Below are 288,358 nucleotides of genomic sequence, written 5' to 3' on the forward strand. Positions count from 1 at the left end.
ACAGTGTGCTGTCATGGCAGCATTGCAATGATAAAGTACTGCACTCTGAAAATACTGCATACAGCTAAATCTGAAATATTTCGTATCTTAATCTTAACAGAAAAGTATCTCCGCTTTTACTTTTCTCTGTGATCATCAGAACTTCTGCACAATCTTTTAAATTTGGATATTTGTATCAACATTCAGTAAATGATTTTAGTGATAAAGAAATGTGTTCACAGAGGGAGGAAGAGGAGTGGTGTTTGTGAGGAGGAGCAGCTGCCCTGTTGTACTTTATGTCAGGACGTCCTGAAGGATCCAGTCTCTACCAGCTGTGGACACTGGTTCTGCAAACAGTGCATCTCCTCATACTGGGACCAGTCTGCTTCATCAGGAGACTCGTCCTGTCCCCAGTGTGGAGAAAGATCTAGAACCAGAGCTGGACTGCAGACAGCCAGTCAGAGCAGCTGTGTACAAAGTAAGACTGAACATCTGTCTGCTGATGGACTCATTTCTGAAAACTGGACTTCTTGTTGTTGTTCAGACATTGAAGAGTTCTCTGTCTGTTTTTCTTTCTTTCAGCAGATGTTGGTCTGCAGGAGGTTTTAGATGAACATAAGATCAGTCTGAGGAGGAGATGTGAACGTGTGACTGAAGGAAGTGATGAAACAGGAAGTAGAACCCTCCTCAACACCATCTACACTGAGCTCTACATCACAGAGGGACAGAGTGAAGAGGTTCATACCCAACATGAGGTGAGGCAGCTGGAGACAGCTTCCAAGATGGACGCCCTCCATGACGCTCCAATCAGGTGCCAGGACATCTTTAAAGCCTTACCTGACCAACAGAGACCCATCAGAGTGGTTCTGACCAACGGCGTGGCTGGTGTTGGAAAAACCTTCTCAGTGCAGAAGTTCACTCTGGACTGGGCAGAGGGCTTGGAGAACCAACATGTCAGTGTGGTGGTTCTGCTTTCATTCAGGGAGCTGAACCTGATCAGAGATGAGCAGTACAGTCTTCTGGAGCTGCTCCATGTTTTCCATCCAACATTACAGAAGGTCTCAGCAGAGAAGCTGGCTGTCTCTCAGCTTCTGTTCATCTTTGACGGCCTGGATGAAAGCAGACTTTCATTGGATTTCACCAACAGGAAGCTGCTGTCTGATGTCACACAGAAGTCATCAGTCAGCCAGCTGCTGACAAACCTCATCCAGGGGAATCTGCTTCCCTCGGCTCTCGTCTGGATAACTTCCCGACCCGCAGCAGCCAATCAGATCCCTCCTACATGTGTTGACAGGCTAACAGAAGTACGAGGCTTCACTGACGCCCAGAAGGAGGAGTACTTCAGGAGGAGATTCAGTGATGAAGAGCTGTCCAGCAGAATCATCTCCCACATGAAGACATCCAGGAGCCTCCACATCATGTGTAGAATCCCAGTCTTCTGCTGGATCACTGCTACAGTTCTGGAGCACATGTTGACTACAGAGCAGAGAGGAGAGCTGCCCAAGACCCTGACTGACATGTACTCACACTTCCTGCTGGTTCAGACAAAGAGGAAGAAGAACAAGTACCATGAGGGACATGAGACGAGTCCACAGGAGCTGACGGAGGCTGACAGGGAAGTTCTTCTGAAGCTGGGGAGGCTGGCGTTTGAACATCTGGAGAAAGGAAACATCATGTTCTACCAAGAAGACCTGGAGCAGTGTGGTCTGGATGTGACAGAGGCCTCGGTGTACTCAGGAGTTTGTACAGAGATCTTCAAAAGAGAGTGTGTGATCTTCCAGAAACCAGTCTACTGCTTTGTTCATCTGAGCATTCAGGAGTTTCTGGCTGCAGTCTACATGTTCCACTGTTTCACCAACAGGAAGACAGAGGTGCTGGAGGACTTCCTGGGAGATTTTTGTATATACTCTGATTCTGACTCTGATTTTGAGTATGATAATAATTCTAGTTTACTGATAGATCAGATTCCCCACATTAAACCTTCTCTGGCTGAATCCTCTGTGGATGAGTTTCTAAAGAGAGCCATGTATAAATCCCTCCAGAATAACAATGGCCACCTGGACCTGTTTGTTCGCTTCCTTCATGGCCTCTCTCTGGAGTCCAACCAGAGACTCTTAGGAGGTCTGCTGGGTCAGACAGAGATCAGTCCAGAAACAATCCAGAGAGTCATCAACAACCTGAAGAAGATCAATAGTTATAAGATCTCTCCTGACAGAAGCATCAACATCTTTCACTGTCTGATGGAGATGAACGACCTCTCAGTACATCAGGAGATCCAAGAGTTCCTGAAGTTAGAGAACAGATCAGAACAGGAACTCTCTGAGATCCAGTGCTCAGCTCTGGCCTTCATGCTGCAGATGTCAGAGGAGGTTCTGGATGAGTTGGACCTGCAGCAGTACAAAACATCAGAGCGGGGACGACAGAGACTGATTCCAGCTGTGAGGAACTGCAGAAAGGCTCAGTGAGTCCAGATTTGATCATTAACTTCATTAATTAGTGTAGATTAGTAGTTCAGTTCTTCAGATATACACAGTACTAAAGGACTCTCATTCAATTCAATTCAGTTTTATTTATATGGCACCAAATCACAACATCAGTCGCCTCAAGGCGCTTTATATTGTACAGTAGATACAGAGGAAAAACCCAAATATCATATGACCCCCTATGAGCAAGCACTTTGGCAACAGTGGGAAGGAAAAACTCCCTTTGAACAGGAAGAAACCTCCGGCAGAACCAGGCTCAGGGAGGGGCGGCCATCTGCTGCGACCAGTTGGGGTGAGAGAAGGAAGACAGGATAAAGACATGCTGTGGAAGAGAGACAGAGGTTAATAACAGATATGATTCAATGCAGAGAGGTCTGTTAATACATAGTGAGTGAGAAAGGTGACTGGAAAGGAAAAACTCAATGCATCATGGGAATCCCCAGCAGCCTACGTCTATTGCAGCATAACTAAGGGAGGATTCAGGGTCACCTGGTCCAGCCCTAACTATATGCTTTAGCAAAAAGGAAAGTTTGAAGCCTAATCTTGAAAGTAGAGATAGTATCTGTCTCCTGAATCCAAACTGGAAGCTGGTTCCACAGAAGAGGGGCCTGAAAACTGAAGGCTCTGCCTCCCATTCTACTTTTAAATACTCTAGGAACAACAAGTAGGCCTGCAGTGTGAGAGCGAAGTGCTCTAATAGGGTGATATGGTACTACAAGGTCATTAAGATAAGATGGGGCCTGATTATTTAAGACCTTGTATGTGAGGAGCAGGATTTTGAATTCAATTCTGGATTTAACAGGAAGCCAATACAGGAGAAATCTGCTCTCTTTCTAGTCCCTGTCAGGACTCTTGCTGCAGCATTTTGGATTAACTGAAGGCTTTTCAGGGAGTTTTTAGGACTTCCTGATAATAATGAATTACAGTCGTCCAGCCTGGAAGTAATAAATGCATGAACTAGTTTTTCAGCGTCACTCTGAGACAGGATATTTCTAACTTTAGAGATGTTGCACAAATGGAAGAACGCAGTCTTACATATTTGTTTAATATGTGCGTTGAAGGACATGTCCTGGTCAAACATGACTCCAAGGTTCCTCACAGTGTTACTGGAGGCCAAGGTAATGCCATCCAGAGTAAGAATCTGCTTAGATACCATATTTCTAAGCTTTTCAGGGCCGAGTACAATAACCTCAGTTTGATCTGAATTAAGAAGCAGAAAGTTAGCGGCCATCCAGGTCTTTATGTCTTTAAGACATTCCTGCAGTTTAACTAATTGGTGTGTGTTATCTGGCTTCATGGACAGATAGAGCTGGGTGTCATCTGCATAGCAGTGTAAATGTATGCTATGTCTTCTAATGATGCTACCTAAGGCAGGGGTCCCCAATCCCAGTCCACAAGGGCCAGTGTCCCTGCAGGTTTTAGATGATGATTAGTTCATTACCAGGCCTCTGGAGAACTTCAAGACATGTTGAGAAGTTAATTTATCCATTTAAATCAGCTGTGATGGATCAAGGACACATCTAAAACCTGCAGGGACACCGGACCTCATGGACTGGGATTGGGGACCCCTGGCCTAAGGGAAGCATGTATAATGTAAACAGAATTGGTCCTAGCACTGAACCCTGTGGAACTCCATAACTAACCTCAGTGTGTGAAGAGGACTCTCCATTTACATGCACAAACTGGAGTCTATTAGATAGATATGATACAAACCACTGCAGCACAGTACCTGTAATACCTACAGCATGTTCTAATCGCTCTAATAGGATATTATGGTCGACAGTATCGAACGCTGCACTGAGGTCTAGCAGGACAAGCACAGAGATGAGTCCACTGTCAGAGGCCATAAGAAGATCATTTGTAACCTTCACTAAAGCTGTTTCTGTGCTGTGATGAGCTAGAGATGCTTTTTGAGTAAAGGTTTAACTACAGCCAGCTTGAAGGCCTGTGGTACTAAGCCGATTATTAGAGATTGAAGCATTAATTAATGGCAGGACTTCTTTGAGCAGTTTTGTAGGAATGGGGTCTAAAAGATATGTTGATGGTTTGAAGTAATTATTGAAGTTAACTCAGAAAGATCAATTGGAGAAAAAGAGTCTAAATCACCAGGCCTCGAGGGCCGGTGTCCTGCAGGTTTTAGATGTGTCCTTCATCCAACACAGCTGATTTAAATGGCTAAATGACCTCCTCAACATGTCTTGAAGTTCTCCAGAAGCCTGGTAATGAACTAATCATTTCATTCAGGTGTCTTGACCCAGGGTGATATCTAAAACCTGCAGGACACCGGCCAATGGTTGTAAGTCCCTTGCTTAAGAAACCTGGTGTAGTCCCTGCTTAAAATTAGCAGGGACTACACCAGATATTAAACTGCTGTTTATAACAGTAAGAACAGCCTGGCCTATGCTAGGAAACATCTCCTTAAACAATTGTGGTGGGACAGGATCATTTGGAGAACCAGAGGGCCTCAGGTGGCTAACCACATCCTCTAAATAAGAAAGAGTCAAACTGTTTAAAAACAGCAGAGCAAGGGATCAAGACAGAGGGGTCAGACTCAGGGGAAGAAATGAGAGCCCACTTAGTTGCAACCTTCTCAATGAAAAAACATAAAATCATTAGACAGTTCATGAGAGACCTCCAAACAGCCACTTTGTGGAGCATTTAAGACTAAGTCAATAGATTTAAATAACACACGTGGATTGTGACTGTTGGAGCAAATGGTCTTAGAGAAATATGTTCTTTTAGCCTCTTTGACTCTATCCTGATAGAGGCGCCAGCAGTCCTTTAGGATTTGAAGAGACACCTGCAGTTTGTCCCTCTTCCATCTGCGTTCAGCTCTACGACACTCCCTCCTCACAGCCCATGTGGTGCTATTAAACCAAAGCTCGGTTTCAGCCTTGGGTTGCCTGGTTTTTAATGGTGCCAGTCCAAGATAGTTTGGCAGGAAGATCCAAACCTTTGTGTCCACAGGAAGTAGATCAGTGGGGACAAACCATACCATACCATACCAACTTTATTTCTAAAGCACTTTAACATAAAACCAGAGTTTCACAAAGTGCTGTACATGTTAATAGCATACGTAAAGAAAATTAAAATGAGATACGATAAAATAAATAGATACAATAAATTGAAACATGTTAAAACAAATTGAGTCAACCCCTCTAATCAATGCCAAAGGCTTCAGCGAATAAATATGTTTTAAGAAGACTTTTAAATTCGGAGAGAGAAGAGGCCTGCCTAACATGCAAGGGCAGATCATTCCACAACTTTGGAGCAGCTACAGCAAAAGCACGATCACCTTTAAGTTTATACTTAGTTTTCGGTACCTTAAGGAGTTGCTGATTGGCGGACCTAAGGGAACGGGCAGGTGTATATGGTTGTAGTAGCTCCGAGAGGTAGGGGGGGGCCAGGCCATTAAGAGATTTAAAAGCAAATAAGAGAATTTTAAAAACAATCCTAAAATGTACAGGTAGCCAGTGGAGTGAAATTAAAATAGGGGTAATGTGCTCAAACTTTTTTGTTCCAGTTAAAAGACGTGCTGCAGCATTTTGCACAACCTGCAGGCGCCTAATGGACGCATCACTAACCCCAAAATAAAGTGCGTTACAATAATCCAGCCTAGAAGTAACAAAGGCATGGATTACTGTCTGAAAATGCTGTTTCGATAAGATAGGCTTTATTTTGGCTAATTCCCTCAAATGAAAAAAGCTAGATCTTACAACAGCTCTGACCTGGCTTTCAAGTTTAAGATTTGCCTCTATTTTAACTCCCAGATTAGTGATGACTGGTTTAACATACTGTGCCAGTGAACCAAGATCTATAATAGTGGCCTCAGAAGCGCCACCAAAAACCATCACTTCTGTTTTCTGTTCATTAAAATGTAAAAAGTTCAAAGCCATCCAAGTCCTTATTTCATCAAGGCATCTGAGCAGCGGGTCTACTGAGAAGCCATTTATCTTTTTAAGTGGGAAATAAATCTGGGAGTCATCGGCGTAGCAGTGGAAAGAAATCCCATGTTTCCTGAAAATAGACCCAAGGGGTCGGAGATCTAGAGAGAAAAGAAGCGGGCCTAAAACTGAACCCTGTGGAACCCCACATTGAAGAGAAGCAGTAGAGGATACAAACTCCCCTAGTTTCACAGAGAAAGTTCGCTCTGCCAAATAGGATCTGAGCCACTGCAGTGCGGTACTCCGCATACCCACCAACTGCTCTAAACGGGAAATTAAAATATTATGATCCACTGTATCAAAAGCAGCAGTTAAATCTAACAGCACAATAATAACACAGTCACCTGAGTCATTTGCCAAAAACACATCATTAAAAACTCTTAAAAGGGCAGATTCGGTACTATGTAAAGCTTTAAAACCAGATTGGAAAACTTCTAAAATACCGTGTTCTTCTAGGAAGGACATTAATTGCTTGTAAACTACCTTTTCAAGAATCTTTGAGATAAAAGGCAGTTTGGAAATAGGTCTGTAATTCGCAATAATATCAGGATCAAGAGCAGGTTTTTTGAGTAGAGGCTGAATCACTGCATGTTTGAGATTGACAGGTACAACACCAGAGGACAGACTACTATTTACAATGGATTGTACAGCTGATGCTATAGTGAGAAAAACCTCTTTGAAAAATCGAGGAGGGAGAGCATCATAAGGGGAACCTGAGGGCTTCATGTGAGCAACCAACTCCTGCAGGCAGAGCATGGAAACTGGCTCAAACCTGTCAAAGACAGCAGAACTAGGGACAGGGGTAGAAGGGTCGAGAACGGACTGGGAAGTCTGTGCTTTGACAGATAGCACTTTATCAATAAAAAAGTGTAGGAAGTTTTCACAAATTTCCTGAGAAGACTCGACAGAAGACTGTGGAGCATGAAGGACCATATCAATAGTCTTAAATAAGACATGAGGCTTACGACAATTTGCCTGAATAATAGTAGCGAAATGTTTCCTCTTAGCATCTTTTACAGTTTTCTGGTAAGAATTCCAGTAGTCTTGTAACATTTGGTATGACACCTGAAGTTGATCCTTCTTCCATTTACGTTCAGCTCTCCTACACTTTCTTCTGGCAGCCCGGGTGTCTTCATTCAGCCAGGGTTCAGATTTGGCTTTAACTTGCTTAAGCTTAAAGGGGGCCACTGAATCTAAAGCAGTTTGGCAGACAGAATAAAACCACGTACTCAGCTCTTCTGTATCATTGCATATGAAATCAGGAAGGCCGCCGTTCTGATTAAAAACAATAGAGAACTGTCCAGCAGAGGAAGGGTTAAAAATACGACAGCTCCTAGCAGCAACAGGAGGAAGATTAACTTTAGTACAAGGAAGGAAAACCTCAAACAGGACAGGCCTATGGTCTGACCATACAACATCACAAACCTCTAAGTTAGAGACAGGTAAATTGTGAGTTAAAACAAGATCCAACGTGTGCCCATATTTTTGTGTAGGCACAGACACAGGTTGCACAAGATCAAAAGAGTCAATAAGATTTAAAAAGTCCTTTGCCATTGGCTTGTCAGGGCAGCACACATGAATATTGAAGTCCCCAATAATAAGAACATGATCATATTTTGGCATAATTTCAGCCAACAGATCAGAAAAGTCATTTAAGAAGTTCTTATTGTATTTTGGGGGTCTGTAAACAGCTGGCTAAAGGCAGAGGAGAACTGGGTGGCAGTGAAAGAGTTAATGATCCAACAGTGACAAACGGAAGCACTGGTTTGAAGTGCAGTGTGCAAAAACACAAGCTCAAATAATACAGCCATTTGGTTGGAAAAGGCAGTGACAGAGATTTTAATCTTATCTACCCACACAGGCAAAGACATTCCACAAATCTTACATGTCTATTTCTATTTTCTATTCTATTTTCTGCCTAGCCGTCAACTAGAGATTTATATCCCTGATAAGCAGAAGGAGTCTCGCTATCTGGTTAGCATCTCCTATGAACTTACAATGGCCACACTGTGTGTGATAGAGCATAAGGCCCATTTGTGGTGCACATGCATGCAACTGGTGAAAATGTGATTCTACAATTACTAAATTGATATGGGTAAAATACGAGATCAATACAACAAAAAAAATCTTCCACCACACCGTGTTCATGTGTGGGACCAGGTACTGACTGATTAATGGAGTCAGTGAGGCTTAAAAAATCCTTCACCAGAGGTTTGTCAGGACAGCAGACATGGATATTAAAATCTCCCACAATACAAATGTGATCATAGTTGGGCATCATCCCAGCTAGAAATTCTGAAAAGTCACTTATGAAGTTCTTATTGTAATTTAGGGGATGATAAATGATAGCAAAGAGAACAGAGCGCGATTGACTTTAGAACACGTCAGCTCAAAGCTGGAAGATGAAGGCTGTTTATATTTAAAATCCTTTTTAAAAACAACCACCATACCTCCTCCTCTCCCTGATGTCCAGTACAGTGGTCCCTCGTTTATTGCGGGAGTTATGTTCTAAAAATAACCCGTGATAGGTGAAATCCGCAAAGTAGCCAACTTTATTTTTTTCTTTAATTTTCTATTTTTTTTCTTTTACAATTATAGAAGTTTTAAGGCTGTAAAACCCCTCAATACAGACTTTATACACTTTTTCTCAGACAGGCATGAACATTTTCACACTTTTCTCTCTTGTTTAAACACTCTAAGTTCAAACCTTGGTAGAAAAATAAGTCCAGTATTATAGAATGAAACCAAAAACCTTTGACGGTGCAAAACGTTTCGTGGACACTGTTGTGTTTGTTGGGAAGAAAACTTACAAACATACAGTACAGCACACTGCTACTAAGATTTATGTAAACTTGACAAGCTGAACACATTCTGTACTGTACAGGACACAAGATTGATTGAAGACAATATGCTGTTAAAAAAAAAACATGCAAAATTGCACACCAAAAAATCAGCGAAACAGCGAGGCCACAAAAGGTGAACCACGTCATAGCGAGGGACCACTGTATTTGTTAAAATAGGAACAACTCATTGTTAAAAGTTCAGATAAAAAACTAGACTCACCAGTGTTTAGCCAAGTCTTGGGGACATACATGAAGTCCATGTTCCAGGAGGTGAATAACTCCCTCAGAATAAGAGATTTGTTTACCAGCAATCTGGCATTTACCAGGCCAACCATAACAGGAGCTGAGGCAGAGCTATGAACCTCAGCAGCATAGTGAGCCCGACACAGCGGCCTCATATTGCAGAGGTTTGATCTGGTGCACATTGAGCTGAAGAGGACAGGGGTCATGAGTGGAGCATCATCCAAGCCGACCACAGGGATTGGGCAGGAATCCAAAGGGTCCAGGAATTGCCGATGCATAAAAACTTCATGATATAATCAATGAATTCCTTGGACGGGAGTGGGACGATGCAACAAGGCGAGCTTGAGTATAACCAGCCAACCACTGCCCCTACCCTGACTCCTTCGCTGGGGAGGTAGCATGACAACACGGCATAGGTAAGTTGGTATTTGTGACAACAGCGGGCACCAGGATTTCTTTCCTCTGTTAGCAAACGGAACTGTATTTTGACAAGTACTTCGGAGATTCAGAAGCAATTTGCGGTTGTACATCAGTAATGCTGGTTCCTGAGTCACACATGACAGGAGCAATATAAAAACAAACAAAACTGACGGCAATAGATGAGCATCCACATACATTGGGCGCCATCTTCAAACCTGCTTTTATAATAACACATTTAATTTTTTCTATAATTACAGAATGACTCAGTGTGAACTCTCAGAAACTCACTGTGAAGTTGTGGCCTCTGCTCTGAAGTTCAACCCCTGCCATCTAACAGAGCTGGACATGAGTGAAAACAACCTGCATAATTCAGCAGTGAAGCTTCTATGTGCTGGATTGGAGAGTCAAAACTGTCAACTGGAGACTCTGAGGTGAGTTCACTGACTGAAGTGTGTTGTTTTTCTATGTTTAAGAAATTTGATTGATGTTTGAAACTTCTGTTCAAAAATGTTCAGGATGTGTCTGAAGACAAATGCGAAGAAATTTGAGTGGTTTCAGAAATGTTGTGTCTCTCCAAAGGACTGAACAACAGTTTTTCCTTTTGGCTCCAAATAGAAGTGACAGACTTGAGCAGGCTTCATTTAAAGGCTGACAGAAGTGGAGTGGTGACGGGGAGATGTTTGACAGGACAGTTTTTCAGCCTCAACAGGTTCAATGTTGTGCTCTATCAGTCAGTGAAGATGAAGTCAGTACAGATGAGGCTGTAGAGTGTGACTGTATGTCTGGACTTTTCTTTATTTCTATTGGCTGTCAGTGAGATTTCAGAGCAATCAGAGACTGTGGATCTGTGTATGAAGTATAATTCATGTACAGTTGTTGGAGTTGTAGAATGAGAAATGGCCGTTTTTGTCACGGTCCTGGGTCTGTAACCCAGTGTGTTGAGTTGTTTATTATTTGCTGTATACAGTGGCTTGCAAAAGTATTTGGCCCCCTTGAACTATTATTATTGTGCAATCTACTGTACAATATAAAGCGCCTTGAGGCAACTTTTGTTGTGATTTGGCGCTATATAAATAAAATTGAATAAAATTGAATTGAAATTTTCCACATTTTGTCACATTACAGCCACAAACATGAATCAATTTTATTGGAATTCTATGTGAAAGACCAACACAAAGTGGTGCACACGTGAGAAGTGGAACAAAAATCATACATGATCCCAAACATTTTTACAAATAAATAACTGCAAAGTGGGGTGTGCATAATTATTCAGCCCCCCTGAGTCAATACTTTGTAGAACCAGCTTTTGCTGCAATTACAGCTGCCAGTCTTTTAGGGTCTGTCTCTACCAGCTTTGCACATCTAGAGACTGAAATCTTTGCCCATTCTTCTTTGCAAAACAGCTCCAGCTCAGTCAGATTAGATGGACAGCGTTTGTGAACAGCAGTTTTCAGATCTTGCCACAGATTCTCGATTGGATTTAGATCTGGACTTTGACTGGGCCATTCTAATGCATGGATATGTTTTGTTTTAAACCAAAATGTAAATAGTTGGTTTTTGTATTATATGATTTATTTATTACATTTTATGTGGAGTGAATAAATAAAAGTATATTTACGGTGGCCCCAAGAGACAAAGCACGTACAAACACGTACAAACTCTGAAGCACATACAAACCCTGAAGCATGTACAAACTCCAAAACACGTAAAAACTCCAAAACATGTAAAAACTCCATAGCACGTGGTCTAAGGAGCTTGGAAAGAAAAGCGTCTGGACTTCTTTAAGTTACTTGAAGACGATTCACCTCTCATCCGAGAAGCTTCTTCACTTAGCTCTCACCCGTCTGTCACTTACTTCTCATCCATTCGTCACTTACCTCTCATCAGTCCGTCACTTACCTCTCCCCTTTGCCTGTGTCTGACGCCTGTTGCATTATGGGTAGCAGGGATTCCAGGCCAGCCAATCAGAGTAGAATTTGACAATAAAGCCAAAGATGGCCTCCAGTGAAGGTGGGACATGATAGCTGACATCACTGCAGACTGGAGCCTGAACCAGGATCTGCCAGTTCCATGTAATCACATCATTTTAATGTCATTATTTTACTGATCAGATTTAGAAACATCACTGCCTATTTTATTGTTCACACTAAATCCATCCATGATGGCTCCATGTGGCCACGGCTGGATGTTCAGCTTACATCACAAATGTGTGATGGATTTGAATGCTCGGCTTCTTTTCCTTCTTCAATAATTCCTTCTTCAATAATTAGACATACAGGGCACACAGTGTGTGTACAGAACAGGTGAAATCATTATGAAGGCCTCACTGGAATATGGAAAGGAAGCATCACAGTACAGCTTAACTGAAGCTTTAAAGTCTCTGATATGAAATCAGAAATGAAGCAGCCAGAGCTTTTTCATGAGTGACAATCCACTGTGAATGTGACCCATATAGCAAGCCGTGTCAAGCCGGCACTGCTGGCTGACTTCTGGCATAAGACGTATGTCATCCAAATATGGGCCAGGCCTGGCATAGATGGTACTGTCTATGTGATAGCATGCCATATGTGGTTTGGTTTATGTGGCCCAGGCTCATAGAAAACAGGTCTGGCCCGGATCTGGCATCAAGCTGGCACTTCTGACTGACTGGTGTCATGGCAGGGTGTATGTCAACCAGATGTGGGCCAGGTCTGGCAATGATGGCACTATTTACGTTCCTATTTTCCTATTTTTGTCATCGTTGTATTTTTACTCAGTTGTATATAGTATTTGTATTTGTATTCTATTTTTATCTTATTGTATATTTATTTTATTTTATTCTACTGTATATAGTATTTTATTTTATTCTATTCTGTACAGTTGTGTACTGTATTTATTCTTATTGTATTCTAATTTTTGCCTCATAACTTTTGCACTGTCCACTTCCTGCTGTGACAAAACAAATTTCCCACGTGTGGGACTAATAAAGGTTATCTTATCTTATCTTATCTTATCTTATCTTATCTTATCTTATCTTATCTTATCTTATCTTAGTTAGAAGACCCAAATGCCATGTTGCAATACTATACTGCTATAGTAGACAACGTTTCAAATGCAGTTTGACAGATTTGTGAGTGTACACTTTATCCAAAACCTAGTGACGGTTTACTCATCTTTCCCAGTGGGAGGCTGTAGCTCAGGAGGTAGAGCAGGTCACCTACTGATCGGAAGGTTAGTGGTTCAATCCCTGACTCCTCCAGTCTGCATGTCAAGAGTGTGACTGTGTATTGTTAGGAAGCACTCTGTTTAGAGAAAATGTGTGACTGGGTGAATGTGGCATGTTGTATAGAGCACTTTGAGTAATCCGGGAGACCACCAGAAAAGTGCTATATAAGAGTCAATCCATTCACTGTCTGAACAGAGGTTTGTCATGTTACTTTTGCACTATTATGTTCCGGCACATGTTGTTATTACATGGTTTGATTAAGGTACACATTAGGCTGACATCGGGGCCAGAGCTGAAACGGTTCTGGGCCAGCACAGGGACAGAAGTGTGTCTACAACTGGCACTTAGCTGTACACAACTTATACATGCCCACATACCACAAAAAATGACGGCCCTTTAGTGGCCCAGATCAGGTTTGCCAGAGGTAATCCATACATGAGCCAGCACAGGGGCCAGTATGTGGGCCACATCACTTCTGCTGATTTCATTCATTTGGAAGTCCTGTAGCTGAGTTTGGGAGAGACTAACAGCCTCGGCAGCAGAGCGGAGAAAGGCTGTAACATCACCAATTTACTCTACCTGTGACATCATTTTATCAGAAAACATATGCTCATGTTTTTAGTATGCTTGGCTTGAAGAGCTAAAATGTAAGAAAATCAAATGGTGCTCTTTATTATTTTGTTGGTTTTGTTTCCCGTCTCTTCAATGGACCCCAGCTGTGGTCACAGTGTGTGTTGGATAATCTGGCCCAGGATGAGGCCAAACTGAAATGGGATTAAATGCCTGTTGGATATTTGAGCTTAGTGTAGTTACATCAAATCACAACAAAAGTTGCCTTGAGGCGACTTTTGTTGTGATTTGGCGCTATATAAATAAAATTGAATTGAATTGAATTGAATTTCTGCCCAATTTAAAAACATTATCCATAAATATTGAGTAATAACTTGACTCTCACACAGCGTGAGTAAAATGCCTTTAAACATCTGGGTTATCCTGCAGATCAAAGTATTTGTAAAAACACGTTTGTGAATCATGTTTGGTTTATGAGGAAAATGATTCAACAACTTCCTTTTAATATACAACATTTTATCATATTTATTTATAACCCTCTTTTGTCTGACCATTTGAGTCACATTAGAATTTTCAATAAAGGATCCACAGAGTTTGGTAAAAATTATGACAGTAGGTGTTTGTGTGAAAGTGCGGGAAGCAAATTTGTGTCTGATTTTCTTTCAGTGTTGCACTTTGTAGACGCTCCCTGAGCACTGGTCTCACAGCCAGCTCCACATAGAGACCTGTGTTGTTAGTCCAGGTCAGAAGATGACTTGTCGGAAGGAAAATGAGCTAGTAGTTTGTTTACTAGCTACTAGAAAAAAGGTGTTGGACTTCAAATATGTCCATTTCTTTCTCACTTCACCTTTAAAAGTGAAGCCATGTGGTTCCTTGAATGGAAAACACAGCTTTTTCAAGTCTTTTTCATGGTTTTATGATAAATGTACAACTTTAATGTGAAAAATTCAGAGTTTTTTCTCTTGTTGTGTTTGTTTGAAGCTGCTTCCTGTTGGCTTCAGCTGTTTGGAGTTTCCATTTTCTAAACTTCTACATTCTGAACCTTCTTCAGCTCTGAACAGATTATGAATCGCTGAATGATTTCAAGCTCACACTTTGTCTAATAAACGTACATCTTTCATTCTTTCTACAGATTGAAGCTCTGTGGTTTGTCAGAGATCAGCTGTTATTATCTGGCAGTAGCGCTGAAGTCCAACCCCTCCCATCTGAGAGAGCTGGACCTGAGCCTGGACAACCTGCAGGATTCAGGAGTGAAGCATCTGTGTGGTTTTCTGGAGAGTCCAGGATGTGGACTTGAAACTCTGAGGTCAGTCAGCATGTTTTAGTTGTGCTGAGATGAATATGATGTGAAAGTTGTGCTGACACTAAACTGCAGACATCAGGCTGATATTATACTGATCTACACTGAGGATTTTCATGGTAAAGCCTGTTTTCTTCTTCTCTGGTTTAGTTAATTGACTGTAGGAGAACAATGTTCACATTTCCAATAGTCATATTCAAAGTATGGCCCATGGCCCACACGGTGCCGAGCAGCCTGCCGACCTTTCCAAATTCAGAGAGAGGGGACTCTGATTAACTATGTACCGTTCTTCCTCAAATTTCTAAGTATCAGACACAGTTGTGAATAATCCACAGCTGACTCTCTTTAGCTGGTCAAAGGTCACGGCACATAGCAATCTGTGAAACAAACAGTTTGGAGCAGGAGTTATTGCAAATTTACAAACTGACACTGCTGCACGGCATGCTGGGTAATGCTAACTGGTCAGGTATGTGTCTGCTGTTTGGAAGCTTTTGTGTGGGCGGGGCTCAGGCAGCTCCGCTTACAACGTGACAGTGAAGCAGCTGGAGAATAATAAATAAAGATTTCAACAGCAGGCAGGATTTCATAAGCTGATGTACAAACATCTAGAATGATGGTGGCAGGTACAGAAACAGGTCCACAAAGACTGAAGCGTGTCTCCATTCCTTTGCATATTCCATATTTTATACTGAGAGTTTCCAGAAGAGCAAACAATAAACATGCCTCCAAACTTGTGACGAGTCAGACTGATATCATTTCTACAGAGAACAGTGTGAGGTCACTTCAATCAGGACAAACACTGCAGCAGGAATGACTACACCCACTCAGTCTGATATCCCCCGTGAATTATCAAAGTTGAGAGAGGAGATGAATGAGAAGCTCAGTGTTATCAACACTGACTTGAAAGAAATGGCTCAAAGGATTAGAGATGGCACGATACCACTTTTTAATGTCCGATACCGATACCGATATCATAAATTTGGATATCTGCCGATACCGATATGAATCCGATATAGTGTTTTTTAATCAACAAAACTGTTTTTTAAAATATCTTGCTGCATTTTGTATAAGTTCATACTCAAGTTTAAAACAACAACTACACTAAAGCTATTCTGTTATACCTGTATGCAAAAAAAAATATTTCATAGTTCAGCAATACTGATCAATCTAATAAACTTAAACCTACACCATCCTCCCTATTGTGGTATTTTAAAGAGTACTTAGCATAAATATTAAGCAACCTAACTAATAGGGTTCCAACTCCCAGCAACAACAAAAATAAATAAATAAAAAATAGGGAACCACCCCTCACGCTCCACCTCATGATGCTTAATCGACGTAATCAACCTTAATTTGATGCAGTGTGAAAAAAAATGCACAGAAATCAATTATTTTTCAAGAAATATTAAATAGATTCAACATCTTTCTTCAACAGAACTGCAGACTGCACAGATGGTACCTTCCCAAAGGAAAAAGTACTATAGCTTACTAGGGTATATATATTAGACTTAATAGTCACTATATACAGTAATTGACTTCTATTCATTTTACATCAAATTAAAACTTTGGGTGTCAGATAATTATTTATTAAAAGCTCGACATTTTAAATGAGAATAAGAAAGAAAAGTATGTCTTTGTGCCCCCTTTTCCCTGTTAATGCCCTATCGGCCCCCCTGGCTAAACTTTGCTAGATCCGCCCCTGCACAGTTACCAGCGTCAGCTACGTAGAAAAAGATCCTCGAGTAGAAAGTAATATTAAATAAATTCTAACAACAGCTGATCAAGCTTAAACGTGCTGCTGTTGTTCAGCCGCTGGTTTCCTCTTTGTGGTGCAAAGTGGGCCAAAAGCAAACTAGAGACACGGACTCGCGACAGAAAAGCCGATCAGCTGATCATTAAGCAGTTTCATGATTGAAGTAGCAGCAGGAGAGGCAGTCGCTTGTTAAGCTTAACGCAGGAATGCTTTACAAACATTCAGAGGTGGACTTACACACTTGCTTTACTTCTCTCGGGGATAACTTTGTGGGAGATGAAATGCCGGGTTGCTAGCGAAGCTCCACATGCTATCCAGACCACCGACAGGTCCCCATGCCACAGCTGCTCTATCACGTGATGCATACTGCTCCGACGTGCTAACGTTCTGAGGTGAGTTACGGCGTGTTGCAAGTTTTGTGAGGTGCTTTCGTGATATTTAATGGATCGGATTACATTTTTTATTTTTCTCCGATATCCGATCCAGTCATTTAGGTCAGTATCGGACCGATACCGATACGTAATATCGGATTGGTCCATCTCTACAAAGGATTGAGGAGACTGGACGGAGCGTGTCTGAAATGGAAGGATTTGGTATGGATGTGAAAGACATGCTCTCCCATACACTTAAACTACAAGAGCACCTTCGGGCACAGCTAATAGACTTGGAGGCACGCTCATGAAGAAATAATGTACGTATTCATGGCATACTGGAGGGAGCGAAAGGAAATAATATAATGGAATTTATTGACAATTTTATTAAGACTGAGCTGGGACTTCCTGACACCCCGCTAGGGATACAAAGATGTCACCGCTTGTTAGGCCCTAAGCCTCCGCAGGAATTGAACCCAAGATCTGTTGTTATATGTTTCCTTGAGTTTAAGATTAAACTCATGGATAACAAAAGACAAAAATAAAAAGGCAGGAAAGGACCCAAACGCAGGACTCTCAAAGATGGGACTAAACGCAGCTTTTATTGTTGGAAAAACGCCTCATAAATATAAGTCACAAAAACAAAACAAAACATAGGAACTGAAACACAGGAACTGAGCCACTAAACCGGAGTACAAGACAAAACACACAGCACACAGAGGGTAGCAACATTAAGGATGTGACAGAGAGCAAAGGAAAACGCATATATCAACAGGGGAGTAATCAGGGAATGTGAAACAGGAGGGAGACACAGCTGGGAGAGATCAGGGCTAATGAGACAGGGGGGGGGGGAGTAAAACTGAACACACTGACATCAGACATGAACCTTCAAAGTAAAACAGGAAACAAGAAACAATTTACAAAGACGCAGGCTTGACACTGAACTAAATGTAGAATAATAATAATAATCAAAACAGCATCACTAAAGAAAGACACCAAAATATAAGAAAGAGAAAATGCTGGGTCAAAATGACCCAGAAACGTGACACATTCAGTATAAAGGGAAATGCGTGTTTTCTGAGCAAGATTATACCAGTGACACCCTGGCGAAGAGAAAGGGATACGCCACTATTCGAAGAGCGTTAAAAGAAAAAGGCCTTCGTTTCCAGACACTCTATCCAGGTTCATTTTAAGTTCATTTTAACACCGGACTGGTAATCTATAATGAAGCACAGGAGGTGGCTGCCGATCTGAGGCGAAGAGGAGAAGAGGAGAAGAGGACTGATGGACGGTGGAAACCTGATCCCTGTAGTAGAACTGCTGAGGACAAGGATGAAACGACCACCATGGGAAACTGCAGAGGCGCCACGCTACAACAGAGAGATGAGAGTACAATGCATTCAGGAAAAATTACATTCCGACACAACGTGAGTACCATCTGAGGATTTCCTCTTTACAATCACCAATGTAACTTTATGGCCAATGTAAACTTTCCTCATCTTTGTAAGTAATCATGACCCTTTGGCTGAAAAACCCACGCTTGTACATTACTGCATGTGCGCCGATCTGGCTAAAGCAGGGGTGTCGAACTCCCGGCCTCGAGGGCCGGTGTCCTGCAGGTTTTAAATCTCACCCTGGGTGAACACACCTGGATCAAATGATTAGTTCATTAGCAGGCTTCTGGAGAACTTCAAGACTCATATGCTCGGACTCGAGCTCGTCACTGGCCAGTTTGCAAGACAGTCACTCAAAATGCAGGCCTGACATTCTGATTGAGATCCAGCAAACACTATTCAGATATATTATGATGTGGCTTATGGTCACATTCTTATGGGTATCAGTGCATCATGGAGTTGAAGGAAGTGAAATGGCATATAGGAGAGCAAAAGAAGCAACAAGGAGACCGATGGTAGATATGGATATTAGTGTGCGAACATGTTTTATTGCATTGTCAGAAGTATGATGTTGAAAGAAGACATCTGATCACAAAGCTGGACGATATGAAAGTGAACCTGGACTTGATTGATTTCTTTCGCATGAACTCTATAAGTGAAAGTTAAACAAGTTTTGGTTTTTAAGGCAGACCCATTTGTTTGGGAGGATTTGAATTTATTTTTTACTTTTTTGTCATTTCGGTCCACACGCCACACCAGTTGGTGGCGGTAATGCAACATTTTCCTGTTTCCTGTTTTCCTGAAGAAGACTTCAAGACTCCAGAGGCCTGTTGAGGAGGTCATTTAGCCTCTTATGCGGAGTCAAGTCGGAGGCTGGTAGTATTATGGAAAAACACTGAAATGTACAATACAATGGGCAAGTTGAGGAGGGGAAGAGAGAGCTCTACTCATGCTGCGCTCCTATGGGAGGACAGCATGACAACAGAAAACAAAAAACTCCTCTGCACAAAGAGCACATAAATGTCCACATCACAACATCATGAAGCACGTTACAAGCCACAGCGGTGGGTAAGGGGTGAGAAGTAAGCTGATGCAGATACAGCCATCCTGCCCTGCAGCTATTCATCCAGCGCTCGGCCTCGGAGATAAGTGTACAAGAGCGTTTGGAACGAAGAGTCTAAACACAGATTGTTATGTTCAGCTCCAGCCTTGAGACCACAGCTGGCGCCGATATGGTAGCCGCATGAAATAATGGTGGTGTTCTTGCTTTAGTGCGAACCACTGATGTCCCAATGTCAATTTTAAAGTCTGCTTCTCGTCAAGAAGAGGGTGTCAATTGCATTCAGGGACTAGTTGATCAAACTGGTACCTATTAGTGAAGGGTTTTATTAACCATAAAGAGGTTACACTGTTAAATGTTTACAGACCGCTAGGAAGAGACAGGCAATTGATTAAAAGAGTTTTTGATTTAATATGTGCAGAAGTATCTGGGGTGATAATATGTGGGGGTGACTGGAACATTCACCTTAATCCACCATTAGACTCTTCAACAGGAACAAAAAAGATATTACCTGAAGCAAATCAAGTAAATAAATTGCTTAAAGAACTAGGCATGGTGGATGTATGGGGAGATCTTCATCCAAAGACGTTTTTCTTTTTTTTCTCACTCTCATTCGATGTTTTCTAGACTGGACTACTTTTTCATGCTCAACTCAGACAGACACAGGGTTATTGATTGTGATATAGGAGTAAGAGACATTTCAGATCATGCTGGAGTTTATTTGACATTACACTTGGACACTAGGCGTAAAGCGACCCTTTGGACAGTCTCGGTCGTTGTGTCCTTGGGCAAGACACTTCACCCGTTGCCTACTGGTGGTGGTCAGAGGGCCCGGTGGCGCCAGTGTCCAGCAGCCTCGCCTCTGTCAGTGCGCCCCAGGGTGGCTGTGGCTACAATGTAGCTGCCATCACCAGTGTGTGAATGGGTGGATGACTGGATATGTAAAGCGCTTTGGGGTCCTTAGGGACCAGTAAAGCGCTATATAAATACAGGCCATTTACCATTTACCATTTAACTCCAGCCTTCTCAATGAAACTCAGTTCTGTAAATCTGTAGAAAATGAATTTAAAAACTATATGAATGATAATAACAATGGAGACATTTCACCCAGTGTGTTATGGCAGCGGTCCCCAACCCCCGGGCCTCGGACCGGCACCGGTCCGTGATTCATTTGGTACCGGGCCGCGAGAGTTGAGGCTCAGGTGTGAAATGTATTTTTTTCAGGGTTTTTATCGGTTTTCAGCGTTATTTTGTTATCGTTTTTATCATTTACTCGGTTTTCCTGGGTCTTTTCACGTGTGTTATGAATAAATCTTCTTTTTTTCGGTACCGGTACTAGTTTTATTTTGTTGCATTTATCCGCGACACCTTAAAGGCCGGTCCGTGAAAATAATGTCGGGCATAAACCGGTCCGTGGTGCAAAAAAGGTTGGGGGCCGCTGTGTTATGGGATGCTGCTAAGGCAGTTCTCAGAGGTAAATTTTTAATGTGGTCACCTATTAAGAAAAAGGGAAAAGAGAGACAAATTGAGGAGGCAGTCATGAAACTCAGATGGTTAGAAGACGAATACATGAAAAATAATAATGAAGATACTCGGACACAGCTATTACTTAGAAGGCAGGTCCTTAACGAATTGTATGAGAACCAAATGGAAAACAAAGATAGATTTATTAAGCAGACCTAATATGAAAATGGCCCCAAAGCTAAGAAATTTCTTGCCTGAAAGACACGTAAACAGCAAGGCGACAGGTATATACACAAAATAAAGAACCCACAGACCAATAAGATACAATATAACCTGGAAGACATACAAAAATCCTTTGTTGCGTATTACTCAAATTTATATAACCAGCCCCCAGCAACAGATTTAACAATTGTAGATAACTTCTTGGCCTCTCTAGATTTACCTTCTATTGGGACAGAACAAAATAAGGTATTTAAACAACAAATAACAGAGGAAGAAATTAATAAAACTATATCAAAGTTGAAGAGGAATAAAATGCCAGGCACAGATGGTTTCCCTTTAGGGAAAAAATTGTAAACATACTTTTACACCGTTACTGAAATCCTGTTTTAATTATATCTTTGGGGGGGGGGGGGGGGGGCAAAATAACAGTATTATGGAGACAAGCTCTCATCTCTGTAATACCAAAGTCTGGAAAAGACAAAACCAAATATAGCTCCTACAGACTCAGTATTAAATATAAACTATAGAATATTTGCAACAATATTGGCCAAGTGACTTGAACCTATACTCCCTGAACTTTTGATACTGGTCAGAGAGGATTTGTAAAGAATAGACAAACACATGATAACATAAGACGGGCACTTCATCAAATAAATGATATCAAAAACATAGAGATGGTAGTTCTTAGCCTTGACGCTGAAAAAGCCTTTGACTCCGTCAGATGGGAGTTTTATGTTGGGTTCTAAAACACCTTGGTTTTAATAACCAGATGATTAGTTGTTTGAGGTCCTTGTATAATTCTCCTTATAAAAGGATAAACGTTAATGGGGACCTCTCAGACTTAGTTCTTAAAAGAGGATATAGACAGGGCTGTCCTCTTAGCCCTGCTCTATTTGCACTGTTTATTGATCCATTGGCACAGGCCATTGAGAATGCGAGGAAGTTACAGGTGTTATCATCAATGGCAAAGAGTACAAGGTTTGTTTATATGCAGATGATGTCCTTGTGACTGTTACTAAACGCACTATTAGCCTACCAATATTACTATCTTTGCTCAATATGTTTGGCTCATATTCTGGGTACAAATTAAACCTTCACAAAACTCAATTTTTCTGATCTCTAAATATAAACCAAACAAATATATTTGTAAACTCCTAAAGGGTAGTTGGAATACGAACTTAATTAAATATTTAGGGGTTGAACTGCTCAAAATATGATAAATTAACTACTGAGAAAGCCTCAGCAGGACTATTTAGACTGAGACAGACCTACTATGACCAGGGGGAAAAGGCAGGAAAACTTTTGGCATGGCGCATAAAAACTCTACTGAACGAACAAACAATAAATGAAATTAGAACTGCAGACGAAAACACCACAGATCCTTACAGAATAAATGAACTCTTTGAACTCTACTACTCACAATATATACCTCAACAGGAGATGCGACTCAAGAATCACTAGAATCCTTCTTTGACTCAATAAGCACCCCTTCACTGTCTGAAGAAGCTCGATGTGAACTAGACTCTCAGTTATCTATGAGTGAACTGTCGATTGCAATTGATAAATTAAAAATGGGAAAAACTCCCAGCCCAGATGGAATCCCACTAGACCTTTTCAAAATATTTAAAGACAAATTAGTACGCCCTCTATACGACATGCTAGCGGAAAGTTATGATTTAAAAGAGCTTCCCCCCTCCTTGCGTAATGCACTCATAACGGTATTCCCTAAGCCTGGGAAACCGCCTACAAAATGTGAATCTTATAGACCAATCTCATTAATAAACTCTGACGCCAAGATAATAAGTAAAGTACTGGCAAACAGACTTGAACGGTACCTTCATCTTCTCGCTGATACTGACCAGAATGGTTTTATAAAAGGCCGGCAAGCGCAGCATGGGATTCGCAGAGTACTGAATGTACTTTACTCAAACTCAGAACATCCAGACATGGCTCTGCTCTCCTTGGATGCAGAAAAAGCTTTCGATAGGGTCGAACATAACTATCTCTATAAGGTACTGTCTCAATTTGGCTTTATTTCATGACCTGGGTCAAAATATTATATAATAAACCTATAGCCTCAGTTAGAACTAACAACATCATATCTGGACCATTCTATCTAGGTAGAGGTACGCGTCAAGGCTGTCCCCTTTCGCCTTTTCTTTTCGTCCTAGCAATAGAACCACTGGCTATTGCGATAAGGAACAATCAAAATATCTCTGGCATTAGAACAAATAATATTGAGTCCAAAATTGGATTATTCGCAGATGACATTATCTTAATGCTGTCCAAATTAGAGAGCTCAATTCCCCAGCTACTCAAAACAATTAACTTCTTTGGCAATATCTCCGGTTATAAAATTAATGAATCCAAGTCGGCCATCCTCTTCTTTAAACATTCTGAAAGAATTAAACCACCTATTCAAACAATGTTTCAAGTTGCCAGAGACAGTCTTACCTATCTAGGTATAAAAATCACTCCAAAAATTTATGATTTGGTAGATGCAAATTACTCTCCTACTATCAACTCTGTTGTTGACTTAATCAATAGATGGTCTATGCTACCAATCTCGTTGATTGGACGTGTAAATATTCTCAAAATGAACGTTCTTCCAAAATTTTTATATCTCTTCCAAGTTATTCCTCTCAACCCTCCAGATGACTTCTTCACAAAGGCAAAAACAATATTCATTAAATTCATTTGGAATAACAGACGAGCCAGACTGCACCTCTCGCTACTATATCTCCCATACGACAGGGGAGGTCTTTGTGTTCCAAACCTCAAATGGTACTACTGGGCTGCCCAGCTCTCTGCGGCCTCATGCTGGTTTTCAACAACAACCTTACCCTGGGTAAATTTAGAAAGGACAAGTACTACCCCCTTACCACTCAGCACTTACCTGTACTCTGCAAAGTATAAAGATCTGATGAAAGATACATCAAACCTCTTTGTTAAAAATACCATCCGTGTGTGGTTCGACGCACTCGAGTTTAAAAATGAAACCCCAGCACTATCCCAATTCTCACCTATCTGGGGCAATAGGGCCTTTAAACCCGGTTGGAAAGATTTGGGCTTTAAAATGTGGGCCGTCAGAGGCCTGTGCAAAGTTGCAGACCTATTTGACAAGGACACCCTACTATGTTTTAATGGCTTGACACAGAAATTTGGCATTCCAACCAAACATTTTTTCAAATTTCTTCAAATCAGAAGCTTCATTTCAAAAACTCAAAAATCCCTAACATTGCCCACTCTAAACTCATTAGAGGACATAGCAATAAACCATCAGCTGAAGAAGGGTTTAATATCCCGTTTCTACAGCAACCTCAGAGATGGCTCTCAAACGTTCTCAGAAAAAGAAAGACTTGCATGGTGTCAAGACTTAGAGTGTAGAATAACTACACAGCAAATTCAAAAGTGTTAAATGTTTTGGTGTTAATAGTCTTCTTGCAAAAGTAGAGTTAATTTTACTCTAAGCAGAGTCACATTCTTTTAATGTAACTCTGAGGTGTAAAATGATAGTAGTTAAAATCGAGTGTTAAAAATGAGTGTTTCTCTGTCAAATCTGGAGGCGTTACAATGGAAACATTAACTCTTGACCTCTTAACTCTGAACTCCTACAGGGGCTATGACACCAACAGAGTAAATTCACAGACTCCGCCCCCAGCACGGCTCCAATCGAAGCTGAAGTGAAGCCGTTTCAGAACAGTTTGCTCTACATATTTGAGTTGTTTGCCATGCTTGGTAAGTCATTTTTCAAAGATTGTTTCAATTATTATTATGAGCTTTTACTTCTGTGGCTCTTTGGAGTTGAGACAAAGCTGTGTGAAAGGCATTAGCCATGTTGCTCGCTGATAGCATAATATTCTGTTTTAGCTAGCTGAAAGGTATTGTTTGTGGGCAAATACCACAGCCTTGAAAAAAGCTTGCATGTGAATTTTCAGTCAAATCTTTGGTCAAATACACCTAAAACAATGTCTAGAATGTGAAATGTTGGTATAATGGTGCTGCTTGAAGCCTGAAAACGATCGCCCATAAAAAAAACCGAGCAAACAGCAGTAGCAGGCGTCCTGACTGGATTCTACGTTAGCATAGATCCCTCCAGAGTTTTGTGCACACGGTTTAAGTAAAAATGAAAAAGTTTTACATTTAGTTCAGTATTACCTGGCTCAAAGAGGATTCCTTTTTTTTTTTTTACTGTGCTGCAATTGTTTACTGGATTATTTGTGCCATTAATTAGTGTCAACTAATTTTTATTCAATCTCCACACAGGATATGCTTGTGAAGATGGAATATGGGGGAGAGCAGAAGTGCGTTGAAGTTCCACAAAGGGATGAATGAAGGACATGCATATTGTATTGAAGAAATAAGTGATGAGATGCTGTTATTTGCATTTACCAGCTCACCTATGTCAGACCTTTTGATAAACACAATTCTAATGAAAGTGAGAACATGTATACTGTTACATCTTTCAGAAAATGTTTTGAAATTGTGGTGCACAGTTCAGAATAAATGTTTTTCAAAAACCATTGCGTCTTTTTAGTAAATGTTTATTTCCAAAAGAAATTTCTAGAAGTTCAGAACAGTAAAATTCCTGCTTTTTAGAATGAATTAGAAGATAACTCTTACGTAGTTAAACTAAAATACTCTTTGAGAGTTAATATATAAACTCTTAACACCAAGTGTTAAATTATCAACTCCAGACAGATTTGGTGTTTAACACTAAATCAGAGTTAACGTACCAACTCTCCAAAAAGAGTTAAATTAACACTCTCTGGTGTGGACCCATATAGACACTTTAATAGTGTTGAAATCAAATCCGACAGTGTTAATTTGGACATGCTGGATTTGCTGTGTACAGAGGAATGGCAAAAAGCTTGCTTGAAAGCCCAAACACAATCTATAAACACCCAATTTAAACTAATCCAGTATAAATGGTTATTGAGAACATATATCACCCCAACATTATTAAACAAATTCGACCCCAAAACTCCGGACATATGTGTTAAATGTGGGGGAAAAGGCACACTGATGCATTGCCTGTGGGAATGCTCAGAAATCCAAAAGTTTTGGAAAGAAGTTTTAGATTTAATTGCACATATTACAAGTGTCAAGCTCAATCTATGTCCTAAACTATGCATCCTAGGAATTTTCCCCGCTGAAATCCAGCTGAGCAAAGTTAACCAAAAAACCACAATCTTCTGCCTGTTACAGGCGAAATATAGCATAGCCAAATCATGGAGATCCATTAGTAGACCACACTCGAGAACTTGGTTATTGACACTGTCAAAATCCCTTGCTTTGGAGAAACTTACGTCTATGATAAAGGGTAAACATGCTTCCTTTAAAAAAATGTGGGGAAATTTTTTGTTATTCTTGGAAAGTGAGGAGATGATCGATAGTGAACAGAAATGACTCTATCCATTTAACCTGTATGGGAGAAGTAGTGTTGCAGCTGTTAAAGAGAACCTGGGGGGCATGCGAGTGCTGGACTGCTAAATAGAAGGACAGGAGAAGAGATGTGAAATTAAATGGACTGGAACTGAAGAGGACACAGCTTATCGTTGCAACCGCTAGCTCGGATGCCTCTCTAACTAACTTGACACCCTTGGACTAAACTTCAGCCCGAAGCCCTGGAATAATGCACTTAAACCTAATGTCTCACTATGTTATACCTTTGTTTTATTTATCTATATATATATATATTTTTTTTTTCCTGTAATAATATCTGAATGATCTACATGGGAGAGTATATATAACTATATCTATGCGTTTCCCTAACACTGTTCATATACGATGTACATACATTACTATTATACACTCAAATTTTTTTATTAATTTCCTCCTCTATTTTATTTGAACTCTCTCTTCCTGCTGGTTAAAATGCTGTTGGAAAGGCAATAAATCAATCTTTAATAAAAATAAAAAAAAGCAGATTTTGACAGATGGTTGCTACTGCCAATGAATATGCATAACAGGATTGAATTAATAAAAATGACGGTACTACCTAAACTGCTTTATTTATTCCTGGCATTGCCCGTCGAGGTGGGGGGAGAATAGAATAAAGTATGAGACATTAGAGTTACCTAGAAATAAAGGAGGCATGTCTAGAAAACTTATAAAGCTACACAGCTCAGAGTCCTGATTGCATGGTGCAACCCAACATGTGACACCAGATGGAAAAAAATAGACCAGGTGGAAATTCATGTCCCTCTTCCAGCTAGTATCCTACTGCATAAAAGTACCAAAATATCTGGTTTTGGGAACTTAAAGATAAAATCTTAGAAAGAGACGCGAGAATACTATGGTGGCCAGCATATGACACAGCATTCACCCCTGCAAATATTGACAGTAGGTTTAAAAACTGGTGCAACCTAGGTATCACTGCATACCGGAAAATATCATCTGAAAAAGGTTTAGATACCTTCCAACAAATGTCAGTCAATTACATCTTGAGGAGAGGTGATTTTTATTTATTTTTTTTAGATATCTCCAATTAAAATTGCATTTTAATATGGAGATTGTTGTCTAAAGCTGGGCAGACACTGTGCGATTTTTTTCAGTCGCGTTATTCAGCTCCTGCTCAAACTGTACAATTGACTCGCAGGGGTTAGAAGTTCGTAGGTCACGATGCAGGTCTCACACTATACGGCCCGATGCTCTGATTGACCTGAGTGCTCACACTGTGCGTCCATAAAATAAAAGTTATAACAGAAATTCTGTCGCTCGCTCTCCCTCTCTGTCACACACACACACCACCGCCATCAACTTTGCTAAATCGCTAATGAAAAACATTGATCAGGCAGCTGTGATTGAGCAGCAGTGTAAATCCAACTATTTTCACGGTTGTTGCAGTCGTGATAATTTTGTGAGGCCACATCGAAAAGGCTCGGATGAGTTCTACAAGTGCCTCCATCCCTTGTGTTCAGATCACACGTTGCACTGCTGTGCTACTCCATCTTTTTCACCGACGTTTATGTGTTTGCGCGTGCGCAGTGTGAGCGGCTGTGGTGACACCCTCACGACCAAGTGATTTATGATCGGGAGCTGGTCGTGAGGTGTTAATTGCTTCTCGTTACCCCACGTATACTACACGACGTGTAACCGGTTTCTGCTTCATCCCGCTGCAACAGTTCGGCCCAAGCAGACTCCTCGACTCTGCGTTGTGTTGAAGAAGACAAGGAGTCTCTTATCGATCGTTGCCACTTTATTGCCTGAATGGAAACAACGGTGTTTTATCAGTGGAGAGGCTCACCACACACCACTCCGCACAGCACACTACGGCAGAACATCCCATTAGCATTCCACTTTAGCATACAGTTTTACACAATAATAAACAAATGAAAGTACATAAACTGGTGTTGGACATGTGTCCACTAAGCACTTATTACACTTGGTGCCCATCAGCTAATCAAACATGTTTTATGTGCTGTACTACTTAGCTATATCGTGGGCGGAACAATACAACTCACCTCTCGTATGGCTACGGCAGACTGGCAGCGATTAATGCAGCCAGCCACACCAAGGGGGGGGGGGCGTTGTTTCCCCATTACACTGACATTTGTTGCAAGTGGTATTTAACACCACATAAACACTGTTACAGATGCACGACGCACGATGAAGGCCAGAATCAGGCTGATCACCAAAACAGTCGCACGACTCAAAAATTGGCTCAAAATGGGCCAAAAATCGCACAGTGTGAGCCCAGCATAAGGAGGGAAGATCTCTAGTCCACATTTTTATACATATATGCAAAGGGAAACTGCTAAAAAAAACAACTAATTTCCATGATCTACTCAGCACTACAAAAAGAAAGGAAACTGTTGTCTACCACCTACATTAAGTTTAGAACTATGGACAGAATTCACTTGGAAAAAAACTATGAGGTTTGTTTTGTTTTTTAATCACACCTAAGATTAAAGAACTCCAAAGCAAAAATGTTGACCAAGGGAAATGTTGGAGGAGATGTGGATATACTTTGGCAGGCCATTTCCATGTCTTTTGGGAGTGTTCTAAAATCTCCCCCTACTGGTCAGTTGTGATTGAACACACTAAGCAGATAATTGGGTCACAGCTTGAACGGAGTTTCAGTGTCTTTTTGTTTAGGCAATATACCAACCAGATTGAAGAAACGGGATAGATAACTGCTACAGATACTACAGGCAGCCAGCAAGAAAGCTATAACACATAAATGGCTGAATGAGGAACCACCTACTGTTTCTGACTGGACAGAAATAATACACGAAATTCATACTATGGAACGACTGTCAGGGTTCCTGGGTGGCTCAACCAGTGTTTTCAGTTTGTTCATGTTCAGTTTATTTTGTCACTCGTTCTCATTTCCTGTTTTGCTGTTCCAGTTGTTTCCATGTGTCTTTACTCAGATTAAGTTCAGCCATTTACTCACCAGTTTCTAATCACTCACCATCCAGCCTGTATTTAAACCCTCAGTTTCTCTCGGTCCAGCGTTTTGTCATTGATGTTGTCTACTCAGCATGTGTGTACTCAGTTCAGCCAGCCAGTCTTTCAGTCAGTTCAGCCATCATACGTTCTGCTCGTCCCGTCATTATAATAAACTCCAACTCTCACCGTGAGTCCTGCATTTGGGTTATCTCTTCCTCTCATCCACACACATCCCTGACAGAATGACAAGACCCGTGCCACGAAGACACGTCTGTGACCCAGTGGACTCAGACATTTTCGAGTGGCAGGAGGCAGTACTTTCCCTTTCTTACTCCTCACTGCAAGCCAGAGACTTTTCACCATCTACCTAATCAAAAGACTGTGTTTTGTGATTACATTCTGGACTATCCAATTAATACTCACCATTCTGCCGCCGAAGAAACTGTTTCATCATCCCAGGCCATTATTAAAAATATTCACACCTCTAAACCTGTCAGTATCACTCATCCAGTCATTATTTCCACACCCATTGCTCAGACTTTTCCTGCTAGCACAGCGGCTCAGATTCTGCCTTCACCTTCACTTGTTTCACCTTCTCAGGTGAAGGCAGCAAAGGCTCAGCCTGTCCCTGCAACAGCTCCTCGAGCAGCTAGGGCTCAGCACGTCCCCGCACCGGTACCAATTCCTCTGGACGGTGCTGCTGACGCACAGCCATCACCCATTCCTTTGCTAGCTCCCAGGGCGAGGGCAGCTGTGACCCAGCCTACTCCTGCAGCCGTTCCTGTCCCTCGGGTGGGGGTGACCGGTGTCCAGTTTGCTCCTGTGCCTGTCCCAGCACCCAGGGTGAGGGCTGCCAGGATCCAACCTGACCCCCCTAGAGGCTCAGCTGAGGCTTTCCAGCCATTGTCCTCACACTCTGGAGGCTCGGATTTGACGATTCCCACAACACCGCCTCATCCACATCTGATTCGGGGTCGGCGGCCACTTTCCAGGAAAAAAATACCCAATAAATATAAAGTTTTAAAAAACTACTTGTAGCAGCTACATTTAGTTACAACTGACTGCCTTCTTTGAACAATAAGACTGACTACTATTCTAAAGACAAGCACACAAAGAACCAATAAGAGTGAAGAACAGAATAAAGAGCTCCTGTGATGGTAGCAAAGAAATGAGCAGCAGACTGTAGCAGTTTATATCTGAATGAAAGTAGAACTAGCTCAGTGGAGCTCAGTCCCATATCTTTGGTTAGAAAGGAACAACATCAAGGATATACTGCTGCTCAAGCAGATTTGAGAAGTGCATGCACATCACAGCAGCTGATGAGAGAATCTGTGTATATGAGAAAACAGCTGATCGCTTGCAGCTCGTGCACTGTTGGATCTCCAGATGTTCACTTGGCTAAAGTCTGTGAAGAAACTGTGGTTCACGTAGTTTACACGGTACGGCCTCAGATTGGACTGAGCTTCCAGGATCACTGCAGCATCCTCAGCTGGTACATGGACGTCTCTGTTCCTTAGTCTTGGAGCCCCTGATGGTCCGTCCACACCAACAGGGTCTTCTCACTCACCTGTTCTTTGTCCTAGTCCTTTATTGGAAGTACTGAGTCCTTGTTCATGCAGTGTTGTGCCCATGTGGCAGCGCTGATGTTCCCACCTTTTATGCACAACAAGTATGGTGCTGGTCTTTCTTCGGATGGAAAAGCATCCTTAACTGATCCAGAAAAAAGATCCAGAGTTTGATCCCTCCTAGTAGGCCAGGAAACATACTAATGAGAGTTTCAAAGTGTCTTTGTATGCAGACATAATTCAAATGAGCCAGAATGAGTTTGGTTCCTGCAGTTTGTGCATCATAAACGGTGCTGAAGCAGAGGCAGATTGTGCCTGCAGTGAATGTACACTGCTGTCATAAGAGCTGTGGAAAAAGGATGTAACAATACTGCTGAAAGTTCCAGGACAGTCACAGAGTTATTGCATCATTTGTGAACACAAAGAGAGAAAGGTCATCCAAATTTCAGGATTAAGAGTCTGTGTCCTGGTTATGTGCAGTAAAAGACGTCTCTGTGAAAGCTTCAGTTCAACATCTTTCAGTGACGCCGCCTTTAAAATACTCTTGTTAGAAATGTACGACTTTAATGTGAAAAATTCAGAGTTTTTTCTCTTGTTGTGTTCTTTTGAAGCTGCTTCCTGTTGGCTTCAGCTGTTTGGAGTTTCCATTTTCTAAACTTCTACATTCTGAACCTTCTTCAGCTCTGAGCAGATGAAATAATGAAACAAATAGTTTCAAGAACACACTTTGTCTACTAAAACTTACTTCTTTCCATCTTTATACAGATTGGTTTGGTGTGGGCTGTCAAAGATCAGCTGTGATTATCTGGCATCAGCACTGAAGTCCAACCCCTCCTATCTGAGAGAGCTGGACCTGAGTAGCAACAATCTGCAGGATTCAGGAGTGAAGCAACTATGTGGTTTTCTGGAGAGTCCAGGATGTAGACTTGAAACTCTGAGGTCAGTCACCTTGTTTTAGTTGTGCTGAGATGAATATTATTTTAAATATGATGTTGTGCCTGACCCTAAACTGCAGACATCAGGCTGATATACTGATCCACACTGAGGATCTTCATTGTAAAGTCTGTTTTCTTCTTCTCTGATTTAGTCCATTGACTGTAGCAGAACAATGTTCACATTTCAAACAGTGACACTCTAGGCTACACTAGGCTGCAGCCCTCCACAGGGCGGCAAGCAGCCTGCCGACCTTTCCTAATTCAGAGACACAACAACAAATAATCCACAGCTGACTTGCTTTAGCAGGTCAAGGGTTACAGGACACAGCAATCTGTGAAACAGAAACAGTTTGGAGCAGGAATTATTTCGCATTTACAAACTGACACTGCTGCACGGCTTGCTGGGTAATGCTAGTTGGTCAGGTATGGGTGTTAACGGCTGTGAAAGGCTCCATGGCTGCAGAACACTGAAGAAGAGAAAAGAGAAATGGAGGATGAAGAAAAGAGGTGGAGATGAAGCAGAAGTTTAGCTTCAGAGAGGAAGCTGTGTCTGCTGTTTGGAAGCTTCTGTGTGGGCGGGGCTCAGGCAGCTACACCCACAACGTGACAGGGAAGCAGGTGGAGAATAACAAATAAAGACTTCAACAGCAGGCAGGATTTTATAAGCTGATGTACAAACATCTAGAATGGTGGTGGCAGGTACAGAAACAGGTCCATAAAGACTAAAGCGTGTCTCTGTTCCTTTGTAGTAGTACTGATGAGTCCTACAAAGTGTGTGTGTTCAGTAGGAGATGAGTTTGGTAGTACTTTGTGTGCACAGATGGACACCACAGGAGATCTCCTTTATGAAGAAACTCTGAGAAGTTTTCCAACAGTGGGAAACATTTCAGAGAATATCTCAGAGAATATCTCTGAAGCAGAAGCTAAACATAATAACAGAAGAAAAGCAAAATGATGATACAAATCCTGCTCTGAGTCATAGTTTAAACATTACTATCAGACAGTAAAGGCTTCCAAAGACTGATCACCTTTCAAATTTAGTTAAAGATGCTCGTCCTGTCCACAGATCAGCTGACCTGGTAGGTCTCCACGATCAGCTTTGTTTCTTGGAAATGTAGGCTGAGCCCTTTAGAGCTTCGCTTTTTCTTTTACTGAACAGAAGTTGATCATCACTGATGCTGTCCTTCAAATACTCCTGTTAGAAATGTATGACTTTAATGCGAAAAATTCACAATTTATTTTCTTGTTGTGTTTGTTTGAAGCTGCTTCCTGTTGGCTTCAGCTGTTTGGAGTTTCCATTTTCTAAATTTCTACATTCTGAACCTTCTTTATACAGATTGAGTAGCTGTGGTTTATCAGAGATGTGCTGTGATTATCTGGCAGCAGCACTGAAGTACAAATCCTCGCATCTGAAAGAGCTGGAAGTGAGTGGAAACAACCTGAATGATTCAGGAGTGAAGCAACTATGTGGTTTTCTGGAGAGTCCAGGATGTGGACTTGAAACTCTGAGGTCAGTCACCATGTTTTAGTGGTGCTGAGACGAATATGATTTTCAAGTTGTGCTGACACTAAACTGCAGACATCAGGCTGATATTATACTGATCCACACTGAGGATCTTCATTGTAAAGTCTGTTTTCTTCTTCTCTGGTTTAGTCCATTGACTGTAGCAGAACAATGTTCACATTTCAAACAGTGACACTCTAGGCTACACTAGGCTGCAGCCCTCCACAGGGCGGCAAGCAGCCTGCCGACCTTTCCTAATTCAGAGACACAACAACAAATAATCCACAGCTGACTTGCTTTAGCAGGTCAAGGGTTACAGGACACAGCAATCTGTGAAACAGAAACAGTTTGGAGCAGGAATTATTTCGCATTTACAAACTGACACTGCTGCACGGCTTGCTGGGTAATGCTAGACTTCAACAGCAGGCAGGATTTCATAAGCTGATGTACAAACATCTAGAATGGAGGTGGCAGGTACAGAAACAGGTCCATAAAGACTGAAGTGTGTCTCCATTCCATATTTTCCAGAAGAGCAAACATCAAATATGCCTCCAAACATGTGACGAGTCAGAGTAAGGACAAACAGTGCAGCAGGAATGATTAAACCCACTAACAGTGAAACAGCGAAAAATTCACAATTTATTTTCTTGTTGTGTTTGTTTGAAGCTGCTTCCTGTTGGCTTCAGCTGTTTGGAGTTTCCATTTTCTAAATTTCTACATTCTGAACCTTCTTTATACAGATTGAGGAACTGTGGTTTTTCAGAGATGTGCTGTGATTATCTGGCAGCAGCACTGAAGAACAAATCCTCGCATCTGAAAGAGCTGGACTTGAGTAGAAACAACCTGAAGGATTCAGGAGTGAAGCAGCTGTGTGGTTTTCTGGAGAGTCCAGGATGTGGACTTGAAACTCTGAGGTCAGTCACCATGTTTTAATTGTGCTGAGATGAATATGATTTTAAATATGATGTTGTGCTGGGTGTGGGTCCCAATCAGCCAGGGTTTTGGGTGAGCTCATTGTGAAACCTGGCTCCACCTTATCATGCGAATTCCTGAGGTCAGATGGCCCAGGATGTGAGTGGGCGTTAAGGCGTCTGGGAAGGGAACTCAAAACTGGATTATAGATGGCAGACAGTTGGTGTCCTAAACCATTGCCTCTGTTCAAAGATGGTCGCTCACAGTGGCCATAGATGGCTTCTTTCACTGTCCAAAATGTGAACATTGGCATCCTCGAAAGAGTGTTTTTTATCCTTAAGATGCTGATGGACTGCTGAGTCTTGTCCTGTGGAGGTGGCTCTTCTATGTTGTGCCATGCGCTTGTGAAGTGGCTGTTTGGTCTCTCCAATGTAGAGGTCTGATCAAGCAAAATGATCACAGAACAATCCCTTGTATCAGAAGCCCTTGATAGATCATTATAGACCATTAAGAGAGCGTTGGAGTGCTGCTTTTGAAAGCCAGACTGGAAAGGGTCAAAAATCTGTAATCTGCATAGTAAGGACCTAAACTGATTTTCTACAATTGTTTCTAGTAATTTGTTTATAAATGGCAATTTTAAAATAGGCCGATAATTACTAGTAGAGCTAGGATCTAGATTCTGTTTTTTTAAAAGAGGAGTTACCTCAGCATGTTTAAAATGTGATGGAACACAACCCTGCCTCAGTGAACTGTTGATGATGGATAGCAGTGTGGGACCGATGTCCGAAGCTGTGTCCAGGTCCAGGTCTGGCAAGTCTCAGGATTATTTTACCGGCAGCAACCCAGGAATACAGGCCCCCGAAGATCCACTTCTCTCCAAAGCAGCACAAGAAAGCCAGCTCTCTTCCTCCAATGAGGCCTCTGAAGCAAAAAATGAGCTGATCAGCAAGAATGGACATAAGCCGGGTGCTGTGCTACGCTCAAGCTGCGTTGGAAAAACAACCTTGTTTTGTTGAAAATTATCCATAGCAGATTTGATCGCCAATAATGCATGACGATCATAAATCTGAAGGGAGATGACGCTGGATAAAACTGTAGCATAAACCCTTTTTAAGTCTTTTCATGGTTTTATGATAACTGTACGACTTTAATGTGAAAAATTAGAAAAACAAGAGTTTTTGTATTTGTTTGAAGCCGCTTCCTGTTGGCTTCAGCTGTTTGGAGTTTCCATTTTCTAAACTTCTACATTCTGAACCTTCTTCAGCTCTGAACAGATGATGAAACACTGAATGATTCCAAGCTCACACTTTGTCTAATAAACTTACATCTTTCATTCTTTATACAGATTGTGGAGCTGTGGTTTGTCAGAGATCAGCTGTGATTATCTGGCAGCAGCGCTGAAGTCCAACCCCTCCCATCTGAGAGAGCTGGACCTGAGCTACAACTACAAGCTGCAGGATTCAGGAGTGAAGCATCTGTGTGGTTTTCTGGAGTCCAGGATGTGGACTTGAAACTCTGAGGTCAGTCAGCATGTTTTAGTTGTGCTGAGATGAATATGATGTGAAAGTTGTGCTGACACTAAACTTCAGACATCAGGCTGATATTATACTGATCCACACTGAGGATCTTCATGGTAAAGCCTGTTTTCTTCTGTTTCTCTGGGTTGACTTAGTGCATATTAATCAGTTGCGTTTTAACATTACTGTCTGCAGTTTCAATAACAAGACTATTAAATCTTCCAGAGACAAAACCAGTGAGTACTTAGTCTATTTGTCATGTTCATTAATATTTCATCAATACCATATCACGTGACAGCTAGTTTGTACTTATTTCATTCTGCAAAAATCTATAAATTATGTTTGCTCGTTTTTTGATGATTTTTTTTTTTAGGTACTGGTTTTGGTCAAAATATTTTAATACTTTTTAAATCTTTTTAGTGAGTGAGAAGGTTGCAGCTGAAGATGGTGGGTCCCTAAAGAAGAAAGAGAAATCCCTCACAAACAGTTTGTATTTTGTTAGAAAACCACTAACAAATGAATATGATTGTAAACAGCACCAGTTAGAGTTCCAGGGAATCCTGAATTATTCAGTGTTTGTCTCTCATCAGGTGACTCTGAGGTCAGACTCAATCCAGACTCATTAGACACACAGCTTGATTTGTCTCAGGATGACACAGAGGTGAGAGAAATGCACGTGGATCTGATTATTGTGTTATGGAACAAAAACAGAGGCTTTCAGCACAGAAACTGTGTCATATGTGTTACAGCACAAGGCAGATCAGTCAGGCCAGACAGCCAATAAGGTTTAAGATTTAGTGTCATCGTATGTACAGATCAATAATGTGTACTCCATGTAGTTTCTTCACTGCTTACTTGTTTATTGTTGCTTTAAACAGCTGATGTTGTTTCCTCTCTGAATTCCAGCCTCCATCAAGCTTCACCCCTGAAGTACAAACTGAATCCACACAAATCTCCTACAGGTGCTTCTAGTTTCACATTAGGTTGATAACATGTATGTAATGATGTGACATGACACGTGTGATACAGCGGGAGGTGATCAGACCTTAGCTCACACAGGCTGGTTGAAGTGCTTCAGCCCTTCTGTGTCCTACAGGTTCAGGTGTCCTGGTCCAGGTGTGTTCCAGTGTACTTTGACCAGACTGGTGTTTGTTATGGCTCAGGAGGCGGAGCTGCTGTACCAGACTAACCAATGGGATGAGAGCCTCCTTCAGCCAGCTGGAAAAACAGCTGCAGGGCCGCTGTTCAATATCACATGCTCTGAGGATGCAGTCCGTCAGCTCCACCTGCCACACTGTGAAACAAAGGAGGGTGAGCACTGTGATGCTGACTGCTGTGATGATGCTCTGAAAACATCTGTGTTACTGTGTGGTGCTCAGTTAATTCAATTCAATTCAATCTTTATTGGAAGACTTCATGTCCATAAAAAACAAGACAGAAACACACACACAACACCCCCCAACACAAGGTATAAACCATTAAATATATATATGTATATAAATAAGTATATAAAGCATTTGTAAAAATATAAAACCATAATATACATAAAACACAATTACTTAAAATAAATCAATAAATACACAAAAACTTTAACCAGTGCTTTCTCAGACTGGATGAGTAACGGGAACCACTCAGTGTTGGATCTGTGAGCGCTAAAATTATACTGTTACTCGAACCATCCAGTCGTTCTCTAAAACTGAACATTAGCTTCCTTAAAAGTGCTTTAAAAGTCCAGACACCCACAGCTACAAACATCTGGCTGGCACTACCACTTCTAGGTATCCTGCAAAGGATTCTCATCACATCATTATATGCAACATGCAGCTTCTGCATGCTACATTGTTTGTAGGATGACCACAAGGGGGCAGTATATAGCGGTGTGCAATACGCTTTAAACAAAGCCACTTTAACTGGAAGTGAACAAAAGCTGAATTTGCCTGCACATAGAGCTTACATCGTTGTCTGTATATGTCATCATCATCATTCATTTGCTCAGTAATAAAGTGACCGAGGTATTTCACCTTTTTATGAACTTCAAGAGTTTTTTGTGCCAGTTTAAACAAAGGGAAATTTAGCTGTTTATCCTGCTTGGTTCTACATATCAAAACAGCACTTTTAGCAGCATTGTACTCAATGTCATATTGCACACCATATTCAGTACAGACATTAAGAAGATCCTGTAACCCAGCACTGCTTGGACTAAAAACAACCAGGTCATCTGCATACATAAGATGATTTATCAGTGCTTCACCTAATATACACCCAGTGTTACAGGCTGTCAGCTGTATGGACAAATCATCGACATATAAATTAAATAAAATTGGAGACAAAATCCCACCCTGTCTGACACCATTGCTGACATCAAAGGGGGCAGAAATACTGCTTCCCCATTTAACCTGCATGTTCTGATGAGCGTACCAGTAAGAGAGAATCCTCACGATGTACTGAGGAACTCCCCGTGTCTTCAGTTTATCAAAAAGTTTTCTGTGGTTCACTCGATCAAAAGCCTGAGAGGCATCAATGAAACACATGAGGAGAGATGAATTTTTAGCCCTGTACAAACTGACTATTTCCTTGAGTGCATATATGCACATGTCAGTGCCGTGCTTTAGTTTGAAGCCAAACTGATTATCCAGAGAAGAGATGAACACACTAACTCTGTCAAACAGGATTCTTTCTAACACCTTAGGTAAAATACTGGCAAGTGCAATTGGCCTGTAAATATTATACTAAGATGAACTGTTCTGCATTATACAAATAACCATAATGCAGTTTATTTATAACAAGAAAGGATGGAAGTGAACCTGTAGTTTGGAGGAGATGTAATTCTCAGGTATGGTGAGAAGTAAATCTGAACTCTCAGAATTAAAAGCTCTTTGCTTTCACAGCACTGCATGTTGATGGCCTGCTGTCTGTTGCCCACATCTCTGATGATGGGATGAGCATCTTGGAGCCGCTGGAGATCACTGCCACCCATGTGGTTGTGAAAGTCCCTCACCTCTCTGCCTTTGGCCTCATCTGGGATGTCTTCAAGCGGTTCCTGAACATGGCAGAAGCCATAAATGGTCAAGTTCTGCTGTTCTTCCGACCTCTGGAGACAGGATCTCGAAGAATCAACATGTTTCTGCTGCAGGAAAATATCCCTTTGCCAGAGGTAAACAGTTTCAACATCATCACTCTATGGTCCTCTCAGAATCCAAATGATTTCTCAGCATTTCTGATGTTTAACTAAAATTATGTACAGGTTTACTGGTCATTCCTCCCTGATTACCTGAAACACAGGATCAGACTCCAGTTAACTTTTATGTAATCACATTCACCTTCAGACTTGTCAGATCTGCTGACCAATCACTACTCTTCATTATTCACTCCCAGTAATGACCCTGAGCTGTGAACATTTGATGTTTGTGAACCATAATGTCAGATCTGACACTTTACTGATAAAAATAAAGTCCCAGAGCTTTCCTTCTCTGTGCAAAGTTGTTTTATCTCAAGAATTATTGTTTTTCTTTGATTCATACTCACACATGATGTTCTACACCTGATGCGTTTAAATGAGCTCTACAGGTGAATAGACTTATTAACATTACCAGCATAATAAACTGTCCTGTCTCTGAAGGTGGCTGCCCAACAAGGACATGGTGCTGAATACATTGAGACCCCTGCTGACTGTCTTTTCAGCTTAGGTCAAAGGTACAGTATCCACTGTGAACCTGAGAGCAGGATACAGCCGGAGGTGAGTCAAACTAAATGCTGCTTAAATTAAAGTCCTGGATAACTCACTCGTCATGAAAATGGCATCTTTCTGTTGTTTTTAGCAAACACAATTTCGCTTAAAGTTTGGCCCAAATTACCATCCAACATTTCAAGTTTTCCTGAGTACCAGTCCAGAGATTTTGACTCTGACAGTCAAAGACCAAGAGGGGACAGAAACCTGGAAATCATCTCTTTACCTGCCAGGTAAGGTTCCTGCCAAATGCCAGAGCAGAAATTACCGTGCAAACTTCTGCTACTAGGTTATTTTATAAAAGTTAACTGAAATCATACTTAAGTCTCTTTTCATCTGCAGTTCAGAGTGTAGTTAAATTACTTTTATCTGTCTTTTTCCTTCAGCACCAAGAACAGAAACCTTAATGAGGGATGTCCCCGCAGAGGCCGGAGTCCCGGTGGATGAGAGACTGTTCACAATTCGCTCACGGTTTATTGAAAGAGTGTCTGAATCTGTTTTAAACAAACTTCTGGATAAACTCCTGCAGCAGCGTGTTATCAACGATCAGGAGATGGAATCAGTCAGATCACAGCAGAGCAGAGCAGATAAAGCACGAGACGTGATCGACACAGTGCGACGAAAAGGAAGTGAAGCCAGCTCACTTCTGATTGCTGCTCTCTGTGAGGAGGATCGATGCCTTTCCAAAGACCTGAAGTTAATGTGAAGGAAGACAGATTTCTAAAGAATCTGTGGAGCTGTGACGATGAATCTCAAAGACCACTGACAGTCACTATTGTGATCTTCATGGGAGGTGTGTCTAGCTGTTTTTTTGTAAGGACCCCAAAGCGCTTTACACTACATTCACCCATTCACACACACATTCACACACTGGTGATGGCTACATTGTAGCCACAGCTGCACTGACAGAGGTGAGGCTGCCGGACACTGGCGCCACCGGGCCCTCTGACCACCACCAGTAGGCAAACATGGGATTAGTATGCAGCCAGGAGACAGCCTGGAGTCTCACTATCTGTTTAACGTCTTCTGATACTACTATTACTAAAGTGATATGGTTAAAATATGTGATTAATACATCAGAAAAGAAATCTGCCTGTACACTCATTACCTCCAGGCCAGAACCAGGTTTCCTTATTAGCCTCCAGGAGGAACAGATAGAAACTTCAGTAGTACCTTAGCCATTTAGTGTTCTGTGCAGAAGAGAAACCAACTATGACTGTTGGCAGTAACACACACACACTTTTGTCCTGACTAGGGATGGGTATCGTTTAAGTGTTATCTGATACCGGTGCCAAACCGGTGCTTTTGAAACGGTGCCGGTGCTTAAACGGTGCTCGAACCGGTGATTAAAGGATGGAGAACACAAACTTTGTCCAAAAACCTCTCATGTTCAGCTGTTTTTTGTAAAAAGATAACAATGTTAGCCTTTTCTGCAGCTATAGGGGATTTATGGCATCACTCTTGGCTGGAAGCAGTGCTTAAACAATGGAAAAAACACAAACTTTGTCCAAAAATCTCTCATGTTTAACTGTTTCCCACTTTTTCTTTGGTCATTTTTTGGCCAGGGCGAAGGGAGCATCTGCCATCATACAAGAAGACAGCTGCATGTAGCTATGATGGTGTTTGCTAGTTCACCTTACCTGCATTAATTTAATAACGTGGTTAGCCTACTCAACGTAAATTACACACGAACATTAATCAACCAAAGACCCAGACAGACTTTTAATTCATTTGAAAGCCTGATGCTTAGCCTCGTCCACCCCAGCTGTAAACTCAGAAACCAGTCTTACTTGTTATCATCTATCGTCCACCTGGGCCTTACACAGAGTTTCTGTCTGATTTCTCAGACTTTATATCTGATTTAGTTCTGAGCTCAGATAAAATAATTATTGTGGGTGATTTTAACATCCATGTAGACGCTAAAAATGACAGCCTCAACATGGCATTTAATCTGTTATTAGACTCAATTGGCTTCTCTCAAAATGTAAAAGAACCCACCCACCACTTTAATCACACTCTAGATCTTGTTTTAACATATGGCATAGAAACTGAACATTTAACAGTGTTTCCTGAAAACCCTCTCCTGTCTGATCATTTCCTGATAACATTTACATTTACAATAATTGATTACACAGCAGAGGAGAGTAGACTTTATCACAGTAGATGTCTTTCTGAAAGCGCTGTAACTAAGTTTAAGAATATAATCCACCCACTGTTATCATCTTCAATGCCCTGTACCAACATAGAGCAGAGCAGCTATCTGAACGCTGCTCCAACAGAGGTCGATCATCTTGTTAATAATTTCACCTCCTCACTACGTACGGCTCTGGATACTGTAGCTCCTGTGAAAACTAAGGTCTCTAATCAGAAGTACCTGACTCCGTGGTATAATTCTCCATCACGTAGCCTAAAGCAGACGACTCGTAATCTGGAGAGGAAATGGCGTGTCACAAATTTAGAGGATCATCATTTAGCCTGGAGAAATAGTTTGCTGCTTTATAAGAAAGCCCTCCACAAAGCCAGAACATCTTACTATTCATCACTGATTGAAGAAAATAAGAACAACCCCAGGTTTCTCTTCAGCTCTGTAGCCAGGCTGACAAACAGTCAGAGCTCTGTTGAGCCAACCATCCCTTTAACGTTAACTAGTAATGACTTCATGAACTTCTTCACTAATAAAATTTTTATCATTAGAGGAAAAATTACCAGTAATCATCCCACAGATGTAATATTATCTACAGCTACTCTTAGTACCATTGATGTTAAGTTAGACTCTTTTTCTCTAATTGATCTTTTTGAGTTAACTTCAATAATTACTTCCTCCAAACCATCAACGTGTCTTTTAGACCCCATTCCTACAAAACTGCTCAAAGAAGTCCTGCCATTAATTAATGCTTCGATCTTAAATATGATCAACCTATCTCTAATAATCGGCTTAGTACCACAGGCCTTCAAGCTGGCTGTAGTTAAACCTTTACTCAAAAAGCATCTCTAGACCCAGCAGTCTTAGCTAATTATAGGCCAATCTCCAACCTTCCTTTCATGTCAAACATCCTTGAAAGAGTAGTTGTCAAACAGCTAACAGATCATCTGCAGAGGCTTATTTGAAGAGTTTCAGTCAGGTTTCAGAGCTCATCACAGCACAGAAACAGCTTTAGTGAAGGTTACAAATGATCTTCTTATGGCCTCTGACAGTGGACTCATCTCTGTGCTTGTCCTGCTAGACCTCAGTGCAGCGTTCGATACTGTTGATAATAAAGGTGTGGAGCAGTGGGTACAGGGTGTATTGTCAGAGGAGACTGAACTTCATCTCATGTCTGTGGAACCAGATGAAGTTAGAGCAGGATCAGGTGACCATAAATCCTCCCTTAGTTACTTCTTAGGTAAGAAGTATTATTTTTCTCTCACTATGTGTTTATACACCACTCTGAATGTAATCATTAGTTATTAACCTCTGTCTCTCTTCCACACCATGTCTTTGTCCTGTCTCCCTTCCCTCACCCCAACCAATCACAGCAGATGGCCCCGCCCCTCCCTGAGCCTGGTTCTGCTGGAGGTTTCTTCCTGTTAAAAGGGAGTTTTTCCTTCCCATTGTCGCCAATAATATTATTTTAGGGTCTTGACCTTACAATATAAAGCCCTTTGAGGAAAATATTTTTGTGATTTGGCATTACATCAATTGGAAAGAAGTACATTAGTGTGTGAATGGGTGGATGACTGGTTGTAGTAAAGCGCTATACAAAATACAAATACAGGCCATTTACCATTTTTAGTACATTTCTATCTCAATCCTTAATGACCCTAAACTGCTGCACTTACATTTTAAAGAATATTAAGAGTTATAATTACCTGAATGCTACTCTAGTACCACCTTGACATTTGTAATTTGAAGAGCTACGTAGTGGGCCACCAAGAGAGATTAATTCCTCAGTTCTTTGGTAACCTACTGATGATGAGCCTCAGCATTCTTCTAATGTCATGTCCCAAACCAATACAATACAGTCATTATCTGGCTGCCAGCCAGTCATATAAGCACATATTTACAGTTGTTTCTGCCACTTAAATTTGCTAAACTTACGGTACGTCATTTGTAAACCAGCACTGGCCTAGTTAAGCCTGGTTATAGTTAGGGTGAGTTAGAGCTGTTTTCTTGCGTTGGCCTTGGCTCTCCATGAACTATGCTTCCTTCTGATAACATGTTGGCAATAAACCTTTTTAAAAACTGACCTCAACAGCCTCCTTATATTCCTTTTTCCAGTTTTATGTTAGTCTCCTCACCACTTAGACCTTCATGGGGATGCAACATAATTGTTACTCTTGGCTTTCTCATTTTTTCTTCTTTTCTACAAACATTAGAAACCCAATTGTAAGTACAGTAGCACTGAATAAGAATACTGTCTTAGTGTGTTTGACCCTACATTTGCAAATGATTGTAAAATGTGTAGCCAAATCTAGTGCTGCAGTATAGATTACAGGACTGTTAAGTGTGACAAAGTTGGGTTTACTGTAAAGCAGTGATGAGTCATGAGACACCAGATGGTTTAGAGACAAATTACTCTACAAATTTACTGTATTATTGATCAAACGAGTATAGTCCTGTATAAAAAAAGACTCAGGGTTTAGAGAACAAGGCACCACATTTAGTAGACAATGGTTTATATCCTTCTGATTGACCCATTCCACCTGCTTCCACTGCTGAAATCTATAAATTAACATGTCTGTAAAAAGGGAAAAGCATAAATGAACATTTCTGGTAGAAAGCTACAGTGCACAACAATAAGGATCAGCACAAACATACATAAATATTTGGCACCATATTCCTCAGTGTGATTAAGCTTTTTAAAAATATGACATTAATATCCAGGCCTGGACTTATTTCTAGACTCAAGAACTACAGGTTTACGCAGGGCTCTGGAATCTGTATTGCACTGGTGATTGATAAGTCTGCATACCAAAGTTTAAGCAGCAAAAGCATACGCACTTTATTGACCAAAGACACAAGGGAAAAACTATATACATTAGTATATATTCCCAACTTCCCCAACATCTAGAATAACAGAGTTTTAAAAAAATCCTGGTTTTGTAGGTTTTTTGTTTTTTCCCCCCCACCCATGCTCCAGGGTAACTGTCCATGAAAAGGTCCACAGCTCCAGGTCATCCAATCACACTCCAGTATATAGTGACAGGAAGTAGATGTACAGTAGGAAAATGGGATATATGAGAAGGGGCTTCTTTGTTTTAAATTCATCTCCGACAAGCAGTGAAGCAGCACTGTATGCAGCCCAGAAAACTCCAAAAAGCTGAAAGATGAGAAGACATTCATTCAACATTAAGAGCAAACAGCCACAGGGTGAAAGAACTTCATTGCTTATCTAAAAGCTACAATTATTAACAATTTTCTATCATGCTGTGGGTTATGAAAGACTCATTAAAAGACAAGCTTGTCAAGAACATACTGGCTGGAGTGCACAATCACAGCAATGCTCTAATAATGCCATCCTGCTCTGACATGATAGAATTGACCCAGTTTGTGTCCCTGACTTTGCTTGCATACTGCATGAACCAAGCAGCGGATATTTTCCTTTAGAGTAAAGGAGTGAATTTGGAACCAGGGACTATGGAGGACTCAAACCATCAGAAATAACAAGGCTCTCTATTTTCTTTATTCATACATTTCTATCTGCTTCTCGTGAGGAGAAATGAGGAAACTGTCATAGGCGCATCAGTGTCTGTCACGTTTATGAAGCTCTGTCTCCATGTTCACACCAACATGTTTTTGGACTGTTTCGTCCACACTGAGACGGCGTTGTTGGTCAGGGAAAACGCTCTCCAAAGCTCAATCGGAGGCTCTCGAAAACTAACGCATTTTAGTCATGTGATGCAGTCATGTGACCAATTCAACTAAGATGGCGGACGGCATTACACAGCAGCCCTATTGAAGATTAATTCTGATTCTAATATCAGTTTGTACATGCTCCAGAAGACGCAATGTTTCCTCAGAGCAACTTTGTACTCGTGTTACTCGCAGCAACAACTCCACCTCATTGTCTATTTGAACAACTCGGTGCTTTTCCTCAGAAGGAATGGCAGAAGGAAATGACGCAGGTCGAATTGCCCTATGTTTCACGCATGCGCACTACAGGAAGGTAAGTGTTTTCAGTGTGGACGAACTCTCGGAAACGACTGAAAATGATAGTGTGGACGCAGAGTGTTTTCGAATTTATCAGTGTAGATGTAGCCTTTGACTACAGCCGTCCAGCCTCCGTTTCGGAGCGGGCCCTCTCACTTACTCTCTACAATGATCTGAACACCAGCTTACTAGACTAGACCAGCTCAGCACGTGTTTGAGCCGTCTCTGCTTCCTACAATCTTTACAAAATACCCATACATGCATAGCACTACCGATTTGCTGTCATAATCATGTTCTTTATTTACATCTTTCATTTTGCTGTAGCCTATGAGGCAGGTTGTAACAACATGAAAACATAAGACACTTGTTTATTAAAGTGACTCACTTTGACTAGTGTAGAAACCACCTCGAAGCCTCCAATCACTAAGAGCAGAGGGGCTATGACGATGAGAGGAAGAAGGGAATACCCAATCACTCCAAGGACCTGACCGTATGAAACCTGCTCAGGAGAACAAAAGCATTTCTTATCCTCTGTATGTACAAGTTAGAGTTAACTTCAAGTGCTGCAGGTGTCAGCTGGATTTACCTCCCCACCAAGAACACGAGCCAGCAGGAAGATGGTTAGTGATCCAAATATCCAGATGGTGATGATCCAAGACACAACCTGTGAATGCAAAGAACAGGTTGGTGTTGACACTGAATTATGCCACAGTGAGTATAAAAGAGTATCCAGCTAGTACATTATACATATGTCTGACGCAGATGCATATAATGTAGAGGATGCAAAGTACTGTCTAGTGAAGCTGCATTTGTTGGTCTACACAAAAGGACGTGGTTGGTTCAAAGGAAAGGTTGTATTTAATCCGATTAATTAGCACAATGTACTCAAGTTTCCACTGGACACATTTTCAATCTGTCGTTTCCAAATGTCACTTGGCACAAACAAAATGCCGTGTTTTTCATCAGATATCTGTCAAGAAGCCAGATGGGACTAAATAAGAACTATAACCAACAGCATATACAAACTAAAATCAACTCATCCTCAATGCAAACTTTTATCTTTGTAATAAAATAAATCAACTGCACTAAGTTACAAGATCTTCTCTCACTCAAGCAACTCTGTACTCTGCTGGTGGAAAGAGGTACAAACAATGAACCTGAGTTGGTGTGTACCTGACATATTTCACCTTACCAAACAAAACCAGGTAATAGGCCTAACCGAATTCAGCAAACAGAGAAACAAAGCAGCCGATCATCACAGTCCTCTTCCACTGGGGAAATTCCCTCAACAATGAAACGTAACACAGGTCTGCAACCAAAAAACTGCATACGAGTGTTTCTTATAGATTTGTACTCGCTGAAACCGGGAAAAATATTTTTAAAATTCCTTCTCGTCGCGTTTTCTTGCAAAACTCATGTTTTTAGTTTAACTCAGCGTAGAATTTTTAAACTGAAATCTGAGTTAAAAACCATATCCCATAATGATTTCTTACATTAATGTAATATTTCTAAGAGCGAGACTCCAGAGAAATACAAACAGAAAATGGGAGGAAAGGGAAGCGTGTTGGGAGCATCAAAGAGAAGCTTTCACAGACAAGAGTAAACGTGTAGTGTTACATCTATCATGAACGAATCGTTTTTTGTTTCTTCGTTCAATCATAAGAAAAATGATGCATAGTTAATTGTAACAAAATATTGACTTGTTTCATCGCTGTTGTGCTTTTTTAAGACGTGTCCAAATTCATGGGCTGCATCCTCCTGAGGACCCGGCCTTCGCAGTCTACGTGGGCCGGGTCCTCAGGAGTCGGGTAGGCCGGAAGTAAACGGCCGAGAAATGGGACGGTCTCACCTTCAGATTAGCGTCACCGCTGTCTCTGTGGAGTTTAATAAACTCGCCGTCTGCTCCTTGCTATCTAAAATATAACAGGACACTGGCGTAAACTCTCGACTATCTCACACTTCTGTTTAATCAGTTTTCTGTTTGATGTTTAGTCAGCTGTGTGAAAACCAAGGAGGAACCCACCCGAGGTATTAATAAAGTTTTATTTTATCTAATCTAATAATTTTAATCTCAGCCAAACTGACTGACTCACGAACAAATAAAACACTGAAAAAAGCCCAACAATAACATTTTTAGGTTGTCTAAGTGACTTATATATCACGTTTAACCTGAGTCCGCGGTGATCTGTGCCGTTCTCGGCTGCATCAGTTACCCTCGAGCTCCCGGCTAGCTATCGAGCTGGTGGGTAGCAGACGCCTCCGAAAACATCGAAGCACTTTTGCAAATATGCGATATCTTGATAAACCGAGCAGATATTTGATGTTTACACAGCTACTTTCTCGCCTGACAATATGTTAAAAGTTTATTTTGTGACCCAGAAAGAATAATAAAACTTAGTAGCAGCCGCCATTGCTGAAAACTGGAGTTTGGCTGGGCCACGCTATGAATTCTGGGATATGGTGGGCCACGAAGGACACACCCGTCCCATCCTTCAAATGCGGTGAAAAGGAGGACGCGTTTGTCGGCTGCATTTGGAGGAGTCTACACATTTGGACAGCCTTCGGCGCGTCGCTGTGACGTAATCGGTCTACAAATGCGGCCTCAGGAGGATCAGCCCATGAATTTGGACACGACCTTAATGTAAATTCTTTGTGTTTTGCAAAAAAACTGTTCATGATGGAGGGAGATCATGTTTGGATTCAGCACCCTACAAACATCAAATTTACCTAAAATATCCCACGCAGCTGAAAAAATATATAAATATTTTTTGCAGACCTGTGCAATCCGTCTTCATTTTCACAAACTCACTGCTTCCACTGCTCACCATAGGACTGGAGCTACTTTTGTTGTTCAGGAAGTAATCCTAGCTATTACAAGTCTGGGCGGTAGAAACGTTATATGGTAGAAACGATATGAATTTGGCCAACGGCAGAGATTTTGACTATACAGCTCTACCGCATGTTGATGATGTCATCAAGCTGCACCTGTTTTGATTGAAAGCATCGCAGTGGCTGCAAGCATGGAGCTTACACGTGGGGACTGCATTTATATAGCGCTTTACAATTCCACTATTCATTCACTGTCACATTCACACACTGGTGGAGGCAAACCACAGTTGTAGCTACAGCTGCCCTGGGGCAGCCCCTCTGGCCATCACCAGTAGGGTAAAGTGTCTTGCCCAAGGACACAATGACCAAGACAGACAGAGCTGGGGATCGAACCGGGAACCTTCCGGTTACAAGATGAGCTTCCCAACCCCCTGAACCACGGTCGACCGGTGCTCATAAAGAAGACCGGTGCAACGCATTTGGACCTGGTTTGGGTTTAAGCGGTCAGATGTTGAGCAGAAAAATAGCAAATTATGCCGGGGACATTGATAGCAAAGAGATGGAATACCAAGTCTGCATACCAAAGGTTTAAAAGGAAAGCCAAAAACTGTGCCCTCCACAAACACCAGTCAGTCAAGTGGCTCTAACACCAGCAGACCGATCTTTTCCAAGCCTGTTCCAAAGGCACATTTTCCACTTTATTTTAAACAACTTAGAATTTTGTGTATTGGTATTTGGAAAAAGATCTTAAAAGTTATTTGAAAAGTTTTGCAATTTAAACATTTAAAAAAAAAGTTTTGCACAATAAATATGCTTAAATGGCATTCTATACTGTTCAGTTCAGACATATATACAGAAGAAAAGAATATGTTGTGATATATATCGTTACAGCAATGTGGATTTTGGGCCATATCGCCGAGCCCTAATTACAAGTAAAGGTTTTGAGTTACTGGAGGCTACTGGCTCCAGCAGAGACTGGAACCCACAGCCAATCCACACAGATCTCAAAGTGCTGTGCAGCCCAGTGCACTGGAGCTGTTTGATACGGCCAATGCTATTTTGGGCTTTAGTTCTTTTCTGGATTCAGTATGAAGCTACATGAAAGAAAAGCAGTAACATAATGAGCACTACTTCAACTCCTGTTTAACCCACAAACATTGGTTTCAAATGCCATCCAGGCAGGACAGATGATGATGGTCTTGCTGTAGTTTGAACATGTTTGAATGAAGCGACACAGCTGTGTTTCTTGTGTCCTCCTCACCCTGAACTGTCCATAGATGGAGATCATGGAGAAGAGCAGCACCACAGCCAGAGGGCCCCAGAAGTCTGGGTTGTCTCGAACCACCTGCCGGTTGTAACCCAGTGATGGCATTGGCATCAGCACACATCGAATCTTGTAATAGATGTCCTTTATATCAATGTCCAGCTCCTCCCTGTTCAAAAAGAAGCACAACAAGATGACATGATCATCACTGGTGTTAAAGTCAAGTCTAACCCAGTCAGTTTCAATGGTGAAGATCACAAAAACAGGATCTACAGATGTGCATGTGTTTTGAGCAACTGAACTGTTCAGAAGCAGTGGAACAATACAACTGTCCAGCCCTTCACCTTAAAGGGGATCTATTGTTTTATTCCTCTGATATACATCTTGTTCCAATAGTGCATGCTTGTATTGTGTACTCTGATGTCTGTGTTATTCCATAGAGCAGGAACATCTCTGTCACACTGCTCTGGGTTCGGGTAGAGAATAAGTTCCCCGTAAGTAATCCTACAGTTTCAACATCTCAGTACAATTATAAAAAAGCAGAAACATTTCACTACAAGTACTTCCAGTTATCTAAAAGAAGTCTACACAGTGCAGACTTGGATGACATTTTTTTGGGGGGAAAGATAACCCACTATATAAGTTTATTGTAAAGATTAGCCAAGTTGATGTGAGTCATAATACAACACACTTAAAGCACTATGGCTGTTCCTGCAAAATAAAACCACCATGCACTTACAGAAGAGGTTTGCTCTCTTCATTGTCCTCTTCCTCCACCTCCAGCAGCCAGCCGTAGCCTCGTTGTCTCAGGAAGGTGGTGGCATACGGGTCCTTCCCACTGTCACTGCCTATATTCAGTTTAACATCTGGAGTGCTGATGGTGCCGCTGAGTTCTGAGGATGACATATTTGTTTACATCGTGTAATGTGTGCTTTTAGACTGGCATGAATCCAGAAATACACACCGCAAGATGTATGACAAAACAGCTTTAAGTCCACTATAACCAGTTCTCACTCTCAATGCAGCCTTACCAAGCTGATCAATAATCGTCCCAATTAAAATTAGGATGTCAAAGTAAACATTAGTGGCAGCGCCACTCTAAACATAAAGAGTGAGACCGATGCAGGCAAAGGTTAAATCTTTTTTCTTTTTTTTTTTATAAGGAAGATATTCCAGCGCACTCGCCTGGCATGGTTAACAAGCTCCTGTCCAATCAGTGCAGTTACACACACAGGGGATGGGACTAGGAATCGAGAACCGGTTCCCAGGAGTTCAGTTCCTTGGAAATGTTAGTCTGTTTATCTATTGATCTTGCTTACTTGATTGGAATTTGCATGTCAGAGGAGGAAAATACCAGCACAGTGTACAGCATGGATATGGACTTTTATTTTACTTTTATTGCACAAAAGGGTGAGAGCGTGATGGTAAAATGGAAGATGCATCCAGGACAGAAACAGCTGCTTTATGCTAATCAGACAGCAAGCTAACTCTAAGTCAAGAACCTGAGTGAACTCTGACCCCAAGCAGCCAGACCCTGAACTTCAACAGGCAACAAACAGCCTCCATTGTTACCTTCTGTAACGTTTCTGTACAGCAGAATCACTGTGGGGCTTTGAAGCGTCTTTGTACTGGTTTTCATTTTGGTTTGCCGTTTTCAGCTTTGTGTTCATACCTAAATACTGTAGCCTCAGGTTTATATTGTTCAACGGCAATTATGAGACAATGTGCTCCACCCATTTTATAGAGTTACATAAAATAACATTATTTTCTCCTTTGAGTAATAAAGTAACGTACTGCGTTACTTTTTATCCAAAAAGGTATTGCGGCCTAAATCACTGATCGAAAATCACGTATGTGTGTTCAACCCGGATGACATATAGTGACTATGAAAGCCATAACATGTGACCCATTCACAGTAACCACTGTGGACGGATGAATTTGGATGAGAGTGAAATGTTTCATCCCAGATAAAAGTGACCACTTACAGCAAGCAGTGACTTTTCCCTTGACGTGGAAACAAAACCCTCCGCATCATAACAGCAGCAACCAGACCCTCACCCAGGAGAGACTCAGTCACTTACTCCATCACAATTTAAGTAGTAACATTTAATTTCTGGTTTAGCCAGTAAACTTGGTACTCGGCAGCTACGTTCTCCACCAGCCACGTATCAGTGCTGAAGTTATTTAGCAAAGCTAAATGACAGACTGTCTACCTGTGAAATACTGTGTACCAATTACTCAGAAATGCAGAGTCAGCCCACAGCAAAGTGCTATTTCTTAGTGTGGATGGATCTACGCCTGGGTATCTAATCTAACTCGAGACAAAAAAATAAACGACGTGAGCAGGTACGAGGCTAGCTCTTTTCAGGCCTGCTAGCTGCGTAGCTCTGCTAGCGATAGCCTACCTTCAGCCTCGGTCGAAGACACGAACGTGAAATCTCCGTTGGTGGGAGAGAACTGCATGTTTCAGTTTCTATTACTGCCACACGCCTTGGCTCCACAGAAATTGCATTTAGTGACACGTTAATAAAGCTGTCATTGGTCACAACTCTTCAGTGAAGTTCAACTACCGCATCTTGTTTTCTTTCCGACGTTGTGCGCTTGGACGTAAGCAGGAAGTGCAGATGATGCTAGAAAAGAGTACACGTCTTGTGATGCATTCATGTCTAATCATGATGGTCGGAAACTATCAGAAAATCTTTGTTAAGTTCAGTGTGCGGAATATATGCAGGGGTGGAGGGAAGGGGATCCACAAAAATAATTCAGGAACCACACGTGGTCTTTTATACTCTAAAGCCTGGTGGAGTATTTATGTCAATTTAACAAATTATAGATTAATTATAATTTCAGCTAAACGTCAGAACTTGACAACAGCCTTTAATAAAATGTTGCTTTTTTGTTTTTGAGTATTTTGTTGATGAAGTTAATGTACGCCATATTCTCAGTCTAACGTTTTCCTCTGCAGACACATGTGATGGGTACAAACTGTTAAATATCCCCCTTAATACCCCTTAAATCCTGTTCGTACTGTACTGTGTCGTTAAGTGCTTAATGATATTAGGGCTACGAAAATCCATCAGAACAAAATGTTGTTAATTTGAAAAAAATGAACAGTGCCCCAAGTACTGCAAAGCCTGAGTGTATTTTGTGCAAAGTAGAGTTCAGTGTGTTTTGAGGGTATTTAAAGCCAGGTCATAGATCATAGGCTCTCATCTACATCCAGCCGAGTGTGATCTGCTCACACTTGCCTGCAGTGCACATTTTTACGTGATTCTTTTTCAGCTTGGTATGGGAGATATTTTGCTACCAGATATATTATTATTATTATTATTATTATCTTTATTTAACCAGGAGATTTCATTCTTAAGATAGCAAATGAATTTACACATACATTTTGGTTTAAGAAAGAAAGCAAAATTCACAGATGCATTTGAACATGTCTTCTTCGCTTTTGCCAATGACTGTTTTCTACAGTTGGACTTTTGGATCCAGCCTCTAGTGGCCCTTTGGAGGAACTGCAGTATTACAGGAGGTTAGCACTCTGTACCGGCGTACTTCGTTTCGCAAAGAGGCGGGTAAACAGTGTAACGGGACAGAAACATGGAGCCAATGGCATGTCGTCGAATCTCTGGTGGTGTTCCCACAGCCGCGACTAATGTGGAAGATTTGAGTTGCACCCACATCAACGAGATACGGGTCGTTACAGCAGCCCTATGGACACGACGTAGCGTCACGCCGGTGATGTTTTGAAGCACACTCCCTTTTCTATTACGTTCCCTGCCTCTTAGTGACTCTAGCCAATAGCAACATCTCCTACTGAAATACTTCTTTTGGCGCTAAAACCAAACTCCCTCTAGTTTTCTGTCGTCGAGGGCTCTGTTGGTGTCGCTAATTTCGAGAAAAAGGTAAGTTTAACTTTTAACCTTTAGTCGAATTACGTTAAACTGCTTTTGCGTGTTCTCGTCTGAGGAGAAATGTACACTGACATCAGTTGTAGAGCCAAGAAACTGACCAGCTACCTTTTAAACGACATACGATAACAAGGCGTTTCCAGTGTGATTTTCATCTGTTGAGCGCATTCAAAGCAGAAACGTCTGCGCTGACTTATCGTTGTTATTGTTACGGAGCGGGAATCGAGCAGCTCACGTGCAAATTATCAGACAAACATGAATAATTCACACGTGCTCATGAATGAACTGATAGGTAAATATAGGAATGTGTTAACGCCGCTGAACGCTGTTTACCACTGCATACGTTTATATTTACACGATACAAGTGTGACAACTTTATAGCTAAAGCTAGTTTAAAAAAATAAAACAACGTGTGGCATTTAGATCTAAATCCGGTTTACTGTGCATGTGGCTTTAACATTAGCAAAAGGAAAGTAAATCTGAAGCCTTCAAACAATTCTTAAGTGAAATAGAAGGTAGCAAAATATTAGTCACTGTAGGTTTGGAGGATATTTTTGGTTGCATTGATATATCTGCTGAGTATGGGTAGAATGCAGTGGGCCTGTTGACTGACACTGACAGATGGCTGATTTTGTTTTATTTTTTAATCTGTAGTGTCCCGTCAGTCTTACACTGTCAAAATGTCATGGAAAAATGGAGCGCTGTAAAGAAAGCAAACAGAATTATCAACAAGCAAATCCGTATCGGCCCAGGATTTTGGAATTGATGCATCAGAAGAAACCTCCATTTGTGACATAGTGCTGTTAAACCTGTATTTAGTCCACAAAGTCCATTTTAGTTGAAGGTGTCCACGCTAGATGCACCCTCTCTGAAGGTGTTCTTTATCCCTTACTGATGATGATTTCTCATGTTCAGAATCGGCGTGACACCGATCACTGGCTCAAAATGGGAATCTCTGGACTGCTGCAGTTCATCAAAGATGCAGCAGAGCCCGTCAATGTGAAAAAATACAAAGGCCAGACGGTAGCTGTGGACACCTACTGTTGGCTGCATAAAGGAGCTTTCTCGTGTGCTGAGAAACTTGCTAAAGGAGAACCGACTGACCAGTAAGCAGTTGTGTTATTTTCAATCAATTAAAACGACCCTGTTGTTGTAGGGTCTTTATCTGTTGTTATGATTTGGCACAATGCAAATAAAACCAAAGTGAACTAAAGGTGTTCTGAATGAGGCTGTTTTCTGATTAGGAATGGCCTAAAGTCTAGAACTGACAGTGGTGTTGAATTTGCCCCATCCAGGTATGTGTGGTACTGCATGAAATTTGTGGACATGCTCTTGACCTTCAGTGTTAAGCCCATACTGGTGTTTGATGGACGCAATCTGCCTTCAAAACAGGAGGTGGAAAAGGCTCGCAGAGAGTGAGTATTTACTTTTGTTTGCTTCTCGCTGTAAACATATACATTTGAACAAGTTTAACCTAAAGTGAGAACAATCACAGCTCTTGGGATCCTGATAGTTTCTGAGGAATTTGCGATGCATCCAGATAGAAAGAAACCAATACAGTACACTTCTGAGTGACTTATGTATGTATATATATATATGTATATATTGTACTATTCTTAGTTAGTGTATTGTCTGTCTTGTCTTAATGTTGGTTTAAAATGGAGCACTGTAACAAAAAATAATTTCCCCCAGGGATCAATAAAGTATTCTGATTCTGATTCATTACAAAGGCTGGGCTTTTAAAGAAGAAAGAACACATAGGAGCAGTCTTACTGAGAGCAACACAAAATGATGTTTTCATGTTTAAGACACTCGAAAGAGCGTCAGTTTTGTGACTGCATGAGATATTTTTGCGTCTGATCTTAAGTCATATGTAGGAGTTTCTCTTACGGAAGGATGTGTTCAAAATTTATCATGCAAACCTGATTTTTGGGTTGTAGTTAGGGCTGCCACAAACGATTATTTTGATAGTCGACTAGTCACCGATTATTTATGCGATTAGTCGACTAATCAGATCATCATCCACTGGACGTAAAACTACAGCTTATTGCACCAGCAGCATCTGGTCTTATGTAACTATCATTAGCTTACAGCTTTAAGCTTTTAAGGTGCTAACTAAAAATAAAGACAAGATGATAGTTTATTCAATTTTAATGAAATTTGCAGATTGTTTCGGTGAAGTTTAATAAACTCCTTGCTATCTAAAATATAACAGGACACCGGAGTATATTCTCCAGCATCTCACACTTCTGATAATCAGCTGTCTGCTTGACGTTTATTCAGCTGTGTAAAAACTATAACTTTAATCTCAGACAAACCGATTTACTCAGGAACAAATAAAATACTAAAAAAAAAAAAGCCAAACAATAACATTTTAATTTATCTAAGTGACTCATATATATTTAACCTGAGTAGCGAAAGACGGGGGTGGGTTTGAAAACAATTTGCCGGGAGTCCGGTGTTCTCACCGCGCTAGTTAGCCTTACCCCCGGCTAGCTATCGAGCTAGTGGGTAACAGACGTCTCCGAAAACGTCGGAGCGCTTTTGAAAATATGTGGTGTCCTGATAAACTGAGCCGATATTTGAGGTTTACACAGCTACATTCTCGGCTGAAAATATGTTAAACGTTTATTTTGTGACCCAGAAAGAATAATAAGAGTAATATTAAAACTAACTAGCTGCCGCCATTGTTGGAAACTGAGCTGGGCCGCGCTATGAATTCTGGGACACAGCTGCTTCTTCTTCTTCTTCTTCTTCGGGGTTTAACGGCAGCTGGCATCCTTGTACATGCAGTGCTGCCATCTTCTGTTTCAGTCCGTTATTACACTCTTAAATCCTGCTACTTATTCCTGCGTCTTTCAGGATCTTACAAAGCTTCAAACGACGCGTCGACTATTAAATCAGTCGTCGACGATTTTGATAGTCGACAAATCGTGGCAGCCCTAGTTGTAGTGTGGTATTTATAGCAAATTGCACTAAAAAAGCATGCCTGATGCGTTTGTGATAATTGCTTCTAGGAATGATTATTTAGAAAGGAGTACTGCGTGACTGACAGTTTGAGTGAGTGGCTCAAAGCTGTGGGCACAACACCGTGGTTCTTTCCTAAAACTCGGCCTTTAGTCGTCATGTTGGCTAACTTTTTGCCACGGTTGCACTGGTGCGCCTGGTTTTTTTTTTTTTTTTTTTTTTTTTTTTGTGGTTTATTTTTTCTTTGGGTTTATACAAAATTTTCAACTGCGTTGCTTAACACCGCAGTTTTACTTGTGCTGGAAGTGCTTCACTGAGTTGAAATGTAAACTTAAACATCTCAAGATATATGAAATAAAAATTAAATCTAAATTGGAAGGACCTCAAAGTGTCCCACAGTTTTCAAACATCTCAGTACCTGAGCAGCTCGATATCTATGGACTCTCCTCCATTGCAGTCACGTGCCCCTCAGATGGCCAACTCCTGTAATTTTGCCCCCTTTTTTCTTCTTCTTCTTTCTTTTTTCCCAGTGTGTCAGCAATGACACCATAAACATGGCGCACGCGACATCATTACTGTACGTGGGTTTACGTTCAAGCCATTTTTCTTGTGAAGAATTATTTCAGACTTGAAGTTGGTGAACAGAACATCTTCTTTGGAAACATCGTAGGTAATGTTAACCGTAATCATCATGTCGGCCTCCTGACGGCCTGTTTGCTGCTGAAAGGCCGTGGGGAGCGGGGACACTGGGCAGTGCATTTATTGCAGCATATGTGTTTTCTGGATACACTGTGCTTTTTCAGCGTTTCAATTGGAAACTTATTAGCACCAGTCACAAATGCAGTATTGTCAGCCATGGTCTCTCCACACTCACCACAGGAAATGCAGTGCATCATGTTGTCAGCTTTACTGTATCTTAGCCGGGGAAAGTGGACAAGCCGCTCTCTTCCAAATGTATACACTACCCCCTTTTACTCTCAGTGGGCGCAGTCCATCATATGTGGCTCATTATCTGATGCAGTCTCTGGACCAGTGTTGGACATAAGCTGAGAGGTCGATGGCTCCGTGTCATGAATTTCAGACGGATCAGGCCTTAATGAAAAGGTTATCGAGTGTTCTTTTCATCTTTTCTCCTTCCCCACAGCTACATCCGCCTCTGGGTCTAGGCTGCTCACCTCTGTCTATCCGCCTGCACTTTCAAACGTACTCCACCCTTGACTGTTTGTGATTGGTTTCGATCAGGGGTCCCCAATCCCAGTCCACGAGGGCCGGTGTCCCTGCAGGTTTTAGATGTGTCCTTGATCCATCACAGCTGATTTAAATGGCTAAATTACCTCCTCAACATGTCCTGAAGTTCTCCAGACGCCTGGTAATGAACTAATCATGTGATTCAGGTGTGTTGACCCAGGGTGAGATCTAAAACCTGCAGGGACACCGGCCCTCGTGGACTGGGATTGGGGACCCCTGGTTTAGATCATGATATGGGAATAATGTGTTTGTTGACCACACGGAGACTTTCAGAGTTTCTGTGAAGGTTCCCGAGCAATGAGCACACATCCCCATCACAAACAAATACTTTAACTTCATGAAGCAAAAGATGTCCAAAACCACATCCTTGACGAGGGAGCTGAGCTGTACCTGTGACTGTCCTAATTTTTTCTTTCCTGCTAACAGTGACACCACAGCATCGTATCGTATGGTTTCAAATCATGACTGTCACTTCCTTCCACCTCACGTTGTATGCCCTCAGTTTGATTTCACTTCTGTACTTTTCAGACGCAGAGAAACCAACCTACAAAAAGGGAGACAGCTGCTACGTGAGGGCAAACTGTCCGAGGCCAGAGAGTGTTTTAACCGCTGTGTTAACATCACCCCGGCTATGGCTCATAACCTGATTAAGGTGGGGTTCTTCTTCTTATTCGATCGACCTATGAGCGCTCACACGCGACGTATGAAGTGCTTCTGGTAATCACTGTCACCTATCGTGTTAACTTGTTCTGTGACAGCGGGGGTGTTTGATGCATGCTTTTAATCTTAAACCCACATTCACACAAATGCATTTTCACTTGACGCCGTCTTTGTCTGGATTAGCATTTGAGCCCATGCTCTCTGCATTTTAAGCTTCTTTCCTCTTTCTTTCTTGTGCCTCTTATCTATTTCTGGTGTTTCTACTTACTAGGGCTGTGCGATATGACCAAGATTTTAAATCTTGATATAAGATATTTATCGTCCTGACAACAATATCATTATAACAAATATATATCGCAACAAATTCACATTTTCTGTGAAATTCTGTGAATCTCGGGGAACTTGGCTTGTGTGAAGTGTTTTCAGCTGGGCGTCGTGTAGCTCTTTTTGCTTCTCATCTGTAAACTCTCGCCGTCCTCCGTCACGTGATACTTGCGTAGGTGGTAGAAGAGGTTGTTGTGCTTGAGTCTGCGGTGGGGACCAGTTTGTGCCTTAATCTGCATAGTGCAGTTTTCTGGTCCGTGTCAGACTTCTCATAACCAAACCACGTCCATGAGGTAGCCCCTCGTTTAGGAATAAGGTCCTCGATGTGTTTTGACTGGTCCTTCTATTTGTTATCACTTCAGTTTATTTTGAAAAACCTCAACAGGATCTTCAGCTTTATTGTGAAAGGTTTATGTGGGGGGGAAAAAAACAAGCAGACGGCGAAGCCCCAGGCTGGGGTTACTGTCGTTGTTGCTAACGACAAAGCTAAAATCTTGTCTGTCCGCAGTGCGGTTATTTTAACTATAAGAGAACGACAGAACTTTAAGAAATGAATATAACCATGAAAACATGAAAACACCATGAAACAAACGATAGATGTTTTCATGTCATCATCCGATATATCGTTATATCAAACAACCCTACTACTTATTTTTTACCTGATATAGTTACATTGTTACTTTGCGTTATTTTGATATCATATTTGCTCTATCCTGCTGTATCCTACAATTCTTATTGTATGTTGTTGTATGCCTTTATTCCTGTGTTTCTCTTGCTGCACTGAGCATGTGCATGACAAAAGAATTTCCCTCGGGATAAATAAAGTTCTTATCTTATGTACTGCACGTGCTTCTGTAAATGGGAAATGAATGGTTTGTTGCTTAATTAGCAATAAAATCTATACTTTCTGTGGAGAAAGTTAGGTATCACAAAGTGACCGAGTCAATCACAAAGTGACCGAGTCATCCTCTCACAAAAAGTCTCCATCTTTGCTTGTTTATGCATAAACACTCCAAAAAAACCTTAGTGGTCTAAAACTGTTTGCATGTGCAGAAAATACTAAAATGCGTTTACAAAAATTGTCATGTAAAGGTGAAAGGCTTGTTTTGGTGTGTTCTTGGACCAGGCTGCAAGGGCGAGAGGCGTGGACTGTGTTGTGGCTCCGTATGAAGCTGATGCTCAGCTGGCTTACCTCAGTAAATCTGGTTTGGCCCAGGCGGTCATCACAGAGGACTCTGACTTGCTGGCATTTGGGTGCAAAAAGGTATCTAAACTCAGGAGGTGCATTTCCAGCTGCATGCATGCAACACCATATGTCAGTGAAGAATGAATTTATTTTAAACCTAGTGTAATCTCTAATTAGCAGGAGCAAACAGCACTGTGTTAAAGATGAATCTGTCTCTTTTTTTTCTTTTCATTCACAGGTTATTCTAAAGATGGACAAGCAGGGCAATGGCCTGGAGATAGACCAAAGCAACCTCGGCCGCTGCCGATCCTTGGGGAATGTTTTCACTGAGGAAAAGTTCCGCTACATGTGCATCCTCTCTGGCTGTGACTATCTTGCCTCTCTGCATGGCATCGGTCTGGGCAAAGCCTGCAAGCTGCTGCAGCTTGCCAAAGACCCTGATATACTGAGGGTAGGACAGGCCAAAACCACGAAGTCATCAATTTAGATATTTTATTGATCATGGTGTCTGCTTGGTCATTTGCAGTATATACAATAATCCTACTTATAAGAAAATCACGTGTTAAATGTCGGCTGTCTTTTCTTGTCCCTCACAGCTAAGTAGCTGTGGCACATGGCTGCCGGAGAGCAGAGCTTTCTTCCTGTTAGAAGGACGTCTTTGCTTCCTGCTAAGTGCTTGCCTCTTTAAGGAGGTTGTGTGATTGCCGGGGTTTCATTTTTCGTCTTTAGCTTATACTATAAAGTGCCTCGAGGCAATTGTTCTGACTCTTGCGAGTTAGAAATAAAATATATAAACAAAATTGAATTGAAAATGAAATGAACCCTGTCCACCCCACCCCTAAGATGCCGTAGTTGTTATTCTATACACGCTCTTAATTAGTGACAATGACAGTTATTTTGATCACGTCTGATCGACTGCTCATCTTCCTGTCAGGTAATCAGAAAGATGGGCCAGTACCTGAAGATGAGTCTCGTCGTTCCCGAGCAGTACATCGAGGGATTTGTCAGAGCCAATAACACCTTTCTCTATCAGCTGGTTTTTGATCCCGTCAGGAGGAAGGTCGTGCCCCTCAACCCATACCCAGAGCACATTGACCCAGCCACGCTGAGCTATGCTGGACTGTATCCTCGTGTCCTGTAGCACATCTGCTCCTATCTCCACTCGTGTTTGATTTAGCGAGGTGACTTGAGTAAGTTGCCTGCCTTGGCCTGCCCAGTATTTTGTCCTTGATGTTAAATTCAGTCATTTAGGGGATGATAAGGGCTTGCAAATGGCCTTGGGAAACCTTGACATCAACAGCATGGAGAGGATCGATGACTTCAGCCCAGACAAACCTATTCCACAGGTACTGGATCATGGTCAGTCAAAGGTGTTAAAATAAAGTGTTATTTTTAATATAGAACAACTTTCCAAACCTCATTTCAGCAATGCAAAAGCCGCAGTCACAGCTGGAACTACTCACCGGCCTCCACAGGGCCGAGTATATGGAGCAGAGGCTTTACGCCAGCCACCGCGGCACCTGCCCGGCCCCCAACCTCTCCAGACAGGCCTCCCTCCACCAGGGGGAAGAAGAGAGTCATCAACCTGGATGGCCTGAGGATACCCTGCAGAGAGCTGCAGGTGAAGAGGCCCGGAGAGGGTGAGATCGTCCTGCTGTGCTTATGTTGTGTAGTGGAATGTAACGAAGTACAAATCTGTTCTGTATCTACGTTTCATGCCTCTGTTTATTTACCGTGTTTCAGTATGTGAAGCATAGCTGAAACAATTAGCACGAAGATATTTTCATGTAGAAATACTAAACATTACACTATTGAGCTACATTAAACCGTGCAGCTTTGCTGATATCCATGTTAATGTTGTACATTTATTTTGCAGGTAATTCATTTGTTTGGACAGTTTTGTTGACACGAAGCCTGAAGTTGGTTTAGTTTGGCAGATTTCAACATCCACTAGGAAACTAGTACACAGACCTAGATAAAATATTATCCGCCCTTTCTAGATAGAGGTAGAATTAACAATGGCTTTCAGAGAGGTGGGAAGCTAGATGTACGGCTTAACAAGAAAAATGCAAATCAGGAAAATTAGCAGCCGGTGCATGTTGAACTCAGGGTAGTTGTGACTTCTTGAAATTTAGATTCAGAGAAGGACAAAAACATACAAAAGAGGAAATTAAACAATGGGTCATCATTTAATGGTTGCAGCTTCACAAGATTTTATTTGTTTTTTTGTTTTTTTAAATTTTATTTTGTTATCTGTACTCTCTTGTAGACTCAAGTATATCGGACCAGGATGTGCTGCAGGAGTACTCTTCATCCAGCCCAAAGCGCTCCAGGTCAGACCAGCCAGCAGACAAGCCCACAGTCACAAGCCTGCCCCGGTCACGCAACATATTTGCCACTGTCCTGCAGAGGAGGAACCAGGAAGCTGAGGAGGATGGTCAGGTCACACGCAGCAGGTAACACTAGCCCGATTCTGACACTAACTGAAAGGACTCTATGCACAGACTGAACAATGTTTATTTGCAGTGTTGTCCAACATTTTTAGTAGAGGTGGGAATCACCATACATCCCACGATACGATATTATCACAATACTTAACTCACGATACGATATTATTGCAATTTTTAAAAATATTTTGCGATATTCAGATTCTGTACATAAAGGTAAACTTCATCAATATTAATTTTATCTAATATCAAAGTCTCGCACTCAGTCTTTCTCTCATTTCAGTTTTATTGTTGACAAACTGAACGGTTTGTATTACAGTCTAGTCCAACTTAACTGAAACCATCTGGTACAATTACAGCTATTCTGAACTATGCAATATGAAAACTATGCAGCCCCTTCAGCAACTGAAGAATTTGAAAGTAAATTAAAACAAAATATAATTTTGCATTAAATAAAAGTTTTAAACTTAATTAAAATAAAACATGTCTTAAATTAAAATCAGTAAACTGTCGTGTTTATTGCTGCCATAAAAAACAGTTAAACACATTTGGACAGCGTCAGGATTCTTGCTCAGAAAAAGGATCAACGTGCTCTGAAGTCAGAGCAAAACCTTTTTTGTAACAAAATATCGATTTCTGCTGTCCCTGCATCGATACATTATTAGCAAACAAAATATCACGATACTACACAGTATCGATTTTTCCCCCCACCCCTAATTCTTAGTACACGTAGTTTTCCAGCTGCTTCCTGCTGCCCAGCACACACCACACAGCTCTTTGGTCAGGTCATGGAGGCATTAAGACACTGATGCTTGGTTCTGGCAGGGGCCTCCTGAAGTCCAGCTAGAAATGCTATATATACACACACACACGTGTGTATTGATTGCAATGTATATTCTGTTGTATTAAGAGTTGGTCTTGACTCTTTGACACAACACCAGGGCAGCACTGCTGATAACACTTGTGCCTCTGCAGATCTTCATCCTAACAGGTTATGAAGTCATAACCAAATGTGATAATGCTATGTCAGCAGTGTGTTTCTTTTCAGTTACAAAATAGGATATTATTAGACTTTTGCACAAGTGAGATGTAGGCTGTGAGTTTAATCACACAGGCCAGTAGAGGGACTCGGCTGACATGGATTTTAGTTGTAGATAAATGAAGGTAGAAGCACAACATTGGACCCTTATTGAACACAGATGTGTGGAAAATAATTCCTCTCTTTGTCAGTGACAGAATCGGTAAGGTAGAGACTTGGTTCATATCAGGGTAGGCTGAAAGTTCTGTGAGATACTAAAATTCATCAGAACATGTTATTATTCAAGACAGCAAAAAGGAAGTAGGATAATAATATGATGCTGCAGCTCTTGCTTCTGATTAATGCCTCAAATTAGTGGAAAGAAAATCTATTCTGAAGCTCAGAAATAAACTATGAACTGAATAAAATATGTGCTTGACACATTCAGTGTGATGAAGGTGATACTTAATAATGTTTGAGTCATTTTGGTCCTTTTGAAATTTGAGACAAATGAAATTGGCACCCTGTCCTAAAGCTTTTAAATATTGCTTTAAACCAAGCACTGTAACTCAACCAAAAAATGCTCCAATAATATTTGTTCACCATCCCCCTCACTTTTAATGTGCAGTTATTTAAACCTGACCGTCTTCCCACGTGTAGATTCTTCAGCAGTTCCACAGCCACTCAGAAGTCCTCACCCAGCATTCAGAACTGTGACGCTGAGAGTTCAGATGGCCCGTCTCTGGAAACCACCAAGCCATCTCCATCACCCAGTACCACCAGTTCAGCCAGTCGTGGCCTCAGCCTATTTCGCTGGTCAGACGGCCCGTCAACTGAACAATCTAGCACGCCATTGTCCACCTCAAGCTTGTCTGCGCTGCAGCAGTTCCAGTATAAAAAGGAAAGCTGTTCATCTCCACCAAAGGTCACCAGACCCTCTGGAGATTCGGTTCTACCAGAGCCCTTCTCCCAGGACAGAAAATCAGAGAAGGATGAGCTCTCAGACTCCCCTCCCTCCCAGGACAGCGCTTATTTCTCCCAGTCACAGCCCTACCTCACTTCCTACCATAAAGAGGAAGCCCCCACCTACAGCTTCTCCTCCTCCTACCAGGAGGATGCTGCTTCGGTAAGTTGGTGTAAATCTCCCCGTTTTACAAATGCTGTTTGTCCCTTGTGGTTGGGTCAGCGTCATCACAGTTTCATTTCTGTTGAGTAGTTGCATAGAAAGGTTTTTTCTGGTTTCACAACTTTGTTTTTCTGTGTCTGACTTTGTCTGCTTCCTTAGGAAAGTAATTCAAGCAAAGATTCAGAGATAGAGCACAGTCCCACACACTCAGCAGAAGCAGAGGTGAAACCTGGCATGCCGAGAACTAAGGTGAGTTTGAACCAGAATCCAGCGTTGTGCAGGCTTTGTGTTTAATCACAGCTGAATGCACTCTTAGTTTGTTCAACACCGTCCAACACAGGGTTTTTCTTATGTGTCGATTGGCACGTTTGTTATAAACTGGGCGATAAAATGTTTAAATTGTTGTTTGTTGGTGACAACAAAGTGTTGATTGAAGTCGGTGAATGTTTTCACAGATGGCACAAAAGGCCAATAACAATGAGAGTCAGCCATACACACCAGTACATTAGGAGTGTGTGAGATACAAGAGAAGATGAAACAAATGTCTTACGAAATAAGACAGCCCAAAGCTAACTGCTGAGAAGACTGTTAAACACACACGTCTGAAGGATTTGTGGAGAGGTTTTGGCTATTTAAAGTCAAACACAGAGTACTACACTAAACTGCCTCATGTTTCCACAAAGGAAGTTACCACCACAAATCTGTATAATCTGAAACTGTGCCATTCTTGCACAGTTGACGGTTCATCTGCACAATGCAATGTGCGTGCTTTGCATTGTCCCATACAGCTTGTCCCGTAGCAATAAGACACAGTTATACCAAAGATGCAACAGCCCAAAGGTCACAGACAAATCCATTTTTTCTGACAATCTTGTGAATGCAACAACTCGACAAGAACCTAATGTCGGACTTTCATACCAAAGGTGCATCTGCGAAAAATCTCGATCGAGTTTGAATCCCACTGACCGTGACCTCAGGTCAAAATCAGAGGTTTTCTGAAAACGTGACTGCATTGAGACCGGGGTGACGTAGGATTTTGAAATTCGTACCATACTTACATCTACTAGGAGGGTGAGGGGCAGCACGGTTTCATTTTTTGTTCATCTGTTTGTGGGATTCCCCGAGAATTCAAATGAATCCATGCAACTAGAGCAGGGCAATATGACCAAAAATATTTATCACCATATACATTTGAAAATTTGCGATAACGATATAACTGAGGATATAATTGGCACGAGACAAAATAGTTTACAACTCCTCAACTTTATTAGTGCAAAAAACATCAATGTATTTCACTGAAACAAGCAGCTGTTTTTTATGTGCATTAAAGTTATATAAGCATTTAAAGTGCAAATGCAAATTCCTCGCTGACAGTTTAACCAAAAGGCATTTCCAGTGGAAACTGGCCGACACATCCTCAGCATAACCATGTATAATATCCACAACACTTAAAGAGGTCATACACACACAATACGGTAACATTATGTTGAAGCACAGTACGTATCACTCCGCGAGGCTCCGCCTACGATGCCATAATGCTCCGACAATCCATCAAGCGGTGCGGCTTCGTAGCTCAGCAAAGTCGTACTGAAACATCTGACAGATTTTTGAGCGCCGTGCACATAAAATCGTTTTGAGGTCAGTAAACACAACCAGAGTTCATACATAAGGCGCACGGGATTATAAGGGGCTCTGTCGACTTTCAGAAAAATCAAAGGATTGATTTTAAGTGCGCTGTATTTTCCAAACAACACGGTAATAACGACGGCCCGCTAGCATGCGCTACCAAAAAAAGTGCTTTGTTGTGTGTCTGAGGGACGAAAGCTAAACCAGTTCCACACCAGTGAAGCTGCAGCATTTTACAAACCAGTTCAGGTTCATGGTTTCACTCAACGATCCGCTTTCGCTCTTCTCATTCTCCGCCATGCTTTTTCTGCCATGTGCGTATGAAAACAAAGGCGGTATTACCATAAAAGGTGTGATATGGCCCAGCCCTACATGCAACAACAAAAAAGTGATAAGGTATCGATTTTTCTTCTAGGTTTTATTTTGTATTAATACCTACATTATTTATTTGGACCGAGGAATTGGTCTTCCATTTGGTTTGCATTCTTCTGTAACACCTGGAGCTTTTGACTGGTCAGTTACAGAAGGGGAAATAAGTTGCATATCATTGAGTGACATAAGCGCTTGATTACAACCCAGCAGGAAGTCTGGCTCACACACATTGCATGATCTCAGCTTGTGGCATGTATATACAGCACAACTGTCCACAGAAACAATCTCACCATTAGTGGCCCTCAGTGTGGAAGGTCTTTCCTCACAGGCTGAAGATGATCATGAGAATGGTGATGGGCCAATCAAAACCTAGACTACAATGTTGTTAAGGAGCTTGTTAACCTGAAGGGAGCTGGGACCACAACACAGTTGTTGGCACACAGTGAATATCTAAACGATTCAGAGAAGGCTTGAAGGAAACTGCTGCAGTCAGATGAAACCATAATAGAGATTGACAGACCACGTGACTTTCAACAGTGGTTGATACAGTGGTGTACAGTAAATGTTTCTGGACTGCCTGCCGGTCTGACAGCTGCATCCATGCCCACACGCACAGTTTATAGATTTTATTCTACTCTTTACTATTTCTAAATCGTATTGATCCAAGACATTACCACGGTCTTTGCTCTTACATAATGAAAGAATGACTGTAAAAATGCTCAAAACTCTAACTGGGATTTCAGTGTGCATGAAAACCTGAACTGTGCAGAATAATCCTCTCCGCTCTGAGCTCGACATTGACTGATTCATTATGTCAGTCACCAGGTGTTGTCACCTGAAATGGCTCTGAACTATGTTGCAGTCCAATGACTGGTTTGCTCCAACGCTATTCTTGTTGTCATCAGTCTTTCATATTGTCTGTGAAAACATGGACAGCATGAATCTCACAGATGGGGAAACAAAGGCAGTGTTGCCATGACATGTGTAACTGCAGTTTCCTTACATATTAGGACGCCATGTTTTAAACCAAAAAGAAGCCCCTACCTCTTCACCTTTGTTTTCTGTGTCTCTTCATGCACATGGTCTCTCTTTCCAGGTTTCAGGTCTGCCAAAACCAAAGACCAGCAGCCAGAGTCAAACGGCAAGAGTGCAAACACTGGGTCCAGCGAGGGTCAGCGGACTGAGGAAAAGGTCTTTGAATCTGGGCAAGAAATTCCCCTCAGTGAATAATGAAAACAACCCTGGTGTCCAGGCCACCATCAGCAGCCTCTGGAGGAACTTCAGCTTTAAAAAGTAATTAGGAGAAATACTTCAGTGTCGAAGTCACAACAATCATAGTCCATCACCACGGCCATCAATGGTTCTGAGTTTAAGCATGTAAAACACAAGCTGGTAGTACTGACCTTCCAGAAAATCCACGTTAGCTTTAAAGATTCAATATATACAATTGTTATTTTATCTTTTGTACTGAGCGGTGCTTATTAACTCAAAGCCTGAAATCAGCACAGGAGCCATGATGTGAGATACACTTTAATTAGACCCACACGTGGGACAGCAGAAAGTGGACAGTGACAAGTTACAGCAGCAAAAATGAGGAAACGCAATGGAATAAGAGCAACATGCCATAAATAGAATAAAACAAATAAATCAAATAAAAAAATGTAAGTCAGGTAAAAGTGTGAACTGGAGTTGAACCACTGCTGCAGTGAGCCAGAAACAGCCAACAAGTGTGGTTAGTGTTACAAATGAAATCCAAACAGACGCTTTTTGTCTTTGTAGACCTTTTCTGGCCTTACTGACTACTCAAAGAAAACTGTAGGCTCCTTTTAACCAAACACTGCTTTCAGTACACTTCGAGCATGTTATCTACCTCCATTGTTACCAGGTTTATCTTGTTCTGTCAAATCAAAAGTTAATTAACGAACAGTTTGTCAGAAATGATTCAGTCGCTTCAAAGCCATCCAAGGTTTTTAAGGTGTCGAGCAGCACCAGTAACTATTCCAGCTTTTCCTCCTGTTGTTACTCAGAGAATATTTCTGAGGTCACATTGTTCACATTGTTAAAAGATGCTGTCAAAAGGAAACTGGGAGCATTTGTAGCTCATAGCTTCTCAGCAACATAGACATGGTATGCCTGTGATGAGTACAGTATTATTTAATTGAAGAGCTGTAAACTCTTCTACTCTTGTGTTTTCAGAGAAGCCCAGAAGATGACTGGCTGTCAGAAAAAAGAGCCCATGTCTCCAGTTAAAGACAATGTGCTGGCCAGCTGAACGTCAGCACACGACTGCATGTTTCACTCGGTGCTGAATGCTCGGCGGAGCGAGGCTTTTAAACATACCGTGTATGTACCTGTATTTACTGTAGAGTTTTAAATAAAGAAAGCGACTCCCTCTGTGTAGTCTGGAGTTTTCTGACATGCCTCCCCTTCTTTACTCTTACCTGCCTTCAGCACTACAAGCACGTCACATATTAAGGTGACATGCTTTTAAAAATTGTGGCAAGCGTAGTTTTGTATGTGCTGAAATGCACAACACGCAAGCTGAGGAATGTGGCATTAAAACTGCTGGCTGCTCAGGTACACTCACACTGCTAACCTGTGCAGTGTAACATTAGCTGTGAATGGTCAAACTTTGTCTTAAGTGTGTCTTTTTGTATAGAGGAACCCTTGAACCATGTCTCTAGCTCAGGGGTGTCCAACTCCAGGCTTCGAGGGCCGCTGTCCTGCAGGTTTTAGACGTGTCCAGCTGATTTAAACGGCTAAATGACCTCCTCAACATGTCCTGAAGTTCTGCAGAGGCCTGCTAATGAACTATTCAGGTGTGCTGACCCAGGGTGAGATCTAAAACCTGCAGGGCACGGCCCTCGAGGCCTGGAGTTGTACGCCCCTGCCTAAGCCCATTGTTGGTGATTTTGCTGGTGGTTTTCATTTGTCTGTATGTGAGAGCAGTTTATGTATGATTTACTTTTTTTTCCCTTCCAGTACAATAAAAACATATATGCCACTTTGCATCAACTCTCGGGACTGAAAAATTAACTTGGCACTCCACTCAAAATGACTTCATTGTGTTTGTCCATCTTTTCACATTTGAGTTTAAATCCGTATATATGTAAGATGTAATCATGTCATCGTATCACACAGCACTTTGAAATGTTTAGTTTTATTGTAGAGATCCTTGGATTATGCTGTTGACAGCGTTTTGGCGTGTTCTTCCATTAACATAGACTGCACAGCGTGTAGCACTGACTCTTGCGGGTGCATACTGCATGATGTCTTTACTGCAGTAAAGCAACACTCCAGTACATGTGGCTTTTAAAACAGCCAGAAATGCATTTAGGTGATTTTTAATGTGCCTACTGAGGTTTTCTCTTCATTACAAATGTTATTAGTAACTAGGATTTTTTTTTTTTTTTTTTTTTATTATATGCAAACCCTTTAAATGGCCCCTATTTGAAGAGACATAATCATCTAAGGCGGAAAACAGTACCATTTGTTTAAAAACAAAAGTGGTGCGCTGACACTTGGAATGCTTTTAATGACGAGGACAAAGCTGCAGAGCAGGTTGACATTCTTCCTCATGAACTTTATCTCTAATCACAGCAATGATTACCACACACTACATGTTTGTCAAAGAAGATTCGATGGGCACATAGTGAATTTTATTACATTAGTCATTCCAACAGTGTTGCTGCAGGGCAGAATGCCTGAGCAGATCCAGATACCACACATGCTTCGGTGGCCTCTTAACCAGCCTGACTCATTATTGCAGAAGGCCCATTGTCCTCATTGCAGAGATTAAAGTTACAGCTTAATTCTGTTTCCTTTATTGTTTGCTTTGCACCTGCAGTTGATTGCTACAACTATAAAAGGTGAACATTTTTTCTTGGTATATTAGTTCAAGACATTATTGCACAGGTGTCCAACTCCAGGCCTCGAGGGCCGGTGTCCTGCAGGTTTTAGATGTGTCCTTGATCCAACACAGCTGATTTGAATGGCTAAATGACCTCGTCAACATGTCATGAAGTTCTCCAGAGTCCTGCTAATGAACTAATCATTTGAATCGGGTATCACTGATATCTAAAACTTGCAGGACACCGGCCCTCGAGGCCTGGAGTTGGACACCCCTGATGTATGCCAACCAGAAAACTGAGCTTTTGCTGTTGAAACAGGTTTATGTTCATTCAGTTACAAAAATTGAATTATCTGTTACAGAAAATCAAGTTAAACTATAGTTAAAAGGACTTCTTCTCTTCCAACCAAAAGAACACTGCTCTGTGAGACTTGAGTCTGACATGCCTGTGATAGCCCCAAGGCTGCAGTGCAGGGATGGGCAACTCCAGGCCTCAAGGGCCGGTGACCTGCAGGTTTTGGATCTCACCTAGAGCTGGGTGAAATGGCCTAAAATCCATATCGTGGTATAATTTGAAGCATGTGCGATAGCGATATATAGCGCAATATATTCTTTTCTTCTGTATAACATATTTTCCGCACTATAAGGCGCATTTAAAATCCTTTAATTTTCTCAAAAATCGACAGTGTGCCTTATGTATGAATTCTGGTTGTGCTTACTGACCTCGAACCAATTTTATGTGGTACACGGCGCTCAGAAATCTGTCCAAAAATGTTTTAGTACCACTTTGGTGAGCTATGAAGCCGCACCGCTTCATGGACTGTCGGAGCATTACGGCTACTGTAGTCAGGAGCCTCGCGGAGGAATCTGGGTCCTAAACTCTGTCACTTCAGGTCCCAAAGTCAAACGAACACTGAGAGTTAAAAACTGTCTAAATTCTTTCATCTTTAATAAAACGATCAGCGTTGCTGCTTTACCAGGTGTAACAATTAAGTTTAACATCCATGCATCCATGAAAACAGAATTTATTTAAAAAAATTTTTTCCGCCTGTCCCGTTTGGTTCTTTTGCCATCAGAATTATTGTCACAGTGTGCTTTGAGGTAGGAGCCAAAAAGGGTGTAGTTTGTGGGTGTGATCACCCGTGTGTACACCTGTGAGCATGGACGCGCTTGTTTTTAAAAGGTTCCTCCATGTAATGATCTGCTAGAGGGTGTGGGGGGGCCACAGCCCCGTCCTCCAGGGCATGAAGCAGGTTTGGAGGAGATCAAAACTCCAGACATCCAGAGGCCCCCAGAACACAAGAGACCAAGGAAGACCAACAGAGGGGCAGCCGCGCCACTGTCCCAGAAAGAGCTGAGGAGAGTCCCAGATGAGGGCTCACTCAGCAGCCGCGGAGAAGAAGCCAGGGGGGGTTGCAGTGCCAGCTGTGCCAGAGTGACCGAGCCAAGGAGTGAGCCGGTGGGTACCTTCCCTGGACACAAAGACCCACCAACGCACCGATGTCTGAGGGCGTCTGCCACCGGCAGGGGAAGTGGTGGTAGGGGGAGATAGGCCCTCCAAGGTTTGGAGGGCCTGAGGTGTCCCCAGAGAGGTGGCGTCTGACACCCAACCTGACATATAGACACAGACATACAGGCACACACAGACACAAACATCCATTCCCACCCTCATGCTCTCATATGCAAATACGTGGAGACAGACATAAAGAGACGCTGTACACACAATCACACTCCCCAAGCGTACTCTACAAACCGGGTCTAGGTGCCCCCGCCCCTGGAGGGGGAAACTGCACCCACACCCAGGTGGTGTTACCCTTTTCCCTGCGGTGGGGAGAGGCAGACCGCCCCGACTCCGCAGCAGCAGGGAGGCCCCACACTCCAGACCGCAGTCGGACGGCCAACTCCTCCTCCTAGCCCCCCCGCTCCAGCAGGTCGCAGAGAATGGGGGTGAGAGAAGACTCCAAACCTCCCTCCACCCGCTCATTGTAGTGTTGATGCATGTGTGTTCTAAGGTGCAATTAAAACCCAGGAGGGCATGGAGCTACCTGCCAAGGAGCAGCAGGTAAGCGCATGGTCCCTCCTGCTAACCCTCAATGTCTACGTGTATTTAAAATTGAGAGGTGGGCAACGACGCCAGGGGTGAGGTGTACACCCTGATGCCGTGTAGCGTGCCCACCCCCAAGATCCTATATGTATGTGTAATGAGAGTGTGAGTAATGTGAATGTCTAAGTTGTGGGATAACATTGAGGCACAGGCAGCCAGAAGGGGACGGGGGGGGGGGATGCCTCCCCTGCACCCTGGTGACATACCCCTACTCCAAGGTCCTGCATGTGTGGGTGATTGTGGTGGAGCGGGAAGAGGGAGGCAGCTGGAGATGGGGAGGGAAGGAAGGGGGGGGCAAGTGGCCCCTCCCTGGGGCCAGCTCCCCCACTGACCCCAGTAGGCACCCCCATACTCCGCGACCCGCCAGGGAAAGGGGGCCCAGGCCCATCCGGACCGGGGCCCAGTTCAGCAGCACCACCCGGCCCCACAGAGCCCGGGGCAGTCCACCCAACCCCACCACAGAGAAAACTGCACCCACCCCACCATCCACTCATCTCCCAGACTACACAAGACAACAGACGCCCAGGCTGAGATCTCCCTCCACCTCTCCTATATCTCCCCCACCTGCAGAGAGTTCCTGAAGAAAGGAGACCTCCTGCAAGATGTAACAGCCTCCCCCACCAGTTGAAGAGCCCCCCAGGTGGCTCTATGCACTGGTGGCACCCCGCGCCAGGGCTGAACCCCCATACACCCACCCGCCCACAACCCCGGCGACACACCAAGCCCAGCCAGGGCCCCTGCCCGGAGACAGAGCACCCCCCCCCCCACTCCCACCCCCACTAGGTGATGGAGCTGATCAAAGGAGCCCAGAGCAATTGATCTGATGTGGTGGCAGAGGCTGTATCAAGACTAATGTAATCTAATAGATAATTTCTATATTGGTTAGAATTAAGATTATTTTTATTTTTCCAGTTCATGAGGACTGTTTTCTTGGCTATGCATAGGGCAGTGAAAATCATGTGGGCGATAGTCAAAGGAGCTTGCAAAGAAAAGCGTCTGGACTTCTTTAAGTTGCTTGAAGACGTTTCACCTTCATCCGAGAAGCTTCTTCAGTTCTAAGGTCAAATGGTGGAGAGTCCCAGATATAAACCTAGTGGGAGTAACCACCCACAGAGGGACAAAAGGACTCCCACTAGGTTTATATCTGGGACTCTCCACCATTTGACCTTAGAACTGAAGAAGCTTCTCGGATGAGAGGTGAAACGTCTTCAAGCAACTTAAAGAAGTCCAGACGCTTTTCTTTGCAAGCTCCTTTGACTACGATGACCTGGATGACTGAGAACCTTCACAGACATATGGGCGATATTCTTTTCTGAAGTGACATTATCTAAGCTGCCCAACAAACACACTAAGGGGGAAGTTGGAATGTTACATTTCAGAGACTTTGATAAGTCTTCACATATCTCGCGCCAAAACTTCTGAACTGGTGGACAGAACCAAAGAGCGTGGATATAATTTCTTTTTTACTATGGATTTAATTTGTTGATATTCTAAAAATCTTTTCTTGTTGATCCCATATTGTGTAACTAGTCTGTCAAATGGAATAAATTCTGTTCCTTCTAGTATATGTTCTAAATATTTGATTCCTTTACCACTCCAATCTGGAAATTAATCATATTATTGTTTTGTAATATGTCAGGGTTGTTCCAGATAGGTGTACGTTTGCATGGGATTAATGAAGACGCCGTCAATTTTAGAAACTCCCACCATGCTGTCAGAGAAGAGCTGATGTTGATGCTTTTAAAGCATTCATGTCGTTGGATGTTTGAGCTGATAAATGGTAGGTCTGAGATCTCTAGATTATTGCAGAGTGCCTGTTCTACATCTAGCCAAGGTTCATCTAAGAGGGTATGTTTTAGCCATCCTGAGATAAACTGAAGCCTGTTGGCTAAGAAGTAGTGCTGAAAGTTAGGCAGTTCTAGTCCTCCTTTATCCTTGGTATTTTGTAGTGTTTTTAAGCTTATACGTGGGGGTTTCTTTTTCCAAAGGAATTTGGACATACATGAATCTAGAGATCTGAACCAATCTTGTGGCGGTTTAGTTGGGATCATTGAGAATAAATAATTTATTTTTGGTAAGACCATCATTTTTATAGCGGCAACCCTTCCCATGAGTGATATGGGTAGACATTTCCATCTAGCCAGATCACCTTCTACCTTCTTTAAAAGTGGGATATGGTTTAATTTAGTTAGATCTGCAAGCTTGGGAGAAACATTAATACCTAAATATTTTATATTTCCACATTGCAGTGGGGAAGGAGAAGAATTATGGAGGGAGCAATTAATCGGAAGAACTGTTGATTTCGACCAGTTAATTGAGTAATCTGAGACACTTGAGAAAGAGTTTATCAATTCAATCACCCCAGAGATATTGGTTTGTGAATTTTGGAGAAAGAGTAACACATCATCCGCATAAAGGCTGATTTTATGTTCCACGTTCATGCCCTTAATTACTGAATTCTGTCTAATTGCTGCTGCTAGTGGTTCAATAAAAATTGCAAACAGTGAAGGAGAGAGTGGGCATCCCTGCCTGGTGCCCTCAGGAGACAGAAGCTGGAGGATGTCTGGTCATTTGTTCTGACACAAGCTGTTGGGGAATTATATAATATTTTTAACCAGTTTATGAAAGAGGATCCAAAACCAAATTTGTGTAAAGTTGCAAATAGAAATTTCCAGTTAACTCTGTCAAATGCTTTTTCTGCATCTAAAGAAAATATTGTAGTTTCTAGGTTTTTACTGTATGAGTAGTCCATCAAATTAAGTAATCTACGTGTATTTGTTGATGAGTGCCTACCTTTTATGAAACCAGTTTGGTCAGGATGAATTAAGAGGGGGGTTATTTTCTCCAGTCTCTTTGAGAGAGCTTTGGAGATTATTTTAAGGTCTACGTTTATAAGGGATATTGGACGATAGCTTGAGGGATATACAGGGTCTTTGCCTGGTTTTAGCAGGAGATTAATGTTTGCAGAGTTCATATTTGATGGAAGTCTGCCCTTTTCTTTGATTTCCAACAACGTTCTGTAGAAAACTGGTGCTAGAATCGACCAGAATTCTTTGTAGAATTCTGCAGGAAAGCCGTCTGGACCTGGAGCCTTATTATTGGGCATACTTATCAGGGCTTCCTGGAGTTCATCTGGTGTCAGTGGTGAATCCAGTGCCACTGTTTGAGTGTCTAATAATTTTGGAAGAGTTATGTTGTCCAAAAACTGATCAATTTCCTTTTTAGATGGGTTTATTTGTGGTGAATACAACGTTTTATAGAAATCCCTGAAAATGTTGTTTATTTGTTTTCTTCTTTCTTGTTATGGGATGGTAAATGGTAAATGGACTGATTCTTATATAGCACTTTTCTACTCTCACGGAGTACTCAAAGCGCTCTATACAACATGCCTCATTCACCCAATCAGCTTGTTATGGGATGAGAAAGAAACTATTTTACCTCTCATCACAGCTTTCCCTGCTTCCCATAGAACAGATGCTGATGTTCTGGGAGTGTCATTATAGTCAAAATATAGAGTCCATTCTTTTTTAAAATATTTAATAAAGTCTTCATCTTTAAGCAGTGAACAACTGAGATAATCCATCCACAATAAGAGGTTAGTCATTCATATACTGCAACAACATGGGAATAGAGCAGCTGTGAGAGGATTCAACATTAATGAATCAATGATACGGAAGTGGAGGAAGCGTAGTTTTTGGCTTTCTCCATATTTCACCGTACACCGTTTATACCACCCACCCCTAATCTCACCCTGGGTCAACACATCTGAATCACATGATGAGTTCATTACCAGGCCTTTGGAGAACTTCACGACATGTTGAGGAGGTCATGTAACCATTTGAATCAGCTGTGTTGGATCAAGGACACGTCTAAAACCTGCTGGACACCGGCCCTCGAGTCCTGGAGTTGCCCACCCCTGCTGCAGTGTCATTGAAATGCAACATTATTTGACCTCTGATCCTAGAAAACGTTCTAACATGAATGTGCAAAGCTGTGAATCTTACTGCCAACATCAAAAGTTTTGATGGTCAAAGCTGAGGAAACATTTACAGTCCAGAGATCTTTCTGAATTAATGTCCATATTGAAACATTTGGAAACCTCTAACATGACCTTTTCTGGGTATGCTGTTGCATTCAAGACATTTAGCTAGTTGTGTTGTGACAGTAAAGCCTGCTGAGTAAAGGATATGGAATGTTTTTGTCCTTTTTAACATTCATTATAACTGATGTCACTGGCTCTTGCATTGCATAAAAGTATCCACTGTAGCTTTTTTGAAGACATTTTGTGTATCCTGTGTGTCACACGTGTAAATCTGAAACAGTAAGAACTAAAATGTGTCCGCTCTGAACAAAAGTATGTGAGAATGCAGTGCCACCACATTCCCCTTCAAACACATGACATGTGCAGAAACGATCAGCACTACAAAGTCGATTCCTGATCAATCACAGAAGAATAAATGCACCATTATATTATCTTTACTGTTTACATGCTATACACACGTGTCCTGGGCCTGTTGTGAAGTTTCAGCTGTTTGGCAAACACAGGCAAAAAGCACAGAGCAGATCAAATGTGGACTCATTACCAACAGTGACAAAAAGCTAGAACTGATTTACAAGAAAAGACAGTTACACTGACCACATTTACATCTTGTCTATCCTCTATATTATTAGTATACATCATTCATATCATACCATATGAGCCTAATGGAACATTTCACAGCTCCTCTCTGCACACCTACACTTTGATCACTATCATGCAAATCTGTGAATCCCACACTGGTAATGGCACACACTAACAATGATACAGGCTACTATATAGCCCACTTTAATGCTTCTTTTAGGTGCCTTCCAGTCACACGTTCCATTTATATTTTCCAATACACGACTTCTACTGTATATTATGGATGTGCTCGCATATCCAGTAATAACCACATAAAGCTCTTGGTGTTTAGGCCTCTATTAGACATACCTAGCATATTTTGGTCATGCCATACTGGAGTCTTGGTCCTGGAGCAGATGTAGCCTTGGTGGAGAGCTTTATTGCCATTGTTACACCTGACTGGGAAATTCTGAAAAGCGTGCTTCTAATGTAAGAGTTAAAGACGCAACACTGTTTCCAACTTGTAGTGACTCTTAGTCTGGAAGGAAGTCTTCTCACCACCGAGTCACCACATCCTCACAGCCGGGGGAGGGGGGGTCCTATGTCAGTCACTTTAATTTCGCCTGGTGTTATATTTCCACTGTGTACATTCAAATCGGACGTATGATAAATTCGAAATGCACAGGGGTCGTGCCATTTCCAAAAACCACTCCTCACCTGTTCTTTCTGCTCCTGTGTTTGTTTGAGCGTATAACTGTGAATGATGTACTTCAGTTTTCCTCCTGCGTGGTAGTTTTGCCAAAGGCGCTCGTGTTGTGAGGCGTTCATGTAGCTACAGTTTTGTAGTGTCTATAGTGGAATTCTGATGCATCGCTTTTTGGGGGGTTTTTCACACATCTTTATTAATAACTGCCCAAGTTTTTCAGAGGTGTTTCCCTGTGGCTGTCAGTTTAGTCTGATTCCTGTAACAGTCATTTCAGCGTACCGTATTCTAATTCTAATTCTGATTTAACTTGAGGTCTTTTGGATAATATCAAACCCAGACTAGTACTTTGACTCCCAGTTAAGTAGACAACCTGAACAATCCTCTAGATTTGTTCTATATTCAAGTACAACAGCATAGTTTACATAGGCTCTGATGAGGTTGGGCTCTGCTTAACATGAAATATGTAACCCTTGACACACTTTTGTAATTTGAATGAATGAGGCTATGTTTGTGTTCCTTTCAGTACTAGCTCAGAGCAGTGTCTAATGCTCAGTTTCTTCCACATACTCCACATGCCTTCCTCACTATGGCTACAACTTAGCAGATAACATAGTTAGGCAGTAACCAGAATTACAATGTCCATGTACCTATCCACATGCACAAAGCAATCCTGTGCTGCAAAGCCTACAATACATCACCCGACGTAATACCAGTACTGCTATAACAGTGCAGGAGGTGTGTGTGTGTGTGTATACACGTGCACATGCACAAACATCCTGCTCAACAACGCTCCACAGGTATTCATTAAACGGCACAAGTTCCAACCTGAAGTAAAGGCAGTGAATGTAACATGAATCGAAGACCAGTGTGTGTTCTTCCTCCATTTCCCAGATTCTAGAAAAATCATCCCCCAGCTAACAGACATGTATAAACAACACCCCCCTCATCTGCGCACCTGCACCCTCAACACCTGCATACTTGCTATATACTGTCACCTTTTGCTCGTTTGACTGGAAATCCAAACAAATATGTTCTTGTTTTTTGGGAAATCCATTACTGACTATGTATTTCTTTCATTTCTAAAAACCACAAAACCGCTGCTCCTTCAGAAGCCTCCATCATGCATATGGACAGATATTAATGCCAGTGGCAGATATGGGACTGGTACATCAAGGCAAGGCAAGGCAAGTTTATTTGTATAGCACAATTCACCAACAAGGTGATTCAAAGTGCTTTACAGAGACATTAGAAACAAGAACAAATAAAAAGCATGATTTAAAATTGATTAAAACAAGCAAACAAACAAACAAACAAACAAACAAACAAACAAACAAACAAACAAACAAACAAACAAACAAACAAACAAACAAACAAACAAAACAGTATATAAAATCAAAACAGATAAAATCAGAACAGTAGATAAAATCAGTAGTTAAATGTTAGTTTTGAAATTTAAGCTTAAAGTGTGGATTTGGTGCTTTATTCAAATGCAGCTGAGAACAGGTGAGTCTTCAACCTGGATTTAAATAAACTGAGTGTTTCAGCTGATCTGAGGCTTTCTGGGAGTTTGTTCCAGATATAAGGAGCATAAAAGCTGAATGCAGCTTGTCCGTGTCTGGTTCTGACTCTGGGAACTGATAAAAGACCGGATCCAGATGACCTGAGGGATCTGGAAGGTTCATACTGGGTCAGGAGGTCACTGATGTATTTTGGTCCTAAACCATTCAGAGCTTTATAGACCAGCATCAGGACTTTAAAGTCTATCCTCTGACGGACAGGCAGCCAGTGTAAAGACCTCAGAGCTGGACTGATGTGGTCCACTTTTTTGGTCTTAGTGAGGACTCGAGCAGCAGAGTTCTGAATGAGCTGTAGTTGTCTGACTGATTTTTTAGGTAGACCTGTAAAGATGCTGTTACAGTAATCAAGCCTACTAAAGATGAATGCATGGACTAGTTTTTCCAGGTCCTGTTGAGACATCAGATCTTTTATCCTTGATATATTCTTGAGGTGATAGTAAGCTGACTTTGTTATTGTCTTAATGTGTTTTTCTAAGTTTAGGTCTGCATCCATCACTACACCCAAATTTCTCGCCTGGTTTGTGGTTTTTAGGTGTATAGATTGAAGTTCTCTGGTGACCTGTAATCGTTTTTCTTTGGCGCCAAAGACTATTACTTCAGTTTTGTTTTTGTTTAGCTGGAGAAAATTGTGGCACAACCAGTCATTGATTTCCTCAATGCATTTACCAAGAGCCTGTACAGGGCCTCGGTCTCCTGGTGACATTGTGATATATATTTGTGTGTCATCTGCATAGCTGTGATAGTTTATTTTGTTGTTGTTTATAATCTGTGCCAGTGGGAGCATGTAGATGTTAAACAGAAGGGGTCCTAAGATGGAACCTTGGGGAACTCCACATGTGATACTTGTCTGCTCAGATGTGAAGTTACCTATTGATACAAAGTATTTCCTGTTTTCTACGTATGTTTTGAACCAGTTTAGTACAGTTCCTGAAAGACCTGTCCAGTTCTCCAGTCGTTTGAGTAATATGTTGTGGTCAACTGTATCAAATGCTGCACTGAGATCCAGTAAAACTAAGACTGACATTTTTCCACTGTCTGTATTCAGACATATGTCATTAAACACTTTGGTCAGAGCGGTTTCAGTGCTGTGGTTCTGTCTAAAACCTGACTGGAAGGCATCGTAGCAGTTATTCTGTTTTAAGAAGTAACTGAGCTGTTGAGAAACTGCTTTTTCAATGATCTTACTTAAAAATGGGAGATTTGAGATCGGCCTGTAGTTGTTCATTTGTGTCTTGTCAAGATTGTCCTTTTTCAGTATAGGTTTGATTACAGCAGTTTTTAGTGATTCTGGAAACACACCTGATAATAAGGAAAAGTTGACGATCTGTAACAGGTCTGACTCTAAAGTCTTTGAGACCTTTTTGAAAAAACTTGTTGGCAGGACATCTAAACAGCAGGAGGAGGAGTTCAGTTTACCTAAGATGTCCTCCAGGTCTTTGCTGTTAATAGGTTGAAACTGTTTCATGGTGTTTAAACAGTTTTTTGGTGGACACAGTACATATCCTGGATCTGCTGTTGATGTACCAATTGTTTGTCTAATTTTTTGGATTTTTTCAGTGAAGAATTTGGCAAAGTCATTGCAGGCCATGGTTGAATGAAGTTCAGCTGCCACTGACACAGGAGGGTTTGTTAGCCTGTCAACTGTAGAAAATAAGACCCGAGCATTATGGCTGTTTTTAGTGATGATGTCAGAGAAGTAGGACCTCCTTGCATTCCTCAGTTGTAAATTATAATTGTGAAGTTTCTCTTTATAGATGTCATAATGAACCTGGAGGTTTGTTTTTCTCCATCTGCGCTCAGCTTTCCTACACTCTCTTTTTTCATTTTTCACTAGTGTGGAGTTTCTCCATGGAGACTTTTTCCTTCCAGAGATAACCTTCACCTTAATGGGAGCAATAGTGTCCATTACATTTAACATGTTAGCATTGAAGCTATTGACGAGCTCATTGACTGACCCTCTGGGCAGGTCAGGTGTTAATGGGAAGACCTGGTTAAAGATCTCACTACTGTCTTCAGTTATACACCGTTTTGTGATCACTGTTGTTGATATATTTGTGTGGGCTGAGATTTTACTTTCAAAGAAAACACAGTAATGATCAGACACGCCCACATCAGACACAGTAGCCTTTGAAATGCTCAGGCCTTTGGAGATCAGTAGGTCAAGAGTGTGTCCTCTATTATGTGTGGCCTCTGTTACATGCTGAGTCAGCCCAAAGTTGCCCAGAGTGTTACTCAGGTCTTTAGTCCCTTTGTCCTGAGGGTTGTCCACATGGATGTTAAAATCCCCAGCAATAATTACACAGTCGAAATCAACACAGATCACAGACAGCAGTTCACTGAGGTCATTAAAAAAGTCTGTGCAGTATTTGGGAGGCCTGTAAACATTAAGAAACACAACTTTGGATGGGGCCTTCAGCTGTAAAGCCACATATTCAAAAGACTGAAAAATTCCAGGAGATAGCTGCTTACATTGAAATGATTCATTAAATAAGACAGCAACCCCTCCTCCTCTCCTGCTCGCCCTGACCTCACTGATAAAACTGTAGTTAGGAGGGGTCGTCTCGATGAGAACAGCTCCACTGTTACTTTGGTCCAACCAAGTTTCAGTTAAAAACATAAAATCAAGGCTGTGCTCAGTGATTAAATCATTAATTAAAAATGTTTTCCCAGCTAAAGATCTAACGTTTAATAAAGCCAACTTAAGTGTTTTAGAGGCATTACTTGCCCCCTCGTGTTTGGGAGCAGTCTGTGGCACACAAGGTATGTTTACTATGAATTTCTAGTAAAGTGCTTCATATGGAGCTGTCCAACTGAGAGCAATCATTGTGACACATTGTGTAAAAGAGTTTAGAGATTGAAGTAAAGATGATTTAATGCCATTTTAATTCCTTTATATTCTTCTCTGAACCTTATCTTTAAACTTTCTTTGTGATTAAATTAAACTTGAATGAAAAAGATGAAATACAAAGGACACCAGCCCTCACACACAGCAATAACATTATCTTGGCACAGGGCTGACTTGACACGGGCGCGGTTGTGATAAGGTGAATGTAGCACATTCATGAATCAGACATTATCCAGATAACATATGTAGAAATAGCTGCAGAACAAATAAAAAGGCAGAATTTTCTCACAGCTGTCTCTTGAAATGGGTGTGAATGTTACTGATTTGTTACAATTGAGTGATCCAATATTTAAAAATGGCTATTTGAAGTTTTGAATTTTGTCTTTTATACATTCCTCAGTTCCTGTTCTGGTAAATGTTTTACTCTCTTTTTTAACCCCTTTTTGTGTACTTCCTGTTTTATTTTGACATTTTGATTCCCAGTGCTGTTTCCTTTGTTTTTACTTCTCATGCCCATTAGTCTGACTGAATTCAGCTGTTCCAAATCATTGTTTGATGGTGTTGGAGTTTCCTGTTGTGCTGCATGCACGTCGCAAGTGTAAGTCAAAATAGGTTTTTCTCTGTTTATCAAACTAGTGTTGATTTAGCCGTCAGTAATTTTCTCCTTTAAGATTTTAATTATATATTCAAAGCCAAAACAAATGAAAATACAAGTTTGAACACATATGGCTTACAGCCTGGTGCCTTATTCTGAACTCCTCTTAAAAAACAAACCAAACAAACATATTTTGAGTCAGTAGTCACCTTTCTTTTGAAATACATAGGATGCTAAGATTGTTTTTTATAAGTGATACTTTGATGTAACAGACAGGTTTTGTTAGTCCAAATGACCATCCTTTCCTTAAGTAGGTCGGATGAGCTGATCTGAGTATTTTATGAACTCGGATCAACTCAAAACAGCCATCTCCAGGTTTTTCAGGGAATTGTCAAAAAACCATATATAGTCTATAGCGAGCAATCATATGTTGTTAATGTCTGGGAGAATGTGCAGACTGCTTTGAGCTACAGTAACTCCATAACCCCTCGTTGCAACAAAGGTATGCAGAAGAGCATCTCTGAATGTCCAAAACATTGAAACTTGAAGTAGATGGACTGTTGCAGCAGTTAACCACAGTAAACTGAGGCTCCAGTTGGCGCTGGCTCACCAACATTGGACAGTGGAACTATAGGAAAATGTTGCCTGGTCTGATGAGTTTTGATTTTTGGATCAGAATTTAGCGAAAACAACATGAAAAGATCCGTCCTGTCTTGTATGAGTGGTTCAGACTGGTGCTGTCACAATGTAGGGGATGTTTGCTTGGCACGTTTTGGCCTCTGAATACCAACTGAACACTGTTTAGATGTCACAGCCTACATGGTTATTGTTGCTGACCACATTTATCCCTGTGAGACCACAGTCTTCCAGAAGCATAACAAACCATGTCACAAAACTCGAATCATCTCAAATTGGCTTCCTGAACTTGACGGTGGACGTGCAGCTGCAACTGTGCTGCTATGGTGGCAGTACGAACCAAAATCTGAAAGGAATATTTCTAGTACTTTGTCAGATCTACGCCATGAGAAGGGCAAGCAAAGAATGTAGGATTTCTAAAGGACAAAGGGGTTCCAACCCAGTATTAACAAGGTCTACATGAGTAAATGTGTAATTAAAAGGTAGATCATTACAATGACTGATGGATATAAAAATAATATGTACATTATGAAGTGCATACCCAAACCTTTTGCTGACAGTCCTGGCCCTGTATCCTTTCTCGTGCATATGGCAAAAATTGAAAGTTATTTCATTAAAAAAAGACTCGTCATGCTCTGTAACAGGATATTTTAGATATCAACAGCTACAAATGGAAAGTCGTAAAACTTATCTTAAGTCCTGGAAACTAGCTCAGAGATTTTTGATTAGTGACTGTATATCAGGGATATCCAGCTCCAGGTCTCGAGTGCTGGTGTCCTGCAGGTTTTAGATCTTGCCCTGGGTCAGCACATCTGAATCACATGATTAGTTCATTAGCAGGCCTCTGGAGAACTTCAGGTCATTTAGCCATTTAAATCAGCGGTTCAGGACACAGCACTCGAGGCTTTGAGTTGCCTGTTGTATACAGTGTGGATTTAGTTCCTCAAAACGTAAATACAGAGTAGCGATGAAGTGATTCATCTCGCCTCAGAGTCAAGAGCCTCTAGGGCTGTGATGACGAAAACTTAACCTACACATTTGTTTCCATTTAAGGTTGGTGTGGTCATACAAATGAAAATAGGACTCACACAGACATACATGCCCACATAGATGTAAGTGGAGGATGATTTTTGTAACACATTCTGCTGCTTGAGTGATGTGTTCAGCGAAGGTGCCACAGCCACATTTACCACAACTGCTGTTTTGAAGTTTGCCCCTTGTGCGAGTGCCTCAGTTTGACATACTGTCTCGCAGTATTCGAGATGCTGTTTGGGCACTGAGCCCTATAGCAATTATTATAAACCAGGAGAAAGGACAGATCTTCTGAATCAACTGTAATCTGTATTAATGGGTATCTGCATTAGAATTTGTCAGCAGGAGGCTGAAGTTAGGTACCAGATGCTTCTTGCTTCATTTGCATTTGTAGTAAAAGTTTTGCTGATCAGTAATGTCTGAATGACTCTAAACGGTCTTTGTGGACAGCAAGAGAAACATATTGATGACTGCACATGAAACAGCAAGTTTTGGTATACATAGACTCTTTATTTACCCTGAAGGAAATTTACATCCATTATCCAGATATCCACCAGCTACAGTGGCAGCCACTAGAGAGTTTAATGCTCCAATAATGCTCTGTGGCATGTTGTCACACTGCTGAAGTCTGTCTAAGTTAAGGTTTAGCAGAAAATTGCAATCTATACTTTTTATACTCAGGAATTGTCCCTCACTTCTGGTTGATTTTTATTTCACTGTTAGAAACGTAAGGTTGGTTTATCACCTTCAGAAATATTCCAGGGGTGTTTCTCTCAGATGGAGCTGAAGATGGAGCTCTGCTTGGCCCTTGTGTGATCAATGATCTCTCTCACTTAAAGAAATAGACACAGTAAAATCGTAATACATGAAGTGACTCTTCCTGTTTCTTGGGAATTCAAGTTTCTGTTGATCTGTGTTTTGCTATCATTTTACATTGACAACACCCTTCTGAGTGTCTCTTCTACACAGTCATCACATTGTATTAACTGGTCACATGGGTTGGGTAGTGACTTGCTGCACAGTCGGGTACGGCTTTTCAGGTGACATTCTCTGCAGAATAGCTAAAATGCTTTGCGGGAAAATGCCACTCCAGTTCGTCATCATTATAAGTTGTTCTCCGAAAATGTCTGACAGAATTGTTTCAACACCTAAACAAAGTGGCACCTTATTAGTATGGCAGGCCCATGACACACAAGGCAGACTCACAGTCGGTCAGCCGACAAGTTATTGAGGCAGTAAAATCAGCAGTGGAAGTGTGGGGGTGTTGCACAGCACAGGCCAACTGTCAGCCAAAAAAAGGTTTCAGAGAAAGTCTGTAACTGAGCTCCAAGAGGAGCAGTGTCATACTGGTCCCAGGGCTGTGTGCTGAAGGTTGTTGTTGCAGACTTTTGTTAAATTTGATTGCAAATAATTTATATTATGTTTGTCCATTGTGTTATGTTGTAATGCAAAAACGACATTCTCATTATAAAGTAGTGTTTCCAGTTAATACTTGTACAGCTGCTGTTATTGTGTATATATTTATTTAGATTTCTTCATACATTCTTATATAGTTCTATATTGTGTATTTTGTTGTACAGTTATTTTATTTTCAACTTTAATTTATATATTTTATCTTATTCTTTCCCAGTTAAATTTACCCTTCATTCTAATTTGTGTTGTACAGTTATTTCATTTTTAACCTTAATTTATATTTTATTCCTTCCTAGTTAAATTTACCCTTTTTAATTTTTCATATTTATTTCCTATCTTATTCATAGCCTTTTCCTTTTTTGTTCTCTTTAGGTCACGAGCAGTTGTCTAAGCATTTCACTGCATATCGTACTGTGTATGACTGTGTACGTGACAAATAAAATTTGAATTTGATTTATTTTAGTGAATGGTCAAGACTAAACATTATTTCAATGTTGTATTTGTTGGAGGGCTTTGATGTCTACATGCTCTCAGAATATGTTTAAATTATGAATATGAAAAGTCCTGCGTTGAACCTAATTTCATGTTTAAGAAAGTGTCCGACATAATTCTTTGGATGCTGCAAACTGAGCGTGCAGCTTTTAGCCTTACACGCTCAAGTGCTTTACAAACTATTTAGGAAGCTAGCTATCAGTTAGCTTAGCACAAACACTGGAAATATTTGGACTCATGGTTTGCTTAGTTTTTACTGTTGAGTTCACTGACACTGAAGCGTGTGCACTCTTGCTGCTAGAGGTTGACTTGTAGCCCATTTGACAATCATTAGCTGTAAAGCAAAATGCCAATTGTGTGACTTTGAAGCCCGTGAAGCCATTAACAAGTGTTTCTTTGTGGAGCTGGCATGCTTTCCCTGTGCCTGTGGGGGTTTTCTCTGGGCCTTCTTCCTACACACCAAACACATACATGCTAGGTTTTTGATTCTAAATTGACCATGGATGTGGAGTAGACAAAGTGCTTGGAAGTATACAAAATACAGCTCTTTATGAAGGTATGGTCAAATGTGGTCGAGGACTGAAGCACTTTGAGAGGTTGGTGCAACTGGGGGGAAATGGATGTTTTTAAACACAAGAACATTTATATCTGTTTCAGTTTTTACAGGCTTTTAATCCTGCTGTCCTAGCACCTCATCAGGTCATTGTGCTGTGAAAATTGGATTACAAGCTTGAAACATAATCACGTTTACTTCTTATTCTTGTTAAATTTCAGTGTACTAAATATGTACAAGTATACCAAAATGAATAAAAATGAGTGCAGCATTAAATATGGCAGTTTTTAAGGAATGTAGATAATCAGGAGTCTTTAACTACCAAACAACTGTTTAAAAAAATAGACACTGAGGCAAAATGAAGTGTAAGCAAGTGTTGCTGCTTGTTTGTACCTTTGTGGACCTGGTTAGTCCTGTTGATAAGGAGTGGTGTTTCTCACTCATACATCTTTCTCTTGTGCTTTCTAGTCAGGTTTCGGCTGCCTAAAGGCCTAGTCTCAAGTTAAGGTGTGTGGGGGTGTGTGTCTGTGTGTGCGGATTTGTTGCAAGGGGGCTCCAAAAGAGGCGGTCCTGATGCTGCCTAACCTGTTTGCCTGCATTATAGGTATTCAACTGGCAGCTTCACCTCGTCCTGCCCACAGAGCAGCAGTGATACACTGAAGAGGAGACATCTGGCCCTAGGCTTTCCTAAGGAGACGGTGTCTTTGGCACACGGTAAGTCCATCAAATCTCAGTTTGGTTGTTATGGCACAATCTATGATTGGAATAAATTGGAGGAGATTTGATAAAAAAAAATACCTTAATGTTTATTCATTTCAAAATCTAAAAATTGCATTTCAGTAAAATGTACATTGTAGTTGGTATAGGTTCATCTCTGTACTTCACATCAGTTACATTTATGTTTTCATTCGAGTACTGAGACTGACCCCCGTCCTCTCACAGACTTGGGTGGAAAGTCTGAATTAATACTGAAGCCATTTAAGGATGAGGCGTTTGCTTATGTTTTGCCTCTGGTGTCATTGATTTTTTTTTAAATTGTTGTACTTGTATGTCAGCACCAAACTGCAGAGTTTGTCTAGCGTAAAGATTTTAAAACAGGTTGACCACAACTGTGGGCATGCCAGACTCTGCTGTCACTGGGCTCACACCCTGTTTGATTGAAGTTGTTTCTCAAAACGTTGCCACCCTGGATACACCTATTAACGGCAATGCAATTAGTTTTTTAAGAAGTGTCTTGTGACTTCACTGCCTTTCCTGTTTGTTGCTCATCGCTGGTTTGGGGAACCATAAGGTAGAGCCTAAAACCACTGCCCAGTTTCCTTGCAAGTCAAGAATGCCTGAAACAGCATCGTTGAGCATATGACTACAGTTTTCTGAGCTCTCACTGAAGAATTAGATTTATCTACTGTCATCTGGTTATTACCTGGTTAGTAGTTTCTATATTTAAAGAAAGAGAACTCCTGGGATGGACTGTGTTATTACCAGTGGGTGTTGGCCAATAATAATCAATTAGCAGTTAGTTTTGTAAGTATTGTTTTTTTTTTTTTCATAAGTCCTGTTTGTTTCAATTTGAGTGACTGTTTTTACCACATCTGATTTCTTTTTTGAGTTGAATTTAAAAGCATGGTGTTGACGATCGTCTGACTCTTAGCTCTGCTGGACAGTATAAACCTGATGAAGCAGACGCTCTTGAGTTTAGGGTTTTTATCACAGCATGTCTAAAACCTGCTCCCTCATTTTCTATTCGACACTGCTGCAAGTGAATTACGTTAGTGTTTATATGCGAATGTGTTGAGGTGTGGTCGAATCCAGTGTGTGTCAGTCAGAATGCATCCAAACCAACTGGTTTAGATGCCTACATACACCTTAACAAACCTGGCAAAGGCTTTAGATTCCTGAAGTGTGAGACAATGTGGTTTGTGGGCGTCAGAGTTTCTCTGTCAGTTCAGAATCAGGAAAAAATAAATAAAAGTACCAGCTCTTCTTTAAAGAAACAAAACGCGTTTCACTTGTGTGTCTTCATGTGGATAGTATTATCAGGTATTACAAAAATGTTATTGCACGGGTAGAAACAGTGACACACTATTTTTTAGCTGCACCTACAGTATACCTAAACCAGTGTTTTTATTAATAAGCTGAAAGCTGCATGTTGCTGCATTGTTTGTGATGAGAGATCAGAAAGAGTACAGCTTTTAGAAAAAATGAAATGATCTGATTTTACTTTTACCTACAAAAACGACATTCAGCATTGCTTCCCTGCATCTTACTTAGTCGGTGTCAGCTTTAAGTAAAAGCTCCCTCTGCTTTCTTTTGTGTTTCACAGATAATATTGCTGTAGTTCCCACATTCGCTTGAATTGTCATATGAATTCTGTGATGTGGATGTGCATGTAATAGAAATAATGGTAAGTATAACAATGTTAGACATACAGTGGCTGACAATCATACACAAAAATGTAAACATTGCCTGATGTAAAAATCTCACACTGTGTATTCTAACCACTGTCAAAGGACCAGGACAGCAAGAGTGCAAGCTTCTCAGAAAGCCTCGTGCTGGATAACGCTGAGAAAGGAGTTGTTGTTGCAGGAATCAAAGACAACACAATCTCTCCAAAAAGTGGTAAGATAAACATTTCAGATTCATTTTTGTTAGTTTTGAAAATTCAATAAGCACTAATAGAAAAAAAGAATGTGACATTATTTCTGCTCCTTTCAGGAGAAAGGTTTGTTGCAGCAACAATACAACTTGGTAAACTTGAGAAAAACGATGTGGAGAAAATCTTGAAGGTGCTGGAGCCGTACGAAAGCAACATAAATCTTCTGACAGAGAAGGACTTGAACCCCGGTGTTGACCTTGGCTCTTTGGGAGTAGGTCTCAAAGATTCGGCAGCGGTAAGCATCAAGCTGTGGGGAACATTTGGTTTATGTTATTATAGGAAACACCATAAAATCTGTTTTTATTTATACATTTTTAAACCTTTTTGTGTATGAGAACTGTTGAAATATTGACTTTCAGTATTTCAATAAACTGTCAAATCACAATATATCTGAAAAGATATCCAGTTAGACATTAAATCCTTTTTCTAAAAACTGCATATGTGAAGCCTAAAATCCCCTACGTAAAAATCTTTTTCTCGAATCTGTTACCAAAATTAAGCAATAGTAAGCATATCAGTGCTTTCTAAGAAGACGGGTCAGTTTGCTTATTTCAACATACAATATATATATTTTACTGATGCAAGTGACCTAATGTATGGGGACGTTTTGTGAGGTGGTGGTGATTTACTTAATCTAGTCCATCCTATTCGTCCATGACATCTTCTATTTCCCATTTCTACCCCCACCTTGCTGCAGTGCAGATGAACTGGACATGATTTGTGCTGCTCAGAATACAATTTTGGTTAATAGTCATAAAGTTAGTGCTTTAATTTTGTTTTTTTAATTACCAACAGATATTACAGAAGGATCTATCGCTGGATGCATCAGCTCAGGGACCAACCGTTTCCCTTGATGGCCTGAATGGAAAGCTTAATGATGCACAACGGTTGGGGGTAAAAATAAGTGAACCGACTCTTAATGGAGACCTTCCCAGTCTTAGCCTAAATAAGCCATCAACTGATGCTGGTGCCACATTTAAAATGCCCTCCGCAGGGCTTACAATGCCAGACATAAAATCAGATTCAAGTGGAACCCTAGAAGTACCTGATATCAGTGTCTCAGCTCCCAATCTTAACACTCCCATTGCAACACTAGACATCAACAAACCAGAAGTCGAAGGCAAAATGAAACACAAGGCCCCGAAATTCACAATGCCACACTTCAATCTACCTGATCTTGATGCACCAAAAGCAGACATTGATGTCTCTGGTGATCCAGGTCTTCCTTCAGTCAGTGGAAGTATGGAGAGACCAGACCTCAACCTGTCAGCTCCAAAGTTAGATTTGAAAAGTAATGATTTGGAGCTGAATGGGCCAAAAGTGGATTTGAATAGTCCTGATGTAAATGTAAAGGCCCCAGATGCTAATATTGAGGCACCCTCAGGGAAAATCAAGTGGCCCCATCTAAAATGGAAAAGTCAAAAACTCAAAGGACCAGATGCTGACCTGTCCACACCTAATGCCAGCATTTCCACACCAAAGATTGATGGTGATCTAAGTACCCCAGATGTGAATGTTGGCTCAGCTCAAGCTGATATTAAAGGCCCTGATCTAGATGTTCAAACCCCAGATCTTAACGTTAATGCCCCTTCTGGTAAGATCAACTGGCCTCACCTGAAATGGAAGAAGCCCAAACTTGAAGGATCAAAAGCAGACTTGGACATGGATGCAGACCTAAAGAAACCTGATTTAAGTCTTTCAGCTCCAAAGATTGAGGGTGACATTAATGTACCAAATGCTGAGCTGAGTCTTCCAGAAACAGAGCTAAAGGCCCCGGGTGTAGATGTTCATGCCCCAGACGCTGACATTGATGCTCCTTCAGGAAAAATTAACTGGCCTCATCTAAAGTGGAAAAAATCCAAACTTAATGGGCCAAAAGCTGATATGGACCTCAATGCAGATTTAAGCCCACCAGATGCTTCAGTTCCAAAAATTGATGGGGAGATTAGTACACCTGACGTGAGCCTCAATTTACCCAAAGCTGACGTTGATATCAAAGCACCAGATGCTGACATAAATCCACCGTCTGGCAAAATCAAGTTCCCAACACTGAGAAAACCTAAATTCTTGGTTTCTGGGCCAAAGGTGAAAGCTCCAGATGTTGATGTTGATGCTGATGTGAAAGCACCTGACCTCAGTCTGTCTGCTGAAGCACCTGATGCTGATCTGAATTTACCAAAAGCTGACCTTGATATCAAAGCACCAGATGCTGACATAAACCCACCTTCTGGCAAAATCAAGTTCCCAACACTGAAAAAACCTAAATTCTTGGTTTCTGGGCCAAAGGTGAAAACCCCAGATGTTGATGCTGATGTGAAAGCACCTAACCTCAGTCTGTCTGCTGAAGCACCTGATGGTGATCTGAATTTACCAAAAGCCGATGTTGAAGCACCAAATGTAGACATTGAATCTCCATCTGGAAAGATCAAATTACCAACTATGAAAAAGCCAAAATGGTCAATCTCGGGTCCTAAGGTTAATGGTCCAGATGTTAATGCTGATGTGAAGGCACCTGACCTCAGTCTGTCTGCTGAAGCACCTGATGCTGATCTGAATTTACCAAAAGCTGACCTTGATATCAAAGCACCAGATGCTGACATAAACCCACCTTCTGGCAAAATCAAGTTCCCAACACTGAAAAAACCTAAATTCTTGGTTTCTGGGCCAAAGGTGAAAACCCCAGATGTTGATGCTGATGCTGATGTGAAAGCACCTGACCTCAGTCTGTCTGCTGAAGCACCTGATGGTGATCTGAATTTACCAAAAGCCGATGTTGAAGCACCAAATGTAGACATTGAATCTCCATCTGGAAAGCTAAAGTTGCCCACTATGAAAAAGCCAAAATGGTCAATCTCGGGTCCTAAGGTTAATGGTCCAGATGTTGATTTAGATGCTGGTGTTTCAACCCCTGACTTGAATCTCTCAGCTCCAAATATGGATGGTGAGATAAATGCACCAGATGTGGATCTAAATTTACCAAAAGCTGAACTGGAAGCCCCCAAATTTGATGTAGAATCTCCAGATGTTGACATTGAAGCCCCATCTGGAAAATTCAAATGGTTCCAATTCAAGAAACCCAAATTTGGCACACTGAAAGGTCCAAAGGCTGATATTGACTCTAATGTGACGATACCAGAGGTGGACCTCAAAAAGGCTGATGCAGAAATAAGTGCACCAGATGTTAATCTTTCTGCATCAAATATTGACGCCAATATCAGTGGCCCAGACCTTAACCTTGGTGGTCCAGATCTTGATGCACCTGATGCAAAGGTGAAGTTTCCCAAATTTAAATTTCCCAAACTCAAAGGATCACAAGTCCAGGGTCCCAGTGTGGATGCTGATTTAAAAACACCTCATATTGATGCAAGTCTTGATACACCAAAAGCTGAAGTGAATGCACCTAGTGCAAACCTCAGAGCGGAACCTCTCTCCTTGTCTGCACCAAAAGTTAATGGTGGTCTTGATGCGCCAGATCTTGACGTAAATTTACCGAAAGCTGATCTAAAAGGCCCCAGTGTAGACATTCAAGCTCCAGAGGCTGATGCCCATGCAGGAAAAATCAAGCTTCCCCAAATAAAATGGCCAAAGTTTGGCACATCGGCGCCAAAAGTGAAAGGACCAAATCTTGATGTTGATGCTGATCTACAACGTCCAGATCTAGGTCTGTCTGTTCCTGATGTAAATGCAAAGTTACCCAGTGCAGACTTGACAGCACCCAATGTTGAACTAAAAGCATCAGACTTGAGTCTCTCAGCCCCCAAACTTGAGGGAGACATTGGTACTCCAGGCATTGATGCTGGTCTTAAAACTGGTATTGATCTTTCTGCACCAAAAGTTAATGGTGGTCTTGATGCGCCAGATCTTGACGTAAATTTACCGAAAGCTGATCTAAAAGGCCCCAGTGTAGACATTCAAGCTCCAGAGGCTGATGCCCATGCAGGAAAAATCAAGCTTCCCCAAATAAAATGGCCAAAGTTTGGCACATCGGCGCCAAAAGTGAAAGGACCAAATCTTGATGTTGATGCTGATCTACAACGTCCAGATCTAGGTCTGTCTGTTCCTGATGTAAATGCAAAGTTACCCAGTGCAGACTTGACAGCACCCAATGTTGAACTAAAAGCATCAGACTTGAGTCTCTCAGCCCCCAAACTTGAGGGAGACATTGGTACTCCAGGCATTGATGCTGGTCTTAAAACTGGTATTGATCTTTCTGCACCAAAAGTTAATGGTGGTCTTGATGCGCCAGATCTTGACGTAAATTTACCGAAAGCTGATCTAAAAGGCCCCAGTGTAGACATTCAAGCTCCAGAGGCTGATGCCCATGCAGGAAAAATCAAGCTTCCCCAAATAAAATGGCCAAAGTTTGGCACATCGGCGCCAAAAGTGAAAGGACCAAATCTTGATGTTGATGCTGATCTACAACGTCCAGATCTAGGTCTGTCTGTTCCTGATGTAAATGCAAAGTTACCCAGTGCAGACTTGACAGCACCCAATGTTGAACTAAAAGCATCAGACTTGAGTCTCTCAGCCCCCAAACTTGAGGGAGACATTGGTACTCCAGGCATTGATGCTGGTCTCAAAACTGGCATTGATCCCAACGTGAATGTTGGTTTGCCTGAAACTGATATCAAGGCACCCAGTCTACATCTGCCAAAAGCTGACCTCCAGTCATCTGATCTCAGCTTGAAAACACCAAATGTCAACCTTTATCCACCCAAAATTGGTGGTAGTCTCTCAGCACCAAACATAGACACGAGTATGCCAAAAATTGAAGTAGAAGCACCCGATGCCAATGTGAAATCTCCAGGTTTGGATGTCAACCTGCCAGAAGCAGACCTCAAAGATTCCAATATCCACTTGAAAACTCCAGATCTGGATTTGAATACCCACCTTGGTGACTTTAAAATGCCACATTACAATCATCCAAAACTTGATCTTTCAAGTCCTGAAGTAGAAGCTCCCAGTATTAATCCCACAGTTGAGGCTGGAATTAAGGTACCTGGAGTCAGCACAGATATGCCTACAACAGATGCACACATCTCTGTTCCTGCAGTAGATTTGAATGCACCAAATGTAGGTGATATTAAAGGACCTGATGTAGATGTGAAAGCTCCAGATGTAGATGCAAGTCTTGAGAAGCCCAAGATGCCACATTTCAAGATCCCAAAGTTTAGTCTTTTTGGATCTAAAGCAAAATCTCCTGAGACTAATGCCAGTGCAGATCTTGAGGGGAGTGGCTCTGACTCTGATGTGGTGGAGGTGGAGGTTCCTGTATTCAAGTTCCACAGACTGCCCCAAATCAACATTGATGGCATTGGAGGAATTACTGAAGCACTGAGCTCAATAAAATCTGACTTGGAGGAGAAGGATTTTGTTTTCAGTAAAGGAATCCGCTTGCCAGTAGTGAATGCAACAGCAAAAGGAGGAGAAAAGATTGACATTTTGGAGAGATTGAAAATCGCAAGAGAAAAGGCGTCCTCAGTGAATGTGTCGCCAACAGAAGAGAAAACTGATATTGACCTACAACACACTGGCGCAGGTCTTGATGCTAATACATCTACAGGTGCAGGAGATGCGTCTTTGGTCAGAGGAGGCACTTTCAAAGTAGACAAACCAGAGTCTACGCTGGGGCTGACCGTACCTGATATTTCTACATCAGATGAAAATGACAAATATTCACTGAGCCTTTCTAATATGCTTGGCCTTAATGTCAAGGATTCTGATGCCAACTGATCGTTCAAAGGTTGGCCTGATAAATGAAGCTCCAGTCCATAAATGTATGAATACATGCAGCGTAACTGATTTTCATGTTTTAGTTTGTGACATAAGAGAGACTAGCTGTAACTAATCCATCCATCTTGTTGTAGTTTTAATAATAATTAGCATAATAGAGTTCAGTTGTTGATACAATCTATGTATATTTTCCTGTTATTTATAAGCTTTTTCTAAATGTTAATTTGAAATTACTTTACTTTCAGTATTGCTTGTGATCACCATAAACTTTGTCTAGCAAGTGCTTTACTAAATATTTTAAAAGATAAATGAATTGTGTGAATGTGTTACTCTTCGTTCAATAAATCATTACAATGTCCAAAATAAAAATGTCCAGTAATTAAAGCCAGAGATGGTCTGTAATTGTTGAAACATCCCTCCATACAAGTGATTTAACCCACGGTCCATTCCTTCATACCACTTGATATGATGAGTATAAAATTCTAACAACCTCATTACATTACATATAGGTAAATACAATGATTACTAAAATATGTGATACTCACGGACTTGAGGCTCTTGTATCAGGTTATGGAACACACCTTTGAGATTGTTCTGATATTGCAATTCAATATTTGAAAACAACAAAAACATTGACAAGTTTTTTTTTTTACATGTTTATTTCATACTGATAAAACAAAAGCTCTTAAAAATACTTTGCATGCTTTTTAGTTTACAGGTTATTTTCTTTGGGTAATTTTACAAAAGGTGTTTGACTCCAATAAACTGTTTATAACATGGCTCTACTTTCAGCTTTATGCTAATGTTTAGTATTCAAAAAGTTATGAAGGGGATCCTGTTAACATGGGCTCATGTTCCCCCCCCCAAAACCCCCAAACAGTAACCCACACCAATAGAAAATCCTATTTGGGGGGTGGGGGTATTCTTTGCACCTAGAGCCATGCTAGTGTTTCTGAAATCAGGATTTCCCTTTTTCATATTTAGCTGAACAGAAAAACGGAGACAGTGAAGGTTGACAGGAATGAGTACTTTTGTAATGGGGTGGGAAACATTTCCCTTAAGAACTCAGGAAACCATCAGATGTATGGATACACTGTCTCAGAACTAAGTGTGAAATTAATCTCTTCTACCGCAGCGGTCCCCAATCCCCGGTCCACGGCCTGGTACCGGTCTGACTCGTGGTACCGGGCCGTGAGAGTTGAGGCTCGGGTGTGAAATTTGTGTTTTTCAGGGTTGTTATCGTGAACTCTGTTTCCCTGGGTCTTTCCCGTGTTGTAGTTCTGCGTCTTCTTTTGAAAGAAATATTTACGCGTGTCCATAGCAACCAGAGGGGATTAAGGAGGACGTTACTGTCAATGTTGTTGGTGTATTTCAGGAGGACGCTGCTAATAAAGTTACACAGTTACACAGTGAATTTGCGTTTATTATTATATTTACAAAACACCAGCGTTTGTGTCTCGGTCGGATCATTGAATTTTGTTGTATTTATCCGCCACACCTCAAAGTCGTAAAAACATTGTCTGACATTAAACCGTCCGTGGAGCAAAAAAGGTTGGGGACCGCTGTGTTAATGAACAAGTCAGTGGAATCACTATGTCTAAACTGTCCCATTACGGTGAAGCTATTTCAGTGTCCAACTCCAGTGTTTTGTCCTTTAACTTCTGTTCTTGTTGAGTTGCACTGCACAGTGACATCTTTCTGCCTCTGCCCAGGTATTATGAAAATCTCTAAACAGCCTTTGAAACACAGAAAGTAAGAAAATGAAATTTTGCAGCATTGACATCAACATCGTTGCTTGAATTTGAATAATCCAACTCCATCTGATTTAGTTAATGTCAATCTTTAACACTGCTCCGAAGACTCAGAATCTGCGGCAGGTGTGCCAACGTCAGGTCACAAGAAAGAAATATACTGGTGATCTGCATGCACCGATCAGATCTGTGACTTTGCATTGTATTCACTATATCCAGAACAGCGTGAGGTCAGTACTGTGCAATATTCTCTACAGACAGGTTCGACAGCATTGTTTTATCCATTTCACAAGCTCATTTACTAAAGATACAAAAAACTGGTAGCATGTATCAAAGCTTATGAAAATTAGGAAATCAAGTACAACCCTGAAAGATTAAGAGTCAAATTGATTGTGTATGTTGCCAGCGCGACGGCCAATCCTTCTCTATCCAGCTCTGCAGCAGTCGCAGCACATCAATGCGCTGATAGATGCGGCAAAGTTCAGTGAGCTCAGTGACCGTCTTCTGGTTGTAGCGTAACAGGAACTCCTGGGTGGGGCTGTGGGACAAGGAACCCTGGGTCCGATGCTCCAGCAGGGTCAGTTCGTCATAGCTCATCCCCCAACGACTCGCAAAGTTTTTCCAGTTTTTGATGGTGCAGTGGTTTGGATCCAATTTGAGCCGCAGCAAGTCCAGCAGATCTTTGTCGTTCATGAGGTCGCTGATTTTGGGAGGGGGTGCCGGGCAGAAGCACTTCTCGCAGGGGTTCGTTAAAAACTGTAGTTCTTTGGGATAGTCTGAACTCAGAGATGGACAAGGAAAGATTGAGTTAGCTCAAGCACATTAGCAAATGTTATTTGCTATCTGCTAACGACAATTTGCTAACAACTATTTAGCTTGTCAGTGTTTTCTGTTACGATGAAAAACAAACGCACATTTAACATGGAAAAGGTTTCAACACATCCAAGAAATCCCTTTGAGGCAAAAAGCTTATCAAACTGCTTTAGTCTGGGTGGCTGTAGCTCAGGAGGTAGAGCAGGTCACCTTCTCATTGGAAGGTTGGTCTGCTCCAGTCTGCACGCCAGATATCCAAGATACCAACCCCACTGTTAGAAAGCTTTTAAGCATGGAACAAAGTGCTTGTATGAATGGGTGAATGAAGCATGTTATGTAGAGTAAAAAAAACAAACCCGCTATGTTCAACAGTTTAGTCAACAGCTCTGCTCAAAGCACGAGAAGCCTTTGTTGTTTACAGCCCATCAGAATAAAAGTGTCACAAAAGGAGAGCGAAGCGTGTTGCAAAGGGGCTCTGGACTATTCCAGTTTTCATTGGTGAAAGGCAGGAGTGCAACCTGCCTAGAGAGACAACCATTCACACTTAAATGTCTTTGGACTATGGGAGGAAGCTGGAATAACCAGAGAGCACCCACTGGTGTACGCGAGTCCACAATGAAAGGACTCAAATCCAGAACCTTCCTGCTGTGAGTGAACGGGGCTAAACACTGCACCGCTGTGTCATCCCAAGCTTTCTGAACTCAATGATGCAAAGCTCAAGCAGAGTGAAAGAAATGAGCATGAAGCTGAAAGCAGCAGAACAGGTCCTCTTTAATAATTTAGTCACGTATTCTTCTAGTTGTGTTGAGTACAACACAGTGCCCATCGTGAAGATTGTGGTGTGTTCAAACTCCTCTCCCAAAGTGTAACCATCATATGATTATTACTGTCAAATTTAAATCAAAGAGTAAAACTGCTGTTAGTCTGATAAGCGGTGTTTCAGTTCCTTCTGATATTTTCATTTAAAGGGTTCAGCACGAGTAACTGACCTACCTGGTGAAGAAGAAGTGGGGCAAGTGCATTCTTCCACATCTTCCACTGGCTGCACACAGAGAAGCAAAGAATGAATGGTAGGCACATGCTACTGTGGACTGGTCATTTTCCCCCCGGACTACAAACATTGCTGAGGGTATGTGAAAATGAGCGCTGCAAAGAACAACTTTACATTCACTACTCTGCTAAATCCAAATATGTCTGTGCATGATGGGATTTGCTGGGTGTCTCAGCAGGGCAGCCCGTACACCCAGTACTTCCATTCTGTGTCATTTTGCAGGTGCTGGTGTGTAATATTTGTAAAGGAATATACACCTTTTTAGCAAATACTACCATTAACTCAAGGTGGAGACATTGTTTTTGAGTGTTGTTTGGAGTGGTCGGTCGCAACCAAATATCATCAATGACCTTTTCATGAGTCGTGGAAAACATACGCAGCAAAGTAGTGAGGATATATTTTATGGAGGACAGTTATTAAAGCAACCCTTTATACTTAAAAATTATAAAGCTCATTCAAGCTGCTGTACTTTGCTGCAGAGCCGCTGCAGTAAAAGACAAAACATTTGCTACACACGGGCATGAGGCAGAGTTTTTACATTTCTCCTGCTGATGCCTCACATCCACTTTTGTGTTGGCCTCAGTGCTACTGCATCCTGAACTGCAGGAAGTCTATACATGTGCTGTCAAAGCCATGAAAATGAGAAAGCAGTATATGCCCATACTTGCAAACTCTAATTACTGCATTAGTGGAGTGAGTAAGAAAGACAGAATTACAGCTTAATAGATTTCATTTGATCTTTTTGGTGTTAAAAATACTGCAGTGCATGTACCAAACACAAGTTCTGATGGCCGTGATGTGCAGTTTGGTAAAGTGCCCCGTGTGGAGCGACGTTGTAGATTGCAGCACTATAGCTAGCAACTCTAACTCTATGTACATATTTAGCAGGTATATTCCTCAACTGGATTGTGGATACTAGCATGCTGTGGATGAAGACAATATGGACCATTAATCCTCACCATGTCCCGGTGTCATAAGAGAAAGGATTATGACCATTCCTGGGACTGAGGCAACCATGGAAACAATTTAAATCGTTAACAATGTGAAACGTTTACATTCCCTACAATCGTCATGGCTGTAACGCTTCACAATGCTTGTACGCTGAGAAAAAGCTAATCAGCCGTTTGTTTGATGCTGTGGTAAATTTACTGCCTTCAGTAGTCGCTGCAGTTCGGTTAGAGCAGGTTCAGGTTTCACTCGGCTGCAAATGTAGATCAGAGGTTTAGATGTGATGCTTTTTCCTGGCTGGTGCTAATAAAACATGTCTCAACAGAAGCCATGTTGCACAGTACATCAAGGTCGAGCAGAGAGTTGAGACGCTGTGCTGGAGGGGTGTGAATATTTCACCAGTGGAGAGACTGGAATAGACTGGAATGGGTCAAATCTTCTGTCCCCTTTAAGCTCGCTACCGACAGCAGCAGCACTGTTTCCGAGAGCGCCCTGAAATGGAGTCATGTGAGCGCTCTTCCTACTGTGCTCGGTCTCTGTTATTAGCAAAGTTCACAGCTGCACCTTCAGTGAGACCAAACCACATCCTGTATAATCACAGCTTAAAATAAAAGGTTCTCACAGACTATGCTCTGTGTCTTTAGATCTGGTGAATAATGTTTGGTTGTTGGCGGTCGTATTTTCAGAGGATCCCCACCCATTGGTGCTAACCAGTGCATTGCCACGCTGCCACTGTGTTCTCTTCAAGCACAACAGGGAACAAAGGGAGAGATCCAGGTTTGTAGACTGGAAGGACACCACAGCTGACGGTGTGTCCTCCCTGTTATAATCTGTTTTTGTGCTGATATGTGGCCATAGGAAACGTTTTGTTATTAACTGCACGGGCCACACAGTTGTGCCAAATCAGGATAACCAATCACTTTCTGTAAGAAGCAAAGCATCAGTTTTTAATAAAGAGTGTCTAACAGTACAGTGCACGTCATGCTTTACTCTGTTCCTATGGACTTGTTACCTGTGAAAGGCATGTAGGGAATAAAACAGCTGTGGTTTTCATACAGGGAGTGCAGAATTATTAGGCAACTGAGTATTTTGTCCACATCATCCTCTTCATGCATGTTGTCTTACTCCAAGCTGTATAGGCTTGAAAGCCTACTACCAATTAAGCATATTAGGTGATGTGCATCTCTGTAATGAGAAGGGGTGTGGTCTAATGACATCAACACCCTATATCAGGTGTGCATAATTATTAGGCAACGTCCTTTCCTTTGGCAAAATGGGTCAAAAGAAGGACTTGACAGGCTCAGAAAAGTCAAAAATAGTGAGATATCTTGCAGAGGGATGCAGCAGTCTCAAAATTGCAAAGCTTCTGAAGCGTGATCATCGAACAATCAAGCGTCTCATTCAAAATAGTCAACAGGGTCGCAAGAAGCGTGTGGAAAAACCAAGGCGCAAAATAACTGCCCATGAACTGAGAAAAGTCAAGCGTGCAGCTGCCAAGATGCCACTTGCCACCAGTTTGGCCATATTTCAGAGCTGCAACATCACTGGAGTGCCCAAAAGCACAAGGTGTGCAATACTCAGAGACATGGCCAAGGTAAGAAAGGCTGAAAGACGACCACCACTGAACAAGACACACAAGCTGAAACGTCAAGACTGGGCCAAGAAATATCTCAAGACTGGTTTTTCTAAGGTTTTATGGACTGATGAAATGAGAGTGAGTCTTGATGGGCCAGATGGATGGGCCCGTGGCTGGATTGGTAAAGGGCAGAGAGCTCCAGTCCGACTCAGACGCCAGCAAGGTGGAGGTGGAGTACTGGTTTGGGCTGGTATCATCAAAGATGAGCTTGTGGGGCCTTTTCGGGTTGAGGATGGAGTCAAGCTCAACTCCCAGTCCTACTGCCAGTTTCTGGAAGAATAGAATAGCCTTTATTGTCATTGTACAGAGTACAACGAAATTGGAGTGCCACTCCCTTGGTGCAAGTTTCAATAATAAATATAAATGTAAAATATAAAAAGTACAAAAAAAACAATCGTAAGTACTCAAACAATAGTATGTACAATATATACAGGATAGCAGCATTAATATGATGACAGTATGGATAGCAGCATAATATAATGACAGTGACGGTATGGAATAGGTTCAATTGTTTTTGTGCTTATTTACTACGGTGATAGCTCTGGGAAAGAAGCTATCCCTGAATCTGTTTGTCCTGGTTTTATGTGACCTGTACCGTCGGCCTGACGGTAATAGTTCAAACAGTTGGTTGCTGGGGTGAGAGTGGTCCTTGATGATATTGCCAGCTCTGCTGAGGTACCGAGAGTTTGCAGTGACCTCCAGGCTGGGCAGAGAGCAGCCAGTGATCTTCTGGGCTGTGTTGATGACCCTCTGCAGTACTTTCCTGTCTGCAGCTGAGCACCCTGCATACCATGTTGTTATGCCGTACGTTAGGATGCTCTCTATGGTGGCTCTGTAAAATGTCACCAGCAGCCTCTCCTCCAGGTTGTTCCTCCTGAGCACTCTCAGAAAGTGGAGACGCTGCTGGGCCTTTTTAACCACCGCTGTAGTATTTGCAGTCCAGGAGAGGTCATCAGATATCTGCACGCCCAGAAACCTCATGGAGTGTACCCTCTCCACACAGCTCCCGTGAATGTAAAGTGGGGCCGGGTCTGCTCTGCCCTTCCTGAAGTCCACCTTCTTCAAGCAGTGGTACAGGAAGAAGTCTGCATCCTTCAAGAAAAACATGATTTTCATGCAGGACAATGCTCCATCACACGCGTCCAAGTACTCCACAGCGTGGCTGGCAAGAAAGGGTATAAAAGAAGAAAAACTAATGACATGGCCTCCTTGTTCACCTGATCTGAACCCCATTGAGAACCTGTGGTCCATCATCAAATGTGAGATTTACAAGGAGGGAAAACAGTACACCTCTCTGAACAGTGTCTGGGAGGCTGTGGTTGCTGCTGCACGCAATGTTGATGGTGAACAGATCAAAACACTGACAGAATCCATGGATGGCAGGCTTTTGAGTGTCCTTGCAAAGAAAGGTGGCTATATTGGTCGCTGATTTGTTTTTGTTTTGTTTTTGAATGTCAGAAATGTATATTTGTGAATGTGGAGATGTTATATTGGTTTCACTGGTAAAAATAAGTAATTGAAATGGGTATATATTTGTTTTTTGTTAAGTTGCCTAATAATTATGCACAGTAATAGTCACCTGCACACACAGATATCCCCCTAAAATAGCTAAAACTAAAAACAAACTAAAAACTACTTCCAAAAACATTCAGCTTTGATATTAATGAGTTTTTTGGGTTCATTGAGAACATGGTTGTTGTTCAATAATAAAATTATTCCTCAAAAATACAACTTGCCTAATAATTCTGCACTCCCTGTAGTTAGTGAGCGCTGCACTAGAAACATGAGCAATTCAATTACTGCTCACAAACTGATTTTATATTACAGGCCACATACAGCTTGATTTGATCTAGTGTGGACCAGAGAAACAACGGCTCACACACACATCTGTATACGAGACAAAGAAGCACCGTTTCAACTAGAGATGGCACGATACCACTTTATGTCCGATACCGATATCATAAATTTGGATATCTGCCGATACCGATATGAATCCGATATAGTGTTTTTTAATCAACAAAACTGTTTTTTAAATATCTTGCTGCATTTTGTATAAGTTCATACTCAAGTTTAAAACAACAACTACACTAAAGCTATTCTGTTATACCTGTATGCAAAAAAAAATATTTCATAGTTCAGCAATACTGATCAATCTAATAAACTTAAACCTACACCATCCTCCCTATTCTGGTATTTTAAAGAGTACTTAGTAGAGATGGACCGATCCGATATTACGTATCGGTATCGGTCCGATACTGACCTAAATTACTGGATCGGATATCGGAGAAAAATAAAAAATGTAATCCGATCCATTAAATATCACGAAAGCACCTCACAAAACTTGCAACACACCGTAACTCACCTCAGAACGTTAGCACGTCGGAGCAGTATGCATCACGTGATAGAGCGGCTGTGGCATGCGGGACCTGTCGGTGGTCTGGATAGCATGTGGAGCTTCGCTAGCAACCCGGCATTTCATCTCCGACAAAGTTATCCCGAGAGAAGTAAAGCAAGTGTGTAAGTCCATCTCTGAATGTTTGTAAAGCATTCCTGCGTTAAGCTTAACAAGCGATATATGGAGCGACTGCCTCTTCTTGCTGCTACTTCAATCATGAAACTGCTTAACGATCAGCTGATCGGCTTTTCTGTCGCGAGTCCGTGTCTCTAGTTTGCTTTTGGCCCACTTTGCACCAGAAAGAGGAAACCAGCGGCTGAACAACAGCAGCACGTTTAAGCTTGATCAGCTGTTGTTAGAATGTATTTATTATTACTTTCTACTCGAGGATCTTTTTCTACGTAGCTGACGCTGGTAACTGTGCAGGGGCGGATCTAGCAAAGTTTAGCCAGGGGGGCCGATAGGGCATGAACAGGGAAAAGGGGGCACAAAGACATACTTTTCTTTCTTATTCTCATTTAAAATGTCGAGCTTTTAATAAATAATTATCTGACACCCAAAGTTTTAATTTGATGTAAAATGAATAGAAGTCAATTACTGTATATAGTGACTATTAAGTCTAATATATATACCCTAGTAAGCTATAGTGCTTTTTACTTTGGGAAGGTACCATCTGTGCAGTCTGCAATTTTGTTGAAGAAAGATGTTGAATCTATTTAATATTTCTTGAAAAATAATTGATTTCTGTGCATTTTTTTTTCACACTGCATCAAATTAAGGTTGATTACGTTGATTAAGCATCATGAGGTGGAGCGTGAGGGGTGGTTCCCTATTTTTTATTTATTTATTTTTGTTGTTGCTGGGAGTTGGAACCCTATTAGTTAGGTTGCTTAATATTGATCTTTTCCCTGTTAATGCCCTATCGGCCCCCCTGGCTAAACTTTGCTAGATCCGCCCCTGCACAGTTACCAGCGTCAGCTACGTAGAAAAAGATCCTGAAGTAGAAAGTAATAATAAATAAATTCTAACAACAGCTGATCAAGCTTAAACGTGCTGCTGTTGTTCAGCCGCTGGTTTCCTCTTTCTGGTGCAAAGTGGGCCAAAAGCAAACTAGAGTCACGGACTCCCGACAGAAAAGCCGATCAGCTGATCGTTAAGCAGTTTCATGATTGAAGTAGCAGCAGGAGAGGCAGTCGCTTGTTAAGCTTAACGCAGGAATGCTTTACAAACATTCAGAGATGGACTTACACACTTGCTTTACTTCTCTCGGGATAACTTTGTCGGAGATGAAATGCCGGGTTGCTAGCGAAGCTCCAAATGCTATCCAGACCACCGACAGGTCCCGCATGCCACAGCCGCTCTATCACGTGATGCATACTGCTCCGACGTGCTAACGTTCTGAGGCGAGTTACGGCGTGTTGCAAGTTTTGTGAGGTGCTTTCGTGATATTTAATGGATCGGATTACATTTTTTATTTTTCTCCGATATCCGATCCAGTAATTTAGGTCAGTATCAGACCGATACGTAATATCGGATCGGTCCATCTCTAGTTTCAACAGTACATCTGTTTTTCAACATGATAAAGAAATGCTGCTGTGGTAAACACAATAAATGTTAAACTGTAAGAAATAATCTAGAATTTAAAGACATTCGTGCACTGCGAGTGGCTGTTGGGAGGTTTTTATTATATACAGTTTAAACATCCAGTGGGCCAGTTCTGGCCCCCGAGCCTTATGTTTGACACCCCTGATGTAGTATAGTATCCTAATGTAAACAGCCCATGGTTCACCCTGCTGTTATCAGGTGAAACAGACACGTTGAATCATTTTGTGTTCAGTGTTGTTGTGCCACGTGAAACGTACATGTGTTAAATGCATGTGGACCATAATGAATTGTTACCATTGTTGTGGCTAGCCTCCGTACCACATCTGTTGAACCCTGGCACTAAAAGTGTGTCACGTGCATCAGAGCTAGTAATGCTGACCTGTCTTATTCTGTCTTCTGAGGAGGGACTCAGGTATCTCGAGGGCATCGAGCTGAGGTGCAGCGTCACAGCGTCTGCTGGAAACACATCACTACATGAGTGCGTTACAGTCAGAATGAATACATATACATGTGTACAATACAAATGCAGTTTTCAGTGAACAACACGATCAAACATCTTTCACAGTAACAGAAGAAAAGGTGCAAAAGCTCCGACTGTGGCCAGGTGCAAACCACCAGCCAGAAAGGAAGGCCACCACGTCGTCATTTACTCAGCATCACAGACACAGCTGCATCCAAAACGCCATCAGTACATCATCTCAGATCAGAGGTACTTTGAGTTGGTTGCTGTAAGAATGTGAAAATTTCAGCTCTAGCAGACTTTTGCTGCAGCTGCCTTCAGCTTTTGCTTGTTTGTCTTCTGACTCGAGTGGCGAGTGTAGCCAAACAGCAGTTTCTGCTGGGTGGACATCAGTCGACTGACTTTGACACTGAACAATATCCCGTTTCTTAAGCTGCTTTTGCAGTTAGGTCATATCCACTGGTACTGGAACACATCAGAGCTCATCCTGCAACTCCTACCAGTACTCGCATCACCACTAAACACGGGTTCCTACTGGTCTGGTTCCACTGGCACCACCACGTCGACTGATACTGTGGTGCTGCCCATCATTCTGATACCGGCCTTTTGACTGTACGTTTATCTTCGTAGCTTGTATAAACTGAACGTTTGAGACGTCCTACCAGACTGATGTCAGAATTGTTGGTAAAAATCTGTTAGGACAAAAAAATTCTAACATAGTGAATCAATGGAGCTCCCTCGTTTGAAAAGATCTTGCTTCTGTCTGCAGGTGACAAGGTCCCTTGTTTCTGCATTTAACCCAAACTTTGACTTTGTTAACAAGCAGACGGTGATGTAATGCTTAAAGCAGGCGGACAGACACACCAAGGTCGTTCAGAGCTTTACTAGAGTAGGTGAAAGTGTTTCTTACAAACCCAACAGCAACAGCATTAATTGATGTATTAGATGGCCAAAGCCATGCATTTGTACTGCCTGACTAACACCCAAGTTTCTCCGTTATCACGCATTATGTAAAACATTAGATCCAAGTTCTCGAAAAAACCAAAACATCTCAAATAAAATCTTTACTTCACATTTTTCTGAAAAATTAAAATGCAATTTAAGATAAATTGGTTAAATTTTCCATTTCTTAAAACTGACTTTTACATAAAATCCAATCCAGTTTGTAACTATTTTGATGACAGAATAAATATCCATAAATCCTTTATACAGCAGGCCAAAGCCCTCACTCACCATGGGGATCTGTTACTTGCACGGGATAATTGGCCTCCAAGGACTGTGGGACAGACAAACACAGACATGACGATATGAAAAGCAAACAGAACTGAAGACAGAAACCTGAGCAAGAAAAAGGTTGTCTACTTTGGAAGCTTCCTACTCTCTTTCTTCATGAGATAAAGACTGTAACTGAGGAAGAAAATTACTCTGGTGTGCAAAGACAGCCTGCTGCAACTTGTTCTTTGATGAGCCCTCGGGCGCTAGCAATCACAGCACACTGTGTTCAGTTATGGTACATTTCTTAGCAGATTACTGTAAGACTCTAAGGAAGAACAATGAGAAATCAGCACAAAACAAACTACATAGGAGACAAGTCAAGACAATGAGAGTGTTAAACACACGGCTGGAGAAGAGAATAATGAGGTTGCTCACAAATTCTGCCACAAAGCTGGTGGTGTCTGTGTCCTCCACAGGCTCAGAGCTGCTTCTGTCTGTTTCCGAAAAAAGGAAGAGGCTTTAATACAGTGAATGTTGATGTGGTCACCATTACTCATTTGATCTACTTCCTACTCCACAGAGACGGCCACAGTCAAGAGAAATGATTAGAAACGGTGACAGCTGTGCCGCGCTGGGCCGTGCCGGGCTGTACTGGGTAAAAGGTCATTTGAAAGAGTAAGAACAGGCTGCAACTACATTATAAGTAAAAAAGTGCAAAGTCTGAGTTTACATGTAGGTTTCCTAAACATAAGACAAAAGGTAAAGTCACCTGATAACAGTGCAAAACTCCTCTGAAACAATCTGGATATTGTTAGAGGACGACTCTGACCTCCAACAGCTCACAGAGCAGCACAAAGACGGCTTTTCAGCACCGCACTGCACTCAGGCCAAATACAGTCCTGAGCTGGTCTTTCTTGGGTTACAGCAGATAACTTACACGTGTACAAAAAACTAAACATGCAGAGCTACATAGTGTTTCAGTTTAAAGTCATAAGACATCCATGGAGCTCTCAGGACAACAAGAGTCAAGTAATGAAATATGTACGTTACACATTTCCACTCAAACGCCGGCGGATCAGGATGGAGACTTGCTTAAATATCAGGAGTCATCCTGGCAGTTTTCGCTCAGATTTAAACCGTTTTTTAAAGAACTGTATTTAGTAATAACGATAATCATAAAATGCTCTGATGGTGGGTTTTTCTCAATGTCAGGTCATGGTCAAAAACATTTCCAAAATAAAAGCTGGGTTGACCAAAACAAATAAAACATTCTGTTTAGACAACAATGTCGAGGGGAAAAAGATGCACAGCCAAAATGACTCAACCTCACGACTTCCCACTCTGTCCTTTTCTCTTCCTACTCAGCTCCCTGATTAGACACCAACACATCGTGGCTGACATCAGGGCACACAGTTACAATGCTCTGACTAAATAAATGAAAAATGACTAACTATTTACTGACCAAATAAGTCGTCAAGTAAAACAAAGTCCAACAAATATTTATTGAATTCTTTTATTGTGATAAGATGCAGGCGTGTAAATGAAAGTTTCCCACAGTAATGAAGCTCTTTGATGAAGGTTTATAAAGAAAAACAAAGCATTCACATGAATGTGTTACAGTTCTACAAAGACCAGCATAACCCAGAACAACCTGAATCCTTCGCTTAAATGTGGAATTCACAGTATTGGACATTTAGTTAATAAGATACATCCTGATGTTAAAGCACATATTTCTACACGTGCCTGTTCCACAGCCACGACCTGTGTGTGTGTGTGTGTGATCATGCACATTACATGTGCCGTATTGCCCAGCCTTGTGTTATGACATTATCAGGAAATAATAATAATCATTTTAAAAACCCTAAAAATGGCGGTTTCCCCGACTGATCCGCTTCCTCTGCTGTAATGAAACTCTTTCAGGTTGAGCTTCAGTTTTGTATCTTTGCAGGTGTGGGAAACAGAAACGATGGCACAAACCAGAGAAACGCTGCCTTTCCTTTACGCTTGCTAAAAAGTCCTCTCTTGAATTTAATTATCTGTCTTCATCAAAAAGAACTTGATGATGACACCGAGCGCTCCACCATCAGCTGGTCAGTCAGTATATCATCTGCAGTGTTTCAAACAATTGACCTAATAGTCATTATTATCTTATTAAAGTTGAGAGCTCAGCTCACCATAAAGCACAGGCTTAACTCCAAGTGGTATTTGTCAGTGTATGACGCTGCACTTCCTGGATGTCACATGATTATATATACTTATTACGTATACACCTCAGGTCTTGCAGTGACTGTGGATTTCTTGTTGGAAAAATCAAACAGGGCAATGTTTGCTTAATGTCAGAAATTCTGATGTCACCTGATTACTGTAAAAAAGTTTGTCTGTTGATGTGACTGGACTCCTAGCACCAAAGCTGGATGTGCTAATATGCATTTCCATAGCTAAATGAAAACAATTCAGTCATGGGACTTGCCGATGACTCCCTGAACTATGTATATAGCTGCAGAAAAATACTCCTGATACTACAGCTTTCTCCTGCTAACTTGAGTTCATGTCACATCCATGGCCGTTGCTTCGCTGGTTTTATTATTTTTGAGTCTTTTCATTGTTTTTCCAGATTTCTTTAAGGTTTAGAGCAGGGGTGCCCAATCCCAGTCCTTGAGAGCTACCGTCCTGCAGCTTTTAGACGCATCCTTCTTCTGACACACCTGAATCAACCGAATGGCTTGTTATCAGGCCTTTGCCAAACTTGATGGCATGCTGAAGAGGTAATCACACCATTTGATTCAGCTGTGTTGGAGTAGGGATGCATCTAAAAGCTGCAGGATAGTAGATCTCGAGGACTGGGATTGGGCAGCCCTGGTTTAGAGACTGCGGCTACTTGTTGGACCGATCGTAGTGTGGGTTCCGTTTCACCCTTTCATGATCACAGATTAGGAAGCAAACTTGAAAAGATAAAGAGTTCTTTTGTTTTGATGTAAAACAATCAATGTTGCCATTTTTGTATTAAATTCAGACATGTGACCCACCTGAGGTGTAACTGTTAAAATGCTCAGCACGTGCATACAGCAGGGTACAGTTTTCTATGTTGCAACATTCAGTTCAGAAAGAGTGAAGAAGGTCATTTAGTGTCAATCAGAACTGAACTGCAGTGGTTGTTCGATCAGCGACTGTCTGACCTCCTACATACATGAGTAACAATAAAGAGAACACACAAAGGACACGCAGGCTCTCGCCTTAAACATCACATTCAGAGTTTGTAAATCATTCATCCAACTTCAAATGTTTCCTTAAACTGAACTCATGTATTTGACAGGGAGCCAATGTAGTTTGGCTAAAGTTGGAGTAAATTAGGTGACTAATGGTTAAAAAAGACAAAACTATCAGCATATAACGTCGCTTTGCACCTCCGAGTCGTATAGAGCGTTAAGTATAGAGCAGGACCAGTCACCCAGTTATCAAGTGTAAGTTGAACCCCAGATCAGTGGAGCATTGTTTCTCCCTCTCTGGGAATGCAGAGCATGTATCTGCATGCTCGGGATAAAGTTCAAGAGATGAAATATAAACCACATCATAATACATTGCTAAGGGTCATAATTCCACACAGGTGAACCTAGCTTTTTTCCCTTTTGACCACCCATGTGTGCTGTGAAAGGATAAAGCAGTTTCTCAGCAGCCTGTGTAGAAGGCCTGTGCTCTGTCATGTGCTTCTTTCTACACATGAATGGAAGTGAATGGCATGCCAATACCTGACCCAAGCCACAGCGATGTCTAGACTGAAAGCAGCTAAATACACACCTTGTAAAAACTCGGCCTAACATACCTGGCCCTGGGTGGTACGTGTGTCTCCTTCATTATTCAGTGTGCATATTCCTGAACTCTAGAGAATTCAGCTGGTGGTGTAGTGTTTATACCCCTCCTTCAAAGCATATATTAAAAAGGACATAAAACATTTAGAAAAGGGCTGAACTTTCCAGTCTTTTCACTTTCTTTTCTGAAAGTGAGATGTGGTTCTAATAAAGAGTAGGCATCAGGGCGTAAACAGCAAAGACTGGCGGTGTGTAAAATTTGCACAGTTTACTTTGTGTGTACTTCTTTTTTTTTTTTGCTCACTGTTTGCAGCACACAGACTTTCAGGGACCTGTGCTACAGACTGACATTACTATACCTAGGGTGTCTTTCTGTTATCTGGATTCACTTACCCTAATCTTGACTACTGGGATACTTGGTCACACATAGCTGGTATAACGTGCACAGGTAACCCAGGCTTTCCCCTGTGTGTTCACATGAAAGCGTGTAGGAGGTATCTGACCAATCTAAAAAGGGATGTTTCGTGGATCATATAAATTACACAGAAAATGATCCCTGTGAGTGTCACCTAGGGCTGGGCGATATGGCCTAAAATTCATATCGCGAAGCACGTGCGGTAACGATATATATCACGATATATTCTTTTCTTCTGTATAACGTATTTTCCACACTTTAAATCCTTTAATTTTCTCAAAAATCGAGAGTGTGCCTTATGTATGAATTCTGGTTCCTGCATTACGGCTGCCGTAGTGAGGAGCTTCACGAAGTAATCTGGGTCCAAAACTCCGTCCATTTCAGGTTCCAAAGTCAAACGAACACAGAGTTAAAAACGGTCTAAATTATTTCATCTGTAATAAAATCATCAGTGTTGCTGCTTTATCGGGTGTAACAATTAAGTTTAACATCCATGAAAACAGAATTTATTAAATTTAACGGAGTTAGAAGTTAACAGGAAGTTAGATCGCTAGTTTACACCTAAACATTTCATAGCATGTTCTGACAGAGATTTCTGAAACTAATTCAAACGTACAGCTCTGCTATCACTTCCAACATAAATGAAGACAGGAAACTAAACAGCAGTGGCGTTTGCAGGGTTACTGGAGTTGGACTACCTGGTATATAATGTTGTGCTACGTGATTGCTAGCGACACAGCTATGTTAGCATAACATTAGCACAGTGAAGCTGGAGGATGAAGCCAACTTTTTTTCCACTCATTAAAAGTTAACGTGAGGGATTCTGGTGGTCAGGGACAAATGCAATCGCATAGCAGGATGCTGTACACGGGGCAAACTTCAGTCAGGAGAACAACTGAGATTATTCATCCACAATACGAGGTTAGTCATTAATATACTGCAACAACATGGGAATAGAACAGCTGCGAGAGAATTCAACATTAATGAATCAATGTTACAGAAGTGGAGGAAGCGCAGTTTTTGGCTTTCCCCATATTTCAACAGTGCTTCATCTCTTTGCTATGACTGTCTCCCGCCATAATTTGCAGATGATCATGGTTTTAGCCACTGCGATGCTTTCGACCAAAACAGGCGCAGCTTGATGACATCATCAACATGCGCTATGGCGATAGAGCGATATAGTCAAAATCTCTATCGTTGGCCAAATTTATATCGTTTCTATCGCCCACCCCTAGTGTCACCTACATTATCCGATGATTAAAAAAGTGATTAAAATTCTATGAAAAACAAAAATGTATACAAGTAAAAGGCAACACTGCTGCAGAAAACTGTTAATATGTTGACTTGGGTAAAAGAAACATTTCATTTCAAGTTAATTTTATTAGTGAGTGCACCCTCAGGGCCACTGCTTATTTCTAATGCAATGGCTGCACATTAGAGCTACACATCTTTAAACTGGATCCATTAAAAAAGTGTTACAACATTTTTATCTTCAGTTATTCGGTGGATGTCTGTTCTCTTATAGTTGGTTAAATTTATAGGTTTATATAGCTTCTCTCATTTATAAAAAGAAATGAAAAACAGATGCAGTATTGCAGATGACCAGCGCTTTGTCAAACCCCACAAGAGTAAATTTGCTTTTTTTCCTTCCAATGAAGTACTAATTTTAAGAATCATCAAATTTGAAAAGGTTTTGAGTCTTTGCCTTATTGACGTAATATTTATTTTCCTTTCCATGAGACACGTGGACAATCCTGTGCTAGCGACGGTAGCTGAATGGGTAGTTACGTCATAAAATAACAAGCTAGCAATTAGCACCATGTTCACTCACTCCAGTTGAGTGAATCGATGTGAGTAAATGTAATTTGAATAGAAAATAGGAATACGAGATTAACTAGAAAAATTTGCATTTCCTGCGAAAATGCAGTGTGGATGCTTTAAGCTGAAGCTGTCTGCAAAAACTAGCTGAAAAAGCTGAAAAGTTGCAGAAATTGTAAAAACTTTGCAGAAGCAAAAGAAGTTTGCTAAAATGTAATAACTTAGCAGAACTGCAATATCTTAGAGGAAACATAATACTTGGCAGAAATACAATAGCATAGCAGAACTTAGCAGAAATATTGTGATTTACCAGAGACACTGTGATGAACTATGAATATTGTAATTTTAAATTAATACTATGTTTTAGCACAAATACTCTGGTTTAGCACAAATATTATAACATAGCATAAATACAATTATATAGCAGAAATGCTATATTTAGAAAGAAAAATATAATATAGTAGAAATAGTATGATTTAGCAGAAATACTGTATTTAGCACAAGTACCAAAAAGTAGCAGAAATACTATGATTTAGCAGAAATACTATGATTGAGCAGAAGTACTAAGATGTAGTAAAAGTACTTTGATTTAACAGAAATACAATTATAGAGGAGTAATACTTTAAAATGGGAGAAATATTGATACACACACACATACACAGAGCCTAAAGGGAAAAGTATTTGTGCCATGGAGTGTTAAGAATGTGAGGTCCATATTAGAAAAGCTGGTAAAATCATAACAGTTTGCAGAATTGTAATAAATGATGAATATGAATTACTGGTCTGTGACAGTGTATTAATTTGTAGGGAAAAAAACATGTTGACCAAGGTGGAATCGAACCCACGATCTTTGGCTTGCAGACCCGTGTCATTACCAACTGCGCCACTGGGAAAGAGAGGAGCCGTCTTGAAAAACAGGGTGATGAGGAGTCAGAATTAGATCGCGGTGAGAGGCGAAAAACGCAGTTTTTTGGAGTTACAAAACGTTGTGTAACTCAAAAACTAGGTGGACTAGAGGCATATTTCTTGTGCTGGGTGAATCAGCGGACTTTGGTGTACTTTGACTGCAATTTTCATTGCTCTTTGTACAACCGTCGCTGAGATATGACGAGAGAGGAAACGGAAGACCTCAGACATGATTGGCTGGCTGGGAAGCCGTGCAGGCCCTGATATGTGATATGTGTCTGAGTTCGCACAGAGGATTGGCTGCCTGGCAGAAATATATAGAAATAGTATGATTAAGCATAAATACTACATTTAGCAGAAATACTATATTAAGCACAAATCCTATAAAAAGCAGAAATAGTATATTAAGCACAAATCCTATAAAAAGCAGAAATACTATATTAAGCACAAATCCTATTAAAAGCAGAAATAGTATATTAAGCACAAATCTTATAAAATAGCAGAAATAGTATGATTTAGCACAATAGTAATAAGTTAAACAGAAAAATTGGAAAAGCAAAATGGACAGCTGAAAAAATGCTGAACATGCTGAGAGTCCCTCAAATATACTTGTTAAATGAAAAAAATCAGCAAAAAAAAATATAACAGCCACACAATCAGAAATATGTACACAGAAGGAAACACACATGCACAGAGAGACCCACACACAAGATCCAATTCAGTCAACCAGTCTAAATATATTGAATTTGAATCTTAGAATGAGATCATCCCATTAAAAGCCTTTCTCTCTCTCTCTCTCACACGCACACGCACACACACACACGCACACACACACACACAGGGAGAGAGAAGTAAGTTTCTAGGTCAGCCTGGGAGCTGCTGAATTTGAATCCACCAATCAGAGTGGCTGTTTACGTTTTCCCGCCAAAACAGGTGCATCTGTTTACACAGGCAGCACAGAGAGGCACAGGATTATTGCAGTCTATTTCTCATAGTGACGACTCCCCTCAAACAAATGACCATAATTTCCTAACCGTAGGGGCTAGAGCGGTCATTCTTACACCGTTTTGTTCAGAAGAGATGGGGGAATCTTCCAGTGTTAACAATTTATCATTAAAATATGAATTATTAAAGATATTTGACTTGTAATGCACCATAACTGAGTAGAGTGAAGCAAAAACTGCCTTGACTTGCCCTCAAACAACGCTTTGTAACTCGAAATCTATTTGGAGCATTGATATCATTCTTTCACCGTAAGAGACAGCAGGCTTTGGTGAACAGTCATGGAAATTTTCAGGTCTCTGTGGAAATCCAACAAAAAGTTATGACGAGAGAAAAAAGTGGTTCATTTCCAGAGTTTGAAATCTGAAGAAATCTGTGCGACGGACGAATTTCCTACCCTCAAACAAGTCCAACTCATTTCAGAACGGTAATAGGTGAGAAAGAAATTCTTGAATTGTGAGCGTCAGGAGTGTCTGAAGATATACCGGGACAAGCCTCATGTCTTAAAGTCGCTTCGTTAAGGAGATATGACGATTCAAATATGCCTCTCATTACAGAAATCCAGCGATGATTTTGAACAAGCTCTCCATTGACTTTCTATGCAGAGTTTTGAGAGTTTGTGTTGGTCTGAGGAGATTTGCCAAAATTCTATAAATCCCACAACAATGATAGTGACATTTCCTGAAAGCCAGCAAAAATACCTACGTTTTGATGTATAATTTGTGGAAGTTGAGTGAAAATTGAGCAAGTAGCAAACAGTTGTTCGGACATGAAGAGAAGACTGCAAAAGCTTCAGTGGCACACTGGAAGCCAAGAGCATAGCAACCATAACAACGCATGTATTTTGTGAAAAATCACAATTGTGCAACTCAAAACTTTAAGAGGCATAAAAGTAAAACGGTAAAAGATTTGAAAAAGCTGAATCACACATGAATAGCCCAATAATTTGTGAACATTTTAAAGTTTGAATGCTTGTTCTACGTGAAAATATGAGGAAGTAGTTAAGTTTCAGAAACAAGCAAATTTTAGCAGAATTGCAGAAGTTTCCCATTCATTTCAATGGGACAAATTAAGCTTAATATTTTAAAAAGTATAATAGTGAAAAATACCAAAAGACATAGCACACATTAGCAGAAATAGCAGAATAGTTTAAAATTTGAACGGTGAAAATCGGCTGAAAATTGCGGAAGTAGTTAAGTGCCAAAAAGTGTACGGAAGTCCCAAGAGGAACTCAATAGTGTGGATGCTTAAAGCATCCACACAATTATGTAGAATTTCAAAAATACCAGATGACCAATTTTACCGAAACAAAGGCCAACGGTGGAGGTTTACACAGGAACTCAGAGCGAGAAACGGAGTAGTTTCTTCTTTTAACCAAGAGTGCTAGCAACAAGTTTAAGATCTGATGTTTGATAACTCTAAATACAGAATCTGATCACAATCTACAGACGTTATATCCCTGGTACTGCTGACACATCTGCAAACCGCAGGTATCAACAGTGTGAGTGCGTCACTGCGTATTATCAGACATTGTTTGCAGCTGTGGTTTTTCTCTGCATTGGTGTTAAAGGGGAAGAACATAACTTGTGCACTAAAATGACTAACATGTTTAGTGTTTGCACGATCCTTTTCAGGCTGTGTCCATGGATTTTTCCCCTTTGTAAATACAAATTTATAGCGTTTTTAAAAAGCAGTTGAACCTGACTCATGTCCTATTCCAACATCATGACCACTTTTGCGTGAACTGAAGCTCCACATCCTGGCTTAGCTTACAGAGTTAGTCAAGCTCTGCTCTAAATTACAGTTTAGTAATGGTGAAGGGACCTACAGTGTATACCTGGATCATATGGGATTGTAGACAAACAGCCATTAACCCACAGTCCAATTAACCACATGTTCATCATCCCGTGTCAAACACAGGATGTGCGTGAAAGTCGTTTGGCAGGAAAAACAAAGTGGTTTTCACTTAAAGGACATCCCACAGCAGAGCCTGAACGCTGCGTCTGCAGGCATACGCCACGAGCTACTGTTGGTGTCTGAGGTGAGACAGCAGAGAGCCAAATGTCTGTGACGATGGGTGACAACAAAGAAGGATCAAAGTATCCGCAAGAAGAACGGCTTCATCAGGGGCCCGTTCTTCGTACCTCGCTAAGTAAGTTAGCTGGATTAGATTGTTGACGATTTTGCGTGATCTTGGATCGTTCGGTTCTCCGAAGCTCATCCGGGACTTGCTGTCATAGCAACAGAGCCGTAAGAGTAAACCTGCTCGGGAGCAGGTTTACTTTATGTAAACAGGATTAGATCGCGGCCACGCAGGTATGTCCGCTTCATTTATACGAAAGCAACAGCGATATTTTACCACTGTTTCACCATAAATAAATAACATCAATGTAACTAAAGATAATGCAGCACTTGATCCTTTTATTGATGTCACACAGATACATACAGGTCATTTCCTAAAAAAGGGAAATGAACTATTAACATTCTATTACATGTATGTGATTATTACAGATGTAATTCATATTTTAGAGTAGTAATTGTAAATTACTTCATGTAATCAAGATGAGAGACCACGGCTATAAAAGCGAAGGTGGATTTGGGAAGTCTGTCGCAGCCATGTCCTGTCCGTTTACGCGAGCAACCCATTGCAGAAGGTGCAAGATTGATAAGGAGAGTCCTCAGAATTCAGCGTATATTGCGGGATAGACAGGATCCTTTAGCTCAGCGCGACAGTGTGCTCATAGAGAGATATCGATTTTCCTGTGAGGGTATTATTCACTTAACCAACTTGTTGACGAGGGGGTGCAGGACCACCACCTGTCTTTTTTTGCTCTGCCCTTTTCTTGGTTGCTGTTATAAACAAACAAACAGATTATTTCAGGGTCTCTTTCCAAGAGACTAAAAGCAATATAAGTGATAAATATTACCATTCTGTAGAATATTCTTATATTTCACTTTCACTTGTTCCCATGTTCTAGTGGGTCCTGTTGTGGCTCTAATGTGAAAGAGGATATAATGTAATATAATATAATAAATCTACCCTACCACCTACTGGTGTTGGCCAGAGGGGCCGATGGCTTCTGTCAGTCTGCCCCAGGGCAGCTGTGGCTACAACCGTAGCTGCCTCCACCAGTGTGTGAATGTGAGAGTGACTGAATAGTGGCATTGTAAAGCGCTATATAAATCAAATCCATTATTATTATTATTATTATTATTATTATTATTATTATTATTATTAAATTACTTACGAGTTTGATTTGTCAGCAACTTTCTGCCAGCCCTCTCTCCTTGCTTTTGCAGCCTTTGCAGTGTTCCCTTGCATTTTAATTAAACTCTGAAACTCCTGAAATCCCTCAATCAAGAGTTCTTGCTCTGCTGCCGAAAAACATCGAGCGCGCTCCTTCGACATTTTCGCCGACCAATCAGAGGGTTGCCGATCAATGTTTCTACTATCGATGCGTAGCCCCTTTTACGACACCCAGTGATCTCACATTACTTCATCCAGCTGTACTAATCGTCAACAACAGGTGTGTTCGGAGAACCGGAATAGCGAGCTCACGGTTAGCGCGATGATTTGATCTTGGATGTAGTAAGCAAGGTACGAAGAACGGACCCCTGGTCTACGGGGTGGTTTGTTCACAGAAGAAAGCCAAAGTAATTTGGAGATAAATATTCATTTTGGTGCCACGTAACAGGATTCGTCGAAAGACCTTTTTCTGCTTCTCTTTACAGACTTCTTTGTGGTCGCCCACGAGTCAGTGAAGGAGGACATCTTTTCTGCCAGAGTCAGTGAAACCTTCTCTGAACTTAAACTCATATGATGTGAGAATGTAGGCAAAGGGTCACTTTAAGGTCTCCAGCCTAACACTAGCTGCCATAACCAGCTGTTCAGAAAACAATGCGTTACATTGGTTTGCATTTTCCAGTCATTTCTATTCTGATTTCATTTTGCTCATGTTAAACTCGTTTCAGGTCACGGGCCACGTCACTGGCACACGGACACTTCCAGGACCAAAACCATTCTGAAACTCTCAGATTCATTTCAAATCATCTAAACTGTTTAGATGATTTATTTAACGTTTTCTATAACTCCAGTGATCAGCTACCTCTCCAGGACATGAACCTGCTGCAGATTCTAATAATGTATACTTTATTCTTCCCCGTAGGGAAATTAGTCCTCCGCATTGAACCCATTCACTCGGTGAAGCAGTGGGCAGCCAGCGCCCGGGGAGCAGTGTGTAGGAACGGTACCTTGCTCAGTGGATTCGAACCCCCGAGTCACGGGACGAACACTACCTACTGAGCTATCCCTGCCCTCTGCTTGGAGATGCGTCTAACAGACGTCAGTCAACAGTAATATTGAAGTGCATCAGACCCCAGGATTAGAGACTCCAGAGGCCATATGATTTCCATAACGCTGCTGGGAAGCACTGACGACTAACTGGTTAGCGCAACTGAACACCCTGCAGTCTTAGACTGTATTTGGGATATTCTCAAGGCTCAGTCTTATTTTAATATTTTATGGTAGTGTGCATAACTTGATATTCCAAACAAGCCATTCAAAAGCAAATGATGTGTGACTCATGCCCAGCGTGATGCAGCTTCCTTCAGACGTACACACACTGCTTTGTTTTTATTGAAGCAGAGCAGGGAATCCGTTCTGGGATGCTTCTGTGTATCTGATGGAACAAATGCTGTCCAGCATGACCTGGACTGGTCTCAATACTGGATGCTGTTCCTCCCTGATGAGTGCTAAATTACAGTAATAAAAAACTATAAATAAAATAAAGCAAATAGGTTAGCTGTGGCCTTCAGTCACTACCCAGCTGACAGCGCTGTCCACCCCATCATCATATCATTTGAAACAATGGTATTCCATCGTCCCTGTAGAGACCCGGAGAATCAGTGCAGGAAAGCACTGGAGAGTTTTTGGCACATGGCGGTGGCCCAACACCTCACTAAGACACATCAGTCAATATGTAAATAGATAGAACAACAAAACAGCAAAACCAGAATAAATGATTATTAAAAAGTGCGATTAAAACCAGAATGTGTTCTTTTTAAAATGCTGTGAAGCACAGCACGTATCAGTGATCAATAAAGCCATCAGTTACAGCACGCAAGAGGCACAAGCAGTCGTTAAGACACTAACACGGAAATACAAACCACAAACGGAGCCTCTTTCTAATCTGTCATCAGCCCACTAGACTTCGTTCTGTGGAACTGTGGTGGCCTACTCTTTTCCGCTCAGCATATCACTGAATGCGTGAAGGTCACACGTCACGCCACAGCTTCACTGGACAGCAAATAAGATGCCAGCGCAGAGGCCAGCGGGTTTTCCGCTTAGTCGAAAAAGGAAATTTTTCTAATTGTGGAAACTTTCTTGGTTGTGTGGTTAACCAACAAACGGATGCTGCTCTTCCTTTCCATCCTAAACGACGCTACATTGAACTGAATTAAGTTCAAAATACTTTAGATGAAGACGAAATCTGATCAAATACATTATTTTATGTGGCAACATGTCGTTTTAACACACAATAAACAATAGTGACAAATCTTAAGAAACTTTTCACGACACTTGTTGAGAACAGTTATGAATGAAACAACGGCGCTCTGACACGGACAGTGAAATGAATGTTTTACTCACCAAATGGTTCTTTGTACGCGTTCAAACTGCTCATGTTTGAGGCTGGGATGTCTCCCATGCAGGGAAATGTAAAAGGAGCGGACAGAAACTGTCTCCACGCAGTAAAAACACGCAGTTATCCTCTGCCCCGACCTCAGAGAAAGCTCCAATGCCACCCCAGCGGCGGCGACTCAAACAAATGAAACACCTCTGTGATGAAAAGGTGCGAGGATTAATGCTGCCTTCAAGGCCCACCCGTAATTTCCAGTCAAAGGCGGTTCATCTATGACGACAGAAGAATACGTCCTTGCTAGAAATATATGATGAAATATTCATGTTTTTTAATATCTAAAATAAAATCAAAGCCCTCTGAAAAAGGAAAAGAAGCGAACACACAGACGAGCAAACTTCTCTCCAGATATGCTCAAAGCGCTTCTTCACGCCGCCTTCCGTCTCTTTATTTTGGGACGCTAGCGGACCAACTCTGTTTGACGCGGTGCTTTTCAGGTAAAAGAAAAAAGCTGAAGGGGTAATCAGCACAGTAGGTGTCCCATTCGATCCGGTCGTATTGCTTTTGCTTGTAATAGAAATATCGTCATGTGAAAAGGAGAGTTTTTACGCCAGTCTTGTAGAAGCACCTTCAGCAGCAATAAATTGAAATAACTGGTTTCACTATAATTAGTCAGGCTCTGTAATGCTGCTTCAGCTCCACGAGGTGCACAAGCAAGTAAAACTGGGAAAGTACAGCTTTGAAAAGCACCCAAACGTGCCTGGTGTTACAGGCTCTCTGGATCTTCAGTGCCTCTGTGCTGTCTTTCAGCTCTGTCCAGCCACTGGTAGGATTTCTGGATATTTGCCTCTTCTTTTTCTGTCTGTCCAAATCTACTAGTTGGGAGCTTCCGTCTGTCTGCAGGTTAAAACTCTGTTGTGCAAAGAATAAGTTATATTAGAGCATACCACATTCGACCCTCTTCTGCCCGGGAACCATAACCATAGCCTCTGGGCCCCTTTCCCCCCATTGTAAACACATGTAAAAAACCTCGGTGTCTACATTGATGGTTCTTTTAAAGTGAATAAGCAGGTGAGTGCAGCAGTTCAGTCCTGCTTCTTTCAGTTAAGACAGCTGACCAAGGTAAAGCCATCCCTCCTAAAGTCTTTGAGCGTGTTATTCACCTTTTCCTTACTTGCAGATGAGACTACTGCAATTCATTGTATTATGGTCTAGATCAGGCCTCCATCCATCGTCTTCACATGGTCCAAAATGCAGCTGCTCGCCTGCTAACTGGTACCAAACAGAGAGAGCTTATAACCCCAGTTTTGGCTTCTCTACACTGGCTTCCTGTCTCCTACAGGATCCAATTTCAACTTTGACTTTTTGTTTTTAAGTCTCTTAACGCCCGAGCCCCTCCTTACCTGTCTGAGCCCCTCTCTGCCTATGCTCCAGGACAAACCACCAGGTCCAGCTCAAAACCACGGACTGATCTCAAATCTCGTGGTGATAGATCCTTCTCTGTGGCAGGTCCCAGAGTCTCAAATAGTCTCCCCTAAATGTTAGATCTGCACAACACTTGATCAATTTAAATCTTTACTAAAGACACATTTCTATGCCCTGGCTTTTAACACACTATGACCCAAGCATTCTGGTCTTATTTGAAATAGTTTTAGTTATTGTTTTAATTCTTTTATTGTCCTATTATTGTTTTTTATTCTTATTAATGTATTACATTGTTGCTTTTTAATGCCATTTTTATATTGTTAAGCACTTTGTGCAGCATCGGCTGTTTGAAATGTGCTATAGAAATAAACTTGACCTTGACCTTGTCTCGTAGGTGCTGATTTCTATTCCTAATGCTTCACACTAGGCTGTGAAACCAAGCTACAAGCCTCCACCTGATGAAGCCAACACAACCGCAACCCAACTGTTTCTTAAACATGGTAGTGTCATGAAATTCAAAGGATTATCTATTTTTTTAAAATCAAAATAGCATATCTTCTTAGTTTAAATATTAGATATGGTTTCAATGTCCTAAAATTTCATACTATTTACTTGATGACTTAAAAAGATGTAAGGGCTCAAAAAGGGCTGTATTGGAAACAATATGCATAATAAAAAGAGAAAATCAACTTTACACATTGATTTGTAATTAATCAATTTGTTCAGGTACCTCTGAAAGGGGATGGCACAGTAGCACATTTTACGTGGTTTTGTTAAATATACAGTTATTGAACAGAAATGAGCCAAATCTCAGGGGATTGGGTGTTTTTCACACTTTCAGAGTTTTGGTCCTAAGACTAAATTCTATCCTGTGACTTCCATATTCCATCTGGACTGTAGGATATACTGATAAATCACAGATTTCTCTTTGTTTGGCTGGATCCAGTGGATCTGTCATTCCCTCTGTGGTTACTGCCAACCCCACAGCTTGATGCTGCCACCACCATGCTCCACCTGTGTCATAGTGCAATGCCTATTTTCTTTTCATGATACCTGTCTTCGTGCGTTTTCTTTAATTGTTCATTTGAAATGTAAAACAACAAAAAGTGCAACGCAGTGAGAAAGACACCAGTGACCCCTGCAGGAGTGTTCAGGAAAAACATGCTAGACGGTCTTAGACAGTCTTCCCCTTTGATTTGGTTTTAGTTAAATTCGTTCACATTTTTTTAGTTTGTGCTTTTTGGGTTTTTTTCACACAAAGAGGAAATAACATAACTGTTCATTTGTATATCACACACACACACATATACATACATATATATATATATGTGTGTGTGTGTGTGTGTGTGTGTGTGTGTGTGTGTGTGTGTGTGTATATATATATATATATATATATATATATATATATACATATATATATATATATATATATATATATATATATATATATATATATATTTAAATTTAAAAAAAAAATACTGTTCATCATATGTATACAGTGCTGCAGAAACTGTGCACCTCACGCCCCTTTCTTCTCCCTCATCTGAGTTGGAGATGCATTTGTACATCTGTATGGTGACAATAAAGCTATTCTATTGGCACTGAATACATTTGCACTAAAATATGAAGAATAAACATGAATATTTAGAGGAAGTGATGGTTGTCGGTAACATGGCAGCCGTATGTTCAAGACTGTGACCAAAGGAAAGCCGTGTTTACAAAGAGGGCCGCGGAACCCGGTGACTCCGGTCAACAGGTTTCGCAGTCTGCTTGAACGCATCAAAACCTGATTTCGTCATCACGCACAGTCACGTAACCCATTCGTCCAATCAGGTGAGAAGCTAAGAGAAGCTCAGGAAAGAAGCCGATGATATGGCAGCTTTGAGAGCGCCCAAGTAGAACTTGCTTCGTGTTATCACAACACTTTGAGTGGATATCAGGGCGCGTGCTCGACATGATTTACTTAATACTCGTTTCCGCGGTTTTCGGTGCAGTCGTTACGCTGATAGTACAGTTCCTGCTAATATACCGGAGAAGCCCTGAGCCCGTAGGCAGGACAGTGCAGTATGTCAAAGTAGTGCCCGGTAACGCGCTGAAGGATTACTTTAATAGCCATCATGCCGAAGCAGGCCAGCAGCAGGACAGCACGACATGTACCGCATCTAAGCAGCCAGAGGCCGCCTCTACGCGGCAGCAGGAGGCAGCCGTCACCGGCGGCGGCCCGAAACAACAGCCGCCACCGCCTTCCCAAAGCGAGCCCATCGATGCAGGAAAAGCCGAAACGTGCCATTTCCTAAACGCTATCTTTCTGTTCCTATTCCGGGAGCTCAGAGACACTCCCGTCGTCAGACACTGGCTCACCAAAAAGATTAAGGTGGAGTTTGAGGAGCTGCTGCAGACCAAGACAGCTGGTCGGCTCCTGGAGGGACTCAGTCTGAAAGATTTCTCTCTCGGGAATTCGCTGCCGGTTTTTAAGACCGCCAAACTCATGAAGCCGGCGCATCTGAACGAGGACGGGATGCCCGAAGAGCTCAACTTCGAGGTGGACATCGAGTACAATGGCGGCTTCCACCTCGCCATCGACGTCGAGCTGGTGTTCGGAAAGTCTGCGTACCTGTTCGTCAAGATGAGGCGCGTGGTGGGCAGGCTGAGGCTGCAGTTCACGCGCGTGCCCTTCTCCCACTGGTCCTTCTCCTTCCTCGAGGATCCACTGGTGGATTTTGAGGTGAAGTCCCAGTTTGAAGGGAGGCCACTGCCTCAGCTCACCTCCATCATAGTCAACCAGCTGAAACGGGTCATCAAGAAGAAACACACCTTACCCAACTACAAAATCAGGTACGGTCCAGACCCAGCGGAGTAAAGTGTGCTGAGCATGTAAGCCATGAAATGTTAAAGATGACGACCAAACTAAGAAATGAAACACCTGGGAAGAGCCCCCAGACCCCAAACTCCCACAACCAGACAACAACAAAGAGAATGACCAAAAACACAAAGGGCTACGCAAAGACTCTGTTATAGAGAGTGGTCACAAAACACACAAATCACCCACTGAGACACAATATCATGACTTGAAAGATATAAAGTAATCAGGGAAACTCTCAAAATGACAGTAAACATGCAGGTGGTCAGAGTCGTATGCGTGCTGTGGGTGACTGCACACCGGGCAGCAAGTCTAACAATCCGTCCGTGGCTCAGTGTTTACGGCCGGTAGCTTAAGAATGAAGAATGTCTTTGCTGGCAGACCTTTCAGACTCTGGAAGAGTGTTAACTTTGTGTAGCATTCATTATTTTCTGAGCTCTGCTCATGCTTTGAATGGTACTTTCTTTCCAGTTCTTCTTTTAAGCAGTGAGAAAGTTTCAGCTCTGTTCAAGAGAGGAACTGTTCCCCTTTTTCTTTCTTACGTGTAGCAAGTCAAGTTTTATATGCACTTTTCAAGAAGAAAGGTTACAAAGTGTTTTATGATCCAAAAGTAGATAGAAAATAAAGCTTAATCAAAGCAAGCTTGCACAGGTGGGTCCCAAGCTTCTCTTTAAAGGTATCAGTTAGGCTGCCACAAACCAGTATTTTGATAGTCGACTAGAGCTGGGCGATATGAGATTTTTTCATATCACGACATGTTTTTTTCATTTCAGGCGATAACGATATCTATCACGATATAAGCCAAATAACTATATTTGTAAGATTTAAATGTGCCGTTGCTCACAAGTAAAATGTGAAATAATCAGCAGCTTGTTTTTAAATATTTATTTCCCATAATAAGTTCAACAGGGTAGATGTACTTAAGGAACACGAGACTTTTTCAGATAAATAAAGGCAAATATTGCAAACTACACAAAAGGCAGCCGCTAAAGCGTTTAAGTTTCAAAATAGAACAAACAAAACAGACTAAACTGTCAATTCCACTTAGAAACAAAATATTAATTCTAAAAATAAATCTTAGTTTGTTTTACAGAAGAACAGACAAAACTGACTAACTTTTGTCAGTATCAAATAAACTGAGAACTAAAAGGAAATTCTCAATCTCTCCTTGTTGTATAGCTGAGCTTTTCAAACAGTTTTAACAGTTACTTTAGTCTGACAAAAGCCGAATGACGAATTAGCGCTTCCAGTCAGAGACTGAGGCTACGTCCACACGTACACGGGTATTTTTGAAAACGGAGATTTTCCGTTTTCGTTTTAAAAAATAATCCCGTCCACACATAAAGGCAGAAATGAAGGAAAACGCTGCTATGAACATGCCAAAGCAGCAGGTGGCGCTAGATTCCTAACCGTGCAGAAATGTTGGCCAATCAGAAGTCTAGAAGCCTCGGTGGGAAAAAGTAAACAAAGCTGGGGCATAGAAGCAGAACCGAGTCGTATGTGTGGACGGACAGTAACTGTGTGTATATGTAAGCATTTAAACACTGCAGAGAGTAGAATTAACAGTATTGTAGAAATTCATTTCACCGAAACAATAACGTGGCGCACAGTGTGACGCATGCACCAGTTTATTGTATTTCCAGACTTGCTTTCGGCACATTTACAGTGCACGCTACTCTGTTTTTTGTCAGACTTGAAATAGCCGAAATACCTTCACACTACGGAACTTCTCTGGCTCTTCCGTTCGACAATCTCTCCGGCATTGGAACCATCATCTGTTTTCTCTTCGGTCACGCTCGGTTGATTTTTCTAAACTGTAACTTTAATCTCAGCCAAACCGATTTACTCAGGAACAAATCAAACCCTGAAAAAAGCCAAACAATAAGATTTTTAAGTTATCTAAGTGACTCATTTATCATGTTTAACCTGAGTAGCAAAAAGACCGCAGCGATCTGAAAATGATGCGTCGGGAGTGCGCTGTTCTCGCCGGCTCGAGTGAGCCTCGAGCTCCCGGTCAGCTGTCGAGCTGGTGGGTAACAGACGTCTCCGAAAACGTCGGAGCGCTTTTGCAAATATGCGATGTCTTGATAAACAGCAGATATTTGAAGTTTACTCAGCTACATTCTTGCCTGAAAATATCTTAAAGGTTTATTTTGTGACCCAGAGAGTAATAAAAGTTACATTAAAACTAAGTAACTGCGTGACGTATATATCATGTTTAACCTGAGAAGCGAAAGACGGCGCTGGGTTTGAAAACGATGTGACCTCAGAGACCCGATAGTTCTGACTTGCTCCCTCTCCAGAACAAAAGTGTACAGCACACCTGAATATTTTACCTCAACCCTTGTACTTGGCGCGCGTGTCCGTGGCGCTCTCTCTCCTCAGCTCAGCTTCAGCGTGTAGAACAGAGGCAGGTGCCGTAACATCAGACATGCTGATGACTTGTTAGATTACTGTAAAGGTGTCTCAGTGTCCCCTCTCGCTCGTCCTCCACACATGACTTTTCCACAGTTTGCATCAATGACAGGACGTTAAACTGAAAGTGTTTCCTGGAGAGTGCAGGCAGATGTTCACATTGACAGCTGACCAGGCTGTGATTGGAGCCCTAACTGAACTTGTGTTTTTGTGGTAGATTTTTTAAACCACGTGCTGCTTTCTAGAAAAACTCAGACGATGTGTCACAGTAACAAAGTGAGGTGATCATCTTTTGAGGATATGGAGGTCCTGCAGCCCAGTGTCTGTAGTTTTAGCATTGCTTCACTTTCATTGATATTTTCCATTGAGAGACTGCACTGACCCTCTGGCCTCACTGAGCTAACGCTGCTCTTCTGCTATCACGTGCATATTGCTCCAAATTGCATCAATATAGGACTCGACGTCGATCATCTCGGGACACTTTGTGTTACGTTACTATATTAGCGGAAGTACTGATGCATGAACATCATGTGCGCTGTTAACCAGAGTTTCTGACCCGGGAGGTGGGGTGGGGAGGTCCAGGCTCAAGAGCCACTGTCCTGCAGCTTCCTGGGTCAACACACCTGAATCACATGATGGGTTCATTACCTGGGGACACGCTGAGGAGGTCATTTAGCCATTTTAAGGAGCTGTGTTGGATCATCATCTGAAACCTGCAGGTCTCGAGGCCTGGAGCTCCCCATCCCGATTTAGACAGATCTGAATGTAGATGTTATCCTAGCCATCGTTACCATGGAAACATGAGACTTCCAGCCAGTTCTGAACTGGTCCCTTTTGAGCACCGGCCCATACTTCAGCTTCAGTCTGAGAAGCAGATGTTCGATATCATCACATAGCAGCAGAGGAGCATTTTCTTCTTCTAATCGTAGTCGCTGACTGTAAACGTACACGCAGCCAGTTCTATGTGAAGCTTGGCCTTCGTGTGAGTGAAGCTGCTGCAGCTGAACTGCTGTCCCTCTTAAATGGTTGCCTCTTGCATCTTGATCTGACGATAATGACCTTCCTGTTGCATGCACTGCTCCTGGGTGGAAGCATCTGCATTGGTTTGACACGTTTACTCGCATTTGGGAGCCAAGTTTCTCCCACTACGTGAGTCACATTTCAGACTTTGCTCCCACTTGGAGCTTCTATAACTTCTGTTTTCAGTGTTAATAACGATTCATGTTGTTTGTAAGGATGGTTTAATCGTCCTCATAAATGTTGGTACCAAACTCCAGACAAAGGATGCTGCTGTCGATTCTGTGACATCAAGTCATTTTCATTTTGACAACATGCATTTCCAAAATCCTAACTGCCCCCAGGTTCCACTTTTAACCGTATTTTATTATCTATAATTTGGCCTGACCTGCTGACACGAGCATTGTTAGGCCAAGGCTGTGAGTCTGTGCTTGGCCTCAGCTATGGGCAGCTTGCTGTCCTTCTCGGGCACAGCGAGGGAGTTGGCTGCTCGGCCTCCAGTGTCTTCCCCCGTGGAGGGTACTGCTCCTGGCTTCGCTCGTCTTGCAGCTGAGCATCTGAGTGTTGGTTTCAGTGATGGTCACAGTAGCTATTGTCTGTAATGCTGCATTTACTACTACACCTTCAGAGGAGCTTCTGACCTTGGTAATGAGCCACAGAGGGTTCCAGCGTAGCTGTCATCCTGTCAAGATAATTCCCCGTGTTTTAAATCTTAACATTAGCATGAGAACGGCGATGCTACAATCCTGCCTGTGATTTCAAACATTAGCTTTATTAGCCTGAGAGAAATGACAGCTCTGCATTATTAAAAATCATCATGGACACTTTGTCCTGATGAAACAGTGGAAGCTTTATACAGGTAAGCTTAACAGTGCATTTTTCGTTCTCATGTCAGTGTTTGTGTTGGGTGCATGATGAGAGTCAGAGTGGGACACGCTCGGTCACGGAGGCTCTGTGCAACACAATTTAGTTTATGCAGTGACAGGAACAGAAGAAAGGGAAGCGGAGCGACTGTGTCATTGAGAAAGAGAAACTCGGGTCAGTGGTTTGTAATTTCACTGCGGTTTCTTATCAAGTCAGAGCAGACGTGGCAGGTAGCTGCTGCTGATGGGCGTGCCTACAGTCCAGCTGTCAGACTGACAAAATTAACCATGTCTGATGAAGGCGGGGCTTGTTCCACTCGGAGCGATGTGCTGGAGCGTAGCGGTGACTCTCACAGCAGCATGATTTCCTCTTTGCTCTCTTGGACCTACTTGACTCCTGTGAGTCCTTACAGGTGTGTGCGTGCGTGTGCGTGCGTGTGCGTGCGTGCGTGTGCGTGCGTGTGCGTGCGTGTGCGTGCGTGTGCGTGCGTGTGCGTGCGTGTGCGTGCGTGTGCGTGCGTGCACTAACTTTGCTTACAGCTGGGGCTTGAATCAGGAATAAGGTCCTATTCATGCATGTATGTATCCAGTGTATTTAATAACAGTGTGTAAAGGTTGCACAGTAGTGTTTGAGTACTTTGCAGCTATGGTGAGCTTGCAGTGATACCCATGAGGCATTTCTCCAGCAGCAGTCCCAGACAGTGGGCTGACCACGATGTCATTACAGCCTGTGCATACAGTCCCGGCGTGTTTTACACCGCGTTACTTTCCACAAGCATGGTTCATGGATTCCTCGGCTAAATGGAAAACATAAACAACAACCCCCCATTTCTCTTTTATTTTGGTTAATATGCCAGTACTCCTTTTTTTTCTTTCTGTGGGTTCGTTAGCCAAACTTCAGTAACAGCAGAGATCTTACAATAAAATGTTAACATTTCCTCAGTGTTATTTGAAGATTTGTGTTGGGTCTGTGTTTCCACGTCCCGCTGGTGTAGAGACTTATTGTCGTGAAGGAAAAACAAAGCAACAGCAGTCGATCGATTTACTTACACAAGGGAGGCCTCGTCGGTGTCTCAGGAACGCACTTCGAATCCTACCACAAAATGACCCCGACTCCGGCCTCGCTCGCTGCCTTTTATTGGAAAACCCCGTTACAGTAAACGATAGTTTACACAAGTACCTCCCCTCGTAAAACCCCCTTTGGTTACAAAGACAAGGCAGTGTGTGTGTGTGTGTGTGTGTGTGTGTGTGTGTCATGGGGGTGCGTTTGTGTGACCTGATCACAACTGTTTCTAACAACATCCTGGTCATACGGGGTAATCTCCCCCACACCCAGTGTGTGGTTCAATCCCTGGTTCACCAAACACAGCACAGTGAAGCCATAAAAAGGGCAGGACGCTTACCAAACATCAAACAAACCTTCACATGGATGTGCTTGTGATAAAACACTACAGCCCCCCCCCCAGAAGCTCGAGAGGCTGGGGGGGGGGGGACAAAGGAATGCCTTGATCACAGAGTTTGAAACAATGTAGCATAAACAACATTTAACCGTTTGCATACAAGGTGGTGCACCCCCCGAATACTCCGGTGACCATTAGGGTGGTCAAACAAGTCATTACTGGGATATTAATCAATATTGATGTAAGAGTATCCATGCAGCAGGGCTGTCTTTGTGTCACACAGCACCGCAGACAGAACGGCCCACAGTGTGTGGAGTAGGGCTGCCACGATTAGTCGACTAGTCACGATTACGTCGACTATCAAAATCGTCGACGACTGATTTAATAGTCGACGTGTCGTTTGAAGCTTTGTAAGATCCTGAAAGACGCAGGAATAAGTAGCAGGATTTAAGAGTGTAATAACGGACTGAAACAGAAGATGGCAGCACTGCATGTACAAGGATGCCAGCTGCCGTTAAACCCCGAAGAAGAAGAAGCTGTGTCCCAGAATTCATAGCGCAGCCCAGCGCAGTTGTCAACAATGGCGGCAGCTAGTTAGTTTTAATGTTACTCTTATTATTCTTTCTGGGTCACAAAATAAACGTTTAACATATTTTCAGGCGAGAATGTAGCTGTGTAAACCTCAAATATCTGCTCAGTTTATCAGGACACCACATATTTTCAAAAGCGCTCCGACGTTTTCGGAGACGTCTGTTACCCACTAGCTCGATAGCTAGCCGGGGGCTAGGCTAACTAGAGCCGTGAGAACACCGGACTCCCCGCAGATCATTTTCAAACCCACCGACGTCTTTCGCTACTCAGGTTAAACAGGATATATGAGTCACTTAGATAAATTAAAAATGTTATTGTTTGGCTTTTTTCAGTATTTTATTTGTTCCTGAGTAAATCGGTTTGGCTGAGATTAAAGTTATAGTTTTTACACAGCTGAATAAACATCAAGCAGACAGCTGATCATCAGAAGTGTGAGATGCTGGAGAATTTACTCCGGTGTCCTGTTATATTTTAGATAGCAAGGAGTTTATTAAACTTCACCGAAACAATCTGCAAATTTCATTAAAATTGAATAAACTATCATCTCGTCTTTATTGTTAGTTAGCACCTTAAAAGCTTAAAGCTGTAAGCTAATGATAGTTATATGAGAGCAGATGCTGCTGGTGCAATAAGCTGTACGTTTTATGTCCAATGGATGATGATCTGATTAGTCGACTAATCGCAAAAATAATCGGTGACTAGTCGACTATCAAAGTAATCGTTTGTGGCAGCCCTAGTGTGGAGGAAAAGAAGCAGCCAAATCAGATGGAGTTCAGGCCTGAAGAGCCAAGCTGAGGATGCGAGAGCTCCACCAGCATCCGTCACGCTTCCACCTCTACAGTCTTTATGAACAGGTCTGTTTTAAAAGGCAGGGGCTGACTAGTTCAATATTTCACAGTGGATGCTCTGTTTTGTAGCATAACTTCTTTGTCCATATTTCATGATTAACGTTTCCATGAGTTATGATTTACTGTTGAGTTGTTAGCTGACTCTAAAATCAATCCTGGCTTCATCAGCTCTAATAAATGATCTAAATGAGGGTCATTCATTACATGAAGCACCTTCAGCGCCTGCTGTGATTTGGCACAATATAAATAAAAGCAAACTGAATGAACTGAGCTTATGTAAACAACCAAGTATATGCACGGAGCCACGCAGCAGAACATCACGTATCAGGAGATGCTGGGACGACTTTCCCTGTTTTCTCTGCAGAGCTGGGTGTGCTGGGTGGCATCAGTCTTCTCAGTGGCTCTTTGTTTCCTCTTTCACCTGCAAATTTAATTGTTCAGCCGCTGACACACTGTGCTGAGTGCGGAGGAGAGTACTGCAGCTAAAGCATGCGAGCCTGCATCACCACAGTCGTGCAGAGCGAGTGTGATGAGATGATGTAATGAAGACTGGACTTTGGGATTTGCTGAGTAGCACAGCTGGGAGCAAAATGTGTGCTGGAGCTTTATCCCAGGCATCATACAGCTCTCCCTGCAAACTGTCATATCACTAATGCATTAAGCAGTGAATAAATAACTTTATTAGAACTTTTATCGGCACTCATAGTGAAATGTGGTTTGAGGCTAACAGCTGCTTCTCCAAAGAGTCTGTCATTCTGCTGATGTGCAACCTGAGCCCGGCACATGGATCAGTTCTTCAGCTGCTGGCTCTGGGTTGGTCTGTCAGCTCTGTGCAGAGACACACGGCGGTTACAGCATCGGTGTGTTTGTTTTCATTCACCCAAAGCAGATTTAATCTGACGCTGTCACAGTTTTTAAAAAGCCTTCTAATACATAGAAAAATGCAATGTTTACTGTTTTCACTTGTGGTTTCAGTTGAGGACAAAGGTCAGCTCACCGAGGTCGGAGCAGCTGTGCTCTTCAACGGTTTCTTTTCCTCTTTTTTTGTTTGCTTTGTTTGGTCGAGTGTGTCAGACAGAAACACTGGAACGGCCTGTAAACACGGTTAGAGTGGAAAAAAGAAGCTGGTTTCCCTCCCACCATGGTGGGTTTTATTTAAATGTTTTTTACTGAACACAGGCTGCTGCTGTTCTTTCTTTGAGTAAATGAATCACTGCTGCATCTGCTTGCAGCTGAAGGAGGGGCCGTTAAAACAGTTATTTGGCTGCTTCTGTTAGCTTCAAGTAGGGCTGCTACAAACCATTATTTTGACAGTCAGCTAGTCACCGATTATTTTTGCGTTTAGTCGACTGATCAGATCAGGCGTCCAGCAGCATCTGCTCTAACTATCATGAGCTTACAGCTGGAAGTGTTTCAGGTGCTCACTAAAAATAAAGACAAGATGATAGTTTATTAAACTTGAATGAAATTTGCAGATTATCTCGGTGGAGTTGAATAAACTCAGCGTCTGTTCTTTCTATGTCAAATAATTCAGGACACTGGAGTAATTCTGTTTCATCAGTTTTCCGTTTGTGTGAAACTAACTTTAATCTCAGCCAAACCGATTTACTCAGGAACAAATCAAACCCTGAAAAAAGCCAAACAATACGATTTTTAAGTTATCTAAGTGACTCATTTATCATGTTTAACCTGAGTAGCAAAAAGACCGCAGCGATCTGAAAATGATGCGTCGGGAGTGCGCTGTTCTCGCCGGCTCGAGTGAGCCTCGAGCTCCCGGTCAGCTGTCGAGCTGGTGGGTAACAGACGTCTCCGAAAACGTCGGAGCGCTTTTAATAATAATAATAATAATAATAATAATAATAATAGATTGGATTTATATAGCGCTTTTCAAGGCACCCAAAGCGCTTTACAATGCCACTATTCAGTCACTCTCACATTCACACACTGGTGGAGGCAGCTACAGTTGTAGCCACAGCTGCCCTGGGGCAGACTGACAGAAGCCAGGCTGCCATATCGCGCCATCGGCCCCTCAGTAGGCGGTAAGTTAAGGTGTCTTGCCCAAGGACACAACGACCAGGACGGCCAGGGATCGAAGCGGCGCCCTTCCGGTTACAGATGCGCTTCCCAACCCCCTGAGCCACGGTCACCCTTTTGCAAATATGCGATGTCTTGATAAACAGCAGATATTTGAAGTTTACTCAGCTACATTCACGCCTGAAAATATCTTAAAGGTTTATTTTGTGACCCAGAGAGTAATAAAAGTTACATTAAAACTAAGTAACTGCCACCATTGTTGGAAACTGCAGTTGTCTGGGCCGCGCTATGAATTCTGGGATATGGTGGGTCACGAAGGATACGCCCAACCCATCCTTCAAATCTGGGGAAATGAAGGATGCATTTTTGTTGGCTACATTTGGAGGAGTGTACAAATCTGGACAGCCTTCATCGCTGTAATGTAATCGGCCTACAAATGCAGCCTCAGAATTTGGACACAGATGTCACTACCCGATCCGTACATGTGCAGGTCGTCTTCTTCTGTTCGTTTAATGGCAGTTTACTCCCCAGTGTACGAGGATACCGCCACCTGCTGACCGAGCGAACGAGCCCGTAAACTGAACTTGCGTCATTACAAATCCTGCTTGTGTATCCGTGTTCAGTTTGATGTGGTGATAGTCGAGCGTGTTTATGGTTGTCTGTGTGGAGAGGATTGGTTGGAATAGTGACGATGACGTCCGCTGTCACTGGCAGTTGTCAGTAAACACTTAACCTGGCGTGAATTTGTTTGTATACGGACGTATCCGTTGTTTAAATGTCGAAAAGGAGGCAGAGCTGTCGAGAAATGCTAGGAGCTAACTGGGCGCTAACTGTCGCAATGTTGGCAGAGAGGAAGTGACGAAAGATTTTCGCAGGCGTGGTTTCGCGGTGCGTTTCTCAGCATGTTTGGAGATTTGGGAAGTGAAATGTTTAGACATCTCTGTGAGGACTATGCTACTGCACTGGTGCGACCATCAGGGACTTATGGGGACAAAGTGCCCGTACCCACGAGTTTGAAGACGTTTAGTGTCAGGGTTACAGTCAGGTTAGGGTTAGGCGTTCATTTCAATGTTTAGGGAAAGCATTATGTAGATGTCCCACTAACATATGAAAACGTGTGTGGAATTAAAAGGAATTCTAATTGAACATCTAAACCTGTGACCTTAGCACAGGATGGTAAAGATCACAGCCTGTGGGCCTCAGGTTAACGAACACTCGTCTCACTTTTCCGTTTGCTGATCTGACTCTGCAGAACTGTAGCAAAGTAGCTGCGTGGTAACATAACGTTGGTCTGTGTTTTCAGAGCTTCAGCCATGAATAAAATGCTTCCAGATGTATTTACAGTCACTGTGATGTGGGCGTGCCTCAGACAGGCTGTCTGTCCGGGGTGGGAATAAAAAGTAAAGGTACATGTTGGAAACGAAGCCAAACGTTCCTGCGGTGTTATAACCTTACTTCCAATGAAATGACTCTCATATCCTCTGTACATGACCTGCAGGTAACCAGTGGACCATTTAGGAGTGTTAAAGCTGCATGTTTCCCTGGGGCTGGAGGGAAACAGTCATGGCCAATCTGGGACTTGCATTTGTTGGGTGGATGTAAATTCTTTGCTCTTTGCTTTGTCTGTCATGTTTGGTAGTTGTGCACGCTGTTTTAGGTATGTAGCATCATTTATATGCATGTCAGCTTTATTTTGAAACTTCTGTTGCTGCCTTTCCCATCTGGTGTTTCTGTACAAGCGAGCTATGGGGTCTGGTAGTTACTGCTGATGTCCTGCTGTTGCTGGACTAACTGTAAATCTGTAGTCTTTGACTGCATCTGGTAGGGCTGTGCGACATGACCAAAATCTCCCGATATAAGACGTTTATCTTCCCATTAACGATATGAATCACAAAACGGTGCATTTTCTGTAAAGCCTGTGACTCTCGAGCGACTCGACCTGTGTGAAGTGTTTTCAGCTGGCCGTCGAGTGTTTTCACCGATGCATGAAACAATATTTTTGTCTCAACAACATTAACATGAATGCAACACATGGGAAAAAATTGCCACCATAAAATATTGATGTTTTGTTTTTAGATTAGATTACGTAGGCTCCACGGAGTCTGCCTCGTCCTTCTGGATGTTCATCCTCTACCTCTGTAGGAAGCGTGAACAAATCTGGGGTTGTAGTCGGGAATCAGATGTCTTAGCTGGTTTCTTTCCAGGTGAAGGACAGCTCCCCTCGGTGTAGTTCTTGTGTCAAAACCTGCTGTTGTCTCACTCGATAAGCTTGTTATAAAACAGGCTCCCTCAAGCTTAAAGTGATCAATGACTTTTAACAGCATCCACTCAAAATGAACTTGTACTCGTCAGTGAGCATATAATAATAATAATAATAATAATAATAATAATAATAATAATAATAATAATAATAATGGATACTTTATTGATCCCCATGGGGAAATTACTTGTTTTTCTCTGCATTTGACCCATTCACTCTGTGAAGCAGTGGGCAGCCCACTAAGCAGGCGCCCGGGGAGCAGTGTGTAGGGACGGTACCTTGCTCAGGGGTACCTCAGGGTAGCCGTTAAGTGGATTCGAACCGCCGACCTTCCGATCATGGGGCGACCACTTTACCTACTGAGCTATCCCTGCCCCATATGTCATCAATGCTGAGCTGATGACCCAAGCATGAGACTGAACACTGTGCTTGCTGCCTCTGAAGCAGTACAGTCCTTTCAGCGCCTCTCTCTGTCCGTCGCTAGCAAAGTTGACCCAGACAGTAAAGCTAGTTTTCGGCTACGAGCCCGACAGGAACCCGGCGTGTTAGCCAGAGGTCCCTTTAGCACGGCTCGGAGCCCGGACCAGGCCGAGGTCTGAGCACAAACATGCTGAGGCTGTGTTAGTTCAGTGACACAAACACAGTGATAGCAGCAGTGCTGCCACGTGTCTGCACAGACTGATGTGTTTGTGTTCGTTCAATGAAGGGCTTCAGTTAAGATTGAGAGAATCTGCATTCACGTTTGCAGTCTCATCAGACAATATTTAAAATAAAGAAAAACACTTCATTTTTGGAAATATTTGTGGATGTTTCTTTTGTGCTACTTGGATACTTAAGCCGCCCTCCAATGAGGGCCAAGTAAGTTGAGACTGAGTCTGTTTGCTCCATCTTTTCTTTGGTGCGTTTCAGCGGACACACCAATGAGCTGGCCGTTGGTTTGCACACCAATCGATGTGGCGTTGCTATATTTGCTCTTGAGTTACTTTGTTTCTAATATGATCGTATGTAGAACCTGCGGCAGATATTTAATAGTGCATTTAAAATAAGACTCGTAGGAACACTTCTCATAACTGCAAACTCCTTTTATCCCTACGCTGCAACCTTTCACACCATTCAAGTTGTTGTGGTATGCATTTAGCTAGTGTAGTGGTTGCACTGCTCTGGAGGTGCACGTGTTACGCTGTAGGGTTGAAATAAGTCTGCAGTTACAGTGTGGACGTAGATTTCCTGCAGAAATATCCTGCTGTATAGCCGTACTGATATGGACTGGGTAATGTGTAAGGAAGGCAAGGATGGATCTATCAAACTACAGAGGGCTGAATTCAAAGACAGCACAATAATCAGGTCAGTTCATGTTGCTGACATTTCATTGCAACAGCTCACATGACAGGCGAGTGTGGGTGCAAGTCGGCGAACCCAAAACCTTCATACTCTCGCCACATGAGGCTGGGCGTTGTCGAGCACCAGAGGAAAGGGAGAGGCCAAAATAGGTGCTGATATTTACAACCAGATGTCATTATCATTACTCGTGTTGTGTTTCTACATTTTGTTACACTTTGAAAACACGGTATCGTACAAAAATCCCTGATACATATTTATGTGTAAGCTACAGCAGGCCTACCCACCGATTGTCCACGTTGGAGTACGAGTCGAGGACAGGAAGCCTGCGGTGGTGCACATGCTGAACATCTGCTCCATTTGTCTTTGCACAGCCCCTCCCAGATGTGAACAGACTTCTAACAAGTATTACCGAGCAGCTTAGACCAACGCTGTATCATAACCGGTAGAGGTGGGAATCACCATACATCCCACGATACGATATTATCACAATACTTAACTCACGATACGATATTATTGCAATTTTTTTAAATACTTTGCGATATTCAGATTCTGTACGTAAAGGTAAACTTTATCAATATTTATTTATCTAATAACAAAGTCTCACACTCAGTCATTCTCTCATTTCAGTTTTATTGTTGACAAACTGAACGGTTTGTATTACAGTCTAGTCCAACTGAACTGAATGCAACCATCTGGTACAATTACAGCTATTCTGAACTATGCAATATGAAAACTATGCAGCCCATTCAGCAACTGAAGAATTGGAAAGTAAATTAAAACAAAATATAATTTTACATTAAATAAAAAAAGTTTTAAACGTAATTAAAATAAAACATGTCTTAAATTAAAATCAGTAAACTGTCGTGTTTATTGCTGCCATAAAAAACAGTTAAACACATTTGGACAGTGTCAGGATTCTTGCTCAGAAAAAGGATCAACATGCTCTGAAGTCAGAGCAAAACCTTTTTTGTAACAAAATATCGATTTCTGCTGTCCCTGCATCGATACATTATTAGCAAACAAAATATCACGATACTACACAGTATCGATTTTTCCCCCCACCCCTAATAACTGGTGTCACACTAAAATCTCGTTGTGGTCTTTCCTGTCATAACAATGTGAACGACCAGATTGAGCATTCTCTGTTCACTGAGTGGTAGCTGAAACATGCTTGGCACTACTTTAAGGTAACCCATTAAAGTTCGCGTTTAAGGAGGAGGGGAGTGTGTGTCCCCTGTCAGGAGGCAGCTAACTGAACGTATGCTGTTTTTGTTCCAGGTACAAGCCCTTCTTTCCTTTCCAAGTGCAGCCTCTGCACGGTTCAGCCTGTGATTTGGATCTGTCAGTGCACGACAGCCGGCTGGTAGAAGGACGGCTCAAAGTCAGCCTCATTGAGTGCAGCAGGTGAGACACTTCATCTCTGTTTGTAGGTTGTCACACAGCAACTTTGATCTATAGTTGTATAACTGGGTCCCTGTACAAAAGTACATTAAAATACTAAGACGTGAAATGAATCACAACAGAACTTAAATACATGTTGGTAACTTTTCAACGTGGCCATTCTTGTCATGTTAGTAACACCGGCGTGCATTAAAATCTTTAGCTGATTTTATGATTTTGATTATTAAAAAGGGGAGCAGGGTGGAGCCCGAGTTTGAGTCCACCACCAGGCCGGGGTGTTCTCCCAGACGTCTCCGAAAACGTCGGAGCGCTTTTGAAAATATGTGGTGTCCTGATAAACTGAGCAGATATTTGAGGTTTACACAGCTACATTCTCCCTGAAAATATGTTAAACGTTTATTTTGTGACCCAGAAAGAATAATAAGAGTAATATTAAAACTAACCAGCTGCCGCCATTGTTGGAAACTGAGCTGGGCCGCGCTATGAATTCTGGGACACAGCTTCTTCTTCTTCGGGGTTTAACGGCAGCTGGCATCCTTGTACATGCAGTGCTGCCATCTTCTGTTTCAGTCCGTTATTACACTCTTAAATCCTGCTACTTATTCCTGCGTCTTTTGTGATCTTACAAAGCTTCAAACGACACGTCGACTATTAAATCAGTCGTTGACGATTTTGATAGTCGACGTAATCGTGACTAGTCGACCAATCGTGGCAGCCCTACAGTCTGGCGACCTATCCACAGCGTGACCCCATGTAAGTGGGAGAGAAGAGTTTTTTTCCAGATGACCCTACTTGCTAAGGTCACGTAGTCAAAGAGCTACATAATGTTATGCTATCGAAATAAAAACGATAGATTTAATGCTATGTTGGCCCACACCCTGCCCACTGGGAATGTGTTATTCCAAAGGGAAGCACTACACCCGCTTGTTATGGTGTCACATTTTGCCTGTGTGTACTTTAGCTTGTACATTAGTCCATGATGTTGGACAGAGGAGTCTCCTTTCAGAGACAAACACGCCCTCCTCTGTCCAAGGTTGGCACGTGTATATTGGAGCTGTTAGCCTCGGCTGGCTCTGACTGACAGCTCTGTCCTTTGTTAGCTCGTGTCGTCGATGTATGTGTGTTTCTTTCATGCTTTGTGTTTCACAGGCCACCAAATGACTGGATCTTATTACTAAATCACATTTTAAATATGTAGTGTCTCTCCCTTTCTGTACTACAAAGTGCATCTGACTGAATATCATGTGGTTAATAAGCTGTCCAGTGGAGCTAAGCATCCACTGGTTTACCATTCGTGCGTCTGTTAAGTCCAGACTGGGTCTGCAGAGGGTCTTGGGGACTTGGTTTACTGGAGCATAAGATGTGATTTTTCTGCATGCTGTGAAGCAGTCATGTGTTTGTCTTTCTCTGCTCCAACTGTTTTATTTTGTTACAGACTTTAAAGACACAAAGATTTGTATAAACGTGGGATGTAACAGTTGCTTTACAGCCACAGAGTGATACTCCTCTGGGGTAGAGCAGGTACTGATGCAAAGGCTGGTGGTTCCACCCCCCAGTCTGCCTGCCAAACATTGCTGGGCAACATGTTAACCCCAGGTTGCTCTTAGTTAGGGAGTACTTAACAGCATAGAAGACAGTGACTGTGGCATGTTGCATAGAGCGCTTTGTGGGAGCGCTCCATGAGAGTGAGTCCATTTCCCATTCCCTCTGTCCTTTTCACAAAGAGGCTTACTGGCAAAGTGGGAGGAGCTGCTTGTACAGTAGGAATGTTTACAGTTTACAGTCGGTGGTGAGAAGTCAGATGATGATGATGATGACCTGTGTGTTTGCTGGTTTTGCTAAAACACACGAGTGACTGGCTCTCAAACATAAAACCACGAAACAACCATGTTCCCACTGACATGCAGGTCTGAACCTGCAAAGAAACCACTGCTTTTTTAAATGTGTCTGATCTAAACCAGTCGAGTCACTGGCGTCCCAGAAGCCCCTGCAGCGGGGCCGGTCTGGCCCATTGGATGGCTTTGCATTGTGTTTGGCACCAGAAACCATTTAGATTCAACTTTGATTAAGATGTCAGCTTCTTCACAGGACTGCACGGCACTGATCCAGAACAGGTCCCTGTGCTGATGATAACATGCGTATGTTGCAGTAAATGTTCTCAGATGCTTCACGACTGAGTGTTTGGCTGTGACAGTAAGGCACATCACATGAGCCTTCACGTCGTCCTGCAGCTCACCTGTGCTGACCACACACTCTGACCCACAGGCAGTCCAATGGAGTGCTGGCTCAGGCGACACAGAGGATGTGTAAACGCTACACTCAGACATGTCGTGTTGTGTAGTTCCTTTACATATTTGGGCCAAACTCTGTCTTGTCCAGTATGGTGAGCTACAAACACTCAGGCCAATGGATAGATCTGACTTCACTGCTATCTCTGAATGTGTTTTTGTTGGGGCTCTTCAGACTGTTCATCCTGGGCTCCTATGACAGAGAAACCTACGTCCATTGCACCCTGGAGCTGAGCAGCCACCAGTGGAAGGAGAAGGCTCGCAGTTCCATCAAAAAGGTAAAGGAAGCTCGTTTCATAACTTTATTCTCCATGTCTGTCAGACATCGATGTTGTAATACAGGACGGTGGTATCAGCAATATATACAGTGGTCAAAGTAAGGACTGAACACAGGAGCAACTTTCTAAATATGCTGTTGATATAAAATTGTCACAGTAACAACCCACCCAGTCCACACATGAAACCACAGACGTGTAATACTGAGAAACGGCGCGGCGTCCTGTGCCTCCTCTTCACATCCCCACTTCTGATTGGTCCTGGTTATTCCCAATGACAGGACAGGTCGAGGTCATTTCTAACGCACAAAGTTACTCTGGATGGAATTTGGCCGTCTCTGGTGTCTTTCCATCAACGTTTTAGAAAATTCAGCAGTGCCTCATCCGAGCCAGGAGAGGGCGCTGCTGAACAGCTCTACATGAGCACAGAGAGCAGGCTGTATCGAGGGCGTTTTGATGAACTGTGTTGCTGTGTTGGGCCCTTCAAAGATGAGACCCAGGTTTTTGCTCACATAAGTAGTTATATTTGCATTGGTACCAATCCAGTGTGATTGCTGAGGCCGTCAGCTGAGTTTCAGAAGGACACTTTTCAATTAGACTGATGGGTAATGCACAGATTATTTAGCAGGTGCTGCTTATTGGACACCTTGTCATAGTGACAGTAATGCAGGCTCATTTTGATTCTGGCTGATGAGATTGTCCCATTGTTGACATTTTACACGGCAAAGAAAATGTTCAGGTCCCCGCGGCAAACCTTTTCTAATTGCTGCAATTTAGAGATATTACAGTTATCACATCCGGCTTGTTTGACTAATGAGCATTTTTAGAGGGAAATGTCAGACTTAATTTGTGGCTCTGGCTCCAGCCTGGTGCCCGTATACTTGCCACACACTCCTGGATGACATTTGCGATGCCTCAAAAGATGATTTCTATTGTGGTGAACAGTAATTGGCCTGTACTGTTTTCTCATGTGGTGTTTAATGACTTTGGGAGAGTTGCATTGTCGTCCAGCAGGGGGCATTAAAATCTCAGCACCAAGCGTTTCTTTTATTCAGCGTTTACACGACACGATCAGAGCATCAGGTTTGTGCCGCTGAAGTTCAGCTTTTTTATTTGTCTCTCTGTGAAATCTCACATGACGTGTGTGTTCATGGTTATAAGCAGCAGTAAAAAGACTTTTACTCACCAAAGCTGGACTTAGATGGTCTGCATGGACTACACAGTGTGCCATTATTATAAGCTCGTCAGCGCCACAAACACAGTCGACAGGTTGAATGTGTACGCTCGGATACGTGAAGACGAGGCCTAGCAAACAGAAATGTGCTCCGCCTGTATCAGTGTCTGAATATCAGGGATTCAAAGACTTCACAAAGGAATGAAAACGGCTGTAAAGCTGCTCTGTAGAGGACAGTTAGATGCTGTGTTTTCCTGCTGCTGCCTTTAGAGGACGCCACAGCAGATCATCTGCTTCCGCCTCACACTAGCGCAGCATCCTGTCACACGTGTGCCTTCACTGTAGCCATGAGTGTTCTGGGGTCTCCATCTATTGCTCATGCCTGGCAGCTCCATCCAACACTCTTTGTCCAGTGTTTGTTTGCTGTCCCTCCATGAACGTGTGTTTATGGCTGCAGGAGGCTGAACTTTGTCCTGCACTCGTTTCTAATCTGCTCCTTCCTGCTCGCACCAAATCAAAGCCTTCCCGTCTTCAACTGTGCCGCCTCCAGCTCTGCCTCTCCCTACCATACATCATAGCAGGTCTCCATCTTGTAAACTGCACATTCACTCTGCTATCCTTCTGTCACAGCTAGACCCCGCGCCCGTCGAGGCCGCGCCCGTCGAGGCCGCGCCCGTCGAGGCCGCGCCCGTCGAGGCCGCGCCCGTCGAGGCCGCGCCCGTCGAGGCCGCGCCCGTCGAGGCCGTGGTCTACGCTACCTGCACTCACTCCTTCACCTCTCTTGTTTTCTGCTTCAGGTGTTTGACTCGAGATATTTAAACTTCACTGGCTGTAGTTCACGTGCGTTCTGTTTCATACCTACATTCATCTTTTCTCCACACCGTGCCTCCTCTCCTGGCTCTCCTCCACCCGCTCTCTAAGCTCACTGCAGATCACGGTGTCGTCTGCAAACATCGTAGTCCACAGAGACTCCCGCGTGGCGCGCTCTGTCAGCCTGTCAATCACCATTGCAAACATAAGGGGCTCTGAGCAGACCCCTGTTGTAATGCCACCCCCCCTCGAACCCATCTGCCACTCGTACCACACACCTCACTGTCGCTGCTCTCATGTTGTCAGTGCCTCTGTCTCCCTACCATATGCCTGTCCTGCAGTAGCTTCAAACACCTCTGCTGTCCTTCGTCCTTATAACGGCCCTCACTTTACTAACGCTCTGCGTATTCTCCACATTCAGACTGGTTGAGATGGGTTCCAGTCCCACCGTGACCCGACCTGAATAAGGCTAACCGTGGATGGATGGATGAGGGAACACTGTAATTGTCATCATACAATTGTTGTTTATAACGTTTAGAGCAATTTCACAGAAAGGTGGCACAAAGTGAAGGCGCTGTGTGACTCCAGCCTTGCTCAGTGGAAAGTGTAGATGCATGAACACACTCGACGAGCATCGCCACGAGCACAGGCCTCTCCAAGTGGACCCACTTCAAAGCGCTCGTGTCCCTTTTTTGTTAATGAACACATACAAATGCAGATTCACGGTGGCATTTGAGCCTAATTTATCAGACGTCTCCAGTCTGCATGTCCCCAGCAGGACTCTGTAGTAAGGATTAAAGGCTATACCATCTGGAAAAGGTCAAACCGCCATCTTTCTCTCCCTTTCCCTCTGTTGATTGCCAGATATGGCCGTTGCCTGTCCTGTGTTAATAGCATTTTGCCCAGTGTGAGCTGCTGCGATTCACCGCACTGTGTGTCTGCCGTCACGTAGGGGGCCTTCTCTATTCAGGCAGATCCCTGACAGTCTGTGTGACATGCTTATGTGATGCCATATCTGTTTCCTCGTCCATACAAACAATAGAAAGTGTCCATACGTGAACGAGACGTGCTGCGTTTTAATTAGAGCTCTATTTGTTCCGTCTCCTTTTCAGTTGCAGAATACGGTTTATTCACCGTTACGATAAACTGGTGCTGATAGCTTTGACATTTGGCTCGGTGCTTCTTAGTGTTTGCTTAATGATTCGTGTTACCCAGCTCTCTGTCCACACCTGAGCGTGTCTGACATGAGTATTTAGTACAAACTGAGACTTGCTGTGCAGACGTGGTGCTGCTGGGGGTGTTGTTCTGTTTATAACCTGCTGCCACTGACGGTTAGCTTCATGCCATAAGCTGCAGACGGCTATTTTTATATTTGCTGTAAGTGAATTGGATTTAATAGGACGCCAGGATTCACAGGTTTCTCAGCATGAACACATTCCTCATAAAATGGGTTTGAAATGTCTTCAGATCCCCTCGCAGCAGACGGGCTGGTTGGCGGTCTAACTGCTACGTTGTCTTTATCGTGAAATGTCGCGTTTTACAAACTGCCACTTATTGGTTATTCATCACTTAAACTAACAGCAGGGAGTGATGGCATAGAGCTTATTACAGGTAATAACTGTATAGTGTAGTATCACAAACGCACACATGTGCATGCGAAGCGTGTTCGTGCTAAAGGTGAAGGGGGATGGCAGTAGGCGGCTTCGTGTCTGTTGGGCGTGTTTGTACATCTGGCCTGCTCACCGGCCTCAGCTGATGCTTGCTGACAGCTTGACCAAAGAGACATGCGATGTGTGTATGAGCACACGTCAGGTGATCTACACGGTCGGCGGCTTTGTTGTGTGTGTGATGTTGTCTATGGCCGAGCTTCCTAAGTCTGAAGCAGAAACAGAAGTGAGTGCTGGCCAATGAGCCGCACGTGTGCAGGCAGCCCTGATCCAATGATTGCTCTGTAAACGAAGCGGCGAACATGATCGAGTCACGCTTCATGTAAGAACTGTAGACACGGACCTTTATTGACCGCATGGCTCATTATAAATGGACTGATTCTTAAATAGTGCTTTAATACAGCGTGCCTCATTCAGCCTTACATACATGAGCACTGCATAGTAGTATTAAGAAGAGGTTCGTGTGTGGATGATTAAAAACTCCATGTTTTAGCAACAGCTTTAGCTTTAAAAATCAGACTTTCTGCCTAAAGTTCAGTCTGCAGGACTCGGGTTAGTACTGGCAATATTCAGTATTGTCGTACTGAAATGAACAATACTTACATCTGTATGCCATCATATATTGCTGCAAAGCAGCAATGTATATCATTGCGTGTATATCATTCAGCACGTTGCCTTCACAGATGCTTCGTTTAGCCACTAATGCAGCCGGTCCCAGCTCCCACATCTTGAAAACATTTGAGAGCCTTGTCTGCAGCTGTCACCTGCTCCTCAAGACACAATATCTGATCCTTCTCCACTCTGTTTTACAGGCTTCTCACATTGCAGTCAATACTCACTGTGTGAATATTGACTGCACACACACACACACACACACACACACACACACACACACACCTCCTGCACCATTAGAGTGGTTGTTTGATGTTCCAGTGTGGCTGTCTTTGTGTCTTTAATCTGCTGCAGACACCTGATGAAAGGTTGATGAGCAGTACACACACACACACACACACAACAATGACTCATCTAGTACTTCACTTCCTGTTCAGCATTGTTTGTGGGGTACAAATGATACGTCTGTATCAGAACATAAGAATGCAGTAACACCTTTTCAAAGGGCGATGACTTTGTCGTTCTTAACAGGATTAAGATTCAAACGTTGAACTTCAGAAAAGTAGTAGAAGTCCTGCACACACCTACTAGCCTGACGTATATGATGAGGACCTGTCTATGGTTTTGTATGTGCACTTTTTGCTACAGTAGCAATGACAGTGCAAAGAGCTGATAACTAGTTCAGCTTTTAAACTGACCTTTAAACACAAACACATTCATTTGTAAGTAAACAGAGTGTGTGTGTCTCTCTGTGTCTGTGTGTGTGTCTCTCTGTGTCTGTGTGTGTCTCTCTCTGTGTCTGTGTCTGTCTGTGTGTGTGTGTGTCTGTCTCTCTCTGTGTCTGTGTGTGTGTGTGTCTGTCTGTGTGTGTGTGTCTGTGTGTGTGTCTCTGTGTGTGTGTCTGTCTCTCTGTGTGTGTGTGTGTGTGTCTGTCTGTGTGTGTCTCTCTGTGTGTGTGTGTGTGTGTGTCTCTCTGTGTGTGTGTGTGTGTCTCTCTGTGTGTGTGTGTGTGTGTGTGTGTGTGTGTCTCTCTGTGTGTGTGTGTGTCTGTGTGTGTGTGTGTGTGTCTCTCTGTGTGTGTGTCTGTCTGTGTGTGTGTGTGTGTGTCTGTCTCTGTGTGTGTGTCTGTCTCTGTGTGTGTGTGTGTGTCTGTCTGTGTGTGTCTGTCTCTGTGTGTGTGTGTGTCTGTCTGTGTGTGTGTGTGTCTGTGTGTCTTCTCTCTTGTCACATAACTCTGAGCAGGCGTCTGCTCGGTGGTGTCAGCTGTTGTGCGACTTGTTGGTCCTCTTGTGCTGCTGTGATGATGAATTTAAACTGATCCTTTGGCTGGTTGATGTGCAGTAAACACATGTAAGTGCTCGTAGGATCCACTGCATGTGTCCCAGCCTGAGTATAACATTCTCCAAATGACTGTCAGGTTATTCTGCACGTGCTGTCATGTGTCTCGCTCCGATGCAGGTCTTTAAATCTGGAAACCAGACAATGTAATGATATGTTTTCTCTTCTCAAAAACGCACAAAGGCTGGAGAAGAACCAAACTGTGTGCCGTGTCTAAATGCACAGCCATTAGATATTCAAAGGGCAGCTGAGGGAGCCGTCACATCTGTCACATCTGTCATACACAGGTGATGCATTCATCAACCATTTCCACGTCTCAATGAAATGGCCAGTTCTAATTCCATTTGACAACGGCTGCATGTTGCAAAAGGCTGATTAAAGACATGAGAGATTGGGCTCACAAGCTGTTTGTTACTTATCGCTTTTCCACTGAAACATTTACCTTGCAAGAAACTCAATAGACCAGTCAATACGTGCATGACACAAAGAGCCGCAGCCATATTACAGATGTGTTGATATTACTCTTTACAATGATTTTGTTCTGATCCTGGAGGTCTTTCAATAGCAAAGAAATGAGCTGTTAGTGGTCATGACTCTTAAAATTGGCAGCCGTCACTACAGGTAATTCATGTCCTAGCAGGTGTTTCTCACCATAAACACCAAATACAGAATTTGACATGTGATAAAGATGTTGTCTGAATGAATAGTTTGGTCTCCTTTTGGATCTGAAGCTTGTAAATTGATGACGTAGGAAAAAAGGATTTATCTGTTGGGACATTTTCCCTTCCTGCCATCTAATTACATAAATGTCATAGATTTGGCTTTAAGTGGTTGGCTCACTGAGGAGAAACAGCATGTTTAAAACGACACGGCCCAAATATCAGGACACGGCTGGTTTTACCTGTGCATATGTGCATCTGCAGGTTTCTGCAAAACCTGGTGACCATTAGTTTAGACCGCCGTGTAACCTATTCCACATTTCATGTTGGTATAACTGCAAACAGTCCAGAGGGTTGATGTATGGAATCGACAAAGACATGTCAGCTGCTGTGACGTAGGCTAGTCTGTTTTTCCTCTGCTGTGTAAGTGTTATTTAGAGCGATGGTAAGTATATTTATGGTTTCTACTTCTTACCAAAAATGATATTATGTAGGGTGCATTTATGCAGCAGCCCCAGATAAAACTAACATATTTATTGTGCTCTTCCTCCCCAAATCACTGTTTGTGGCTTTAAGTAGCTGTTTTCAGAGGGCCGGCAGCGAGGGACACTAAGGATTGTTCCCTTTTTTTGCTCGTGGACAGAAAGTGAGAAAATGTGCAAATGCAAAAACATGACCAGTAAATGTTACGTGGCCAGTCGGTCAGATTGGCCCTCACAGATGCAAGGAGCAAAATGACATTTGAGCAGTCGTTTGAAGCAGACCGAGGAGAGCGGTTCAGTGGCAGCACCGAGCATCAGCGCTTAAAGGAAAGGAAGGACTGAAATGCCAGTTTGATAATGAGGGAAGTGGTGTCTTAATCCTTTCTGAGCCAGAGTAGGTTTGAATTTTGTTGTCATTTATTCAACTAGCATGATGTAGCAGTCTTGATAGATCATTATTTTTCAATGCCAGGACAAAGACTGTGCTACAAAAAGAAACTGCGTGGGCGACCACACCACTGTTTCTCTCCATACAAGTGCAAATTAGGCAAAACACCTTTTTGTTTCCCCCTGTCTCCATAACAACTGCTTTGTTCTTTAAGCTTTTGAAACTGGCTTCCTATGAAAAAAACGGCAACTTGAAAATTCATATCGAGGCGCCCGGCACATGCATATCACTAAAGTTTACAGCGATCACATAAGACTGGAGAAAAATTAATATCTACCCAATTAGGGATGGGTATCGTTTAGGTTTTATCCGATACCGGTGCCAAATCGGTACTTTTGAAATGGTGCCGGTGCTCAAACGGTGCTCAAACCGGTGCTTAAAGAATGGAGAACACAAACTTTGTCCAAAAACCTCTCATGTTCATCTGGTTTTTTGTAAAAAGATAACAATGTTAGCCTTTTCTGCAGCTATGGGGCATATATGGTATCACTCTTGGCTGGAAGCAGTGCTTAAACAATGGAAAAAACACAAACTTTGTCCTAAACCTCTCATGTTTAACTGTTTTCCACTTTTTCTTTGGTCATTTTAGCCTTTTTGGCCAGGGTGAAGGGAGTATCTGCCATCAAACAAGAAGACAGCCGCATGTAGCTATGATGGTGTTTGCTAGTTCACCTTACATGCATTAATGTAATAACGTGGTTAGCCTACTCAACGTAAATTACACACGAACAACATGAAGCTACTCATGCAGAGAAGAACGGCTGCTGCTGCATCATCATCCTCATCATTTCTGCTACACTGGCAGGGCTAGGGGCCAGGACTCTCCTCTTCGGGTTTTTGGGGATGTTGCTAACTCCGGGTCCGATAACAGGCACCACACCCGCAGTAGATGTGCTCGGTGTGAGGTCTCGCAGCAAGCTATCAAATACGGTGCATTTCTGGGCTTTTAAAAAAAACGCTATGCGTCGCCAGGTGTTTCATCGGATTCTTGGTGTTACCTCCTTTGACAGTATCACAGTATCAGCTTAAAGCACTTGTTGCTGCTGAGTTTGCATCTTTTGCTGTGAAGTACAGCCAGACTTTGACCGCTTCGCCTTGGGCATTTTTAATCTGTAGCTCTGCTCTAAAAGAACGTACGTACCTGGCCCCGCCTACTATCCTCGGAAACGTAAAATGATTGGCTAGAAGTGTATCACAGCTCAGGAAAAAAAAGCACCGAAATAAAGCACCGAAATGTGCGCTGCTTTTCGGTCTGGTTACTACCGTTTATGTCAGAACCGGTGCCATCATGGCACCGGACACCGGTACCCATCCCTACACCCAATACTCTGTCAACACCATATATGTGCAAAACAGCAGTTTATTTAGGTTGTGGGGTTGGTTGATACGCTGAGTGGACTCAGTCAATCATGAACGCATAAAAGAACCACCTTCAGCATAGAAGCTGAATCAGAATCAGGTGATACATTATTTTAACTCTGAATGCAGCTTTGTTTCCAATGCTGACCATGTGTGAGTTCAGTGTATTTAAGGATTGAAGATGAGACTTTATTGGGAAATGTGTGCGTTACCACAGCTCAGGCACAGCAGCAGAAGAATACAAAGACTATAACATGTGTACAGTGGTAGCTGAGGTTCTGTGCACATGCACACCCAGTATGTGTTCTGCACACAGGGTTGTGTAAATTTGCATAGCATACATATGTACATGCACACACGCACAATTTCACATACACCATTAACCTCCTAAGACCCGAACTCTTCCACAGCAGCATTTTTATTTCTCTTTGATCTTTGGGCTGATTGGGACCTGATGAATGTAAAAACAAAGAATTACCAGATTTTATTTATTTTTTAAACCCGATTTTTGCTTCTAAGAAAAATAAGAGCCACATATGAGGATCTTTGTTTAAAATTTCTATAGACCAGTAGCAGTATAATGTCCTCGTAAGTGGATATCAGGCCCTTTGGTCTAAATAACCCAAAATGTGATGTCCACATATGTGGACGCCAGGTCCTAGGAGGTTAAACGAAATAGTCTCACTAAATGTACATACATACAAATGCTTTGAAAAACAATCCAGTTTCATCTAAGCACCTCTTGGTGCATCAGCTAACCCTTTAAAAAAGTCCCCACGGGTTCATGTAAGGCCCTTATCTTAGAGAGAATATGTTCAGTCGTCCTTCGACTGTAACCTACCACTTGCCTGTGTGACTGTGTCTGAGAACACGTACTACAGAATATGCGTCACAGTTAAAAATCCTAATAGGTACCCACGTAAACACCTGAGCAGCTATTGGCCATGCAGCCTGGTCCTCAGCCCACTCCACCTTCGTCACCATCGGGGCTGCTAATTTGATGTGGCAGGGAATTGCTGCGTACTTGCCTCGCAGCGACTTGTACCCTATAACCATACACAAAACGATCTGACATGTGGTATTAGATTAAATTACCAAGCAGTGCACTGACAAGGAAAAGGATTTGCTCAACCCCACATCTCCATCTCGCACACACCCTCCCAGACATGCTGGAGACCAAAGAGACGTTCAGCTAGGCGACAGGAGGTGCTGCCTCAGTCTAACTTAGCCATTATGTCTGCAACCGGCTGTTTCTTCTTCTAGATCCTTATAAATATCGTCCTTCACTTTAGTGTTTGCATGACTCCATTCAGGTTTTCTGTTTTATTTTGGATTGAATTTTCAGACTTCTTTGTATATTCAAAGTGGATCAGCAAATGATTTTTAGCTTTTGAGTATCCTTATGAATTTGCACAATATAAATGACACTTAATGCAGAGGTTAAATCTCAAAGAGTCTGACAGCCCAAAGCAGCAACTCCTTGTAGGAATTTCTTCAATAGTAAAGGTCTGTGGCAGTGCTGACACTTTTTTCTTCATATTTGAAATAAAAAAACAAACATTTTGATAATTCCCTTTCAAAATAAAATAGATATCTTGTTAAAGTGCATTCAACAGAATTAAAAAAGACCAATGAACCCTATCAGTGCACAAACCCACAGCAGTAACACATGAATGCAACATTTACGGCTGCATGCTCAGAGCACAGCTTTGTGCTTGTAATTAGGCATGGCTTCAGTTCATATGTTGATATCTAGGCTACAGTTACCCGGACATCATTAATGCGACAACTGACAGTTTTTTTGGGGGTTTTTGGTTTGTTTTGTTTTTGGTTGGTTGTGTTTTGGTTGGTTTTGGCAATCCAAAGGCAGCGGTGAAGCGTGTTGTCAGTCGGTGAGCAACGAGAGCTGCTTTTCATTGAGTGAAAAGTTCGATTCACATGTGCACGCTGACCCAAACACACTGAGGATGACGACGGCTGCATTCTTAACGTTAAGACGCTGGTGTGTATGGACATCAGTCCAAAACTTTACTGGTCCGTTGGTGCGAAGATCCTGTGCCATGGCTACAAGTTCGAGGATGAACTTCCCCTCGTCAGTGGAAGGACCGCTTCCTTTGCTCTGGCCGATTAGTCCCCTTCTGCTGAAGGGGTCATTCAGCTGTTTGAGTGTGTCGCTCAGAAAGTCGACACTGGCCATGAAGCTGTTGTATGCGATTCAAGTGTGTTTCTGGTTCTTTTGCCTGCTGTTGCAGAGGAAAGTTGCGATCTCCTCTTTGAGGTCACAGAAACGCTCCAGCCTTTGGACACCACCTGACATCATTGTGCAGTAGCAGGTCACGGTGCTCAGCAGACGTTTCTGAGAGCAGCATGCGGAATAAGTGGTGCTGGAGGCTCCGCCTTAACCAATCACGCTGTCCGTTTTGAGCTCTGTGCTTACTTACACAACGCCGTCTGATGGACAGTGCAGTGTAAGGTTATCAGCACCAACCACGGTGCTGCCAAACTGCTCACTTCACTGCCATGGGTGGAGCTCCATCCGTCACAAGCATACTTCATATCCAGACCTCTGTCCTCGAAAAAGCTGAAATTTTCTCAAACATTATCTCGCCAGTTGTGTGTCCCGCTAACGGCAGTAAGCCATGAAAAACACGACACAACTGTGCGTTATCAGTTGTGTCTGTGGACTCGTCTACTGCTACAGACTTTACATCAGTTTTCTTCAGGTTATCTATCAGCATTTCAAACACGTCTGACGCCACAGTTTTAACCCTGTGAATATTTGAACTGTCCTTAATAGCAGACGTCACGCTCACTTATACATCGTCATCATTTATCCCCTCATCCACCATGGCCAGCATGCAGCCTTTCACTGTTTCAGAGTCTGACAAACGCTGGATCTTCTTCGCAAACACAGCGGGACGCGCTGTCTGAGCTGCACATGACCTCGCCGTGGTAGTGCACCTCTGGTTGTAGATGCAGGGAAACTCTTTTGCAGGAAGCTGTTTGTCATTGTGGTGCCTTTGTAAGTTGTGATCTTTAGAAACCATCAGCATTGATCTGTGTGTAGTAGATGGTGCACTGTGGGTTGAATATTGCTAGGCTACTAGGTGTGTTGCGTCTGCACTATGCTGTTTCTGCCAGGGCCACAGGCAGACGTTGCTCCTGGGCCACCCTTTGAATGGGTTGCTTGTAGGGGCTTTGCTTTGCATGAACCTTTGAAATGGACTGGTTCTTATATAACGCTTTCTACTGTCAAAGCGCTTTATACAACTTGTGCATCCACGCAATTGTACCCATTCACACAAGCACTTTATCTAAGGTGCTTCTATCTAACATTCACTCGCATTCACGCTCCGATGGACGCATCGGAGAGCAACATGGGGTTAGTATCTTTCCCAAGGATATTTGGCATGTAGACTGGAGGAGCGTGGGATCGAAGATGTGAGTAGGTGATCCGCTCTACCAGCTGAGCTACGGCCTTCCTATATTTGAGGATATAGTTATTCTATAGTTTGGGCTCTCTAATTTTATCCATATAACATTTAATGAGCTAAATATAAATACTTTTGTAGGGATTTGTCTAAGCATGGAAACCTACGCTCATAGCATGTCTTCATTTTACTCTTTTGTAATTTAAAACGTAGTCTTTTATAAAAATAAAAAATCCAATTTATTTGTATGGACTCTTTGTTGCAGGAGGCCTATGATATACACCATTGTGTAATAGATGTCTTATCAAAGTGAGTGTTTTATTCATAGATCAAAGTAAGACTTGTCTGGGTTTCTGTCCTGCAGGTAAAGGAGACGACTTTAAAGCAGTGAAAGCTGCCATTTGAACATATTAACCTTTCATTTGTTCTCTGTGGCAGTGTAGATAAAAGAGGCAGGATTTCTAGAATAGATGGTGAATTGCTCCATTTACATGTATCCAGCTGAGGGTTGTGATGTTCTTTGTTTGTCTTTCCTGCTCAGAGACGAGAAACCGGGAGCTACTTGTTGTCTTAGTCGATGTTAACAAGGTTAGTTTAGACACTGCTGCTCAGCCCTCAGAGCAACTACCTCTGCACAGCAATTAAACTCTGAAATTTACAGAAGATACCTTCTATCAGAAGTCAGAGGAGAAAGCATCCATATATTACTTTTTATTGAACTTTGTTCACCCCGTAATTGTCAAGAATTTTATTGAAATCAACAATTTACATGGATGGATGCTTTATACAGAGAGCTAAGGTTACTTCAGCCCATACACCAGCATCTCTGCCCTCAAGCGACAGGCTAATTGGCCCATTGATATATGTAATGCATTGCTTGTTTTTAAGTAGAATTTTTGCGACTTAAGCAAGTCTTGTGTTCTGGTCCAGTGACTGACTCGACCTGCCTGCTTCTATACTGAGCAGTGACTTACTGAGGGCGTCAATGTTTTCTCTTGAAAAGTAAAGACGACACAGAAACGATGACGGTGCGTCTGATGCAGTGACTCTGGCTTTCATTACTGCTCCTGTATGTTGTCAGGAAACTGGCCTGCAGACGATGACTGTGGTGTCTCCAGTCTGAGTTGCATTGTTAGGGTAGTACAGGGTTGTGTGGCTTGTACTCATTAAACGAATGAAGTAAATTTACCTGTGTGAAGTGTTTTCTGTTGGCTGTTGTATACCTGGAGCAGAGTGTTTGACCAATGCACCCAACTCTATATTTATAGAGCTGAAGTGTAACTGTGAGGCGCGGTATGAAGAAGAAAAGAAAAAAAGCAAAGCAGAAATGAAGCATCGCCAAATATGTTTCCAAACCAAGCCAAACACTAGAACATATGATGAAGCACATCCTGCATTTGGCTTCACCTGCACAAGTGCCAAGGTAGGTCTCCCCGACAGAATTAGCTTCCCCTCCATCGGGAGCAGCGCTGGGCTCTCCAAACCACGGACCAACAGGATCCCACAGTCTTGATTTTTAGTTCACAAACACTTCTTATGACTAACTACTCCTGACATTTTGGAGGTGTTAGCTCCCCATACAGTAAAGTTACTGTGGGATACAAATAATATCAGGCTGATCCTGACAGTTTGTTGTAGGGCTGGCCGATATATCGAGTTTTTAAAAATATCGATATATTTTTATACGAGATATAAGATGTGACAATATCCTTTATATCGATATAGTCTATGTTACGTTATAATTATAGTTGTGGAGCCGCAAGTTTGCCTCTCTTTCGTCCACTTTTGTCTTTACGCAACGTTACTCGGCCTCGCCCCTCCTTCACTGAACACAGCTCCCCCTCCTCCCCCATCGCTTCACCTGCAGGCAGCGACAAGATGGACACGGCAAATCTCCGTTAACGAGTTACTGCGCATCGCCCCATGCGTGGGGCTGGATGGCGTCAACGTGTTAACGAGCTGACCACGCTAACGAGCTAAGCATACTAACACCATCTGCACAGCCTGGAATCCTTTCATTCTCTCAAAAGTTGACGGTGTACCTTTTGTATGAATTCTGGTTGTGCTTGATGGCCGCGAACCGATGTAATGTGGAACACAGCGCTCAGCAATCTGTCAAATGTTTTAGTACAACTTTGCTAAGCTACGGATCTGCACCGCTCGATGGATTGTCAGAGCATTACGGCTACTAGTGATGGGTCGGTCGCGAACGGAACGGCTCTTAGAGCCGGATCTTTGACGTGAACGACGCGAGCCGGCTCCTTATCGCGAGCCGTGGTTTTTTTTTATTTTTCTTTCTCTCGCCCTCTCTCTCCACTTTCTTCCCGCGTCACTCCGCGTGCGAGCCTTGTGCTTTGCGCTGGGCAGAGGGGGGAGGGGCGGTAGTTACACTCAGTAGCACAGGAACAGAGCAGGAGGGAGAGAGAGAGAGCAGGGACAACAGCGTCACATTAGAAAGGTATAGTAATCACCCACAACTATTTTCAGTTGCAGATGATAAAGGATTCAGAAAGTTTATTCATGCAGGCCCATATGACAGAGAATGTGCATCTTCTTTTTGTTTTCACATTTTAATTTATATTTAATTGTGTTGTGGTTTGCAGTGTTTTGTGTTGTTTCACTTTAAATTTGTTTAAAAGGAAAAAGCTGAAAATTTAAATAGTGAAAAGTTGAAATGTGAATAGTTGATTTTTGTATTATATGATTTATTTATTACATTTTATGTGGAGTGAATAAATAAAAGTATAATTATGGTGGCCCCTAGAGACAAAGCACGTACAAACTCCGAAGCACATAAAAACTCAAAACACGTACAAAACACAACAGAAGTGCTCCAGGATGCTAGGGGGCAGTGTTGAGCTTTTGTTACCTAGTGACTACACAAGCCAGCAAGTACCAACGACCGGATTTGGTGTGTGGTAATAACAGGAAAATGAACTTTTTTTATTTTTTATTTGACTATATATGAATGCTTGTGTATAAATACACAAATACACATATGCTTTCATGCTTTCAATTGTGTAATTTACGAGATCTAGGTAGCTCTGTTTTGGAAGTTCAGAGCTACCTACATCACTTATGCTAGAAATGTGTTTTGGAGTTTGTATGTGTTTTGTCTCTAGGGGCCACTGCATATATTTATATATAAACATGTATAAATAAAACCACTTTTTTTTTTTTTTTTTTTTTACACATTAGTAATTCCTTTTGTGCATAATTTTATATTATTGTTAATAATAAATTAATTAAAGCAACAAAACAACCTGAAGAGCCGGTTCAGAGCCGAAAGAGCCGGTTCTCTAAAAAGAGCCGGAAATCCCATCACTAACGGCTACCGAGGAGCCTCGCGGAGTGATACGCACTGTGCTTCAACGTAATATTAGCGTATTGTGTGTGTATAAGGACCATAAATGGCACCTGTTCAGAGACGTGTTTACGAAGTGGATTTCAAACTCCAGGCTGTCAGTCACGCAGTAGAAGCTGAATTACGTAGAGTAGAAGCTTATTACGCACAGCGTCTTTGTTTACATTTTGACTGTGTAAACAAAGACTGTGTGATTTTTTTTTTTTTTTTTTTTGATTTTTTTTTGATTTTTTTTTTTTTTTTATTATGCACCAGGTTCATAGAGCAGTCAGGTCCCCCACATGTAGCATGTAAGTTGGGACATCGTACACTGATGGACACAGCAAAGTGCCTGGGATATTGTGTGGGAATATCTATGGCAAATATGGACTAGAGCAGGGGTGGCAACTCCAGGCCTGAAGGGCCAGTGTCCTGCAGGTTTTAGATCTCACCCTGGGTCACGACACCTAAATAAAATGAGTTCATTACCAGGCGTCTGGAGAACTTCAGGACATGTTGAGGTGATTTAGCCATTCAAATCAGCTGTGTTGGATCAAGGACACATCTAAAACCTGCAGGACCCCGGCCCTCGAGGCCTGGAGTTGGACGCCCCTGGGCTAGAGGTTCCCAAGTTTGACTTCCATGTGAACCATGTTTATAAGACCATGAATCCTTCACATTTTAAATGTGGCTGACTTTGCAGTAAACTTACTCTTATGTTCATATATTCGATTTCTCCTTCTACACTTGGTCACTGTATTTAAATACAAACTAATAGAACAGGTTTAGGAGGGTTTTGTTTTTTAAACAAATGAAACTGCAGATTTATGTCTTGAAAACGAGCTAATATTAGCACTGGGCCTTTGTGCTGCTGTATAATTGGGTGCATATGAGTGACAGTGACTGCGCGCGTGTGTGTGTGTGTGTGTGTGTGTGTGTGTGTGTATTTGCACTTGAGCAGGATGGACTTGTGTTCTCCTGCAAATCTATTGTAGGCATTGGTACAGCAGCTGTATACACACAGCTACAAGGCTGCTCCTCATCACCTACTCTCACCTTTCAGAACCTGAAGTCCCGCCCCCTCCCCGCCGTATGCCAGTGTATCATGCAGCAGATAATAAATAAAACAGTCAGCCACTGTGTTTGCAGAGTTGTTAGTTAATACCTTAGTGATATATAAATGTTGTCTAAATGAAGTGAAATTATTTTATCATTCATAGACACACATTACAACTACCATATTTTCTTATACGTAAGGCGCATTAAACAAGACAGTCAGATAAGTCTAACTTTATTAAACTCATTCTTCTTGCTTCCTCCACTTCTGTACCATTGATTCATTAATGCTGAATTCTCTCACAGCTGCTCTATTCCCATGTTGTTGCAGTATATGAATGACTAACCTCGTATTGTGGATGGATTATCTCAGTTGTTCTCCTGCTGAAGTTTGGTCCCTTTACAGCATCCTGCCATGCGATTACATTTGTCTCTAACCATCGGGAACCTTCACGTTAACTTTTATCGAGTGAAAAGAAGTTACCGTTCATCCTCCAGCTTCACTGTGTTTATGCTAACATAGCAGTGTCGCTAGCGATCACGTAGCACATCATTATATACCAGCTAGCCCAACTTCAGTAACCCTACAAACGTCACTGCTGTTTAGTTTTCTGTCTTCATTTATGTTGGAAGTGATAACAGAGCTGTACGTTTGAATTTTTTCAGAAATCTCTCAGTCAGAACATGGTATGTCATGCTTAGGTGGAAGCTAGCGAGCTAACTCCCTGCTAACTTCTAACTCTGTTAAATGTAATAAATTCTGTTTTCATGGATGCCTGGATGTTAAACTTAATTGTTACACCTGGTAGAGCAGCAACGCTGATCATTTTATTACAGATGAAAGAATTTAGACCGTTTTTAACTCTCAGTGATGCTGCAGTGTTTGTTTGACTTTGGGACCTGAAGCGACAGAGTTTAGGACCCAGATTCCTCTCCGAGGCTCCTGACTACGGTAGCCGTAATGCTCCAACAGTCCATCAAGCGGTGCGGCTTCGTAGCTCACCAAAGTCATATTAAAATATTTTTGAGCACCGTGTAGCACATAAAATCGGTTGAGGTCAGTAAGCACAACCAGAATTCTTTTTTTATTTTATTTTTTTTATTTATTTATTTATTTTTGCCTGTCCCGTTTGGTTCTTCTGCCATCAGAATTGTTGTCTAAAGGCGAAAAAAGATGCCCAACGGATTTACTTTACCAAATGGACCATCCCAGCCTTGCCGTAATGGTCTATTTGATTCACCTTTTATTGTTTATTTTATTTATTTTTTATTTTCACTTGCTAGATACGGGACAGACTTGAATGAGGAAAAGAAAAGGGAGAAAGGAAGAGGGGGGGGAAAACAGCGGAGAAGAGGGACAGGGATAAAGGGCAAAAAACAAAAACCAACTAAATAAGCAGACAAAAAAATGCATATATCGATCATCTGGATCACCTGTTGAGAAAGAAAAAATAAAACAAGCAGAAGAAAATGAGAGCAATACAATAAACAACATCACGATGATATATGGGAATATAACAGTAAATACAAAATATTAAACATTATTGTGCAGCACATAAGATCGACAGCGCACAGTGTGCTTTGAGGTAGGAGCCTTGTGTTCTGGGGGCCTCTGGATGTCTGGAGTCTTGATCTCCTCCATACCTGCTTCATGCCCTGGAGGACGGGGCTGTGGCCCCCCCACACTCCCTAGCAGATCGTTACATGAAGGAACCTTTTAAAAACAAGCGCGTCCATGCTCACAGGTGTACACATGGGTGATCACACCCACAAACTACACCCTTTTTGGCTCCTACCTCAAAGCACAACCAGACCAGTTTTATAACGTTGTACAGCTGGTAATGTGTTTATTAAAACCTACTCTTCATAAGAGTGTAGAAAACCAAAAGTAAACACGCCTGTATTCATATAAACATCAGTCATTGAATCGTTTTGTAATTCTCATTAGCATGAGCATGACTCACAGTTGCACACTTAGTGCATTTTTGATCATGTGTTATGCAGTAGGTGCCTGTAGGATGTGCTGGGTTAACGTCTTCATTTTGGCCTGCAGCAACCTGTTGACTCTGCAGTGTTATAGTCTTCAACATGGCCAGATCAGATTAAATCTTGAGACACACACTCAATCTTTTTTTAATCATTTCAGAGAACATTACATTAACTTACCTTCATTTCCTGGAGACCAGATCGTGTCCACTACTTACCCTTCTCCACGATTCACTTCGCCGGGAACTAGGGCTGGGCGATATGACCCAAAATTCATATCTCGATATTTTTTAGCTGGATGGTGATATAAGATATATATCTTGATATTTTTTTTAAAGCCATAAGTTGAGAACAAAAAGAGAGTTCTTAGTCACACTGTGTCCCAGATGTCACACGGGCACTTTTATTTACATACAGCGTAGATGTACATGAAGAAATTACTTAAAAATAAATTATCAGCATTTATTAAATAATCATGGTCCATAAATAAAAGAAAACAATGTTGTTTTTGTGCATAACAAAAAGCTCACAATTGTGCAGTCAAAATGTAAACTAATAGACGCTGAGCATAATAACAAAGAGACAGATTTCACAGCTGCACCACGTCTCTGAACAGGTGCCATTTGTGGTCCTTATACACACACAGTACGGTAATATTACGTTGAAGCACAGTACGTATCACTCCGCGAGGCTCCTCCCCGGTAGCCGTAATCCTCCGACAATCCATCAAGCGGTGCAGCTCCGTAGCTTAGCAAAGTCATATTAAAACATTTTTTGACAGATTGCTGAGCGCTGTGTACCACATAAAATCGGTTCGCGGTCAGTAAGCACAACCAGAATTCATACATAAGGCGCACTGACGATTTTTGAGAAAATGAAAGGATTTTAGGCCGTGCAGCCCCTCCTGGCTGCATGTCGTTAGCGCGGTTAGCTCGCTAACACGTTGACGCCGTCCAGCCCCACGCACGGTAACTCGCTAACGGAGATTTTCCGCTTTCATCTTGTCATTGCCTGCAGGTGAAGCTATGAGGGAGGCGGAGTTGTGTTCAGTGAATGAGAGGCGAGGCCGAGTAACGTTGCGTAGAGACAAAAGTGGACGAAAGAGAGGCAAACCTGCGGCTCCACAAGTATAATTATAACATAACATAGACTATATCGATATAAACGATATTGTCACATCTTATATCTCGTATGAAAATATATCGATATTTTTTAAAAACTCGATATATCGCCCAGCCCTACCGGGAACCTCTTTTTCTCCCCAAATGGAACTGTATTGTACCCAACATATCAGTAATACAACTACACACACAGGAAGCAAGTGGTGATGCTGTTTGTGAGGCAGACGAGAAAGGAAGCCAGTGAGCCCATTAATGAAGCACAATGAAGACTCTCACACTGAGCTGAATTATTCCCAGCCCCATGCATGACTGGAGTCCTGCTCCAGATTTTATCAATGTGCGACACAATGGTGCAGGCAAATACGCACACACTGACAGCTACACGCTAACATGTCGCTCTTTATTCTGTTTAAACACACTGTATGTTGGGTAGATCATTTAGAAACACCAGTTAGTGTAGCTGAGGGGAAGCAGAGTACTTGGAGGACACCCACCCAGGCAGGGGGCCATGCCGACTCCTGCAGTACGCTCTGCTGGTTGGTGCTGGGAAGCATCAGTGCTGACTCTGCTTCCCGCAGTTGTGTGATGAATGAAAATGGAGAGGTTTAAAATGTTAAGCTTACTTATCCCGTATAATGAGAAATTTTAAAATAAGAAACATTTGACATAAAGAGAATGGATCAGTTTTTATAAACAGTATATAATGTGATGTTTGACTTCATGTGCACCTTAACCAACTGTGCAGACTATATAGATCAGATGCTTATTCATGGACAGCACCAACTCACTCACTGCCTTCCAGCAGAACTGTAACAAATCCACAGCAGGGAGATTACAGTCGTTTGTCTCAGTCTGCTCACATCGTGTCAGCCCCCCTTTATTGTTCTCTGTAAACCAGACATGGGTCTCTTCATGTGTTTTCCACCTGCTCTTTCATCCTGGAACATCCAGTTAGGTCACAAAATATCAGCTTTTTTCTACCATCGGTTCTGTACATTACCACAATCAAGTTTCAATAAAACAACTAGGATGGAGTTGAAGTGCAGGCTTTCAGCTTTAATTTAGTGGGTTTAACAAAAAGATTGATTAAAAATGAATGAAGAAGAAAAACTCAGTGCATCATGGGAATCCCCCAGCAGCCTAAGCTTCAGAGATCCAGCCCTAACTATATGCTGTAGCAAAAAGGAAAGTTTTAAACCTGTGGGGGCACCCACTGTGCTCAACAGTGCTCGGTTTAGGTGCCCATCAGGTCTCAAAGATGGGGTCGGATTATTCAAGACGCTGTTTGTGACCGTTTCAAACACAGTAACCTGCTAACTCGGACTCATTGGAAGGAGCTTCAAAAAACAAACTAATTCATTTTTGCAATATTTTTTATTTCTCAGACCTAATTATTTACACTTTCTTCCAAAACAGCATATGACTACATTAAACCTCTCTCACACTGCATTACTATACAAAGTTAAACATTTGTAAACGTTTGTGACTTTTAACCACTAGTCGGTCGTAGTCTTAAATGTGCTTTTTTTCCTTCTTTCTCTCTTGCATCAGACGGAGATTATCAAGGGGACATGTGGCAGTGTGGGGATGACGTTCAGGCACGTCACTGCCAGTGAGGGCGATGCAGTGCATGTTTGCATCGAGACAGTTTTGCCCAACTCCCCAGCAGCTTTGGCAGAGCTGCAAAAGGGTGATCGTCTCATTGAAATTGGAGGTCCGAGGTGTTTGTGTTACTTTCTAACATGAAACATTCGTTTCTTTGCACTTCTAATTTGAAACTTGCATGATCTCATTCTTCTTTTCTCGTTAACAGGTGTTAAAGTGACGTCCTCGGTTCAGGTACCAAAACTGTTAAAGCAGGCCGGAGAAAAGGTGTTGGTACTTTACGAGAGACCAGTACGTCATCAGACTCCCTCTTTGGGAAACCCGGCAGCTCTGCAGGAAGGACTTGAAGAAATTGGTTTCATGTCCCAGCAAGCAGGTTATGAGGAAGAGCCAGCCCCCATCAGCACCCTTTCTGACCTGTCTGACAGCAAAGACGTAGACTCTGAGTTTGAAGAGTTGATTGTGGAATCCAAGTCTAGCGGTGGCACTGCTGGGCAAAATAGCAGTGCCACAATTATCAGTGAGACCAAGGAGGATTTCTTACTTACAGTAAACCAAAGCCCCAAAAGGACTGTAGCCAACCTGGCTTCTAAGCCTCTTGGTACTATATCACCCATCCTCAACCGCAAGTTAAACCTGGTGGGTCTCCAGTCACCACTAAAGCCCCAGCCCAAAGAATCACCAAAGCCCTCCCCACAAAAGACCAGTAGTGATCCAGGGGAGGTTCTGCAACGCCCTACTGTCCCTCCCCCACCTCCCCCTTCCCGCCCTCCAGTTCCACCACGACCGCAGATAAGGTTGACGTCGGCATCCTCCGAAACGAGCCTTTTGGAAAGTGTGGATTCTGCAGCTGCTAATGTCACCGCTGCTCCTTCCATTACTAAGACGACCAGTGCTTCAGAAAAGTCTCCAGAAAAGGTTCAGCGCGCTGGACCCGGTGAGGACAAGTTTGCCACCGAGAAGGCATGCGTCAAACAAACGGAGGCGAAACAGTCCAGCAAGGCAACGGACATGAGTGAGGAGGTACTTCCATCAACTGTGACCAGCAGCAGCAGCAAGGCCGATCAAGCAAAGGACAAAGCATCGGAGAGCTCCTCCAGTACACGGGACAGTGTAGAGGACCACTCCCTGTGGGAATCCACAGAAACCATGTTTCGTAACCAAACGGCACACTGGTCCAAGGCATCTGTGGTGTTTGAGGTAGAGAGCAACCATAAATACCTTAATGTGGCCCTGTGGTGCAAAGATCCCTTTAAACTGGGCAGTCTGATATGCCTGGGTCATGTGAGCCTCCAGTTGGAGCACATAGCTCTGGAATGTATGGCCACATCTTCAGGAGAGTACCAGAGCACCTTCAGGTTGGGGGCTCCAGAGCCCAGAGCTAACGTCAGTCGCACTGCATTACGCAGTCTCAGCACCCACAAAGGTTTCAATGAGAAGCTGTGTTATGGAGATGTTACTTTAAACTTCTGTTACTTAGCTGAGGGGGAGCTGGACTATCCAGTTGGGCTGGTGGAAAGAGAAACAGAGGGCAGTGTTCAGGAGGAGGACCTGAGGGAGAGGGAACCCGTCCCTGCAGCGCCACGCGAGGACTTGACCTACAGCGCGCTGCAGTTGCAGGAGGTCCGTCATAACTTCCAGGACACACAGTTCCAGAACCCCACCTGGTGTGAGTACTGCAAGAAAAAGGTTTGGACCAAGGCAGCCTCTCAGTGCATGGTCTGCGCCTATGTTTGCCACAAAAAGTGCCAGGAGAAGTGCCTCACTGAAAATCCTTTTTGTGTGGCCACAGCCGAACGCCGTGGAGCTGACCTCGAAGCCAAATCCACCATAAACCGCGCCACCACGGGTCTAACTCGCCACATTATCAACACCAGCTCCCGTCTGCTTAACCTTCGCCAGGTGCCCAAGGCTCGGTTTACCGAACAGGTAGCCGACGTGGTGCCGGGAGCGGTGGAGCCCTCGCCTAAACATACCCCCAACACATCTGACAATGAAAGCAGCGATACTGAAACGTACACCAGTGGTGCCAGCCCCTCAAAGCAGCCAGCTGGAAGCGGTGGGAGCAGTAAACTGGTACGTAAGGAGGGCGGGCTGGACGACAGTGTGTTCATAGCTGTGAAGGAGATAGGTCGCGACCTTTACCGGGGGCTGCCCACAGACGAGCGCTCCCAGAAGTTGGAGTTGATGCTGGACAAACTGCAACAGGAAATTGACCAGGAGCTGGAGCACAATAACACCCTTCTGCTGGAGGAGAGGGAAGCCACAGATGCACGCCGCAAGGCCCTTATCAGCACTGCCCTGGCCAAGTCAGGGGAGAGACTCCAGGCCCTCACCCTGCTCATGATTCACTACCGTGCAGGGATCGAGGACTTGGAGTCGGTGGAAAGCACTTCTCCTTCAGAGCAGCGAGGCTTTAAGGGCAAAGAAGAAGGTCTGGAGGAAGAGGCGCTCCTGGGGACAGAGGTCTACGACAGCGACATGTGCAGCCCCGTAGATGTGCCGCTGCTGGACGACATTACCGAAGAGCAGATCTGTGTGGAGGCTCTGCACTAAAATAAGACTGCATTTAAAATACGGGGATGTGGGCGTCGAGCGTCACCTGTAATTTGTTTGTTTCCTTTTTCATGTCAAAATGAAAATAGTTTCAAGGCCGTTCCTTACAAGGACCGTACGGTAAAGCCGCTATTGATCTACTGATTTCCATGCGTGAGGTTTTTAAAGGGAAGAATGAAAGTTGCACGTGAGTTATCGAACGCCAGCTACACATTGATCCCTTTGGTTTCCTGCGACCTGAGAATGTCACTGTATGCATTTAATGCAGGTTGCTGTCTTACCTTTTATTTTGGAGAACAATTATGAAACATGAAGAGCAACAAGGGTTTGTATTGTTGGCTGAAGGATCCTGCGAGCAGTCCTGATTTTTCTTTTGTAAAATGTTTGAGTTATCACAGCGATCGGTGGGGTTTCACTTCTGCACATGTGTCGTTTATATATTGTTTTCCTCAGTGTTTTGATTGGTTGGTCTGTATTCAGACAATCTGTTGTTTTTATTTTATTGTTCTTTAAATGTCCCTGGGTGCAAGATGATCCCATCGAGTTATGAATATTTCTGTAAATGTTATATTTCGTTGAGAACATTCCTCCGGTGTGCACAGCGGTTCTGTGGCACGTTGTTGGTAAGTGTGAGAGAGACATGATCTCTGAATGTGAGCCGGGAGCCTGTGTGATGTTGAAACCGCTTTAGCACCTGTGTTTTCAATCCACACCTGGTTTGATCCTGATTGTTTGCCTTTAAGTTGTTTCCAAACGAATGTCTGTTCTTTTCCACGTTGTGTCTGTACACAGCTGTTTGGCACCACCCTCCCTCCGTCCTTTAAAATGCTGAGCATTAAGTCTGTTTGACTGTGTCAAAAAACAGCTATAGCTCCCAAAGCGCCATGATCTTCATTCACTGTTTACAGCTGCTGAGAACAAGAAGACATCTGCGTGTTGGGGAAATCTGCCCGTAACCCTGAACACAGTCCTTGTGACATGTCATGTGATGCTATAGAAGGAGATGTACTGTATGAAACGCTCGAATAGAAGAAGCCTTTTGTTGTTAAATAGACTTCATGTGTAAGTTATGAGGAGCTAAAACACTGCAGTGAATGAAGTACAGGAGCAGCAGGTGTAAAGGCAAACCTCTTCACTGTTGTGACTATGAGAATGTCTCATCTTTGCTGACAGCAGTTGGTCTCTGATGTTCACCTGTGACTCGCTCTGTGTCCTTGTGGCTTCTGGTTGAACGTCACTTTGTCAGTGGAGAGCAGGTGTGAATGGGTGAAGTCAGTGAAGCTGACCTATTCAAAAGCCACGAGTGAAGATCTGCATAGACGAGCCTACAATCTGCTCTTCACACTCCAGTGTTACCGACTGAAGATCCAACAAGATCAGAAATGTCCCCGTCTGCTGTGGTTAATCTGTTGCTTATGTGCTGTGGATATTGACACACTGGTTGCTATAGCTGTCTTTTGATCTTTGTGCAATATTTGTTTTATGAAGCGCTGCTGCTGCTTTTCCTCGTCCACTGAACTCACACGCTTCTGCCCCCACTCACAGCCCTCACCGTGGAAACTCCACAGTGAGTAAAAGCTCCGCCCACTGCTTTGACCACTGCTTTGAGCAGATTGAGATGGTGTGTTTTTTGTGTGTATGTATGACGGATGTTGTTTTTTGAGAAAGCCTCGTGTGATGAAGCTTTATTGTACATACGCTAAATAAACAAAATCACATGAACTCCCATTGGTTCATCGTGTTGTTGCTTCTCTGCTTGAGCGCTAAAAAAACGCTCTTTACTACCAGTTTCATTCACACAGACGTTCAAAACGCTTTTTCTCTGTGCCCAAGTTATTTCGAACCAACACTTATTGATTAATGCGTCAGGAGAAACTCGGGGCTTATGACAGTAACATTGATGCAAGTCTTCACGTGATGACCGGCACACCATCGTTCAGCCTTTGTAGTGAACTCAGCGTCACAAAAAGCTTTATTTTACTATCAAGAAGTTCCACTTGGAAGGCCAAAACCAAAAGTTAGCTATGACACTACTAGCACGGTGTATTCAGATTGAATTTGGAAACGTAGTGGCTTAAAGCCAACACCATATTTCCCACAGAAACCAGGACCATCTATGGATGGGAAAGCTGCTCAGTTAGGCCTGTTTTCATGAGAGGTGCACCTATGACGCTACATGCAAAGACCAGTGTGAATATGTATGATGACAACGTTGTACAGTTTGACTTCTGTGCTAAAATTGCCACACAGTAGGAAAAGTGCATGTATGTATTTATGTGCATCAAAACCTCAGCCTTTACGTTGCTCTAAGTGCTCAGTTTCAGATCGATTGTTCTGCTGTTGGCTCAGCGTGAGGTCAAAGAAAGGGAACATATAAGAGGGTGTTTTAGGAAGAGCTAAGCTACATTTACCAATCGGGACCAATGGCAGTGTGAAAGGCTGTTTTAAAGCCGTTCCATTCTCAATATCACTTGTCGAACTTTCCTTTCGATTCTCATCGAGCTCTCGTTGGCTCCACATTGGGAGTGACCACCATTGCCAAAAAGCATTTGTTACTTAATTACTCCCAGGAGCACGTCATTTGTTACACTACTTGTTACATTACTTTTGCATTTCTCTGTAAAATGACCTGAAACACATTCTTACATAATTACCAGTTAACACTATAAACCTGTAGGCTGCAGGCGCACACACTAACACAAATCCCTATCCTAACGAGGACACACGTGTCTGTCTCAGTATTTAAGCATGAACACAAAGCAAAACCTGCACAGACTTTAAAGATTACAACAGTGACTGTGCTTTAGAAACGGAGACTGACTACTCAACACTGCTCTTTGTGTTGAAGTTTGGGCTGTGAATGCTGCAGCCTGCATTCACTTCAGTCTTGGCTAGCTTACCGTTAGCATGCTGTCTGTGCTGATGTCTGCAAAGAGCCAAAGTTGTGTAATACAGTTGTTCATGGCCTTTTTTGCTGTCTGAAAGAGACGTTCCTTCACAGACATACAGAATAAGACTAACCTGTGAAAACACTTGACAGCAGCTTCTTAATGTGGAAATATTCACAGTTCAAAGAGAAAGCTACTTTGAGCTGTGAATAGTACAAAGCTACGCTGAAAGAGTTCATGGAGACAGAAATAAGGTCCCCTTCTCTACGCTGCAGTAGTTTCCTCTTGAAGTTTTTTAGAAGTTGTTCTTTGAAACCCAAGAAAGTTTTTAAGTTCCAAGTGCAAGCCTTTCATTTACCATATACGAGTGGCCTGACGCCATGTCTCAGTACCTTTGCTGTATTCTTTGGTTGCACTAGGTTAACCCCCAAAATAACCAACCCATTAATGTCTTAAACAATTCTTTAAAACCTCTAAAAGGTTTTTCAAATGATCCTTTAAGTTTAGAATTTGAGTTTAAATGTCTTCATTTTGCCTTTAAGTCACATATTTAATTAATTCATTAAAATTTTCATTGAACTGAGTCACAAAGATAACTTGACAGTTTTAAGTGATCGACAGTAAGAAACAGTCTGATTAAACATTTGCAAATGATGCTTGAATGACTGGAAAACAGTCTAATAACAAAGTGCAACGGATTGAACATAGTGTGAAATTAGCAGCGAGGCTGTAGACTCGTTTCCAATCAAATACATCGATAACTTCTCACTTATGGGGCGATCGTGGCTCAAGAGTTGGGAGGTCGCCTTGTAATCGGAAGGTTGCCGGTTCGAGCCCCGGCTTGGACAGTCTCGGTCGTTGTGTCCTTGGGCAAGACACTTCACCCGTTGCCTACTGGTGGTGGTCAGAGGGCCCGGTGGCGCCAGTGTCCGGCAGCCTCACCTCTGTCAGTGCGCCCCAGGGTGGCTGTGGCTACAATGTAGCTGCCATCACCAGTGTGTGAATGTGTGTGTGAATGGGTGGATGACTGGATGTGTAAAGCACTTTGGGGTCCTTAGGGACTAGTAAAGCGCTATATAAATACAGGCCATTTACCATTTACCATCTCTGCTATTTTTTTTAACGCATTAAGGATTTTGTTTTGCTTTACCATTGAAAATGATAATCATCACAGCAGAGACAGCACCGCTGCTAGTGTCATTGAATGATGATCTTTGATAGCGTGTCCCCAGCTCCTCATTGAAGGCTGTGTAGTGTACTATTTAAGGCCATAGCCCCGCCCCCTTCAGAAATTGTGAAACTAATTTGTAAAATAGTTGCACACAGAAATGTAATATTACATAGAAAGCTCTGGTTCACCTACACTGCTGCAAGAACAAGTGTTTCAGGCTTCAGTGAAGAGGGAAAGGAGGTATCGTGTGAGCATCTGCAAAGTAATTGAAGGCCAGTGTTGAGATGGACAGCCTGATTACAGAGTGTCTGCTCCCACATTCCCCCGTCATGACAACCCATCTGCTGTCTTCAAGCGCTCGGCACGACTAATCAACATGAGGATTTCTGGGACCTGTTAAAGTGCTACGTGTTAGCCACACGCATGTTATTTTTGTGTACATTCTGAGGTATCATGTGGATGATATGAAGCCTCAGCTCGACCAACATTTGGTCTGAATGCTCAGTGTTTTAAATTCACCGTCCAGATATTTAGAGGTGTCGTCTTTACGGAGAAAACTGCTTTTGCACAGTATACAACATTTAATAGAGCATATGGTGTTCCCACAAGTATGAAAAACAATCCAGTCAAATACATATAAGACTGACAGAGTGACATATTTTCAATAGATTCTGACCAAAACCACAAAACGTGCACAAAAATACCCAGAAACGACTCGTAGATTGGTCGTTAGAGTTCAGAGAGGAGTGTTGGGCGTGTTGATCCCAGCTCAGTCCAGCGAGGCCCGTTCTGGATAAACAAGTCTAGATGGTTTATATTAATGGTAGTGTTTTACTCTTGCTTAAATCTAGTACAGGTTTTCACAGTTCAGAAAGAGGAAAAAGAAAAAGCATATGGCACAAGATTCAGTACATTATAAACACCATAAACATTACAAGAACCTTTTTAAGAAACAAGGCCATCAAAATGTAACAACTAATTAGTTTGTAGTTTTACAAACATTTTGACAAACAGCGCTATACTACAAAGAAACAAAAAATGATCTGTCATCTATCTTAAGACATAATCTCATGATGGTTCAAAGGTTACGGGGCGGAGCCAAAAACTGCACTGAATCCAGCTTGCATTCAATAATCATTTGCTGCACAAGCTAGTTATCCTGTAGGGTCAGCTACGCTGTCATGATACAGACGTTTCTCTGTCTTTGCTTTCAGTTGGGATGAATTAAGCTTGTAATAGAAGGTCAGTTCAGTTCTGCACTTCTAATATAACATTCACACCATTGCTCCATAGTGTAGTGGTTAACACATCGAGGTTCAAGAGTGTGAGGGGATACCTGCCACTGCCAAGACTGTCTGCGTCAGATCAAACGGTCCATCCGTTGTGCATCAGCAGCTGAAGGTAGCTTATGTTCTTGACCCGGTATAGTACTGTATGATGTGCACGCTGTGTACTCGACACAGCGTGCACATCATACACACTATCGTATGTTTTAAACTTTCTTTCCCTCTGTGAACACGCTCTGATTTACCTCATGTCTAAATAGAGCCGTACAAATAAATTTGACTTGAAGTGACCCTGTGCATGTGTTTTTATTTTCTATCAAGCAATTTAATTAAGGATTCGTTATTATCATTACAAACTCAGATGTTTCTGGGGTCACCTATAAACGAATGATGATTGTGAATGACATCCAGTCACACTGCGTCATGAGTCACATTCTGTACCTGATTTAAATGTGGCCACGCCCTCTTGACTCACGCTGTCATTGCCACTGCTACACATGAAGCTTACGATCTTACAATCCTGACTCACGGATGTTTGTATTTGCTAGTTCTTGTTGCAGATGCACTTCATACATACAAGCCAGCAGAATGCAGGAGCACATCGCTGCAATCACAAGTGTTTCTAGGTTAGCAGTATAGCACACAGCTGCTGCCAGCTGCCAACATATCAAAGCCAACAATAAACATGTTCTCCAGTATGCTGACCTAGTCCTCCGCTCTGGTGGAGCTCGTTGTGATTGTACTAAACAGATACAGCTTCTCAACACAGACTTCTTGTCTTTTCCATAACTGATATTTTGACACAGCACAGGAAGCACAGATGTAAGAAACAACATTAATGATGGCTCAGAAAGGCTCAGGGCAAGGTCACCAGGAAACAACCCTACCCCATACTCAACCGCAGCTGGTTACACGCTTCTAACTGTCAATCAAAATGCTGCTGCTTCCACTATTGGCCACAATAAAAATCAGTGCAGAAACTGCATGCTGTTGTGTTGTCCAACAGGATCTGTATGCTTCATCTGGTTCCCTTCAGAAATGAATGAATTAAAGTTTTATTTTAAATCAGTTTCCTTCTGTCTGTTTTGAATTTTTGTTCTAATAAATATATTCCAGTACACATAAAACTCTGCGCCCAACAAAGTCTTGCAATTATGCATTTTTACACTATTTTAGAAAGTGAAGATCTTACGGTTAAAGTCAGGATTGTGTCAGTGTTTATGAAGTCATCCAGCTCATAGTCCCAGTATGCACTGAGCCATTAGAAGGAGCCCAGACCTGAGTCCAGTAAAAATTACAAACCAAACTGTGTCCAAACGGACGTTGGTGCTCTTCGTTTGCCAAAACTATGACATATAACGAGCACTTCTCAGATGCCAGTCAGACTGGAACATTTAAAGCAACAGTAATTAGTCCAAATCTTTTGCTGCAGACACTGATTTATTAATCAGTATGAAACTACACTGGCAGTTTTGAGGCAATAGAAAGCATAAAGGTCCAATGTGTCTTCTTACAACTCTGCTCTTCTGCCTACAGCGAACTGTCCACATATGGACACAGCCTTCATGATGCCATTGTTATTTTCCCGACTCACACGTAGAGGTTTGCTGTTTTGGAGCCATATGGACAAAAGTATTGGAATCCAGGTGTTTTCAGTGACAATGCCACAGGTGTATAAACTCAAACCTCTCCCCTCCAGAGTTAAGAGTCGCTATGGTTACAGCAGCTCAGCCACAGTGTAACAGGTAAAGTTACAGTCGGGGGTCACTGAATGCTACTGTGTAAAAATCAACACTGCTGACTCAGTAACTGGTTTCCATGGCTGAGCACAGTATGCAGGGGTAATGTGTCAGCAACACAGTACTTTTGTCCATATGAGTGAAATCAGTGCTAGCTAGAGTGGTTAGCAAGTTGCATCCATAAACCATATAAACTGTCTAATAGGCTTTGAAGGTAGGGCAGAACCCGGAGATTGGTTTCCGTCAGAGCAGACAAATGCTTCACCAGCAGCATGAACAGGACCTGTGTAGGGTCGCCTTTCATCAAAGCATTCACACAATAATGTGTACATTATTTAAAAAGTACCTCATACGTCTGTTGTGAATGAGGAAAATAGTTGTAAAGACTTTTTGTAACATGTTTATTTCTATTAGTAAGCCGACCATTGCAGACCAGAGCCCCAAGACGGGGTCCACGCTGTTGTGCTAAAGTATGCGTGTGACTAAGCTGTGGTATATGCTGGTAGCACTGGTGTAATCTGGACATGGGCTTTATTCTAATTGACTTTTATCATTGAAGGTTGCAGAGATTCTAAAAACATGCAGTCTGTGTTCTTGCTAGAAGGATAAACATGTATTGATAATGTGTTTAAGAATACATTCCTCATCTAAGTAACTTCCTGACACAGGTCATCTACAGCAGCGGTGCAGGGGAGGCCTTTCATGGAAATATCAAAAGAAATCGTCTGACAAATCCTCCTGGATTTTGACAAACTCCACTTATCGCACAAATCCCCATTTTTAATACCAAGTTACACACCTAAATCTGACACTAATACCCAGGGCTGTTATGTTAAAACTGAATGTCCAGTTCATGGATAAAGACAGCTCAGCAAACTGCACCTAAAAGGTGTTTTGCTCCCATCGAATAAGGCTGTTGGCTAAACAAAATACGTGCAACACAATGCGCTTGAGACCACAGATAAAGGACAACTTTGGTTTGCTCCAGTACAACTGCTAAGAAGACAGTGAACAGTGACGATTGAATGCAGGACATTCACGTGGAAATATCTTGGCTGTTTCGTTTCATTTGCTGTGATTTTCTTCTATTCCTTCTTTTTGTACAACAAAATAGATCCTCTGAAGGGTTACCCTGCATGGCTGGGGTCCTGTTAATCATAATCGTCATATTCTGGATCCATGTCTTCACCCTGGTAGTATGCCCCCTGAGTAGAGTACGATCTCGTCTTCATTGAACAGTTTGTGTCCATTAAAATCGCCTGAAATGACAGTTGTTGAAAAGTGTTTCAGTGGCTGCTCTTGTTTTTTTTTAACTGTGCATGATTTTGAAAACTTTCTGACAGAACCTGAATTTTGAAATTCACATATTGTACTCAAGTTGTGTAACATAATCACTGCATTTCTGGTGTTAGCTCAGGAGCATTTCTCTGTATTTATTGCTTGAGTTTGTCCTCGTGCTTTGTCACGTGTTCCCTCATGGTTGTGTGCTTCTCTGATCTGATTTTTCTAGTTTTCTCTCTCAGGTAACAGCATTAAAACTGCTTTTTGAATTCATTCCTGTCTCCCGAATCGTTGGCTCTGCCCTTGGACTACCACACAGCTGTTTTGTGACAAATGTAGGAGCTGGCTGACTGTATTTAGGTGTATTTGGACTCTTACAATTTTCTCTTCTTGTCCTGGTGGGTTCCTCAGAAAGATGCAGAGAGGAGCAAATATTATATCCACTATTCCAATGATGGTCATCAGCCAAGGGAAGCCAATACTTTCAGCAATGGAACCTCCAATAGATGGACCTGCATCAGGAGAAAACGGACCACTTACTGGTTTAGTCTGTTTCTTTGGTGGAGTTCATCACCTTGCAGAGCAGCTAAGCGGTCAGATTTTATGTGGCCTGCCACTTTGTGTCTGAGTTGCTTTCGTCTCCAAATGCTTCCACTTTGTTGTCTGTGAAGGTTCTCAGTCATCCAGGTCATCGTAGTCTAAGGAGCTTGGAAAGAAAAGCGTCTGGACTTCTTTAAGTTGCTTGAAGACGTTTCACCTCTCATCCCAGAAGCTTCTTCAGTTCTAAGGTCAAATGGTGGAGAGTCCCAGATTTAAACCCAGTGGGAGTTTCCCCCCACAGAGGGACAAAAGGACCCCCTGATGATCCTCTAATCACATGAGCCAAGGTGGGAAAGCGGGTGTGGCAGACAGTCGCCTTAACGCCCACTCACATCCTGGGCCATCTGACCTCAGGAAATCACATGATAAGGTGGGGTCAGGTTTCACAGCTCACCCGAAACTCTGGCTGATTGGGACCCACACCCAGTTTCACACCTTGGCTCAGGCGATTAGAGGATCATCAGGGGGTCCTTTTGTCCCTCTGTGGGGGGTCACTCCCACTAGGTTTATATCTGGGACTCTCCACCATTTGACCTTAGAACTGAAGAAGCTTCTGGGATGAGAGGTGAAACGTCTTCAAGCAACTTAAAGAAGTCCAGACGCTTTTCTTTCCAAGCTCCTTAGACCTTCCACTTTGTTATAACAGTCGTGCAGAATATTTAGTAGTGAGGAAATTTCACCAGTGGAGCTGTTGCACAGGTGGAACACTATCATGGTACCATGCTTGAATTACTGAGTTCCTGAGAATGACCCATTCTATCACAGATGTTTGTAGAATACCTGTGTCCATCGAAGTGAATGCAACTCCTCAAAACAATGAGCTGATTGGGTGGGTGAGTACGTTTTTTGGAATATGTTATACAATGCTTCCACACTTAAATATGAACAGCTCAAAGAAATCCTAAACATAAATAGCCATGGCATTCATGTCCACGATGTATGCATGAATGCCATGGCAATGACTGTAGCTGTAAATCATTTCCCCTCTGTGTGTCTCTAGCCAAGGATTAGTTCTCCACCATTACACAAGCAAGATGACAAAAGGTTTCCAGGAACTGATACTGCTATTTTAGCCCGAGGTTAAAACATATGGATGTTTTATGGCGTTTGCTCTTGCTTACCTATTGCAAATCCCAGGCAGAAAGCTACATCAGCAATCGCATACACACTTCCATAAACAGACACGTGCCGCAGGTCCACCAAGTAACCCATTATAGGCATCATAGAGGAATCCACCATGCCTGTAACACAATCATAATGCTCTTACCTGATCAAAGTCTGCACACATTCATAGGTGGAATCAGTACACGTAGTAATCTTACCAATGGCAAAACCAACACCAAAGTTAGGAAGAATCAGACCATAGATGTCTCTAGCAAAGGGAACCTAGAACAAACAAATGATCATTTTAATGAATAATATAAAATATATAATAATCAGCAATTTTAAAAACAGTGAAAAAAGACAGTTGCTTTTAGATTTGATCATGGAAACCATTGAGAAGTCAGACTCCCATTAGCAGAACTGGATTTGCAGAGTAATGTGAAACAGGAAATCTGTGTTGTTTATCAGGCACATACAGAGCTGTGACTCTTGCTCCAGCATTTTTTAGCTTTTCTAAATATAAAAAGTCCTTATCTGGTTTAACACACACATAAGGCACTACATACTGCAGTGAACATTTAATGGGTATAAAGTTACATTTATACCAGCTGGCTTACATGATGCATGCGTTGTTTACATTTAAAGAACAATGTTTCAGGTCCATTTCAAACTTTTTACTCAACAGGGCTCGTAACATTGCCCATAGGTGACCTCTGAAGTTATTCTAGTGATGTAGCTGACTGTCACATACTTACACATATTACACTGATCCCAACCACAACCATTCCAATAAGAGCACAAAGCCATCTGTAAGGGAGACAAGAAGTAATCAGTCACTACCACACTGAGGAAGATTTCCTTTCATGAGAATATAAAATGTATTTTCCAGGCTAAACAGAACCTCGTCTGTACTTCCTCTTTCTTAAACAGACTCATGTAAGCACAAACCAAACAATATCAAACAATGTCAGAATAATCATTGCAACCTCTAAGCCAGCGGTCTCCAACCTTTTTTGCGCCACGTACCGGTTTATGCCCGACAATATTTTCACGGACCGGCCTTTAAGGTGTGGCGGATAAATACAACAAAATAAAACTAGTACCGAAAAAAAGAAGATTTATTCATAACACAGGTGAAAAGACCCAGGAAAACCGAGTTAACGATAAAAACAATAACAAAATAACGCTGAAAACCGATAAAAACCCTGAAAACGAAACATTTCACACCTGAGCCTCAACTCTCGCGGCCCGGTACCAAACGACTCACGGACCGGTACCGGTCCGAGGCCCGGGGGTTGGGGACCGCTGAGCTAAGCAATATCGATGCATGCTCAGTCTTCCATGTAAGGAAATCAGAGAACTTTGTTTTTCTTGGAGGACTCGATCCTTGGGGCAGGCCACAGTGATATGGTGTACACTACCAGTCAGATGTTTGGACATGGTTAATGGTTTGTCTTTATTTTACTACTTTCTACGTTGTAGATCCAAACTGAAGACATCAAATATTCATTAAGCAAGATATATGGAATTATGAATGCCATAATGGTAAATATCTCTAAACATTTCTGAAAGTAGCCACCCACGGCTGCAAACCCTCGACCTGCTCTCAGTGAGCTTCATGATGTAGTCACCAACATGGTTTCACAGGTGAGCCTGTCATTACTGTAAGAACTGAAGGTCAGTCAGTCTGGAAAACTGCTAATGTGTCCCCAAGTGCAGTCGCAAAAACCATCAAGCGCTACAATGAAACTGTCTGACATGAGGACGCCCCGGGAAAGGAAGACCAAGAGTCCCTCTGCTGCTGAGGATGAATCCATCCGAGTCAGCAGCCTCAGAAATCACAGCTCCTCAGATTAGAGCCCAGATAGATGCCACACAGAGCTCCAGTAGCAGGCACGTCTCTACATCAGCTGTTCAGAGGAGACTGTGTGAATCAGGCCTTTATGATCAGCTGCTGAGAAACCAGGACTTTGTTTGGGCCAAGAACCACAGGAATGGACATCAGACCAGTGGAAATCTGAGGAGTCCAAATCTGAGATCTTTGGTTCCGCCTGCTCGGTCTTTGTGTGAAGCAGAAAAGGTGAACAATGGTCTCGATGCACGGTTCCCACTGTGAAGCATGGAGGAGGAAGTGTGATGGTGTGTGTGTGTGTGTGTGTGTGTGTGTGTGTGTGTGGGGGGGGGGGGGGGTTGCTTTGCTGGTGACACAGTTGTGGACTTTTTCAAAAATGAAAGCAGACTGTTTGTTTGGGTACGTCTTTCACCATCTTACAATAGTGTGATTGCAGCTATTCCCCAACACTCTCATGGCATCAATGCTCGTGACATTTTACATGCTAATAGTCACAGCCCATTGTTACTCGTGATGGTAGTTTCAGTCATTATGCAAATGTCCTGTTTATGGGTTTGGGTAAGCTGCTGTCAGCTGAGACTGAAGAGGTCACTTGAATGAGTGATGAAATGTTTTTCCCACTGAAAAAGGTCATTCTACATGTAGATCTGAGCAGTCAACAACAGCTCTGCAACTGATAATGAGAAGGTGGTGGAACATCCCAAAACTAGACTGAAGGAACCTGTTAAAGAGCTGAAGGTAGTTCGATAAAAATCCTGCAGTGCCTGCAAGGTCCCCCTTCTCAAGAAGACACATGTTCAAGCCTGTCTTGAATTTGCATGTGGACATCTAAAAGATGTTCAGAGGAGGCTTGGGAGAAAGTGCTGTGGTCAGATGAAACCAAAACTGAGCCATGGACTGGGAAGCGTTAGATGAGAACCTCATTGCCTCAACCAAAAGGCAAGGATGGGTCGTGGGTCTTTCTTTAAAGAGCATTCTGGCAAAATCACACCTGGTGACCAAGAGATGTCTTACTGCTGTGTTTGGCTACAAGGGTTATGCTTGGAGATCAAGTTTAGATTGAAAAAAAAATCTAATTTCAGGTTTATTTATGTTTCGTCTTAGAGTCTCTAGTCACTGGTTTCAGTGTTATTTACGGTTCTTAGTCTTCCTGTTTCTGCCTCTGTCTTCCATGTTTGCTCTGTCTGCCCTGTCAAGGCTGCATCTCTGTGTTATGTTTCCTGTTTTACTTTGAAAACATAATAGTTTTGCCTCTTGTCATGTTTAATTACTCCCAGCTGTGCTCTCCTACTGTGTCCCGTTCCCTCGTTCTCCCTGTGTATTAAAGCCCTGTGTCGTCCTCTGTTTGTTACTGCCTGCACCCCCCACCCTGCCTGCATACCCCCCCCCCCCCCCCCCCCCCCCGCCTGCGCACCCCCCCCCCTGCCTGCGTGCCCCACGTGACACCCATGACATTCCCCATGATCCAGGTTTCCATGTGTTGTGTTCCATATCTCAGGTCTTTTAGTTTCTTTTTACTTGTTTCTAGTTTCCTCCCTGTTTAGATTCTGCCCCAGCAGCCATGACAGTTCTATAACTTTTATTTAAAGCATTTCTTGTGTTTTTGTTTTGTGTTTGGTTGAAGAAAAATATAGTCAGTTTGATGTTGATGCCAATTTTGACTAGCTACCCAACAGTGGAAAAGCTTTTCCATGGACTTACATTACATTGTGGAGCTGTTTATGTTTATCGGGCTAATGTGTAACATTAAATTGTGTCGTCAGAGGATCAACATGTTGTAAATGTTCACAAAACTCATTGCGATGCTGCTGAAGGCAACACTGTCCTGTTTAAGCACCACACTTGTAACTATGTAGTGTGAAATATTCAGACTGTGTCCAGAGTAAGATCTACAAACCTCCAATAAAAATCAATATTTTCACTTCCACATAATCTAAAAGTTGTGAATAACAGCCACATGAATGACAGTCATGTCATCAAACCAGTTCTAAGGATTACACAGCTGGGTTGAAAACATTCAAAGAAATCATGTTCATAGTAGAACAGATTGGGGGAAGAAGACAGGCGATCCCTTGGGCAGATATTGTTTTGTTAGTTTTTGAGCAGTCTTCTGTTGAAGGGCAGCGAGGGGCGTGGCTGTAGCTCAGGACGTAGAGCAGGTCTGCATGCCAAGTGTTGGGGGAGAGTTGCTATGTGACGCATCCATTGTAGTATAAATGTGTGATAATGTTTGAAAGCACATATGTGCTTGTGTGAATGGGTGAATACAAAAAAGTGTATTGAGTGTTCAGGTAGAGTAGAAAAGTGGTGTATAACAACCAGTACAAAGTATTCTTGTGAACAGGGAGACAACCCAATAAGAGCATTTTTGGCACATGTGCAGATACCCAGAGGTGGACCTGGTAGCTCCTATGAAGACTCATAAAAAGTACAGTACCTACTAAGTAACATAGCTGTTTTAACAATAAAATTGCAAGATGTGTGCAGTTTTCAGGGTGTATTCTTTGATTGTGCTTTGGCACACTAGTCACCTCTGACATATAATACATGTTAAATATTGTGAAAAAGACTGTTTAAACCTCTTTTAGTGTTGCAACATGAGCTAACCCCAAGAATTCAAGACATGAGCTGCAGTCTTGTTGGGAACAGTTCTCTAATTTCTCAATGTGTACGCCCCTCATGGTACACCATGTGTTTGTTTTCAACTAATCACTGATAATTAAGTCAAAAAACTCAAGAAGGATTAAATGTGTTGGATGCCAAGTAAAGAAAGACTAAAAAAAGTATGTAACACGTAAGATTTTTACGTTTAAAAAAACCCATTATACATAAACATCGCTTGTCTGGCAGTCTCTGTAGTGGTGAAGTTAGTAAACTGAACAGGTGATGTTCCGACTTGGGTTATGGTGAAAACAGTTCTGGTGACTGGCATTAGCAACAGCCTTAAAAGAATATAGCACTCGGGTCATAGACAGATAGATTCCCTGTATCGTCAAGGCTTCAATAAAGCCAGTCTCAGAAACACTCAAAACGCTGAAAACTCATTTAGAGGAGCGGAAACAGATATGACAAAGCCACCAGGAGAGAGAGAGAGAAGGAGATAAAAGTAATTTCCCTTCCTACCTCCCCATTTTGTGTGCAAACGTGCCAAAGATGTTGGTTCCAATAAGGTAGGAGATGGATGCTGGTAAGAAAGCAACGCCTGTGCCAGAAACAGACACACAGAGACATGAGAGGCTGAAGGTGTAGCCAGGATTCCCAGAGATAAGCAGATCTCTATCAATGCCTCATCACTGAGCTGCTGTACATCTTCTATTGTCCGTAATGAAGACCTGTGCTTTCCACCTGCCAGCATCTGACACCCTAATATCCTGTTCCCCCTCATCCTTTTTATCTGACCCAGACTTTATATAAAGCTGGCTGCAGGAAGAAGCTAATAACAGCACAGACTACAGGAAGTCTTGGTATGGAAACTATCTGGCATGATGGCGAAGTGGCACTTTTACACGACATCACTATATATAAAATATAAATGTAGTATATAAATGAAATTAAAGTTTAGTTATGTAGTGCGCAATCACAACAACATTCGCCTCAGGAAGCTTGTGTACAGCTACAGGTAAGGACCCTGATATAGAGACAGCCCTCTATAAGAAAGCCCTTGGCGACAGCAGGAAGGAAGAACTCCCTTTCAGCCGGGGGAGATCTGTAGAAGAACGGCTCTTCTGAAACAGGAAGCAGGTGACCATACATGCATGTGTGCAGATATTTACTGTGAAACAGATGAGTGGTGTTCACACAGCAGTGCAAGGACACTTCTGTCTCTTTTCTCTGCCTCCATGATATTTGTATGAAAATACTACCTAATCATAATCATTGTATATGAGCTGTAAGGACTCTGTAAACAGTGGTTGACTGTGCTGTTACACAAAAATGATCATTCTGTTTGTGTAATTATAATACAACAGACCTAATAGACATTATCACAGACGTGTTAATTACATTTACTTGGGCGAGGATGCTCTACAACAACAGAAGCAGCCCCAGTTTGGGTTGTAATCATAAACTTCACCTGCAACACAAACTCAGCATTTACACCTTCCCAAGCTCAGTGGTACATGTGTGCTGTTAAACTGCATTAGGATGCTCAGCAGTGCCTTTTATAAAGGTGCTGTAACAACGTGTTTTTGTGTGCAGAGCAGAGCTTTGTAAATACCTAGCTGCCATTTCCTGGCACACATGGTCTCCATCATCCAGATTGGCACAGTTGGCTCCATCATGCCAATAGCCATATTTCCAAAACAAATGGCACCTGGGGATGAAGATTGAAGATAAGTGCGGCGTCAATTATCGTCTGTTTTTAACCTGACGTTTTCCCCCAGCTCCGACGTCCACACACCGACGAGCGTACAGCCTGCTTTCTTTCTTCCCATGTTGCCACATAATTGACATGCAGGGAAAAGCTGACATATGACATTTCACAGACACGAGGAGCAAACAAAGGCCTTACAGTGACAGAGGGACCAGGCTGAGTGTGATCCATCACACAGGTCTGCAGAAACAAAACGAGTGCGTGGGGGGATTTTTGGTCAATGCGATGTTTTTTGGGTCCTGAATCCAAAAATGATCTCCCTCCATCATGAAGTTATTATTTTGCAAAACATGAAGAGTTTACATTAAAAAAAAGCACAACAGGAATGAAAATCAATATTTTAGTACAATGAGCTATGCATCATTGTTGTGATTTCTTACCTTTGGCTATGAACAAAATAAACCTGGTTGGATTTGATCGTCTGAGCTCCTCACACCATCAAACCCGCCGCACCCTCCCCCTCATTTCCTCCCATTTTCTATTTGTGTTTCTCTTGAGTCTCGCTCATAGGAATATTACATTAATGTAAGAAATCTTTGTGGGATATGGGTTTTGACTCAAGTACAGGATATCAGATTTCAGTTTAAAAAGGGGAATTGTACGCTTAACTACACTAAAAACATGAGTTTTGCAAGAAAACTGAACCAGATGGAAAATCTATAAGAAACAGTGATTTAACCCCATGCAGCTTTGTGGTTGCAGACCTGTGTTATGAATGGAAATCACCCACGACAGAGTGTAAAAGGAGAGCGGTACAGGCCAACCTCAGAGTTTGGTTGGCAAAGATCATATCTGAGGAAAAGTCCACAGTATACGAAGGACCAGAATGACAATAATCATCTGTCATATTCAGTCTTCCCACAGAAGCTGTGACTGCAGTATGTTTGTGCTTGTGTAACTTGTGCTTTTTGAGGTAAATTAATAAATCAAGGCAAATATATTTCCTGTATATAACTTCTGCTTCTACATGTACCCGGAAAATCTGCCTTTGCTAAAGAAATAACTGCTGCTATAATCAACCCATTTGTGATGTTATTATGACTATTGTAGGAGACTGTCTGACTATCGAGACAGTTATCGTCATAAAGAGCTCTATGCAAAAGGCAAAGCTCACAATTCAACACTGCGAGCTCTAATGCTGCCTGAGGATGAGTGGGCCAGCAAAGATAATCCATGTCAGGGACCGTGGGGGATTCTGAACTCCCTGGATGCCCGAACTGTATAAATGTACGCATGTACCCTTTGTACTACAAACATTACTACATCTCGACAGGGACATTCTTGAGTGCACCTATAAAAGCCAGAGGAAGTGGCACAGCTGTTTACTATGAGCAGCTGCATTTGCAATAAGGTCACAGTGTTTATTTTGGTGGACTGATTGTGCAGCACTCATCTCACAACACAATTTGGAGCCGTATTCTTTTCTGTGTGACCAACAAAGCAACTGCTGGCTCTCTGTTTGGCTGCTGTTTCCTTCTGTTCTCTTCCCAGTGCCATCAAAAACACAATATCTCACTGACATGATGTTTGTCACATCTACTGTGTACTACCACTCCCTTACCTGCTGCTATTATTATATATGGATCCTTCATCAGTGTCAGCAGTGGGGTTCCCTTCTGACTCTGTGAGGAGGAGAGCACAACCACAGAGTGTATGCAGAAAGCTTGGAGAGCCACTGCCAACACAGCTGATCATTTTAGTAAACACAATCCTGATTCTTTGTTATACAAGTTCACACAGTTTAACTTAATTATATTGATATAGCTCCAAATCCCACCAACACTCATCTCTAGGTGCTTTGTGATGTACGTAATAGTGACTTCAGTTATGCAGTGCAACAGTTAGGACAAACGTTACCAACCACTGTGCCTAAAAAGTCTGTAATCAGACAGAGAATGCTGCAATCATGACAAACACTTAAAAATAAGGTGAATAATATACAAGAATAAATGCAGTGAGCCTAAATAGCTGGCTTCAGTCTGAATAACCAGTCCATAAATTACTACTTGGGCCCAGTGGAACCAGTGGGGTTATTCTGCCTCGCTGCAAGTCTCCGTGGAGCCTTAGTGACATGTCTAAAGATGTCCCTCAACATTTTAGGAGCAGCTAAGGTTAGGAAAAGAATTCACTAATGAACTCAAGAAGATTCCACTGCTTTGCTTCCAATACTACCTGTCTAGTTGGTTGCTATCTTCATTAATATTTTAGAACATGTGTCATCCATAAAGGCCCCAAAGTACTGTTCTCTCTTTGTTTCCTGAATGAGTCGTTGTTCAGTGTCCGATGAGTCTTTAACCTCTTAAACTCCACAACTACAAACTCTGGGTGAACAATCTTGGAGTCAAAATGAAGCCAATACTTCTGATTTCATCACAGCTGTAAATATTACAGGAGATGATGGAACATTGAAAAATGAGATTTTTCTGTAATGTTGCAGAAGAAGCTGATAACCTCAAATAAAGTGAAAAATGTCACATTCCTGTTTGATGCCCACATTTCCCAGCATAACGTGCTGTATGATCCCAGTATGATCCCAGTATGATCCCTGTATGATCCCAGTATGATCCCAGTATGATCCCTGTATGATCCCAGTATGATCCCAGTATGATCCCTGTATGATCCCTGTATGATCCCAGTATGATCCCTGTATGATCCCAGTATGACCTCAGTATGATCCCTGTATGATCCCTGTATGATCCCAGTATGATCCCTGTATGAATCTCTGTATGATCCCTGTATGATCCCAGTATGACCTCAGTATGATCCCTGTATGAATCTCTGTATGATCCCTGTATGATCCCAGTATGACCTCAGTATGATCCCTGTATGAATCTCTGTATGATCCCTGTATGATCCCAGTATGACCTCAGTATGATCCCTGTATGATCCCAGTATGATCCCTGTATGATCCCTGTATGATCCCAGTATGATCCCTGTATGAATCTCTGTATGATCCCTGTATGATCCCTGTATGATCCCAGTATGATCCCTGTATGATCCCAGTATGATCCGTGTATGATCCCTGTATGAATCTCAGTATGATCCCTGTATGAATGTCTGTATGATCCCTGTATGATCCCTGTATGATCCCTGTATGATCCCAGTATGATCCCTGTATGATCCCTGTATGATCCCTGTATGAATCTCAGTATGATCCCAGTATGACCTCAGTATGATCCCTGTATGATCCCAGTATGATCCCTGTATGATCCCAGTATGATCCCTGTATGAATCTCTGTATGATCCCAGTATGACCTCAGTATGATCCCTGTATGATCCCAGTATGATCCCTGTATGATCCCAGTATGATCCCTGTATGAATCTCTGTATGATCCCAGTATGACCTCAGTATGATCCCTGTATGATCCCTGTATGATCCCTGTATGAATCTCAGTATGATCCCTGTATGATCCCCTTATGATCCCTGTATGATCCCAGTATGATCTCTGTATGATCCCTGTATGATCCCTGTATGAATCCCTGTATGATCCCTGTATGATCCCTGTATGATCCCAGTATGATCCCTGTATGATCCCTGTATGAATCTCAGTATGATCCCTGTATGATCCCCTTATGATCCCTGTATGATCCCAGTATGATCCCTGTATGATCCCAGTATGATCCCTGTATGAATCCCTGTATGAATCCCTGAATGATCCCTGTATGATCCCCTTATGATCCCAGTATGATCCCTGTATGATCCCTGTATGATCCCAGTATGAATCTCAGTATGATCCCAGTATGATCCCAGTATGACCTCAGTATGATCCCTGTATGATCCCTGTATGAATCCCTGTATGATCCCTGTATGATCCCAGTATGATCCCTGTATGATCCCTGTATGAATCTCAGTATGATCCCTGTATGATCCCCTTATGATCCCTGTATGATCTCAGTATGATCCCTGTATGATCCCTGTATGATCCCTGTATGATCTCAGTATGATCCCAGTATGATCTCAGTATGATCCCAGTATGATCCCTGTATGATCCCAGTATGATCTCAGTATGATCCCAGTATGATCCCTGTATGATCCCTGTATGATCTCAGTATGATCCCAGTATGATCTCAGTATGATCCCAGTATGATCCCTGTATGATCCCTGTATGAATCTCAGTATGATCCCAGCATGATCCCTGTATGATCCCTGTATGATCCCTGTATGATCTCAGTATGATCCCTGTATGATCCCAGTATGATCCCTGTATGATCCCCTTATGATCCCTGTATGATCCCTGTATGAATCTCAGTATGATCCCAGTATGATCCCTGTATGATCTCAGTATGATCCCAGTATGATCCCTGTATGATCCCAGTATGATCCCTGTATGATCCCAGTATGATCCCTGTATGATCCCTGTATGATCTCAGTATGATCCCTGTATGATCCCTGTATGATCCCAGCATGATCCCTGTATGATCTCAGTATGATCCCTGTATGATCCCAGTATGATCCCAGTATGATCTCAGTATGATCCCAGCATGATCCCTGTATGATCTCAGTATGATCCCTGTATGATCCCAGTATGATCCCAGTATGATCTCAGTATGATCCCTGTATGATCTCAGTATGATCCCTGTATGATCCCTGTATGATCCCAGTATGATCCCAGTATGATCTCAGTATGATCCCTGCATGATCCCTGTATGATCTCAGTATGATCCCAGTATGATCCCTGTATGGATGCATGCAAGTCTTTTTCCTTTCTTTGTGGTTCCAGGATTGAGCCACATGTTTCCCTTTCTCGACCTCTGCAGTGAGGGAAACTGCATTTCTTTTGTGTTTCCTTTTTTGTCATCAGGAAAAGCTTAAATTGTAATTTCATAGACATATGATGACATAAGAGATCGTTACCATCCATTGTGGCTAAAGGTGGAAGTGGACACGAGGCTCCTGGACATTCTTTACAGTAAAAGAAGGTTTCATAAATATAATTAAAATAACGTATTCTGATTATGGCCCTGGTGTATGCACACAGTCTGAACATGGATGTCCACAGGGTGGAGCAGGTGTTATGTTGCGTGTCTCGCAGCTTCTCTGTTCTCACTCCATGCTGTGTATTTACTGAAATAGCCTTTAGCATGTTCTGCAGCTGTAAAGGTCGTCTTAATGAAGGCAGATCATTTACAGGAAATGAGTTATCAAAGTAGGGACACTCACCTCTGGTGTCACCTTGGTGGGCTGAAGAATAAAAAGCTGCAGAGCTGTGAAGACAGTGGATTGATGTAAATCGCTATCAGAGATTAGCAGGCACGACTTAGTTTGGATACAAAGAAGCAACACAACTGTACCTCCATCAAACAGAGCCAAGAATGCCAAAATAAGGAAAGGAGCTGTTTTCCCAACAAACTCATACATCACACTGCCAAATGGGGGTCCAACTGTGAAGAAAAGGCTGAATGGTGACTAATGGACAAATCCACAGTGCACTCAGGATGCCACAAAGCTCAGGCTGTGTCTGCTTATTTCTTTATTTCCTGTGTAGAAATGACAGCTTCTCTGTTGTCATCAATTATTTATGCATCAGTAGAAGCTGCAGCATACAATGTTCAGCCTGGACAGTTCATCAGTTCACATGTGAATGCAACACTGTAGCAATTGTCAGACAAAGCAGACTTTATATGTGTTTTTATTGTGCTGTCATTTATTTGGAGTTTTATGTAAAGATCCGGTGAATATTTCAGATTTGGTGTCTTTACAGAGTAACTGAAAAGCTACACACACATACCTAACACTCCTAATGCCAAACCTCCCAAGGCAATGCCAATGGCATGACCTCTCTCCTCATCATCTGTGTACACACTGGCGAGCATTCCCATCCCTGAAAAACACACAGTTGTATGGCAGAAAAAGATCAGAACGTGTTTGTTTCAGCAGGAGCGCTGCAGGCCAATGTGTGCGACATGCAACACACAGGCCATTGTACTGTTGCTCTATAAGCGCAGGAAACAACAGCTGCTCAGTGAAACTGCATGGCTCACAATAGAGTTGTTGGGCACAGATCTGTTGGAGCGCTGAGCGCACATCAGATTATAACTCCATCATTTGTTTTATGTCATCTTCCAGTTTAATCTAGTTTATTATCAAGTCAATGATGATCTGTTCTCACACCCAAACAAGATGTTGCAGATATGCTTCAGGCCTTCAAACAGACAGTTTCCTATAAGTCCACATTGGGACGATGATCTTAAATAGAGGGGCTCTACACAATGAATGAATGTTAATGCATTCACATATACAGAACAGTGAATATTTAAAGACTGATGAGGAGATCATACCCGCCACAGATGAGCAGGACGAACCCACGCCTTGAAGCGATCTGGCCACAAACAGCAGAGCGTAGCTCGATGAGAAGGCAAACACTTCACAACAGGACAACAACACAAACAAAGAACCATCAGACATGATGCAAAACTGCTGCTTCTCATCGTGAACATTTGTTTGCTGGAACTTACTGATAGTAGAGATGAACATTATACAGAAGCCAGCAAATATGGGAAGCTGGTATCCTATCCTGAAGGGCCACAGAGGATAAAAGGCAGACATTAGAAATGTCCAACATGAGTCTTTATCTTTAGCTTAGAAAAGAGACATTTATAACAATATCAGTGGAAGATGATTCGGTCACAGCTGCAGAAATTCATGAGAATAAAGAAAGAAAGCATTGGATTGATGGACAGTTATTAAATGAGTGAGAGTGTGGTCCAAAAGAGCACGTAGCACAATAATGTAATATCATTAATAAACTTGATAGATAGCAAAGGATTTGACAAACCCTAAGCTACTTTTGCATGTGGCGTTCTCTTTTAAATGTTAGCCTGTTAACCAGAACAGTGGAGGAAGATTAGAAGGCTGAAAGCTGCCATCCGCATCAAAACAAAATCATAGCTTAGATACCTGACATGCTTGACTGGCCTTGTATTGTCCTCCGTCAGCAGAGAAGGTGACTAAGAAGCCGTAATAGGACCACATTCTTTGCTTCAATTACAGCATATGTGGGTGTCTGTATGAGACACTAAATGTTGCCTTTCAGGTGGAGTTACGCTTTTCCCTCCGCCCTCAACGTCTAATTCACCGTTTGGAAAATGTTCTCTCGCCATCAGCAGGATTTCAAATCATTCAGGACCGTTCAAATGTGTTTTTCACCAACACGATAAAATCTTACATGTCTCAGGTCATGTGTTTTATTCCAGTTTTATTCAGGTTCAGTTTAGTCACACGCCGCGGTGGACTCTCACGTCGACAGCCGATGGATGGTTGAGCCATGGACATTTATGAAAAGTTGTCTAATTTTAATGAAATAGTAGCAACAGCTAATCTAACCCCATCAGTTGCTCTGTAACCATGCGACAGAAATCTGGTTGAAGGCTGAAAACCAGGACCAGGACCAGGCTGGACTGTAAATAAAGTAAAACTAGGACTTTACTCTGTAGAGGCTACACGACCGGATTTATCTTATCTGAAATCATAAATGAATTCTGCAGCTTTTCCTCAAGGGAGCTAGTAAAACGCCAGTTAGCGCAGCAGACTGTTGCACTAACAGGTGTAAACTGAGTTTGAGTTTTAGGCACAGTCACCTCATGTTTCACCAAGCAGCTAATAGTGCAGTGATGATAATCTTTGCTTCTCACACTTGTGTTCTAAGATGTAAGCTTAACACTAGAGTTTGGTTCCTTCATCATGTATAACATCTGCAGCCGTGGAAGCTGGAGCTCAACCATGGCACTGACTGCCCTTTACATTAATATCTTTCTCCCACAATATAAAAAATGTCATCTTAAAAGAATTTATTTTAACTCTTCAAGAATCCAAAAGATATTTTAAAAACTGGATTTTTAATGTAGTTCAAGGGAAGTGAGTGACTCACTGTGGAGCACCCATGTATGAACAATCAGACACACACGTGCAGGAACGTTTAATCAGGAATTCTGCTCTATTTAGTTCAGTCGGACAGCTGTAGCTGACACTGCACCATCGAAGACACATCGACCTCACGCGTTCACCATGTTTTCCTACTAAGAACTTCAAATGGGAGTCTGTTCCTTCTCTCGTTTTAGATTAGACCATAAGTGGAATTCTACATTGTCCTCTCTTGACACAAATTTGAACCAAAATGTTGCCTCAAGCAAGCAGGAAGCCTCTACAGTCTGACAGGAAGCCAGTGCTACTGTCATCCTGTCGTCCTGTCCTTTGTCAGTCTGTCTTTACTCATCATTTCCTTTCACTGGGCTGGTTTCAGTCATTATGCAAATGTCCTGTTTATAAGGTTGGAAACCTGCAGTCAGCTGAGACTGAAGACGTCACCTGGTGATGATGAAACGTTTCTCCCACAAAACTCTACGTCCAGATGAACAGAGTCAACTTTTGGAGATTTACTTACCTGGATGATTGAGCATCAAGACGTTTGCTTTGGTTATTTTCTGTCTTTTTTAAAAATGTTTTTTGCAACATGTTATACAATCTCTATGTTCTGTTACTCTTTTTGTTGCTTTCGCTCTTTTCTTGAATCTTCACAGAATTACCTCAGTAAGCTTATGTGATTCTGATACACATGCATTTAAATCCATCGTCATGCTGTTTCCCTGAGTATTGTTTGTCATTTAAATGAAAGATAGAAAAAACGTTTGACCTGACAGAATACACATAGATTGTACTTTAAGATGACAAACATGTAGGATCTAATTTAACTGTGCAAGAGATGCAAGAACTTTGAGTATGTTTTGAATGAATATTTGGCACGCTTCTACAAAAGTGACAAGAGGCGTAATGCCTCCTAAATCTAAGGTGATCAGCTCAATGACTACCGTATACATTGACAAAGAAACACAGAGTAATTACAAAGACCTACCTGTTTGTGATTGGCCCTACAAACGGGTTGGTAATCAGCTGCACGGTGGCCTTGGAAGCAAACAGCATTCCTACTTTGACATTTTCATTAATCAGCTTGTTGGTGGAGCGGGGGCAGTCGGTTGAGTTTGGTGGGAGCTGTGTACCAGTAGGGGTCAGAGGGAGCAGGTCAGTAGTCCTAGCTGTGGTGTTGAACCCAGACAACCTAACAGTGTTATCGTATAAGGACACAATGCTTTGGAAGGAAGCTGGAGAATCCTGCTTCGGTGCCGTGTTGTTCTTAAGCACGTCTGTCGACTCATCCAGAGTGTACAGGTAGCTGGGAATGATGGGAACTGGTGGGTATAAAGAGGAGAGACAGAACCAATATACTGAAATCTGACATGAAAGGCAGACTGATGCTAATCCAGACTTCATTGCAACATCTGACAGCAGAGCAGAAAGTTAAGAGTGATTTCTGTAGGAACTGCACAAACCTCAAACTGGCAGTGCTTCGGCTGACACCCTCGAGAGTTTGTTTTTTTACATTTGGAAAAACGCTCCAAATATGAACACATGGAACCACTTTTACATTTCCAAACAAAGCAGCTCCTGTGCAAAGCAATAATCCTGCTTTCTAGCAAGGGGAAATCCTGTGGTTGCAAAGAGACACTGGATAGAGAAGACGGTCTCCGAATGATTTGATCTGAGTAACAGTTTCCTGATGTGTAAACTATGGTCCCCATTAAAATAGAAACGAATGATAAAGCAGATTATACTATTACTGCGTGATTGAGAAGCTGCCAGCCAGCTCGTGTATTCACAGTGGTGCAAGCTAACCCATCCATCTTTTGTATACAGTCCATGTTTGAACTGCAACTAGTAGAACAGATTGGCAGATGCAAATTAGCCATTAAAACCATACAAACCAAGAGCTGTCATACTCAGAGCACTAAATATTTACACATGAATTGATCAGGATCAACAACATCCTGCATGCTGTGCACAAGCTGGCCTGGTGTCACCTTCTTTCTGCTCTCCTCTCTTTCACTCACCGTGCATTCATGCCGCTCTTAAATGTCATTAACTTTGTGTCTCTGCTCTCCTGCGGGCTCTGCTTTGTCCCTCTATATCTTACTGTGGGTTGTAGCTCTGACGCTGCACATTCTGGTGATCAGTCTCTGGTTTATCAGCTCCACCAATCATCAGTGCATTTATTGTTGCATTGTTAATTTTTCCTTCCTCGTCCTGTTAAAAATATACTTTGGCTTGGAGTAAACTGGGTGTGTCCATTTACACGCATTTATTGTTTTTACACACATTCGTAAACATGTTTATTTATTTCTTATCTGTATGTATTTTGCTTTGGTGACTGTTCTTTATAAACTGGACCTCGTATTTAAATAGTTTTGACTCTGACCTGTTGTATCTTGTTTTGTCTGCTATGATGTTATTTGATTGTAATGCTGTATGGCATTAGCCAGGTCACCCGTGCAAAAGAGATGTTACTCTAACGGACTTCCTGGTTAAATAAAGATTAAATTAAATTAAAATGACAGACCAAAAATCGAGCTTTGCTATTAAATTCATAAAACGTGAAAATGTGCTCATGGAGGCTTTTATCCATTCTCCCTGCACTTATGGAAAACTGCAGGTCTGTGCACAGCAGAGATGTGTGATGAATATGTTATAATTAACATTTAATGCAGCCAAACTATCAGTAACATTCTGCCATGTTGCAAAGAAAGTAATTATAAATAGATAATTTCATACATGTTTTTATTTGTTTGTAAAACAGCCCTGAAGGGAATCTAAATCTGTTCTTTTAGGAAGAGCAGGTCGTGCATAAGAAGCACAGGAAGAGATGTGTTTCCTCCTACAGTGTAACTGACATTAAATCCGATCTTTCTGTGTGTTTTTCTAATGGAGAGCAGTCGGACGTCCGTACATGTCAAACCAAACTGTGAAGTTAAACATGTGCTATCAGCGTCTACATGGCTCTACCGTTCAAACGCCGTCATTTAATTGGATGAGGCAGATTTAGGTAGATATTAAAATGAAGTGCACAAGAAGCGCCTCTTTGAGACGTCTGACTGACAAACCTGACTACCTGTTGCACACAGAGAGAGAGCGGAGCAGGAAACTTTACAGAGAAGGTGAGAAAAGCACCTACCGACCACCGTCAGCAGCATGTTGTCCAGAAGCAGAGCGACAAAAACAATGAAGAGAATCAGTTTCCTCGATTGTCTCTCCTCTCTGAGCCATTTGAGCAAATTAAACTGCCGGAGTGCGTCTAATCCCCCCATGGCGCAAGTCCCCGAAAGCGCAATACAATCGAAAAGGTAAGTACTCCTGGAAAGAGACACGGCAATGATGGGTCAGCAAGTTAAAATAAATATCAGCTTTTTAAAACTGACGATAAGTTAGTAAAAGAGAAAGTGAGCGCTGAAATCTTACCTTAGACGTGTAAGGACGAGCTGGAGAGGCAAGAGATGGGAGGAGATGATGAGGTCTTTCTACTGACTGGACCCGCTATTGACGTCACACCCCTTTATGTGTAGATACCTGATAATACACTTTAAACAAAAGACACGAGGACGCAAACGGGACAAAGGCTACAGCTGGGCTTCAGGTCACTCATCGTACACACTGACTACTGTTCTGGCTCCTGAGCTAAGTAACTACAACACTGCATGCCTGTGTAATGGTGACAACAGCCGGAACATTAATGGTGTCACAGGTTTGCTTTCAGCGCACTTTATATGGCAGCATGTTACAACACCCTAATGTCAAGGTGCTGCTTCATAAGATAAAGACCCTGCTTTATAAGATAAGATAAGATAAGATAAGATAACCTTTATTAGTCCCACACGTGGGAAATTTGTTTTGTCACAGCAGGAAGTGGACAGTGCAAAAGTTATGAGGCAAAAATTAGAATACAATAAGAATAAATACAGTACACAACTGTACAGAATAGAATAAAATAAAATACTATATACAGTAGAATAAAATAAAATAAATATACAATAAGATAAAAATAGAATACAAATACAAATACTATATACAACTGAGTAAAAATACAACGATGACAGAAAGGATTATTGCACTTAGTATTATTGCATATGTATGGATGTGTGTGCTTGATCAGTTAAAGTCTTTATTATGGAGTCTGACAGCAGTGGGGAGGAAAGACCTGCGAACTCTCTCCGTCCCACACCGTGGGTGCCGCAGTCTCCCACTGAAGGAGCTGCTCAGTGCTGTCAGAGTCTGCTGCATGGGGTGGGAGACGTTGTCCATCAGGGATGACAGCTTAGCCGCCGTTCTCCTGTCACTCACCACCTCCACTGGGTCCAGAGGGCATCCTAGAACAGAGCTGGCCCTTCGGATCACCCTGTTCAGTCTCTTCCTGTCCCCAGCAGAGATGCTGCCGCCCCAGCAGACCATGCCATAAAAGATAGCAGACAGGCAGCCCGTTTCTGTGACTAGTTGTGGGCGGCGACGTAAGCAGACACCTTAATTCATGCAAGCACGTTTTTTCGTAGCTACTGTTCACTCACATTTAGAATTGGTTAGCATCTTGCCCACAGACATGCAAACCAAACCTGCTGGTTAGCAGGTGACCTGCTCCTGATGCACAGCCATAGATCCAGCCCTGAGGTGATACACAGCCCAACACTAACTTTGTGTAACCTGCCTCTCCACTGCCAGCTGCTTCTTAGTTTATGTTGTAACTAATGAGCAAAACATGTAATAATGCATTAAACATGTAAAACACGCCAAACTGGACAAAACAGAGTTTGTTAACAAATTCGATCATGTGGAAAATGCTTTTGCTGAACACAGCACTAACTTTAGCATCATACAAGCACAGATGGTGAACGAGTCCATATTGTCAGTGTTGCTATCAGGCACAGTTTATTGAAGTGAATATTCACACATCATGAACATTCTTGACTCATTTTACAGCTCGTGAAATGTAACATTGCATCTTTATTTGTGCTGCTTAATGTTCAGGCTGTTGGAGGACTTCCTGTGATGCACTGAGCATGTTCACAACATTCATTTTTTACTAACCATGCCTGTATATGTCTCTGTAGCACACTTTGTCTACACCCTCCTGTAGTTTGTGTTTTGTCCTCTTTCTGCTTCTTTCTTCTCTTTTATTTTCTGTTTCCCTCCTTTGCTCTCTTCATGTTGAAAGACAGACTTCATCACCACCGTCCGAGTTCTTGCTCAGACGGGATTATCTAATGTTTGGGGTTCTGTCTCATTTCTAATATTATAGGGTGCTACAAAATATAGCACCTGGAGCAATAGAACAAACTGAAACCAGTCCACCCATTTTCTGGAGTTGGTCCCAGCTGTAATCAATCACAGGGCGAGCACGGAGGCAGACAACAATGCACCTTCATATTCACACCTACAGATTAACCTAGAAAACTGGCACCAGACCACGACCGCTCCACCTTACCACTGCAAAGAGATGCAAATATTTACAAAGTTTTCTGTATTGCTCATGAGCAGCCACACTACGCGCTCTGCAACATGTTCTCTAACATGTGTCCTTTATTTTTCTACGCATTTCTCTTGTTTTGTATTTTGATTGTGTTTATTTCTCCTGTTTAATATTTGTTCCTGCTCTCTATTTATATTTTATTCCATGCATGCACAGACAATCTCATTGCACATGCACAATGACAATAAAGAGCTATTCTATTCTATTCTATTCTATTCTATTCTATTCTATTCTAAGACAGTACAATAAAGTGTATGATCCTAGTATTGTGTCATTTTGTGTCCTCTTGCTGTGGTGACTGCACTCACTGGTTGCAGCCAGATTTCAGCCAAATTCAGTTAAATGTTCATCAGCACCATGAACCCAACACTTATCATGAGTTTATTTGAGGATTGCTGCTTCAAACAAAGTCATGAAGCAAAGATAAAACAGCTGCTCAGTACTGTGGGATATTTAAACCTGGTACAGCTAAGCTTAAATATTATAACAGTCTAAGTTTAAAGTTAATACTGCAGATTTGGTAATGTTAGAACGATGTTGTCTATACTTCTTTATTGTAAGTATAGTGGTAGGTAGAGATGTGCTGTTAAAACATTCACTAGTAACCCAGCTAGTAGTGCTAAAACTGGTTTAGTGCTTTAGGCTTGACGTGTTCTCTCGGTGCCACCTGCTGGACAAAACACGTTACTGCATGAATGTATGAATTCAGTTCTAATGAAGAAATGCTTGACAGACCATCCTAAACAAATATATATAACTTTTTAAAACTGTGTGAACATTCGGTTAAACGTGCTGAGAAAGAAAAACGTGTGTGAATGAGACAATAAAGTGCTTTAAGTGCTCAAAATGAGAAAAACACTACATAAATACTATACCTTACCATGATGCTACGTGAATCTGTTTCATTTGTTTATTTCTTCAGTATTTCAGTAAATGTGAGGATGGATGACACACTGCTGCAGACCACGGGTACAAATAAACTAACCTGTTCCTGAAGCACAGCGGGAGAAAGGATTATTTGATACCTTGCTGCTGTAAGTTTGCTCACTTACAAAGACATCAACAGTTTATCATTTGTATGGTAGTTTCATTTTAATAGAGAGAGAAGAATATCAACCAAAAATCCAGAAAAACAAACACATTGCATAAAAGTTAAATAAATAAATTGATTTGCATGTTACTGAGTGAAATATTTGAGCACCTACAGCCTCGCCGATGGTTAGCAATTTCTTTCATTCCAACCTCTCCACCAACAAGGCCAAGAGGTTCTGCCAAAAGACATCCGGACAAGACTGTAGACGTGTATAAGGCAGGTGAGAAGGTGACAACTGTTGTTGTGATTCTTCTTTTTATATGTTTGACATGCATCTCTGTTCCCTCAGCCAGAACACTGACGATGGGTGGGTCTTCCAGCAGGACAATGACCTGAAACATACCACTAAGGCAACAAAGGTATGGCTAAAAAAGAAGCTGATTAAGGTCATGGAGTGGCTTAGCCAGTCCCCAGTCCAATTCCCTAAATCCCAATCACATTAATAACTTATGTGTAGCTAATTGATGTATAAGGCAACCACAACAACATGGAAAACTTGTGATTCACTGTCTCTACGTAGAAACAAATGTTTAGCCTCATTATTACAGCTGTGAAAATGTAAACCTCCTTCAGCGCGCAATCGTGAAGGGCACATGCAACTTTTTCCTTTACTCATGCTTGTAAGAAAAAAGGCATGCAACTCCTACTGGCTCCTGATATGGGCCTGTTTCAAAGCCAAGAGTGAGGCAGAGACTCTCTCGGTGACCTAATCCTTTTCGCTGTTCTTAAAGGTTTCCACGTTTCCTCTGCTGATGAACTTGACACATTGGCGGTAACAGCTTACAATTCGTGTTCGGCTCAATTTAAAAGCCATGGACATGATAGCCATGCCGACAATGATGAACAGCGAGGTAAGCATGAAGAAATTGGGGTGCTTGGGTATAATATCACCAAAACCAATGGTAGTGAGGGTGATGAAGCAAAAGTAATAGGGATCAAAGTCTTTAAAATCAGTTTCCCATATTGGCAGAATCAAGCCGCCAAAGCAAATGTAGGCAAAGACGATGAAAAGAATGAGCACGAAGGGGACATTCAGTGTTTCCATTTCATCTCCTAATCCTGTGAAATCCCACAAGGCATATCCTTTGGGTGGTGGTGGCAGACGATCAAGCTCTGGGCAGGACAGCCTCCTGAGCAGTGGACCCTCCCTCAGTAAATTCTCTCTGGCAAGAATCTTTTCAAAAATCTCTTTGTTGTTTTGAAGCTGGATGGACTTGTGCCGTACATCTGCCTGGCTGCGGAGCACCTGTCGGATGTCGAGGGGCTCGCGGATCACAACGTCACGGCTGAAGACAAAAGTACCATCCTCCAGGACCTGGTGGCTCGAGTCTCTCTCCTCAGTCTTCCATGGAGACCAGGTGCGGGAGAAGAGGTTTTTGGAAAGGGTGTGAGCATGGATGTAGGCTCTAGACATCACCATAGCAAGGAAGTCTCCAACATCGAGGATGACCAGAAGCATAAGAGGGATGCCCACCATGGCATAGAAGACACACGCCACCTTACCAGGCAGGGTGACGGGATAGATCTCCCCATAACCTGAAACAACAGACATTTTAAAGCTGTAATTAAACTGTTAATTATAGGACTGGCTTTTGGTAACGTTTGTGTAGGAAAAATGTGATCATGACCCTTCTAGACAACGTTCTTGTTATACTTGAAAACAGCACAGCTCCTGTGATCACCATGAAAACCTGCGCTGGGAAAAAGCATCAAAGCTCCTGATCAACAAACTCTGACATGAAGAAACTTTGTAGCTGCTCCATCCACCACTGTGTGTTTTACACATGTGCAGTGACCACCAACATGCAGATGAACTGTTAGCTTAGTCTGAAGCATGTTTTAATTATACAGCTTGATGAAGGCTGACGTACATGGGGTCTACAGGGGCACCAGATGTACTAGTCTGTGCTTATTTCAAGGTTTTCATAACATTTTCACATTGAAAGTGAAATCATATAAAATACTGTCTTACTTAAATTGCAGTAACATTTAAAAATATGAACATAAAAGTTTTTTCACAAGCCAGTAAAAATGTACATCATAACATCTTGTTTTTAACAGACACTTTGCATCAAAGCACAGGACAAACTTCACACTCATTCACACTCAAACACTCAGAGTAAAGATTCATTTTTATTGCATATTTATCTGATTTTATTTGACTTTGACTCTACTTGAGAGTATTTATATATTTTTGCATTTAAGAAAATGTTTTCTTTAAAAAATAACATTTAATATGGTAAGTAAATGCAAAAGGTTTCTTTTTTTGTTTTTGACAAATGAAATGGACGAAGCAAAAAACACTGAAATTTCTCAAATGGAAACCAATGAGCACCTGTGTTCTTCCTCTTTTGGATATTTATTATTGCTCCTGAATAAGACAAAAGTGTTTATGTCTGATTACTCAATTAATGATGGAAAATAGATGAATCAATTACTAAAAAAATCAATAGCTGCTGGCCTAATAACAACCTATAATTGAATGTTGAGAGCAATATAAATACATAGTGAGTAAAAAAGTTAATTGAAGAAGAAACACTCAATGCATCACAGGAATTCCCAGCAGTAACTAAGGGAGGATTCAGGGTCACCTGGTCCAGCCCTAACTATATGCTTTAGCAAAAAGGAAAGTTTGAAGCCTAATCTTGAAAGTAGAGATAGTATCTGTCTCCTGAATCCAAACTGGAAGCTGGTTCCACAGAAGAGGGGCCTGAAAACTGAAGGCTCTCCCTCCCATTCTACTTTTAAATACTCTAGGAACAACAAGTAGGCCTGCAGAGCGAGAGCGAAGTGCTCTAATAGGGTGATATGGTACTACAAGGTCATTAAGATAAGATGGGGCCTGATTATTTAAGACCTTGTATGTGAGGAGCAGGATTTTGAATTCAATTCTGGATTTAACAGGAAGCCAAAACAGGAGAAATCTGCTCTCTCTTTCTAGTCCCTGTCAGGACTCTTGCTGCAGCATTTTGGATTAGCTGAAGGCTTTTCAGTGAGTTTTTAGGACTTCCTGATAATAATGAATTACAGTCGTCCAGCCTGGAAGTAATAAATGCATGAACTAGTTTTTCAGCATCACTCTGAGACAGGATATTTCTAACTTTAGAGATGTTGCACAAATGGAAGAAAGCAGTCTTACATATTTGTTTAATATGTGCGTTGAAGGACATGTCCTGGTCAAAAATGACTCCAAGGTTCCTCACAGTGTTACTGGAGGCCAAGGTAATGCCATCCAGAGTAAGAATCTGGTTAGATACCATATTTCTAAGCTTTTCAGGGCCGAGTACAATAACCTCAGTTTGATCTGAATTAAGAAGCAGAAAGTTAGCAGCCATCCAGGTCTTTATGTCTTTAAGACATTCCTGCAGTTTAACTAATTGGTGTGTGTTATCTGGCTTCATGGACAGATAGAGCTGGGTGTCATCTGCATAGCAGTGTAAATGTATGCTATTTCTTCTAATGATGCTGCCTAAGGGAAGCATGTATAATGTAAACAGAATTGGTCCTAGCACTGAACCCTGTGGAACTCCATAATTAACCTCAGTGTGTGAAGAGGACTCTCCATTTACATGCACAAACTGGAGTCTATTATGCTTATCTCTTCAACACCAGATAGTGGGAGGTATCTCTCAGGGAGGAAGTGAAGTTTTTGTCCTTAAAAGCTGATGTGCAGGAAAGAGGAAAAATGGGAAAGGATAAGGATTTGAGAAGTTTGACAAAGAGCAAACTGTGATTGTTAGACAACAGGATACAAGGAAGGAAAAGTGGTGAACCTGCAGTAGTCATGGCTAGCTGAGGATGGCAGAAGCAGAATGAACACACACCACCTACAACAATGATCGTTGAGGTAGACCATGTGTACTCTTTCATGGAAACAGTGTTCCCTAATGGCTGGCACCTTTTTCAGAAGGATATTGCACCCTACCACTAAGCAAAAAGGGTTCAGGATTGGTGTGAGAAACACAACAAGGAGTTTGAGGTGTTGACTTTGCCTCCAAATTCCTAGGATCCTGATCCAATCAAGCGCCTGTGGCATGTGCACAGCCAAGAAGTCTGATTCTCACCTTGCAACTTACAGGACTTAAGGATCTGTTACCAACATTTTTCATGTACCTGCTTTAGGCTTGCGGGTGAATGTTTCTGTAAAGGTTTCTAGTGACTGTCTTTGAAACTCAGCTCTAGTCATTTACTAGTGTCTTGGCAGTTGTTCTGGGGTCTTTCTGGGACAGATCTCACATCAGTTATTGGCATGATGCTTTCTGAAGTGACTGCTCAAACCCTTCATGATGTTTTTATACTGTGTGTAAACTGAAACATAACCCAGTGTAACATAGTTAAATAGAGTCGAAGTTAAATCCCGCTAAATGGGACATTGGCGCCACCTACTGTCGAAAAAGTCACCCTGCAATATTCACAAAGGGCAAGGGATTCTGGGTAATCCTCAGAATAATGGAGGATTCCTGCGAGGTAAGGAATGCGCAAATGTCGTGGGGAGGAAAAATCATATCGCAGGCTGTTAAAGTAATACAGTCTGACCCGATTATTTTTGTTGTTTATACATCATTTGTTGCGGGTCATTTCTCCAGTCTTTATGTTGAACTGAGTGCACGTTTATGTGAGATTTCTTTATTGTGAGGAGAGGAAACAAAATGGGAGCATAGTTAGCTAACTCTGTTGTTGCTTTCCCGTTTAGATTTTGTGCTGATTGCCCACGACATTAAAAAGAGAGCATTCTAACCATTGCCTTTTTGTTGTGAATGCAGGTATGTGACTGTGCCACACTGTTTAGAGAATTTACATTGTTCCATGTACAGCTTTAAAATATATTTCTATATTCCTTTCATTTGGGAAATTTAACATGCAATGTTAATGGTGTTGAAGTTTTTCTATTTTGGTTGTATAAATTTACCACTATACGATCACACTGCAAGTGGAAATGTAATCCTCAGAATAATGGAGGATTCCTGCGAGACCAGAGAAGACACTACACAGAGGTCACATTGGTGCCGTGACTCGTTCGTGACGCTGCTGAATCGGGCTGGTGTCTTCTCATCACAGCATCATCGTGGAGCATCAGCTGCCTTATTGTTTAGTCTGTTGGGTAACGGAATCAAACTTTGGGGACTGTTGGACATACTTTTATATTGGCTTTGTATATTGCCATATTGTATTAAGTCCACCTTAGCTCTATTAATATTCTGCTAGATATGGATCTAAGTGACTCTGATGACACCCCAAATGTGACTCCCCTTGTTGTGGGTAGGGGCAGAGGGTTCACAACTGTTCCTTTTTCACTGGGTGACTGTCGGGTGGGGCATAGAGCAGCAGATAGTTCTTGTGAGCTGGTGGCTGAGTCGCAGTCAGTACAGTGCACTAAGTCATCTACCTCAGACCCCCCAATAACTGATGTGAGTCTAGTCGACCAAATGAGCGACATTGTGCAGCAAATTGGGCAACGCCTGGCTGATAGCATTCTGTCACACCTGACTACGCCACACACTTCGAGCCCTGCATCTGCTACATATACATGTCCTGAGGTGGCGCATGAAACAACAGATCTCCCCTCCAGCCGCTCACTAGATCTCTCTCAAGTCCAGCTGGTGGCTCCACGACAGGTTAAAGACCCACCTGTGTTTCGGGGGGAGAGTTCAGACTCATTGTCTGTTGATGAGTGGCAGGAAGCCATGCAGAGTTACATAAAGAAGAGTGCCATTCTTCCAGAAAACCAAGCTGAGGAGATTTTGATGCATCTGAGAGGCAGGGCAAAAGATGTTGTGAAATTTGGTGTGAGGAATAGTGGAATTGATGTCCAGCATAATCCACAAGCTATCTACAGACTTCTGCACAAACATTTTAGTTCCACCCAGTGCTCGTCTGTGCCCCTGGCTGACTTTTATTCCACCCTGCCGAAGGACCGGGAGGATCCATATGAGTACTGGCTGAGGCTGAACAAAGCTGCTGATGTTGTTGGCAACTGTCTTAACCCTTGTATGGTGTTCGGGTCTGTGAGACCCGTGTTCAGTTTTTTTCAAAAGAAAAATTAAACAATTAATTATTTTTTCACGTGTAAATGTGTTGTGTCTTTCCACTCACTCCACTTGATTATAACTGATTTATTTATAACATTTTATATAAAAGAAAAACGAGAAGCACATTAATTCATAAATGTGATCTAACAAAGGTAAAGGGAAAAAATTAACCATGTTTGCTGTTCATATGTCTTGTAATTGGGATGAAGTAAACATCTGTTGAGTAATTTAACATAAAATTGTTTGATAGTGTTAATTTGGAAAGCCAAAACTCTAGCGGGTCCACCAGACCCATGAACACTGGCTGAGTAACAAAAATACGAACACCACACAAGGGTTAAGGAGCAGGGGAAATCTTTTGAGAACTCTGGTGTGGAGGTTGCACGCATGTTCATCAGACACTGCCCCTGCAGAGACTTGGCTCTTATTTTTAGAACCAAAACATGTGATAAATGGTCAGCTCGTGAAGTTCAGGAGGTACTGGATGAGTATCACCTGGGTAAGGGGTTCCAGTCTCCTCCACAGACGGGTAACTGTGTCTATGTGAATAAGGCAGAGGTTAGCACAAATGGTACTCCTTGTTTGGCTGACCATGAGCAGAGGCCAGCTGTGAGTCAGGATGGCTCTGCTATTGAGAGGTTGATCAGCATGCTAGAGAAGGTGCTGCTTCAAGGCCCAGGCTATGCTCGAGCTAATGCCAGGCGACAGAGTGCCCGACTGCCGAGAATACCGGGCTTAGATGACACACCATGTTCCATCTGCAGAGATAGCTCCCACTCCACACTCACGCACTGTCGGGAAAACAGATTGTGCTTCCTGTGTCACCTACCTGGTCATTCGAGACGTAACTGCCCAGAGGGCAAGTGTACTCCTTCCAGTGGTCATCAGGGAAACTGAACGATCTGCGTGGAGGGGAGGACAGCGCAGATCCAGCAAGTAAGCCTCCCATCTTGGATGTGACTGATATTAATGATTATGACACTTTGTATTCTACTTACAGTGGCATTGTCCCGCCAAATAAAACACTGATTGCACAGGGCTTGCATAGGCTCTCAAACACTGATAGTTTATTCTACTCTGCAGTGACTACTAGTGGTGGACAAGATCTTAAAGCATTAGTGGACAGTGGATCTATGGCGTGCACCATAAGTGAGACAGTTGATGAGAACCTTTCACAATCGATACCTGATATTGAGAGACGTTCAGCTGAAGACGTTGTCATTGTTGGTTGTGGGGGTCACCTCGTTACGCCTTCTGCTATGTATGATCTTACAGTGTCAATATATGGCTTTAAGGTGGTGATTCCTGTTCTGGTGGTTCCGGGCCAGGCTGATGACATGATTCTGGGCAGCAATGCGATAAAGTGGCTTATTTCACAGTTAAAAATGACTGTTGGTACCCAGGATGATGCTTTTCCTCATTTGGCAACTTTGCTGTCCTATTCTGATGACTGTGGTGGCAGAGCAATGCCTCCAAGTTTTGGCACTGCAAAGCTTAAGAGACGCGTCACCTTGCAGCCCTTGTCTGAACATTTAGTGTGGGCTAAGCTGCCTGCTCCTGATGCCTCAGCGGTGGGAAGTGCTGTCATTATTGAACCCACTCAGTCTCGATCCAAACCTGCACAGATCCTAGTGGGGCGAGTTGTCACTTCCTTGTTTGGGGATGGTTGGGTCCCTGTTAAAGTGGTGAATCCCTCCGACAAGCCCCTCACTCTCAGGAGAAATGCTAAGGTTGCTGATGTGTCCCCCTGTCTTTCTGTGCAGGACTTACCTGAACCTGTTCAAATTCGATCCAGTACACAATACACACAGAACTCGTCGCCCGCACCGAGATCAGAAGCGGAGATGTCACAGCGCTTGTGTGATTTGGGCCTGCAGGACCTGGACCTCTCGTCCTGTGAAGTTTCCCCAGAATGGAGAGATAGGCTGCTGCGACTCATTGAGCAGTATGAGTCTATCTTTTCAAGGCACAAAATGGACTGCGGTGAGGCTGCTGACTTTGTCCACAGAATCTGCCTGGTGGATGACAAGCCCTTCAGACTGCCATACAGACGGGTCCCACCATGCCATTACGAGAAGCTTCGCACTGCCCTAGATGAGATGGAGGAGTCAGGGATAATCCGTAAGTCCCAGAGTGAATTCTCATCCCCCCTTGTCTTAGTTGTTAAGCCAAATGGTGACCTGCGCATATGCAATGACTTTAGATGGTTAAATGCAAGAACAGTTAAAGATGCACATCCATTGCCTCATCAGTCAGACGCCCTCGCAGCACTTGGTGGGAATGTTTTTTTTTCTACAATGGATCTCACATCGGGGTTTTACAATGTCAGACTCCACGAGGACGACAAAAAATACACGGCATTCTCCTCCCCATTTGGCCTTCATGAATATAACAGGATGCCTCAAGGCCTGACAAATAGTCCTGCTACTTTTATGCGAATGATGATGTCCATTTTTGGTGATGAGAACTTCACAAGTTTGTTGTGTTATCTGGATGACCTTATGGTCTATGCCCCATCCGAACAGGTGGCTCTTGAACGTCTGCAGATGGTTTTCTCACGACTTTCTGCCAACAACCTGAAGCTCGCACCAAAGAAATGCCACTTTCTTCAGCGGTCTGTGAAGTTCCTGGGACACATCATATGTGGTGAGGGTGTGAAAACAGACCCAAGTAAAGTGCAGGCTATAGACAATGTGGAGGAAGCAGACCTGATGGAGTCTGACGGGGTGACACCATGTGCAAGGAAAATCAGATCCTTCCTGGGGATGGTTCTCTACTACCATCATTTTATCGAGCGGTGCTCTGCAAAAGCTAAGCCACTGTTTGATCTTGTGGCTGAACCAGCTGCGCTACGCAAGAGAGGTAGAGGCTGTAAGCCTAAATTTAAAAGGGGCCACGTGAAGCTGTCTCCGGCTGACTGGACTGATGAGTGCAGGGAAGCATTCAAGGCCCTAAAACATGAACTTGTGCATAGTGTCACATTAGCCCATCCAGATTTTACTGCGCCCTTTCTCCTTGCAGTTGATGCTTCCTTTGACGGCCTTGGAGCCGTCCTCTCACAGTTGCCCCCTGATGGTAGCATCGCCAGACCAGTGGCATTCGCCAGTAAGACCCTGTCACACTCTCAGCTAAACTATCCAGCGCATCGTTTGGAGTTTCTTGCTCTGAAATGGGCAGTCTGTGACAAGTTTAGCCATTGGCTGAAAGGGAGCCACTTCACAGTGTGGACGGACAATAACCCGCTGACATACATCTTAACCAAGCCTAGGTTAGATGCATGTGAGCAACGATGGGTTTCAAAGCTTGCAGCATACAGTTTTGAACTGAAGTATGTCCCTGGCACCAAAAATGTTGTCGCGGATGCATTGAGTAGAGAGCCATTTGTCCAGTCGTGCATAGGCCACAGGCTAGTCACTGAACCTTATGCTGCCCTATTGAACCAAATGCACGGTCTGGTGGATGGGACTGTGCAGGATATGTTTCGGTGTGCTGCAAACTGCCAGTTGGTTGTGGATCAGTCTGAGGAAGGAGCTACAAGTATCCTAGCTAACCCTCAAGGTTCTCTCTCGTCACAGGATGTTTCTGCTGCGTTGGCTGCGCATGACACTGGTGGTATCAGCCATGTGAGAGGTGTGGGATCAGATATCCCTCAGGTCCCAACTATTACCCGTCCTGCCTGTACGCCGAGAAGTGAACTCGCTAACCTGCAGGAACAAGATGAGGTTTTGGGCAGAGTTTCCTTTTATGTCCGGCGTCACAAGAGGCCCACCAGGCATGAACGTGCTAGCGAGTCCCGTGGTGTAATGAAATTACTCAGACATTGGTCCAGACTCTTGATTAAAGATGGTATGTTGTATAAGGTGAAGAAAGACAGGAACATGAATGTGACGATTTACCAGTTTGTTGTCCCAGACACTCTGAAGACTGAAGTTCTCCGAGGCATCCATGATACGGCGGGTCATCAGGGCCAAGTCCGCACCCTGTCTCTTGCAAGGCAGAGATTCTTTTGGACAGGGATGGAGCGTGACATCATCAATCATGTGAAAGGCTGTTTTCGTTGTGTGGTTGGGAAAACCCCAGAGCCGAATGACCGTGCCACACTGGACAGCATTTGTACCACTGAACCGATGGAGCTAGTCTGCATCGACTTCTGGACTGCTGAACAGACTGACAAAAAGTGCGTTGATGTTTTGGTTGTCACAGACCATTTTTCCAAATTAGCGCATGCATTCCCTTGTAAGAATCAGTCTGCCAAGCAGGTTGCTCGCCGCCTGTGGAATGACTTTTTCTGTGTGTAGGGCTTTCCCAGACGTATACACTCTGATCAAGGAGCCAACTTTGAGAGTCAACTCATTAAGGAGCTCCTGGACATGGCTGGCATCCAGAAATCACACACCACTCCTTACCACCCAATGGGGAATGGTATTGTCGAGCGATACAACAGGACCTTGGGAAACATGATACGGGCTTTGCCCCCTCAATCCAAAGCCAGGTGGCCGCAAATGCTTCAGATGTTGACGTTCTGCTACAATTGCACTGAACATGAAACAACAGGTTTCGCACCTTTTTTTCTCGTATTTGGGAGAATTCCTCGTCTGCCTGTTGATGTTGTTTTCCAGCATGTTCTCCCTGATGGTGCCGTTGTTGACCACGGTGAATTTGTCGCCCATTTGAAGCGTGACCTGTCTGAGGCTGCCCGCATTGCCAGGCAGAACAGCCGTATTGCCCAGGCTCGCCAGGCGAAGAATTATGACCGCAAGGCTAAGGGTGCGCCCCTCTCAGTCGGTGACAGAGTCTTGCTTGCTAATCGTGGTGAGAGAGGAAAGAGGAAGATCGCTGACAAATGGGAATCCACAGTTTTTGAGGTGGTGTCTGTGAAACCTGACATCAATGTGTACCACATCAGAGACCCTGTGACTCTCAGGGAAAAAGTTGTTCACCGAAACCTACTACTTCCTGTGAGTTTCATTCCTGCAGGAAACGAGTGCATACCAGTGTCAACCTGCCCCTCTGTTGCGGATAGTGGACAAGGTGAACCAGAACTTCCAGGTGATGTGCAGGATGGTGAGACAAAGACGGTTCGCTGGCTCATGCAGATGGACCAAGCAAGTGACAGGGACTCTGCGGTTGGTCAACCTGCGTGTTCTCTTGGTGCGGCTTTCAGCGTCCCAACCTCTGAGGCAGAATCGACTGTGACCCCGCCTGCTGTGTGTGACCCGTTGGTTTCCCGGTTGCCCTCCCCTGCCCCCTCTATTGAATCTGTTGTGTCCTGGAGTGCCTCCTCGCAGCTTCTGGCGGGAGATGCTGCACATGTCCTTTCCCCTGATCTTGTGACTGACACACGACTGAGTACAGAGGACCGTGTAGTGCGTACACAGCCACCACCTCTTTGTACTAGATCAGGTAGACCTGTGAAACCTCCAACACGTCTCATTTGTGAGATCAATGAACAACAGGTTGATGATTCAGTGTCGACAGTTGACTCCTTGTTTTCATTTGTGCGAAATATGTTTTCAGGATAGATTACTAGCCGTTTTGCAAATGTGCTGTTACTCAGAACGTTTTGGGTAATACCTGCGTGGAGCAATGTTCACATCATGGGAGGTGTATACGGCATCTTTCATATCTGGGTTGGCAGGGGAATTGGCCGCTCTCTTGCTTGCCTTATTCCATATGGAAAGTTTTTTTTAACTGACTTGAACTATATTGTGCTCCCACGGTCACACTGTTATGTTTTATGCATTGGAAGTTTCTGTTTTTCTGTTGTCATGCCCCAATTTAGCAGGATTTAAGGGGTGTGTGTGTAACATAGTTAAATAGAGTCGAAGTTAAATCCCGCTAAATGGGACATTGGCGCCACCTACTGTTGAAAAAGTCACCCTGCAATATTCACAAAGGGCAAGGGATTCTGGGTAATCCTCAGAATAATGGAGGATTCCTGCGAGGTAAGGAATGCGCAAATGTCGTGGGGAGGAAAAATCATATCGCAGGCTGTTAAAGTAATACAGTCTGACCCGATTATTTTTGTTGTTTATACATCATTTGTTGCGGGTCATTTCTCCAGTCTTTATGTTGAACTGAGTGCATGTTTATGTGAGATTTCTTTATTGTGAGGAGAGGAAACAAAATGGGAGCATAGTTAGCTAACTCTGTTGTTGCTTTCCCGTTTAGATTTTGTGCTGATTGCCCACGACATTAAAAAGAGAGCATTCTAACCATTGCCTTTTTGTTGTGAATGCAGGTATGTGACTGTGCCACACTGTTTAGAGAATTTACATTGTTCCATGTACAGCTTTAAAATATATTTCTATATTCCTTTCATTTGGGAAATTTAACATGCAATGTTAATGGTGTTGAAGTTTTTCTATTTTGGTTGTATAAATTTACCACTATACGATCACACTGCAAGTGGAAATGTAATCCTCAGAATAATGGAGGATTCCTGCGAGATTTTGTGCTGATTGCCCACGACATTAAAAAGAGAGCATTCTAACCATTGCCTTTTTGTTGTGAATGCAGACCAGAGAAGACACTACACCGAGGTCACACCAGCTCCCTATCATAATACACTTTGATTTGACAAGCTTTGAGCTCAGCAAAGTTAAAGCACATTACTGGTTTGTGTTATGGCAGCTTTTCAGGGGGGCTAATAATTTTGACCCTGGTAATTTTTTTCCTGAAATAATTCCGGTATTGTGTGAGAATGGAAATAATTTATGTTTTTAAAAGAGAACTAGTATGTTGGTCTGTTCAAAAAAGCCCTTGAGAAATTTTTGACAAATTGCACTCTTGCTGTGAACCTTGAACGAAGTCTTCAGCTTACAAGACAACACAGCAGACAATGTTCCTCTGAACCTCTACAACTTCTAATAAGCTTTTTTGCGGTTATGTAAAAGGCTTTCTCCTCTGGACGCGCCTCGCCTTTGGAGAGTTGTGGGCTTCCTGTAGCTGCTAAGCCATTAGCAATTAGATCTCTTTACCACTTGTGATGTGTTTGACAGTAACACTAATGTATCTACACAAGGCTCTTACACATCAAATCAGGTCAGTTCCAGCTAAGAATGGTTTACTCAGCACTTACAATATAACCATAACAAATTCATCAATAATTATTCATCATAACGATAAATTATGAATAAGGAATAGCAACAGAATCAGCTGTGGAAATCATGGAAATTTGTACATTTCTGACAGCATCCATCCATCTAGCCTTTATCCTCTGCTGATCCCACTCAGGCTGAGAGGTGCTGGAGCCTATCCCAGCTGATCACCAGTCCATCACAGGGAGACACAGACAACAGTTCACATTCACACCAATGGGCAGTTTGGAGTGAACTTAACCCCACTCACTGCCTCATAGCAGGAAGGTCCCGGTTTCAACGCCGCCATCTGGGTGGGCCCTTCCTTTGTATCTTCTCCCTGTGTCCATGCGAGTTCTGCGTGGGTTAGTTAGAGGGGTTCCTAATGTATATGTTCAGTATGTAAATTTTGAGTTAGAGCATTCAAATTTGAAATGATTGACTTATTAGAGCAATACAGTTTGACGTTAACACTCCCTTAAATATAAACATAGAAGCCAAGGAGTCAGGAGTAAACATCCTCTTTAGGTCTGTAGTTGGGCACTGGGGTGGCGGAGGAGTGGGAGCACTACAGGCAGCGATACAGTAACACTGACATGTCAGAGGGACAGAATAGAAACTACAGGTAACTGAAAACTGTGTCTGGTATCTGACATGACGACAGTAAAATACACAGTGTTAGCACTGCTATCTCACAGCAGGTTATTCCTGGGCTTAAACCTGGGTAAGGTGAAGCTCAAGATTCTGGTCACATTGGAAAAAATGCCAGGGTTGATGCTGCCTATGTCAGCCCAAGTCTTACAAAAGATATCGTTAATCTCAAGATCGTCAATTCCAGGTCAAAAAAGGCTTAAAAAATGAAAACAAAGTGGTTTGCTGAACTCGCTCACAGAGTTCGATCCATTTCTCATAATTAACATATCAAATTTTAGTTATCTTTAAAAATATTATCTATATTTTGTGAGTATATACTGACATTAACTCCTGATAATCAAAAACCAACGCAAGTCAACATCTTTAGACTCCCGTGGAAAAATGGCCAACACAAATTCACACATTTAGCCTTAGCTGAACTTGGCATGCCACTCTTATCAATCAAAGATGATCAGTTCTGGCTCTTACAAAAACAAATAACAAACAACAAACAAACAAAACTTTGCAGTAGACAAAACCCCCACATGTAGGCGTCAAACTAGAGAATCAACCAGACAGTGGGCGATATCACAGTTGTCTGTGCATGATGGACAGAGCAGCACTCTGCAGCTGACTTCTAACTGAGAGCATGCAGACATTCACATCGGGAAACATTTTTAATGTGTTCTGATGTAAAACGATGGCTGACTGACTAGTTTACCTCAGTCACGTGTGGTGGTAAACACAGCTTGATTCCATTTGGGATGTGTAGCTGCTGCATGATTGGCGGGCTGTTTCGCGTTGTCAACATGATATGTTTCGTAGCTCCCCTCCCGGACATCAAGTGCAGTAGGCTTCTGATTAGTTTTAGAAAGTGCCTTTGCAAAGTGTACCAAGAGAAGAGTCAGTGATCTTTGTGGCACTGGTCCCAAGCACACTTACAGAGCCTCAGATATCCCAACAATCCAAATCCCAGCGACCATCTGATCATTAGACATCGATAAAGAAAGACATGATTTGTTCTTGGATGTTTGCTTGTTGGACTGATTTTTTATATGTGACTGTATTAAATTAGTTGAAACTATGCTCAGTGAGTAACATAATTTCAAGTACTGACAGCACTGTAACACCTTCAAAGAAGGGGGCTTATAAATTCTGAATGTACATTTTTGGAGGTGCATGTAGTCTGTGCTGTGGAGGACATGACATTTAAAGTCTGTCAGCATCCAATACATTTGGTCATTTGACTGAAGTAACTCTCGCTCGGATGGAGGGATGCTGTGTTTGAGGAGAGGCATCATTTCCGTGAAGCCTGAACAAAGCCCAGAGTCATACAATCATTAATTAACCAGGCTATCTGTTGCTGTGGTTACTAATGTTTAGAGAGGTCACTCGCTTTATGAGGAAACATCTATGCACACAATGATTATATTATAATCACTACTGCAGACAGTGACTGGGGAGAAATAACAAATCTACTATCAAATACATTCTGACCTTAGTAAACACACGAGACCCTAAAACAACGTGTTCTATACATATATATATATATATATATATATATATATATATATATATATTTAAAATGTACCTTACATGGGAAGTACGTTTAGTGCCTGACAATGTCAATACTGCAATATCAGCACACAGTCATTAGCACAAAAGTGCATCAAGCCACAAGTAAGGCAGACCGCAGCAAATGAAGACTGACCAGAGAAGAGTAACAAGTCAATAATGCTCAGTATCACAGGCTTGGTTTTAAAGGCCTTATTAGTGCTGCATCACGATGCCACACTAGCAAAGGTAAACAAATTTAGAATGTGTAAAAATGTTTTCTTTAAAACAAGACAAAACACACATGTGGAAGTTTATTGTTTTTTTTGTTGATGAGTGAGTATAGGGGTGGGATTTAATAAGTTTTCTTCGTCCCACTCCTTTTTCAGGCAAGTTTTGTTTTTTGTTTTGTGTATTTTATGTTCAATATAGGTATTTGTTGTGCCTGAAAATGAATAAATAAATGAATGAATGAATGAAATATTGCTATTAGAAATTACAATAAGAAGTCATTTTCTATGGTAGTTTCACCTTAAAGGAGAAAGAGAGAGAATGTCAACTAAATATCTGAGCAGCTGGGGTAGAAGGGCCTCGGTCAGGGTCATGTGCAAAGCAACCCTGGAGCTCTGTCAGAGTCACCATTGGGTTCTCTTGACCAAGGAACTCTTTGACCAAGGCGTTGGAGTTTGCCAAAATGGACCTGAATGACTCTCAGACCATAAGAAACAACATTCATTGATTCAGTGAAACAAAGACTGAACTTTTTGGCCTCTTTGGATGAATGGATGGATGGATGGATGGATGGATGGATGGATGGATGGATGGATGGATGCGTGGATGGATGGATGGATGGATGGATGGATGCGTGGATGGATGGATGGACGGATGGATGGATGCGTGGATGGATGGATGGACGGATGGATGCGTGGATGGATGGATGGATGATGGATGGACGGACGGATGGATGCGTGGATGGATGGATGGATGCGTGGATGGATGGATGGATGGATGGACGGATGGATGGATGCGTGGATGGATGGATGGATGATGGATGGACGGATGGATGGATGCGTGGATGGATGCGTGGATGGATGGATGGATGGAAGGATGGATGCGTGGATGGATGGATGGATGGACGGATGGATGGATGCGTGAATGGATGGATGGATGGATGGACGAACGGATGCGTGGATGGATGGATGGACGGATGGATGGACGGATGGATGGATGGATGGATGGATGCGTGGATGGATGGATGGATGGATGGATGCGTGGATGGATGGATGGACGGACGGATGCGTGGATGGATGGATGGATGCGTGGATGGATGGATGGACGGATGGATGGATGCGTGGATGGATGGATGGATGGACGGATGCGTGAATGGATGGATGGATGGATGGATGGATGGACGAACGGATGCGTGGATGGATGGATGGATGGATGGACGGATGGATAGACGGATGGATGGACGGATGGATGGATGGATGGATGCGTGGATGGATGGATGGATGGATGGACGGATGGATGCGTGGATGGATGGATGGATGGATGGACGGATGGATAAACGGATGGATGCGTGGATGGATGGTCTGGATTGGGAGGGAGACTGGATGAAACTCACCACATGTGTCCCCCTGTGGTAAACTGAGTTTTTGGACATGAGTTCGACAGACACAGCTGTCTAGATATGATCCCATAGCTGACAGTGCATGTCAGAGCACAGACAAAGCCATGATGTGCAAAGAATTGTCTGTAGAGCTCTGACACAGAAAATTCCAGGCCAAGCTGAACAATCCAGGTAGAACAACCTTAGCTAGGGAGGAGAACCTGGCGGTCACTCCGACAGAGCTTCAGTATTGCTCTGTAGAGAGAAGAAAACTTTCCAGAAATTCTCTGGTCTGATGAAACAAATATTGTATTCTTTGGACTGAATGCCAGGCATCATGGCTAGAGGAAACCGGGCACTGCTCATCACCTCCCCAATAAGCAAAGTGATGGCACCATCATGCTATGGGAAGGAACTGGGAGACCAACATGTAGCCACACATCTGAAAGCATATTGATTTGCTCTCCTGATATTTAGACTGTAGTATTGATATTTTAACCTTTCTTTGAATGCAGCAGTGTGTAGAGACAACCTTGAGGATAACGTGCTCCAGAGTGATTTGGACCTGGGAGTAAAGTTTCATCTTGCAGTTATTTTAAAGCTACCTAACAACTCCTGTGTTGGCTATCTTGGGTCTGCGTCTTTGCTTAGTGCCATTATTTACTGACAGAACATCAGCAAAAGTTGTAACCATGAATGGCATCAGCAATTTGCCTGTTTTAGAGAGTTTAGAAAGTGTGTGTTTTCCTATGAAGCATCATTTTTGAATAACAATACAAACTAGAAAAAATTTGCGTTTCCTGCGAAAATGCTGTGTGGATGCCGTAACGCTGAAGCTGTCTGCTGAAAATAGCTGAAAAAGATTAAAAGTTGCAAAAAGTGTATGGCGGTAAAGAAACTGAAAATTATGCTGAAAAAAGGTGAAGAAGCAGTAATTTTTGCTGAAAGGTGGTGAAAAGTCAAAAGCTCTACTGAAAAGGGGTAAAGAAGCTGAAATTTGTACTGAAAAGAGGTGAAAAGAAATTGTGCCATGAGCAGGATTCAAACCTGGCCCTACTGGTCTCAAGGTGGCTACTCAACTCACTGAGCCAAAGTCATTATCAAAACCAAAAAGATGGAGAGACTGACAATTGTGCTGAAATGAGCAGAAGATGCTGAGAATTGCGCTGATAAGAGGTGAAAAGACTGAAAATTCTGCTTAAGAGAGGTCAATCAGCAGAATTTCTGCAGAAAAAAGGTAAAGACGCAAAACGTTGTGCTGAAAAGAGGTGAATCAGCAGAATTTCTGCTGAAAATAGTTTTTTTTCTGAAAACAACAAAAAGAAAAGCTGGGATTTGTGCTGAAAAGGGGTGAAAAAACTGAAAATTTTGCTGAAAAGGGGTGAAGAAGCTAAAATATGTGTTGAAAAGACTTAAAATTTTTTAACTGTTAACTGAAAAAATTGTTGCCATAAGCGAGAGTTGAACCCGGGCCTCTCGCTCTGAGAATGGCTGCTCATCTCACTGAGCTAAAAAACAGCTCAACCCGGCAAGCAAAATTAGTGACCACATTGATAATGTGTTCCATTCATTTCAATGGTCAAAAGTCATAGCACACATTAGCAGAAATAGCAGAATTTTTTAAAGTTTGAACATAGTATTTGTACTAAAACATAGTCTTTCTTCTAAATCATAATATTTGAACTAATTGATATTATTTCTGCCAAATCACAGGATTTCTGGTAAATCACAGTGTTTGTGCCAAATCACAGCATTTGTACGAAATCATAGCATTTGCGACAAATCATAGTATTTAGCTAAATCTGTGCTAAAACATAGTATTTCTGCTAAAACTTAGTATTTATACTAAATAATATTTTTTCTGCCAAATGTCCATGTGCTGAAACATAGAAAATTCTGCCAAATCATAATATTTGAACCAAATCATACAATTTGTGCTAAAACATTATTTATGATTTAGCAGAAACACTGGGACTTGGTAGAAATACTATGATTTACATGCAATACATTGACTTAGGAGAAATACTATAATCAAGCAAAAAGTACTACAGCATAGCAGAAATTCTATCATTGAGCAAAATTACTAAGATTTGGCAGAAATACTATGTTTTTTGATTTGATTTGATTTGATATACCTTTATTAGTCCCACAAGGGGAAATTTCATAAGGCTGCCGACCTACTGCACGCAATGGCGGCGCCATCTTACCCTCCGACCATAGATACATTACAGAAAACATCACATGGGGAAGACAGGTCAGAGAGGTATAACAATGGAAAATGCACCACATGAGGAAAGATAAGGAGAAAAAACTCCCCCCAGACTGAGCTCCAACAGGGAGATCAGTTTGAGAACATATCCTATGATTTGGCTCAAATACTATGACTTAGCAGTAATACTATGTTTTGGTACAAATGCTATGCTTTGGCTCAAATACTAGGATTCGGCAGACACTATGATTTAGCAGAAATAATATGATTTGGCAGAAATACTAAACTTTGGCACAAATACTATAATTGAGTACAAGTACTATAAGATAACAGAAATATCATGATTTAGCAGAAATACTATGTTTTTGCAGAAACACTGTAATCTCGCTCAAATACTATGAAATAACAGTAATACTATGATTTGGCAGAAATACTACATTTTAGTACAAATACTATGACAAAGCAGAAGTACTATGATTTAGTAGTAATATAATAACATAACAGTCATACTTCGATTTTGCAGACATGCTGTGTTTTTGCACAAATACTATGATTTGGCACAAATGCTATGATTTAGCAGAAATACTATGATTGGGTACAAATACTGTGATTTGGCAATAATACTGCGTTTTAGCATAACTACTGAGATTTGATTGAAATACTATGATTTAGAGAAATACTATGACTTTGTACAAATACGATGCTTTGGCACAAATACCATGATTTGGTTCGAATACTATGATTTGAAACAAATACTATGATTTGGCAGAAATACTATGCCTTAGTAGTAATACTATAACATAACAGATATTGGTTGTGCAGACATTCTATGTTTTTACACAAATACTATAATATGGCAGAAATACTATGTTTTAGCACAAATACCATGATTTGGTATAAATACTATGATTTGACAAATATACTATATTCAGCACATATACTACAACATAACAGAAATTTTACGACTTAGTACTAATACTATAACATAACAGAAAAATATTATTTGCCACAAGTACTGTGATTTAGTACAAATACTACGAATTGGCAGAATCAGAATCAGAATCAGAATCAGAAAGGGTTTTATTGCCAAATGTTGAGCAGGTTTACAACATTAGGAAATTGCTGCGGTGCTTCAGTGCAAACATAATGTCATAAATTGCGCTTAAATAGACATGAAAATAAAAATAAGAATAAGAATTAAAAGTGCTACGTAGAAAGATATATACATGAGTGCAGGTGGTGATCAGTGCCAAAACATGGCTATGATTTGGTAAAAATACTATGATTTGGCACATATACTATATTCAGCAGATACACTATGACATAACAGAAATTCTACGACTTAGTAGTAATACTATAACATAACATAACAGAAATATTAAGTGGGCACAAATACTATCATTTGGCAAAAATACCATGATTTGGCACAAATACAATGATATGACAGAAATACTATGATTGGGTACAAATACTATGTATTTGTATACTATGAAAGTATGAGGAGGTCGTTAAGTTTCAAAGACAAGCAAGTTTTAGCAGAATTGTGGAAGTTTTCCATTCATTTCAATGGGACAAAAAAAGGAAAAAAGTGTAATATTTTAAAAAGTATAATAGTAATAAACACCAAAAGTCATAGCACCCATCTCCAGAAAAACCAGAACAGTTTAGAGTTTGAACGGTGAAAATCGGCTGAAAACTGAGGAAGTAGCTAAGTGCCAAAAAACGTACGGAAGCAACTAGATTATAGTGGAATAAAGAATAAAGAGAAACAGGAACTCAATAGTGTGGATGCCTGTGAGGCATCCACACAACTAGATGTGAAGTGGTGCTTTTTTCAAAATAAGCTATCACCCAGTACATAGCACAAGCTAAACTTCCTCACAGACACTTTAAACAGTCAGTCAGTCCCCTTTTTAGGAGACGAATCACCTAAATGTCTGAATGCAAAGCCACATTTGGAGTATTACAACCTGCGCCCTCACAGTCAGGCAATAATTTCACAGTCCTGCCTTTGATACAACAGGACACTTGATTGTCTGTGTAAATATGACTTTTTGCCCAGCTAAATAATCCACAGTTATATATGTTGCTGTGGTTTACTGTATATCTTGACGGCTCTGTCTTATGAAACCTCATATTTGAAAAACTTACATACATTTGAACGGTTTCATATTGAAGGCTACACCCAATATGAAAATATTGGGTGTAGCCTCAGATATTTTTGTTGGTTTTGTGCCACTTCAGTTGAGTTTTAGCTGATTATTCTTCTGGTAGTAGCAAGACTGACATATGTTAGAGTTTTACTCTTTGACAAGAAGACGGAATACTTTATATCTTTGACCCACTCTCTTCTTCGGATTTGCATAAAACTTAAATAAAAAAGCACATAATCGTTTAGTGATTAGTACGGCATCATAACGGACTTACCAACAGTTGTGAAAACAGTGCAACAGAAGAACATAGAGCCGAAAAAATCCCATCTATCAGGTCTCTGGAACCATATGCGCTGGAACTCGTTCTGCATTTTCTCCGTCACTCCCTCCACTATTTGTTCAGTGGCGGTGCTATTAGCTGAGAAAGAGAGACGAGAAAATCCCAGTGCAGAGCAAATCAGTGATGCTACTGATACAATGATAATATAAAGTCTGTTTAATTACCAAACCCATAATTAAGTTAATCAAAGACACGTTTGATCTGCTACAAACAGAGTTTTGTGAGCGCTCACCGGTGAGGTTTTGTACGGTCTCTACCATTTGGCACAGAAACTTGTGGTACTCCTCCTGGACAGCGGACGGTGTGTTTCCCTCGATGTGTTGGAAAATAAGCGCACCCAGCGCTGCGTATGCCACCAAAGAGGAGCACAGCAAAAGGTGCGGAACGAACCTCCAAAAGCGCGCCGCGCACTTCTTGGACTCATTCTTTACACTTATTGTTCTCTTCGCTTTCACTGACATCTTCGTCCCCGCAGCGCCTGCAGTCCGTGAGGAGAGCGCCTGTAGTTCCGTTAACTGCTGACTGCGTCGGTCTGTCTCTCTTCTGCCAAGTGCAGAGAACCGCGAGTCCGTCGCGGGGCCGCGCACAGCCAAAGCGGAAATGATTTGACTTTAATTAGTGCACGTGGTTAAAAATAAATAAATAAAAAGTTACGCCCTTGATGATCTTCAGTTGAACTTTTCCGAACAAGTTTCTGTTCCTGATCAGAGATCAAATTCACTCCCAAAAACACACCCAGCAGCCCAGACAGGGTGGCCCACATATTAACCCGCATCTCTACATAAAATCACATTTACACAGTTCTTTCAACTTTAACTTGTATTTTATTTTGAATATCTTTACAAATAAACCTTTACAAGAGCCATTCTTCCACTTTCTTCAGGACCCTATCCCGGTGGGTACAATCTAGACAGATCACCTGTCACAGGACACAGAGAGACAGACAACCATCCTCTCATATTCATACCTGTACAATCACAAATTACTGCATATCTTTGGCCTGTGGGAGAAGGGCATCAGAAAGGCAAGAGGTGGCTCCCAGGAGCAGAGTCATAACACTGAGGTTCAAACAAAAACTATTCGATTTACTGGGCAAACTGTAACAAAATGATGAGACTCGATGGGTGTGGATTTACATGACATGTCTGAAAGAGGAAGGACATCAGATTTGACTACACAAAGTAGCTGAAATTGAAACCAACTAAAAAACCAAATGTGCAAACATGGGGCGCGAGGTGGGGTGGGGGGCAAACTGGAATGTGAGATGACTGTGGAGAGCAGGTGAGCGGGGAGCAGAGAGCTGCCACGTGACGCTCTTCTGAGAATCTGACTCTGCGGCTGCCTGTGCTCTCACCGGCGGTGCATCCAGCATAGTGGACAAAACCTCTTGGTCTTCTGCTTTCTGAGTGGCTGTCCTCCACTCCTGTTCCCTCCACCCGCTTCACCTACAAGTGTGAGTTCTGCAACACATTCACCACACAACAACGTCAAAGCGCACATATTCCTGAGTTTATGACTTGAGAAGGCACAGATGGTCTAATCACACCTGTGGTTGTGAGCTGTAAATAAATCAATGAGTGCATTTTAAATTACAGTTTGCAGCTTAAGTATATTTGTGAAAGTATCCTTAAAAATTAGATACTTACAGAAAACTTACAAATTTGTCAAGGAATCAAATAATTATATTCTGCACTGTAAGTTATTGTGACAGATCTCTTTTTTAAACTTAGCCGTTCGGGGGTGTCTGTAGCTTGGGAGGCAGAGCAGGTCATCTACTGATGGTTGATGGTTCGATCCCTGGCTGCTCTAGTCCAAATATCCTTGGGAAAGATAATGGCACCCGTCCATGAGTGTGAATGCTTGGTAGAAAGCACTTACAGCAACCGAACACTTGAGGATAGAAAGCAGCGCTGGCACAGACGGTGGGTGAAGGTGAACACAAACGTCTCCTCAGGTAAAAGCTCTAAAATTTACTGCGTAAGTTAAGTTGCGTCAAGTTACGTACCCACCACTGTTTGAATGAAACAGTGTGCGTTTCATACATGCAACACTCACCCTTACTTATGCTGAAATAGGCCAATGCTGCTGACGGCTTCCCATGATGCACTTTGTGTTTTTAATACATTCCTCTCTTTTCACTCTCCGTGTATTTATACACACCTTTTCATTTAGTTACTATTAATCTGTACCACAGCAGAGCGCCGTCTTTGTCCCGTCTCCTCCCTCGGCTGCTCCGCCCTGAGCCAGGTTCTGCTGCTGGGTTCTGCTGCTGGGTTCTGCTGCTGGGTTCTTGTGGTGTGCTGTTCCTACTTGTTGTCCCTGGTTGTTCACTGATTGCTGAGGTTTTCTTTGAGTTCTTGGAGGATCTTTACCCTACAATATATCACTCTTTGTTATGATTTGATGCTATAAAAATAAAATGTAATTGAGCAGCTATGGTGGAGTGGGATTTTGTTTTAGCAACAAACTCAATGGGCACATTTTCAGAAACTGTACTATGTTGTCTGTCCTTCATTTTGGCGGTTCTGTTTCCTGTTTTGAGCGTATCCACCCCCGAGTGTCCCAGACCGGAGAAAATGTGATAAAAAGTGAAAATGAACGTATTACCCTGAACATCTTGCCCTGTGAGGGTCTTTGGTGGATGTTAAGTAAAAGCACTGTCCTTTGCAGGTGATCACTGATTAGAGCGACTGCACCTATGTTGATGTCGACACTATTCATGTTCCCATTTCAGGAATCAAGACATTTATTGTGTTTCCAAGTGTTGAAGTAGTGTGAGAAGGAACAATATAACGTAGTGGGGGTCCCTGTGAGGCAGTATTATAACAAGCTGAAGAAGTAGCAACTGAAACAGTGATAAAATGTAAAATACAAGAATGTGTCTGAGATAATTAAGAAATAACACATTTTTAAGGTGAAGGGCCTTGATACGTATGAGGATGAATATAAACTCATGTTAAAGGTTCGAAGCACAAACATCAGATGTGAGGTTTGGATGTTTGGTCTCCTTCCTCCGTGGAGCTCAGCTCCCCCTTTGTACTGCGTTGTTGTATTATTAACGTCACTGTAAATAACCACACTGAACTTTGAGTCCAACCTGCCTCGCTGGCTGTGACAGGATCATCTAACAACATAATGGACTCACCAGCTCTCAGTGGTTAGGTGTGACCTTGGCTCATAAGAAACGCTGCTGGACGTGCCGATGCTTCGCTACAACACCGGAGAACTCGGCGCAATCGCTCAGTAGATCGCAGAAGTCAAAGGTATGATTAGCCTCCTGCTTCTGCTGCGATTCCTTCTGCTCAGGTCACACAGCCACCTCCTCCTGACACTTTTCAGCGTGGAACGACCTCGCCTCCCCTGAGGTCCTCACAGGTGAGTTGGATGAATGTGCTGGATTCCTCACCCAGTGTTCCCCGGTTCTCAAACCAAAAGAGAACATCTGAATCAGACTGGTGACTGTTTCAGGACAGAGCACTGAAATGAGCCCAGCCGGGGTTAATCTCCAAACTCAGCAGTGTTTTAGATGAAAGCTTAAATCCTGATGCAGCTACTCATCACATTTTCACCACAAAACAAGGTAAACAGAGTGTGGCTGACGTCTCTCTTTATTGTTGGGTTGCAGCTGATGGTGGCAGGAAAAGGCACTCCAAAGAGTTTTCTATAACTCGATTGATTAAAGAATAGATTAGCTGCATAAGCGTGGCACACATCACGGGATTGTCTCATTCACATGTGCGTTACAGTAGTTAAAAAGCCCTTTAATTCGTCTCTCCAAGTCCTTACAAGTAAGACCTCCAGAAAAGACTCACAGCTCACAGATCCAAACCTCTCTCTCTCTCTGACAACCACCCTGAAGAAATCAGTTTGCATCTGTTTGAAGCGCTGATCACTCTTTTCTTCCTTGGCCACCCCTGGTTAAGACGCCATCTAGCCAGTGCTGACATTTTGGATCACATGCTGTTACCAGCATTGCCTGTCTCACGTATCTTTCCTCTGATTGTCCGTCACAATTTCCAGTTTCGCCTGACCTCTCTTCTATATGACATGTTTATCTGCCTGAAGTTATTCGAAAAGACTCAGCAATGTCTCTCCTGCCTCGTAGACCCTGCGTCTGTACCGTTGACCTCCTTCCCAGTACACCACCACCCACCAGTTGAACAGTTTGCTAAAATCAGAACCGGATACCCTGGAAAAATACATCACAGACGACAAGAACCGAACAGCAGGCGGGTGGTCTCGCTCTCCTCTGTCTGTCTTCATTGTTGTTGCCTGCTCTAGTGGGCAGAACTCATCCTGGGTTCCCGTATCTGGCTTCACACCTGGAATAGTCACCCACCTTTGGCTGATGATCTCATTAAGGACCACTGGCTAGTCACTCTTTGCTGGATCGTTGAGAAAAAGCCACAGATTCCTGGTTTCCCTTCCTCAGTGTGTGGAGATCCCACCCAGAGCTGAGAGGGCGTGTGTTTGTGTCACGGTTCTGGGTCAGTTTGACCCAGTATTTTGAGTTATGTTTTGGTTTATTTTTGAATGATTGTTCTTTATGTTTCTCTGGTGCTTTGTTGGGTTTTATGATGAATCTGCCTTTCAAGTTACTTTGGTGTGTTTGTTTCCTTATTCTCTTAGTGCTTGTGATGATGATGATGATGTTCTATGTTCCAGCTTATTCTGGTTTATTCTTAGTTCTGCCCGTGTTAAGTCTGTGTTTCTTAGTCTGCATCCTTGTGTCTTATTTCCTGTTTTATTGTGAAAGTCTATGTCTTATGTTAGTGTGTGCCGCTTTGCTCCCCCTGTCTCGTTAACCCTGATCTCTCCCAGCTGTGTCTCCCTCCTGTTGCCCATTCCCTGATTACCTCCCTGTGTATATTAGCCCTGTGTTTTCCTGTGCTCAGTGTCGTGTCGTACCTTCAACTAGCTGTGTGTTCTGTGTCTATGTTCCTAGTGTTTAGTCTCCTGCTCCAGTTTTGTATTTCTTTTCCAGTGTCTCAGTCCTTGGTTCCTCTGTTCAGACTTTTGTTTGTCTTTTGGTGAGTTTAGTTTGTACGAGGTTTTCCCAGCAATAAAGCTGCGCTTTAAGTTTCACTTCCGTGTCTGAGTTCTGCATTTTGGGTCCACCACTCCTGCCTGCCACACAGCGATTCATGACAGTTTGTGGATTATCTGATATTTGGATTCCCTTCCTCCCTGGACCCCTGGACCCCCCTTTGCACTTGTCTTGTTGCATCATTAACATCACTGTAAGTAAACAGATTCTACTTTGACGTTCCAAGATCTGAATCAGAGTCCAACCTGCTATATTAATTAAAAAGTACAATAAATCAGAAACATTAATTTAATGGATAAAGAATCCAAAGTTCAGCATTTTAGGCAACGTTTTTCGGGAAGTATGAGCTGCCACTAAAGCAGTTATGCCCCTTTAATCTCTTCAACCGAATGATCCAGCCCTCAGCTCTACAGACAACAGATGCTGTGGGATTTCTATATTTAGTGACCCATGTGAGAACCAACTGTGTCACAATCAGACACCAGCTGTGGCCTCTTTCTGTGATAGTCTGTCAAACACAGTAAACACTACTTTGACTTAATTTGAGCGAATCACAATCAGGTATCAGATATTCATTCCTATAAGTAATCAAAATCAGAATACTTTATTATTCCCTAAGGAAATTGTGTGGGCTGCCGTTAATAAACAGTAATACATACAAACTGGACTATTTATCAATACAATATGTTAAGAAATGAGGAATAGCACAATACATGCAATATATACAAGTCACCGTGTCATAAATATTCAGGGTTGACAGATGCGATTATAAAAACATATCAAGAAATTGACAGCAACATTACAGAGTAGAAAAGAGCGCGTGTCAAAGGCTGTAACTGTTGCAGTGTTTACAGTGTGTTAGATGTACAGGGAGATGGCCACAGGCAGGAATGACTTCCTGTGTCGGTCAGTGGTGCTTTTTGGTCATCTCAGCCTCTCACTGAACGTGCTGGGAGTAGCCAGCATGAGCTATAATAATGACACAATATATGAATAAAGGTCATTTGTAATTTAGGCTTCATTTCTTTCTTTGTTTGCTTTAACACTACATGGGAGTTGGGTCAAAGCTACTTTATGCAAACCCTCACAGCTTCGGCCACACCACTGCCTCGGTTCATCAGTACTTTACATTCATTATATTTAAAAAGAAAAATCACACTTCTGAGCCACAGCTCAGGATTTATTTCATACACAATTATTATATTGGGAGGTGGTCAGATACATTTGTTAAGAACTAGTTGGAGCGGATGGTGGTTGCACAAAGCACCTGACCTTCATGCAGGGGTCAAACACATCTGTGGTTTAGGGAATGCAAATGATTCAGTGAAGGTGAGGATTTAGGGGTTATGCTCCAGATGTAATGTTTGGGAACACAGTTGGTGGTCTTATGTTGTTGTTACACTGAACATCAATCACAGTAACATTGTAAAAGTGTAAAATGATTACATGATAGCCATGGCAGGTCCACGGAGAAACCAAATGCTAACTATAGCTAGGATCTATTTTAGCCAAGAGGATCTATTGAATCTTGATTTTAAACATCTTTAGATTCGAGTTGTTTAAGTACAGTTGGAGAGATTGTAACTAAGAAAAAGGTATCATGTGCTAGTAAGCCATGTGAAAACTTGGTCACAATGACTGGCTACAGAATGCTAGTGGTGTACGGTAACACAAAGACAATATTCAATTCATTAAAAAACATTTATGAACTTTAACCAGGAATGTGCGTCATTTCCAGGGAAACACTAAAGGATAAGTGATCATGATGAGGGCTCTGTGTTGACTGCTGCTGGGCTCAGAGAGCATTAGGGCTGCTACATAATTCATTTATTACTCATTTATTTTCAGTTTTCATGTTTCAGCATGCTCAACTATGTATCTGACCAATCTGACAGAACGATGTGTGTGTGTGTGTGTGTGTGTGTGTGTGTGTGTGTGTGTGTGTGTGTGTGTGTGAGAGAGAGCGACAGAGAGACATTACAATAATAATAAACCCTTGGTAGACATAATGATACCAGACTTTTGCACATGTGCTGCCATCGAGAGTCTCTGTCAGTGAGTCGCCTTCGCTGTAGATGGAAATGACTCAGGGTTCTAACACCGAGGTGACTTAGGCCCATTTGACAATAAAGTAACATTACATGTATATGTTCACTTTTCATGTCAACAAATGTTCAAAAACTGCTCGTTTATATATAAATGACTGAAAGGTGTTTGTTAAAGGGGAATGTTAAACTCCCATGTCTTTATTATCATCTTGTATCTCTTGTGATTATTATTTGTAATGATCCCCAAAGGTAGCTTTGATCTTGGAAGAGGATGATGATATCCGTAGTTTATCTTGGCTGGACAGTTTTAGTTAATGCAATAATTACCATAATTGGTGTGCGACTGGCAAGCTGCAGCACCGGGGACGTCCCAGGAGTGTTGGCTCCTCTCTATATGTGCTCAGACAGCCCTACTATCTGCTTAGGATCAGTGTAATAAACATTTGACTGGGATCTGACAGGTTAAAAAAACACCAGTCAGAATGCCATGGCTTCTGCTCATTACAACACTGAATAGTCACAACATACCGAAGTATGCAAACACTGAAGCAGAAGCGCACTGTCGGGCGTCAGACTCCACATCGTACACGAAGCTTTTAAAGGCAAGCGAAGTCAGCTGTGTTTGTGTTAATGTGACTTATTTCGAGGTAAACTTGGAGACATCCTCAGCAATCCTAAATCACTGGTGAGTATGTTTATAGTGAGGCTAATCTTAAGAGAGCGTGCTCTGTGTCTCAGCATGAGCCATGTACTGATCTAAGAGTTCACGGCACATTATGAGTGCAGAGGCTCACTGAAGATCACCGGCACCATATCTTCATGGTTAATACAGAGTTTCCAAGTCATCCTTCTGGCAAACAACATGATGATTTCATTCTCTCACCTGCCAAATAAGGAGAAGGAGAGAAGCCAGTCGTTCATCAAAAAATAAAAAGATTTAAAAAAAGATTTTAAAAAGCCTGCTATGCTGGCATCAGCCATTTCAACACTGACACTGGTCCATAGGAACTCAAATACTGTTCCTGGATTTGCCAGTTGCCAGACATGCAAGTCTGCAGTAAGTTATTTCACATTATCTGGACTCAAATGCAGGACACAGGGAGGAAGTTACACAGGATTTATTGACAGAAAAACTCCAGGCAGCTGGAAGCAGGGAGTGAGGGTGGGACAGAGGACTGGAGGGGACCGGCAACCGCTGGGACACGTGAAAATCCTCAAATCAGAATCAGAATCAGAATCAGAAAGGGGTTTATTGCCAAATGTTGAGCAGGTTTACAACATTAGGAAATTGCTGCGGTGCTTCAGTGCAAACATGGTGTCATAAATAGCACTTAAATAGACATGAAAAAAAAATAAAAGTAGGGATAAGAATTAAAAGTGCTACGTGGAAAGATATGTGCATGAGAATAAGAATTAAGAGTGCTACGTTGAAAGATATATACATGAGTGCAGGTGGTGATCAGTGCCAAAACATGGAATGATGCAGTGAACACAGCGTAGGGTCATGTGTTAGTGGTGGGAACAGTCATACGGTTATTGTTCATGTGTCCAACAGCAGAGGGGAAGAAACTGTTCTTATGGCGAGAGGTTCTGGTGCGAATGGACCGGAGCCTCCTGCCTGAGGGGAGCAGGTCAAACAGACTGTGTCCAGGGTGAGAAGGGTCAGCTGAGATCCGAGCTGCACGCCCCAGTGTCCTGGAGGTGTACAGGTCCTGCAGAGATGGGAGTCTGCAGCCAATCACCTTCTCAGCAGAGCGCACAACACGCTGCAGTCTCTGTTTGTCCCTGATAGTGGCTCCAGCGTACCACACGGTGATGGAGGAGGTGAGGATGGACTCGATGATTGCAGTGTAGAACTGCATCATCGTCCGTGTTGGCAGGTTGAATTTCTTCAGCTGCCTCAGGAAGTACATCCTCTGCTGGGCTTTCTTGATGACGGAGGTGATGGTGGGCTCCCACTTCAGGTCCTGGGTGATGGTGGTACCCAGGAAGCGGAATGAGTCCACAGAGGTGATGGGGGTGTCAGTCAGGATGATGGGGGGGAGTGGGGCTGTGTGCTTCCTGAATTCCACAATAATCTCCACTGTCTTCTGGGCATTCAGCACCAGGTTGTTGTGGCTGCACCAGGACACCAGACGTTCAACCTCCCTCCTGTAGGCAGACTCATCCCCGTCCGAGATGAGCCCAATAACGGTGGTGTCATCTGCAAACTTGATTAGCTTGACAGACTGGTGGGTGGAGGTGCAGCAGTTGGTGTACAGGGAGAAGAGCAGAGGAGAAAGAACACAGCCCTGAGGGGAGCCGGTGCTGATGGTCCGGGAGTCCGAGACATTCAAATGTCATTAAATGAGCATTCACAGGATTAATCATGGAGTGAATTTCAAAATAAACAATACAGTTTGGAGAAAACCTCTTAGACCCAGTATTTAATTGGATATTTCTAGTGGACATCCAGATATTTTGACCAGGATGGTAAGTGGATTTGGGAAAAGGTAATAAATCTGTTGAGTCAAATCATTGGTGATGTGATTCCACCTCATCCTAAAATATGTATTTTAAATATATACCCAAATAATTTTGTACCTGCTGCAAACAATAGAGCTCTGTTAACGACTGGACTTTTGGAAGCCAAGCGCTGTGTTGCTATGTGCTGGAAAAATCAAAAAATATGTGGACTATCTCAGCGGCTTAATAGACTGACATCTGTACTATCTATGGAGAAAATAACTTGTGCATTAAGAAATAAACTGGACAAGTTTTGGGCTCTATGGTCAAAATTCTACAACTTTCTGGAGAACTGCAGCGTGCACACTGTGGACTTAACAGCCTGAATCTCTAACTTGATTTGCATATCTGTCCTTCCCTTCTGTTATGCTTTGCTTTGTTTTTGTTTCTATTACTATGTTGTTTCTGTTGTTGTTGTGGTATTTTTTTTAAATTTTTAAATTTATTTTATTATTATTATTATTATTATTTTCTAATGTTCATGGTGCACCATGTAAAACCGGTTAAAACCAATAAAAAATGTTTAAAAAAAAAAAAGGATGGTAAGTGGAAGGTGGAAATCAGCACTGGTCAGCCAGACGCTGGATCTCTTCCAGTGTCCTCTGCCTCCAGCTCCTGATTCGTCTCCCTGTTTACCCATTAATCTCAGGGTGAAAACCAGAAGACAGACTGATTTGTACTTAAGAGGTGGAACAAAATTCTTTCCATACCTTAGATGTAAATTCTGGTCCTTGGTCAGAGACGCTGTCCAGAGTTACCCTGTGGAGGCGGAATACGTGGCCTATGAGGAGTTGCTTGGGCTCCAGGGCAGTGGGTATTTTTATTTTAAATCTAAGCCTCTGGAGGTGAATGAAGGGCAGCAGGAGTGCACAGGCTGAGGAGGTGAAGCACCAGAGAGTAGAGGAATGCAGGCTGTGGGGCTTGGAAAGGACTCAACAGTGGGTCAGCAGGTAGGTGGGTGATGAGCAAGCAGGGTGACACTGGAGACACTGGAGTCTGAGGAACAGGAACCATGGTTGGTACAGTGATGATCACACAGAACCAATCAGGCTACAAAGTTGTTCTCGGTTAGAAACTGCCACTGTTTATGCTTGTTGTAATGTTGGCTGCAAAAGTAAATCTATAAATTAATAGGAGGTTTTTCACTTCAACAGGTCCAGTGATGGTGGAAGATGGGTTGATTTCCAGTAATGAGATAAAACAAGAAGGATAAAGAAACCTGTAAAACAAAATGTTTCTGTGAAATGTGCTTTAAGCTGTGGAAAATCTCTCTTTAAACTGTGACTGGAAAGTAGAAATAAAGGTGTAGAAGTGTGTGTCATGTGTATAGTGTAGTAACAAAATTCAGTGTTGGTTTGAAGTAACTATGTAGTAGACTATCAATAAAAGCTGCACCTGTAACCAGGGGGTTAAGTGGGATCTGTGGGTTCTGAGGTTTGCTTTGAAGATGTAGCACATTTATTGTAACACATTCATTACACCACCGGGTATCAAACATAAGGCTCATGGACCAGAAATGGCTTGGCAGAGACTGCTGGACAGATTGGGGAAGGCAATGAAGTGTGCAACCTTGGAAAATTATGAACAGTAAGAACCACGGTGTTACCTGAGGAGGGTGGCAGGCTGTTGACAATATCCACTGCTACCACGTCACAACGGTTAAAAGTGAACCGGTAGGGCTCTGACAAGCCCAGCGGATATAAAGCCTCATTTCGAGCACAAACAGGGCATGTATTAATATACTCGTGCACATCTTTGTTCATAGACGGCCAGTAGAAGTATGTTTTGTGGAGGGTAATAACGCTATTACACCCAGGGTGAAACAAGTTTGCAAACCTGGATTATAAGTGATGGTGAAGTTGAATTTACTGAAAAACAACCCGCCTGGTTTGATGAGAGCTCAGAAACTCGTGACTGTTTGGATGTATGAAAGATTTTTGTGATCTGTGAAAGAGTGAAAGGTTGTTCACTCCCCTGCAGACAGTTCCTCCACTCCTCCAAGGCCAAATTTGCAGTGTTAAGCTGCTTACAACTACAACTCTATGATTACAACCTCTCAAATCAGTGAATATAAGTGTTCCACTGCGCCCTTCAAGTCCCAAATACACATATTGTGCGCACCTCCAAAAAAGTTGATTCTGCTCATCTGGACGTAGAACTTTCAGTGGGAGACACGTTTATCCAACCTTATAAACAGTACATGTGCATAATGACTGCAAATACTAGAGCCACTGATGAACAATGGGCTGGGAGGTCAGTTCCTTGATCATTAACATGCAAACTGTCATGACCATTGATCAGCAACCACTGATCAATAACCATGAGTCCCATTGACAGAGAGTTGGGGAATGGCTTCAATCACAGCATTGTAAGGTGGTGACAGATGGACCCTTAGGCCCCTCCTCCATTCAGAGATGGTCTTTCGAGGTGGTGGCTCTTCTGTGTTGTGCCATCCTCTTCGCCAGAGGTTGTTTGGTTTCCCCGATGTATAAATTCTGCCAGTCCTCCTGCACTTAACAGCGTACACTATGTTACTCTGTTTGTGTCAGGGACCTGATCCTTGGGGTGGACCAGTTTATGGCGCAGCGTGTTTTGGGGTTTAAAAGCCACAGAGACCTGGTGTTTAGAGAAAATGCGTCTCAGCTGCTCCGATACTCCTGACACGTACGGGATCACTACAGGTTTTCTCTTATGCAGCGGTTGTCCTTCTCTCCTTTATTGGCTGGAGCTTTCTTTACTGTACTTTCATGCTGATTTACAGATGTTTATTGTGCTAAAAGGAAACCATACCAAGTTCATAAAAAGACTTGTATAACAAATCCCAGAACAACACCAGATAAAGGCTTTAAGAGCATAACTGACAGACATTTAACTGGCATTTAAAAAACAAACAAACTAACAACCATGCACGACGACTTCCACAGTAAACTTTAACTACCAAAACTGGATTATTGTTTTTGTTCAGTTTGTTATTCATATCTTATATTATAAGTAGAAAAAAAAAGTGTTTCTAAGAGTGATTGCTTTTTTTGTTCAGTTTGAGGACATAAATGCAGAAACCTGAAAAGTGCTTCTGGAGAGTCCAGCGTTGTGTCAGAGCATAAGAACTTCAACTACACTGTTAACCAATATAATAACACATTTAAGGCATTTCTGCAAATTATGATATATCTAAATATCTAAAGATCTTCAGTTATTTAGATTCAGAAGCAACATAGAGTTATAAATTGACCGCTGCAGCACACCTGCACCAGGGCAAACCTCCGCCTACCCCACTCCTGCTATACAGCTTCTGTCGGTTGAGTGTAGGCAGCTTCGTGTGGTGAAGGAAAAGTCAGAGGGTGCCAGGATCCACCATCAGCTAGTAGGCCCAGCCAGCAGACCACAACCAGGCTCCACCATCAGCTAGTAGGCCCAGCCAGCAGACCACAACCAGGCTCCACCATCAGCTAGTAGGCCCAGCCAGCAGACCACAACCAGGCTCCACCATCAGCCACCAGGCCACAACCAGGATCCACCATCAGCCAGCAGGCCACAGACAGGAGCCTGCCCAGCCAGCAGGCACCAACCAGGCTCCACCATCAGCTAGTTGGCCCAGCTAGCAGGCCACAACCAGGCTCCACCATCAGCTAGTTGGCCCAGCTAGCAGGCCACAACCAGGCTCCACCATCAGCTAGCAGACCACAGCCAGGATCCACCATCAGCTAGTTGGCTCAGCCAGCAGGCCACAACCAGGCTCCACCATCAGCCAGCAGGCCACAGCCAGGCTCCACCATCAGCCACCAGGCCACAACCAGGCTCCACCATCAGCTAGCAGGCCCAGCCAGCAGGCCATAGCCAGGCTCCACTATCAGCCACCAGGTCACAACCAGGCTCCAACAAGAGCTAGTGGAGCTACAGGAAAAGGCAGGCCCAGAGTTAGCAAGCCTCAGGATTGATTGGTGCTGCAGTAAAAAAGGGGCACAAGTATTTAGAAGATGCTGCCTAAAAGAAGTAATATCAATGAGGAGGAACTGGGGGACATAAAGAAATCTTTGAACTTTATGTCAGAAGAAATAACAACCATTGCAAAACAACAAAAACTGATAATCAACTTAATTGAGGATATTAAAGAATTAAGAAGGCAAAGTGAGGAAAAGGACAAGAAGATTGCTATGTTGGAAGTATGAGTGGCAGAGTTGGAACAATATTCGAGAATAACAGATGTGATAGTAACACGTCTGGAAACCAAGCATTCAGACATATGCACGAGTGGCAGCAGAAGAGAGAGGGGAGCCGCCTGAGCAAGAGTTGCGCTCCCTGGAAGAACAGGTAATGGCCTTTTTCAATAGTAAAGGCATTGAAATGGATAGTAGGGACATTGAGGGGTGCCTTACTCTTCCAAGGAAAAACAAGAATCAAAAACCTGCCATTATTATAAGATTTGTTAATAGGAAGCAGAAGAAAGAGCTACTGAAGCAAGGAAGAAAGTTGAAAGGAACGAATGTGTATGTTAATGAACACCAAATCAAGAAAAACGCAGATATTGCAAGACAAGCAAGATTATTAAGAAAACAGAAGAAAATACAGTCAACCTGGACATCAGATTGTAAGGTGTTCATTAAGTTAAACGGAACACCTATGCAAGAAAACAGTCCTCATGAACTGGAAAAATAAAAATAATCTTAATTCTAGCCAATATAGAAACCATCTAATAGATCACATTAGTCTCGATATAGCCTCTGCTACCACATTAGATCAATCCCTCTGGGCTCCTTTGATCGGCTCCATCACCTAGCGGGGGTGGGGGGTCGTGGTTTGGTCCCGCCTTCGCCATTGTGGTTGATGTGGAAGTTGCACCTGTAACCAGTGTCACCGTGAACGGGGTGGACTCACACGCTGGACTCCAAAGATAGATGCACACAAGAGAATTTATTATATACAACATCCAACAAATGTATGTACAAAAAGGTGTGAGGCAGTGCTATATACAAAAGGGTGAGGGGCAGGGCTTCAGGGGAATCCAGGAAAACACTCTAGTTTCTCTCCAAACAATCCACACACGACTCCAGGCTCTCTCCTCAACATGAGCCACTCAGGAAACACAAGAGAAAAGGGTCCAGAGGGTCTGCGCACAAAGAAACACTCGTTAAAGCAGGAACACAATAACACAGGAAAATACTTGCAGGAGCTGGGCTTGCACTGACGCGAGTCACACAACGATCCAGCGAAGAACAGCCGCTGTTCCCTGGCTTAAATGCCGGCCACGCTAACGAGGCACAGGTGTTTCTTCCTCCGAGGGCGTGAACCCGTAATGAGGAAGAGGAAGAGAGAGGGAGACAGCTGATCAGCGACCTGCTGATCCTCCAGGCCGTGACAACCAGGGGGTTAAGTGGGACCTGTGAGTTCTGAGGTTTCCTTTGAAGATGTAGCACATTTATTGTAACACATTCATTACACCATGGGGTATCAAACGTAAGGCTCGTGGACCAGAAGTGGCTTGGCGGAGACTGCTGGACAGATTTAGAAAATGTGAATGAAGTCACAAATTTTGGACTTTTAACTGTGTTTTTGTAAGTTTTGTAACTTTTCTTGCTGATAAAGACTTTTCACCATGGCCATGCATACTACAAGGTAGTTAAAACTTACAGAAAAGTTCAGTTTTTACAGAAATTTCAGTTAAAAAAACCCCCAAAACCTTTTCTTTGAATTACAAATTAAAAGTGTATATATATACTGAACAGCTACCAAGAACCTTTGCTGCAGTTGTACACATTTACACGTGTAGGACGACTGAGACGTGTTGTTGAAATATTAAGGCAGAAATCAAAACTTCTTTAGACTGACAGAATTTTTCACTGCACTGCCCCATTGCAGATCAAATATGTCCTCAGTATAGAATGAGTTAGACATCGATGCATTTCTATAAAGTGCTTAAAAAGGTTTACACCTGAAAAACGGTAATATAATTATTATTGTTATAATTCTATTAAATGATTGATTAATTACAGAGCTTGTCCATAATAGTGCATTTACCATTACAGAAACAGAAATGAACATATTTTTATAATGACCAATGCTGTTACTTTGCTGTGGCATTAAGCTTACATTGAATGGTGGTAACAAATAAATTTGTTTGTATAACTCCAGTTTACAATAACAGTCACCTCAGTTTAGTCTTTAAATATGTCTGATTAAAGCACTTTGTTTGCTGGGTATTTTAAAGTGCTTTATAAATAAAATTGGAAAATTGGATAAAGTCTCCAGCTATGATGCTGACTCCACTGGGATATGCTGGGTGGCGTTTGTTCACAGCACTGTACAGGCGTTCAAGGACTGTGCTAATGTTAGCATCTAGAGGAATGTTAACAGCTGTAACAACCTCTACTGTTAGCTCTTTCAGCAGGGTCTAATGGTTACTAAATTTATGGTCACTTCTATATTCAATAGCGCTAGCTCTGTGCACACGACAAAGTCAGAATGCAGCACATGAAAAATGAACTTGGACAGTGTGTGGTATTAAATACTAATAATTAGGGAGGATATTAGAATATTATAGTTTTATCTTTTGTGTCAGATACAAAAAGTAGGAATGGTCATATAGAATCTATGATTTATTCTCATTTAAAATATGAACCATTAAATTCATTTTAAATATAATTTCTTGGGGGTCACAGACAGTAAACCGATATTTCATTTTATGACAGTTTTAATATATATTTGTGAATTACTCGTGGTTTAGACTGACAGAGAATGACACATTGCAGAGAGATGGTTCACAACCAATGTTTCTAAAGGAAAAACTTAATCATGTTATAGTGTAATTCTAGATTCGATAGCACTGATAGCAGATCAAGCTTTATGTTAATGGCTTTAGGGTGCGGCATAATCTAATTCTCAGTTTCTTCTCTTCACTTAGTGCTAATATCCTGTGCTTTACCACTCAAGGTCCGGTTGGCTTGGGACAAATGTCAGACGCTTTAATTTTGTGTGACTCTTGCTCATAGAGTGTGTTTCAGTCTCTTGTATGCCTTGCAGACGACTATAGGGGAAGAGAAATAACATAGTCCAACATCTGGAGAAATACCAGTTGTTTATGTTTTTGCACATCTAGTATGGTGATAACCCCTCACTGTCCAAAAACCCTGGGATGTGATCAAGTTTTGCCCATGAGTCTTGCAGGAGCGCTGTCCTCAAGAGGGAGAGATGAGTTATTGGTGAGCGCAGAAAGAATGTGAGGATGATTAATGCAGGGAGGAGCATAGAGTAAATGCTTACGTGTAAGATGGTGAGCAAATGACCCTGGAGGGAAAGGGAAGCTGCCAGGTGAGTGCCAGTGAGAGTAACCGAATGAAGAAAGATGTCTGCCTTTACCTTATATTTCCCACAGTTGGCAGCAACAGAGGATGCGTGTTTAATAGGTAGTGGACCAGTGTCAGAGGCTGTGTCCCAATCAAGAGACCGCACACTTGAAGTACGCGCAGTACGTGTACTACGTACGGTGCGTACTATAAGTACAAAAAGTGCGGAAGTGAGAGGCTTGTGAAATGGGACGGTCTAGCCTTCGTCACCCTACTCAGGTTGCCTAGCAACCATGATACTAACCGCGAGAGACGTTACATACAGCTTCGTTTGACAGAAATGAAGGAAAAAAATGTTTTGTTGGTCATTCATTTTTGTCATAACATCACTTTGATTAGCTGAGTATCTGAGGCTGAGACCACAGGACTGTAAACATGATCTTTCACTCCTCTTTCAAACCATCTGTCTTCTCTGTCCAAACTATGAATGTTGACGCTTTTCTTTCCAAGCTCCTTAGACTACGATGACCTGGATGACTGAGAACCTTCACAGACATGATAGTTGGGCGTCATTTCTGTACTGAACAGTCATTTTAAGATTAGTTAGTAAATAATAATTAGCTGTTCATGAGACTAAAATCATCTCACTGTGGTAATGTAAATATAATATGGACAATATTATATTTACAGTGGGGCAAAAAAGTATTTAGTCAGCCACCGATTGTGCAAGTTCCCCCACTTAAAATGATGACAGAGGTCAGTAATTTGCACCAGAGGTACACTTCAACTGTGAGAGACAGAATGTGAAAAAAAAAATCCATGAATCCACATGGTAGGATTTGTAAAGAATTTATTCGTGAATCAGGGTGGAAAATAAGTATTTGGTCAATAACAGACCAATGACCATTGGTCTAGAGGGCAGCCCAGCTGTTAAGTGTGTTACACTGTTTGACTTGTGTAAAACAATTAAGCTTTAGATTGTCTATGTGTGAAATTCTGCATTCTTGCCACTGTTGAAACTCATCTAATTACAGTATTTTCCACTCACTGGTGGAAAACACTGAAAACAGTCATTAGTCTTCAGAGGAGTAAACATTCCAGCAAGTGATGTGGGTGTTTTTTGTATAAATAAATACTGATTCATATTGGCTCATATTGTGTCCTGATATTTAAAACCTTTTACTTGACAGAGGATGTACTTCTTTTTACCATGACCATATATGTATGCATGTATTTATATGAAAATACAAATTGAAAATCTTCTGAATAGAGACCTATGGATTAGGATTCAACTTTACTGTCATTGCACATGTATAAATACAGCATAATGAAGTACAGATTATATCTAATCAGAAGTGCAATAGCAGTAAGTGTAATAGGAGCAGATTATATACAGATAATCTGTTCATAAGAACGGCAAACTCAACATCGAAATTTACCGGAAGCCCACACACACGGACCAGTACCTCCTCTTTGACTCCCATCACCCTCTGGAACACAAACTTGGAGTAATTAGGACCCTACACCACCGGGCAGAACATGTTCCCTCTAAGCCTGAAGGGAAAAAGAAGGAACACACACATGTAAAGGAAGCACTCAAAACGTGCGGCTATCCTAAATGGGCGTTCTTAAAGTCAGCAAAGAGGCACAGAAAAGAAGACCAGACACCAGCAAGGGAGGATAAGAAGGACAGATGCAACAACATTGTCATCCCCTATGTAGCCGGTGTATCAGAGAAACTCAGGAGAGTTTTCTCCAAGCACGACATCCCGGTGCATTTCAGACCCAGCAACACGCTCAGACAGAAACTGGTTCACCCGAAAGACAAAACGCCAAAACACAAACTTAACAATGTGGTGTTTGCTGTACAGTGCAGCGAGGAATGCCCAGACCTCTACATTGGAGAGACCAAACAGCCACTTCACAAGCGCATGGCACAACACAGAAGAGCCACCTCCACAGGACAAGACTCAGCAGTCCATCTGCATCTTAAGGATAAAGGACACTCTTTGAGGATGCCAATGTTCACATTTTGGACAGAGAGGACAGATGGTTTGAAAGAGGAGTGAAAGAAGCATCTATGTCCACTGTGAGCGACCATCTTTGAACAGAGGCGGGGTTTATGACACCAACTCTCTGCCATCTATAATCCAGTTTTGAGATCCCTTCCCAGACGCCTTAACGCCCACTCACATCCTGGACCATCTGACCTGATCATCAGGGGGTCCTTTTGTCCCTCTGTGGGGGAAAACTCCCACTAGGTTTATATCTGGGACTCTCCACCATTTGACCTTAGAACTGAAGAAGCTTCTCGGATGAGAGGTGAAACGTCTTCAAGTAACTTAAAGAAGTCCAGACGCTTTTCTTTGCAAGCTCCTTTGACTACGATGACCTGGATGACTGAGAACCTTCACAGACAATCTGTTCATAACAACTCCCACCTACCTATATGTACAAATAAGTTAAGTATACAGATGCTGTACAGAGAGCAAACATACAGATTCAACTCAATTCAAATTCGTTTACACAGCGCCAAATCACAGCAACAGTCGCTTTTTTAAAACTTAATACAAGATATTTTAGCTTGAAATAAGTGAACAAATCTGCCAATGGAACAAGTGAAAATTCTCTAGTTTTTCTCTAGTTTCAAGATTCACTGTCTTGAAACTAGTTCCTATATCTTACTGAAATGTTGCTCTGTAGCTGAGTTTGTCTTATTTTAAGTGTAATGAGATCATTTTTACAGGAAATAAGGTGTTGAGCTCATCAGGTAGAGAAGCAGTTGCTCTCCGTACTCTGCTGCTCTGCCAAGTATTCCAGACTAATAAGGATCCTTTTCTGTGGAAGAATATGAATATGACCCACGAATTAGATTCGTAAATGATCGTCAGATTAGTTTGATGCTGGCGACACTTTCATGTGACCGCGCTGGGAAACCATGGGTGTGACGGTTTATCCTGGTCCCAGAGTTAGGGTCAGTGATTCCAGAAACAGAAAGATATCCTGATTATGCTGACCTCGCTTTGTGGTATACAGGGCTCTGAGACAGCGGCTGGGCTCCCTGTTTAGCCTCATGATTAATATTTACAATGAAAATATGAGTTAAACATCCTGTTTCATAGCGTCTAACAAGCCTGGTACAGTTAAACCTAACAGTTACTACATGACGGAAATATCAAACTAAGTAAAGGCAGTCAGTGTTCAACCTCCGAGAGGTGCGAGTTGAGGATGGGACCCGGGCTTTGTCGGCTGGACATGAGTCCGACCGCTTGTGATGCGAACAGGTCAACCACATGCTTTGCCGCATGATGTCAGAGAGTGCTGACATCACTCTCTGACATCACAGCAGATGTCAGAGTGCTAAAGTGGGGAAATGTTGAAGCCAGCAGGACAATTATAAACGGGAAAAATATAAAAATGATACTTACAGAAAAAAATAATCTACATTATTTGTTTCAGCTTTGCTTTTTCTGTTGTTTCAGATTAAACGTTAGATATAACTCTATCCAAGAAAGGAAACTATAAAGATGAGCAATTTAAAAAAAGTTGATGAACAGAAGAATGATAAAGTAACCATCTCTTATATCAGAAATGAAAAATCACTCAAAGCAAACTTAAGTTGTGCAGAGCCACACACATGTCACACACAAAAGTGTTGTTCTGAATGACACTGTAAACTATGTGCAGAAAGAAAGTACTTGGTTTTTGGACATGTTTTACAGGGAGTGCAGAATTATTAGGCAAGTTGTATTTTTGAGGAATAATGTTATTATTGAACAACAACCATGTTCTCAATGAACCCAAAAAACTCATTAATATCAAAGCTGAATGTTTTTGGAAGTAGTTTTTAGTTTGTGTTTAGTTTTAGCTATTTTAGGGGGATATCTGTGTGTGCAGGTGACTATTACTGTGCAGAATTATTAGGCAACTTAACAAAAAACAAATATATACCCATTTCAATGATTTATTTTTACCAGTGAAACCAATATAACATCTCCACATTCACAAATATACATTTCTGACATTCAAAAACAAAACAAAACAAATCAGCGACCAATATAGCCACCTTTCTTTGCAAGGACACTCAAAAGCCTGCCATCCATGGATTCTGTCAGTGTTTTGATCTGTTCACCATCAACATTGCGTGCAGCAGCAACCACAGCCTCCCAGACACTGTTCAGAGAGGTGTACTGTTTTCCCTCCTTGTAAATCTCACATTTGATGATGGACCACAGGTTCTCAATGGGGTTCAGATCAGGTGAACAAGGAGGCCATGTCATTAGTTTTTCTTCTTTTATACCCTTTCTTGCCAGCCACGCTGTGGAGTACTTGGACGCGTGTGATGGAGCATTGTCCTGCATGACAATCATGTTTTTCTTGAAGGATGCAGACTTCTTCCTGTACCACTGCTTGAAGAAGGTGTCTTCCAGAAACTGGCAGTAGGACTGGGAGTTGAGCTTGACTCCATCCTCAACCCGAAAAGGCCCCACAAGCTCATCTTTGATGATACCAGCCCAAACCAGTACTCCACCTCCACCTTGCTGGCGTCTGAGTGGGACTGGAGCTCTCTGCCCTTTACCAATCCAGCCACGGGCCCATCCATCTGGCCCATCAAGACTCACTCTCATTTCATCAGTCCATAAAACCTTAGAAAAACCAGTCTTGAGATATTTCTTGGCCCAGTCTTGACGTTTCAGCTTGTGTGTCTTGTTCAGTGGTGGTCGTCTTTCAGCCTTTCTTACCTTGGCCATGTCTCTGAGTATTGCACACCTTGTGCTTTTGGGCACTCCAGTGATGTTGCAGCTCTGAAATATGGCCAAACTGGTGGCAAGTGGCATCTTGGCAGCTGCACGCTTGACTTTTCTCAGTTCATGGGCAGTTATTTTGCGCCTTGGTTTTTCCACACGCTTCTTGCGACCCTGTTGACTATTTTGAATGAAACGCTTGATTGTTCGATGATCACGCTTCAGAAGCTTTGCAATTTTGAGACTGCTGCATCCCTCTGCAAGATATCTCACTATTTTTGACTTTTCTGAGCCTGTCAAGTCCTTCTTTTGACCCATTTTGCCAAAGGAAAGGACGTTGCCTAATAATTATGCACACCTGATATAGGGTGTTGATGTCATTAGACCACACCCCTTCTCATTACAGAGATGCACATCACCTAATATGCTTAATTGGTAGTAGGCTTTCGAGCCTATACAGCTTGGAGTAAGACAACATGCATGAAGAGGAGGATGTGGACAAAATACTCATTTGCCTAATAATTCTGCACTCCCTGTATCTTTGGTGTTCTTTAATGCTACTAAGTCAAAGACAGTAACAGTACTAGTTTGGAGGGCAGAGTCATAAAAACAGTCTATATAGAAACTAAACATACTTGGTACCTGTTCATGGTCACTACATAAGAAGGTGAACCATGAAAAGAAAAGCATTCGACTGGAAAACTATTCTTCTTAAAACATTGGCTAGACTCTATAAACTTTATTGAATACTGCAAATAAAATCATCACTGCTTGCAGCTGCGTTAGCGAAGTGTTCTGTAATATGGCTTCAGAGTGTTCATGTCTTTATAACCTGTGAAGGGAAGCGAGGAGATTCCTTCTTCTGTGTGAGAGAAAGTCCAGGTCAGTTTGTTTCATTCGTAGATTGTAACGCTCTCATTTTAACAAAAGTCCTTCAACTGAACTTTTCATCAAGAAAAACACACACACACACACACACACACACACACACACACACACACACACACACACACACACACACACACACACACACACACACACACGGAGTGTCCAAGGGAAAGTGTGTATTCTAATAATTCTGTATGCAATGGAAACCAGTGGAAAAGTCATGACAAGATCTGGTGGAAGTTTAGTATTTAAACGTATTAACAGTTAAATGACAGCACAGTACTGTGAGTGACATCGTAACACAGATGATATGGCATCGAGAGAATCATGAATAGGAATGTGGCGGGGCGTGGTCTGTGACGCGGCTGCAGGGAGGCAGACACACCTGAGCGGCATCAACAATCACGCCTCACCGGCTTAAAAGGCTTGAACTGGATCCTGACGTTGTTGCTGTTGGTGTGCGTGGCTGGCAGCTACAACGCTGCAGCCCTGTGTGAAAGTTACACAAACATTATAAAGATGGACTGGTTCTTATACAGCACTTTTCTACTCTGAGCACTCAAAGCGCTTTACACAACTAATTCATTCACCCAGTCATCCAATCAGGTAACTCAGTTATGTGAGTAGTTAAGACTGATAAAGAGGTTCTATGCTATAATGTCAAGTCTCAGGTAAAAAGTGCAGGTTTATACTTAGCTGCTGCTGGTCTTTTATTGTAAGTTCAGAGAGCAGCAGCCTACTGTTTGGCAAAACAAATTGGACTGTTTGTGCTTCCTGTCTTTTATTTTGACAGGCTTCTGTAGTTTGATGCACTCTTCCTGTAAGTCTTCACCTCTCTGCGCTCTTTACTTGCTGAAAGATTGTAGAATATTATTACTTCTGTAGTTTTCATCTAAATATGTTGTGCTAGAAGAATTTGTCAGTAAAAGTAGGAATAAAAAAAACCTATTAAAACACCTCACAACACATAAAATTGTTTTATTGGCAAATTGTACATAAGTCAATCTCCTCACCTGTCAATATGAGCATTAGTGGTTTACATTACTGTGAATTTGTGCTGTAGTTGGATATTGTCACCTAGAGCTCACCTCAATCTAACAGACTGAAGTTTTTAGGGTCATGTCTCTTTAACAATGACTGAAGCTGGAAAAGCACCGAGGCCAGCCACTTTTTCTGGTGGTTTGTGCATTGTGTGGATAAACTGCAGGTCTTTGAGGGTAAACTGATAGAGTGCAAGCCAAGCTGCCACTGACTCTTCCTTTACTGCTCGAAGATCCATCGTGATTTGCACTTTGTATGGAAACAAAGCTAGCATGAGCAATTAAACGAGCTTCAGTTTTCCTAATGTGAACCAGCCAGCACGTGTGATGCAAAAAAGATTGCCTTTCTGTAAAAGTCGCTGCATGTCACATAATAATCCAAACTGAAAGTAAGTGAAAAAATGTTCCCCACCACTGTTATATGGGTCAGTATTACAGGTGCAGATGTTCAAGGCTGACCTCATTTTAAATGCCTCATATTCTCTTTAACGTGTTCTTTGAGTGCTCAGAGTAGAAAAGCACCGGCTGTGGGTGAGCTGTAACAGTCACCACACACCACGTATTTGATCAAAACTAAAAACAACTATTCTGCAGCAAAACTTCCCCCTGTTGGGTGGGTCAGTATTACAGGTGCAGACGTTCAAGGCTGACCTCATTTTAAATGCTTTATATTCTGTTGTACAGTCATATTCAGTGAAATCATGTTATACTGCTATGCGAGAGGTACACAAATACTAAAAAGACAATAAGCTCGGAAACACAGGCCTGAATCTTAATTACAAAGAAAATAAATATATTTATCTAATGAAAAACTACAGCTGGATTGAAAGGCTTGAGCAATATGTGCTTGTTTAATTTATATTCCTTGATCATTGTTGTTCATGGTTTTGGTTCTCATTGTTTCCTGTGTATGTTATATTCTCAGGTTTAGTATTTAGGCTCCTGTTAGCTTGCCGACCCGTGTTCCACGTTTCATGTTTAGTTACTCTTGTCGCTTAGACAATGAAGTCAATTATCGACAATTTGGAAAGGATTTTATTTTGGAAGGCAAAATCAGACTGACTTGATATTGATATAGTATCACTGTGGGATTGTATACTATTGATCTAACATGGATTCATCCTGTGGAAACTGCAAAATTCTATTTAAGAGCATTTTGAAATCGTTAAAAGAGTAGGTCGTATATGCTCAATTTGAAAAGTCTTTTATTTTGGAAGGCAAAATCAGACTGACTTGATTTTGATATGGTATCACTGTGGGGTTGGATACTGTTGATCTAAAGTGGAAATATGCTGTGGAAACAGGAACTTTTCTTTTTAGAGCATTCTTAAATCACTGAAAGTTACGTCTTAAATGGGCAATTTCAACGGGCCATTAATTTGAAATGCAAAATCAGACTGAACTTGATATTGATATTGTATCATTGTGGGGTTGCATATTCTTGATCTTAAGTGAATTAGTGAGTTTTCCATTCTGAATTAATTAAAAGAGTAGTTCAAAAATAAACATTCAGAGGGCTTTTACTTTGAAATTGTTAAAATTCTAAAATTGAGAAAGGGTACAAGAGGTGATCGAAAAATAACCACACTGGTCCGGCCGGGTGAAGTCAAACGAAGATTTTAATTCACACGTGGGAAGATCACTGGAAACAGCAATTGATCTTCGACTTACTAAGGCACAAACAATTATTTTATAACATCAGGGTTTGTTTACTGACGCCCCTTCATGCGTCACCGGTACATTTTATACATAGATCAGATCAACATCATCATGATTTTTCACCCAGAAAATCATCTTCTATTTTCATGGCTTGTACTTTCCGTTCTTATCTTAAAATGAATTGTTCCTCTTTCTTGTCTAGACATAACTGATCTCTCCTCTAAATAAATCTTAACTAATGTGTGTGTACGTGTTGACCTCACATGCTCTTTGTGTCACCTCTTCACCTCCTACTGTCTGTGTCTCGTCCTCAAATGCTCTTTCTCAATTCACCTGTTGCACTTCTGACCTTTCACCAGGACAGAGGCTCACTGAGACTATGTGTATGTCTTCTACTAAATAAATGTTTTAACCAAGAACCTCTACTAAAACCTTAATATAAAATGACCTGATATAAGTGTTTTGTAAGCATGTATTGCAATTCCTTCTATGTTCTAGTTTTCCCTCAGCATGTATCACCTAGACACTCTCACTAGATGAAGCTCAAAACCCTTAATGAACCTGAACATCAACTCAAATAAGCACAGATATGCAATATGTGTAAAATAGTTATAACTGCACCTGGAATACAAAATTAATATAATAACTTGTATGCAAAAACATCTTAAGGCCATCTTAAAGCTATCTGTTACAATGTTAAAGCAATGATCATACTGCAGATTATATTATGCTGGTCAAATACTTTTCTGTTCATCCCCACAAAATCCAAACGGAGGTGGCTTTAATATTGACATGTTGCTACTAGAATACTAGGGTATGCCATTTGTATCCAACATTAGAGTGTGCAAACAAGACTAATTGATATATGTGAATGTGCTCTTAATTTACTGGAAGTGGGCCTTCATTTTGAAATCATGCTTCAGGAGATTTTATTTTGAAATCAGGCTTCCACATCTTTTGCCATAATACTCAGAATACACAGGGAACGTAAAACAAAGTGGAGGCTGGCTTGACACCAGTGTTACGCTGCATGTGAAAGTGTTGCCTTTCGTAGCCCAGTGCTTTTCCCACACACTGTCGCCGAGAGACAAAGGTATGGTTTCTATTTTCCTTGCTTTCGTGAACCTGAGACTGGACTGCTCACTCTGGCTGCTGTAGCTTTGGTCAGCTTAATGGACTGGGACCCTGCAGTCAGCTCCTGTTCACTGCAGTTACACCTCAAAAAAGACTGTATATGGTTGTTCAAAGGACATTTTGTTGGGACTGACTCGTAGGAACTGGGACTATTACCCTGTGAACATTGTAAACTGTGTTATGTTTGTGATACAGTGTTAATCATTCTGGAGAAAAGAATTTCTTTGTTTCATTATTTTATTTGCTTCGTGATTTTTGGATCCCCGTCTGTGGCTAGTGTAAACCCAGGGTTTTACAACAGTGGGGGTCACAATTGCCTGTTTCATTTGTTGAACCTGATTTCTTTTGCATTTTTGTTTTTGCCATCCATGATTTCAGGGCCATCTGAGCAAATTAAAGTTTAACATTGCTTAGAAGAGACCGTTTCATGTTTTTGTCTAACCCAAGTTGCCTTGGAGTAGGGGCACCCTAGCTATCTGGTTGGGGTACAGAAAATCGGAGGGAAGGTAGGCTAGGCTGTGTTTATGTCTGATAGTATAGTATACTCCAGGCAGGCATCGTTTCTCAAGATTGAATCCTGGAGCCCCTCTTCTGTGCCTGTAGCCGCCGCCAGACAGCTAAAACCATTCTTACAGAAGTAATTATCAGGGTCAACTTTACCGGGGGGTCACGGACTCAGATCCCACCACCCTTTAGTCGTTCAGGGCAACCTGTGTGCTTCTTCACCCCTACATAGCGGGGCTAGTAGCCCCTTACAATGAGATTTGAGAAATAATTTGCTTTTGCTGCAGACATCGCTGATTGAAAAAAAGACAATGAGTCCTTGCAAGCCTGGAGAGATACTTCTAGTCTGGAAGATCGCCAGCGACGCTCTGCTTTTCTCCAATTCTTCTCCAATTCAAGAGCCCCACATTTAGCCAGGGCATAGGGTTCCTTTATTGACATTTTAACTTCTTTACAGGAGCAACAGTGTCCAACAGTTCAAGAAGTGTATTATTAAAGGTTCGCAGTCAAGGTGTCCACACATAACTCTTGGGTAAAAATGGTGTCCAACACATCAGGTAGATGTAATTTAACTCCAAGCAATGCTTCGGGGCTAATATGATGAGATGATCTTCCCCTCTCAGAAGCTGGAGATTTAGGGATTAAAATATCAAATAAAATTGCTGGTCTAAAATAGGTAAAACACATTTTTCTCTCACCCATACATTCGTCTGTAACCCAAGAAAAGGTCTAGGGTGTGGCCCCTACGTGTTGGCCCGGACACAAATTGTGTGAAGTTTGAGGAATCAATTACATTTAAGAAATCTTTGGCCAAGGGTTTATCCTCACAACACAGATGAATATGAATATGTCCGGGAGACACTACTGCTGGGCGGGGGCTGACTCCGCCGAGTCCGTGGTTTGGCTGGATCTTTACTGTTACGGTTGACATGGAGGACTCACACGCAGGACTCCGGGGTCAGATGCACACAAAGTTCACTGGGTGTATATACAAAAGGTGAGGGGACAGGGCTCCAGGGAAACCCAGTGGAAAAGCACTCAATCCTCTTCAAACAATACACGCACTCAACCAGTCTCTCTCTCTGACGTTCACCACACAGGAAACACAGGAAGTCCGTACGAGGGAAAACTTGCTGAGGGTTGCCTTCACTAACGCGAGTCACATACAACGATCCACCGAAGAACAGCAGTCGCTCCCTGGCCTAAATGCTGGCCACACTAATGAGGCTCAGGTGTTTCTTCCTGTGAGGGGCGTGTGCCGAGGGCGTGAACCCGCAATGAGAGGGCGAGAACGAGAGAGAGAAAGGCAGAAACTGCAGATCAGCGCCCTGCTGATCCTCCAGGCCGTGACACTGTCTTGTATTTCCTGTTTTACTTTGACGGTCTTATGTCCTGTGTGAATGCAATCAGTTTTGCGTCCTCCCTGTCTCGTCTTGTCAGATTAGGTTCAGCTGTATCCCCCTTCTGTGACGTATTTCCTCGTTACCTTCTGTGTATATACAGAGGCTGTGTTTTCCTTTGTCTCTTGTTGGTTCATCTGTGTATTTCCCTCATGTTTCAGGTTTTTAGTTTCATGTACTGTTTAGTTCTCTCAGGATAGGTTTTGTTAGCTCCGTGTTAGTTGTTCTATGCTTTTGTTTGTTGTTCTGTTCTGCTAAAATAAAGGCTCGCTTTCTGTTCAACATCCACCTTCGGCTCCATTGTCTGCGTTTCAGTCCAGTGTTACTAGCAGACCAATAGAAATGCACTCAACATGCCCAGATTTGATCTCACTCTGCCCATTCTATCAAGCATCGCTGGTGGTTTGTGTATCCTAGGTGCAGCCAAGTATCCCAGAATGCATTTGGTCCAAAATTCACAAAGCAGCAATGGTGGATAAAGCTGTAAGTAAAGTTAGAAAGACTGTTTTTGTGATGTGTAAACTTGATTGATGAAGACACTGGCTAGTTTCTAGTTACGGCCAAATGAAGCACTGATGCTTGTTTTAAGTTTAAATAAAATTATTATTAATAATTTATTTATTTAAAGGAGAAAAGGTCAATCTCATTTCCAAGAGAGACCTGGCATCATGGATGCAAAAGTCAAAATGCATTTCAACGCACAATATAACAATAAAAAATTAACACAAAATTCTATACAAACATGTGCAAAATGTACAATAGCAGATCATTAAAAACAGCCACTGTTAGGTTTTGTATTGTTGATTGCCAATTATGCTTAGAAATATTTAACCATATATGCTTAGAGGTGTATAATCAATTGTGTAGTGATAGGCTGTGTGATCTTTAGCAGGCTACAAAGGCTTGGTGTGTATTCCACACTAGAATGCACACCTACATCCTGGGAGCATGGGAAGAGGTCGTACCTTGTCTTATTGTTTTATGGTAGGATAAACGTGGCTATACACACACACACACACACGGTACTCTTTGTGTGTATGTAGACGTCATATGTTAATGAACCTATGCATATTCATGTAACCTCAATAAAAAAGCAGTGTTACGGGGGAACGGACGAGAGCAGCTGGGGTCAAGCGAAGGAACGGTGTTTGTGCGGTTCTCTCCCGTGCACGAGAAACATGAAGAACTTTGCCTACTTCGTGTCTTGCTTGCTGTGTAATTATATTGCCTTCAACGTTCCAGCGGATAGGTTCAAGCTACAAACCTATCAGCCACACTGACTAAAAGCGTTTTTCTCTGCTTCTTTCAAAATGGACTTGAACTCCCCCACGGTAAGTAAGACAGGTTCATCACGCAAAGCTTTTCAACACACTCCCCTTTGGTGACATCTGGTGGCCAAAAATATGAAGAGCAGCTGCCTGAACCTACGAGTTAAAATGAACTTTGTTATAACTGCCCACTCTACAGAGCTCAATAGACAGTTTATATTTAATATTGTGTGACAGTTCTTTCTGATATTGGGCTACCATTGTCTTATCTTAATATCAAATATAAATCTTTTTTTTGGGGGGGGAAGGGGGTGAAATATTGCTTTTTCTTTTTGACTAAGAAAACATTTTGATGAATAGACCTTCCTTGTTTAAACGTCTGTGACGCCCTCGGCCTGGAGGTAACCTGGGCAGAACCAGAAATGCGGCTCCCGCCTTCAGCTCCGACCAAGAAAGAGCCAAAAACACTGAACAGTTGCAAATGCTATGCAGCTGTTTATTAACTTCGTCAGTCAGAAACACAAAGTGTTGAGTCGTCAAGGAGAGAGGCGAGGTATCTGTCATCTGGCGGTTAAGAGCTTGCTGTTCATCCAGTAATCCATCTCGGGAACAGGAACCATTTCCACTCAATCGCTCAGCACCTGTGTCTGTCAAGACACCCCCCCCCCCCCACCTCCTTTTACCTGGGAGGGAGGGGAGAGAAAAACCCACATCCTCTGGTGGGAGGAGTCCCACATATAAACACACACATATTTGTACATGATCTTGGGTTATGACTATGAGCTCTGATGTTCTCTCACTTTGCTTGTGACTTCTTGGCGTTTGTAAACATTATATATAGTAATGTAAACAATGTTTATTTATGAACAGGCAGAAGATCCTCACTTGCTCCACTGGCTCCTTGTCGCTCGCACAAGATCACCACCTAAACACACCACAAATCCTATCAGTGATTCACTTCCTTATAGACCATTGAATCAGGTACTGAAGCAGTGATGTACCAAACGAACTTCACTCACCACATGACTCTGGCCAGCTGAACCAAGCCTCGACATGGTGCTTCTGAAGCGCTGGACCATCCCTAGTTTTCGGAGAAGTCCGTTACCACTGACCTAAGAGCTTTGTGTAGCATTTCAAAGATGTTCAGCTACTTTCCACCTTTGAAACATCTTCTGTGTGAATTTCAGCTTTCAACCATTCTGTTGGTTTTCAGGTGAACGGTTCAGTGTATTTCAGCTCATTCAACTTTTTTTTGTACCAAAGATTAAGCAATTCTAAAAATTCAGCTCAAACCACTGAGCTCTCAGCATTCACACTGCATTTTCTTCAGGATATGTGTTCTGTGTTTGTAATATCACATTCTGTACATTTTTCACCCGCTATCTCCTTTAAGATCAATCCTCTAAAAAACACATTCAACTAACATTAGATTCCTCTTCCTATGGATATGTTAGCTTGTGTTTTTCTCATTTAACACACATTTTTTTAAATATTCAACTTACTCAACAAAACATTATCGTGTATTTGAATGGGGAGACTCTTCCAATCATTATTCAACGTATTCCTCTTTAAACCCAAACTACCTTCACATACATTCACCTACAGACACCGTTCAATCTTTAAAAAGAAGCCAAGACACTGAACTGACATTGAGCTTGTATTTATCTTGTCAATCTCTTATAGTTTTTCTTCAGTTCCAGTTTAAGTTTCATGCTTTCTTTCACCCATTTCAGAGTTTATACTGAGTGTCTATGGCAGTGGTTCGCCCCTCCTCCAACCACACACACCCATATTTTGTTTTCAAACTCCAGTTTATTTCACACCTCAAACATTTAGTAAACAATTAAACACATAAAAGTAAACTGCAATAAATTAAAGGTAGTAATAAAATAAACCACTAACTCTTTTATGTTACATCCACACCTACACGGGTATTTTTGAAAACACAGCTGTGTTTGGACCTTTCGTCCAGTCAGTGGACGTAAACGGCGTTTCGAATCACTGAAAACAGAGATTTTTTAAAACTCCTTTTTTGCGTTTACGTGTGCACGAGGAATACAGAGTTCGTCACGCAACGTCAAAGGTATGTAACTTTTTTCACGTCACGCTGTGGCCACGTTATTGTTTACATGAGATGAATTTCTACAATCGCGGATAGAGACAAAATATTGTTAATCTGACTACAGGTCTTCAGTTTATCTGCAGGTTTTACACGCTTACACACACACGCAGTTACTGTCCCTCCATTACAAACGCAGAGGCGTCACGGTGTAACTATTTTACGTGTAGTTGGTTTTTTTTCCTGTGTAATAATGTTCAACATTGCTTAATTAATACATTTTTCGAAAAATGTCTCTCTGTGCAAAATGGGTTCAAAAACTTAAACAGCTGTGGGATGCTGTTTGTCCGTGATTTGAAGAGCCCAGCGCTGCTCCCGATGCAGCAAAAACCAATCCTGCAGGGAGACCTACCTCGGCACCTGTGCAGGTGAAGCCAAAGGGAAGATTTGCTTCACCATATTTTCTCGTCTTTGGCTTAGAATGAAGTTGGTTTGGAAACATATTCAGCGACGCTTCATCTCCTGCTTTGCGTTTGTGTGGGAGCCCCGTCAAAAAAAGAGTCCATTATGCTAGCAGTGTCCAAGCGTTCTTTTATTTTATTTTCGTATCGCGCCCCCCCTTCAATGACCCCCTAGGGGGCGGGCCCCACACTTTGGGAACCTCTGGTCTATGGGACGTTGGTCATTTCAGTGAGAGGGCCTGCAGAAATAAAACAAAAATATTTTTCAACTGCTGCTATGTCCACAGACATCATTTTACCCTCAAAAAGTAACCGTCGTTGTCCACTCGCCACCATGTGTGCGAAAGAGCCCCAAACGTGGTGTCACCTAGCAGCCACGGAGCAGAAGCCACAGGGGACTGCGGTGACAAGCCCGCAGGCCCTGTCAGCAGCCAGTCGCAGCAGAGCGGACCGAGCCTTGGTCCCAGAGGCCCGAAGTCCAAGGGCACCTCACCCCCTGGAAGTGGCCTGACCCAGCCACGGGCGCCAGCCAGGCCCCGCCAAGCAGCCACCGGGAGTGAGCCGGGTACATAACTGAGTGGCCAGCCCCAGACACCGAGAACCACCGACACACCGACAGCTGAGGGTACCAGTCACCGGCAGGGAGTGTGGTGGGGTGGGGCGACAGGCCTCCACACCTGGGGGGGCCTGAGATGTTCCCAGAGAGGCGGATGCGGAGACTCGACCTGACCCATAGACTGGCACAGACAGACACAAACATGCATTCCCACCCTCATGCACACAAATACAAATACTCAGCACTCGCCCAACATGGAGACAAACAGAAATGAACACTATACACCCATTCACACTCCCCAAACATACTCTGTACTCCCAGGTCCAAGTATCGCTACCCCCAAGGGGGCAATAAACCCCCAGACCCAGGAGATACTACCCTTTTCCCTGGGGTGGAGGCAAGCAGACCGCCTCCGCCCCAGCAGCCACAGGGAGGCCCAGCGTCCCGGACCCCGGCCAGACTGTCAACTCCTCCCAGCCCCCTGACCTGATGGTGTACAGAGAATAGGGGTGTGAGAGGCGAATGTCTTCTAACCAACCCATAAAGATACATTTTCAGCAGGGAAGACCCCACTTTTTAAATCAGTCCTCTGACCACATTTTTACACCAGGAACAAAAAACCCCACACTGTTGTGTAGAACAAGTCTTTTGGACCCTCATGGTTTAAAAAACTATTTTGGTTGGAGTTACTGTAGAAGCAGTCTTTCAGCAGGTGCAGGGACTGGATCTGAACCTCCACCTTCAGCTACCAACCGAGCCACATTCCACTTTGCCAGTACCCATCAGCTGCTGCAGAAGTTTCCTAGGCTAATCAAGCCCAGTAAGACTACTTCTTCAGCTTGATGATTCCCTTCGCCATCAAGCTGAAGAAGTGTCCACTGGTTCGGGAATTATCACCATGAGATTCGCCATCCATCTTGAGGCCATAGCTCCTTGTAGCAGCCTCAGGAATGAAAGGGCAGAACACGGTCATTCAGACTTAATGTTCTCACCCTCCCTTGAAATCCTGTCAAAGTTTTGCCTCAGGTGGGAGTTGAAGATCTCCTGGCCCAGGGCCTCTTCCAGGTAGTTCTAGTGCACCTTCACAATACATTTGGGGGTGCCAGGTCTGTCCAGCATCCTCCTCTGCCAGCTGATCAAACTCACCATCAGCTGATCAGTTGACAGCTAAGCTATAGAAACTACAGAGGGATGAAGTTGATGAGCCATGTTGTGAATCTATCAGAAAGAGCTTTTTGCTGCATTATCGAACACCACCATTGGACTAATGAAGACTGGAAGAAGGTATTATGGACCGATGAATCAAAATTTGATGTCCCCCACTCGCCTTGGTCACGCGGCGAGTAATTTACACTCGCACTGGCACTCGTACTCAATTCAAAGGGAGAAAATCTCATGGAGGCTTGGGGCACCTCTCGAACTGCAAATAACAGAGGGTCTAACCAGCAATTCCTATTGCATTTATCCTCATGAATGAACTTCTGAATGATGGACATTAAAGTCTTATTCTGCCGTTCTAACAGCCCGTCAATCTGAGGGTTGTCAACGCTGGTCCGAACAGATTTAATGCCAATAATGCATACAGTTCTTTCAGTATTTCTTTTGGAATACCAACTCAGGAGATGACCTGAAACAGCACCTGCGCCACACTCTTTGCAGAAATGATGCCCAGCAGCACTGCTTCCGGGTATCGCGTTGCATAATCCACTAGAGTGGTGTCCCGGCCGCCCACACTTCCAGCACTCCTGCCCTGGAGTCTATGCCTCTCTCCATGACTCGGGAGCAGCAGCAGTCGCTTGCCCCTGTGGAGGGAAAGCGGAAAAAAACAGGCTGGTGGGACGTAGCACAGGGGCCTGCTCTACCGGTGCAGGTGTAGGGACCCTGCGCCTCAGCGCTGGCATCCGGGCATCCGGGCTGCCTCCTTCAAGCTCCTTGGCTCTGGCAACCCGGTGGTCCTCTGCCAGCGTGACTGCTGCCTCCAGGCTCATGGCTGGTGGTAATGGACCCATTGCGGTATTTCCGCTGGTAGCCCCTCCACCGATTGCTCTAGCACAATCTTGTCCAATATCCATTTGGTCCAGCACAGCCCAGCAGATGTCAGTGAAGCTGCCCCGTGAGAACTCAAAGTACTTTCTATTACAAGTCTCATTTACACACAGATTCATGCAGTGCTTTCATCTATGTCTAATATAAAAGAATATGCACATACACACCCCAGTGAATGCATCAGTGGCAACTCTGTGTTTAGTGTCTCACCCAAGGATTCTTTGACACATGTACTGGATGGGCTGGCCATCCTGGGACCTTCTGATTGGTAAACGACTTACTTCACACCTGAGCAACAGCCATCCCATTTGTCTTGCACCTAATATAACTGTTACATTCCAGGATGACCTCTACAGAAACTGAGTCATTCTTTAACCCCTCTCTTTTTATATCTTAGTGTATGTGTGTCAGGGTCTGTGACCCAGTATTTTGAGTTTATTTTGTATTTTTTAATTCTTCATGATGCATTAATGTTAAGTTCTAGTGTGTTATTAGCATTTCTTTGTTAGGTTTTCTTTAGTTCAAGTTTCACCCTTGCTCCCTTGTTTATGTGTCTTGTCCTCTGTGATTTGTGTCTCGTTCCCCTTACCTGTTTCCATGTTCCTGTCCTTCTGTATCGTTCTGTCTCCTCTTATGAGTTTCATGTCTGCCTGTTCCTTATTGTCAGTCTCCGTCTCTCCGTGTTTCCTGTTTTATTTTGAAAGTCTTGTGTTTCCATGTTCAGTGTGTTTATTTTTGCTTCCCTTGTGGCGTCATGTTCATGTGTGTCAGCTGTGTTTCCACTTCCCTCGTTATCCTTCTGCGCATTTAAGTCCTTTGCCTCCTTCTGTTCATCGTTGGGTCGTCTGTGTCTTTCTGTTCCACGGATTTCCTGTTGACGAATCAAAACCATGTTTTGATTCATGCTCATGTTTATAGTTAGTGTTTTTCCATGTCTAACTTTTGCCCAGTTCAGGTTATAATTTAGTTTTGCCTCGGTTCACCTTTGCCTTTTGAGTTTCTTGTCAGCCTGAATAAATGGCTCGCTTTTTGTTAAACTTTAGTCTGGTGCCTTGCGTATCTGCTTTTGGGTCTCCTCTTCAAGCACACCGGCCAACCCAGCCCTGACAATGTGTCCGTGTCTCCCCAAACCCCCACCTCCTCTACCAACTGCAGTTTTTTTCATTAGTCAGTGGATGAAAATAAAGACTATGTAACCCCTGATTTTCATGATCTTTGTCTACTAGGTTTAGCTTTCCTCTTCCTCTCTTTTCTAAATGTGTGAATAACACAGTTAAGTCTTGCCTTGAACTCCTTGAACTTGTGTCTATGAAATTTCTTGTATCTACAACGACACCTGTTCCTTCATGGCGATGAAGATGTAATTTTGTTCTGTTGTACAATGTTCTTTGCATGTTTTGAATTTTTTCTTTTTATCTCAGTGTCTGTATTGTTAGTCTGCTATGTTGCTTTTTTTGTTCAGACAACATCTGGCTTGGAAAAGAAAAGAAAAGAAAAGAAAGTATTTTCTTTGTCTTCTTGAAGCTTCTGTAACATTTTCTCTTCATCTGAAAGCGTCTAAGGACTCAACGTGCTGTGCAGGATGTGAAGCTTCTCGAGAAGCATTGGTGATTTGTAATGTTGGGCTAAAAAAATTATTTCTTGAAGCAGCATGGCTGACATATGTTATATGTGTCTTGATAAAAGCAGCGACTGCCCAGACTCAATAAAACAAGGAGCTGGTTTAACCTCCTAAGACTCGAACTCTTTCATGGCATGCATTTTTAATTTCTTTGCTATTTGGGTTGATTGGAACACGATGAATGTAAAAACAAAGAATTACCAGATTTTGTTTTGGTTTTTTTTTACCTGATTTTTGTTTCTGAGAAAAATGGGATCCACATATGAGGATATTCGATTTAAATTTTGATAGAACAGTGGCAGTATAAAGTCCTATTTTTGTCTAGACAACCCAAAATATGATGTCCACATATGTGGACACCAGGTCTCAGGAGGCTAAAATAAAGGCTGCTGAAGCTTGCAATATCATTTAGCTCAGGTTCTGGTTTGGAGTCTGTTTGGTGTGACTGTATAGCAAATTACTGACATGTGTAATACGTAGCATTAAATGCTGTGCACCTCCATAGGCTGGAATTGGATGATTTTCAATTTGAAAAAAATTATTGAAATTCATTTGTGCATAATGATTGTTGTTGTCAAAACATTTTGGGGAAAGCATGTGTAATTAAAAAACAAACATTTATACTATAGTTATCTACACGTTATATAGAAATTATTTTGTATATTATTTAACTGACTTGAAGTTCAATTTCAGATTTAAATAAGCAAAAATGTTAGTTTTCTTTAAAATAAATAAACACAATTGATTAGAAAATAAGAGAATTTTAGAATGATTTAAAAGGAGTTCATCTCAAAATGTTTCATTACTCAAAAATGGGTTGAAGACAAATTTTTCATTTTGCATTCAAACTCATACGCAGAGGGTGAAGAAAAGATTGTGCAGTTGAGCTCAGTGTACAGAAGTTTAGTGTTGTGGTGTTAGTAGTGGTTTTACATGAGCCATTCTTTATCTGTATTAACAACTGTGCTAACAGGCATTTCATTCTGTACCATTTATTTCTACATCTATCAGGGCCTCCAGCAACCTTCCAGGGTCAAAGGCTCCTGGTAAATTAATACACAACAAAGCAAATATGAAAACTCCATATTTAGCTGTTCTAAGGTCACTTGCAACAATTCCACCAACAGCTCACTTAAATGCAGCTTCACTGCTGAGCATTCATGAACGCACACAATCCAGCATCAGTGGTGTAAAAATCGGTCAAGAAATCTTTTCAGAAGATGTTAGACAAAACTGTTCAGCTGCATTTATACTCAGATTCTACTCTACTGTTGTATAAAAATTAATTTTCTTAGAGATGAAACAACAACAAATTAATCTTCACTGTGCAGAGGTTGTATTTTACCTAAAGATGCTTTTCATCTTTCCATATTTTCCATAGCAACATACTGTTAAACACCGCATATTGACCGTCAATAGAAATATACATAATGAACAGTACAGCTTGATCACAATACAAGAGCCGTTTTTAAACCAATGCACACACGTGTGTTTAATCAGCTTTACCATCACACGTTTCTTCTCTGTTTCAATGAAAGCAACTGTTGTTTGAGATTTATTAGCTCCACGTCCAACATGAATTGTTGGCATCACCGGGACACACAAAGATAAATGCAAAAACAACAGTTACTATTTTCTCCCAAGACATATTCATTCATGCAATTGCCAAGCTAAATATATAATATCTGTAACTGAAATTATTTACAGTTACTGAGAAAAAATCTAATTGTTGAAAATGCAGTTTAACACAGTAATGCCCCAGAAGACCTACACAGAGCCATCGTTACATCAAGGTGGCTGGGAACATGACGGGCCCCAAATCTGCTTCAAAATCTTAGAGCCCAATTTAGGGATTCAAATGGAAATCAGATGTACTAAGTTAAGTGCAATGGTTACATTATGTTTTAGACCTTTATTTTCTATTTTAAACCACCCTAACACTACTGCGTAATTAAATATTATTCTTTCAAATCGATTAATAGTTTGTTCTTGATGTTCTGGGGCTTTGGCTGACCTTTGCTAATATACCTGCAGAAACCACATGGGGGCCCCAGAGCTTAACAGTCACAGCAAGCGGCGCTGACAAAATTTCCCAAGGATTTAATACCACACAGTCCAATGCTCTTCTATCTAATGCCCCTGGCCCAGGCTTCATATGCTAATCTATGACTGACAGCACCATAATTCCCGGTGGTGATTTGGGCTTTTGATTATGGACTGGAACAATAGCAAATCAGAATATGATTACATGTAAATCAAGCAAGATGTTTGCTCAACCACTGCAGACTTAGACGGAGCACGGAGCAAAGGTTTAACCCCGTAACAAAGTACCAGGTTTCTGTTTCAGAGAATATTGTGCAACGCTGTGTTCAGGGAGAAAGGATAGGGCCAATGAATCTGGTAGGCAGGCAGATTTCTCTATCTTTATGTTTTAGGGTCAAGGCAGCAGCTGCAATCGATGTTGACACCACTGATGACATTTCATCTTCCATCTTAAAATCTTCAAATATATATAAATATATACATTCCCCTAGAATTATGTGCAGTTACTGGTAGAGACAGTGTGGAGCCACTAACACAGCAGAACACACTAATATCGATCTGGCATTAATGTAATAATTATTAACTTTATATTGGTTCACACAACAAGCCTTTCTAAATGGTTTGATATGTTTGCTGGTAACAGTAAACTGCACAAACAAGAAAACATCCTGTTATTTTGGAGGTGGGACTGCAACTATACATTACTTGTATGTAATTACTCACATTGCATGGATTAAACAAACCAAGTTAAATAAAAAAAAATTAGAAAATGACCAAATAAAATCCAATAAAGGTTCTTTGTGTAAAAGTGCCCTTCAAATATGAAACATATATTTTGTTACTTGAGTGTCCTCAACTGCTGACTGAAGAGCAGGCAGTCGTTTACATTTCAAAGATTTTCCTGTGAATGCCTGACCGGAAATTCTGCTACATAGATGCTGTATGCATTACTGGCATTTTCATAATAATTCTCGTTTGTCTTAATTATCATTAAAAAACAAGTTTGAATCAGCCAACCTTAAAATCATAACACTGTTTGTTTTGTAAGGACTAAAAAATAATCTGAAGCTTTACCATTTTTAGTAGGCAAAAAATACCAGCCATTTAGGAAGTGACACATGCCTTAAACTGCTAATTAGGGATTCTGAAATAGTTATTAGGTAGAGTAGCTTTCAGATCAGGAGATAGTTATTTAGATCATCATGAATAATGAAGAGAAAGAACATGAGCTACCATCTAAACTTTTGGAATCATGCCTAAGTGCATAGTCTTAATAAGAAATACATGTCAAGAGGTACTTAGACGTTGTGCACACAATGGTTTATCACATCTGCAAAATCAGATTTTTTTTCAATACTGAAAGTTAATGAAGCTCCAAGGGCATTTTTTGTATGGCAGAAGTGAAATGAAATGGGTGTTTTGATTAGATGAGACATTACCAGACTGAATGACTTTCTTTTGTTTTGGCTGTATGAGAATATGTGAATACTTTAGCTTGGAGATCGACGCCGGTCTAAAGGCATAAAGGATAATAAATGTGAAATACGTTTTAAAGCAAAGTCATTCACAGCTGCTGACTGTGACTGCCTCAACCTTTTCTTTCTACATTTCCAAGTGTGATTCCTTTTCATCTCTCGGTAAGACTGTGATTTCTCTTTGATGCAAGCAACCTGACAGAAAAAAAGAGTCTTAAACGTCCCGCTGACTGAGGAATGCCATCTTGCAAAACACTTGTCAAAGAAGTTGCTCCAATTGAGAAAAACAAAAACAGGAGCGATGAAGGGCAAAATTCTTCTCATACCTCATTTATTCCTCTGGGTATTCATTGTGCCTTTATATGACTGCTCTGTTTTGTTTGGTGACAATGTGCTGCTGTGTGCCTTTATTGACTATCTCGCTTTCATATGGGAAGATTGACCGCTAGTGAGCCCAATTATATGATGCTAAAAGTACGATCATTTTTAAGCACTCCTCATCTTTTTTAATTGACATGTAGCCTTCTATCTGGGCGCTGAGATGCTGCAGCCTCATTATTGGTGCATACAATTTAAATCTCTTCATCTTGCACACAAATTTCAACATTAGGCGTAAAACATGCCCTTCCAAACACTGAGCCAGCACCATTTTAAATTTGTTTGCATGTGGCTTTGTTTTCATTATCCATGGCTTGCTGCAGCTCAGTGTATTTATCCCATTCTCTCCCTTTAGATTTGCTGTGCAGCTGTGTTTGCTTAACACATAAGACATCCCCTCATTAATTGACTGTTGATGTACTAGGAGCATACTTAAAGGCTCCAAAAATGCAGACACAAATCTTGACTTGCTCCAACAGCAGAGGGTTTGGGATAAATATTCCTGACCGACATCTTTTCCCTAGATTCGTACAGCCTATACATATGGCAGTACTGTAGGTGGCCAAACAAAGCCTAAGACCCAGTCGCGTATAATGAGTATTCGAGTGGTGGTCATCGCCGTTCATTGTTCACCGAGGCTTTGTTTCATCAGGACAATATGGACCAATCACCATCAAGGAAAACAGGTTGTTCTAAAATAATTTCGCAATAAATTTTGTGCAAAAGTAAACACTGAGGCTTCAAATAAAACAGGAAGATGGCATAAAACTGTTTCATTCAATGACATGAGTACATTGTGGTGGTGTGTGGTCGGTGGCTCCGCTGCAGAGCAGAGACTGGCAGGGCAGCTGCGAACAGTTCCCTATGTCAGTGTCAGTCCCTAAGTTTGGTAGTGAAATAAATACATCCTCACTTTTCCTGCAAACACACTGTGTGTGTGTGGTGTGTGTTGGGGTACGTGATACACATACACAGGTCTGAGCCACAGTCTTTACTGGAGCTGCACAGCTCCTAGGGTAAATCATTGAGACGGCGCTTCCTGGATGTGTGCAAAGCAGTAATCTTTCCCCCAGAGGATTACCACTGGCGGGCCTGTGCAGCAAGATGACAGCAGAAGACTGACCTTTAGCATTTGCCTGATGGCTGCAGGTTGCGGCAGCAAAGTGGCTGCAGCCCATGCCATTGAGGGGGGAGGTGCAGCTGCTGGAGGTAGTGTTCCTCAAGCAATTCGTGGAGAGACGGCACAATGGGTACCACCATCTGCGGAGCAGCCACTGTGGGCCAGTGACCCATTTTTTCTGAACTTTCTCCCCAGGTCCGGGCGGCCCCTGGTGTTGCATCCGCAGGGTGCCACACAAAGACCAAGGCAAGAGTGTGGGCTGCCGTGACACCTGTCTCGGGAGTGCCCGTTGATGGAGGAGGGGCGTGTGTTCCATGTTGACGGGGCTCTGGGACCTTTCCTCAGTCCAGGAGGGACATACAGTGATCCGGTAAGGTGCCAAGGGGGTATATGCTATGGTGGACTGTTCACAGACCATGGTCCACCCAACCGTGATATGGTCGGGCATTGCTGAAGGAAGACTTAATGGAGGTTTGGTGTATAACACCCACAATAATACTATAGTGCCACTGGAAATTAAATATAAGGGTTTAATGCTGCCTCTAACCTCAGCCTGACACATTGCTTCATTCTGGGAGCAGATTGCCCAGAGGTATTGGGACAATGTGTGGGGATGCATTCATGACTGCTAGGGACTGTCTAGGCTGTGTTCAGTAGTGATGCGAGATCATCTGATGCTGCTACCATAGCGTACACGGGATGGGGTATGATAAAACCCTGGAGTGAATCATAGCCAGATTCTTTTTAATCTACATTCGGAGGGATATGCACCAATGGTGTGCATCGTGCCCGAAATGTCAGCTGAAAGTGGCTTTACATCCATTACTGTTAATGAAGGGTCCTCACTGGGCCACTGAAGATGAATGGGCGATATCACTCTGTATTAGTTCTGGTGGCTTATGCCACGCAATATCCCAATGCATGGTGTTGCAGAGGTGCAGTTTTAGCCACAGGCATTGTTTCAGGTCATCTCCCCATGAGGCATCCCAAAAAGACACTGACTGACCTGGGCCTTACACATTAAAGGAAGTGCATGAATTATTGGGTATTAAGTCTGTTTGGATGAGTGTTTATCATCGTCAGACTGACGAGTTAGTAGAGTATTTGAACAAAACCGTAAAATCCACCATTCATAAGTTCATTCATGATGATGAACGCAACTGGGAATGCTGGCTAGACCCTCTGTTGTTTGCAGTGTGGGAGGTGCAGCAGGCCTCCACTGGATTTTGTCCCTTTGAGTTACTGTTCAGGAGGAAGCCACAGGGGTCCGAGCTTAATCCTAACCCTAACCCATTGGGAGGAGCCTCACGGTGCTAATCTTAATCACCTGGGGACTACAAGGCTGAGGAGGTAATGCTAGCTTGCAGGGTTGCCGCTGATGTGGCTGCTGCTGAACTGTTTCCGCAAACTGAAGCTCCTCAGGCCACTGTCCAGAATAGCGCTCTCTCTTCCTGGGAGCTGGCTGCAGCACCGAGGGGGAGGCACTGGAGGACATCATGAGACGCGCTAGTTCCTGGGCCCGCAGCCCATTATCTTCCTAAAAGCATCGATTATGGCAGGTGAGACCAAGGACTGGAGGAGGTGGAGATTCGTCCTCATAATAGCCACGGCTGTGTTAACCATAACTGCCATGCTCTTCAAGTCGGGAACCGTGAGAACACGGTCGAGGATCGCTTGGATCCCGCTCACCTCCTCCTCACCTCCTCACTCAGACAGAGATGAGTCCGCTGGATCCACTGTACGGTCGCGATTATACGGCTTGGGGGTGGGCACGTTATACAGCGTCCAGAGGATGGTCTGTGTATTCAAACCCACCTCTGGCGCTGGTGCCCTACCCATTTTAAATGCATATAGACACTGAGGGTTTCAGGAAGAGCCGTGCTGCTCTCTGGCAGGAAGCACCATGCCCTCCTGAGTTTTAAATGCACTTTAGAACAGCATGCAGCAACACTACATATGAGCGGGCGGAGGGAGGTTTGGGGTCTTCATTCAGCCCTGTTCTGTTAACCGTCTGGGCTGGGGGGCTGGGAGGAGGTGCTGGCCGTCGGATTGGGGTCTGGGATGCGGGGCCTCCCTGCTACTGCAGATAAGGAGGCGGTCTGCTCTCCTCCACCCCAGAGAGAAGGGTTACATCTCCTGGGTCTGGGTACGGTTTGCGTCTCTGGGGTGGGGGTACCTGGACCTGGGATATAGAGTATGTTTGGGGAGTGCGACTGTCTGTGCAGCGTCTATTTGTGTCTGTCTCCACGTTGGGTGAGTGCCGAGTATTTGTTTGTGTATATGGGGGTGGGAATGCACATTTGTGTCTGCGTGCGCCTATTTGTCTGTGTCTATATGTCAGGTTGGGTCTTAGACTAAACCTCTCTGGGTACATCTCAGGCCCTCTAAAGCACGGAGGCCTATCTCCCCTCACCACACTAACTGCCGGTGGCTGATGCCCTCAGACGTTGGTGGGTTGGTGGTTCTTGGTGTCTGGGGCTGGGCGCTCATGTATGTACCGGCTCACTCCTGGTGGCCGCTTGGTGGGGCCTGGTGCCTGTGGCCCGGCTGGGCTCCTTCTGGGGGTGGGGTGTCCTCAGGCCTCCGGTCTCTGGGCCTGGGGCTCGGTCCTCTCTGGCACAGCTGGCTGCTGGCAGAGCCCGCGGGCACGTCACTGCAACCCCCTCTGGCCTCTGCTCCGTGGCTGCTGGGTGACCTCTCGTTTGGGGCTCTACTCAGCTCTTCCCAGGAGGGTGGCACGGTTGCCCCCCCTGGTGGTCCTCCTTGGGTCCTTGTACTCTGGGGCCTGGATCTCCTCCATACCAGTTTCATGCCCTGGGGGACGGGGCTATGACTCCCACACCCCCTAGCAGGTCGGTACATGGAGAAACCTTTTGAATACAAGAGTGCTGATCCACACAGGTGTACACACGGGTAGAGCAGGGCGATATAGCCAAAAATATATATATATATATCACGATATATATTTGAAAATTTGCGATAACGATATAACTGACGATATAATTGATGCGAGACAAAATACAACTCCACAACATGCGCAAAAGGACAACCTTCCATTTATTTTCACTTAAACAAGAAGCTGGTTTTTATGTACATTAAAGCTTTATAGAAATTTAACAGTGCAAATGCAAATTCCTTGCTGAAAGTTTAACCAAAAGGCATTTCCAGTAGAAATGGGCTGACATATCCTGAGCATAATCATGTATAATATCCACTGAAGTTAAAAAGAGGTGCTTTGCAACATTAAACTGCAGTGTGCAGTACGTATTTTTCGGACCATAAGGTGCACGGGATTATAAGGCACATTAAGCGAAACAAAGCAGTCAGATAAATCAAACTTTATTAAACTCATTCTTCTTGCTTCCTCCACTTCTGTACCATTGATTCATTAATGCTGAATTCTCGCACAGCTGCTCTATTCCCATGTTGTTGCAGTATATTAATGACTAACCTCGAATCCTACTTCCGGGCCTAAAGTAGTCTGCGTTTAATATGGCTTTTGTGTTGTTAACATGTTTAATGTTATGTATTTTCTTCTATTTGATCTCAAAAAGCTCCTAAAACAGTCAGTGATCACTGTTGACCTCCCTCGGCTTTTATTACCACTAATCATTTATTTAATCTCAGTTTTTTTTTAAACCTTAGGATGTAACTACAGCCCAGCCCATGCGGCAGTATATGAATGACTAACCTCGTATTGTGGATGGATTATCTCAGTTGTTCTCCTGACTGAAGTTTGGTCCGTTTACAGCATCCTGCCATGCGATTGCATTTGTCTCTAACTATCAGGCACGTTAACTTTTATAAGTGGAAAATTCTTAGTGTTCGTCCTCCAGCTTCACTGTTTATGTTATGCTAACATAGCAGTGTCGCTAGCGATCACGTAGCACATCATTATATACCAGCTAGCCCAACTTCAGTAACCCTACAAACGTCACTGCTGTTTAGTTTCCTGTCTTCATTTATGTTGGAAGTGATAGCAGAGCTGTACGTTTGATTTTTTTCAGAAATCTCTCAGTCAGAACATACTATATCATGCTTAGGTAACTAGCAAAAATAGCGAGCTAACTTCCGCTAGCTTCCTGCTAACTTCTAACTCCGTTAAATGTAATACATTTTGTTTTCATGGATGCCTGGAAGTTAAACTTCATAGTTACACCTGGTAAAGCAGCAACGCTGATCGTTTTATTAAAGATGAAAGAATTTAGACAGTTTTTAACTCTCAGTGATGCTGCAGTGTTCGTTTGACCTGAAGCGTACGGAGTTTAGGACCCAGATTTAAGAGCATCTTAGTTCGAAAAATACGACAATCTGGTTGTTCAGTGATGACGCGACGAATCCTACTTCCGGGTCTAAAGTAGTCTGCGTTTAATATGGCTTTTGTGTTGTTAACATGTTTAATGTTATGTATTTTCTTCTATTTGATCTCAAAAAGCTCCTAAAACAGTCAGTGATCACTGTTGACCTCCCTCGGCTTTTATTACCACTAATCATTTATTTAAGCTCAGTTTTTTTTAAAACCTTAGGATGTAACTACAGCCCAGCCCATGCAGCAGTATATGAATGACTAACCTCGTATTGTGGATGGATTATCTCAGTTGTTCTCCTGGCTGAAGGTTGGTCCTTTTACAGCATCCTGCCATGCGATTACATTTGTTCCTGACCACCGAGAACACTCACGTTAACTTTTATCCAGTGGAAAAAAAGTTAGCTTGTTTATATTATGCTAACATAGTAGTGTCGCTAGCGGTCACGTAGCACATCATTATATACCAGCTAGCCCAACTTCAGTAACCCTACAAACATCACTGCTGTTTAGTTTTCTCCATCCATCCATCCATCTTCATCCGCTTTATCCGTGGCCGGGTCGCGGGGGCAGCAGCCTAAGCAAAGAGGCCCAGACCTCCCTCTCCCCAGCCACCTCCTCCAGCTTATCCGGGGGAATACCAAGGTGTTCCCAGGCCAGCCGAGAGATATAATCTCTCCAGCGTGTCCTGGGTCTGCTCCGGGGCCTCCTCCCGGTGGGACATGCCTGGAACACTTCACCCAGGCGCCCAGGGGGCATCCTTGTCAGATGCCCGAACCACCTCAACTGGCTCCTTTCGATGTGGAGCAGCAGCTGCTCTACTCCGAGCCCCTCCCGGATGGCCGAACTTCTCACCCTATCTCTAAGGGAGAGGCCAGCCACCCTTCGGAGGAAGCTCATTTCTGCCGCTTGTATCCGCGATCTCGTTCTTTCGGTCACTACCCACAGCTCGTGGCCATAGGTGAGGGTAGGGACGTAGATCGACCGGTAAATTGAGAGCTTCGCTTTTACACTCAGCTCCCTCTTCACCACGACGGACCGGTGCAGCGTCTGCATTACTGCAGCTGCAGCCCCAATCCGTCTGTCGATCTCCGGCTCCCTTCTCCCATCACTCGCGAACAAGACCCCGAGATACTTGAACTCCTCCACTTGGGGCAGGAACTCATCCCCGACCCGGAGTGGGCACTCCACCCTTTTCCGGCTGAGAACCATGGCCTCAGATTTGGAGGTGCTGATCCTCATTCCCGCTGCTTCACACTCGGCTGCGAACCGTTCCAGTGCGAGCTGGAGGCCCTCACCCGATGAAGCCAACAGAACCACATCATCCGCAAAAATCAGAGATGAGATTCTGAGGCCACTAAAGCGAAAGCCCTCCGCCACTTGGCTGCGCCTAGAAATCCTGTACATAAAAATTATGAACAGAACCGGAGACAAAGGGCAGCCCTGGCGGAGCCCATCACCCACCGGGAACGAGTCCGACTTATTGCCGGCAATGCGAACCAAGCTCTTGTAACGGTTGTATAGGGATCGAATGGCCCGTAGCAATGGGCCAGACACCCCATACTCCCGCAACACCTCCCACAGGACACCCCGAGGGACACGGTCGAATGCCTTCTCCAAGTCCACAAAACACATGTAGACTGGTTGGGCAAACTCCCATGCACCCTCAAGTATCCTGGAGAGGATAAAGAGCTGGTCCAGTGTTCCGCGACCAGGACGAAAACCGCATTGTTCCTCCTGCATCCGAGGTTCGACGAACTCTCCTTTCCAGCACCCTGGCATAGACTTTCCCAGGGAGGCTGAGGAGTGTGATCCCCCTGTAGTTGGAACACACCCTCCGGTCCCCCTTCTTAAAGATGGGGACCACCACCCCGGTCTGTCAGTCCACAGGTACTGCCCCTGATCTCCACGCAACATTGCAGAGGCATGTCAACCAGGACAGCCCTACAACGTCCAGAGCCTTCAGGAACTCGGGGCGGACCTCATCAACACCAGGGGCTCTGCCACCAAGGAGTTGTTTAACTGCCCCAGTGACCTCGCCCCCGGAAATTGGCGGGTCATTCCCCTCATCCCCAGACTCTGCTTCCTCCTCGGAAGACATGTCAGTGGGATTAAGGAGGTCCTCGAAGTATTCCTTCCACCGCCTGACAATTTTCTCAGTCGACGTCAGCAGCGCTCCGCCAGCACTATACACAGTGCAGGTAGAGCAACGCTTTCCCCTCCTGAGACGCCTGACGGTTTGCCAGAATCTCTTCGAGGCAGTCCGAAAGTCTTTTTCCATGGCCTCTCCGAACTCCTCCCACACCCGAGGTTTTGCTTCAGCCACTGCCCGAGCCGCATTCCGCTTGGCCTGTCGATACCTGTCGGTTGCCTCCGGAGTCCCACAGGCTAACCAAGCCCGATAGGACTCCTTCTTCAGCCTGGTGGCTCCCTTCACCTCTGGTGTCCACCATTTGGTTCGGGGATTACCACCACGGCAGGCACCAACCACCTTGCGGCCGCAGCTCAATGCAGCAGCTTCGGCAATGGAGACGCTGAACATGGTCCATTCTGACTCAATGTCCCCAGTCTCCCTCGGAATGCTGTTGAAGCTCTGCCGGAGGTGTGCGTTGAAGATCTCGCGGACTGGGGCCTCTGCTAGACGTTCCCAGCACACCCTCACTACGCGTTTAGGTGCACCAGGTCTGTCCAGCGTCCTCCCCCGCCACCTGATCCAACTCACCACCAGGTGGTGATCAGCTGACAACTCAGCCCCTCTCTTTACCCGAGTGTCCAGAACATATGGTCGCAGGTCTGGTGATACGATTACAAAATCGATCATCGACCTACGGCCTAGAGCGTCTAGTTTTCTGTCTTCATTTATGCTGGAAGTGATAGCAGAGCTGTACGTTTTAATTTGTTTCCAAAACCCCGCAGTCAGGACATGCTATATTGTATTTAGATAGAAGCTAGCGAGCTAACTCCCTGCTAACTTCTAACTCCGTTAAATGTCATAAATTCCGTTTTCATGGATGCCTGGATGTTAAACTCAATTGTTACACCTGGTAGAGCAGAACGCTGATCATTTTATTAAAGATGAAAGACTTTAGACAGTTTTTCAACTCTCAGTAATGCCATAGTGATCGTTTGATATATGGACCTGCAGCGGAGTTTAGACCCAGACACGGCCAGTGACGTCAGACTGAACAATCTGATAACGACGGCCGCTTGCATGTTCTGCAAAAAAATGTGCTTTGTCGTGTATCTGACGGACAAACACCAAACCAGTTCCACATCACTGAAGTTGCACCATTTTTACAAACCAAATCTGGTTCAGCTGTTTCACTCAACAATCGGCCATGTGCGTATGAAAACAAAAGCACTGTGCATGCGCATTTTACTCATATTCTATCGCGATATTTCATTTTCCTATCGTTGCCTAACATTATACCGGTATTACCGTGAATGATATAATATGGCCCAGCCCTACACACGGGTGTTCACAGACACAAACTACACCTTTCTTGGCTGCTGCCTCAAAGCACACTGTGCACTGTTGATCTTGCGTGCTGCACAATAACATGTAATATTTAGTATTTACTGTTAGCTAGTTTATTGTGAGTGTGTTGTGTTTATTATGTTGCTTTTTTTGTTTGTTTTCTCTTCTGTATTTTCTTATCTCCATACAGGTGATCCAGGTGTTTTCTTTTTTTTTCTTTCCTTTTTTTCTTCCCCCCTTTTTCACCATCTCTTCTCTCCTCTGTTTTTCTTTCTCTCCCTCTTTTTCTGTCATTCTTTCTCCCTGTCCTATCCAACCAAAAATCAAGTAAAATAAATACATACATACATAATAAAGGTCAATCAAATGGACCAATATGGCAAGGCCACGATGATCCAATTGGTAAAGCCGGTTGGCATCTTTCTTGGCCTTCAGACAATCCGGTCGTTAAGTCTGACGTCACTAGCCGTGTCTGGGCCTAAACTCCGCTGCAGGTCCATATATCAAACGATCACTATGGCATTACTGAGAGTTGAAAAACTGTCTAAAGTCTTTCATCTTTAATAAAATGATCAGCGTTCTGCTCTACCAGGGGTAACAATTGAGTTTAACATCCAGGCATCCATGAAAACGGAATTTATGACATTTAACGGAGTTAGAAGTTAGCAGGAAGTTAGCTCGCTAGCTTCTAGCTAAATACAATATAGCATGTCCTGACTGCGGGGTTTTGGAAACAAATTAAAACGTACAGCTCTGTTATCACTTCCAACATAAATGAAGACAGAAAACTAAACAGCAGTGACGTTTGTAGGGTTACTGAAGTTGGGCTAGTGCTACGTGACCGTTAGCGACACAGCTATGTTAGCATAATATAAACAAGCTAACTTTTTTTCCACTCGATAAAAGTTAACGTGAGTGTTCTCGGTGGTCAGGAACAAATGTAATCGCATGGCAGGATGCTGTAAAAGGACCAAACTTCAGCCAGGAGAACAACTGAGATAATCCATCCACAATACGAGGTTAGTCATTCATATACTGCTGCATGGGCTGGGCTGTAGTTACATCCTAAGGTTTTAAAAACTGAGCTTAAATAAATGAATAAAAGCCGAGGGAGGTCAACAGTGATCACTGACTGTTTTAGGAGCTTTTTGAGATTAAATAGAAGAAAATACAAAACATTAAACATGTTAACAACACAAAAGCCATATTAAACGCAGACTACTTTAGGCCCGGAAGTAGGATTCGTCACGTCATCACTTAACAACCGGATTCTGATGGCTAAAGATCCAAACGGGACAGGCAAAAAAAAAAAGAAAAAAAAGAAGAAAAAAAAAAGAAAAATAGCCAGAGATAAATAATAACTAATAATTAAATAGTGACTGATGAAGAAACACCCAGTGCATCAAATCAAATCAAATTCAAATTTTATTTGTCACGTACACAGTCATACACAGTACGATATGCAGTGAAATGCTTGGACAACTGCTCGTGACCTAAAGAAAACAAAAAAGGAAAATGCTATGAATAAGATAGGAAATAAATATGAAAAATTAAAAAGGGAAATAAATATGAAAAATTAAAAAGGGTAAATTTTACTAGGAAGGAATAAAATATAAATTAAGGTTAAAAAGGAAATAACTGTACAACACAAATTAGAATGAAGGGTAAATTTAACTGGGAAAGAATAAGATAAAATATATAAATTAAAGTTGAAAATAAAATAACTGTACAACAAAATACACAATATAGAACTATATAAGAATGTATGAAGAAATATAAATAAATATATACACAATAACAGCAGCATATACACAATAACAGCAGCGTGATTTAAGTAATGAAGTGAAAACAATGTCCAGAATGTCCAGTGTGTGTAAGAACTGTATGTGTGGGTCAGTACTGTGTGGTGGTGTGATTGAGAGACCGTATCGCCTGCGGGAAGAAGCTCCTCCTCAGTCTCTCTGTGTTGGTCTTCAGGGAGCGGAATCGCTTTCCTGACCTCAGCAGAGAGAACAGTCTGTTGTTGGGATGGCTGAGGTCCTTCATGATCTTCCTGGCCTTGGTCCAGCACCGCCTGCTGTAGATTGAGTGCAGGTCAGGGAGCTCGGAGCGGATGGTGCGCTCAGCTGACCGCACAACCCTCTGTAGAGCTCGTCTGTCCTGCATGGTGCTGTTCCCGAACCAGGTTAAGATGTTTCCCGTCAGGATGCTCTCTATGGTGCACGAGTAAAAGTTCCTGAGCACCTTGGAGGGCAGTTGGAAGTCTCTCAAGCGTCTGAGGTGGTAGAGACGCTGTTGGGCCTTTTTCACCACGGTGTTGATGTGACAGGACCATGACAGGTCCTGCGTGATGTGAACTCCGAGGTATTTGAAGCTGTCCACTCTCTCCACCGGGCACTCGTTGATGACAGGGGTCTGGTAGTTCCTCTCCTGCTTAGTGCTGAAGTCCACTATCAGCTCCTTTGTCTTACTGACGTTTAGAAGGAGGTTGTTCCTCTGGCACCAGTTCTCCAGATTCCTAATCTCCTTCAGGTAGGCCGTCTCGTTGTTATCAGAGATCAGGTCCACCACGACGGTGTCGTCAGCAAACTTGATGATGGTGGTGGAGCTGGTAGTGGCCACACAGTCATATGTGTACAAAGAGTACAGCAGGGGGCTCAGAACACACCCCTGGGGGGCTCCAGTGCTGAGAGTGGTGGAGGCTGAGACATGTCCGCCCATCCTTACTGCCTGTGGTCTGCCAGTTAGGAAGTTGGAGATCCACTGACACATAGATGAGCTGAGTCCCAGATGCTCCAGCTTGGTGGTGAGTGTGGAGGGAATTATGGTATTAAATGCAGAGCTGTAGTCTATGAAGAGCATTTTAACATAATTCCCCCTTCTAGTGTCCAAGTGAGTGAGTGATGTGTGGAGGAGATGAGAGATGGCATTGTCTGTGGAACGATTTGGACGGTAAGCGAACTGTAGTGGGTCCAGTGTGTCTGGTAGTGAAGAAATGATGAAGTCTCTGACCAGGCGTTCAAAGCACTTCATCACTACTGAGGTGAGGGCTACAGGGCGATAGTCATTGAGAGAAGCAGGGTGGGGTTTCTTCGGGACAGGAACAATGATGGACTCTTTGAAGCATGTGGGGATCACCGACTGAGATAAAGAGATGTTGAATATCTCAGTGAACACAGGAGCTAGCTGGTATGCGCAGTCTCTGAGGATACGACCTGGGATGCCGTCTGGTCCTGCTGCTTTCCTGGTGTTCACTCTTCTAAAGGCTCTCCTTACTTCATGCTCGGAGATGACGAGCACGTTTCCGGTGCTGGCAGTATCTTCCTGTCTGCAGCCGTTAGCGCCGCTAACACTAGCATCGTTGGAGTCCTTAGCTGCAGCCTCGAAGCGAGCATAGAAAGTGTTCAGCTCATCTGCCAGAGTCACGGCCGCGTTCGTCATACCGGTTGTTGGTGCTTTATAGTCCGTTATTGTCCTTAGTCCCCGCCACAGGCTCCTAGAGTCACTCTGTTGGAGTTGTGACTCTAGTTTCCTCCCGTAGCGCTGCTTCGCCTCTTTCACCGCCCTCCGCACGTTATATGACGCGGCTTTGTACGGGTCCATGTCCCCCGTCGTGAGTCCCGTGTTGTAGGCAGTGTAAATGACCTTTAAATTTGTAAATATTTTTACGTTTGTTTGAAAGGCTCTTCGGTTTTATTTTGAAATCCATGCTTTTATTTTGAAACAGGAAACTGGCACAAAACCGTTAAAGGGCTGTTAGTAACGTTTCTTTTAGGATATGGTAAAATAGTGTGCCTTAAAGTGAAAAATATGTACGTTTACTTTGCCAATTAGTACCTGGCTGACAGTGGCACAAGGTTTGTTAATGTTTCCTTTAACGGAATAAGTTACATGCAATCAAAATGTCGTTTAATAGAGTTTATGTTGTTAACCTTGACCTTGACCTTTATGTGTAGTTGTAAGTTAGTGAGGTGATATAATGAATTGAGTGATGTAAATTTGATGTATATGCTATATGTGAGCAGGAGAAATTTGTTTCCTTTGATCTTATGGTATTAATATTGCTGGTTTTGTTTTGCTCCTAGCTCTTACGGTGTCTTCACTGAATGTTTCAATAAAAACATTTCCAATAAAACCTCTGTGAAGCATCAGTATAAGAGACCATCATTCAGCCAGGGATGCTACAGTAAGAGCTTCAGCCTCACGAGTTTCACCTGACTGCCAAAGTCTATGATGAAAGAAGAGGGATTCATTGTGATGGTCTAAATGTGACACTCGCTCAAAATGGAAGCATCTCAGATATTAACTGCAGAAGCAGAAGGCTCAGATCAAATAAAAGACATCTGTCAAGCAAGCAAGGATGAGGAACTTCGCAGATCTGATCGCCCAAGAAATCCCACGGAGAAGATGCTTACATTTCAGAGAGAGGAGGCATACAAAAGGGAGAAGCGGCTCATGCACCTTTATGATCAATGGAAGATACAGGCACGTAAGGCAAGAAATCAGCTAAAGCTAGACATTCCAGAAAGTGAAATCGCAGCTCTCATTGATATCTTAGAGAAATGCATGAATGATATTACGGACATTTATGTACAAATCAGAGATCACCTCACACCATCCAGTGAAACGAGACGTCGTGTTGATGCATGTGAGGCCGTAACAAAGGACATTATTAAAATTGCATATGAAAGAATATCAGGCATAGACGAAGACTATGATAGTGAAGCAGTCAAAGAACGCCTTCGTGAGCTCCTTAACAGAGACTATGCTCATTCCATATATGGATCCACAGTTTCACCTCCAAGTCAACACACTATAGACTCCATTGTCGCAGTAAAAAGAGCAGATGCTGCAGCAGAATTAGCAGCAAAGGAAGCAGAATATGAGTTGTTATTGGCGGAAGGAAAACAAAAGGAAAGGATCCAGCTCTTAGTAGAGCGACAGAAAAGGGATCTTGAAGCTCAAAAACATGAACTAGAAAGACTAAGGGCTGAAAAGGATATAAGAGCAGCACGAGCAAGATTGTCAATTTACAACCAAGATGTAATGCAGGAGGGCAGCTTGTGCTCTGCTAACAGCAAACTAAGGAACCAGGAACATATGCACCCACATCAAGCTGTGTCTCTGGCTCCAGTTCAGCATCTCATAAGATTTCCAGCTTCACCTCCACAGACAGATGTGTCCCACTTAGCTCAAGCAGTACAAGACAGCATAGCCATGAACAGACTTCCAATGCCAGAGCCACCTGTATTCACCGGCGACCCAGTCCAGTTCATTGAATGGAAATCTTCATTCATATCCCTCATAGATAAAAGGAACATATGTTCAGCTGACAAACTGCATTACTTGAGAAGATATGTGGGAGGTCCTGCACGAAAGACACTTGATGGTATCTTTTACAGGGAGGATGATGAAGCGTATAAGGATGCATGGGATCGCCTTAATAGCAGGTACGGTCAACCATTCGTCTTGCAGAGAGCTTTCAGAGAAAAACTAGCTAGCTGGCCAAAGATCCACTCAAAGGATGCAGAACAACTCAGAGCATTCGCCGACTTCCTACATGCATGTCAGCAAGCCATGCCTCATATTAAAGGGCTGGACATTCTGAATGACTGTGAAGAGAACCAAAAGCTGGTCCAAAAGTTACCTGAGTGGGCAGCTTCAAGGTGGAACCGCAAGGTGACCCAGTTTATGAAGGACAGACAGGAATTTCCAGCCTTTCAGGACTTTGTCAACTTCATGTCATTAGAAGCAGAGATTGCCTGTAACCCAGTAACTTCCCTCCATGCATTATGTTTATCAGACTTACCTGCAGAGAAACATCATCTGAAAGAAAGGAAAAATAAATCTACTGTTCTCCATACACAGACACTTACAGAGAATGAGAAGAATGTACCATCCAAGACAAGCTTAAAGCCCCCTTGTACATTCTGTCATGATAACAAACACCGCCTACATAGTTGTCCAGAGTTTAAAGGAACGCCTCTGGAAGAGAAAAGAAAGTATGTAAGGGAAAACAAACTCTGCTATGGTTGTCTGAAACCAGGCCATAATGTTAAAGACTGCCGCCACAGACACTTATGTGATATCTGTAAGGGACGACACCCAACTTGCCTTCATGACGACAGATATTCCAACATGAATGCTGTGTTAGCCTCTAATCAGAATACAGACGAAGCAGTTACGACATTGTCTCTCAATACAGAGACTGAGCACACATCTATGACTACATCCATGATTTTGCCAGTCTGGGTTTCCTCTTCCAACAACCCAGGAATAGAAAGGCTTGTCTATGCTCTGCTTGACACCCAGAGTGACACTGTGTTTATTGATGAAGATGTTAGTCGTAGCTTGACAACCAAGACCTATCCTGTAAGGCTAAAGCTAACCACCATGATCGGAAAGGACACAGTAACACACAGTGAAAGAGTCTCGGGTCTCAGAGTGCGTGGCTATACCTCCACAAATCACATTGATCTCCCTCCTGCCTATACCAAAGACTGCATACCAGCGAATCGAAGGCACATTCCTACCAGTGAAACGGCGAGGCATTGGAATCATCTCAAAGCAATAGCAGATGATATTCCACCACATTTAGACTGTGAAGTTGGTCTTCTAATAGGTTATAACTGCTCACAAGCACTAGCACCAAGACAGGTCATCCTAGGAAGAGATAATGAACCTTATGCAGTCCGCACAGACCTAGGATGGAGCATCATAGGCTGCTCACCACCTCACCTTGAATCTCCTCCTGTCGCCAACATATGCCATAGAGTAACTGTCAAAGAGCTTCCTCCAGTGACGCCATCCGATGCCATTAAAGTACTTGAGTCTGACTTTAAGGACATCAGCAAGGACAGCAGAACAGTGTCTCAAGATGACATCCTCTTCCTCAATATGCTAAAGGAAAGCATTTACATGAATGCCCATGGTCACTATGAGATGCCTCTCCCTTTTAAAGAGAGACCCTACCTTCCCAACAACAAGCAGTTAGCTATCATCCGGCTCAACCATCTCAAACGAAAGCTGCTGAACAACAAGAACTACAAGACTCACTACGTAACGTTTTTGAATGAGGTAATTAAAAACAATGATGCTGAAGAAGTTCTCTGTGAAGAGAAGGAAGGTGAAACATGGTATATTCCACACCACGGAGTTTATCATTCCAAAAAACCATAGAAGCTCAGAGTGGTTTTTGATTGCTCGGCTAAGTACAAGGGAACTTGCCTAAATGATCATCTCCTGTCGGGCCCAGATTTGACAAATACTCTAACTGGTGTTCTTATCAGATTTCGACAGAACCGTGTTGCTCTGATGTGCGACATCGAAAGGATGTTTCATCAGTTTCATATGCGCGAAGCGGATAGAGACTACCTACGTTTCCTGTGGTGGAAGGATGGAAACTTCAGTGTGGAGCCACAGGAATTCCGTATGAAAGTTCACCTTTTCGGTGCTGCATCTTCACCGGGATGTGCCAACTATGGGTTGAAACATCTCGCTAAGGAGAACGAGAGCCTGTTTCCTCTGGGCTCCCAATTCATTATAAGGGACTTCTATGTGGATGATGGTGTCACAAGCATAGCAGATGTAGATGAGGCTATTCAGCTTGCAAAAGAAGCCCAAAGGCTCTGTGCTATGGGTGGTCTGCAACTACACAAATTTGTGTGTAACAATGCGAAGGTGCTTGAGAGTATAGCACCATCTGAGCGTGCCACTGAAGTAAAGGCTCTTGATCTTGCCTTTAGTGATTCATCGCTGGAAAGAGCCTTAGGACTCCACTGGCACATTGAGTCAGACAGTTTCAGGTTTCATGCCCATTTGAAAGACCAACCAGAAACCAGGCGTGGTATACTATCCACTGTTGCCTCTCTTTATGATCCACTTGGGCTTATTGCTCCTTTCCTGCTAACTGGGAAAAGGGTTCTTCAAGAAATGTGTAGGCATGGTACAGGTTGGGATGACCCACTCATCAGTAAACTGCAACCAGTCTGGAGATCCTGGAAGAGTGATCTGGCAAATTTGGATAAAATCACCATACCCCGATGCTATGTACCAGCTGACTTTGGAAAGGTCACAAAGAGAGAGCTACATCACTTCTCTGATGCAAGCACGTATGGTTATGGCCAGTGCTCATATTTGAGACATGTGAATGGAAATGGAACTGTTCATTGTGCTCTGATTATGGCAAAGTCCAGAGTTGCTCCAATCAAAGCTGTGACCATCCCCAGGTTAGAACTGACTGCTGCTGTTGTATCAGTTGCAGCAAGCAATACTCTAAAGGAAGAACTGGGAATTTCAGGGATTGACGAATACTTCTGGACAGACTCCAAGGTTGTACTGGGGTACATTAACAACGAGGCACGTCGCTTCCACACATTTGTATCAAATAGGATTCAGAAAATACATCTCAGTACAACTCCTCAGCAGTGGCGATATGTTTCTACTGACAAGAATCCTGCAGACCTTGCTTCGAGAGGTTCTAGTGCAAGCAAGCTTCTGACATCGAACTGGTTTACTGGACCCAAGTTCTTATGGGAGAAAGAGGTATCACCAGAGGTAGAGGTAATCCCAGAAATCCCAGTTGGGGACCCCGAAGTTAAAAGGGTTCAAGCACTAAATTTGGAGTCTGCAGAACAAGTGACTCTTTCAGACCGCTTGTCAAAGTTTTCTTCATGGTGTAAGGTCAAACAAGCTGTTGCGCGACTTCTTCGCCGAACCAAGAGTGACAAGTCAACAAGTCACAGCACAGTTCAGGAGCGAGAGGATGCACAGCGCATCATTGTGTGGATGCCGGAGGCATCCACACTATTGAGTTCCTGTTTCTCTTTATTCTTTATCCTTTATTGTGTGGATGCCCTCAAGGCATCCACACTATTGAGTTCCTGTTTCTCTTTATTGTGTGGATGCCCTCAAGGGCATCCACACTATTGAGTTCCTGTTTCTCTTTATTCTTTATTATTCCTGTCGCTTCCGTACGTTTTTTGAGTTCGAAATACTCCCTCAGTTTTCAGCCGATTTTCTCCGTTCAAACTCTAAACTCTTCTGCTCTTTCTGCTAATGCCGGCTATATCTTTTGGTGTTTATTACTATTATACTTTTTAAAATATTACACTTTTTTCCTTTAATTTGTCCCATTGAAATGAATGGGAAACTTCCACAATTCTGCTAAAACTTTCTTGTCTTTGAAACTTAACTACTGCCTCATACTTTCACCTAGAAACTCCATTCAAACTTTAAAATGTTCTCAAATGATTGGGCTATTCCTGTGTGATTCAGCTTTTTCAGATCTTCTACCGTTTTCATCTTATCCCTCTTTGAGTTTTCAGTTGCAAAATTGTGATTTTTCAGAAAATACATGTGTTGCTATGGTTGCTATGCAATTAACTCCCAGTGCACACTCGTCTGTTCTGAATTTTCTCTTCATGTCTGAACAACTTCTTGCTACTCGCTCAATTTCCACTCAACTTCCACAAATTATACATCAAAACGTAGGTATTTTTGCTGGCTTTAAGACAGTGTCACTATAATTATTGTGAGAGTTACGGTTTTTTCACAATTTGCCTTGAAGTGACACAAGGTCTAAAAACTCCCCATTCAAAGTCTATGGGGAGGTTGTGAAACTCAGAGCTGAAATACTGAAACTGAAGGCATTTTCAAATCGTCATATCTCCTTAACGAAGCAAAGTTAAGACATGAGGCTTGTCCCCGTATATCTTCAGACACTCCTGACGCTCACAATTCAAGAATTATTTTCTCGCCTATTACCGTTCTGAGATGAGTTAGACTTGTTTGAGGGGTGGAAACCTGTCCTCCTCTCATTTTTCAAATTCCGAAAATGAAGCCGTTTCTTCTCCGCGACGGAGATACAAAGAGCTATGTAAATCGCAGTCAAAGTACACCAAAGTCCGCTGATTCACCCAGTGCAAGAATTATGCTTCTATCCCACCTAGTTTTTGAGTTACACGACGTTTTGTTTTGCTCCTAGCTCTTACGGTGTCTTCACTGAATGTTTCAATAAAAACATTTCCAATAAAACCTCTGTGAAGCATCAGTATAAAAGACCATCATTCAGCCAGGGATGCTACAGGCAGCGGTGCGGGATCTCAGAGTGTCGCGGATGGTTTTATCCACCCACGGCTTCTGGTTGGGAAACGTTGTGATAGTCTTTGTCTCCACGGTATCATCCGCTAGTTTCCCGATGAATCCCACAACCGCTTCCGTAAACACGTTGACATCATCATGGGAATCCCCGGCAGCCTACGTCTATTGCAGCATAACTAAGGGAGGATTCAGGGTCACCTGGTCCAGCCCTAACTATATGCTTTAGCAAAAAGGAAAGTTTGAAGCCTAATCTTGAAAGTAGAGATAGTGTCTGTCTCCCGAATCCAAACTGGAAGCTGGTTCCACAGAAGAGGGGCCTGAAAACTGAAGGCTCTCCCTCCCATTCTACTTTTAAATACTCTAGGAACAACAAGTAGGCCTGCAGAGCGAGAGCGAAGTGCTCTAATAGGGTGATATGGTACTACAAGGTCATTAAGAGAAGATGGGGCCTTTCTAAGATTTTCAGGGCCGAGTACAATAACCTCAGTTTGATCTGAATTAAGAAGCAGAAAGTTAGCGGCCATCCAGGTCTTTATGTCTTTAAGACATTCCTGCAGTTCAACTAATCGGTGTGTGTTATCTGGGTTCTGTCTGAGAAATCAGACAGATAATAATAATATTAAAATATTATAATAATAAATTTGCCCAGATTTCTAGAAATGATAGCTGCTCCATCTAAAGTGGGATGGATGCCATCTCTCCTAACAAGACCAGGTGTCCTCCAGAGGATTACCCAATTATCAAGTTTTTTGGACACCACTCAGCAATTGGTCCGATTGGGGAGGAGACCAGCGACAGCGAGTCTGACATTGTTTTGTTACACATTGAATCAATATTAATTTTAGTGGCCTCCAGTTGTTGGAACCGGGTGTCATTACTGCCGACTTCAATCATATTTTTACATTACATGGAGAAATCTTTTGAATACCAGGGCGCTCATGCACACAGGTGTACACACGGGTCTTCAAAGACACAAACGATATCTTTCTTCGCTGCTGCCTCAAAGCACATTGTGCGCTGTCGGTCTTGCGTGCTGCTCAATAACATTCAATATTTGTTATTTACTGTTACTTACACTTATCTAGGTTATTGCTGTGGTGTTGTGTTTATTGTGTTGCTCTCTATTTGCTTGTTTTTCTTCTTTCAACAGGTGATCCAGCTCATGTTTTTGTCTTCTCTCACTGTCCCTCTTCCCCTATGTTTTTCTTTCCCTCCCTCCCTCCCTCCCTTTCTTTCTTTCTCTTCCTTCCTATCCCCCAGCCATGTCTGTCCTGTCTATAATAACAAAATAAAATAACATAAATAAATAAATAACATAAATAAATAAATAAATAAATAATAATAACAAAGGTCAATCAAGTGGACCAATACAGCAAGGCCACGATGATCCAGTTGGCAAAGTAAATCAGTCGGGTGTCTTTCTTGACCTTCACACAAAAATTCAAATATTCAACAGTTTTAAATTCCCTTCAGTGTCAACTATCTCTCCTCTGACAGTCACCTGTCTGCTTTCTTCTTCTTTTTGCTGTACTGTCTTCTCCTCATAAAATAAGTCATCCTGTGAAGAACTGGAGAGTGTGCATTAAGGATATTCAGATTTTGTCATAATCAGTCCCACTCTTTACTTTTTACTTACTTTTCTTGAGCAGGTAAGTTTGAACCGAGCCTTTACTGATTGATTTAATGATGCATTCTGTCATTTTCTCAGAAAAAGCAAACAAAGATTGTTAATCAGATGCTGTGTTGTTAGGAAACCACTAATAGGTTATAGAAAAGGCTTGGCCTACCGTCTTGTCAGGTGTAGTGTATTTTGAGTTGCTGGCCTCCCATATAAGAAATGAGACATGTATTTAAGTGTTAACACTTGTGTTTTTCACAGTTTCAATAAATTATTGAGAAATGTATCATGTTATGTCTTTTTCTGTTAGCTTGTTGTGGAGCCGAGACAGAAATAACTTCAGAGAAAGAAAAATATGGCGATTGAGGATTTAAGCATTAATACGTATTAAGGTCCTCCTTTACTGGTGTCTAACAGGTTTCTGTTCAACACTGTATGCTACAGTCATTCCAGCATCAATATTTGCTGTATTTCTGTTGTATTTCTGGCATCAAGGATGTTAAACAGAGAGAGGCACAGCCTGCTGTGTTTCTAACCACTCCCGAAATATTTGTCCTGGTTAAAATACAGTCCATCTGTGTTTTGACAAATGGCGGGCTGAGTGTTGAGAGGGGAAACGATACAAAAAACCCCACATGATTTATTTTCAAAGCTTTTATGATGCTTTTCCATTGTTCCCCTCATGCTTTAGTACGGATGCACACCATGACTGCCAATGGGGACGAAACTGTTGCAGAGATACAAAGGAACTGCTCAAATTACACCTGTGACAATTACTACAGCAAGGCCCGCTGTCCATGGGACAAAAGGGTGTTATCCAAAACTACTCACAAAGAATGTACAGAAAAAAATCAATTACTGCTAAGGCTTTGTTAGGCTGTCTGGTATGTCAACAGCAGATTAGTACAACAGCACTGAGATATTTTCAGTCTATAAAATGGAAAAACTACATTTGGTGCCAAAAATACAAATGACCCCTGAGCTATACATTAGTAACTTTGCTATTAACATTCATTTAATGTTTTTATTCCACACAACTACTTAAAAAATGAGATAAATGGCCGCAATCTCTATTTGTGGTGAAGCTGAAGAATTTTGAGATCATCTTTCTTCACTGTTTCAGTTTCACCAAAATAGCCTCAGAGCACGACGCTACCACTACCATGTTTTAGTATAATGGTCTTTAAAGACCAGCTGGCTGTTACACCACAGTGTCCCAGACTGAGGGGAGGACACTCATCTGCTCTGCGCAATATGAGGAGTCTGTGTGTGTTTGGAGGGGGAGGGCGCCACTGGTTCTGGATGTGTTCATGCTAAACTCGATTCATATTTGATAGTGTTGCACACTTGGACAAATGACACTTCCAGGCGTGCATGAGTTCAGAATCGTTCTCTTTACTTGCTCTTTTGCAACTGCAAATACAAAACACAAGCACTTCAGTTCAGCGTAGCTGCGCTCTGCAGGCTATCTGTGCAGTAGAACACACGCGACCATTTTACATATAACTACTGAACACGTGTTAACAAAGTACTCATTTACTCAGTATTTTCCCACCAATGTTCATATTACAATATTCTGCACACTCGTATGCTCCTCCAACTAGTATTGTTGCGCATGGAGACTACCCTCTCGATCCCCTCATTACATCATTTGCGATGTGACATCCCGTTTAACACCAGTTCAGGTACATCATGTAAATCACAAACTCCGACATTAGCGTTGTGTTCCATTAATGACAGTACCATACTCTAATACATTTCTCATACGTCAACATCATTCCGTTTATCAACACATAACTTGTGCTCACCTGCAAATACAAAACACAAGCACTTCAGTTCAGCGTAGCTGCGCTCTGCAGGCTATCTGTGCAGTAGAACACACAGGACCCCAAGGCTGCCCGATTCAGTGCCTGCGTGAGCCCGAAGCTGCCCGTTTCAGTGCCTGCGTGAGCACCACCCGTGGGAATCATCATTGATCAGAGTATCCTAGCTATATTGCCAGTTATCACAGTATGTGTCAGAAATAGTAATACAGAACTGAACGCATAACATAACAATGATAAGAATGCATGAGATTATGGAGGGGGGGCAATATCTATTACAATACTTCCATCTGTGCCCACCCATTACATGAGTCCCACACTCTCCCCTCCAAAAATGAATGTCATCCTGACATTAGAGATTTTTTCCAGAATGCATGTCTTCAACAGAAGGTTACAGCAGTAGCTTCACTGGGAGTCAGCCTCTCAAGATACGTTCTGTCCGGTAACAGTCTTTGGCATGACATACATCTCCCCCTTCATGTCATGTACCAGCAACAGACACTACTGGCCAGGCAATGTCTGTAAAGTCTCTCCGCCACTCAGGCGTGCTCTGTATCAGGCTGAAGGTGTAGACCTATCACTCTACCATGTAACCTTTTACACAGACACACATTTACTGCTGTATATCTCACATACAAGCCAGTATCTCTCTATGTGTAGCTAGTCTGGTTCTGGTATTCCCTGTTTAACTCATGTGAACTATTAAACAAATACATGCAGTTGTTGCTCTGTCAAATTTGCTCTTTTTAACATTTGCTACTGTGAACACTTCCCTTTCTGTTTAAACTGTCACCACAGTAAACTCAACATGTGACAATGAACTTAGTTTTTTCTCTTAGCTGTGGACATCACTTGTGTCTGTTTATGACTGATGGCTGACCTAAGGTGTCATACGTGAGTGTCTTGGGTGGATCTCTGCATCGGAAAGGATACTTTCTTGTGGGAACTGGCTGTGAGTTGGGCTCTCCCTCGTCTTCTTCATCAGATGACGACACCTGTCCTTGACTTCTTCTGTTCTCCTCCCCAGACAGCTCACTTCGCCCTGCCTCCTCCTCCTCTGCACTTGACTCCAGTCCACCTTTTCCACCCTCGTCTAGGCACTCGCTGCTGACACCACCACTTGACAGTTCTCCGTCAGCTTCTTCTGGCTGGAACTCCTCTGCCTCTGCCCTCAGCTGACTCCTGATCTGGGTGGGTGATTCCGCAGCTTGTGTGGTGATAATTCCCCAGTCACCCTCATCCTCTGAACCGCTGTCGTGGTCGCTCTCCTGCTGCTTTTCTTGGGTCTTTCCTTTTCTTTGTTGTTTGGCATCCTCCTTCCCCTTCTTGTTTTTCTCCAGCTTCTCCTCCTGGACGGGGAGAAAGTCACAGGGCAGTAGGAGGTTCCTGTGCAGAACTCTCACTTTCCCTGGTCCTCTCTCTGGCTGTACAGCATAGACAGGGCTATCTTTGTGCTTTCTTTCTAACACGACATGTACTCGCTCCTCCCAGTAAGACCTTAGCTTTCCGGGCCCACCCCGATCTCTGAAGTTCCGTACTAGCACCCGACATCCCGGTTGCAGTTCCACTCCATGAGCCTTCCGATCGTACTGCTTTTTCGCTCTGTTCCTCTCTTTCTGGGCTGTTTCTGATGCCAATCTGTATGCCTCTTGCATCCTACTTCTCCACTTACGGACGTAATCACTGTGAGAAGTACTCTGGTCACCTGGAACCAGGCCAAACATGATGTCCACTGGTAGGCGGGGGTTTCTGCCATAGAGAAGATAATATGGGGCATATCCTGTTGCTTCACTGCGTGTGCAGTTATACGCATGCACCACTTTGCTCAAGGAGTTTTTCCAGTCCGCCTTGGCTTCCTCTGTCAGGCTCCTCAACATGGAAAGGAGTGTCCGATTAAATCTCTCCACCTGGCCGTTCCCCGCTGCATGGTGAGGTGTTGTGCGTGACCCCTGGATTCCACAGTACTTTTCCAGGGTGGCAAACAGCTGGTTCTCAAACTCCCTTCCCTGATCATGGTGTAACTGGGCAGGGAACCAAATTTGAGCACAAAATCTCCAAAGATCTTTTCTGCCGCTGTTCTTGCTGACTTGTTGGTGCATGCATATGCCTGTGCAAACCGGGTGAAATGATCCATCACGACTAGGATGTACTCATATCCTCCTTTACAACTCTCCAGATGCAGGAAGTCTATTGAGACCATCTCAAAAGGGTATGTGGTGACAATGTTGACCAGCGGTGCTCTGTCTGGCTTGCCGGGACGTTTCCGTTTCAAGCAACTGCACACCTTAGTCACATAATGTTCCACATGTTTTTGCATATGTGGCCAATAGAATCGATCACGGACCAAGGCGAGTGTCCGCTCCACTCCGAGATGTCCCATTTCCTCATGGAGCTCCTTGTACACCAGCTGATGGAATTTTGTGGGTAACACTAGCTGAGCTCGAGCAGCTGATTTCCTGTACAGGATGTCATCTTTGTCGAGGTACAGCTTACTCTTTTCCCGGCTTAGAACGGAAGTGTCTTCACCCCTGTCTCTTCCTCTCCAAGGAGGCCATTGTCCTGTCATAACACATTCTCGCACCCTGCCAATGACTGATCATCCTCCTGTGCTTTCTTTAGTGTCTCTTTGGAGATCTGTGTCACTGGGGCCATTACTCGTTCAAGCTCTACATCAGCACATGCTGTGGTTATGGTAGCTGGACACATCCATGGCTCATCTTCATGGGCTTTCAACTGAAGCACCTCTGTCGCAGGGGTGATTACCTCTGGTTTCATTTCCTGCGAGCATGTGCGCATGTACTCCTCCATGTCTAGCGGCATTCGTGATAAACCATCAGCATCGCCATTAGCCCTTCCCGGCCGATACTTGATTGAGAAGTTAAAATCGGCTAGCTCAGCACCCCACCGGTGTGTTGTAGCATTTAGCTTCGCTGTAGTCAGGACATAGGTCAACGGATTGTTATCTGTATACACTGTGAACGAAGGTGCGTAGTACAGATACTCCCGAAACCTCTCACAGATTGCCCACTTCATTGCTAGAAACTCTAGCTTTCCAGAGTGGAGGTGGTAGTTGGTTTCTGGAGCTGTTAGAGTTCTCGACCCATACCCAATGACAACCAGTTGGCCCTGCTGTCTCTGGTACAGGACTGCACCAAGCCCTTCTTGAGAGGCATCACAGTGCAGCACAAATGGCCTTTCGAAGTCAGGGTATGCCAGGAGTGGTGGACTCAGCAGGTGTTCTATCAGTTGGCATAGCACTGCCTGGTGTTGTTCTGTCCATGTGATTGGCTGGCTTGAGTGGCGTTGGTCTGCTTTTTTCCGCTGTCCTTTGTGCTTTGTTACCGTTGATCTTCTGTCAGTAATCACTTGACTCTTTCCGATCGATAGCAGCTGGTATAGTGGCTTGGCAGTGCGTGAGAAGTTTGGAATGTAGGGGCGGTAGTATGACAGGAAACCTAGCATTTTCCTTAGGTCTCCCACAGTCTCAGGTTTGCGGTTTTTTAGTGCTTGCACTGGTGCCAATTCAGCAGGGTCCATGCAGTAGCCATCTTTAGATACAATTTTTCCCAAGAATTTCACCCTGTCCTTGAACACTTCACACTTTTTGGGGGTTAGCTTCACCCCGTGCTCTTGGTAGCGGCGCAGGACCTCCCTCAGATCACGCAGGTGGTCCTCAAATGATCTGCTGTGGACCAAATTGTCATCCAGATATGGCTGAGATATTTCATCCCTCAAGCCTGCCAGGCACTCTTCCATACTGCGCTGGAACTCTGCTGGAGCCGAGGACAAACCAAAGGGAATCCTTACCCACTCATATAAGCCCCAAGGTGTGATGAAGGCTGTGAGGGGTCTGCTACTCTCCTCCAGGAAACCCTGGTGGTACGCCTTGCCCTGGTCCAACACTGAGAACCATGCACTCCCAGTCAGGCTGTTTAGCATGTCTTGAACACGAGGGATGGGGTGACGGTCAGGAATGGATTTCCGGTTTAACTCACGGTAATCCACGCAGAGACGCAGACTTCCATCCTTCTTGCGCACACAGACGATGGGCGATGAGTAGGGGGAACGGGATTTCTGAATCCATCCTCTATTCAACAGGTCCTCCAAATACTCCTTCACCTCCTTGTGGAGTGGCTTGGGGACTGAGATGTATGTGCGTCTTACTGGAGTTGTGTCATTCAATCTGATCTTTAACTGCAGGGAGGGGATGCATCCCACATCGCTCTCATCTTTTGAAAATGCAGCACACTCATCACGCAGGACTTTTCTCACCTGCTCCTGCTGGTCTGGGGTCAGGTGATCAACTGACACCGGTGGGTCCCATAAATCTTGGCTGCATCTGCCCACCTCTTCATACTCCCCTTTGTGCTGTTCTGGGGCGCTGATGGTGCTCCCTGTGTTTTCACTAGCACACGTCAACTTGCCCATGTTTTCAGCACTTACTGGTCTTACGTCTACTGGGTAAATAGCCTTCACTTGCTGTAGCCGTCCCAACACTGCATGAGGGAGGAGGGTGATGTCATGGCTGCTGCCATTCGTGACTGGAATAACCACCCTGGACCGGGTTCCCCTCTGCAGTCCAATGACAGTTTCATTCAGGTTAACCCCCTCTGGTAGTTTTGAAATGTCCTCTGGTTCGAAAAGAACCTCCTGTTTCAGGCGAAGGGGACCTGTCCTCACACTGCACTTAACCTCCCTGCTTTGTCCCGCTGGAATCACTATCTTTTGCCTCCCAACTTTCACCACACCCTCCTCATCGCTTTTGTGGCAGCGCTGCACGATGTTAATTAGCCCTTCCGCTTTCTTACAATCAATCGAGAAGGCTTCCCTTACCACCGCAGGTGTAACATCTGGATGCTGCTCCATTCCATCCTTCACAAAATGCTCAATCACATTATAGCCAATGATGGGTGGCTCTGCTACTCCTGGTTCTTTTGAGACAAGCACGGGGACAACTAGCTCTGGCTGTGGATCTCTAGTTGACCCCAGTCTAAATTTTAGCTCAACCCAACCTGCGAAGGGTATGGGTGTTTGGTTCGCTGCTTTGCCCACCAGAGCCTCATCCTCACCTAGGAGTTCACTTGTGCTTCTCAGTTGGATATGTGGAAAGCAGGACTTCCTCCAGTTCTCATTAATGATAGTCACCTGTGAGCCTGTATCCCACAATGCTTGTGTTTCTACACCTTCAAAGAAACAATCCACCATACACTTCTTCCCGATCAGAGCTCTCAGCTTAGCCTGACAGCGTAGTGAGAGATGACTGGCATACGTGGCACCCACAGTCTCTTTAGCCTTGCCACTCTGCTCTAATTCTGCCTCCAGCTGTCTTATCCGATTCCAAAGCAGTTCATGCAACTTGTCATCTGCTTCAGCATGGATGGGAATTAATGATTTGGGAGGGGCGATGGTCTGGATTCCCACTTGAGTGCTCTCCGATCTTTCTGTTGCCCCCCTTCGCCCTCTACAGCCTCTGGAGAGGTGTCCTGGCTGGCCACACTTGAAGCAGTGTTCACACCCTTCATTGGTTCCCTGCTCCTGGCATGCCTTACATCCCCTCCTCCCACTGGTTCTTAGTGGGCGAGTGGGGCCTTGAGGGGTGGTGATGCTCCTCCTTAATTCAGCCATCTCCTCTCTCAGCAGCCTGACCGCTTCATGCAGCTCTGACTCTCGGGAAGCAGCTACAACAGGTGTTCTGCGGTTCTTGGGTTTCACCACTTCAGCTGATTGCTCTTGAGTCCCCAACCTAGTTTCGGCTACACCCAGACCCAATTGACTGGCTGGCCTTTCCGTCTGGAGTTCATTTACTTTCACAGATTTGCTGCCTGTAGTTTTCTTTTGCTTCAATTGTCTTTCTGATTCAACACTAGCTGCTTCATTCATCTTATCAATGAGGATTTCATCTGTCACCCGAGGGTCATCCAGATAGGGCTTGAGCTGAAACTTGATAGGGTCACTCAGTAGCCCAGTACTGACCGACCTCAAGAATTTCTTCTGGATGAGCTCAGGGCTGTATTGTTCATCGGACCCCGTGTCTTCCGATGCAAGCAGCAGCCTCTCTTTTAACTCAATTGCTCTGAAGAGGAAGTTTTGGGGAGACTCACGGCTGTCTTGTGTGACGTTCACTAGTCTGTGATACAAATCTGTGGTGCTATCTTCTTTAAAATGCCCCTTTAATATGGTCTTCAATTGGGGGAGGGTGAGGTCACGTTTTATCTCAAGCATGTCTCTAAGACTCAAACCTGGGCTGACAGACTTCACCACAGCCTCTATAACCTCCGCTTCACTGTGTCCTTTGTTCAGACCTCTGTCAATCTGATGCATCAGGTTGGTGTATGAGAGTCTGTCCTTTTGGCCCTTCTCCCCAATTTGACCACAGATTTTGAATTCCCTCCTTATCGTCACTTCCGAAAGGCGGTTGGCTGCGACAGGAAACACATTTTGTGGGGTGGTTGGTTGATTTGGTGGTGTCCTCTCCACCCTTCCACTCAGCCTCCTAATTTCTTCCTGCAGTGCTTCGCTGTTTCTCTGGAGCTGTGCGTATCTCTCTGCTAAATCAACTTCTTCCCTTATTTCCTGAGCCCCCTGTGGCGAGCTCGTTGGATTTGATCCACTTTCTGTGCTTCTGGAGCTCCCTATCGCTGGGTCGACACTTTCTAACATTTTCTTTAGATAGCAGAGCGCAACATCCTGCTCTTCATCATTAATAACCTTGTCCATCGATTCTGTAATTAATCTTATTAACGCTCGTCTTGTTGTGACATTTCCACTAGGGATTTTAGCTTCAGCACATACCCCTTTGAGTTGGTCGAGTTGTAGGTTCCAGAGTGTCTGGGACACAGTCTCTGCCAGCTCCTCGAGGTCCATCGTGGTTGCTGTAGCCACGCCCCTTCCTTATTTTCATCACGCTGGACACGGCGTTAATAATCCCAGCGGTGCCTCCAATATTTGTTGCACACTTGGACAAATGACACTTCCAGGCGTGCATGAGTTCAGAATCGTTCTCTTTACTTGCTCTTTTGCAACTGCAAATACAAAACACAAGCACTTCAGTTCAGCGTAGCTGCGCTCTGCAGGCTATCTGTGCAGTAGAACACACGCGACCATTTTACATATAACTACTGAACACGTGTTAACAAAGTACTCATTTACTCAGTATTTTCCCACCAATGTTCATATTACAATATTCTGCACACTCGTATGCTCCTCCAACTAGTATTGTTGCGCATGGAGACTACCCTCTCGATCCCCTCATTACATCATTTGCGATGTGACATCCCGTTTAACACCAGTTCAGGTACATCATGTAAATCACAAACTCCGACATTAGCGTTGTGTTCCATTAATGACAGTACCATACTCTAATACATTTCTCATACGTCAACATCATTCCGTTTATCAACACATAACTTGTGCTCACCTGCAAATACAAAACACAAGCACTTCAGTTCAGCGTAGCTGCGCTCTGCAGGCTATCTGTGCAGTAGAACACACAGGACCCCAAGGCTGCCCGATTCAGTGCCTGCGTGAGCCCGAAGCTGCCCGTTTCAGTGCCTGCGTGAGCACCACCCGTGGGAATCATCATTGATCAGA

General features: G+C 42.6%; 9 protein-coding genes, 1 long non-coding RNA gene and 1 pseudogene across 15 annotated transcripts in view; 6 read left to right on the forward strand and 5 right to left on the reverse strand.

The window, feature by feature from the left end:
- The window catches only part of LOC308388219 (protein NLRC3-like), a 45,105-nt pseudogene extending 8,233 nt beyond the window's left edge, over positions 1-36,872 (forward strand). Inside the window, exons 2-12 of the transcript XR_013974736.1 lie at positions 222-457; positions 562-2,440; positions 10,170-10,343; positions 14,820-14,993; positions 31,979-32,152; positions 33,485-33,658; positions 34,393-34,566; positions 35,910-36,084; positions 36,277-36,317; positions 36,672-36,742; positions 36,831-36,872. The product of XR_013974736.1 is annotated as a protein NLRC3-like (transcript). The remainder of the gene's footprint in view (positions 1-221; positions 458-561; positions 2,441-10,169; positions 10,344-14,819; positions 14,994-31,978; positions 32,153-33,484; positions 33,659-34,392; positions 34,567-35,909; positions 36,085-36,276; positions 36,318-36,671; positions 36,743-36,830) is intronic.
- LOC308387824 lies at positions 24,862-25,774 on the forward strand. Its single transcript, XR_013969997.1, has 2 exons — positions 24,862-24,989; positions 25,518-25,774. It is a non-coding gene; the product is annotated as an uncharacterized lncRNA (long non-coding RNA).
- LOC308388544 (caspase recruitment domain-containing protein 8-like) lies at positions 36,132-42,169 on the forward strand. Its single transcript, XM_080869315.1, has 7 exons — positions 36,132-36,742; positions 36,988-37,043; positions 37,178-37,392; positions 38,970-39,235; positions 39,701-39,817; positions 39,900-40,041; positions 40,195-42,169. Exons 3-7 carry the CDS (start codon positions 37,236-37,238, stop codon positions 40,512-40,514), a joined length of 1,002 nt encoding a protein of 333 aa, XP_080725441.1. The 5' UTR covers positions 36,132-36,742; positions 36,988-37,043; positions 37,178-37,235; the 3' UTR covers positions 40,515-42,169.
- Positions 42,170-44,765: 2,596 nt separating this feature from the next.
- Positions 44,766-52,655, reverse strand: yipf4 (Yip1 domain family, member 4). The gene is made up of 6 exons (XM_080868652.1): positions 52,437-52,655; positions 50,771-50,924; positions 50,029-50,200; positions 46,525-46,602; positions 46,324-46,437; positions 44,766-45,108 (listed from the first exon to the last, which is right to left on the reverse strand). Exons 1-6 carry the CDS (start codon positions 52,492-52,494, stop codon positions 44,971-44,973), a joined length of 714 nt encoding a protein of 237 aa, XP_080724778.1. The 5' UTR covers positions 52,495-52,655; the 3' UTR covers positions 44,766-44,970.
- Positions 52,656-53,788: 1,133 nt separating this feature from the next.
- On the forward strand, positions 53,789-69,946 carry exo1 (exonuclease 1). Of its 2 annotated transcripts, XM_080869030.1 has the most exons (14): positions 53,789-53,936; positions 54,858-55,048; positions 55,238-55,357; positions 58,686-58,809; positions 60,268-60,405; positions 60,566-60,778; positions 61,262-61,449; positions 61,571-61,673; positions 61,754-61,967; positions 62,597-62,783; positions 64,453-64,918; positions 65,078-65,167; positions 68,013-68,209; positions 69,113-69,946. In XM_080869030.1, exons 2-14 carry the CDS (start codon positions 54,888-54,890, stop codon positions 69,186-69,188), a joined length of 2,277 nt encoding a protein of 758 aa, XP_080725156.1. In that variant the 5' UTR covers positions 53,789-53,936; positions 54,858-54,887; the 3' UTR covers positions 69,189-69,946. The 2 variants fall into 2 exon arrangements, 1 of the variants encoding a protein (XP_080725156.1); XR_013970083.1 differs by lacking the exon at positions 69,113-69,946 and having other exon boundaries at positions 61,754-61,948; positions 68,013-68,151.
- Positions 69,947-87,906: 17,960 nt separating this feature from the next.
- Positions 87,907-96,072, forward strand: LOC308388010 (uncharacterized protein). The gene is made up of 5 exons (XM_080868444.1): positions 87,907-88,033; positions 89,643-89,723; positions 89,830-89,938; positions 90,035-90,210; positions 90,771-96,072. Exons 2-5 carry the CDS (start codon positions 89,721-89,723, stop codon positions 95,706-95,708), a joined length of 5,226 nt encoding a protein of 1,741 aa, XP_080724570.1. The 5' UTR covers positions 87,907-88,033; positions 89,643-89,720; the 3' UTR covers positions 95,709-96,072.
- Positions 96,073-96,237: 165 nt separating this feature from the next.
- On the reverse strand, positions 96,238-130,857 carry edaradd (EDAR-associated death domain). 4 transcript variants are annotated; one of them, XM_080868450.1, is made up of 7 exons: positions 130,796-130,857; positions 129,524-129,564; positions 108,018-108,076; positions 107,601-107,643; positions 106,287-106,363; positions 99,266-99,314; positions 96,238-98,235 (listed from the first exon to the last, which is right to left on the reverse strand). In XM_080868450.1, exons 2-7 carry the CDS (start codon positions 129,561-129,563, stop codon positions 97,841-97,843), a joined length of 663 nt encoding a protein of 220 aa, XP_080724576.1. In that variant the 5' UTR covers position 129,564; positions 130,796-130,857; the 3' UTR covers positions 96,238-97,840. The 4 variants fall into 4 exon arrangements, with proteins under 4 accessions (XP_080724576.1, XP_080724577.1, XP_080724574.1 ...); XM_080868451.1 differs by having other exon boundaries at positions 106,287-106,360; positions 130,796-130,856; XM_080868448.1 differs by lacking the exons at positions 129,524-129,564; positions 130,796-130,857 and adding an exon at positions 121,177-121,912.
- On the forward strand, positions 124,414-166,307 carry pdzd8 (PDZ domain containing 8). The gene is made up of 5 exons (XM_080868445.1): positions 124,414-125,425; positions 139,498-139,623; positions 142,084-142,186; positions 163,221-163,383; positions 163,483-166,307. Exons 1-5 carry the CDS (start codon positions 124,545-124,547, stop codon positions 165,828-165,830), a joined length of 3,621 nt encoding a protein of 1,206 aa, XP_080724571.1. The 5' UTR covers positions 124,414-124,544; the 3' UTR covers positions 165,831-166,307.
- Positions 166,308-169,816: 3,509 nt separating this feature from the next.
- Positions 169,817-193,508, reverse strand: slc18a2 (solute carrier family 18 member 2). The gene is made up of 16 exons (XM_080868446.1): positions 193,408-193,508; positions 193,124-193,302; positions 190,973-191,306; positions 188,580-188,638; positions 188,403-188,486; positions 187,853-187,945; positions 187,416-187,505; positions 187,285-187,328; positions 183,685-183,745; positions 181,968-182,063; positions 180,875-180,953; positions 176,655-176,706; positions 176,118-176,181; positions 175,917-176,036; positions 174,574-174,707; positions 169,817-174,173 (listed from the first exon to the last, which is right to left on the reverse strand). Exons 2-16 carry the CDS (start codon positions 193,254-193,256, stop codon positions 174,066-174,068), a joined length of 1,551 nt encoding a protein of 516 aa, XP_080724572.1. The 5' UTR covers positions 193,257-193,302; positions 193,408-193,508; the 3' UTR covers positions 169,817-174,065.
- Positions 193,509-196,551: 3,043 nt separating this feature from the next.
- Positions 196,552-218,700, reverse strand: kcnk18 (potassium channel, subfamily K, member 18). The gene is made up of 3 exons (XM_080869460.1): positions 218,398-218,700; positions 218,100-218,243; positions 196,552-198,095 (listed from the first exon to the last, which is right to left on the reverse strand). The coding sequence occupies exons 1-3, from the start codon at positions 218,624-218,626 to the stop codon at positions 197,266-197,268; spliced, it is 1,203 nt and encodes a 400-aa protein (XP_080725586.1). The 5' UTR covers positions 218,627-218,700; the 3' UTR covers positions 196,552-197,265.
- A 64,623-nt stretch (positions 218,701-283,323) lies between these two features.
- Positions 283,324-288,358, reverse strand: part of LOC308388623 (uncharacterized protein) — a 5,194-nt gene continuing 159 nt past the window's right edge. The window contains exons 1-2 of the mRNA XM_080869461.1: positions 288,320-288,358; positions 283,324-288,287 (exon numbers count right to left, since the gene is read on the reverse strand). The exon at positions 288,320-288,358 is cut by the window's right edge and continues 159 nt beyond it. Coding sequence (XP_080725587.1) covers positions 283,331-287,632 — 4,302 coding nt within the window. The 5' untranslated portion in view covers positions 287,633-288,287; positions 288,320-288,358 and the 3' untranslated portion in view covers positions 283,324-283,330. The remainder of the gene's footprint in view (positions 288,288-288,319) is intronic.

The sequence above is a fragment of the Rhamphochromis sp. 'chilingali' genome (genome assembly GCF_963969265.1).
Source record: "Rhamphochromis sp. 'chilingali' genome assembly, chromosome: 20".
NCBI lineage: Eukaryota > Metazoa > Chordata > Actinopteri > Cichliformes > Cichlidae > Rhamphochromis > Rhamphochromis sp. 'chilingali'.

Coding starts and splice junctions, on each gene's coding strand:
- exo1 (XM_080869030.1), top strand. CDS start 54,888: ATGGGAATCTCTGGACTGCTGCAGTTCATCAAAGATGCAGCAGAGCCC. Junction 60,406..60,565: donor TGGCATTTGGGTGCAAAAAG/GTATCTAAACTC, acceptor TTTCATTCACAG/GTTATTCTAAAGATGGACAA. Junction 60,779..61,261: donor AAGACCCTGATATACTGAGG/GTAGGACAGGCC, acceptor TCTTCCTGTCAG/GTAATCAGAAAGATGGGCCA.
- edaradd (XM_080868448.1), bottom strand. CDS start 121,234: ATGGGAGACATCCCAGCCTCAAACATGAGCAGTTTGAACGCGTACAAA. Junction 106,364..107,600: donor GCAAGTAACAGATCCCCATG/GTGAGTGAGGGC, acceptor ATGTGTTTCCAG/CAGACGCTGTGACGCTGCAC. Junction 98,236..99,265: donor CCCCACTTCTTCTTCACCAG/GTAGGTCAGTTA, acceptor CTCTGAGTTCAG/ACTATCCCAAAGAACTACAG.
- yipf4 (XM_080868652.1), bottom strand. CDS start 52,494: ATGCAGTTCTCTCCCACCAACGGAGATTTCACGTTCGTGTCTTCGACC. Junction 50,201..50,770: donor GAAGAGAGCAAACCTCTTCT/GTAAGTGCATGG, acceptor CTTTTTGAACAG/GGAGGAGCTGGACATTGATA. Junction 46,438..46,524: donor CTCGTGTTCTTGGTGGGGAG/GTAAATCCAGCT, acceptor TCTCCTGAGCAG/GTTTCATACGGTCAGGTCCT.
- slc18a2 (XM_080868446.1), bottom strand. CDS start 193,256: ATGGGGGGATTAGACGCACTCCGGCAGTTTAATTTGCTCAAATGGCTC. Junction 176,182..176,654: donor TTGGGATCAGTGTAATATGT/GTAAGTATGTGA, acceptor TGTTTGTTCTAG/GTTCCCTTTGCTAGAGACAT. Junction 174,708..175,916: donor CTGCCTGGGATTTGCAATAG/GTAAGCAAGAGC, acceptor CTCCTGATGCAG/GTCCATCTATTGGAGGTTCC.
- LOC308388544 (XM_080869315.1), top strand. CDS start 37,236: ATGGCTCAGGAGGCGGAGCTGCTGTACCAGACTAACCAATGGGATGAG. Junction 39,236..39,700: donor AAAATATCCCTTTGCCAGAG/GTAAACAGTTTC, acceptor CTGTCTCTGAAG/GTGGCTGCCCAACAAGGACA. Junction 39,818..39,899: donor AGAGCAGGATACAGCCGGAG/GTGAGTCAAACT, acceptor TGTTGTTTTTAG/CAAACACAATTTCGCTTAAA.
- LOC308388010 (XM_080868444.1), top strand. Junction 89,939..90,034: donor CACAATCTCTCCAAAAAGTG/GTAAGATAAACA, acceptor TGCTCCTTTCAG/GAGAAAGGTTTGTTGCAGCA. Junction 90,211..90,770: donor GTCTCAAAGATTCGGCAGCG/GTAAGCATCAAG, acceptor AATTACCAACAG/ATATTACAGAAGGATCTATC.
- kcnk18 (XM_080869460.1), bottom strand. CDS start 218,626: ATGTCAGTGAAAGCGAAGAGAACAATAAGTGTAAAGAATGAGTCCAAG. Junction 218,244..218,397: donor GACCGTACAAAACCTCACCG/GTGAGCGCTCAC, acceptor TCTCTTTCTCAG/CTAATAGCACCGCCACTGAA. Junction 198,096..218,099: donor CACTGTTTTCACAACTGTTG/GTAAGTCCGTTA, acceptor CTGTTGTTTCAG/GTTATGGGGAGATCTATCCC.
- pdzd8 (XM_080868445.1), top strand. CDS start 124,545: ATGATTTACTTAATACTCGTTTCCGCGGTTTTCGGTGCAGTCGTTACG. Junction 139,624..142,083: donor AGCCTCATTGAGTGCAGCAG/GTGAGACACTTC, acceptor GGGGCTCTTCAG/ACTGTTCATCCTGGGCTCCT. Junction 142,187..163,220: donor CTCGCAGTTCCATCAAAAAG/GTAAAGGAAGCT, acceptor CTCTTGCATCAG/ACGGAGATTATCAAGGGGAC.